A 246,739-nucleotide genomic window follows, 5' to 3' on the forward strand; every position below is an offset into this window, starting at 1 on the left:
CGCATAAATTGCCTATATGCTGCAGCGCCATATGATGCAAGCAGCCTAGCACCATACATGTTAGAACATACACTTATTTGCATGGTTTTAATATAGGCTATGTTGACATATGTCAATGTCCAGTAATATCCTATGGATTTAGAACCTAAGCAGATAGATGCACCTGTCGCATCCTTGTAACGCCCTGGCCATAGAGAGGCTTTTATTCTCTATTTTGGGTAGGCCAGGGTGTGACTAGGGTGGCCATTCTAGTTTCTTTGTTTCTATGTTTTCTGTTTCTATGTTTTGGCCGGGTATGGTTCTCAATCAGGGACAGCTGTCTATCGTTGTCTCTGATTGGGAATCATACTTAGGCAGGCTTTTTTCCCTTTTGTTATTGTGGGTAGTTGTCTTTGTTAGTGGCACTATAGCCCTAGTAAGCTTCACGATCGTTTCTTTGGTTCTTGTTTTGTTGGTGACATTTACAATAATAAAGGAAAATGTACGCTCACCACACTGCACCTTGGTCCTTTCCAGGAAGACGGTCGTGACAACACTTGTGTTTTGTATGTAACACTTTCCATACCCAACAGGAGAAAACCAGGAAAAACATTCAGTAAGATAAAGGGTTTTCTGTACAAAAATGAAAGTGGCTCATTCTTTCAAAACTCTAAACACAAAGACAAAAACACATGCAAAATGTAAGGAAGACACTAGGCTGCATCCTGCCTCCTATTGTGGTCTGGTCACAGCACCTCATCTACATCACAAGCTATGTTCTTCCTGGCTAAACAGCGGGGAAACAATCTTCTGGAGTGACGGATCCAGCCGTCGAAAGCCCCCACATCAACTTCACCTCATGCATCCTCCATTGCCTGGAGAAGAGGCAAGTGTGCGAGGGGATGGCGGTCATAGACCTTCCATCGCCATGCCGGAAAAAACTTTTCAATTGGGTTTAGGAATGGGGAATATGGTGGGAGGTATAGAACAATACATTGTGGGTGGTCGATGAACCAGTTGCGGACCAGAGCAGCCCGGTGGAAACTCACATTGTCCCAGATGACAGCATACCTGGTTCACTCTGGTCCACCCCTCTGCTCGGCTGGAATGAGGATACCATGTAGTGTGTCCAGGAATGTGATGAGAAGGGCGGTGTTGTAGGGACCAAGGTTGGCGTGGTGATGGAGGACGCCTTGCTGGCTAACGGTTGCACATGGTGATATTCCCTCCACGCCATCCAGGGACATTCACAATGGCCAATAATGTTCCATTCCCGTCCCTTTCTTTTGTCTAGGTTGAAGCCAGACTCATCAATGAAAATATTAAACGTGCTGAATTGCAATGGCATCCAGCTCCAAGACTCTCTGAAACAGACAAGACAATGTGTGACATAGACCCAGAGCAGTCAATATGGTGAGGCACAATACACTGGGTCACAGTACTGTAATGTGTCTATACAGTGCTGATATGATAGTAAATTCACAGTATAGTACTGACTTGCACATATTCATAGCGCTGTTCTTTAACCCTCTCTGAGTTTCGCTCAAATGGCAACTTATAGACCTGTTTCATCTGGCTTCGGTTGCGCTGTAATACACGGTCCAATGTAGACAAGCCCACCTGGTGAATGTTATTGAATATTGTGTTGTCTGCAATTATGTGGTTCTGGATTTTTCTCGTAGTCTAATGGTATTGTTTGCCACCACCATGTTCACAATAGCGGTCTCCTGTTCTGGTGTGAACAGCCGGTGTCTTCCACCATGGTCTGGCCGTCTCTCAGTTCTGCAGAAGATCCACAAATATGATATTATTGGTTACAGTAAACTAAAATAATCTATTTTCTTTCAATATGAAATTACATTACTGTAACATTGGCCAACAATCACTGAGTAACAACATAGGCCTACTGATATGTTGGACTGCAGTATACTACAGTATACATACAGAAAGAGCATAGTGTAGATGGTAGGTAACCTACCGGTTGTCATTTCTGAATGTATGGATGATAGATGTAACCGTGTAGCGGTTGGGCTGAACTCTCTGCCCAGCCTCCCTCATACTCAATCCATGGTTAGGCACATGGTCAACCAATATGGCCCTGATCTCACCTGAGACAACTGTCCTTCCTCATCCTCGTCCTCCTCATCCTCTTACTCTCACTCTCACTCCTTCACCTTGCTTCACCATTGACTTCCATTTTCCTCCAAAACAGGAGAGCTCATCTGTGGCCTTTTATAGTGTTAAAGCTCTGATTTCTAAGTGAACAATTCAGCAACTAGGGTTTACACCTGTGAGGAGTGGGTGTTGCCAATTGGTGTATAGAGCTTGGCATTGTGATTGGCATTGCTTTCCAAAGGGACTAAAGAGATTTTAATTTTGAATGTTGTGCCTTATGTAGAGAACTGTGTGTCGTGTTTTGCAAAAAGTGTGATATAGAATTGAAAACTGAGTGTAAAGCAGGAATTGTGCTTGCAATTTTAACAGACTTGGTTTAGGGATTTGGTACATGAGTTTCAGGTTTCGGTGATTGCATTTCAAGTTCCAATTTTAGTGTGTAAACAATTGGGAAAAACTGTAAGAGCTCCATACTGTATGATGTTACATGGTCAATCGTTTGACAGATTTTGGCAGTACGTCCAACTGGCCCCACGTGTAACCACGCCAGCCAAGGACCTCAACATCCGGCTTCTTCACCTGCGGGATCATCAATGACCTGCCACCTGGACAGCTGATGAAACTCAGGGTTTATATAATTGAAGAATTTCTGCACAAACTGTCAAAAGCCATCTAATCTGTGTGCTCATCGTTCTCCCCAGGGTCTTGAACTGACTGCAGTTCAGTGTTGTAACCGACTTCAGTGGGAAAATGCTCACCTTCGATGGCCACTGGCATGCTGGAGAAGTGTGCTCTTCACAGATGAATCCCAGTTTCAACTGTACTGGGCAGATGGCAGAGAGGGTATGAGGTTGTGTAGGTGAGCAGTTTGCTGATGTCAACGTTGTGAACAGAGTGCCCAATGGTGGAGGTTTTATTTTATTTATTTAACCTTTATTGAACTAGGCAAGTCAGTTAAGAACAAATTCTTATTGACAATAACAGCCTACCAAAAGGCAAAAGGCCTCCTGCGGGGACGGGGGCTGGGATTAAAATTTGAATATAGGACAAAACACACATCACGACAAGAGAGACACCACAACACTACATGAAGAGAGACCTGAGACAACAACATAGCATGGTAGCAACACATGACAACACAACATGGTAGCAACACATGACAACACAGCATGGTAGAAACACAACATGACAACAACATGGTACAAACCTTATTGAGCACAGACAACAGCTTATAAGGCAAGAAGGTTGTTACGAGAATTATGTTCTCAATATTCATAAACCAATTTAATTAAACGACTCAGTCTGCTAAATCAGGATTTGTAAGATACTGATTGAAATGAGCAGACGGAGGCCCAGCTAAAATAGTCAATAATGTTTATTCACGATGAGCTCGCTGCTCTGTTGTACAAAACAATTCATTTTATAATGGCTTCTCACGCACACACACTCACAAAAACATACGCACACACATTCACACTAACATACGCACACACATTCACACTAACATTAGCACACAATGTCCTGCTACCCAGCCGACAAAGATTAGGGGACCCCGTGAGACTTACTCCCCATCCTTCCTCAAGACAGGGAGACGCTGGGAGGTACTCTCAGAGGCCCCAGCCAAGTTCTGCACTGAATCTTGCTCAGACAGTCTGTTATTCAGATACTATTATAGACATATTGTACAGCCTATGGATATACATAATTCTAATCAATTTCATACTCAGACATATTGTATGGCTTCAGGGTGGAATATTCTAGTCATTCATATAAACTCCATCAACAAAGGTATAGACAACAATACAGCACCCGAAGCAGCCACAAGTGTCAGTAAGAGTGTCCATGATTGAGTCTTTGAATGAAGAGATTGAGATAAAACTGTCCAGTTGGAATGTTTTTTGCAGCTCGTTCCAGTCGCTAGCAGCAGCGAACTGAAAAGATGAGCGACCCAGGGATGTGTGTGCTTTGGGATGTGTGTGTTACAGTATATGTGGAGGATGAAGGCTGCAGTAGGTATCTCAGATAGGGGGGAGCGAGGCCTAAGAGGGTTTATTAAATAAGCATCAACCAGTGAGTCTTGTGACGTGTATACAGAGATGACCAGTTTACAGAGGAGTATTGAGTGAAGTGATGTGTCCTATAAGGAGGTTGGTGGCAAATCTGATGGCCGAATGGTAAAGAACATCTGACATGGTGGTGGGGTTATGTATGGGCAGGCATACGCTACGGACAACGAACATAATTGCATTTTATCGATGGCAATTTGAATGCACAGAGATACCGTGACGAGATCCTGAGGCCCATTTTCGTGCCATTCATCTGCAGCCATCACCTCATGTTTCAGCATGATAATGCACGGCCCCATGTTGCAAGGATTTGTACACGATTCCTGGAAGCTGAAAATGTCCCAGTTCTTCCATGGCCTGCATACTCACCAGACATGTCAACCATTGAGCATGTTTGGGATGCTCTGGATCGACGTGTACCACAGCATGTTCCAGTTCCTGCCAATATCCAGCAACTTCGCACAGCCATTGGAAAGTGGGGCAACATTCCACAGGCCACAATCAACAGCCTGATCAACTCTATGTGAAAGAGATGTCGTGCTGCATGATGCAAATGGTTGTCACACCAGATACTGGCTGGTTTTCTGATCCACGCCCCTACCTTTTTTTTAAGGTATCTGTGACCAACAAATGCATATCTGTATTCCCAGTCATGTGAAATCCACAGATTAGGGCCTAATGAATTTATTTCAATTGACTGATTTCCTTATGTGAACTGTAACTCAGTAAAATCTTTGAAATTGTTGCATGATGAATTCATAGTTTTGCTCAGTGTATTTAGCTGTAGTCATAGTACTGGCATATATTATGGTATTACAGTACTGTATCGGCCATTGGATTCTTGTTAAAGCAGTGTGAACCCCCCATCAAAAAGACCCCTACAACTTCGTTTTGGATACATGTTTACTGTATAGGGGATGCATTTCTTTCTTGTTTTGGACTTTCTGAATAATTTGCATATTGGTATTGTATTGATATTCTATTACTACACTGTAGGAGCTAGAAACACAAGCATTTTGCTGTACCTACGGTAACATCTATTAATATGTGTACCCAACCAATAAACTTTGACATGATTTGTTACATACAGTACATCTCTGATCTTGTCATTATCAGATTTTTTAAAATACTTACTGTGAAGTAAAATTCTAATAGTCCTCATCACAGTAGTACATTTGAGTATACAGTTGAAGTCGGGACTTTTCATACACCATAGCCAAATACATTCAAAATTCTTGACATTTAATCCTAGTAAAAATTCCCTGTCTTAGGATCACCACTTTATTTTAAGAATGTGAAAAGTCAGAATAATAGTAGAGAGAATGATTTATTTAAGCTTTTATTTATTTCATCACATTCCCATTGGTTCAGAAGTTTACATACACTCAATTAGTATTTGGTAGCATTGCCTTTAAATTGTTTAACTTTGGTCAAGCGTTTCGGATAGCCTTCCACAAGCTTTCCTCAATAAGTTGGGGCATTCCTCCTGACAGAGTTAGGTTTGTAGGCCTCCTTGCTCGCACACGCTTTTTCAGTTCTGCCCACAAATCTTCTATAGGATTAAGGTCAAGGCTTTGTGATGGCCACTCCAATACCTTGACTTTGTTGTCTTTAAGCCATTTTGCCACAACTTTGAAAGTATGCCTGGGTTCATTGTCGATTTGGAAGACCCATTTGCAACCAAGGTTCAACTTCTTGACTGATGTCTTGAGATGTTGCTTCAATATACCCACATCATTTTCCAACCTCATGATGTCATCTATTTTTTGAAGTGCACCAGTCCCTCCTGTAGCAAAGCACCCCCAACAGGATGCTGCCACCCCCGTGCTTCACGGTTGGGATGAGGTTCTTCCCCCTTTTTCCTCCGAACATAACAGTGGTCATTATGGCCAAACAGTTCTATTTTTGTTTCATCAGACCAGAGGACATTTCTCCAGAAAGTATGATCTTTGTCCCCATGTGCAGTTGCACACCGTAGTCTGGCTTTTTTATGGCGGTTTTGGAGCAGTGGCTTCTTCCTTGCTGAGTGGCCTTTCAGGTTTTGTCGATATAGTCGATATACTCATTTTACTGTGGATGTACAGTGGGGCAAAAAAGTATTTAGTCAGCCACCAATTGTGCAAGTTAACCCACTTAAAAAGATGAGAGAGGCCTGTAATTTTCATCATAGGTACACTTCAACTATGTGCCAGTATGTTTGTGCTATCATGCCAAAGAGTTGGTAAGAGAGAGCAGAAACAGTACCCAGACTATTTAAAAAATATATTTTGTGTGATTTATTTTTCTATGTAACTGTTAGGTTGAGGATTACAATCATAAATGTGTATATACGGTTGATTTACCATCTGATGACATCACACCTCATCAGATACTGTCCCCTTCATTCTCTGGTACACAGGCTATACTGTTGCCCTCACAGTTCATCTAGTTACTTGACCTTTGACCCCTCAGGCCAGACATCAACATGGCTGTTAAGACACAGTTACTGTTATCACTAATCAGACATGTATGAAAAGAAAACACACAACTACAACCCTCATTATAGTTCACCCATGGGAAGCAATATGGCAGACAAGGCAGATCTATGTCATAGACATAATCTGAATGACCAGTTGTCTACTGGAGAAAGACTAGTGAACTGGTGTAGATTATGTAAGCATTATTGATGCCTACCTATCAGTGGTTCTCAAACCTCTCCCCAGGAACCCCTATAATTAAATGTATTCATCAGTGTCACCATTAAAACATCTCAGTAGTCAATGACATTTACTTGCACTTTCTCTTTCAACTTATGTTTCTCAGTTCTGCCTGGTGCCTGATGACATTGTAATTCTTTCATCTCCTATTGGATCATAAATCCTCCACTGGTGTGTTTTCATGTCATCTACTGCATCATACCCAACAGTCACTCATTTTTATTTTTTATGTGTGAAATAAACATAACACCATAGCAAACATTTGGTGACTGTATTGGCAAAAAATAGTAATTATACAATATATATAATTAAGTGATCCTATTAAGCTTCTAATGTCATTCAAAATGTAATCTTGCTGAAATATTTTTATACATCCAATTAACAGAAGAAATCAGATGCCTAATAAGGGAAGCTCACCCTAGATCGATAACTAGGGGAAACTTCACCTGACAAACACCAACATTTAAAATGACTCATCATGTGATTTCTTTGAAACAAGTAGTGAGGAGAGTTACACTCTACATATAGATGGCACTGTGGCATTGTTTATCCTTCACTGTAGCCTGTGCGACGGCTGGTTTGTCTCTTATTGTTCATTTCAGGGACTTTCCATTCACAAACTGAACTTGATTTGGTTATTCCCGTCACGCACATACCAGAACACACTGTGGGAGTGGGCAAGATTTCCAGAACATGGTTCCATCTGGTAGAGAATGTGTAATTATTGGTGAACAATAAGATGAGACCTGGTTAGTGCTGTAGTTACTTTACAACATGGTCAAATAGTTCACATCTATTATCTCCTGCCACTGTATATAATTTAGTATATACGTATTTACACAGAGTGAGACAAAAAACCCTTGTTGAATAGCGAGATTGTATGTTCATGACAATAACAAACAAAGCATATTTATCAATGCAAAGCATCCCACTCAGCAGTATGGATGTGAACAACCATGTATAGGCTACTAGAACTAGATGATGCTTCAGTGTGTCGGCCATTTTATGATTGAGGATAGATAGACACAATATGGCTGCATACTGACGCTCTTATTGGAAAGGGTGTGGGACTTACCTCAACACTTTTGACTCCTCCCACCTCTGTATGTACAAGGTACTTACCATTGTATTTCTATGTTGTATTCTTTTTTTTTTTTAAACACATTTTGCTGTGTTTTTCAATGTGATAATATAAAACCATTTCCTATCAAATGGAGCTAGATCCAACACAATGCACCTCCTTCAATGGGTCACATAATTATGCCAAATAAACCTCCATGGACCACAGCCTGAGGCCGTGTCTAGACTTGACAGTTCATGCAGCTTTATTATTGTGATCATAGAGTTCTGATCATGGAATTCCGAACGTATCATGCTTCTACTCCTACATTTATATGTACCTACATTTAAATACTGTGTCCACAGTGTGTTCGCATACCCTTTCCCTGCACTATATTCAAATTACAGTATACATTGTACAAACAGTGGAATAGGCTAAATATGATAATAACACAACAGCAACTTATGGCAATAGCTAACTACTGTAGCTAACTAGCCAGCCAGCAAGCTAGCAAGCAACGCTAAAGGGATTGCAAACGGGTTAGGACTCTAGCCAAACAAAAAAGTTATTTTTTTCTAAATATCAGCTCGCTGGCTAGCATTTATGAGGCCAGCTAACACATGCAACTACTGTTTCGACCACAAAGCGACTTTTGTGATTCTAGACCTGTCTTTTCAATGTGATCTTCATATTCTGATAGCAGAAGTTGCATGTAAGTGTCAAGTGTAGACACGACCTGAGATAGCTCTATTGTGCAATCCTCCCAAACCACATGCCCTCGGAGAACACTATAGGAAGAATACATTGTTTCTCCTCTTTCACATCAAAGTCATCCTCCTCCCATGTTATTGATTTGAGTCACGGCCATTGTAAGAACTAAACCCACAGCAGCAGATTGCTATAAGACCTCCCTGTATGTAGACCTACCACCATACGCTTGCAGGTTATCTAGACTGGCTTGTCTTAGATGAGAAATATATTACTTTATTGTCAATTGTCACAGACTATTTGTCTATTTCTTTTATCCCAATACGTCTGACATATGCCAAAGAATGACCTGTCAACACGTTGTGGTACATTTTAGAGCTGGGGACCTACTGTATAACTACATGAACCTGGCAAAGATCAAGATATGGCTTCTCATTCCCAAGTCGGACCATAATACAGGTCATTCTAAAGAGTGTTAGGTCCTCGCATTGATGTGGTGACCTTTTACTGTAGGTTTCTGTATTACAGCCGTTGAACTATCATAGACTTAATGACATTATGACTGTCTGGCCTTTTCTTCTGATTCAGATCAAATACAGTTTTACATTAGTTTGCTTGTCTGTGTGTCTGTCCTCATTTCCCCCTGCAACACGTGCTGTGATTTCATGACAAGCTGACACTGAAACCTACGAACTCATATCCGTGCTGCTGGTTGGGACACTGCTCTGTTAATATACATGATCTCAGTCTAACAGAAGGAGGAATAGAACAGAGATGAACAACAGCCTCAAACACTAGTGCTGATGACCATGACAATGAATCAGCATACTCTAATCTAGACTTCCAAGGGGCATGTGAGGTAATGACATAGATATTGACATAAATAATATGTCATTTGGTCATTTGTAGGTCTTTAGTTTGTCACTATGACTGAACCTACATGCACTCTCTGGAGACACTGTTTTGGGCCTAATGGTTGATTGAAATTCATACCACTTACTTTCAGCTTCGTAAAACATTGTATTTTTTAAATCAAGCTCTGCCGGTTGGTTCCACACAGATTTTTAGCTCAATTGGAATTGGTTAAAAAAAATGATATACAAGCTAATATTGTTTTTTTCTGATAATTTGTGCCTGATGCCTCAAGAGGGAAAGATTGGCAGAGAAAACACATCAGGAATTCAGGGGCCAACGTTAAAATTAAGGGTTTTATCCTTCTTGTGCTGGGAATAGGCCTTGTAACAACAGTTAATGGAATAACACTGGTTAATGTAATAACTTTTAGATTTTTTTATGTAATATAACTGGTTAATTGAATAACTTGCCGGTTAACATAATAAAATGTTGAACGGTTAAGGTAATAACGTTTTCCACTAAATGTAATACGTTATTACATTAACCGATGAGGAACAACTTTTGGGATGAATAATGTAATAACGTCCACCATAATACCAAAATCAATGTTTTATGTACTACTTCCCTCAATATGAAGCACATACCACCACCCACTGCCAATTACAACACATACAAACTCATGTGCATCATACAGGAATACTCAAACATAGAGACAGCCAAGGACACATTGAAATGTACACACATGCAGTCATAGCCCCAAGGCTGGGAAATGCCGGAGACCTCGTGATACGATATTATCACGATACTTGGGTGCCGATACGATATGCATCGGGATTCTCAAGATTGTTTATGTATTATGATTCGATACTGTGATTTTTTAGCAATTCGATGTTCCAAACATACTGCTCATCATGTCTGCTGCAGAGGGACAAGAGAGAGACATGATAATATCAGTTTTGATCAGTAAAAGTGCTGAAGACAAATTGGCTCCCTATTTAAAAAGAGAGTGAATGAAAAGCTATGAAGGAAAAATACTGGCGTTTTAGTGCAGGTACAACAAACAAAATGATCCGACATATTGTAAAAAATATACTAATATCCCAATATGTAACTGTATCATTTTCCCCCCCCATAACTAATAACTAATAAACACACAAAAACACACACACGCGCATCCTCTCTCTCTCTCTCTCTTTCTTATACGTCAGAAGAAGATGGCCTACACACTGAAGCATCATCCAGTTCTAGTATCACACACACACACACACACACACACACACACACACGCACACACGCACACACGCACACACGCACACACGCACACACACACACTCTTTATGTCTCTTTCTGTTTCTTTCTTTCAAGCCAACAGTGACTACCTGCCTTTATTCTGCTTCTGACGTCATCACTGAAACAGAAAGAAAATGCTTCATCTTGTCGTTGTTCATCATTTATCATCTGACTTTTTATACTGTAGTTCTGAAGAGACTTAATTCACAAGTGTTTGCTACTGGGAATGGATAGATATTACACACTAGACAACATACCCCTTCATTCTCTGGTACATACTGTAGGCTATACTGTAGTCCTCTCTGCTCTCCTCTCATCTAGTTACTTGACCCCTCAGGCCAGTCACCGACAGGGCTGTTAAGGCACAGTTACTGTCATCACTAATCATACATGTATGAAAAAGAAAGCACATATCTACAACCCTCATTATAGTTCACTCATGGGAACAAACACGGCAGACCAGCCAGTCCTGTCATAGACAGGATTTGAATGACCAGTTACCTAATGGAGAAAGACTAGTGAACTAGTGTAGGCTATTAGTGAGGCCTATATACAGTATATCACAAAAGTAAATATAATCACATTTTTGTAAATATTTGAGTATATCTTTTCATGTGACAACACTGTTGAAATGACACTTTGCTACAATGTAAAGTAGTGAGTGTACAGCTTGTATAACAGTGTAAATTTGCTGTCCCCTCAAAATAACTCAACACACATCCATTAATATCTAAACCGCTGGCAACAAAAGTGAGTACACCCCTAAGTGAAAATGTCCAAATTGTGCCCAAAGTGTCAATATTTTGTGTGGCCACCATCATTTTCTAGCACTGCCTTAACTCTCTTGGGCATGGAGTTCACCAGAGCTTCACAGGTTGCCACTGGAGTCCTCTTCCACTCCTCCATGACGACATCACGGAGCTGGTGGATGTTAGAGACCTTGCACTCCTCCACCTTCCGTCTGAGGATGCCCCACAGATGCTCAATAAGGTTTAGGTCTGGAGACATGCTTTGCCAGTCCATCACTGCTACTTAATATAATGTTTACCTACCCTACATTATTCATCTCATATGTATACGTATATACTGTACTCTATATCATCTACTGCATCTTTATGTAATACATGTATCACTGGCCACTTTAAACTATGCCACTTTGTTTACATACCCTACATTACTCATCTCACATGTATATACTGTACTCGATACCATCTACTGCATCTTGCCTATGCCGTTCTGTACCATCACTCATTCATATATCTTTATGTACATATTCTTTATCCCTTTACACTTGTGTGTATAAGGTTGCAGTTTTGGAATTGTTAATTAGATTACTCGTTGGTTATTACTGCATTGTCGGAACTAGAAGCACAAGCATTTCGCTACACTCGCATTAACATCTGCTAACCATGTGTATGTGACAAATAAATTTGATTTGATTTGATTTGACCTTTACCCTCAGCTTCTTTAGCAAGGCAGTGGTCGTCTTGGAGGTGTGTTTGGGGTCGTTATCATGTTGGAATACTGGCCCCTGCGGCCCAGTCTCCAAAGGGAGGGGATCATGCTCTGCTTCAGTATGCCACAGTACATGTTGGCATTCACGGTTCCCTCAATGAACTGTAGCTCCCCAGTGCCGGCAGCACTCATGCAGCCCCAGACCATGACACTCCCACCACCATGCTTGACTGTAGGCAAGACACACTTGTCTTTGTACTCCTCACCTGGTTGCTGCCACACACGCTTGACACCACCTGAACCAAATTGGTTTATCTTCCTTCTGGGATGACAGCCATGCCAATTTGACAGCCAATTTGATGCAGTGTACGGTGTATGGTCTGAGCACTGACAGGCTGACCCCCCACCCCTTCAACCTCTGCAGCAATTCTGGCAGCACTCATACGTCTATTTCCCAAAGACAACCTCTGGATATGACACTGAGCACGTGCACTCAACGTCTTTGGTCGACCATGGCGAGGCCTGTTCTGAGTGGAACCTGTCCAGTTAAACCGCTGTATGGTCTTGGCCACCGTGCTGCAGCTCAGTTTCAGGGTCTTGGCAATCTTCTTATAGCCCAGGCCATCTTTATGTAGAGCAACAATATTTTTTTTCAGATCCTCAGAGAGTTCTTTGCGATGATGTCCCATGTTGAACTTCCAGTGACCAGTCAGTATGAGGGAGTGTGAGAGTGATGACACCAAATTTAACACACCTGCTCCCCATTCACACCTGAGACCTTGTAACACTAACGAGTCACATGACACCGGGGAGGGAAAATGGCCAATTGGGCCCAATTTGGACATTTTCACTTAGGGGTGTACTCACTTTTGTTGCCAGTGGTTTAGACATTAATGGCTGTGTGTTGAGTTATTTTGAGGGGACAGCAAATGTACACTGTTATACAAGCTGTACACTCACTACTTTACATTGAAGCAAAGTGTCATTTCTTCAATGTTGTTACATGAAAAGATATACTCAAATATTTACAAAAATGTGAGGGGTGTACTCACTTTTGTGATATACTGTATATCACACAATATATTTATTGTATATAACTATAAACAATATATAATGTTATTTATTCATCTGTATCACCATTAAAACATCTCACTAATCAATGACATTTACTTGCACTTTCTTTTTCAACTTATGTTTCTCCGTTCTGCCTGGTGCCTGATGACATTGTAATTCTTTCATCTCCTATTGGATCATAATTCTTCCACTGGTGTGTTTTCATATCACCTACATCATCATACCCAGCAGTCACTCATTATTCTATGACGTTTTCTTTTTTATGTGTGAAATAACATCCATAACACCACAGCAAGCATTTTAACCATAAGGACTTTATTGCTAAAACATGTTTTTTGTTATAATGAAGAGATCCTATTCAACTTCTAATGCCATTCAAATATCGCCTAATACGTTTTATATATCCATTCAACAGATAAAATCAGCTAACTTTTGAATAGAAAATATCTAATTTTTCAGTCCTCCCGAGTCGGAATGTCACAGAATATACTGACTGTTTGCAGAATGCAGAGAAACAAGGTAACGAGAAGGATTCCATGATCTGATTAACAAGCTATGGCTTCTGCTCTGATGATCTTACTTCCTGGTGCATGTGCCAAATTCCAGTTCTCTGTTGACAATAACAACTGGCTTTGCCAGAGGGAGTCGATAGAAGTTTACCCCAACCACTTTACCCCTTTTTTTTCACCACCCATTTTTTATGTTAGGTTTGGAAGTAGGGTAATCTGATCCAAGATTTCTGATGAGAGGCAACTCCTACATTGAGCATGACCGAGACGGAGTAGGGGGAAGTTGCCCTAAGATGCTGATCTTGGGTCAGTTTTGCATTTGGGGGAGGGGAAGCGGATCCTAGATCTGTTCCTAGAGGAATCTTTGCCCTGGAGGGACAAAAACACCCAAAAGTCAAGTGACTCATCAGGTGATTTCTTTGAAACAGTAGTGAGGAGAGTTACAGTCTACCTATAGATGGCACTGTGGCATTGTTTATCCTTCACTGTAGCCTGTAGTTTGATCCCTTTTATGAATCTTATCAGGGACTTTCCATTCACAGACTTATTAACTAACTGAACTTGATTTGGTTATCCCCTCCACATACATACCAGAACACACTGTGGTAGTGTTAAACAATTCCAGAACACATTTTAATTGGGGAGAGAAAATTTGAAAATATGATCAAAGATGACTTGGTTGGACCTGTAGTTACTGTAGTTATGATCAACGAGTTTTCAGCTAGTATACACTGGCTCTGTTTAAAAGAAAATCAGCAGCCCATTGTGAGACAAAATCACTTTTAAAATGAAAATAATGTAAGCTAACAAGCAAAGAATGTTTCAACGTAAAGCATCCCACTCAGCAGTTTGATTATGTTAAACCATGATGCTTCAGTGTGTCGGCCATCTCAGGATTGAGGATAGACAGACACAAGATGGCTGCATACTGACGTGCTTACGGGAAAGGGTGTGGGACTTACCTCAACACTGTTTGACTCCACTTTCCATTGTATATAAAAGGTACTTACCATTGCAATTCAATGCTGTATTATTTTATTGCTGTGTTTTTCAATGTGATGATATAAAACCATTTCCTATCAAATGGAACTAGATCCAACACAATGTACGTCCTTCAATGGGTCACATAAAGTATGCCAAATAAACCTCCATAGACCTTACCCTGAGATAGCTCTATTGTGTCATCCTTCCAAACCACACACAGCCCATTGAGAATACTTTACACAGGCTATAGGCATAGGTTTTTCCTCTTTAGCATCAAAGCATGTTATTGATTTGAGTCAAGACCATTGTACGAACTAGGCCTACAGCAGTAGGTTGCTGCCAGACCTCCCTGTATGTAGGCCTAATATGCTTGCAGTATCTAGACTGGCTCGTCTTAAAATGATTTATTGTCAGTTTGTTGTCAATTGTCAGAGACACTGAGATTTTATTTTTCCATTATCCAAATACACCTGACATAATGTTTGCTAAAGAAGGACATGTCACATTTCAGAGGTGGGGAATTACAGTTGAAGTTGGAAATTTACACACACCTTAGCCAAATACATTTAAACTCAGTTTTTCACAAATCCTGACATTTAATCCTAGTAAAAATACCTGTCTTAGGTCAGTTAGGATCACCACTTCATTTTAAGAATATGAAATGTCAGAATAATAGTAGAGAGAATGATTTATTTCAGCTTTTATTTCTTTCATCACATTCCCAGTGGGTCAGAAGTATTTGGTAGCATTGTCTTTAAATTGTTTAACTTGGATTAAACGTTTCAGGTAGCCTTCAACAAGCTTCCCACAATAAATTGGGTGAATTTTGGCCCATTTCTCCTGACTGAGCTGGTGTAACTGAGTCAGGTTTGTAGGCCTCCTTGCTAGCACACACTTTTTCAGTTCTGCCTACACAGTTTCTATAGGATTGAGGTCAGGGCTTTGTGATGGCCACTCCAATACCTTGACTTTGTTGTCCTTTAGCCATTTTGCCACAACTTTGAAAGTATGCTTGGGGTCATTGTCCATTTGGAAGACCCATTTGCAACTAAGCTTTAACTTCCTGACTGGTGTCTTGAGATGTTGCTTCAATATATCCACATAATTTTCCTCCCTCATGATGCCATCTATTTTGTGAAGTGCACCAGTCCCTTCGCAGCAAAGCACCACCACAACATGATGCTGCCACCCCGTGCTTCACGAGTGGGATGCTGTTCTTCGACTTGCAAGCCTCCCCCTTTTTCCTCCAAACATAACGATGGTCATTATGGCCAAACAGTTCCATTTGTGTTTCATCAGACCAGAGGACATTTCTCCAAAAAGTACGATCTTTGTCCCCATGTGCAGTTGCAAACCGTACTCTGGCTTTTTTATGGCAGTTTTGAAGCAGTGGCTTCTTCCTTGCTGAGCGGCCTTTCAGGTTATGTCAATATAGGACTTGTTTTACTGTGGATATAGATACATTTGTACCTGGTTCCTCCAGCATCTTCACAAGGTCCTTTGCTGTTGTTCTGGGATTGATTTGCACTTTTTGCACCAAAGTACATTCATCTCTAAGAGACAGAACATGTCTCCTTTCAGCGGTATGACGGCTGCGTGGTCCCATGGTGTTTATACTTGCGTACTATTGTTTGTACAGATGAACGTGGTACCCTCAGGCATTTGGAAATTGCTCCCAAGGATGAACCAGACTTGTGGAGGTCTACACATTTTCTTCTGAGGTCTTGGCTGATTTGTTTAGATTTTTCCATGATGTCAAGCAAAGAGGCACTGTGTTTGAAGGTCGGCCTTGAAATACATCCACAGGTACACTTCCAATTGACTCAAATTATGTCAATTAGCCTATCAGAAGCTTCTAAAGCAATGACATAATTTTCTGGAATTCTCCATGCTGTTTAAAGGCACAGTCAACTTAGTGTATGTAAACTTCTGACCAACTGGAATTGTGATACAGTGAATTATAAGTGAAACAATCTGTCTGTAAACAATTGTTGGAAAAATGACTTGTGTCATGCACAAAGTAGATGTCCTAACCGACTTGCCAAAACTATAGTTTGTCAACAAGAAATTTGTGGAGTGGTTGAAAAATGAGTTTTAATGACTCCAACCTAAGTGTATGTCTGACTTCAACTGTACATCTACAATAACCTGTCAACGATCAAGCTGTCTTTGCATTTATAAGTCTAGTCATAAATAATACAGGGTCATTCTAACAAAGGGCTAGGACTTCTTACTGAGTCGATTAGGTGTGTTAGCAGTGATGCTGGTTGGGACCATGTTCTGTTTTTACATGATCTCAGTGTAACAGAGAGATACAGCACTAACAGAACAGAGATGAAGAAGAGCCTCAAGCTCTAGTGCTTTGACTAACTGACCATGAAAAACTGATCTGCATCACTCTCTAGAGACTACATTTCAAGAGGCAAGGGAGGTCAAGTTAAAAGTTCAATAGCCTCAATAGCTGTCCCTCAACCATTCGAGACCCCTTCCACAGTCCCCCCACCCAGGAAGAAAAAATAACAATAAAAAATACAATTATTTCCATTCCCCACCCCAAAGAACCCCCCAATGCTGTAATCAAGTGGTTGTACTCTTGGATTGAGCAGACCTTTCCGTACAATTCTGATAACTCCATGACATAACTCTACCATTCCAATTTACAATATCATTTAAGAACAAAATACCCTTTTCAAACATCTTTCCCATAAATACAGGTATTTTATCAACCAGCACATTTGAGTTCAGCCATAATATTTGTTGTAATATTTGTTCTATTTTTTTCAAGGGGATGAAATGTAAATTGTAGCCAGCTCTGAAATGCTTGTTTGAAAAATAGAGATATTTTGAAAAAAGTATCATTTTCAATTAATCGAAAATGAGATATGGCATAAAACAATGGATGAGCTTTTCTTAGTAATCTACTTGAGAACCATTTAGGGTTCAAATAAAAACTTTTGAATGAGTGAAGCTTTTAGAGAGAGGTTTAGTGCTTTTATATTTAATAATCTCAACCCACCCAATTCATATTCATCATATAGATAGGCTCGTTTTATTTTGTCTGGTTTAGCGTCCCAGATAAAGCAAAATATTTTTTGCTCATATGATTTGAAAAACAAATCATCAGGAGTAGGCAGCGCCATAAGTAAGTGAGTAAACTGACATATGGAGTTAATCAGGACAATTTTTCCATAATTAAACAGGCATTTACCTCTCCATGGTTGCAGGATCTTGTTTATTTTTACAAGTTTTCTATAGAAATTCATTGTGGAGAGCTTATTTATAGTTTTTGTGATATTTTTTGCTCGTGTTTCTTGGCCGAAGCAAGTCTCTTCTTCTTATTGGTGTCCTTAAGTAGTGGTTTCCTTGCAGCAATTCAACCATGAAGGCCTGATTCACACTGTCTCCTCTGAACAGTTGATGTTGAAATGTGCCTGTTACTTGAACTCTGTGGAGCATTTATTTGGGCTGCAATTTCTGAGACTGGTAACTCTAATGAACTTGTCCTCTGCAGCAGAGGTAACTCTGGGTCTTCCTTTCCTGTGGCGGTCCTCATAAGAGACAGTTTCATCATAGCACTTGATGGTTGTTGCGACTGCACTTGAAGAAACTTTCAAAGCTCTTTAAATGTTCATTATTGACTGACCTTCAATGTCTTAAAGTAATGATGGACTGTCATTTCTTAGCTTATTTGAGCTGTTGCCATAATATGGACTTGCCCCCCCCCCCCCCCCCCCCCCCCCCCCCCCCACCACACACACACACACACACCTTGCCACAACACAACTGGTTGGCTTAAACACATTAAGAAGGTAAGAAATTCCACAAATTAACTTTTAACAAGGCACACCTGTTAATTGAAATGCATTCCAGGTGACAACCTCATGAAGATGGTTGAGAGAATGCCAAGAATGTGCAAAGCTGTCATCAATGCAAAGGGTGGCTACTTTGAAGAACCTCAATTATAAAATATATTTTTGATTTGTTTAACACTTGTTTGGTTACTACATGATTCCATATGTCTTATTTCATAGTGTTGATGTCTTCACTATTATTCTACAATGTAAAAACTAGTAAAAATAAAGAAAAAGCCTTGAATGAGTAGGCGTTCTAAACTTTTGACCGGTAGTGTACATTATCTTGAGTTGCAGTAAACCATCAAAGTTAATCGTAAAAATATATAGACCCCCAGCCCTAATGAGAGCACTATTTTTGGCTGAATGGTTTACTGACAACACACAACTTACTTTCAGTTTCGTAAGTGAACCTTTGCTGCTCAGTTCCGACCGGATTCTATTGATGCTTGAGCTGGCTAAATTATCATTGGCTCAAAAAACGACATTCAAGCGCACTATAAATTGATGCGAAAAAAAACGTCACCACAGTCGTTCCATACTACTGAAGTGGGTAACGCAGTTAGAGAGAATCTGAATATAATACCTATTGGAGATAACATACTTCGTCAACATGAAGGGTATTATCTTGCTGGTGCTGGGAATAGGCCTTCTTCATACAGCATCTGCTGGTCAGTATAAAGTTATTTTAGATTTTACATAAATATATTTCGTTTATGTAGGTAATTTATTTAAGGCCTATCGTTATGCTGACATTAATTATACTGGATTTTAGCAATGAAGTCTTGTATATATTTCCTCAGAGCCAGATGAACTCGTAGATATCATTTTTATGTTTGCATGCAGTTTGAAGGACGTTGCTAACTAGCGTTAGTTAGCGCAATGAGTGGAAGTCTATGGCTACAGATAGTCATTGCGCTAACTAACGTTAGTTAGCTTGCAAAACTACCTTCATTCTAACTTCATTCGTACTGGATGCAGATACATACTACAGCCTAAGTCTACGTTCTTTATTCCGATACAAAAAAATATGATTGATGGATTTATGCAATATGGTAATTATAAATAAAATAAAATGTAGATCTGTAGGAGTTTTGGATATTCAAAATCACTTTTGGGGCTTCCACCAAAATTGATTATTTTTTTGAACCTTTTATTTAAAAGTTAGTCAAGTTAGTCAAGAACAAAACTCATATTTAAAATGACGACATACCCCGGCAAAACCCTCCCCTAAGGAAGCTGGGATAATTGTTCTCCGGCCAATTGTGATACAAGCGGGGTTCGAACCATGCTCTGTAGTGACCACTACTTGCACTGAGATGCAGTGCCTTATGCCGCTGCGCCACTCGAGCTTCTATGTTGAATAGTGTTGAATTTATGGGAATGGAAAAACCTGAAGATTTGATGTCCATTAAGTTACGTGACTCCCCCTGTCCTGCCAAGTAATACCTTGATATGATTGTTCCCTCACCTAACTGACCAGATGATAGTGGGTTGGTACTAGATAAAGTGTTCACCTGAATGTAATAAGCGTATGAGGGGTGCAATCACGGCCCGGGAATGTTTACTATATTTTTAAGTTACAGTATGTTCAGTTTCAGTTCCAATATTTTTGTGATGAAGGTGAAGATGTAGGATATTATGAAAGTACATCAATTTGGCCTGCAAGGAAAATAAGTTTGGTATGTTATTTTGCAGTAACATCCTCAAGGTGGCAGTATAATACCAGAAATAAAGTTACTCTGCTGTCTCTTACAGAAGCAAGCGTCCCTTTGCCTCTCAAATCAAATTTGTCACATGCGCCGAATTCAACAGTTGTCGACTTTAGCGTGAAATGCTTATTAAGAGCCCTTTCCCAACGATGCAGAGTTAGATTAAAATAATAATACAAGTTAGATATGAACATTTTAAATAAAACACAAGAGGAATGAAATACACAAGAATGAGTACCAGGGAGTACCAGTACCATGTCGATGTACAGAGAGAGGTACGAGGTAGTTGAGGTAGATATGTACATATAGGCAGGGTAACGTGACTAGGCATCAGGATAGATAAAATATATATATATTTATATTTAAATAGTAGCGTTGGCATATATGATGAACATGAAAGTGGGTGGTTGTGTGTTGGCAGGTAGACAAGTGGTTAGAGCTATGGGCCATGAGCCCTAAGGTTGGTGGCTCAAATCCCTGAGCTGAGACAGTAAAAATATTTCATTATTTTCTTGAACAAGACAGTTAACCCACTGTTCCTAGGACATCGTTGTAAATAAGAATTTGTTCTTAACTGACTTGCCTAGTAAAATGTAATTGGTCAGACCTGGGCAGAAAATTGTTTTATTTTGTAGTTTATTTGAAAACTTTTAAAATACTCAAGGTTGTCAACTATACTTTATATAGTTTCAACTAAAAGTCAACTATTTTCATAGATATTCAGATACATGTCTCAGGGAAAAAAAACTAATTTGATAGTATTTTGAATACCTATCAGAAAACTATTTGAATATATGCAAGTTATTTGAAAGAAATATATATATTTATTTGATGGCTGTGTGTGTGTGTGTGTGTGTGTGTGTGTGTGTGTGTGTGTGTGTGTGTGTGTGTGTGTGTGTGTGTGTGTGTGTGTGTGTGTGTGTGTGTGTGTGTGTGTGTGTGTGTGGCGTCAGTATGTCTGTGTGTTATGTGTGTGCATAAGTAATGTATGTGCGTGTGTGTTGGTTTGTGTGAGCGTGTGTGGGTGGGTAGAGACTTGTGAGTGTGCATAGAGTCAGTGCAAGATAGGGTCAATGCAGATAGTCCGGGTAAGGATTTGAAGCTCTCTCGGAGCCTGTTGGTCAGAGAACCGATGATCCTGTACTGCTTGCTGGTCTGTAGCGGAGAGAACATTCTATGGCTTAGGTGGCTGAAGTCTTTTCGGGCCATCCACTGACATCGCCTGATATAGAGGTCCTGGATGGCAGGGAGTTTGGCCCCTGTGATGTACTGAGACACGGGACGATAGTAATTTAAGGTTCCTTGGAGTTTCTGGAGAACAGGGATAATGGTGGTCAGCTTGAAACATGTTGGGATTACAGACTGGGACAAGGAGAAGTTGAAAATGTCTGCGAAGACCCTTGCCAGTTAGTCTGCGCATGCTCTGAGAATGTGCCCTGGTATTCCGTCTGGCCCAGCAGTCTTCAATCAAACAATCAAATGTATTTATATAGCCCTTCTTACATCAGCTGATGTCACAATGTGCTGTACAGAAACCCAGCCTAAAACCGCAAACATCAAGCAATGCAGGTGTAGAACTACGGTGGCTAGGAAAAACTCTCTAGAAAGGCCAGAACCTAGGAAGAAACCTAGAGAGGAACCAGGCTATGAGGGGTGGCCAGTCCTCTTCCGGGTGAAGATTATAACAGAACATGGCCAAGATGTTCAAATGTTCATAGATGACCAGCAGGGTCAAATAATAATAATCACAGTGGTTGTCGAGGGTGCAACAGGAGTAAATGTCAGTTGGCTTTTCATAGCCGATCATTGAGAGTATCTCTACCATCCTGCTGTCTCTAGAGAGTTGAAACAGCAGGTCTGGGACAAGGTAGCACGTCCGGTGAACAGGTCAGGGTTCCATAGCCAAAGACAAAACAGTTGAAACTGGAGCAGCAGCACGGCCAGGTGGACTGGGGACAGCAAAGTCATCAGGCCAGGTAGTCCTGAGGCATGGTCCTCCGAGAGAGAGAGAGAGAGAGAGAAAGAAAGAAAGAAAGAGAGAATTAGAGAGAGAACATACTTAAAATCACACAGGACACCTTGCGAGTGTTAACCTGTTTAAAAGTCTTAATCACATCGTCCTATAGCTTGCTCAGTGACAACAGTGGGGTGCTACTGACATAATCAGAAAGAGGCTAAACAGTCAATTCTGCCAGCTTTGAGAAACAGAATTGACCATTTACCTTCCTCTCTGAATATGATGTCAGTGTCACCCCACAGTACTGTGACCACTGATAGGTATTTCCCCTGGACTACAAAAATCAAGAAAATGTTAATGTGTTTTTGCAGTTTTCTCCCTTTAATTAAATATAATCCGCTAATAGTCTATCATAGAAGTCTATTGTGATGCCGTATTACATTTAGCTGAGTCTGCACTGAATCAAATAGTATAGATCACTTGGTAGTTCCTATCAGGGGATGAATACAGTATAAGGTTGAATGTAAAGGTGCTAAAAAGTAGTGCCATCTTATCTATTAGTCTTACAGTGATAGTGGTCTTGGGCCTGAGTTATTATCAGTGTAAGTCTGACACGTTCGTTCCGAACATGAACACACATACTGTACATTTGGAAGGGATACCGTGCTTTCACTTGAGTATATCACAGGTAATGAATCCACAGAAATATCTGCTGTGAATGTCACATTGTTCCATTTCAGAATACTTTTCTTAATGTTCAGTGTCTCCATCTATATATCAGACACTGATTCCAGATAATTATCTTGATAAAACGTTGTTGTCTGATACACAGCACGTGTAATATCTTGGTGTTACATGGTGTCTTAGCAACTTTCCTTTTAAAAATGTCATCCTGCAGTATAACAAAAACACCTATTTTGGTAAAAAAGTAAAAGTGTTCAAAGTAATATGTAATAAACAACCAGTTTATTTAACAGTAGTGTGGAGGACACTAAAATCGTGAATATAGAGAAAATGTCAACCTCAGTTTTGCGTATATGGCTTTGAAAAATGATTGTCTGTTCAGAATTCAACATTAACATTGTCTTTCTTTCCTCTAGTGACTCACTCCCTGAAGTATTTCTACACCGCATCTTCTGAAGTTCCCAACTTCCCAGAGTTCGTGGTTGTGGGGATGGTGGATGGTGTTCAGATGGTTCACTATGACAGCAACAGCCAAAGAATGGTGCCCAGACAGGACTGGATGAACAAGGCAGCAGAAACACTGCCACAGTACTGGGAGAGTCAGACAGGGATTCTCAAGGGTACCCAGCAGACTTACAAAGCCAGCATCGATATTGTAAAGCAGCGTTTTAACCAAAGTGGAGGTAAATCCTTCATCTTTACTTCATCTGATCAGTTGCGCTTGTGTTTGTGCTTATAAACTATCAAAACGGGCACTTCCTTATTCTAGGAGACAAGAATTACACAGGATTAGAGAAGTGATCGCTAAAGTTACAGATCTAGAATATCAGGGATGTACAGATCCGCTCCTCCCGTCCTGTTTCTGTTTTCTCCACACACTTACCACACAGCATCATTTGCTGATATCAGTATTTCAAAGCATCTAGCATGGTCTCCTTTGTTTCTCTGTTTATGTTTACTGTATGTATGGTCCCAATTCTTTCTCCTGGACACCAGCACAGCATTCATTTTATTACTACTGTGTACTGTTTTAAGTGTGTGAGGTACAGAGGACAATGACCATACCACTACTGTAAATGGCATCGAACTATAAGCATGCCATCTTTATGCTTGTATGGCATTGGTAAGGTCACTCTCCAATCACCTGAGTGGCAGGTTGGTGAATGTCAGATCTCAATGTGATTTCTCTTTGAGATACTTGTGTAGGTTTAATTTGTCAGTCATTACTTCAGCGAGTCCCTCTAGTCTGATCTGTGGGGCTTCATGCTGTGTATGTACTGTGTGTGTGTGTGTGTGTGTGTGTGTGTGTTATCCACACTACCCAGCTGTGTGCTCCCAGTCGGTGTCCCCCACAGTATAGCTGTAGTCTCCTCAGCCTCCCTGAGTGTCTCTCTGATCTGATGGGACTGTAGAGCTGTAGTCTCCTCAGCCTCCCTGAGTGTCTCTCTGATCTGATGGGACTGTAGAGCTGTAGTCTCCTCAGCCTCCCTGAGTGACTCTCTGATCTGATGGGACAGTAGAGAGAAGCAGAGGAGCAGAACATGGTGATGATGATGGTGATAGTGATGATGATGGTGATAGTGATGATGATAGTGGTGATGTGTGTTTAGTCTTCTCTGCTCTAATGGGCCAAAGCTCCCAGTGACTCCCTGTGGACTCTGCTGCTGGAGCTGATCAGGCCTCTCACAGGAAGTAACTCTACTAGGGCTGACCCCATTTAGTCAACTGGTTGATTGTTTGGTCGCTAGGCTGTTGGTCGACTGAGATTTCTTTAGTGGAACAGTTGCAAATTGTTAGTTTTTTTGCACGGTGCACACGCCACCTATCTGATTGGCTCCTGTCTCAGTAGACTAATCCATTAAGGTGACGATGGCACCGTCCTTCAAAGACATGCTACTGAAATTGGATCTGTTTCTATTATATAAGAATAACGGTGCAACACTAATAAAAATGATATTATTTTATATCAAATGCGCTTTCACCCACGTTGGTAGTTGTCGCTGTCCGCGGTTCTTAAAGATGATCTACAATGCGCCATTGAATTGGCGCCTTTCCCTATATGTTGCTAAGTGCATAATAGCTAAGTTAACCAGCGTATTGGTGTTGAGAACAATGTGGCGGAGGCAGCATAGAAGTGAGGAGACGAGGAAACAGCCCTTGCCTTAATTGTGAAAGAAAGGTGAGGAGAGAGGAAACTCAACTTAATTAGGTCTGTAATCAACAGCCCAACTGTTAAACGTTCCTGGCTTTGTAAATCATCCATATATATCTCCAGAAATAAGACAGATCCTGCTTGTGTTGCCTGGTTGAGTGTTTAATAGCCTACTGATTCCAAGCGTCGTGCAACTGCAACATGTCGGATAAAACGGTTTCACAAATGCGGATGTTTTTAATATTTGCTACGCTGTAATAAAGGCATTACTATTTTTTTTTTCGTTAGAAAAGACTGGTATTACTTATAGTTGATTTAGTGTTGTTTACTCTGTTTAAAACGGGCAGAAAAATGATATTGTAATCTAACAGCATCTGTTTTGTCACACAATATGCACGCAGCTCTCACGCCTATACCCTCCTTTATCTTGATCTCCTTCTCACTGTTATTATCAAAGTTATTATTGTGATCATCATTATAATAATAAGTAATGAAGTTATCATTAGTAGGCTTCGTAGAGTAGTAGCCCTGTATAACCAGCATTGAGCTGGAGGCCTAAGAGCGCGTCCTGTTAATACCGTAACTTACTTACTGGCCAGTATTTCAATATATAGACTACTGTATCAATCGATCAATCATTCGTTCATGTCATCACACAGACCAGTCATTCATGTCATCACACAGACCAGTCATTCATGTCATCACACAGACCAGTCATTCATGTCATCACACAGACCAGTCATTCATGCGTTGAATTACAATAAATAAACCGCAATCCATGAATGCATGCAGCTGTTTTTGGTCTTTGCTATTGTGTTGATTCCCTATGAACAGGCCCTGACACAGGAGAGAGCTGTACAAAACACATCCACAAGAATCAGCTTCCCAAATGTTACTCTTTTAGGGTAAAGTTCCCATTTATTGCGCATATCAATATAAGTAGCTCTAATACATGTTCCTGTAGAAAAGGTGCAGAGAGATGCTTCTATCAGCTGTGTCTGTGATAGTCACAACTGTATGTCCTATTTTCTCTCCTGTACCCTTCCTGGTCACTTGTCCTAGCTATATACACACACAAACACGTGACCAGTGACCCATGACCCCAACATATAGTCAGTCCCCTCTAGTGTCCAAAACAGGTTAAAATAACCCTTGACAGACAACATACACACAACACATAAACAGGACAAAACGGCTCCTTAATGTTCTCTGACTTAAGCAAGAAACAATTATACAAATGCAAAAAAAGGAGCCAACAATGTTTGTGTTTGTGTCTTCATGGAGGGATGATCTGCAGGACCAGAGGTTGCTAGCACTTAGCCCCATCTCAGCCTATAACAAGTACAGCTCTAGTCGCTTAGCCCCATCTCAGCCTATAACAAGGTCAGCTCTGTAGTCTCTTAGCCCCATCTCAGCCTATAACAAGGTCAGCTCTGTAGTCACTTAGCCCCATCTCAGCCTATAACAAGGTCAGCTCTGTAGTCACTTAGCCCCATCTCAGCCTATAACAAGGTCAGCTCTGTAGTCACTTAGCCCCATCTCAGCCTATAACAAGGTCAGCTCTGTAGTCGCTTAGCCCCATCTCAGCCTATAGCCCCATCTCAGCCTATAACAAGGTCAGCTCTGTAGTCGCTTAGCCCCATCTCAGCCTATAACAAGGTCAGCTCTGTAGTCGCTTAGCCCCATCTCAGCCTATAACAAGGTCAGCTCTGTAGTATCTTAGCCCCATCTCAGCCTATAACAAGGTCAGCTCTGTAGTCTCTTAGCCCCATCTCAGCCTATAACAAGTACAGCTCTGTAGTATCTTAGCCCCATCTCAGCCTCTAACAAGTACAGCTCTGTAGTCTCTTAGCCCCATCTCAACCTATAACAAGTACAGCTCTGTAGTCTCTTAGCCCCATCTCAGCCTATAACAAGGTCAGCTCTGTAGTCTCTTAGCCCCATCTCAGCCTATAACAAGTACAGCTCTGTAGTCTCTTAGCCCCATCTCAGCCTCTAACAAGTACAGCTCTGTAGTCTCTTAGCCCCATCTCAGCCTATAACAAGTACAGCTCTGTAGTCTCTTAGCCCCATCTCAGCCTATAACAAGTACAGCTCTGTAGTCTCTTAGCCCCATCTCAGCCTATAACAAGGTCAGCTCTGTAGTCTCTTAGCCCCATCTCAGCCTATAACAAGGTCAGCTCTGTAGTCTCTTAGCCCCATCTCAGCCTATAACAAGTACAGCTCTGTAGTCTCTTAGCCCCATCTCAGCCTCTAACAAGTACAGCTCTGTAGTCTCTTAGCCCCATCTCAGCCTATAACAAGTACAGCTCTGTAGTCTCTTAGCCCCATCTCAGCCTATAACAAGTACAGCTCTGTAGTCTCTTAGCCCCATCTCAGCCTATAACAAGGTCAGCTCTGTAGTCTCTTAGCCCCATCTCAGCCTATAACAAGGTCAGCTCTGTAGTCTCTTAGCCCCATCTCAGCCTATAACAAGGTCAGCTCTGTAGTCGCTTAGCCCCATCTCAGCCTATAACAAGGTCAGCTCTGTAGTCACTTAGCCCCATCTCAGCCTATAACAAGGTCAGCTCTGTAGTCTCTTAGCCCCATCTCAGCCTATAACAAGTACAGCTCTGTAGTCTCTTAGCCCCATCTCAGCCTATAACAAGGTCAGCTCTGTAGTCTCTTAGCCCCATCTCAGCCTATAACAAGGTCAGCTCTGTAGTCTCTTAGCCCCATCTCAGCCTCTAACAAGGTCAGCTCTGTAGTCTCTTAGCCCCATCTCAGCCTATAACAAGGTCAGCTCTGTAGTCTCTTAGCCCCATCTCAGCCTCTAACAAGGTCAGCTCTGTAGTCTCTTAGCCCCATCTCAGCCTCTAACAAGGTCAGCTCTGTAGTCTCTTAGCCCCATCTCAGCCTCTAACAAGTACAGCTCTGAAGTCGTCCAAGGCAGCATCCTGTAGCACGGAGCGTGTCGTTCCTGCGTGTCTCATGTAGATGGGGTGGGCAGTAACAGCAGGGCAGCCAATCTTTCCCGGGTTGTCACCACCTTCTCCTAAGGGACCGCCGGAGACCCACACCAATCGGGTCCCAGCGGTGTGGGGTCCATCTCCACCACTGTCGTCATCAGCGGGGGCAATGGCCCGTGGAGCATCGCTGCCAATCAGCAACTCCACGCCGGCCCCAATACGACCCTGCTGTACATAGTCAGACGGCCCCTGTTTCACACAGCCCACAATTTTGAGTCTTTTTTTCATTATACATCTGTCAATATCTTAAATGTTCTGCGGATATCTTCAGTAAACATCTTCTCAGAGCAGTTGTTCTGGGAGAGAACGTTGTTCTCCACGTCCTTTACAGTCCGTCTTCATCTCACGCAGCCCATTCAGCAGAATGTTTATGCAACGTTCAGTGTTAAGATAATACAGAGCCCAATACTCTGTTCTAATGTTCAGAAATGAAGCGTTGACATATCGGATAGCATTTCCCTATGAAACACTGGCTCCACTTCCTATTCCACAACGCTACAATTGACAAAACAGGGTTCAACTCGCACCGCGCGGCACAAGAGTGAAGCGCACGTACCAACGTCCTTTTGGTGAGCGACGGCGCGGAGGATTTTGGCTCCTGGATTCTTCTCGTTTCTCCGGGAAATGTTTGCCACGACCCTTGTTGGTTGTCGTAGGCACAGCAGGAGTGATTCCAATAATCTGACGTGCTGCATGCAAAGATCCATTAGTCCAGTTTACAACGAGAGTTAAGTTCTTACTGTTGTAGTGGCGATTCCCTATGATCAGCCTCTGACACAGGAGAGAGCTGTACACAACGCGTCCACGAGAATCAGCTTTCCCAAACGTTACTCTTTTAGGGTGAAGTTCCTATTTATTGCTCATATCTAATATAAGTAGCTCTAAAACATGTTCCTGTAGAAAAGGTGCAGAGATATGCTTCTATCAGCTGTGTCTGTGATACGGTAACAACTGTATGTCGTCTACTCTCTCCTGTACTAACCCTTCCTGGTCACCTGTCCTAGCTATACACATGTGACCAGTGACCCATGACCCCAACATATAGTCCCCTCTATTGTACAAAACAGGTTAAAATAGCCCTTGACAGACAACATACACACGACACATAAACAGGACAAAACGACTCCTACAGCTGTAATAAAGGCTTTATATATATTTTCTGTTTTATTCATTGGAACAGACTCTCTGGTACACTTATCAGTTATTTAGTGTTGTTTACACTGTTCCACATGGTCAGAAAACATGATATTGTAATGTAACAGCACCTGTTTGTCACCCGTCACACAGTGTTTTCTCCTAGACCCTCCTTTTATGTGATCTCCAGTAGTTTCCACACATCTGACTTCCCGTTTCCCTCCTGAGCAACCAGTAAACATTCCCCCGTTTCCAGTTTCTTTTTTTTCCATCCTCCGCATCCTTTTAGTTGTGTTGCGGTGTTGGGTGTTTGTTCTAACCAGTGTGTTGATGTGATTATGAAAAGCTATAGATCCGGCCCTATTGGTCACGGGCATGCGATGCGTACACGCGTCACGTAAAGAGAGCGAGGGTTGAGGGAATAGGGAATGTTTTTCCTAAACAAATTAGGGATTTCGGTTTCAACTTCTCCCAGTCCGAGAAACAAGTTAGAAACTACACGGCTGTAATTGTGAAGCTTCAGCGCGGACAGCGGCGATAAACGCTTGCTGTGCTGTGGTGCCTGTTCGCTGCAGCAGGGAGGAGAGAGCGACAACGTGCGCCACTCACAGGCACTCGCTGTAATTTTTAACACAGCGTAGTCCTCCTGAGTCATTTGTTTGTCTTCAGTATTTCATCAAACAGTCTATATATAAAAAAATACACGTTTTGACAAAGAACAGACGACTCTCGGTCGACCAAGATTTTGTTTTGTCAGGGGGCTGCCCTACTCTACACACTCACACACACCCACCCACACACTCAGGATCTGGGGATCACACACACACACACACACTGTATTGCTCCAGTAGACTCACGTTATTGAGAGATCATCTTCCTCATGAGTCTCTCCATCTTTCTCTCCTGTTGTTCCTGACTGAACAGAGGATCCTCTCACTTCCTCTATTTATCTCTGACATCATCACTAGAGGACAGTCTTCATTTATCAACAGGGTTTTATTCATTGACACACCTCACTGAAAACTACAGTCTTAAACAACATCCATTAGTTAGAATAACACTACTGTACTGAACACGACGTGCATCTTCAACACATTAGATAGAACCAAGCCAACTTCAGCTGGTGTAGAATAGATCCACACTCTCTGAGTCTCCTCATCAACACTCTCTGTGTCCGTGGTGAAGGTGTGACGACATCATCACTGTCACGGTTTTCTGTATGGGAAGGACAGTCAGACCAAAATGCGGCGTGGCTATTGCGATCCACGTTTAATGAAACAAAGTAAACATGAATCAAATACAAAAACAATAAACGTAACACGAAAACCGAAACAGCCTAATACTGGTGCAAAGTAACACAGGAACAAGGACAATCACCCACAAACACACAGTGAAACCCAGGCTACCTAAGTATGATTCTCAATCAGAGACAACTAATGACACCTGCCTCTGATTGAGAACCATACTAGGCCGAAACATAGAAATAACCCAAAACATAGAAAAACAAACAGACTGCCCACCCCAACTCACACCCTGACCATACTAAATAAATACAAAATAAAGGAAATAAAGGTCAGAACGTGACAGTACCCGCCCCCCCCCCCCCCCCCCCCCCCCCCAAAGGTGCGGACTCCGGCCGCAAAACCTTAACCTATAGGGTAGGGTCTGGGTGGGCGTCTGTCCGCGGTGGCGGCTCTGGTGCTGGACGTGGCCCCCACTTCACCATAGTCTTAGTCTGACTTATTGTCCGCTTCCGTGGCCTCCTAACCACGGCGACCCTTCTCAATGGACAGAGGGGCAGCAGCTCGGGACAGAGGGGCGGCTGCTCGGGACAGAGGGGCGGCTGCTCGGGACAGAGGGGCGGCTGCTCGGGACAGAGGGGCGGCTGCTCTGGACAGAGGGGCGGCTGCTCTGGACAGAGGGGCGGCTGCTCGGGACAGAGGGGCTCTAGCGGCCCCTGGCTGACTGGCGGCACTGGCGGCCCCTGGCTGACTGGCGGCACTGGCGGCCCCTGGCTGACTGGCGGCCCCTGGCTGACTGGCGGCCCCTGGCAGACTGGCGGCTCCTGGCAGACTGGCGGCTCCTGGCAGACGGGCGGCGCTGGGCAGACGGGCGGCACTGGCGGCGCTGGGCAGACGGGTAGCGCTGGGCAGACGGGCGGCTGGGCAGACGGGCGGCTGGGCAGACGGGCGGCTCAGGCGGCGCTGGGCAGACGTGTGACTCCGGCTGCGCTGGAGAGGAGGAAGGCTCTGGTAGCGCCGGAGAGGCGGGAGACTCCGGCAGCGCTGGAGAGGCGAGGCGCACTGTAGGCCTGATGCGTGGTGTTGGCACTGGTGGTACTGGGCCGAGGACACGCACAGGAAGCCTGGTGCGGGGAGCTGCCACCGGAGGGCTGGGGTGTGGAGGTGGTGACGGATAGACCGGACCGTGCAGGCGCACTGGAGCTCTTGAGCACCGAGCCTGACCAACCTTACCCGGTTGAATGGTCCCGGTCGCCCTGCCAGTGCGGCGAGGTGGAATAGCCCGCACTGGGCTATGCAGACGAACCGGGGGGACTGTGCACAAGGCTGGTGCCATGTAAGCCGGCCCAAGGAGACGCACTGGGGACCAGATGCATAGAGCCGGCTTCATGGCACTTGGCTCGACGCTCACTCTAGCCCGGCCGATACGTGGAGCTGGAATGTACCGCACCGGGCTATGCACCCGCACTGGAGACACCGTGCGCACCACAGCATAACACGGTGCCTGCCCGGTCTCTCTCGCCCCCTGGTAAGCACAGGAAGTTGGCTCAGGTCTCCTACCTGGCGTAGCCATACTCCCTGTGTGCCCCCCCAAGACATTTTTGGGGCTGACTCTCTGGCTTCCGTCCGCGCCGTCGTGCTTGCTTCGCCAACTCCATTCTCCCATAACCTTCCGCACACTGCTCCATTGAATCCCAGGCGGGCTCCGGCACTCTCCCTGGGTCGACCGCCCACCTGTCTATTTCCTCCCAAGTAGTATAGTCCATACTCTTGTCGTCAAAAACGTCCTCCCATGTCCATTCCTCTCGCTGCTCCTGCTGCCGTTTCTCCTGCTGTACCTTGGGGTGGCGACACTCCCCTGGCTTTGCCCAGGGTCCTCTCCCATCGAGGATTTTTTCCCAAGTCCATAAGTCCTTCTTATGCTGCTCCTGCCCGTTACCACGCCGCTTTGTCCTGTTACGGTGGGTGATTCTGTCACGGTTTTCTGTATGGGAAGGAGAGTCAGACCAAAATGCGGCGTGGCTATTGCGATCCACTTCCTATTCCACAACGCTACAATTGACAAAACAGGGTTCAACTCGCACCGCGCGGCACAAGAGTGAAGCGCACGTACCCATGTCCTTTTGGTGAGCGACGGCGCGGAGGATTTGGCTCCTGGATTCTTCTCGTTTCTCCGGGAAATGTTTGCCACGACCCTTGTTGGTTGTCGTAGGCACAGCAGGGGTGATTCCAATAGTCTGGCGTGCTGCATGCAAAGATCCATTAGTCCAGTTTCCAACGAGAGTTAAGTTCTTACTGTTGTAGTGGCGATTCCCTATGATCAGCCTCTGACCCAGGAGAGAGATGTCCATAACACATCCACGAGAATCAGCTTTCCCAAACGTTACTCTTTTAGGGTGAAGTTCCTATTTATTGCTCATATCTAATATAAGTAGCTCTAATACATGTTCCTGTAGAAAAGGTGCAGAGAGATGCTTCTATCAGCTGTGTCTGTGATACGGTAACAACTGTATGTCGTCTACTCTCTCCTGTACTAACCCTTCCTGGTCACCTGTCCTAGCTATACACATGTGACCAGTGACCCATGACCCCAACATATAGTCCCCTCTATTGTACAAAACAGGTTAAAATAGCCCTTGACAGACAACATACACACGACACATAAACAGGACAAAACGACTCCTACAGCTGTAATAAAGGCTTTATATATATTTTCTGTTTTATTCATTGGAACAGACTCTCTGGTACACTTATCAGTTATTTAGTGTTGTTTACACTCTTCCACATGGTCAGAAAACATGATATTGTAATGTAACAGCACCTGTTTGTCACCCGTCACACAGTGCTTTCTCCTAGACCCTCCTTTTATGTGATCTCCAGTAGTTTCCACACATCTGACTTCCCGTTTCCCTCCTGAGCAACCAGTAAACATTCCCCCGTTTCCAGTTTCTTTTTTTCCATCCTCCGCATCCTTTTAGTTGTGTTGCGGTGTTGGGTGTTTGTTCTAACCAGTGTGTTGATGTGATTATGAAAAGCTATAGATCCGGCCCTATTGGTCACGTGCATGCGATGCGCACACGCGTCACGTAAAGAGAGCGAGGGTTGAGGGAATAGGGAATGTTTTTCCTAAACAAATTAGGGATTTCGGTTTCAACTTCTCCCAGTCCGAGAAACAAGTTAGAAACTACACGGCTGTAATTGTGAAGCTTCAGCGCGGACAGCGGCGATAAACGCTTGCTGTGCTGTGGTGCCTGTTCGCTGCAGCAGGGAGGAGAGAGCGACAACGTGCGCCACTCACAGGCACTCGCTGTAATTTTTAACACAGCGTAGTCCTCCTGAGTCATTTGTTTGTCTTCAGTATTTCATCAAACAGTCTATATATAAAAAAATACACGTTTTGACAAAGAACAGACGACTCTCGGTCGACCAAGATTTTGTTTTGTCAGGGGGCTGCCCTACTCTACACACTCACACACACCCACCCACACACTCAGGATCTGGGGATCACACACACACACACACACTGTATTGCTCCAGTAGACTCACGTTATTGAGAGATCATCTTCCTCATGAGTCTCTCCATCTTTCTCTCCTGTTGTTCCTGACTGAACAGAGGATCCTCTCACTTCCTCTATTTATCTCTGACATCATCACTAGAGGACAGTCTTCATTTATCAACAGGGTTTTATTCATTGACACACCTCACTGAAAACTACAGTCTTAAACAACATCCATTAGTTAGAATAACACTACTGTACTGAACACGACGTGCATCTTCAACACATTAGATAGAACCAAGCCAACTTCAGCTGGTGTAGAATAGATCCACACTCTCTGAGTCTCCTCATCAACACTCTCTGTGTCCGTGGTGAAGGTGTGACGACATCATCACTGTCACGGTTTTCTGTATGGGAAGGACAGTCAGACCAAAATGCGGCGTGGCTATTGCGATCCACGTTTAATGAAACAAAGTAAACATGAATCAAATACAAAAACAATAAACGTAACACGAAAACCGAAACAGCCTAATACTGGTGCAAAGTAACACAGGAACAAGGACAATCACCCACAAACACACAGTGAAACCCAGGCTACCTAAGTATGATTCTCAATCAGAGACAACTAATGACACCTGCCTCTGATTGAGAACCATACTAGGCCGAAACATAGAAATAACCCAAAACATAGAAAAACAAACAGACTGCCCACCCCAACTCACACCCTGACCATACTAAATAAATACAAAATAAAGGTCAGAACGTGACAGTACCCGCCCCCCCCCCCCCCCCCCCCCCCCCCCCCCCCCAAAGGTGCGGACTCCGGCCGCAAAACCTTAACCTATAGGGTAGGGTCTGGGTGGGCGTCTGTCCGCGGTGGCGGCTCTGGTGCTGGACGTGGCCCCCACTTCACCATAGTCTTAGTCTGACTTATTGTCCGCTTCCGTGGCCTCCTAACCACGGCGACCCTTCTCAATGGACAGAGGGGCAGCAGCTCGGGACAGAGGGGCGGCTGCTCGGGACAGAGGGGCGGCTGCTCGGGACAGAGGGGCGGCTGCTCGGGACAGAGGGGCGGCTGCTCTGGACAGAGGGGCGGCTGCTCTGGACAGAGGGGCGGCTGCTCGGGACAGAGGGGCTCTAGCGGCCCCTGGCTGACTGGCGGCACTGGCGGCCCCTGGCTGACTGGCGGCACTGGCGGCCCCTGGCTGACTGGCGGCCCCTGGCTGACTGGCGGCCCCTGGCAGACTGGCGGCTCCTGGCAGACTGGCGGCTCCTGGCAGACGGGCGGCGCTGGGCAGACGGGCGGCACTGGCGGCGCTGGGCAGACGGGTAGCGCTGGGCAGACGGGCGGCTGGGCAGACGGGCGGCTGGGCAGACGGGCGGCTCAGGCGGCGCTGGGCAGACGTGTGACTCCGGCTGCGCTGGAGAGGAGGAAGGCTCTGGTAGCGCCGGAGAGGCGGGAGACTCCGGCAGCGCTGGAGAGGCGAGGCGCACTGTAGGCCTGATGCGTGGTGTTGGCACTGGTGGTACTGGGCCGAGGACACGCACAGGAAGCCTGGTGCGGGGAGCTGCCACCGGAGGGCTGGGGTGTGGAGGTGGTGACGGATAGACCGGACCGTGCAGGCGCACTGGAGCTCTTGAGCACCGAGCCTGACCAACCTTACCCGGTTGAATGGTCCCGGTCGCCCTGCCAGTGCGGCGAGGTGGAATAGCCCGCACTGGGCTATGCAGACGAACCGGGGGGACTGTGCACAAGGCTGGTGCCATGTAAGCCGGCCCAAGGAGACGCACTGGGGACCAGATGCATAGAGCCGGCTTCATGGCACTTGGCTCGACGCTCACTCTAGCCCGGCCGATACGTGGAGCTGGAATGTACCGCACCGGGCTATGCACCCGCACTGGAGACACCGTGCGCACCACAGCATAACACGGTGCCTGCCCGGTCTCTCTCGCCCCCTGGTAAGCACAGGAAGTTGGCTCAGGTCTCCTACCTGGCGTAGCCATACTCCCTGTGTGCCCCCCCAAGACATTTTTGGGGCTGACTCTCTGGCTTCCGTCCGCGCCGTCGTGCTTGCTTCGCCAACTCCATTCTCCCATAACCTTCCGCACACTGCTCCATTGAATCCCAGGCGGGCTCCGGCACTCTCCCTGGGTCGACCGCCCACCTGTCTATTTCCTCCCAAGTAGTATAGTCCATACTCTTGTCGTCAAAAACGTCCTCCCATGTCCATTCCTCTCGCTGCTCCTGCTGCCGTTTCTCCTGCTGTACCTTGGGGTGGCGACACTCCCCTGGCTTTGCCCAGGGTCCTCTCCCATCGAGGATTTTTTCCCAAGTCCATAAGTCCTTCTTATGCTGCTCCTGCCCGTTACCACGCCGCTTTGTCCTGTTACGGTGGGTGATTCTGTCACGGTTTTCTGTATGGGAAGGAGAGTCAGACCAAAATGCGGCGTGGCTATTGCGATCCACTTCCTATTCCACAACGCTACAATTGACAAAACAGGGTTCAACTCGCACCGCGCGGCACAAGAGTGAAGCGCACGTACCCATGTCCTTTTGGTGAGCGACGGCGCGGAGGATTTGGCTCCTGGATTCTTCTCGTTTCTCCGGGAAATGTTTGCCACGACCCTTGTTGGTTGTCGTAGGCACAGCAGGGGTGATTCCAATAGTCTGGCGTGCTGCATGCAAAGATCCATTAGTCCAGTTTCCAACGAGAGTTAAGTTCTTACTGTTGTAGTGGCGATTCCCTATGATCAGCCTCTGACCCAGGAGAGAGATGTCCATAACACATCCACGAGAATCAGCTTTCCCAAACGTTACTCTTTTAGGGTGAAGTTCCTATTTATTGCTCATATCTAATATAAGTAGCTCTAATACATGTTCCTGTAGAAAAGGTGCAGAGAGATGCTTCTATCAGCTGTGTCTGTGATACGGTAACAACTGTATGTCGTCTACTCTCTCCTGTACTAACCCTTCCTGGTCACCTGTCCTAGCTATACACATGTGACCAGTGACCCATGACCCCAACATATAGTCCCCTCTATTGTACAAAACAGGTTAAAATAGCCCTTGACAGACAACATACACACGACACATAAACAGGACAAAACGACTCCTACAGCTGTAATAAAGGCTTTATATATATTTTCTGTTTTATTCATTGGAACAGACTCTCTGGTACACTTATCAGTTATTTAGTGTTGTTTACACTCTTCCACATGGTCAGAAAACATGATATTGTAATGTAACAGCACCTGTTTGTCACCCGTCACACAGTGCTTTCTCCTAGACCCTCCTTTTATGTGATCTCCAGTAGTTTCCACACATCTGACTTCCCGTTTCCCTCCTGAGCAACCAGTAAACATTCCCCCGTTTCCAGTTTCTTTTTTTCCATCCTCCGCATCCTTTTAGTTGTGTTGCGGTGTTGGGTGTTTGTTCTAACCAGTGTGTTGATGTGATTATGAAAAGCTATAGATCCGGCCCTATTGGTCACGTGCATGCGATGCGCACACGCGTCACGTAAAGAGAGCGAGGGTTGAGGGAATAGGGAATGTTTTTCCTAAACAAATTAGGGATTTCGGTTTCAACTTCTCCCAGTCCGAGAAACAAGTTAGAAACTACACGGCTGTAATTGTGAAGCTTCAGCGCGGACAGCGGCGATAAACGCTTGCTGTGCTGTGGTGCCTGTTCGCTGCAGCAGGGAGGAGAGAGCGACAACGTGCGCCACTCACAGGCACTCGCTGTCATTTTTAACACAGCGTAGTCCTCCTGAGTCATTTGTTTGTCTTCAGTATTTCATCAAACAGTCTATATATAAAAAAATACACGTTTTGACAAAGAACAGACGACTCTCGGTCGACCAAGATTTTGTTTTGTCAGGGGGCTGCCCTACTCTACACACTCACACACACCCACCCACACACTCAGGATCTGGGGATCACACACACACACACACACTGTATTGCTCCAGTAGACTCACGTTATTGAGAGATCATCTTCCTCATGAGTCTCTCCATCTTTCTCTCCTGTTGTTCCTGACTGAACAGAGGATCCTCTCTCACTTCCTCTATTTATCTCTGACATCATCACTGGATGACAGTCTTCATTTATCAACAGGGTTTTATTAATTGACACACCTCACTGAGAACTACAGTCTTATACAACAACATCAATTTGTTAGAATAACACTACTGTACTGAACACGACGTGCATCTTCAACACATTAGATAGAACCAAGCCAACTTCAGCTGGTGTAGAATAGATCCACACTCTCTGAGTCTCCTCATCAACTCTCTCTGTGTCCGTGGTGAAGGTGTGACGACATCATCACTGTCACGGTTTTCTGTATGGGAAGGAGAGTCAGACCAAAATGCGGCGTGGCTATTGCGATCCACGTTTAATGAAACAAAGTAAACATGAATCAAATACAAAAACAATAAACGTAACACGAAAACCGAAACAGCCTAATACTGGTGCAAAGTAACACAGGAACAAGGACAATCACCCACAAACACACAGTGAAACCCAGGCTACCTAAGTATGATTCTCAATCAGAGACAACTAATGACACCTGCCTCTGATTGAGAACCATACTAGGCCGAAACATAGAAATAACCCAAAACATAGAAAAACCAACATAGACTGCCCACCCAACTCACGCCCTGACCATACTAAATAAATACAAAACAAAGGAAATAAAGGTCAGAACGTGACAGCACCCCCCCCCCCCAAAAGGTGCGGACTCCGGCCGCAAAACCTTAACCTATAGGGGAGGGTCTGGGTGGGCGTCTGTCCGCGGTGGCGGCTCTGGTGCTGGACGTGGCCCCCACTTCACCATAGTCTTAGTCTGACTTATTGTCCGCTTCCGTGGCCTCCTAACCACGGCGACCCTTCTCAATGGACAGAGGGGCAGCAGCTCGGGACAGAGGGGCGGCAGCTCGGGACAGAGGAGGGGCAGCAGCTCGGGACAGAGGGGCGGCAGCTCGGGACAGAGGGGCGGCAGCTCGGGACAGAGGGGCGGCAGCTCGGGACAGAGGGGCGGCAGCTCGGGACAGAGGGGCGGCAGCTCGGGACAGAGGGGCGGCTGCTCGGGACAGAGGGGCGGCTGCTCAGGACAGAGGGGCGGCTGCTCGGGACAGAGGGGCGGCTGCTCTGGACAGAGGGGCGGAAGCTCTGGACAGAGGGGCGGCTGCTCGGGACAGCGGGGCGGCTGCTCGGGACAGAGGGGCGGCTGCTCGGGACAGAGGGGCGGCTGCTCGGGACAGAGGGGCTCTGGCGGCCCCTGGCTGACTGGCGGCCCCTGGCTGACTGGCGGCCCCTGGCTGACTGGCGGCCCCTGGCTGACTGGCGGCACTGGCGGCCCCTGGCTGACTGGCGGCCCCTGGCTGACTGGCGGCCCCTGGCTGACTGGCGGCACTGGCGGCCCCTGGCAGACTGGCGGCACTGGCGGCTCCTGGCAGACTGGCGGCTCCTGGCAGACGGGCGGCACTGGCGGCGCTGGGCAGACGGGCGGCACTGGCGGCGCTGGGCAGACGGGTAGCGCTGGGCAGACGGACGGCACTGGCGGCGCTGGGCAGACGGGCGGCTCAGGCGGCGCTGGGCAGACGTGTGACTCCGGCTGCGCTGGAGAGGAGGAAGGCTCTGGTAGCGCCGGAGAGGCGGGAGACTCCGGCAGCACTGGAGAGGAGGAAGGCTCTGGTAGCGCCGGAGAGGCGGGAGACTCCGGCAGCGCTGGAGAGGCGAGGCGCACTGTAGGCCTGATGCGTGGTGTTGGCACTGGTGGTACTGGGCCGAGGACACGCACAGGAAGCCTGGTGCGGGGAGCTGCCACCGGAGGGCTGGGGTGTGGAGGTGGTGACGGATAGACCGGACCGTGCAGGCGCACTGGAGCTCTTGAGCACCGAGCCTGACCAACCTTACCCGGTTGAATGGTCCCGGTCGCCCTGCCAGTGCGGCGAGGTGGAATAGCCCGCACTGGGCTATGCAGACGAACCGGGGGCTCAGGTCTCCTACCTGGCGTAGCCATACTCCCTGTGAGCCCCCCCCCAAGACATTTTTGGGGCTGACTCTCTGGCTTCCGTCCGCGCCGTCGTGCTTGCTTCGCCAACTCCATTCTCCTATAACCTTCCGCACACTGCTCCATTGAATCCCAGGCGGGCTCCGGCACTCTCCCTGGGTCGACCGCCCACCTGTCTATTTCCTCCCAAGTAGTATAGTCCATACTCTTGTCGTCAAAAACGTCCTCCCATGTCCATTCCTCTCGCTGCTCCTGCTGCCGTTTCTCCTGCTGTACCTTGGGGCGGCGACACTCCCCTGGCTTTGCCCAGGGTCCTCTCCCATCGAGGATTTTTTCCCAAGTCCAGAAGTCCTTCTTATGCTGCTCCTGCCCGTTACCACGCCGCTTGGTCCTGTTACGGTGGGTGATTCTGTCACGGTTTTCTGTATGGGAAGGAGAGTCAGACCAAAATGCGGCGTGGCTATTGCGATCCATGTTTAATGAAACAAAGTAAACATGAATCAAATACAAAAACAATAAACGTAACACGAAAACCGAAACAGCTTAATACTGGTGCAAAGTAACACAGGAACAAGGACAATCACCCACAAACACACAGTGAAACCCAGGCTACCTAAGTATGATTCTCAATCAGAGACAACTAATGACACCTGCCTCTGATTGAGAACCATACTAGGCCGAAACATAGAAAAACAAACATATACTGCCCACCCAACTCACGCCCTGACCATACTAAATAAATACAAAACAAAGGAAATAAAGGTCAGAACGTGACAATCACACTGTAGAGGTCTGAGCTGATCTGTTTTATTCCAGTCTGGTTGAACAACTAACACATGATGATAGAGATCCCACTGGCAGACTGAATCTGGAGGACAGATGGAGCCGTTGATTTACTGTGTTGGTGTGTGTGTGTGTGTGTGTTATCCACACGGCCCAGCTGTGTGCGCCCCCCTACAGTGGTTCCTCGTCTAAAAGTAGTGTCATACTGCAGCACAGCTTGTAGGGTGCTGGGGTACGGTACAGCATGTCACAGTGCTTGACGTCAGATTATTCTGCTGTCAGCCGTTGTTGCCGTTAATGCTCGTTGAAACCTCCAGCGGGCATCTTTAAACCTCCAGCGGGAGTCTTTGAAACTTGAAACCTCCAGCGGGCGTCTTTGAAACCTCCAGCGGGCGTCTTTGAAACCTCCAGCGGGCGTCTTTGAAACCTCCAGCGGGCGTCTTCATAAAGCTTTGCTTACTTCCCCAAGTAATCCTACAGAGGTCCATGCAGGCCAGACGTTTTGATCCCTATACCCTATCAGAGGTCCATGCAGGCCAGACATTTTGATCCCTAAACCCTATCAGAGGTCCATGCAGGCCAGACGTTTTGATTCCTATACCCTATCAGAGGTCCATGCAGGCCAGACGTTTTGATCCCTATACCCTATCAGAGGTCCATGCAGGCCAGACATTTTGATCCCTAAACCCTATCAGAGGTCCATGCAGGCCAGACGTTTTGATTCCTATACCCTATCAGAGGTCCATGCAGGCCAGACGTTTTGATTCCTATACCCTATCAGAGGTCCATGCAGGCCAGACGTTTTGATTCCTATACCCTATCAGAGGTCCATGCAGGCCAGACGTTTTGATTCCTATACCCTATCAGAGGTCCATGCAGGCCAGACGTTTTGATTCCTATACCCTATCAGAGGTCCATGCAGGCCAGACGTTTTGATTCCTATACCCTATCAGAAAGAGCATAGCAATGTAATGAATTTCCTTGACATGAAGCAACCCATAGCCTCAGCTACTACAGCACAGAAATACATCTTAAAACACGCTATTCTGTTCTTTTGAAATAAATAGTCTTAGTATCATGTTTTGTCTTTTATGATATTTATCTTAATGGAGGCCTACTGCTGGAGTGTAAGATACACGTGTTTGGGTAAATCCAGGGACAGGTGGGTTCAAGGTTTTGATTGTATTGACGTGGAGCTGTAGGACGGTTTTACTGCAGCTGTCTGAACATAACTTACATACCGGCCTGAAGGCCTGCGTCAACATACTGGACCTCAATCAATCATTCATGGATTTGTGCTCATCATCACCCCAGGTGGCACACATACTGGTCCCGCGTGGGAGTCAAACCCACAACCCTGGCGTTGCAAGCACCATGCTCTACCAACTGAGCTACACGGGACTGGACTAGCCTTTTAGTGACTTTGTTTTGTGGGTGAAATGAAGAGAGAAGATTCATGTTAAAGTCTCGTTTATGAGGATATTGCTACACCATCAAGTTGTTAAAAGAACTCCAGCACCGAGAAGAGAAAAGGAGCCGTGAATAATGACATGGTAAATCAACCGGCAACATGTCGGCTAAACCAGGAACGAATTTGACTGTTATTAATCTTGGCTGTGCTAAAGACTTTAAAACCTTTTCGGTTAGAATAGACCATATGGGATTGATTCTAATTTGTTAGTCGGTTATTCTTGTGTTTGTTGCGTTTCCACGGTTAGAAATGCTCGGAGAACAGATGAATCACGCGTTCTGTAATGAGCAGGCAGAGCTTGCTCCTCCTACCCTCCTTGATCTCCGTCTTCACGTCATTCTCATTAGTAGATAAACATCCATTAATACATCTCAAGTCCCTAAAAATAGAAATCAACTTGGCAACAGTCGTCCTGCTAATAGCCCATCGTGGGTGGAGGGATTGTTGCCTCGGCCTGTCTGAGGTGGACTTCCAGAGCTCACTGGTGTGCCTGGCATTGTGACTCCCATCTCGTTCCTCGCCCTCTTCAACGCCTCATTCTCCGTCAATGCCGCCTGGCTCTGGACCAATGCATCAGCTGTGGCCCGTGTCTCTGCCCTCCGAGAATGTTTCTCTCTCTGCTGGTCTGCCTTCGATGACTCGATCTCCTTCTTCAAAGTTTGAGTCTGATCCGTGTGCACCTTCATCAGAGGAGCGGAGTGGTACCGCCCTGAGCCCCCGTCGATTACAGTGGGCTATGATAGAAACAGTAGGTCAATGATTAATTACAAGTGGCGATAAACACTCTCTACCCCTACACACAAATGCTGTGTACAGAAACACATTTTAAGAATCTAGCAAAACGCACCTCTTTCTTGGCAACCATATGTTTTTTGGGGTGCGCCCCGTTGTTCAGTCCTTTGTCCACTGATCTCCACGGACGGTTGTCGGCATGGTTGTATGCTCTGCAAACACACGTTCACGTTTTTTAGTGTACAATTATCGATTTTATTACACAGTATGCCTACACATTGATAGGCTATTTTCTTGAATAGAAAATGCACTGAAATCAAAATACCTTTTTAGTTTCAGTGATCCTCTGAGCTCCGGCTCATTTTCAAGTCCTCTGGTGGTTACGGTCCTAAACCCTGGAACGGGTAGCACCACAGAAAGAAGCTGGTCTGTTCTCTTTGGTCGCAATGAAACAATTCGGAGGTAAACAGATGATTTTTGAATGGTAACTGTGTTAAGGGTGGAGTTTGGGGCGGGGTGAGGAGTACTGGAAAGGTGTGACTCTAGGTTACGATAGGCCATCAGTCTACAGCAGACCTCCCACTGTCCTCACTGGGATGATGCTGTAACACATAATGTAGCGTCACGACCAGGATCTCTATTCAGTGAAGTCAGACGATTTTGGGCTTTCAGGAGGAATGGAAACGTTTCCAAAATATTATTAGACTTGGGGGGGGGGATTACGGTCACGGACAGTGCTATTCTCGCAAACTCTATCGTCAGACTCCTGTGTTACATCGTCCAGTTACAGCTTCTTCTGACAAAGTAGAAACAAAAAGAAAAGTGTATTGTTTTGAGTGTGCTCGCGCAGGACAGAGGAAGAGGAATTCTTACGCTGTTTTTTAAAATTCAATCACTCTCCTCTTCTTCGTCCTCATCATTCTGTTCACTCAAATTCAATTGTAATACATTTTGTCTCTCCCGTTCAACAACTCCAAATCGCTTCTGCATGTGCTTCACAGGGATAACTTTGACATAACATGATATAGGTTCATGAAATAATCAACCCTCTACACACTCACCTGTCACCCTCGGGACCTGGGGGTCACACACACGTACAGCTCCAGTAGGCTGACACTAGAGCCTATTCCCCTGAGAGAGAATGAAAAAAAGCGACCCGGCTCTATGTATTTGACTAGTTTGTGACTCACCGACTCTGCCCCACGGTTCGAGGGGGAATAGGGGATAGCCGAGGGTGACGGGGGGGAGTGTTGTAGAGAGTTTCCCTGAGAGGCCTGATCAGCTCCAGCAGCCGATCCCACAGGGAGTCACTGGGAGCAGTCCCAAGAGTTAACACACGGGAACTTCATTCACACATAGGAGAACATGAACACGGGGGTGAAACGTGAACGGTAGTGGTTCTGTAATGGACAGAAACAGAGGGAATGAATACACACATACCCAATGACTACAGCAGGGCACAAAGGCAGAGATACAGAATGTTACAGAATACAGCAGTAATGACTGTATAGATTGCGTATGCCACCTGCAGAGTATTACACCACACAGTAAACTCACGAGGGGCAACATGCAATAGACAACAGTAGTAACTAACTATGAAGAACGATATACACACGTCACAACTCACTTCGGGCAGTCCAGTTGTTGACGGGCAGAGACAGAGATGTTGCTCTCTGCCACTGCTTGAGGGAGACTGACAGTATTGTGTGACCTGCAGAGTCAAGAGGATGGGGAGATGTCCAGCCCCCTAGTAACCTCTTTAGCAACCTATCAGGGCACAGGTCATTCAGGTCGGAGAGAGTTTGAGAGGCAGGTTTATGGTACCCTCTAGATCAGTGTTTCTCAGCTGGTTTTGCCTGCAGACCCAAATTTGACAGTGGCAATTGAGTCGCGACCCAATACAATGGACTGTCGATGATTACCTTTTGTAATGTTGTGTTGCAGCTGCCTTCCTGGGAAAGCTTCACTTGTAAAATAGACTCTTGTCTCAGTTATGGTGGTAAAGAAAGTCATTACACAGCCATGTTAACTAGGAAGACATTTATTATCAGTTAAGAGACTGAGCCATTTTTTTTTGTAACAGTATTTTTATTGGAATTTCACAATTTTCACCCATATTAAGAGATACAACAACAGAGACAAAGCAACAAAAAAACAGCACTCACACATACCTACGCATATATATATAAATATATATATATATATATACACACATACATATACATACACACATGCATATACACATATATACGCTTACGCACATACATACCACACACACCCATACATACGTACACCATTTCCCTCTTCCCGCTCGGTGCTTCTCTCACCCCGTCCCCATCATTGCGTCTCTCAATACATACATTTTAAACAAACGTACAAACAGAAATTAAACAAAACAAAAAAGCTCCGTTTAGAATGAGCCATTTAATTAGGAGGCCAGTCCAGGAGTGGGGTGTAATACATGATCAGACTCAGAACATCAAAACCAGTCCAATAATGTCAATGAACAGTAACGCATACCAGTGTTTAGAGTAGAGAAAACAACCATCATCAGGAATTCTTAATCGTCAATTACCACGGGAATAGTTTCACAAGCTTGAAATGTCTTTTTAAAGGTGTACGTTTTTAACCTGTTCAATAAAATGTCATATGAATGTCAGAGCTAATTAACCATAATAATTAACATAGTGAACAATAACTAATTCACCTGTTTATTTATTGTGTGTGTGTGTGTTTGTGTGTCTGAGACCTATCGGTGGGGGAGGTTTCTGCAGTTTGATAAGTTCACTGAAGTCTGAGGAGATGGTTGACAGGCCAACTTGGAGGTCATGCTGGCTGCCCAGTTTGTTTCTGCTTTTAGTTTTCAGCACGGCCATAGCAGAGGAGCCACTTTCACACAGACAGGTAGTGCTGAACGGCAGCATGACTCATGACAGGCGAGAGCAGGATACTCTCCCATTACGCTGCAGCAGAACTTTGGCGGTGTCATTTCCCGGGAAGCGCATGCTCAGTCCGCCATCAAATGACAGCACCATCAGCAGATCCTTTTCGTTGCCTGGCAACGTGACGCTTCCCATCTCCACTCGAAAGGGGTTACCTGTCCAGTCATCTAGTCCCCTGTTCTCCTACGGGAAGTGGTCGCTCTCCTCCGGGAAGTAGTCGCAAAACTTTCCCAGCAGCTTGACCAAGATGATGTTTAAGGGTTTTTCTTCAGTGTGACGCGGTGCGCTATGTTGATCGGATTCTGAATCTCTACATCGGCATTGGGAAACATGATTTGCCCAAACGGTAAGCTTCATCTTGAAGGCATCCACTTTGTCCCTCTGTTCAAATCGATTGCGCCCCCCCTCCCCTTGCATTGACACGTTGAGAGAATTCAGATGATCAGAAATATCCGCCAGGCAGGCGACCTGCGCGAGCCGTTCCTCACAATGAAAATGTTCCTCACAATGAAAATGTTCCTCACAATGGAAATGTTCCTCACAATGGAAATGTCCGAAGCTCATAAAAGCGACTCAACAGTTTACCCCTGGAGAGCCAGCGGACCCCTGCATGATAAAGCACCTGCTGGTGCTCGCTCTCCATATCCCCGCAGAAGGCCTGGAAACACCTGCTGGTGCTCGCTCTCCATATCCCTGCAGAAGGCCTGGAAACACCTGCTGGTGCTCGCTCTCCAAATCCCTGCAGAAGGCCTGGAAACACCTGCTGGTGCTCGCTCTCCATATCCCCGCAGAAGGCCTGGAAACACCTGCTGGTGCTCGCTCTCCATATCCCTGCAGAAGGCCTGGAAACACCTGCTGGTGCTCGCTCTCCAAATCCCCGCAGAAGGCCTGGAAACACCTGCTGGTGCTCGCTCTCCATATCCCCGCAGAAGGCCTGGAAACACCTGCTGGTGCTCGCTCTCCATATCCCTGCAGAAGGCCTGGAAACACCTGCTGGTGCTCGCTCTCCAAATCCCTGCAGAAGGCCTGGAAACACCTGCTGGTGCTCGCTCTCCATATCCCTGCAGAAGGCCTGGAAACACCTGCTGGTGCTCGCTCTCCATATCCCTGCAGAAGGCCTGGAAACACCTGCTTAACCTGGAACTCTTTTTGATATAGTTGACACACTTGATCACATTGTGGAGGGTGGTGTGGAGCTCAGGCACCATGTCCTTCGCTGCCAAAGCCTCCCTGTGTAGGAAGCAGTGGTTAAACATCTCACTCGGTGCTCTCGCCAGGATCCACTTTACTACCCCGGAGGGCTGTCCCGTCACGGCCGCTGCCCCATCAGTGGTCACACCGACGCGCCAGTCCCACGGAGGCCAGGTACATGTCCACTGTGTTAAAGACAGCCTCTGGCCAGTCCCACAGAGCCCAGGTACATATCCACTGTGTTAAAGACAGCCTCTGGCCAGTCCCACGGAGGCCAGGTACACATCCACTGTGTTAAAGACAGCCTCTGGTCAGTCCCACAGAGCCCAGGTACACATCCAGTGTTAAAGACAGCCTCTGGCCAGTCCCACAGAGCCCAGGTACATATCCACTGTGTTAAAGACAGCCTCTGGCCAGTCCCACAGAGCCCAGGTACATATCCACTGTGTTACAGACAGCCTCTGGCCAGTCCCACAGAGCCCAGGTACATATCCACTGTGTTACAGACAGCCTCTGGCCAGTCCCACAGAGCCCAGGTACATATCCACTGTGTTAAAGACAGCCTCTGCAGTGGTGGTGGTGGGCAAATCAGCACTAAAAAGGAACTGGTCCTCCAAGTTGTTATCCCAGACGTGTCTGACATAGACCATTAGAATGGCATGGTTAGCCACATCTGTGGATTCATCCGGCTGCAGTGTCTGACATAGACCATTAGAATGGCATGGTTAGCCACATCTGTGGATTCATCCGGCTGCAGTGTCTGACATAGACCATTAGAATGGCATGGCTAGCCACATCTGTGGATTCATCCGGCTGCAGTGTCTGACATAGACCATTAGAATGGCATGGTTAGCCACATCTGTGGATTCATCCGGCTGCAGTGTCTGACATAGACCATTAGAATGGCATGGTTAGCCACATCTGTGGATTCATCCGGCTGCAGTGTCTGACATAGACCATTAGAATGGCATGGTTAGCCACATCTGTGGATTCATCCGGCTGCAGTGTCTGACCTAAGACCATTAGAATGGCATGGTTAGCCACATCTGTGGATTCATCCGGCTGCAGTGTCTGACATAGACCATTAGAATGGCATGGTTAGCCACATCTGTGGATTCATCCGGCTGCAGTGCGTTATGGCCATTTGCACTGATGCTCTCTGATGTCTGGCGCGTTTTGTCCTCAGACACGTCCAGGATTCTCCTCCTCGCGGTGTCATTGAATAGGGGGTGTGGTTTGAAGTGTGTTGGCGGCTGACACTCCCACGGGTTCAGTGCACATATCATTCGCAGCAGGGAGAATGAGATCCTCTGCGCTGGTGTGTTTTAGTTTTTTTTGCACTTAGCAATACGCTGGACGACAAGGTATGAAGGTGCAAAGTGGCTTTTCTTCTACCGTTCAGACGTTGTTCAATGAATCGTGTTCAAGGCCTCCGGATACTGACATTTCCTTATCTTTGTGGCTTTTATCTTGGTGCGCAGATGCCTTTTCATTTTGGAGGGTTTCATGCTCTCATTAGCTAACAGCTGTTTGCATAGGATCCTCTGCGGTCTACACTCACCCTGACTGTCTTCTATATATGTAAAACCATATTTGATGAAGTCGGGGGCGGCGTTCTCTCTTCTGACGGGGACCGGTGTTGTCTGCCTTGTTGGTTGACGTTGGAAGCAGCGGTAGATGAAGAGGAGAGCTGCGCGTTTTTAAAATGTTACACTGACAGCAAGCCGACATGAGTTGAATGACAGCTGACTATCCACATGTGCAATGCCTGCAGAACACGCCTGCATAGTTATCTGTCAATCAGAAGATCTGTATTATCTGATTGGACGGGTCACATTTAAAACTAAACAATGTTGCAGAACGACGTTTTTATTGGATCAGTGTGTCAAGTCAAATGTTTATTGGTCACATACACGTATTTAGCGGATGTTATTGGGCGTGTAGCGAAATGCGTGTGTGTGTGTGTGTGTGTGTGTGTGTGTGTTGAGAAATCTGTCATTTCATTGGCTCAGTGTGTGTGTGGCGAGAACGTTACTGTATTGGTCAGCGAGTGAGTGCAGCGTGAAAACCCTCAGAGTCTGAGCGTAGCTAATTGTTTCACCACTGTGGACACACTGCATCTGTTAAGTCAGCAACAATAAGCGGTGCAGCGGTATCCTGTCAAAATAAAAGTTTTGGTGCGGCGGTTAGCTTTCAAAATAATGTTTTCTTATTTTATTATACTCTTGCATAATAAGTCTTGCGGCCCCTTTAAAATCCTCCCATGGGGGTCACGACCCCCCAGTTGAGAACCACTGCTCTAGACTGCCAGGCTCCAGTCCTGGGGGGATGGGTAGGGGAGTGTGCAGCTCCAGGTTGTGAGGTGCTGATAACAGTCACCAGCAGGGAATTAGTAACAGTTAATCTTCCTTATGTGAGTCTCTCCATCTCTCTCTCTTGTTGTTCCTGACTGAACAGAGGATCCTCTCTCACTTCCTCTATTTATCTCTGACATCATCACTAGAGGACAGTCTTCATTTATCAACAGGGTTTTATTCGTTGACACACCTCACTGAAAACTACAGTCTTACACAACATCCATTAGTTAGAATAACACTACTGTACTGAACACAATGTGTATCTTCAACACAGTAGATAGAACTAAGCCAACATCAGCTGGTGTAGAATATATCCACACTCTCCTGAGTCTCCTCATTAACTCTCTCTGTCTCCGTGGTGAAGGTGTGACATCATCATCACACTGTAGAGGTCTGAGCTGATCTGTTTTATTCCAGTCTGGTTGAACAACTAAAACATGGTGATAGAGATCCTACTAGCAGATGGAATCTGGAGGACAGATGGAGCTGTTGATAATAATCCTCTCCCTCCCCCTCTCTCTCAGGTGTGCACACTTTCCAGAACATGTATGGTTGTGAATGGGATGATGACACTGGAGCCACAGAGGGTTTTTTTCAGTATGGATATGATGGAGAGGATTTCCTGGCATTGGACCTGAAGACAAAGAAATGGATCGCTCCAACACCACAGGCCGTCATCACCAAACACAAGTGGGACAGTAACACAGCTAATGAGGAGCGGAGAAAACATTACCTCACCCAGGAGTGCATTGAGTGGCTGAAGAAGTATCTGGACTATGGGAAGAGCACTCTAATGAGGACAGGTACAGAGACACATGACATGACGTAACTCCACTGTCATTTCACAATCAATTGTTTTTAAGTCACATGAAGTTGTTATTTTGAATGACAATAGTATTATCTTTAAAAATGTGTAATTTAACAGTTTTTCCTTTCTTCTGCTACCCTCTGTCATTTTCTCTCATCTCTCTGCATCTCTGTCTATTCCCCCTCTACACTACACACTCTCCATTTCCCCTCTCCAGTCCCTCCCTCTGTGTTTCTGCTCCAGAAGACCCCCACCTCTCCAGTGACCTGCCACGCGACAGGTTTCTACCCCAGTGATGTCATGGTGTCCTGGCAGAAAGACGGACAAGATCACCATGAAGATGTGGAGTATGGAGAGACTCTCCCCAACGATGACGGAACCTTCCAGAAAAGCATCCACCTGACAATGACACCTGAGGACAGGAAGAACAACAAGTATCAGTGTGTGGTTCAAGTCAAGGGTATCAAGGAGGACTTCATCGGGGTTCCGCCTGACCAGGGTGAGAGATTCAAATATACACTATACCCAACCTTCCTACTGAATGTGCCCAATATTCTTCATTTCTAAGTTCACTTATCTGTTTAGGGGCGCTACCTTTCTGACTGCATGTTCTCCTTGACCTCCTGACATTTTATTGACATTGACAAGGATGCTGCTTACAGTTTAATTTTTGATGAAAATGTACCATCTAGTACTATAGTCTGAATGCTCTGTTCTGATGATTACAGATGCCGCCAACGTTGTCCCCATCATTGGAGGGGTGGTAGCTCTCCTCCTGGTCGTCGTTGTTGTTGTTGTTGGGGTCGTCATTTGGAAGAAGAGGAGCAAGAAAGGTGAGTGAGGAGAGAACGACCCTTTCTATTTTCCTATGTAGGCGACATTGTCATCTTAGATATTATCAGCTGTGTTTTAGTTAGCTTAGAAGAAGTTTACAGTCAAGTGTTGTAGTTAGTGATGGTAGAGGAATGTTTGATTGAATCTGATTCATGTAAATAAAGAGGAATGTTGTATGTGACGTCTGCAGGTAGGATATGCAGTAGAAATACAGGAATCAGAATACTCTCAAACTGATGCTCTCTTATTCCACCAAACCAAGCGGTCAGAGTCAATAATAACATCACGTTCATCTCTGTGTTTCAGGCTTTGTTCCGGCCAGCAGTAAGTGCCTGCCTTCATGTTGTTCTCTATTCTGAAAAGATCACTGATTTGTGTTGTGTTGGACTGTATGAGTGTGACTGTCTTTTTTTCCATGTAGATTCTGATGCTGGTTCAAACTTAGATGTCAATTGATGTAGCTACAGTGCCTTGCGAAAGTATTCGGCCCCCTTGAACTTTGCGACCTTTTGCCACATTTCAGGCTTCAAACATAAAGATATAAAACTGTATTTTTTTGTGAAGAATCAACAACAAGTGGGACACAATCATGAAGTGGAACGACATTTATTGGATATTTCAAACTTTTTTAACAAATCAAAAACTGAAAAATTGGGCGTGCAAAATTATTCAGCCCCTTTACTTTCAGTGCAGCAAACTCTCTCCAGAAGTTCAGTGAGGATCTCTGAATGATCCAATGTTGACCTAAATGACTAATGATGATAAATACAATCCACCTGTGTGTAATCAAGTCTCCGTATAAATGCACCTGCACTGTGATAGTCTCAGAGGTCCGTTAAAAGTGCAGAGAGCATCATGAAGAACAGGGAACACACCAGGCAGGTCCGAGATACTGTTGTGAAGAAGTTTAAAGCCGGATTTGGATACAAAAAGATTTCCCAAGCTTTAAACATCCCAAGGAGCACTGTGCAAGCGATAATATTGAAATGGAAGGAGTATCAGACCACTGCAAATCTACCAAGACCTGGCCGTCCCTCTAAACTTTCAGCTCATACAAGGAGAAGACTGATCAGAGATGCAGCCAAGTGGCCCATGATCACTCTGGATGAACTGCAGAGATCTACAGCTGAGGTGGGAGACTCTGTCCATAGGACAACAATCAGTCGTATATTGCACAAATCTGGCCTTTATGGAGGGGTGGCAAGAAGAAAGCCATTTCTTAAAGATATCCATAAAAAGTGTTGTTTAAAGTTTTCCACAAGCCACCTGGGAGACACACCAAACATGTGGAAGAAGGTGCTCTGGTCAGATGAAACCAAAATTGAACTTTTTGGCAACAATGCAAAACGTTATGTTTGGCGTAAAAGCAACACAGCTCACACCATCCCCACTGTCAAACATGGTGGTGGCAGCATCATGGTTTGGGCCTGCTTTTCTTCAGCAGGGACAGGGAAGATGGTTAAAATTGATGGGAAGATGGATGGAGCCAAATACAGGACCATTCTGGAAGAAAACCTGATGGAGTCTGCAAAAGACCTGAGACTGGGACGGAGATTTGTCTTCCAACAAGACAATGATCCAAAACATAAAGCAAAATCTACAATGGAATGGTTCAAAAATAAACATATCCAGGTGTTAGAATGGCCAAGTCAAAGTCCAGACCTGAATCCAATCGAGAATCTGTGGAAAGAACTGAAAACCGCTGTTCACAAATGCTCTCCATCCAACCTCACTGAGCTCGAGCTGTTTTGCAAGGAGGAATGTGAAAAAATGTCAGTCTCTCGATGTGCAAAACTGATAGAGACATACCCCAAGTGACTTACAGCTGTAATCGCAGCAAAAGGTGGCGCTACAAAGTATTAACTTAAGGGGGCTGAATAATTTTGCACGCCCAATTTTTCAGTTTTTGATTTGTTAAAAAAGTTTGAAATATCCAATAAATGTCGTTCCACTTCATGATTGTGTCCCACTTGTTGTTGATTCTTCACAAAAAAATACAGTTTTATATCTTTATGTTTGAAGCCTGAAATGTGGCAAAAGGTCGCAAAGTTCAAGGGGGCCGAATACTTTCGCAAGGCACTGTACCTAGTTAATATGGCTGCATTTACTGTGAACCATGCATTTACTGTGAACCATGCATTAGGAACCTGAGAATGAACCTGAACTCATGGATGATCTTTCTATCAGTATTTTCTTCTAATATTGGGGTTTATTTCTGTTTTAGCTTCCGACACTGACTCTGACAACTCTGGAGGTGTCAAGAAGATTTGAGAGACCTCTGCTCTTCAGGAACATCAGAGTAAGTCACTTAAGGTGTCCTCATATTAATGAGCAAAATGATTCAACCATTACCACACTGGTATACAGTCTGACTGTGTATACTGTGTTTATGTGTGTGTAACCTCTCTCTTTTGTGTTTTAGGAAGGCGCTGAAGAGGACCTTCTCAAGAACATAACACACATATACATATACTTGCGCACACACACACACAACACAGGAGGTTGGTGCCACCTTAATTGGGTAGAGCGGGCTTGTGGTAATTGCTTGAGTGGAATAGTACCAAATACATCAAACACATGGTTTGATCTACTCCGTTCCAGCCATTATTATGAGCTGTCCTCCCCCTCAGAAGCCTCCTGTGACACACACACACTGTAAACACAGATCCATACATTAACAAAAAAATCTGTTGTCAAAAATATTATTTGGTGATTTTCATTTGAACAGTTTTACTTTCATTTAATCTATGGTTTGGCTTTTTAAAGTGTTGTAATGTGTTTTTAATTGTTAAATGTTATATTGCCACTTTGTGAGGTATATCTCATTCTTACAGCTATAGTAGAATCAACGGAACACCATGAAAGTGTCTTTCTGGAAAGGATTAGATTGTTGTGAGATGTTAAATTATGATTTTAACTTAAGATTATTCTACAAATAAAAAATAAATTAGCTTGATTTTCTCTTAACTGAAGCCATAAAAACAACCACATTTAAAAGGTATTGCTGTAAACCAGAAAAACTCTATTATTTTGTGTAGTGTAGCTGCACGTGTGTAGGTTTTAGTGGGATAACATACAGTAATTGTGTGTGACATGTTTGAACTTTGCTCACAATGTAACATTCTTAATTATGGCCATAAACCAGACAAGGCCTTTCATCCACATGTTCCATTTGTAAATGTTTCTCTTTTAACGAAAGTGGCTTTATTGCTGTAGTTTTTATGATACGTTTGATTTCTGATATTTTTTGGGGTAGTTGGTTGTGTAAAAATAAGTTGGTGAAGGGGCAAGTTGAACAATTATTTTATTGCAACTGTTTGTGCTTTGTACATTATGGATGCTCTACACTGCAATGATCGACCAAATCTAATACAAGTCCAGAAAACAGGATTGTAAATGTGATCCATCTAAGAGATACATAATGAAGCAGCGAAACAACAAATTAGAGACCAAATTCATGCGTTCTGTCATAATGTTCTTACACTTTCAATAAAGTCTACAAAATTTGAATCAAAGCGTCATACTGGGCCTTTTACTAATGTTTGCAGTAAGATAAGTTTTAAACCGCAAAGGATTTGAAGTGAAACAATATAATTTTGTATATAGGCTTAAGAAGTAAAATATATTTTGATGATCTGTATGATCGATGATGGGGTGGCAGGTAGGCTGGTGTTAGTGTTGGGCCACTAGCCAGCCGACTAAGTAAAAATCTGTCTGTGCCCTTTAGCAAGACACTTAACCCCTATTGCTCCTGTAAATTGACTAAAATGTCAAATATAAATGTTTGAATAAAATACTTCTTAAAAAAGGGGGATAATCTCTACACTGTTTACTTTGTCCTGAACATTACCATATGGTACAGATTAGGATAAATCACTGCTGGTTTTCATTCTCTTCATTATCTTCTGATCAGGGACTGAGTCAGACCTGGAAAACCAGGTGAGTGACCTTTGGCCATTGAATCAGTGATATCTATTGATCAATAAACAGCCAGACAGAAAAGCTGAAGCAGGACATCTGTCTTCTAGGGCTGAAATGAATAGTGCTATAAAAACCTGTTGCACAGAATCCTGCCTGGCAACATGACATCAACGTTGGGTTCATTTTAAAACAGGCTACTGTTGAAATGTGAGACTTTTGTGGATGGTGCTGCTCTGAATGGTGTTGCTCTAAAGGAAGCAATTCTCTATAATAACACTGGGACCTATATACTACACTCCCAATGTAACTAATGCATACACTTCGTATCTACGGTGACTCATTTAAACTGAGAAAATGTACAGGTTTTATGGCAAATTCATTCCAATAATTTAAGCTCCTTATTAGACCATGTCACAGTAAAATGTCCTCTGATAGCACAAACATTGTGTTTGTAGAATTTTATTTGTACAATTAACTACAAAACTAGGGTGTAACTTTATGGTATGGTGCCAATCAAAAGATACATGGGTTCCAGGTAAACAATGATGCTGTAAACAGTGCTTGACTTGGGAAGGAGCTCACTGCAGCTGAGTACCGGAACCTCAAACTGCTTGAGCTCCTGTTTCTCTTATTGTAAACAAGCATTTTATTCAACGTCTATCATACAGGACAACAAAATATCTCAAATCAAATTTGTCCCATTTTTTTTAACCTTTATTTAACTAGGCAAGTCAGTTAAGAACAAATTCTTATTTTCAATGACGGCCTAGGAACAGTGGGTTAACTGCCTGTTCAGGGGTAGAACGACAGATTTGTACCTTGGGTTTGGGTTTGAACTTGCAACCTTCCGGTTACTAGTCAAACGCTCTAACCACTAGGCTACCCTGCCGCCCCATATGCCGAATACAACAGGTGTAGGTAGACCTTACAACCCCTTAACCAACAATGCAGTTTTAAGAAAATACCTAACAAAAAAGTTAAGAGATCAGAATAACAAATAATTAAAGAGCAGCGGTAAACAACAATAGTGGTGCTGTATACAGGGTATTACGGTACAGAGTCAATGTGGAGGCTATATACAGGGTATTACGGTACAGAGTCAATGTGGAGGCTATATACAGGGTATTACGGTACAGAGTCAATGTGGAGACTATATACAGGGTATTACAGTACAGAGTCAATGTGGAGGCTATATACAGGGTATTACGGTACAGAGTCAATGTGGAGGCTATATACAGGGTGTTACGGTACAGAGTCAATATGGACGCTATATACAGGGGGTACCAGTACAGAGTCAATGTGGAGGTTAAATACAGGGTATTACGGTACAGAGTCAATGTGGAGGCTATATACAGGGTGTTACGGCACAGAGTCAATGTGGAGGCTATATACAGGGAGTACTGGTACAGAGTCAATGTGGAGGTTATATACAGGGAGTACTGGTACAGAGTCAATGTGGAGGTTATATACAGGGAGTACTGGTACAGAGTCAATGTGGAGGTTATATACAGGGAGTACTGGTACAGAGTCAATGTGGAGGTTATATACAGGGAGTACTGGTACAGAGTCAATGTGGAGGTTATATACAGGGAGTACTGGTACAGAGTCAATGTGGAGGTTATATACAGGGAGTACTGGTACAGAGTCAATGTGGAGGTTATATACAGGGAGTACTGGTACAGAGTCAATGTGGAGGTTATATACAGGGAGTACTGGTACAGAGTCAATGTGGAGGTTATATACAGGGAGTACTGGTACAGAGTCAATGTGGAGGTTATATACAGGGAGTACTGGTACAGAGTCAATGTGGAGGTTATATACAGGGAGTACTGGTACAGAGTCAATGTGGAGGTTATATACAGGGAGTACTGGTACAGAGTCAATGTGGAGGTTATATACAGGGAGTACTGGTACAGAGTCAATGTGGAGGTTATATACAGGGAGTACTGGTACAGAGTCAATGTGGAGGTTATATACAGGAGGTACCGGTACAGAGTCAATGTGGAGGTTATATACAGGGGGTACCGGTACAGAGTCAATGTGGAGGTTATATACAGGGAGTACTGGTACAGAGTCAATGTGGAGGTTATATACAGGGGGTACCAGTACAGAGTCAATGTGGAGGTTATATACAGGGAGTACTGGTACAGAGTCAATGTGGAGGTTATATACAGGGAGTACCTGTACAGAGTCAATGTGGAGGTTATATACAGGGGGTACCGGTACAGAGTCAATGTGTGGAGACACCGGTGTCGAGGTAATTGAGGTAATATGTACATGTAGGTAGATATTAGTAGGCTTTTATAAATAACATATTCTAGATATTTTGTTGACCTGTATGAAAGATGTTTGAATAAAATGCTTATTAAATAGTGGATAATCTCTGTACTGTCTATTTTGTCCTGAACATTATATGATACAGAGATTAGAATAAATCATGTTCTGTCTCTTCACTTGTCTGGAGGTCCACAGCACTGCTGCTTTTCCTTATTTCCTTCTAATCAGGGACTGATTCAGCCCTGAGTGAACTCTGGCCAATGAATTAATGATATTTATTCATCAATAAACTGCCAAGGAGAACAGAGCAGCTGTAGCAGTACTTCTGCCCTCTAGGGCTGAAATTCAATAGCCTATCATAGGGTATTCACCAAGACCTGTTGCACAGAATCCTGCCTGGCAACAGATGATATTAATGTTGTTAGACTTATGGAATGTAGGGTGCTATAGGGATATAATTATCTTTTTATAATAACATGCTGGGACCTACAGTAACTTCCCCATGTAACGACTGCACACCCTATTCCAATATTCATATCCACAGTGACTAATTTATCAAGCTGAGAATATTAGCATAATATGGGAGAAATACCCTACTTCAGGTTTTACGGCAAATTAATTTCATTTATTCAAAACTTCCTTTGATAGCACAAACATTTTGTTTGTAACATTTAATTTGTCCAATGAACTCCTACACTAAGATGGACATTTACAGAATAGTGCTAACCAAAAGATGCCCGGGCTAACACATCTGACTGGTTTGGAACATGTACTGTATTTGTGTTTCAGGAAACAGTTCCGAGGCAGATACGCTAGATAAAACGATAAGGACTTTACTTCCTCCAACGTTTGGTTATGATATTGTTATTTTACCCTTTTGTATGCAAACCTCTTTGACTGATCCTCTTCAAGTCACAAAGTTGTCATGTCATAATTCAAATCAAATCAAATGTATTTATATTAGCCCTTCTTACATCAGCTAATATAACAAAGTGCTGTACAGAAACCCAGCCTAAAAAGCCAAACAGCAAGCAATGCAGGTGTAGAAGCACAGTGGCTAGGAAAAACTCCCTAGAAAGGTCAAAACCTAGGAAGAAACCTAGAGAGGAACCAGGCTATGAGGGGTGGCCAGTCCTCTTCTGGCTGTGCCGGGTGGCCAAGATGTTCAAATGTTCATAAATTACCAGCATGGTCAGATAATAGTATTCACAGTGAACAGGTCAGGGTTCCATAGCCGCAGGCAGAACAGTTGAAACTGGAGCAGCAGCACAGCCAGGTGGACTGGGGACAACAAGGAGTCATCATGCCAGGTAGTCCTGAGGCATGGTCCCAGGGCTCAGGTCCTCCGAAAGAAGAGAAATAAAGAAGGAAAGAAAGAAAGAAAGAAAGAAAGAGAGAATTAGAGAGAGCATACTTAAATTCACACAGGACACCGGATAAGACAGGAGAAATACTCCAGATATAACAGACTGACCCTAGCCCCCCGACACATGAACTACTGCAGCATAAATACTGGAGGCTGAGACAGGAGGGGTCAGCAGACACTGTGGCCCCATCCGATGATACCACCAGACAGGGCCAAACAGGCAGGATATAACCCCACCCACTTTGCCAAAGCACAGCCCCCACACCACTAGAGGGATATCTTCAACCACCAACTTACCATCCTGAGACAAGGCCGAGTATAGCCCACAAAGATCTCCGCCACGGCACAACCCAAGGGGGGCGCCAACCCAGACAGGAAGACCACGTCAGTGACTCAACCCACTCAAGTGACACACCCCTCCTAGGTACGGCATGGAAGAACACCAGTAAGTCAGGGACTCAGCCCCTGTAATAGGGTTAGAGGCAGAGAATCCCAGTGGAGAGAGGGGAACCGGCCAGGCAGAGACAGCAAGGGCGGTTTGTTGCTCCAGTGCCTTTCCGTTCACCTTCACACTCCTGGGCCAGACTACACTCAATCATAGGACCCACTGAAGAGATGAGTCTTCAGTAAAGACTTAAAGGTTGAGACCAAGTCTGCGTCTCTCACATGTGTAGGCAGACCATTCCATAAAAATGGATCTCTATAGGAGAAAGCCCTGCCTCCAGCTGTTTGCTTAGAAATTCTAGGAACAATTAGGAGGCCTGCGTCTTGTGACCGTAGCGTACGTGTAGGTATGTATGGCAGGACCAAATTGGAAAGATAGGTAGGACCAAGCCCATGTAATGCTTTGTAGGTTAGCAGTAAAACCTTAATCAGCCCTTGCCTTAACAGGAAGCCACCAAATTGTTTGGTTCTAGTCAGGATTCTAGCAACCGTATTTAGCACTAACTGAAGTTTATTTAATACCTTATCCGGGTAGCCGGAAAGTAAAGCATTGCAGTAGTCTAACCTAGAAGTAACAAAAGCATGGATTAATGTTTCTGCATCATTTTTGGACAGAACATTTCTGATTTTTCCAATGTTATGTAGATGAAAAAAAGCTGTCCTTGAAACAGTCTTGATATGTTTGCCAAAAGAGAGATCAGCGTCCAGAGTAACGCCAAGGTCCTTCACAGTTTTATTAGAGACGACTGTACAACCGTCAAGATTAATTGTCAGATTCAACAGAAGATCTCTTTGTTTCTTGGGACCTAAAACAAGCATCTCTGTTTTGTCAGAGTTTAAAAGTAGAAGGTTTGCTGCCATCCAGCCATAATTGATTTAATGTGTATTTCACACGTCTCAACCGACTACAGAGAAAATAAAAATCAAGGTTTGTATTGAACAGTACAACAAACCTTTTCCAATGACTGGCACTGGGAAATAACTGGTAGATTCTCATATACAGGGGTTCCCCAACTGGCAGCCCACAGGCAATTTTATTTATTTTTTTACATAAAAGACTTTAAAAACACCAGCAAATCAGCTCCAAGTGATTTTCATTTGGGAAATATGTTCCAAAGTATTTCCATGTATAATAGAGATATACACATTAGGAACACCTTTCTAATATTGAGTTTACACCCCCTTTTGCCCTCAGAACAGCCTCAACTCTAGGTGTCAAAAGCGTTCCACAGGGATGCTGGCCCATTTTGACTAATGCTTCCCACAATTGTGTCATGTTGGCTGGATGTCTTTTGGGTGGTGGACCAATCTTGATACACACAGGAAACACATACACAATTTGTGTCTTAATAGTCTCGAGGCTTAAGAATCCTTCTTTAACCTGTCTCCTCCCATTCAGGTACACTGATAGAAGAGTATTTAACACGTGATCATAGCTTTCACCTGGATTAACCTAGTCAGTCCATGTCATGGAAAGAGCAAGTGTTCCGATGTTTTCTAAACAGTGTATGTGATCGTATACAAATGTAAGCCAGGTTGGAAATTATTGTGTTTTAGTCAAATATATGTTTGGGCTTCTTGTGGTCAATTTGCAGTCTAAAAATTATTTGTAATTATGTTCCGGCCCCCTGATCATCTGCTCAGGAAAAAATCTAGTTGATAATCCCTGTCATATACTGTACATTTGACTCGGACTGTGAACAGTTGCAGCAATTTATTGTGACAATTTATTTTGACATAAACATTGTTAGGCATGTAAGACAATAGAGGCCAGAGTATTCAGTTTGAAAACTGTCTTTATTTGGAGCAGTGCTGTGATCAGTTGAGAGAGAACACAGTGTGTCTGTGGAAACTGATCTGGGATCAGAACATGCCTTTCCTGTAGCGGTAGATCAACTCTGAAATGCCGTCCTTACACGCCTTTACCCAGCCGTCCTCCTGCATGTGCTACACTGGACAAACACACAGACACAGCTACACATACATGCATTTGATTTAAAGGTATTGTTTACATTTTATGCTCCTATGTCTTCAGCATGTCTACATTCTAATATGGACAAATCCTTATGAGATAAGATAATAATTGAATATTTAGCTATAACCTCTTACATGTAATTCACACCTGGAATTTACACAACAAACACCTACCAGTGCATTCGGAAAGTATTCAGACCCTATGACTTTTTCCACATTTCGTTACGTTACAACCTTATTCTAACATTTATTTATTTTTTTAAATCGTCATCAATCTGCACACAATACTGTCACGTATACTCCCTCTCCGGCCTCTAGGTCACCAGGCTGCTCATTATTATGCACACCTGTCACCATCGTTACGCGCACCAGCGCCTCATCAGGCTCACCTGGACTTCATCACCTGCCTGATTAATTTCCATATATATGTCACTCCATTTTGTTCCTTCCCGAGGCATCGTTGTTTCTGTTTCAGTTTAATGTTTGTGCGTTGTTTAGTGTTTCTTGTTTTGTATTATGGTCGTTTATTTATAAAATTATTCACTCCCTGAACTTGTTTCCCGACTCCCAGCGCAAAAAACAGAAATATCTTATTTACATAATTATTCAGACCCTTTACTATGAGACTCAAAATTGAGCTCAGGTGCATCCTGTCTCCATTGATCATCCTTGAGATGTTTCTACAACTTGATTGGAGTCCACCTGTGGTAAATTCAATTGATTGGATATGATTTGGAAAGGCACACACCTGTCTATATAAGTTCCCAGAGTTGACAGTGCATTTCAGAGCAAAAACCAAGTCATGAGGTCAAACGAATTTGCCGTAGCGCTCCAAGACAGAATTGTGCCGAGGCACAGATCTGGGGAAGGATACCAAAACATTTCTGCAGTATTGAATGTCCCCAAGTACACAGTGCCTTCCATCATTTTTAAATGAAAGAAGCTTGGAACCACCAAGACTCTTCCTAGAGTTGGCCGCCTGGCCATGCGGCCAAGCGTCAGAGAGGTGACCAAGACATTGATGGTCACTCTAACAGAGCTCCAGAGTTTCTCTGTGGCGATGGGAGATCCTTCCAGAAGGACAACCATCTCTGCAGCACTCCACCAATCAGGCCTTTATGGTAGAGTGCCCAGACGGAAGCCACTCCTCAGTAAAAGGCACATGACAACTTGCTTGGAGTTTGCCAAAAGGCACCTAAAGACTCTCAGACCATGAGAAATAAGATTCTTTGGTCTGATGAAACCAAGATTGAACTCTTTGGCCTGAATGCCAAGCGTCACGTCTGGAGGAAACCTGGCACCATCCCTACGGTGAAGCATGGTTGAGGCAGCATCATGCTGTGGGGATGTTTTTCAGCGGCAAGGACTAGGAGACTAGTCAGGATTGAGGGAAAGATGAACGGAGCAGAGATCCTTGATGAAAACCTGCTCAAAAGCATTCAGGACCTAAGACCTGGGCGAACGCTCACCTTCCAACAGGACAATGACCCTAAGCACACAGTCAAGACAACGCAGGAGTGGCTTCGGGACAAGACTCTGTCCTTGAGTGGCCCAGCAAGAGCCCGGACTGGAACCTGAATCGAACATCTCTGGAGAGATCTGAAAATAGCTGTGCAGCAACGCTCCCTATACAACCTGACAGAGCTTGCGAGGATTTGCCGAGAAGAATGGGAGAAACTCCCCAAATACAAGTGTGCCAAGCTTGTAGCTATGAGGATCGACGCTGGAGACAGGAAGCAGGTACAGGGAGAACATTTCATTAGCGCAGACATGAAACAGGACAGGAAAAGCATCTGGACAGGGGTCAAAATAACGACATCAATGCAGACATAGGGAACAACCGGAGGAGCAGACAATTATTGACGGGGCAATCAACAACGGGATGGAGTCCAGGTGCTTCTGCGCGTAATGATGGTAACAGGTGTGCGTAATGAAGGGCAGCCTTGCACCCTCGAGAGCCAGAGAGGGAGAGTGTTGGAGCAGGCATGACAGTAGCGTCATACCCAAGAAGACTTGAGGCTGTAATCGCTACCAAAGGTGATTCAGCAAAGTACTGAGTGAAGTGTCTAAATACCTATGTAAATGTAAATTTGTAGTAGTTTTTTCAACAACAACAAAAAATTGCGTTGTCATTATTAGGTATTGTGTGTAGCTTTATGAGGAAATAATATTTTAATCAATTTTAAAATAAGGCTTCAATGTTACAAAATGTGGAAAAAGTCAAGAGGCCTGAATGCTTTCCGAATGGACTGTATCTATGCTTCACATGGTCTCACATGAACTGCCTTAGTGAAATCAAAATTGTTACGGAGTGAGTATAGGTTTAGAACAAGGTCACTCACGGTTGACCACTCCTCCGGAGTAGGCGTCTCTGTGTGTGGCGTGGGTGATACCGCGGCGGCCCAGCTCGTACGCCTCCTCTACCGTCATGTCCTCACGGGAGCCGCTGTCAATTACTCCGTACGCATAGCTGCTACCACAACCAGTAGAGAACATGCGACCAGAGAGACGTGTGGCGTTGTCATCCACATAGTACAAACCAGGGCCCTGGACAGCAAGACACAAATAAATGAAAACTCATCAACAGACATGACAATTGGAGGCACTCCAATGGCACTCAATCATGTTGGGTACCATAAGGATGAAAACGTAGGCTTTGAAATAAACACGCACACTCACACACAGACACACACATACCACACACACAAAGATACATTCCACTCCTCACCTTATTGTCCCAGCCAACGATCATGCTGCCCATGGAGAGGCCCATGCCCCTGTAGCTCAGCATCATGTTACACAGCAGCTTAGAGGCTGCAGACACTGAGATCCTCTGTTTGTTCCTCAGTTTGTACAGCCTGAGACACAAAGAGATGGAGGGTCAGTCACTGTATGAGACAAGACAGTCAGTTTGTTAACACACTGGTTTACTTCCAGATACATTTTAACACCCCAGATACGTAAAGGACCAAGGCATTAATATGGCTTAGAAGCAGACCAAGAAGACTAAGATAGGGAGAGGGTAACCACAAAGTCAATGGTTGATACCAATATGGTTTTAAGGTGATAACTTCATGTCCCATGCATTTGTTATGTGTGTAAGGAAACTCATTTGTACATTTTCATTTCATCCAACCCATTCCCATAAACCTGACTTACACAGACAGGCATTGATGACTTTGATATTAACACCGTGTAACTGTATAGGGGGACTCAATCCCACAGAGACATCCGGACATGGTCCCCAGCAGGTAAGGGTTGATTTCTATCACCTTGTTAGCCTCCTTTGACACTACATGGAAAGATACATGCATGGCAAAGGGGTTAGAGAATGATTGCTTTATGTTTGGTTATAGGCATGTCAATCTCTCATGGCTCAAAGAGGAAGAGAGATTGACTACATCGCTACTTGTTTTTGTAAGAAGTGTTGACATGCTGAATGCACCGAGGCATCTGTTTTAAACTACTGGCACACAGCTCGGACACCCATGCATACCCCACAAGACATGCCACCAGAGGTCTCTTCACAATCGCCAAGTCCAGAACAGACTATGGGAAGCGCACAGTACTACATAGAGCCATGACTACATGGAACTCTATTCCACATCAGGTAACTGATGCAAGCAGTAGAGTCAGATTTAAAAAAACAGATAAAGATACACTTTATGGAACGGCGAGACTGTGAAGAGACACAGACACAGACACACATACACGTGATAAGACACGCACTCTACACACACGTACACATGGATGTTGTATTGTAAATATGTGATGGTGGAGTAGTGTCCTGAGGGAACACACTTCATGTGTTGTGTAAAGTGTTATGAAATGTAATGTCATGTGATATTTTAAATTGTATATTAATTGCCTTAATGTTGCTGGACCCCAGGAAGAGTAGCTGCTGCCTTGGCAGCTAATGGGGGATCCTTAATAAATATCCGCATGATCAAGTAGTCACTCACAAGGAGTCACAGGGAGAGTACTAAATGTTATGCTCGATTACATTTTAAATATCTAAATCCCCTGGAAAGTAATAGCAGGCACGGTGAACCATGGAAAGAACATAAAAACATATTTAAAAATGAAGATGCTGTGAGCTGAAACTGTGTTAAAAGAGAAAGCTAAAAGTGAGGAGGGAAAACTCAAAACATTGTTCATGAAAAATAATTAGACTTTTTATTCAATCAATCACATATTTCCAATATTTCACCCACTAGCCTAGGCCTACTATACCTGTTCAAAATGTATCACTGACTACAGTTCATTCAACTAAAATCTTTATGTCACAAGGTTTTTATGGCTTTGCATTGTAGTGTCACCTAGTAGTCAAGTCTTTACATGATTAATTCTATTGTATTAATTGATTTTATGTCTGAATATTGTGATAAGCCTCTGTGTGACTGTTTCTTTGTCGTTTGGGAGTGGTCAGGTTCAGGCCGTATCCATCCGCTGGACTGTCTCCTGAACTACCTCCAGCTCCAGGGGGACTATTTTCTCTGTCAAAATAGACGTTGTACCTGGGCGATACTTGTATCTCCTCTGCCTGAGCAAAAGAAAGAGAAACGAGAGAGACAATAACAAAAAGAGAGAGAGAGAAGATAAATGAATCACTGTTCTGTCAAAGAACAATAGTTTTTGAAAATATGCTGTCTAGACTAATACTAGCAGAAGCTGAGGATGGTGACATAATTTACCTCTTGTCTTTGTACTCTGACTCCTGGTATGGCCTGATGTAGTCCACCCCCTGTTTAGTGATGACACAGATATCTATGTTGTTTCCTGAGCCCAGGTCACTCATGATGCCAGAGTGGATGGCATCCCGGACCAGCTCCTTAGCCTCCTCCATCTAGTAGGACACAGGAATGGGGAGTGAGTGAAGGGACTGGGATGGGGAGGTAGGTCTACAATACATACAGCTTAATGTAAACAAATCTGATGCCTTCTTTATGGGGAGTCCAATGACTTAACTCTTTGGGCTTGAACTTTATTGATGCGAAGGCATATAAACTAAATGTATGACAACCCATAGCCTGACTAAGGAAGTCTCTTACCTCCATATTAGCTTTGAACCTGTCCTCCAGAATCCCCAAAGCAGCCAAGTCACCAGACCCTACACAAAACACAATTCAATGTCAAACACAAATAGGAATCAACTAAACGTAATTATGTAATTATTTGAGTTATTGACTAAAATGGCCCAAACTATAACAGTATATGGTGAATGCTTATGTATGCTTGACACAGTAGCAGTCCCTCACCCATTGCAAGGTATGGCACATTGTCTATGCTCCCATAGGGCCCCACTTTGTAGAGGTGATTACCAGTGCAGTCCACCCCTCCTAGGATTAGACTGGCCCCTATCTGACCCCGGTACCTATGAAAGACATAAGAGACATTATAACCACATATTTTGAATCAAGTGAATTTTCCCCATAGAATGTAGCTAGTGAAAATGCATTCATCCTCTGTCACCACACACACCTGAAAAGCATGTCCTGCAGTATGTTTACTGCCATCACGACACGTGGGTTCCTGCCGCTGTTCATAGAAAATATGGTGAGGTTGGAGGAGAGCAGGTCGGTCGTCTTCTCTGTATCCGCTGCAGTTCCTGCACCACAGCAGCTGACAGAGGGAGTAGGCAGGAGAGAGGACGGAAAATTGATCCAGCTATGAATATCTCAAATAGAAGTGACAGTTTGTGTTGTAGGAAAAGCCCCCAATTTTGTACTTATCATTCACACAACCAATTGTGTTCCACAACTAAGCAACACCACACTACCCATTACAGGTGTAGGCCTACTCACTATATATTGGGGGAGATGTAGTGGATCTTGGCACACATCTTATCAGCCACTACTTCACCAGAGGTGGCTCGTGTGTCTGCTCCCAGTACCACTCCATTCTGCACAAATGAACAGCATACACATAAATATACTAAACAATAATATAAACGCAACATGCAACAAATTAAAAGATTTTACTGAGTTACAGTTCATATAAGGAAATCAGTCAATTTAAATAAATTAATTAGGCCCTAATCTATAGATTTCACATGACTGGGAATACAGATTTGCATCTGTTGGTCGCAGATACTTTTAAAAAAATGTCGCGGCATGGATAAAAAAAACAGTCAGTATCTGGTGTGACCATTTGCCTCATGCAGTATAGAGTTGATCAGGCTGTTAATTGTGGCCTGTGGAATGTTGTCCCACTTCTCTTCAATGGCTGTGCGAAGTTGCTGGATATTGGCGAGAACTGGAACATGCTGCCGTACACGTTGATCCAGAGCGTACCAAACATGCTCAATGGATGACATGTCTGGTGAGTATGCAGGCCGTGGAAGAACTGGAACATTTTCAGCTTCCAGAAATTGTGTACAGATCCTTGCGACATGGGGCCGTGCATTATCAGGATCGGTTCACGGTATCTCTGTGCATTTAAATTGCCATAAATAAAATGCAATTGTGTACATTGTCCGTAGCTTATGCCTGGCTATACCATAACCCCACCGCCACCGTGAGGCAGTCTGTTCACAACGTTGACATCAGCAAACCGTTTGCCCACATGCCGCCATACACGTGGTCTGTGGTTGTGAGGCCGGTTGGACGTACTGCAAAATTCTCTAAATGACGTTGGAGGCAGCTTATGGTAGAGAAATTAAACTTAAGACATCTGTGGCATTGTGTTGTGTGACAAAACTGCACCTTATAGAGTGGTCTTCTATTGTCTCCAGCACAAGGTGCACCTGTGTAATGATCATGCTGTTTAATCAGCTTCTTGATATGTCACACCTGTCAGGTGTATGGATTATCTTTGCAAAGGAGAAATGATCACTAACAGGGATGCAAACAAATTTGTGCACAAAATTTGAGAGGAATAAGCTTTTTTGCACATATGGACATTTCTGGGATCTTTTATTTCAGTTCAAGAAAACATGGAACCAACAATTTACATGTTGCAATTATATTTTGGTTCAGTGCAATTGGAATACACTTCACCCATTACTGCAGACACAATACGGATATTAATTATAACAATTGAATAAAAATTTAAGCAGAATACATTAAATGAGACCATTATCCCATCGTCAATGTGAATAATTTTTACCTTACACAAAACTCCAGCTATGGTGGTCCCAGTCTTCATCGGTTTAGGTGCCTTAGTCTGTCCTCCCTGAAGCAGACCCTCTAGAGCAACATTTCTAAGTGATAAAGCCAATATTAAATTGATTTATCATACACACTGAAATACAATGTCAGTACCAACAGCATCACTAGAACAGATAAATAAAAATTGAGCTGAAAAACACACATGCTTTCATTTGAATGAAGGTAGCCTATTTAAAACAATATAGCTGCAATGACAAAAGTTTATATACTTAGACTTTCCGAGAGAGAATTACTTTCACTTTCGATATAGGCTTGGTAGAACTGATAAATTATTGCGAAGTTTCACTATTTACAAGAAATAACAACATTATTATTCTTCTAAAAGATTAAAGGGAAATCATACCTGCAGACGTTCTCAAAATTAAATCCCGATGCAGGTGTTTCGACGACATTTGATAGCGCCATATCTGGAGACGGTTACTTTGGACTCGTGAGATTTTGACTTCCCATCGATTCTGTCTTTCAAATCGCTTGAGGTCGCTATTTTCTTGATCTTATGTTTGTGACTGAGGGACGTTTTATCTCTCATTTTTTCATCTGTGTTTTCCAATAATGGAAAAACGTTTTATGGACTCTCAAATCAAAGGAGTTAGTACAGGCGTAAGTAATTTGTTTTTCATATTTTGTACCCGATATTGTTATAACTGTTTTTCTAAATTGAAGCTGTGATAGGCATTTTACGACCAATTTACCTGAATTTGATGTGTGATTGATTTTAATTATAACGTTAGACTGTCTTGATGTTAAGGGTTAAGGGAAACGTTTAGACATTTAAGTTGATATTAATAATGAGAACTTTACTTCGTACATTTCCTACGAACAAAGGGGCTGAATTTACTTTCGTTTTCGAGTCATTCATGTGGACCTCAAGCTCAGGGTAGAAGACACTTTGCCACTGATCTAAAATCAGCTTAGCCTGATTAGCCCAAATCCCAACCATATTCATAAGGAGGAAACACTGACCTCAGATAATATATAATAAAAAAGTAATAAGTGCATTATAATATAAATATATTATATCAACTATATATTATATTGTTTGTTCTATCCCTATCTAAATGATGATACATGTATTGATAGATTTTGATGCTCTGCATGTTATCACCTACAGACCACCATCTTGGCGGTGACATTCAATGGAGGGGTTATCATCGGCTCAGATTCCAGGGCGTCCATTGGAGGGTGAGTAGCATCAACACCTGGAATCAAGTTAATCATATTACCCGTTCTTTCCTCTAGACATGTCTTTATGATAGTTCTACTGTCAAATACAAGTCTGTGACACGCAGCATATGAAATAAATCAGCAATATAGCAATATATATGGGCGTCATTGTAAACAATTAAAATCAAATGTATTTATATAGCCCTTCGTACATCAGCTGATATCTCAAAGTGCTGTACAGAAACCCAGCCTAAAACCCCAAACAGCAAGCAATGCAGGTGTAGAAGAATTTCTTCTTAACTGACTTGCATAGTAAATAAAGGTAAATATACAGTGCCTTGCGAAAGTATTCGGCCCCCTTGAACTTTGCGACCTTTTGCCACATTTCAGGCTTCAAACATAAAGATATAAAACTGTATTTTTTTGTGAAGAATCAACAACAAGTGGGACACAATCATGAAGTGGAACGACATTTATTGGATATTTCAAACTTTTTTAACAAATCAAAAACTGAAAAATTGGACGTGCAAAATTATTCAGCCCCCTTAAGTTAATACTTTGTAGCGCCACCTTTTGCTGCGATTACAGCTGTAAGTCGCTTGGGGTATGTCTCAAATCAGTTTTGCACATCGAGAGACTGAAATTTTTTCCCATTCCTCCTTGCAAAACAGCTCGAGCTCAGTGAGGTTGGATGGAGAGCATTTGTGAACAGCAGTTTTCAGTTCTTTCCACAGATTCTCGATTGGATTCAGGTCTGGACTTTGACTTGGCCATTCTAACACCTGGATATGTTTATTTTTTAACCATTCCATTGTAGATTTTGCTTTATGTTTTGGATCATTGTCTTGTTGGAAGACAAATCTCCGTCCCAGTCTCAGGTCTTTTGCAGACTCCATCAGGTTTTCTTCCAGAATGGTCCTGTATTTGGCTCCATCCATCTTCCCATCAATTTTAACCATCTTCCCTGTCCCTGCTGAAGAAAAGCAGGCCCAAACCATGATGCTGCCACCACCGTGTTTGACAGTGGGGATGGTGTGTTCAGCTGTGTTGCTTTTACGCCAAACATAACATTTTGCATTGTTGCCAAAAGTTCAATTTTGGTTTCATCTGACCAGAGCACCTTCTTCCACATGTTTGGTGTGTCTCCCAGGTGGCTTGTGGCAAACTTTAAACGACACTTTTTATGGATATCTTTAAGAAATGGCTTTCTTCTTGCCACTCTTCCATAAAGGCCAGATTTGTGCAATATACGACTGATTGTTGTCCTATGGACAGAGTCTCCCACCTCAGCTGTAGATCTCTGCAGTTCATCCAGAGTGATCATGGGCCTTTTGGCTGCATCTCTGATCAGTCTTCTCCTTGTATGAGCTGAAAGTTTAGAGGGACGGCCAGGTCTTGGTAGATTTGCAGTGGTCGGATACTCCTTCCATTTCAATATTATCGCTTGCACAGTGCTCCTTGGGATGTTTAAAGCTTGGGAAATCTTTTTATATCCAAATCCGGCTTTAAACTGCTTCACAACAGTATCTCGGACCTGCCTGGTGTGTTCCTTGTTCTTCATTCTTCCTCTGAGACTATCACAGTGCAGGTGCATTTATAAGGAGACTTGATTACACAAAGGTGGATTGTATTTATCATCATTAGTCATTTAGGTCAACATTGGATCATTCAGAGATCCTCACTGAACTTCTGGAGAGAGTTTGCTGCACTGAAAGTAAAGGGGCTGAATAATTTTGCACGCCCAATTTCTCCGTTTTTGATTTGTTAAAAAAGTTTGAAATATCCAATAAATGTCGTTCCACTTCATGATTGTGTCCCACTTGTTGTTGATTTTTCACAAAAAAATACAGTTTTATATCTTTATGTTTGAAGCATGAAATGTGGCAAAAGGTCGCAAAGTTCAAGGGGGCCGAATACTTTCGGCAAGGCACTGTATATATAAATAATATTATTGCAATATATACAGTTGAAGTCGGATGTTTACATACACTTAGGTTGGAGTCATTACAACAATTGTTTTTTTTTTATTTTAATTTTACCCCGTTTTCTCCCCAATTTCGTGGTATCCAATTGTTGTAGTAGCTACTATCTTGTCTCATTGCTACAACTCCCGTACGGGCTCGGGAGAGACGAAGGTTGAATGTCATGCGTCCTCCGATACACAACCCAACCAGCCGTACTGCTTCTTAACACAGCATGCATCCAACCCGGTAGCCAGCCGCACCAATGTGTCGGAGGCTACACCGTGAACCTGGCAACCTTGGCTAGCGCGCACTGCGCCCTGCCCGCCACAGGAGTCGCTGGTGCGCGATGAGACCAATCCCTCCCTAACCCGGACGACGCTAGGCCAATTGTGCATCACCCCACGGACCTCCCGGTCGCGGCCGGTTACGACAGAGCCTGGGCGCGAACCCAGGGACTCTGATGGCACAGCTGGCGCTGCAGTACAGCGCCCTTAACCACTGCGCCACCCGGGAGGCCCCAACAATTGTTTACAGACAGATTATTTCACTTATAATTCACTGTAGCACAATTCCAGTGGGTCAGAAGTTTACATACACTAAGTTGACTGTGCCTTTAAACAGCTTGGAAAATTCCAGAAAATTATGTCATGGCTTTAGAAGCTTCTGATAGGCTAATTGACATAATTTGAGTCCATTGGAGGTGTACCAAACTCAAAAAAGTTCTGGGACACTGTAAAGTCCATGGAGAATAAGAGCACCTCCTCCCAGCTGCCCACTGCTGGGAGGCTATGAAACACTGTTACCACCGATAAATCCACTATAATTGAGATTTTCAATAAGCATTTATCTACAGCTGACCATGTTTTTCACCTGGCTACCCCTACCCCGGTCAACAGCCTGGCACACTCCACAGCAACCCCTGGCACCCTCCACAGCAACCCCTGGCACCCTCCAAAGCCCCCACCATTTCTCCTTCACCCAAATCCAGATAGCTGATTTTCTGATAGAGGTGCAAAATCTGGACCCCTACAAATCAGCCGGGCTAGACAATCTGGACCCTCTCTTTCTAAAATGATCTGCCGAAATTGTTGCAACCCCTATTACTAGCCTGTTCCATCTCTCTTTCGTATCGTCTGAGATTCCCAAAGATTGGAAAACTGCTGCGGTCATCCCCCTCTTCAAAGGGGGTGACACTCTAGCCCCAAACTGCTACAGACCCATATCTATCCTACCCTGTCTTTTTAAGGTCTTCAAAAGCCAAGTTAACAAACAGATTACCGACCATTTCGAATCCCATCTTACCTTCTCCGCTATGCAATCTGGTTTTAGAGCTGGTTATGGGTGCACCTCAGCCACGCTCAAGGTCCTAAACGACATCATAACTGCCATCGATAAGAGACATTACTGTGCAGCCGTATTCATCGACCTTGCCAAGGCTTTTGACTCTGTCAATCACCACATTCGTATTGGCAGACTCGACAGCCTTGGTTTCTCAAATGATTGCCTCGCCTGGTTTACCAACTACTTCTCTGATAGAGTTCAGTGTGTCGAATCGGAGGACCTGTTGTCCGGACTTCTGGCAGTCTCTATGGGGGTGCCACAGAGTTCAATTCTCGGACCGACTCTCTTCTCTGTATACATTAATGATGTCGCTCTTGCTGCTGGTGATTCTCTGATCCACCTCTACGCATACGACACCATTCTGTATAATGCTGGCCCCTCTTTGGACACTGTGTTAACTAACCTCCAGACGAGCTTCAATGCCATTACAACTCTCCTTCCGTGGCCTCCAACTGCTCTTAAATGCAAGTAAAACTAAATGCATGCTATTCAATCAATCACTGCCCGCACCTGCCCGCCCGTCCAGCATCACTACTCTGGACGGCTCTGACTTAGAATATGTGAACCACTACAAATACCTAGGTGTCTGGTTAGACTGTAAACTCTGCTTCTAGACTCACATTAACCATCTCCAATCCAAAATTAAATCTAGAATCGGCTTCCTATATCGCAACAAAGCATCCTTCACTCATGCTGCCAAACATACCCTCGTTAAACTGACCATTCTACCGATCCTCGACTTCGGCGATGTCACCTATAAAATAGCCTCCAACACTCTACTCAACAAATTGTATGCAGTCTATCACAATGCCATCCGTTTTGTCACCAAAGCCCCATATACTACCCACCACTGCGACCTGTTCGCTCTCATTGGTTGGCCCTCGCATACTCATCACCAAACCCACCGGCTACAGGTTATCTACAAGTCTCTGCTAGGTAAAGCCCCGCCTTATCTCAGCTCATTGGTCACCATAGCTGCACCCACTCGTAGCACGCATCCACTCGTAGCACGTGCTCCAGCAGGTATCTCACTGGTCACCCCCAAAGCCAATTCCTCCTTTGGTCGCCTTTCCTTCCAGTTCTCTGCTGCCAATGACTGGAACGAACTGCAAAAATCACTGAAGTTGGAGACTCACTAGCTTTAAGCACCAGCTGTCAGAGCAGCTCACAGATCACTGCATCTACACAGTGCCTTGCGAAAGTATTCGGCCCCCTTGAACTTTGCGACCTTTTCCCACATTTCAGGCTTCAAACATAAAGATATAAAACTGTATTTTTTTGTGAATAATCAACAACAAGTGGGACACAATCATGAAGTGGAACGACATTTATTGGATATTTCAAACTTTTTTAACAAATCAAAAACTGAAAAATTGGGCGTGCAAAATTATTCAGCCCCCTTAAGTTAATACTTTGTAGCGCCACCTTTTGCTGCGATTACAGCTGTAAGTCCCTTGGGGTATGTCTCTATCAGTTTTGCACATCGAGAGACTGAATTTTTTTCCCATTCCTCCTTGCAAAACAGCTCGAGCTCAGTGAGGTTGGATGGAGAGCATTTGTGAACAGCAGTTTTCAGTTCTTTCCACAGATTCTCGATTGGATTCACGTCTGGACTTTGACTTGGCCATTCTAACACCTGGATATGTTTATTTTTGAACCATTCCATTGTAGATTTTGCTTTATGTTTTGGATCATTGTCTTGTTGGAAGACAAATCTCCGTCCCAGTCTCAGGTCTTTTGCAGACTCCATCAGGTTTTCTTCCAGAATGGTCCTGTATTTGGCTCCATCCATCTTCCCATCAATTTTAACCATCTTCCCTGTCCCTGCTGAAGAAAAGCAGGCCCAAACCATGATGCTGCCACCACCATGTTTGACAGTGGGGATGGTGTGTTCAGCTGTGTTGCTTTTACGCCAAACATAACGTTTTGCATTGTTGCCAAAAAGTTACATTTTGGTTTCATCTGACCAGAGCACCTTCTTCCACATGTTTGGTGTGTCTCCCAGGTGGCTTGTGGCAAACTTTAAACAACACTTTTTATGGATATCTTTAAGAAATGGCTTTCTTCTTACCACTCTTCCATAAAGGCCAGATTTGTGCAATATACGACTGATTGTTGTCCTATGGACAGAGTCTCCCACCTCAGCTGTAGATCTCTGCAGTTCATCCAGAGTGATCATGGGCCTCTTGGCTGCATCTCTGATCAGTCTTCTCCTTGTATGAGCTGAAAGTTTAGAGGGACGGCCAGGTCTTGGTAGATTTGCAGTGGTCTGATACTCCTTCCATTTCAATATTATCGCTTGCACAGTGCTCCTTGGGATGTTTAAAGCTTGGGAAATCTTTTTGTATCCAAATCCGGCTTTAAACTTCTTCACAACAGTATCTCGGACCTGCCTGGTGTGTTCCTTGTTCTTCATGATGCTCTCTGCGCTTTTAACGGACCTCTGAGACTATCACAGTGCAGGTGCATTTATACGGAGACTTGATTACACACAGGTGGATTGTATTTATCATCATTAGTTAATTAGGTCAACATTGGATCATTCAGAGATCCTCACTGAACTTCTGGAGCGAGTTTGCTGCACTGAAAGTAAAGGGGCTGAATAATTTTGCACGCCCAATTTTTCAGTTTTTGATTTGTTAAAAAAGTTTGACATATCCAATAAATGTCGTTCCACTTCATGATTGTGTCCCACTTGTTGTTGATTCTTCACAAAAAAATACAGTTTTATATCTTTATGTTTGAAGCCTGAAATGTGGCAAAAGGTCGCAAAGTTCAAGGGGGCCGAATACTTTCGCAAGGCACTGTACATAGCGCATCTGTAAACAGCCCATCTATCTACCTCATCCCCATGCTGTATTTATTTGTTTATCTTGCTCCTTTGCACCCCAGTGTCTCTTCTTGCACATTCATCTTCTGCACATCTACCATTCCCATGTTTAATTGCTATATTGTAATTACTTCGCCACCATGGCCTATTTATTGCCTTAACTCCCTTATCTTACCTCATTTGCACTTTTTGTTATCTTTTTTTCTACTGTTTTATTGACTGTATGTTTTGTTTATTCCATGACTAACTCTGTGTTGTTATATGTGTCGAATTGCTATGCTTTATCTTGGCCAGGTCGCAGTTGCAAATTAGAACTTGTTCTCAACTAGCCTACCTGGTTAAATAAAGGTGAAATAAAAATGTAATAAAACCTGTGGATGTATTTCAAGGCCTACCTTCAAACTCAGTGCCTCTTTGCTTGACATCGTGGGAAAATCAAAAGAAATCAGCCAAGACCTCAGAAAATGTTTTGTAGACCTCCACAAGTCTGGTTCATCCTTGGGAGCAATTTCCAAACGCCTGAAGGTACTACGTTGATCTGTACAAACAATAGTACGCAAGTATAAACATCATGGGACCACGCAGCCGTCATACCGCTCAGGAAGGAGACGTGTTCTGTCTCCTATAGATGAACAGCGAAGGACCTTGTGAAGATGCTGGAGGAAAGAGGGACAAGAGTATCTATATCCACAGTAAAACGAGTCCTATATCGACATAACCTGAAAGGCCGCACAGCAAGGAAGAAGCCACTGCCCCAAAAAAGCCATAAAAAATGCCAGACTACGGTTTGCAACTGTACACAGGGACAAAGATCATACTTTTTGGAGAAATGTCCTCTGGTCTGATGAAACAAAAAGAGAACTGTTTGGCCATAATGACCATCATTATGTTTGGAGGAAAAAGGGGGAGGCTTGCAAGCCAAAGAACACCATCCCAACCGTGAAGCATGGGGGTGGCAGCATCATGATGTGGGGGTGCTTTGCTGCAGGAGGAACTGGTGCACTTCACAAAATAGATGACATCATGAGGATGGAGAATTATGTGGATATATTGAAGCAACATCTCAAGACATCAGTCAGGAAGTTAAAGCTTGGTCGCAAATGGGTCTTCCAAATGGACAATGACCCCAAGCATACTTCCAAAGTTGTAGAAAAATGGCTTAAGGACAGCAAAGTCAAGGTACTGAAGTGACCATCACAAAGCCCTTACCTCAATCCTATAGAACATTTGTGGGCAGAACTGTGCGAGCAAGGAGGCCTACAAACCTGACTCAGTTACACCAGCTCTGTCAGGAGGAATGGGCCAAAATTCACCCAATTTATTGTGGGAAGCTTGTGGAAGGCTACCCAAAACGTTTGACCTAAGTTAAACAATTTAAAGGCAATGCTATCAAATACTAATTGAGTGTATGTAAACTTCTGACCCACTGGGAATGTGATGAAAGAAATAAAAGCTGAAATAAATCATTCTCTCTACTATTATTCTGACATTTCACATTCTTAAAATAAAGTGGTGATGCTAACTGACCTGACAGGGAATTTTACTAAGATTAAATGTCAGGAGTTGTGAAAAACTGAGTTTAAATGTATTTGGCTATGGTGCATGTAAACTTCCGACTTCAACTGTACATTGGAATGTGTCATCAGGAGTCTGTCTAATGTGTCTCTATCTCCACTTCCCCCACAGGTACTACGTGTCCTCTAAGACCATCAACAAGCTGATCCAGGTTCATGACAGGATATTCTGCTGCATCGCCGGCTCCCTGGCAGACGCTCAGGCCGTCACCAAGGCTGCCAAGTTCCAGATCTCCTTCCACAGGTATGGACCACCCTGTCCCTTTCCCTCTTTTCCCTCTGTCCTGGCTGGCTCAACGTATCTCATGATGGTTTATATCAAACTAATTGGGCTTGATTGATGTGTGATTGATTTGAATTATTATTACCAATAGGGAGACCTCCATTTTAGAGGTGGTCCTAGTAGTAATGTGCAGCCTACTGCCTCTTGAACTACAATAGACATAGAAACAAACTGTGGAATAATCCTGATACTAAATGATGACACCCATGTCTTCTCTGTGTCTGCCCTGTGTGGTAAGTATTCAGATGGAGTCCCCTCCTCTGGTGAAGGCAGCAGCGTCCGTGTTGAAGGAGCTGTGCTACAACAACAAGGAGGAGCTGCAGGCCGGCTTCATCACTGCAGGCTGGGACAGGAAGAAAGGGCCACAGGTGAAGCACTGGGGCATAACAAACAGTCAAACAGACCTATAGAATAGAACACAATAGAATAGAACACACACCATTTCTGACTGTTATCTCACCTGTAGGTTTACACAGTGGCCCTGGGCGGTATGTTACTCAGTCAGCCGTTCACCATCGGAGGATCAGGCAGCACATACATCTACGGTTACGCCGACGCCAAATACAAACCTGACATGAGCAAAGAGGAGTGCCTGCAGTTTGCTACAAATGGTAAAAGTTGATTTTCCCTTTAGGCTTCCTTGTTTTATCCGAATGGCACTGTTTTTATACAGGATAAAAGATGTCAGATATTGAATTATTTTTCTATTTAAAAAAAAAAAACATCTTCCAGTGGAGTGGGACAGGAGAGTGATTGTAGGATGGATTTGCTATGGCATTATTGGCACTGGAACACAACAGACCTGTTTCCTGAAAATGTGGAAGGATATGGTTCCATACCCATCTCTGCCTGCCATCTGACCTATTTTCCTCTCTTTCCTCCCTCCCTCTTCTTTTTCTCTTCACCCCACCTAGCTCTTGCCCTGGCTATGGGCAGAGACAATGTCAGCGGGGGTGTGGCACACCTGGTAGTGATCACGGAGGAGGGGGTGGAGCATATTGTCATCCCTGGAGACAAGCTGCCCAAGTTCCACGATGAGTAGTGACTCTTCAATCAGCCAATCAGCTGTGACACTCTGTGAGAGGAATTTGGAACCTTCACCCAACCAATCACTGTTGTTCATACTGTACATGCAGCATTTGGTGTTCATAGGCCTAACTTCACATCAGTTTTGGGACTGTGGTTAGAAATAAACACTCATGATTTCCAAGAGTCCAATGTGAGAATCTTCTCTGCTCCTGCCTATGTGCTTTCTAATCCACACTGTGTTCATTTTGTTTCTGTGCTTTATATATCTGTTTATCTAATGACCTTTGTATGGAATCAATCAAATCAAAGTGAAAAATATCTTTACACTGTGGGTAAGTGTGTTTGATTAGAAATGTGTCAATCTGACAGTCCCCACTATAATTGATTAGGCTATTTCTGAGGGAATACGCCCCATTTACTTAGAGACATCATTAGCAATAGATTAGTAAATATGTTCAAATCAAATTTTATTTGTCACATGCGCCGAATACAACAAGTGTAGTAGACCTTATAGTGAAATGCTTACAAGCCTTTAACCAACATTGCAGTTTTAAGAAAAATAAGAGTTAAGAAAATATTTACTAAATAAACATGTGTAAAAAATGTAAATAAAAGAGCAACAATACAATAACAATAGCGAGGGGGTGCCAGTACCGAGTCAATGTACAGGGCTACAGGTTAGTCGAGGTAATTGAGGTAATATGTACACGTAGGTAGGGGTCAAGTGAGCCTGTATTAACTAATGCGTACTTAAACCTGTGTTTACCTGACAGCAACATACATATCATTACAATTAGTAAATATTGGTACAATTTAAAACTGTTATATGAGTGAGAAAGTTACAGGCACACAACCCAACATGATACCCCCAAGATTTGCTAACCTCTCACCATTACAACAACGGGAGATTATGGTTTTATATTTATGCCTCTAACTTTATCACTCATCATTATTCACGGTTCATTCAAGACTATCAGTAATCATGGTAGAATCCACATTTAATGTAGAAGTGTTTAGAAACATATTATTTTCTTATTTACAATAAAAGTGACTCCAAAATGACACAATACATTATTTACCATTCATTTCTATTGGGCACAAAATAATCTGAAACACAACCAAAACAAACACCAAATACATCCAACAAGTTTGTAGAATCACAAGCTTGATGTAGTTATTGCGTGCTATGAATATGGGACTATGTACACAAAGTGCTGTCATTTCTAAACGGTTCACACGATATGGATGAAAATACCCTTAAATTAAAGCGGAAAGTCTACATTTCAACCTCATAGTCATAGTATAATTTCAAATTCAAAGTGTTGGAGTACAGAGCCAAAACAACAACAAAATATTGTCTCTGACCCTGTACTTTTGGAGCTCTGTATGTTTCTTGGAAAATGATTTCAGCCTCTCACTGACAATCTAACTTTCATTTTCATTTTCTTCTGGAAAATGGTGGACCAGACAGAAAGGTATGGCGGCTCCTTTCTCAAATATCTTTAGTAGTTAATTCTAAATACAACATTGTAGTTTAATAGCAATCGTTTGCGTATGTCCTAAATGAGGCGTCGTTTGGTTTTAAATTGCATGTTTTCTTTCTCTTTCCATTTCGCGTTGAGTCAATAGGCTTCTCAAACACCGTGCGCACTGAACAGGTATCAACGCGACCAGCCACTTATTATCTATCGGGCGCAAAAATAAAGTGCTTCAAGATGTTAGATGACTCATTAGAGCCAGGGTGGCTATCTGAAGAAGTAAAAACAGGGGTGAGTATCATTTGATGACATGTATGGAGGTGGAAATTATATCAGTCTATAATGTTGGGGTGTTCATTCTGTTTTTGCTTATTTATTTGTATGAATGTATAAATATAAATCTATTGCCTTTTCCAAACGTGAGTCAGTCTCAACGTGAATTTAGCTGTGTTGAGTCATTCAATTGAGTCATTTAATTATGCCCTCAAGACAGTTTGGAAAGCGCTTAATCAAAATTGTGTCTGTTTTCCTATCAGACCACCATCATTGCTATTGAGTTTGATGGAGGGGTGGTGCTGGGCTCTGACTCTCGAGTGTCTGCTGGGTAAGTCGCTGTACCAAGTCTTTGAAAGCCAATCATTTACAATGATGGTCCTCCCTAAACCCTCTGTTTTTCCTCCATCCATCTTCCCTCTTCTCTCCATCCCTCACAGGGAGACTGTGGTGAACCGGGTGATGAACAAGCTTTCTCTCCTCCATGACAAGATCTACTGCGCCCTGTCAGGCTCGGCTGCGGACGCCCAGACCATCGCTGAGATGGTTAACTACCAGCTGGATGTGCACAGGTATTACCCGTGTTACCTGCTGCATGGCTATTTATTGTGGTCGACAATAGCTCTAGTCCTATGTATAACACATTTGGTTGAGTTAAATGTATGGAAAAGGTTAATAGGCCTTCACTGCGCATTTTCTCATGTTCTCATGGGGGTTTACCTTTATACAGTAGATGCAGTTAAATAATTCTGCTATTAAGCTTTGGCTTATGTGACTTGTGACCTCTTGAACTCAGCATTGAGGTTGGAGAGGATCCTCAAGTTCGTTCAGCTGCCACTCTGGTGAAAAACATCTCATACAAGTACAAAGAAGAGCTGTCAGCGCATCTCATTGTTGCCGGGTGGGACAAGAGAGGAGGGGGACAGGTCAGTCATTACATAGAAATGCCACATCTATAAACACTAGTGGCGCAGTGATCTAAGCCACTGCATCTCGTATGCAAGAGGTGTCAATGCAGTCCCTGGTTCAAATCCAGGCTGCATCACATCCGGCTGTGATTGGGAGCCCAGTAGGGTGGTGCACAATTGGCCCAATGTCGTCTGGGTTTGGCTGGTGTAGGCCGTCAATTGTAAATAAGAATTTGGTCTTACTTGCCTAGTTAAATAAAGGTTCAATTTAAAGAAATCTGTATTTCTTTCTTTATTGTGTTTATTTCAGAAAATGTTCTTGTATCTGGAACATTTTAACTGATCCTGAAGCTCAGAAGAGGTCATTTTGAATTAAATTGACCATTTTGTAATAGTTTTGAGTGTATGCTCAAATACATTTTTTGTACAATTAGTACATAATCAAACTTACAGTTGCATCAAACTCACAGTTGTTCACTAATTTGCATAGTATTTTTCCTACTTCAGAGTTTGCAAGGTTACTGTGCTCAAGCATTCCCCACTCATTGCCCCCTCCCAGGTGTATGTGACCCTGAATGGCCTTTTGTCCAGACAACCCTTTGCGGTCGGCGGCTCTGGAAGCTCCTACGTCTATGGGTTTGTTGATGCAGAGTACCGGAAGGCCATGAGCAAAGAGGACTGCCAACAGTTTGTTGTCAACAGTGAGTGACGTTGCACTTTTAAAATACTTATATGTATTGATATACCTGTATGGCCTAAACAGCATGAATTAGACGCTATTAAGATGTTGTGTCATTTGTCAATAATATACTCTCCCTCTTTCTTCATATCTCCTCTCGCTTAGCACTTTCATTGGCTATGAGTCGAGATGGTTCCAGCGGAGGTGTGGCCTACCTTGTCACTATCGATGAAAAGGGTGCAGAGGAGAAATGCATTCTGGGCAATGAGTTGCCTACTTTTTATGATCAGTGAAAACTGGGTTGTGAAAACAGTAACACTCAAGTTGTTGTAGTTATGAAACAGTGAATGAACATATGGCCACCGTACGAACAAACAGTACTATTCAATCTACACAGGAAATAGAATGTTTGGATAGGGGTATGAATCATGCTGGCACAATGTTCAATATTCTCATCCCCACATCACTACACATACAATTTCAAAATGATTCATAATAGTTAAGCCCTCTGTTGAAGACACTGATTTTATTTTGGGTAGCTGGGGACCTCATGCTGGACTGTGTCTTTGGGTGATTCACAAGTCAATAAACCATCTCTCAATTAAACTTTCCTTGGATATTTCTCCGTATGTTTTTTTCAATCCCAAAACAACTATTCAAGAAGTTTTCTGCCATCATCAAAAGTTATGGTAATATTTGTTATTACCCGTATATAAGCCATGCACAGGTAAGGCCATGGAAATATTTGTAGCAAATTGTATTCAGTTTAGGTGATCATGGGTCATCAGTTACCAAGTGGATATGAAGCCAGAAGGTTTCATTTATCAACTCATTGTTGACTTTTGTGTTCATTAAAATTGGACATTTAGGGTCCAGTCTATGACAGACCTACATTAACCTACTTAGGGTCTCCTAGTTAGTGGTCAAGATCAAATAATAGACAATATATCAGCCAAAACTACAGTGTTAATCAGGTCACAGACATGGCCAAGTATATGTGTGGACTGGGAACTGTTTCCTCACCTGAACACCAAATTGCGCCAAAATGGGGAGCGCTCAAGAGACCACATGCATACACTCTTAGATTTTTTTTATTCCAAATGGGTTCTTCGGTTGTTCCCATAGGATAACCCTTTTTGGTTCCAGGTATAACCTTTTTTGGTCCCAGGAAGAACCCTCTGTGGAAAGGAATCTACATGCAACCCAAAATGGTTTTACCTGGAACCAAAAAAGGTTCTTAGAAGGGTTCTCTTATGGGGAGAGTCCTTTTAGATTCTAGATCACACTTTTTTTTAAGAGTGTAGGATAAAGCTAAGTGTGCGAGCATTATTGTCTGGCATTTATTATGGCACAGAATACAAGCTAAATGGAAAAGTGCATACTATTGTGGAATAGAATTCCCCCTCTGGTTAGGGCATATCGGAAATTGAAACTGAAACTAAAACGTAGCCTCTGAAAACAACTGAAAAAGTTATTTCAGAGGAAAGGATCTTCACGAATTCGGGGACTTGCCATCTCTCACCTTTTAATTCATAGGTTATAGATTAAAACACATTTTAGACTATAAAAATGATGCTTAGAACGTGCGCGTTCGCTGTGGCTGTAGTTCTATGCGTTGACATAACCACATTTTGCGCACCCGGTTTTGGCGAATCTATTTCCAAAACTGGACCAAAAACATTTGATACTTTCGGAAATGTGGTACGTCTATGGGTTGTATCGGGGATTCGATTAGTTCTACTACTCGGTTTATCGCTACTCACACTAGGATCGATAAAACCCGTATTCAAGCGCTGGTTAGCGGTGCACTGTTTCCTTGCCCCGGTCTATGAGACAGGGCGACTGATACTGTATGGAGGTTCAACGGAGAGCGCGTGTGGATCGTTGGGGGGTCCAAGTTTGTGGCTATTGTGTACCGCGGCAGCAGCTGCAGCAGCCTTATTTTGGGAGACAACCTTCCCTGACAGCAATGGAGAAAGTAACGGGAAAGAGAAGACGCAGAAGGCACGAGTGCTGTTCATGAGAGTCCTCCACTTCTACAGACCTGACACCCTCCTTTTGGTTGGGGCGTTTATATTCCTGTCACTGGCAGTCCTTTGTAAGTATTTCATTGTTGTTTTGAGACAATTACTGAGTATTATATGATGATGGTGAGTATGATGAAGATTATGAAGATTTCAATGATAATGATGGTGGTGGTGGTGGTGTGTGTTTTCAGGTGAGATGTTCATCCCATTCTACACTGGAAAGGTGATTGACATCTTGGGTACCCAGTACAAGTGGAATAACTTTCTCACAGCTATCATCCTTATGGGACTTTACTCTTTGGGAAGGTAAGCAGACACAACAGAGAGCTTCTGTTTTTCACCACTACGGTCTTTATCAATTTTGCACATTGCATATTGTAGTATGTATAATGCATGTATGTAAATGTTATTGAATACACTGATTTCGCTGCTGCAAGTTAACATTATTTAAACACTGCTGTAGCTTATGGTGTATGTTTGTTTCAGCTCTTTCAGTGCTGGTTGTCGAGGAGGCCTCTTCATGTGTGCCATCAACAGCTTCACCTCTCGAATGAAAGTAGAACTGTTTGGGGCCCTGGTGAAGCAGGACATTGGCTTCTTTGAGACCATCAAGACAGGTAGAAACATGTGTATGATTATCCCAAACAGTAACTAATGATCAGTATGCAATCTGATGTCTTGCTTGAATGTGTGGCACCCTTGTTTGTTCATGAAATTACTGTAATTGAAATGCACTTTCTATTTAACTTATTTTGTCGTCCAATGGACTGTACTCTGATGCGTGGCTGAATGTCTCTTGAAGACCCCACCTGTTTGTTCTTCTATGTGCATTGGTTATTCAACAGAGTTGCAACTTTCATATCTGAACTCTCGTAGGTGACATCACGTCCAGGCTGTCCACAGACACAACTCTGATGGCCCGGGCGGTGGCCCTAAATGTCAATGTCCTACTGAGGACCCTCATTAAGACCGTGGGTATGCTGTCGCTCATGATGAGCCTGTCCTGGAAGCTCACTCTGCTCATGCTGATGGAGACGCCCGTCACCGGCCTGTTGCAAAGTGTCCATGACAACTATTACCTGGTATGGTACACTGTATCTAGAACCTAAAAGGGTTATTCGGCTGTTGCCATAGGATAACCATTTGAATAACCCTTTTTAGTTCCTTTTAGAACACCTTTGGTTCCAGGTAGAACCTTTTATACGGAGGTTCTACCTGGAACTGAAAAGGGTTATTCTATGGGGACAGCAGAAGAACCCTTTAGGAATCCTTTTTTCTAAGAGTTGTTTGTGTCCAGATCAGAAGGTCCTGAAATGATATACTGGTCCCTGCAATGATTCGCTGAAATGATCTAATTCAGAAGACCCTGACATTTTTGGTGTGAAAATACAGTACATGAGATGGTGACTGCTAAATGTACTGGGTAACCTTATAAAATAGAGTCTAGTAAATGTTATTGTGGATTGACTGTTCCTCAGAGGCTCTCTAAGGAGGTGCAGGACTCTATAGCCAGGGCGAACGAGGCAGCGGGGGAAACAGTAGCAGGAATCCGGACCGTACGAAGCTTCAAAACTGAGCAGCATGAGGCTGGTCGCTATAACGACAGGTTGATGGACACCCACAATCTCAAGACCAGGCGGGACACCGTCAGGGCAGTCTACCTGCTCCTGAGAAGAGTGAGTATGCAGGGATCACTCCCTGTACCCTTATGCTCAGAAGACTTAAATGCTTCTTATTTGATCAAGAATAAGGCAAACTGCCGGTCAACAGTTCTTGTGATCTTCTGTGCGCGTACTGTGTATTTGTGTGTTACAGCTAACAGCGCTGGTAATGCAGGTGGCCATGCTGTACTATGGCAGACTGTTTATTCAGCGAGGTCAGATGAGCACTGGCAACCTGGTCTCTTTCATCCTCTACCAGTCTGATCTGGCAGACAATATCAGGGTACGCTAATGCTACTTTATCTATGTGTCTCAGCCCCAGCGAGGCAAATGTCTTATCAACAACCATTAATGTTCCATCGACCATTAAGAGGTGAATAAATATTACAAGTTTAATGGCAGTGCATTTATTACTAAGTACATCATGTAAAAGTTGCAATAGAGATGAGAAATAGCAATGTTAGGGAATACAAAACACATATTTTTAATAGTGTGGAAACTGTTAGTCCAAAGACCAACATGTATTGAGTTACGATGACACAATTATGTACAATAAATCTGCCCTCTGCCCTCTCAGACTTTGATTTACATTTTTGGCGACATGCTGAATTCAGTGGGGGCAGCTGGTAAGGTGTTTGAGTATCTGGACAGAGAGCCCCAGGTCAGCACCAAGGGGACACTCCAACCAGAGACCTTGACTGGACACGTCCAGTTCCACAACCTCTCCTTCTCCTACCCTACCCGCCAGGAACGCAAAGTACTGCAGGTAAAGCTCACCTGGGAGGAGGGTAAAACACAAGGCAATCCTACCGGGCAGTTTCATCATCACCACATTTTTGCCTTTCCTTGTGCCATTGCTGAGGTAGTGTGTCATTGGCTCTCTGCTTGTGTTAGGGCTTCTCTCTGGAGCTGAGGCCGGGTCAGCTGACTGCTCTGGTGGGGCCGTCAGGAGGGGGGAAGAGCACCTGTGTCAGTCTGCTAGAGAGGTTCTACCAGCCTCAGCAGGGAGAGATCTTATTGGACGGACTGCCACTGCAGAGCTACCAGCACCACTACCTACACAGGAAGGTAATATAGACAGCAACCAGCACCACTAGCAACACACCTGAACAGCAAAGTCATAAGACTATACCTACACAGATATAGCCACTTTTACATCTCTAGAGTAAGCATAGCAGTCAACATAACTTACTTTACTGTGCCTTTATGGCTACCAACTTTACAAGAATTTTCGCAGGAGATGAAACACTGCATTTGTTTTGATTGGCTGGTTGGTGATTGGTTTTGCCTTACCAGGTGGCCATGGTGGGCCAGGAACCTGTTCTGTTCTCTGGGTCCATTAAGGACAACATTGCCTATGGTCTGGCAGACTGCTCTCTGGAGAGGGTACAGGAAGCGGCTCGCAGAGCCAATGCCCACAGCTTCATCAGCCACCTGGAGAAAGGTTACGACACAGGTACACTGGCCCATGATCAATGACAAATAGGAATATTACATACAGTACCAGTCAAAAGTTTGGACACACCTACTCATTCAAGGGTTTTTCTTTGTTTTACTATTTTCTACATTGTAGAATAATAGTGAAGACATCAAAACTATGAAATAACACATATGGAATCATGTAGTAACCAAAAGGTGTTAAACAAATCAAAATATATTTCAGATTTTAGATTCTTCAAAGTAGCCACCCTTCTTTGCCTTGATGACAGCTTTGCACACTCTTGGCATTCTCTCAACAAGCTTCACCTGGAATGCTTTTCCAGCTGTCTTAAAGGAGTTCCTACATATTCTGAGTAGTTGTTGGCTGCTTTTCCTTCACTCTGCGGTCCAACTCATCCCAAACCATCTCAATTGGGTTGAGGTCGGGTGATTGTGGAGGCCAGGTCATCTGATACAGCACTCCATCACTCTCCTTCTTGGTCAAATAGACTTTACACAGCCAGGAGGTGTGTTGGGTAATTGTGCTGTTGAAAAACAAATGATAGTCCCACTAAGCGCAAACCAGATGGGATCGGTGCAGAATACTGTGGTAGCCATGTTGGTTAAATGCCTTGAATTCGAAATAAATCACTGTTAGTGTCACCAGCAAAGCACCATCACACCTCCTCCTCCATTCTTCACGGTGGAAACCACACATGCGGAGATCATCCGTTCACCTACTCTGCGTCTCACAAAGACACAGCGGTTGGAACCAAAAATCTCAAATTTTAACTCATCAGACCAAAGGACAGATTTCCACCGGTCTAATGTCCATTGCTCGTGTTTCTTGTCCCAAGCAAGTCTCTTCTTCTTATTGGTGCCCTTTAGTAGTGGTTTCTTTGCAGCAATTCGACCATGAAGACCTGGTTCACGCAGTTTCCTCTGAACAGTTGGTGTTGAGATGTGTCTGTTACTTGAACTATGTGAAGCATTTATTTGGGCTGCAATCTGAGGTGCAACTAATGAACTTATCCTCTGCAGCAGAGGTAACTCTGAGTCTCCCTTTCCTGTGGCGAGCCAGTCATAAAAGCCAATTTCATTATAGTGCTTGGCGGTTTTTGCGACAGCACTTGAAGAAACTTTCAAAGTTCTTGACTTTTTCCGGATTGACTGACCTTCATGTCTTAAAGTAATGACGGACTGTTGTTTCACTTTGCTTATTTGAGCAGTTCTTGCCATAATATGTACTGGGTCTTTACCAAATAGGCCTATCTTCTGTATACCACCCCTACCTTGTCACAACACAACTGATTGGCTCAAACACTTAAGAAGGAAAGAAATTCCACAAATTAACTTTTAACAAGGTACACCTGTGAATTGAAAAAAATGCATTCCAGATGACTACCTCATGAAGCTGGTTGAGAGAATGCCAAGAGTGCAAAGCTGTCATCAAGGCAAAGGGTGACTACTTTGAAGAATCTCATATATAAAATATATTTAGATTTGTTTAACACTTTTTTGGTTACTACATGATTCCATATGTGTTATTTCATAGTTTTGATGTCTTCACTATTATTATACAATGTAGAAAATAGTGAAAATAAAGAAAAACTCAAATGAGTAGGTGTGTCCAAACTTTTGACTGGTACTGTATATCACTGCTGGATGACCACAAGGAGAGACTCGATAAATGTATTGTCTGTCTGTCCATCTATTAGATGTAGGAGAGCGGGGTGGTCAGCTGTCCGGCGGTGAGAAGCAGCGTATCGCCATCGCCAGAGCTCTGATCAGAGAGCCACAGGTCCTCATCCTGGACGAGGTCACCAGTGCACTGGACACGGAGAGTGAACACATGGTATGGCATCCCTCCTCACATGAACCATATAGCTTTAGCCTTCCATCGTTCATACTCTCAATATGGTTAGTGCTATTGGTTTCACGTACATACTACGTAGATATAGCTAGCATTTACATTCTCAATAGGGTTAGCGCTAGCTAGCAGTTTCACTCAATTCACTCTCTCAGGTCCAGGAGGCCCTGGCTAGCTGCCCCTCCCAGACCCTGCTGGTGATTGCTCACAGGCTGAAGACCATTGAGAGGGCAGATCAGATCATTCTGATTGACCAGGGGACTGTCCAGGAGCAGGGCACTCACCAGGAGTTGATGGACAGGAAGGGGAGCTACTACAAACTAAGAGAGAGACTGTTCACGGAAGACGACATGTCACATTGACAAAACAATGCTAATGTTTGAACTGTAAATAGTGATGTCATTTTCTTACTCTCACTCTGAGCAATACTCACTACCTCCTAATATACTGTAAATTGCAATTCAATGGAAATATTGGATATCGTTATAGATTGTCTTTTTCATAAAAGATGGGCACTTCTGTTGGTGATATTTTGAGTTGTTTTGATTTCATTTTATTGTCTCTTTCTTCCCTTCACTTTATTTGATTTTGTAAAAAAAAAAAGAAAAGGAAATGTATGATTAATAAATTGAGGGGCAGTGAGTGACCCTCGTTATGAAAACATGATGTTCTGGAGCAAAGGTCTATTATACTGCCTATCCAAGAGAAGAAATCATCTATTAAACATTTTAACTTCTCACTAAACCCCCTCTAATTTAATCTGACACTCCTGTACACATCCATGTCCATTGTTGTGAACGCTTTTGTCTAAGTGTAGTATCAGTGCGACAGACTTACCGGCAGCCATTTTGTGGCGAAGTGCAACCTAAGCATTGGTTTAGAGATAAAATATATATAAGCACATTTTATTGTGGTATGGGATGAATATTTGTTATTTCACCACACAGAGCGCAAAGTCTTGGAAAGTCCCTAGAGGCCCGTCCCTTTTTATTTTTTCAGATGTTTTTGGCAGTCTGCCTGGCTGCACCATGGTCAAAGCCACAGCAAGATGTCAGTACTCCACCTCCCCCTACCAGAGGCTAATAACACATAGACCTTAGGCGATACTGGCAACCATTTTATGAACAGATCTGTGACTAGTACACATCACCACGAAATGGCCGCAGTCGAGTCTCATACCGATATTGAACATTTCCTTTTGAGAATCCTTAACACTGATCAGGGAAAACACTTGCAGGTGTTTTCAAGTATTCACTTAGTTAGTGTCTTTGCATTGTCAGTTAGACATACAGTATTGTCTCCTCTCCTGTCCCTTTAGGTTGGTGACTTATTAACAACAATCCACCTACCCACTGCCAAGGAGGGAGGGAGAGCACAATGGGGAAATACCAGCAGCCATTTCATCTCAAGACCTCCTGGCATCCCAAAATGGCCGACATCTTGATCTAAATCTGACATGGGTGAAGTGGCAATTGTGTAACCACTCCATACCGAAACAGTTGGCTTGCAATCACACCACGTTTGTAAGTCCCTTCTGCCTTTCTGCTTTCTCTTTCACATTAGTACACATCACCAAGAAAAACCAAGCCAAGCCCCGGGTCTTGTGACTACTTATCTGGTTGAACCAAAGACACCTTATCTGGTTGTACACAGACTTGCTCTGGTGTAGTTATTTGAGAATAGTCTTAGCAAATGAAGCACAACTTCCTAGCCTCATCGCCAGCATCACCTTAGGTAACACATGTTGATGGTGAGTCACCATGTTGACCTGACAGAGAAGAGGATATCAAACATACTGGTGGTAATCAAATAGCAGAGGTAAACTGTTATGAAAGGTGAAACTAGAGTAACCAGTTTGCAGACACAGAGGTGGCACACACCAAACCAAACTAGGCAGATTAGACTAGACTCTTAGACTAGACTGTACCATTTACTGAATTTGTTGTACATGCAGCAGCCAAAGTCCATTTCAATATCCAACAATACTTATACAGTATATTGATATTGGAAGTGTAACAATCATGAGATACATGACATTCGTGAGATAACTGTGATGTAGCCACATTCATCAATTTCAACGATTTTACTGAGTTACTGTTCTTATAAGGAAATCAGTCAATAGAAATAAATAAATTAGGCCCTAAACTATGGATTTCACATGACTGAGCAGAGGTGCAGCCATGCCCACCCATTTGGGAGGCAGGCCCTGCCAATCAGAAGGGCTTTATTACAGACAGAAATACTACTCAGTTTTGCATGCTCCCTCAAAACTTGAGACATCTGTGGCATTGTGTTGTGTGACAAAACTGCACTTTTTAAAGTGGCCTTTTATTGTCCCCAGCACAACTTGCTCATGTGTAAGAATCATGCTGTTTAATCAGCTTCTTGATATGCCACACCTGTCAGGTGGATGTATTATCTTGGCAAATGAGAAATGCTCACTAACAGGGATGTAAACTAATGTGTACAAAACTTGAGAGAAATAAGCTTTTTGTGCATATGGAACATTTCTGGGATCTTTTATTTCAGCTCATGAAACATGGGACCAACACTTTACATGTTGCGTTTATATTTTTGTTAAGTATATTCTTTATGTAATATATATCTAAAATATATATTTTCTCAAGTTTGCATTGTCAGTTAGAGATACAGTGTTGTCCCCTCGCCTGTCCCATAAGTTTGGTGACTTATCGACAACAATCCACGTACCAACTGACTATATCAGTACCAACAATGAGGGAGGGAGCAGGGAGAGAGGGAGGGAGGGAACAAAGAGGGAAATACTCTCTCACATACAGGAGGTGCATGCCATGCATACACATGCAACATGCGTAAGTCCCCTTGCACAAACGTTTCAAGACAATTCAGTTGGCAAAAACTAGAGGCTGAAGACTGCGACTACCATCAGTCCACACTGAAATACATCACTGTCCTACCTTCAAATCAGCAGTGTATATGATTGAACCTAATTAAGACAAGCTTAGAACCTGTCTTGCTCTGTTGTGTTGGTTTGTGACCGTTGGTGTCCCTGAAACATAGAGAGAGGTTCCCTCTCCCACAGATGCTGTGGAGCTCGTGTAACAGAGGGGGAAAAAAGCTCACTCTACAGCACGCTTCAAATGTCTCGGCTGGGGCCACTCAAGAAGGACATCTTAAGTGGCTCAATCAGTTGGTAACGTTGTCAAGCAGGGTGGCCACGTGTGCTGCGACGCAGAACCTTGGTTCAAGCCAGCAGTTAGACAGCGGGGAGGGTAACTGTTAGCAGCACACTGACCTGTGAAACTGGCACTGCAGCTGGTATAGACAATTGATACAGTATGCCGCACTCAAATCCGGCTCTGCAATCAACAGATGCTGCATGTTACGGGACTTTACTTTCAGGTGACCTTCTAGTCTACATAATAATGTTTTGTCTGACAGAGGTTGATCTTATTAGCGAAGGGACAAAATGGACCTCTGAACGCACCAGTGGGTGTTATTGTTATGCAGTGTTAATTGATTTGAGTCAGCTTCCATTTACAGAAGTGTACGCCTCTGGCTGCTGTTGAAAATGTTGTATTTGGGTTCAAAATATACTGTGATACACAGTTCCTTGTCTACCATTCACTAAAATAACAGGACAGTGAAAACAATTTATCTATTAGGCTTTTTAACCATGTCAGTCTATTTTGGAGTGCCGGCACAGCGGTCAGAACAGTGCCATGCTGCTTTTGGTGGGGTAGACTGCACTAGCCCACATATCTTCACAGTGGGCCCCTTTGGCTCAGTCAACAAGGCCCCATTCACCACCATGGGTTTGTATTAATCTTCACTATTTTTTTATCAATTTGTATGCTTTCCCTGTGACATTGAGGAGTTGTTAGATACACAAAGATGGTATTGTGTTTTTCATAATGTAGTATGTAAACATAATTCCCTCCTCCTCTGCGCTCCCTGTGTCTGAGTTTGAATGAAGACAATTGTAGAGGAAAGAGTGAGGACATCTTGGAAGATGAAAGATAAAAGAACATGTCTGGATATGTTCGTATGGTTAGTATGATTTTTTTCCAGTTCAGGATCTGGTGACCTTGCAGTATTGGTTGTTTTCGAAGATCGTTATAAACCTAATATGAATGTAACTTTACCTATATCTATTCACGGGAGAATAACATTAATAGTGCAAATGTAGGCCAACTAACTCCTTTTGTGCCTGTGTTTATTTTGTTAGGAGGAGGAGGCCAAGCAGTTTGTGCGGGAAGCCATAACATCTGGCATCATGAACCAGCTGGCATCATGAACGACCTGGGCTCTGGAAGTAACGTGGACCTGTGTGTCATCAAACATGATGGAACTTTTTGAGACCTCCAGAAGCCAGAGGTGGCCCCCACTACTACTACACTCTTTTCTCACTATTTAGATAAAGCATCCATAACTGGTTACCAGTTGCTGTAATTCAAGCACTGCAAATGGTCATTATACACTGAAGAAAAATATAAACACAGCATGTAAAGTGTTGGTCCCATGTTTCAGGGGCTGAAATAAAAGATCCCAGAAATGTTTGTTACTCGGATACACTGTCTGAGTCTGTTCAGCCAGTTGGGTTCTCAGTTCATCGAGCAGACAGAAATAAATATCTCTCCGGGAAGAAGGACAGGGGTGTGTTCCATGATTATCTACTCATGGTGTGATTGTGATAACATACAGGAACTCAAGTGAACAAAAGTTCACCAGACCTAGAATACCTCATAATCAAATGCCGACCGAATTACCTTCCAAGAGAATTCTCTTCGGTTATAGTCATAGCCGTGTATATACCCGATGCCACGATGGCCCTCAAAGAATTTCACTGGACTTTATGCAAACTGGAAACCACATATGCTGAGGCAGAATTTCTTGTAGCTGGCGATTTTAACAAAGCAAAATAGAGGAAAACGTTACCAAATTTTTATCAACACATTGACTATAGTACACGCGCTGCTAAAATACTCGACCACTGCTACTCCAACTTCCGCGATGCCTACAAGACCCTCTCCCGTGCTCCCTTCTGCAAATCTGATCACACTCGATTTTGCTCCCCCCTTCCTACAAGCAGAAACTCAAACAGGAAGTACCCGTGCTAAGGACAATTCAACGCTGGTCTGACCAATCAGAATCCACGCTTCAAGATTGTTTTGATCACGCGGACTGGTATATGTTCCGGGTGGCCTCAGAGAAAAACATAAACAAATATACTAATACGGTGACTGAGGTTATCAGGAAGGCTATAGGAGATGTTGTACCCACTGTGACTATTAAAACCTATCCTAACCAGAAATCGTGGATAGATGGAAGCATTCGCTCAAAACTGAAAGCACGAACCATCGCATTTAACCATGGCAAGGTGACTGGGAATATGGCCGAATACAAACAATGTAGTTATTCCCTCTGTAAGGCAATCAAACAGGAAAAACGTCAGTATAGAGACAAAGTGGAATCGCAGTTCAACGGCTCAGACACAAGACCCATGTGGCAGGGTTGACAGACAATCACGAACTACAACGGGAATACCAGCCACGTCGCAGACACCGACGTCGTGCTACCGGACAAGCTAAACACCTTCTTCGCTTGCTTTGAGGATAACACAGTGCCACCAACGCGGCCCGCTACAAAGGACTGTGGGCTCTCCTTCTCCGTGGCCGACGTAAGTAAGACGTGTTAACCCTCGCAAGGCTGCCGGCCCAAACGAGATCCCTAGCCACGTCCTCAGAGCATGCGCAGACCAGCTGGCTGGAGTGTTTACGGACACATTCAATCTCTCCCTATCCCAGTCTGTTGTCCCCACATGCTTCAATATGTCCACCATTGTTCCTGTGCCCAAGAAAGCAAAGGTAACTAAACTAAATGACTATCAAATCAAACTTTATTTGCCACATGAGCCAAATACAACAAGTGTAGACTTTACCGTGAAATGCTGACTTACAAACCATTAACCAACAGTGCAGTTCAAGAAGAAGAAAATATTTACCAAGTAGGCTAAAATAAAAAGTAATAATAAAAAGTAACACAATAAGAATAACGATAATGAGGCTATATACCAAGGGTGTAGCCAGAATTGTTTTTTGGGATAGGCCTAGAAAAATTTGGATAGGCATTTTTTCTACTTGTTTATTACATTTATTTTGCTATGTGCACCGTATATTATTTCGTAATACAATCATTTTATACTAGTGCATAGTACTTGGAGCAATCTCGTTACATATACAAATAATTACCAATCCCAGCATATTAAAATAAGACAGTAACTTTAGTCCAGTTGCCAACTTGCCAACAACATAAAACTCATCTTCAGGCGCACTTTAATCTCAATGGGCGAACAAGCCTGTATTTGATGTTACCGTTTATACCACTGCAGGCAGTAGTACTATAAAAAGGTACCTTACCTTTAGTAGATGTATCATAAGGCGTGACCTACATCACAAGGCGCAGACGGCGAGGCTTTGAGTTGAATATGGTGATGATTTCATCGTAATCCAATGTATCTGTCAGTTCACGCTCAAAAGACAGCAAACTGAAGTGGTGCCCGGCGCTTGTCATTGATGTGCAGAAATTATTTTTTTATCCTAGTTTTTGAGAAAAGTCTCTCCACACTGCATGATGTCATTGGAAGTGTGATAATGATCAGAGAGTTTATATTAGGGAAAATATCATCAGGGCAGCTGTCAAGTACACTCATTATGGAGGAAAAGGTCACTCTTTCCCATGTTCATTTTGCGACTCAACTGCTGAATAAAAACAATGAATTCAGCATCCTCAATTGATATTGTATAATGACCGCATGTGGTCTTCAGCTGCTCTTTAAGGTTTGGGATTCTCTGGAAAAGGTTTGGGATTCTCTGGAAAAGGAGGCTGCCGGCTTGCATGATCCCAAATGTGTCTTTTTGAAATTTTGAGTTTAACTCAGTAATCTGTGTGTCTAGAATATTGTTTAAATGTTTCCTCAGGTCACTGCCACTCTTGATGCTAGATGTTTTCCCTAATGAAGTTGTGACTACACTGTCTGCCAATTTTACAGGCAGTTTTCACTGCCGTGATGCGCTCCCATCCCAATTACTAATATCACGCTTAATCATCATCTCTTCAGTTAGCTTGAGAAGTTTATCAAAGTCTCCACCTGAGTTATCTCTGAATGTAGAAAAGCTGCTTTTGAGGATTTCAATTAAACCAATACAGGTCCGTCACAGATAATGTAGAGCATTGTAATCCCTTCGTAGCAAAATCACTAGTGTCAAACAATTTACTAAACGTGACTAACAGGAATAAAAACTTCTTGTTCTGGTTTTGTTGTAAAAGGGCATCGACTTCGAATTTGGTTTGTCCACAAGCCTCTGAAAAATCTGCAAGAACGTCTAAAATGAGATCTAGCAGTAACAGCACTACTCACAGACCCTGATTTTGAACTCCAACGTACATCTGTGGATCTTTCTAGCTCGATACATGGTCTATCGGGATGCAACTCTTTCTGTACTTCTATGAATCCAGCATGTCTGTGGGATCCACTCATGAATGTGTGTAGCTGGTTTACTGTGTCAAAAAAAGTACTGACATGTCCCGACACTTTTGCCTAGGTGCACAGAACCAAATTCAAATGGTGGGGGAGTTGTAATGCACATACACCGCTTGCTTAAATGTTTGCTTTAGTAGGACATGTACCCCTTCTCTGTTCCCTGGCACTGAAGTGCCATCGAAACAAAAACCCACACACAGAGTGGGATCCAACTCCAGGGGTTGCAACACTTCATGTATTTTCCGAGAAATTCCTTGTGCAGACAAATCAGCGGTTTCCATAAACCCAACAGCTCTTTCTTTATTCATTCCAGAATTAATGTATCGGATGCACACAGCAATACATTCTCATTTAGATTGATCTTTATATTCATCTGCTAGTATGGCAAAATACGTGGAAGGCACAGAATTAACTTGATATTTTATCCTGCACAGTAACAATGATGCTGCACACTCCTGCAACTCGTTCTGAATTTTGGGGCTCATAAGCGTGGCATTGTGAGGTAGCTCATTAAGCCTGTTTAGTATTTCTGAGTCATACTTTGAGATGAAATTGAAGATTTCTAAAAAGTTACCTTTGTTGGTTGCCTCTTCGGTTTCTCTATGCCCTCTGAGTTGAATATCCTGCTCTGCACACATTAGAACAATATCTATGACCACTTTAACATGTGCACGGTTTCGTTCTATAAAATCCATGTTTGCATCACCATGTATTTGGTTCAACACAGTCCCACAACTTCTAGGCCCATGGGTTGCCTTGTAGGATTCACATTTTGCAAGAGCACAAGCAAATAATTTGCTATTCTCGTGTTTGCAGAAAATATTTATTGTGAGTTTCCAGTTTTTAAATCCATCTCGTACAAATCTGAATTCGACAGGAAAGTGCCTACAAAACTTACAATAAATTGCATATTTTACTTTACTATACTCAATCCACACGAACTGGTCATACCACCTTGAAGAGAAGCAGCGTGATTTGCCATTTATCATTACTTGAAGGGAACTTTGCTAGCTTTGGTTGACATGCTGGTTCATCAACGGCAGACAAATCTGTCGGTGGACCTACTGCAGGTTCACCCCCAGCATCAAGAACGAGAGAAGACGGTAGGGTAGGCAAGCATGCCTGGCTCAACGTGGCATTGGTGGTTGTGATGGCGATTGCGGTTGTTTCTATCCTGGCACCACCTGTTAGTGTCTCATTCTGGAAGCTGTCGGTAGATTGATCCGAATTATTTTCTGACACACTCTCCTTTTCCTCCAGATGTCTTTTTTTTTTAAACCTAGCGATTGACATTTGGTTTGCCATTGCTAGAACTACTAAATTACCTTAGCTGCTGAGTCAATTAGAGTAAGCTAGCGCGGTAGAGCTTGCTAACTTATGCGCTACAAAGTTTACCCACGTGACGTTGCCAGGTTGTTCAGGTAAACCACCGTATGATAAAAAAATAAAAAAATGTAACCAATAGTCGGAAGCCAACTTGATTGTCGCAGGCTATTTCTTTGTTACATTATATAAAAATTACCCATAGAAAATAAATCTCACATGCATTTCTTTTAAAAATGTAATAAAATAAATACAAATAAAAATGTATATTGAATAATAATAATAACTTTTTGTGGGTAGAGGCCTGAGATAAAACCAGGCCTACCCGTGGCTACGCCGCTGCTATATACAGGGGGCACCGGTACCGAGTCAGTGTGCAGGGGTACAGGCTAGTTGAGGTAATCTGTAAATGTAGGTGGGGGCAAAGTGACTATGCATAGGTAACAAACAAATAGTGAGTAGCAGCAGTGTACAAACGGGAGGGGGGGGGGTCAATGTAAATTGTCCGGTGGTGATTTTTATGAATTGTTCAGCAGTCTAATGGCTTGGTGGTAGAAGTTGTTGAGGAGCCTTTTGGTCCTAGACCTGGCGCTCCGGTACCGCTTGCCGTGCGGTAGCAGAGAAAACAGTCCATAACTTGGGTGACTGGAGTCTCTGACAATTTTATGGGCTTTCCTCTGACACCGCCTATTATATAGGTTCTGGATGGCAGGAAGCTTGGCCCCAGTGATGTACTGGGCCGTTCGCACTACCCTCTAGTGCCTTACGGTCAGATGCTGAGCAGTTGCCATACCAGGCAACCGGTCAGGATGCTCTCAATAGGGCAGCTGTAAAACCTTTTGAGAATCTGGGGACCCATGCCAATCTTTTCAGTCTCCTGAGGGGGAAAAGGTTTTGTCGTGCCCTCTTCACGACTGTCTTGGTGTGTTTGGACCATGATAGTTCATTGGTGATGTGGACACCACGGAACTTGAAACTCTCGACCCGCTCCACTACAGCCCCGTCGATGTTAATGGAGGCCTGTTCGGCCTGCCTTTTCCTGTAGTCCATGATCAGCTCCTTTGTCTTGCTCACATTGCGGGAGAGGATGTTGTCCTGGCACCACACTGCCAGTTCTCAGACCTCCTGCCTATAGGCTGTCTCATCGTTGTCGGTGATCAGGCCTACCACTGTTGTGTCGTCAGCAAACTTAATGATGGTGTTGGAGTCATGCTTGGCCACACAGTCGTGGGCGAACAGAGAATACAGGAGGGGACTAAGTACACACCTCTGAGGGGCCGCAGTGTTAAGGATCAGCGAGGCAGATGTGTTGTTGCCTACCCTTACCACCTGGGGGCAGCCCGTCAGGAAGTCCAGGATGCAGTTGCAGAGGGAGGTGTTTAGTCCCAGAGTCCTAAGCTTAATGATGAGCTTTGTGGGCACTATGGTGTTGAGCTGAGCTGTAGTCAATGAACAGCATTCTCACATAGGTGTTCCTTTTGTCCAGGTTAGAAAGGGCAGTGTGGAGTGTGATTGAGATTGTGGATCTGTTGAGGCGGTATTCGAATTGGAGTGGGTCTAGAGTGTTCGGGAGGATGCTGTTGTGAGCCATGACCAGCCTTTCAAAGCACTTCATGGAGTCGTGAATGTAGTCGTGAATGCTACGGGGCGCTAGTCATTTAGGCAGGTTACCTTCACTTCCTTGGGCACAGGGACTATGGTGGTCTGCTTGAAACATGTAGGTATTACAGACTCGGTCAGGGAAAAGTTTAAAATGTCAGTCAAGACACTTGACAGTTGGTCCGCGCATGCTTTGAGTACATGTCCTGGTCATCCGTCTGGCCCAGCGGCTTTGTTTAAAGGTTTTGTTCACATCGGCTACCGAGAGCGTTAAGGCATTTAGGGTGGTGCAGTGGTTAAGGGCGCTGTACTGCAGCGCCAGCTGTGCCATCAGAGACTCTGGGTTCGCGCCCAGGCTCTGTCGTAACCGGCCGCGACCGGGAGGTCCATGGGGCGACGCACAATTGGCCTAGCGTCGTCTGGGTTAGGGAGGGCTTGGTCGGTAGGGATGTCCTTGTCTCATCGCGCACCAGCGACTCCTGTGGCGGGCCGGCCGCAGTGCACGCTAACCGAGGTTGCCAGGTGCACGGTGTTTCCTCCGACACATTGGTGCGGCTGGCTTCCGGGTTGGATGCGCGCTGTGTTAAGAAGCAGTGCGGCTTGGTTGGGTTGTGTATCGGAGGACGCATGACTTTCAACCTTTGTCTCTCCCGAGCCTGTACGGGAGTTGTAGCGATGAGACAAGATAGTAGCTACTAAAACAATTGGATACCACGAAATTGGGGAGAAAAAGGGGTAAGGCTCACGTCACTGGGCACCTCGCGTCTGGGTTTCCCTTTGTAGTCCGTAATAGTTTTCAAGCCCTGTCACATCCGACGAGCATCAGAGCCATTATAGTAGGATTCAATCTTAATCGCTTTGCTTGTTTGGTGGTTCGTCTGAAGGCATAGCAGGATTTCTTATAAGTGTCCGGATTAGTCTCCCGCTCCTTGAAAGCGGCAGCTCTAGCCCTTTAGCTTGATGCGGATGTTGCCTGTGAACCATGGCTTCTGGTTGGGATATGTACATACAGTCACTGTGGGAACGACGTCATCGATGCACTTATTGATTAAGCCGATGACTGAGGTGGTGTATTCCTCAATGCCATTGGATGAAGCCCGGAACAAATTCCAGTCTGTGCTAGCAAAACAGTCCTGTAGTGTAGCATCCGCGTCATCTGACCACTTCCGTATTGAGCGAGTCACTGGTACTTCCTGCTTTAGTTTTTGCTTGTAAGCAGGAATCAGGAAGATAGAATTATGGTCAGATTTGCCAAATGGAGGGCGGGGGAGAGCTTTGTATGAATCTCTGTGTGTGGAGTAAAGGTGGTCTAGGATTTGTTTTCCCTGGTTGCACATGTGACATGCTGGTAAAAATTTGGTAAAACTGATTTAAGTTTGCCTGCATTAATATCCCCAGCCACTAGGAGTGCACCTTCTGGGTGAGCATTTTCTTCTTTGCTTATGGCCTTATAGAGTTGGTTGAGAGCAGTCTTAGTGCCAGTTTCATTTTGTGGTGGTAAATAGACGACAATAAATAATACAGATGAGAACTCTCTTGGTAGATAATGTGGTCTGCAGCTTATTATAAGGTACTCAGGCGAGCAATACCTCGAGACTTCTTTAATATTAGACATTGCGCACCAGCTGTTATTGACAAAAAGACACACCCCCCCACCCCTCGTCTTAGAGGTAGCGTCTCTGTTCTGCCAGTGCATGGAAAATCCCTCTAGCTCTATATTGTCCGTATCTTCGTTCAGCCACGTCTCGGTGAAACATAAGATGTTACAGTTTTTAATGTCCCGTTGGTAGGATAATCTTAATAGTAGTTCATACATTTTATTTTCCAATGATTGCATGTTAGCAAGAAGAATGGAAGGCATTGGGAATTTACTCGCTCGGATTCTCAGAAGGATCCCCGATCTGCGTCCCCTTTTCCAGCATCTTTTCTTCACGCAAAGGCGTGGATCTGGGCCTGTTCCAGTGAAAGCAGGATATCCTTCTCATCGGACTCGTTAAAGGAAAAGTTTTTTCCAGTCCGAGGTGAATAATCGCTTTTCTGATGTCCAGAAGTTATTTTCGGTCATAAGAGACAGTAGCAGCAACGTAATGTACACAATAAGTAAAAAAATAAGTTACACCAAACGCAAAAAAAAACAAAATAGCACAATTGGTTGGGAGAATGTAAAACATCAGCCATGTTCTTCAACGCCATCGCCCCTTAGAACTCACTTCTGTCATCGTGAAGTGCTTTGAGAGACTAGTCAAGGATCATATCACCTCTACCTTACCTGACACCCTAGACCCACTTTAATTTGCTTACCGCCCCAACAGATCCACAGATGATGCAATCGCCATCGCCCTGCACACTACAATTCCCATCAGGACAAGAGGAATATGTAAGAATGCTGTTCATTGACTATAGCTCAGCATTCAACACCATAGTACCCTCCAAACTAATCATTAAGCTTGAGGCCGTGGGTCTGAATGGCACCCTGTGCAACTGGGTCCTGGACTTTCTGACGGTCCGCCCCCAGGTGGTGAAGGTAGGAAACAACACTTCGCTGATCCTCAACACTGGGGCCCCACAAGGATGCATGCTCAGCCCCCTCCTGTACTCCCTGTTCACCAATGACTGTGTGGCCACGCACGCCTCCAACTTAATCATCAAGTTTGCAGACGACACAAAAGTACTAGTCCTGATTACCAACAATGACGAGACAGCCTACAGGGAGGAGTTGAGGGCCCTGGGAGTAAACAAAGGAGCGGATCGTGGACTTCAGGAAACAGCAGAGGGAGCACCCCCCTTTCCACATGGATGGAACTGCAGTGGAGAAGGTGGAAAGTTTCAGGTTCCGCGTCGTACACCTCACTGACAAACTGAAATGGTCCACCCACACAGACAGTGTGGTGAAGAAGGTGCAACAGCGCCCCTTCAACCTCAGGAGGCTGAAGAAATTTGTCTTGGCACCTAAAACCCTCACAAACTTTTACAGATGCACAATTGAGCTGTCGGGCTGTATCACTGCACCGCCCGCAACTGCACCGCCCGCAACCGCAGGGCTCTCCAGAGGTGTGCGGTCTGCCCAACAAATCATCAGGGGCAAACTACCTGCCCTCCAAGACACCTACAACACCCGATGCCACAGGAAGGACAAAAATATAATCAAGGACAATAATCTCCCGAGCCACTGCTTGTTCACCCTACTATCATCCAGAAGGCGAGGTCAGAACAGGTGGATCAAAGCTGGGACCGAGAGACTGAAAAACATCTATTTCAAGGCCATCGACTGTTATTTAGCCTTCACTAGCACATTAGAGGCTGCTGAACTATATACATAGACTTGAAATCACTGGCCACTTCAATAATTGGAACACTAGTCACTTTAATAATGTTGACATATTTTGCATTATTCATCACATATGTATATATTGTATTCTGTCCTATTCTACTGTATCTTAGTCTATGTCGCTCTGACATTGCTTGTCCAAATATTTATACATTCTTAATTTCATTCCTTTACTTTAGATTGTGTGTATTGTTAGATATTACTTGTTAGATATTACTGCATTGTTGGAGCCAGAAACACAAGCATTTTGTTACACCCGCAATAACATCTGCTAAACACGTGATTAGATTTTTACTCACAAAAAGCTTATTTCTCAAATTTGGTGCACAAATTTGTTTACATCCCTGTTAGTGAGCATGCCACCTTTGCCAAGATGATCCATCCTCCTGTCAGATGTGGCATATCAAGAAGCTAATTAAACAGCATGATCATTACACATGTGTACCTTGTGCTGGCGACAATAAAAGGCCACTCTAAAATGTGACGTTTTGTCACACAACACAATGCTACAGATGTCTCAAATTTTGAGGGAGCGTTCATTTGGCATGCTGACTTCAGGAATGTTCACCAGAGCTGTTGCCAGATAAATAAATGTTTATTTCTCTACCATAAGCTGCCTCCAAAGTTGTTTGAGAATTTGGCAGTACGTCCAACCAGGCGCACAACTGCAGACCACGTGGACCCACGCCAACCCAAGACTTCCACATCTGGCGTGGTTATGATATGGGCATGCATAACCTACGGACAACAAATACAATTGCTTTTTATTGATGGCAATTTGAATGCACAGAGATACTGTGATGAGATCCTGAGGCCCTAGTAACTAACTATACTGAACAACCTGTGCAGTATAGTGTGTATACCAGTATTTCTTAAATGAAGAAACAATATTGGTGTATTTCAGGCATACTATTTTTTTATGCAGTAATGGTAATAGTGGCTACACAGTATGGGACAACTGCCTGGAGAAAGTGTTTGATTTTGGCTACATAAAACACATTCACTTGAAAATAGTACTAAGCCACTGAACCAACATGGGAACCACAACCCTGTATGACAACATATGACATCATACAAAAGTACATTTCTGGTTGGTTAGAAAATGTGATCCTTTACTTGAGTAAATCAATGGTTACTGGAAAGATAAAATCATCGGACTGGTTAATCTGTGATTGCTTTATAGTTGTTTTGCCAGTCACACCTTGCCTGACAGGTTCTTCTATAACTGCCATATAGGCAAGTCCCATTTTGGATGCAGTGCAACCTCCAACCCTCAAACAGCCGTTGTCCTTTATTGTGTTTTATTCTATACATGTTGACTAGGCATATCCCTGCCATAATTGAGAAGGGATAGGAAAGGGAATAATTATTATGGCATAGGCTGTTGTTTTTTATGGTGCTAATATTAGGTTTTATCACCACATATTTATAATTATGAAAACAAAAAAAAAATCACTTGCAGCCCTTCCCTCCCCTCCATCACTACCACTCCAGACATTTTTCAAAATTAAAATGTGTTGTTTAAGAAAACTTTATGCCATCACACAACCCTATTGATGGGATGTTAAAAATAAATTGTTACAGGTAGGTAACCTAAATGGCAGTGATCTGCCTAGCAACGTCTAGGTATATGCATAGGCCAGAGCACAAATCGGGCAGGTATGGAAATGGAGTGAATGGGCACTGACCCGTGGGCGAGGTCGAATCCTAGCCAACAAAGTTAGTCTATGATTATAGTGCAGCTCTCAAATAATGTTTGAAATATAGCCATGAAAAATGCATTGCATTTATAAAATACGTAGGTTGTAATTCAATCTCTTTCTAATTTGAGATTTACTTTACGCATTATTGTTACGATTTAACAAGAACAAGCCATTTGGAGACATGATAGGCATAACAAAGTACCGTTGCGCGTATGCTCATTTCATGGTGTTAGTAGCCTAGCAGTAACATTTCAGTTTCGATTTCAAAGCGGAGGAACAGTGAAACTCAGTAACTTCAGAATACTACAAAATGGCTCTTCTCGACGTTTGTGGGATATCAGATTGGGTTAAAGAGGACGGATTCAACGCGGAACGAGCGTCGGTGGATAAAGTCAATCACTTCAATTTCGCTGCTCAGACACCAGAGTTGGCGGTACCCGTTGGAGTTGATGTAAGTAACACCTGATAATTCGCGTGTGGGATTTGTCACCTCAGCTGTTTCCTATGGTGATGGTTGAGTTTACAAAATAACATAATTTTGAATAACCAATTGGCTTTACATGGCAGTTCTTTACACCTGTCAAAGTAATGGGAAGCTCATTTTTCATTAATGTAGTAGTAGTAATGTAATAGAGTGGCAGGGAGGCGAACACGGGTCGCAAGGCAAACACCATACACATCGTGCCAATAACGTTTAACGTGACCCACTTTACCAATGAGCGGTTCTGTGATTGTTATTCACCAGTGCTTCTGTGATTGTAAGCTTGATCAAATATGTAGGTTTACTGTTAGACTAATGACCATGCATGATAGAAAAATTGCAATTGAAAATAAAAAATTAAAACAAGTTTATAATAGGTAAGTTTATAACCTTCTGCTGGGTTAGCTACTTCAATCGGGAATATACTAGTCAGCCCTATTTGTGCATTACAATGACAATATCTTGCAGCTTTTGACAACAAAATCTACTTTGTCAACTGTGTTTCCACAGCCAGCAGAATTTCTTAGGCCTCTGGTTGATAGTGAAGAAGGGGTGGATGGGGTGAAGATCAACCTGGAGCATGGCACTACTACTCTGGCTTTCAAGTTCCAGCATGGGGTGATGGTGGCTGTTGACTCCAGAGCATCTGCAGGATCTTACGTCAGTAAGTGATACACACACATTTTAGTTGGATGGAGTGATTGATGGAGGGAGGGAGGGGGTAGAAAATTGAGTATGAAAGAGAGAGATGGTCAAATACAATAAAGAACAAGTATGTTTTGTGAATCTACCGTGGCATATGTGTAATGAATAACCCCTCTTTGTGTTTAAGGCACTCAGATGTTTAAGAAGGTGATCGAGATTAACCCCTTTCTACTTGGGACAATGTCTGGCAGTGCTGCCGACTGTGTCTATTGGGAGAGAGTGTTGGCCAAGGAATGCAGGTGAGAGAAGATGGTCACGTTATAGTGATAGCTTACTCCAAAATCAAAGCTTGTTAGACATTTTTAAACATCAAAACTCAACTGTGTTCTAGTATTGAGTCCATGTCCCTTGTTCTGTTAATCAAACTATATCCCTCAAACCCAAAACAATGGGAATGATGGGTGCTGTCTAATTTCCTTTTATTTGGTACCCATCTTTTCCATCCTACACTCTTAGAAAAAAAAGGGTTCTTCGGCTGTTCCCATAGGAGAACCCTTTTTGGTTCCAGGTAGAACCCTTTTTGGTTCCAGGTAGAACCCTTTTTGGTGCCAGGTAGAACCCTTTTTGTTGCCACAGATGATCATCTAGATTCAGCTACAGGGCTTTTTTGTTGTTGAACATAGATAATATTTTATATTATATTTGAATAAAAACGTAATTTCAAACCTTGCATTTGTATACCATCACGTGTTTCTCTATTATGTTTGGTAATACTTGGGAACAGATTTCCAAATTTAAATCACTTGTAGGTCATTTCCTGGTGTTTTTAAAGTCTTTTATGTCAAACAATGAAAATTCTATATCAGTGGCAATCGGTGCCGTTTAAGACGAGGGAGTACGATTTTTAACAAGCATGGCCTGATTTCTATTACAGCATATTGGATGACTGTCATTCATATTCCATTCACCCAGCTCAATGTAACATCAATAGGTTTTGGCTACTACATGATACTCAAATTTTCCCTTTACGCATCATGAGGTTGCTACAACCTAGCCCATGAATGAAAGTTTGCAACATAGGTGCCACACAGGTCGAGAGACAAATTTGAGGTGACAGACAGTGACACATGGCCTGATGGTGACATTCAATACCACCTTGCACACTCTTGCCTGCATCTAGCTGATCTATGGTGTAATCGTTGGTCCAACAGTTGCAAACAAGAACTTCTATTTCTCTTTCCTATGAAGGAAAGTTTAGAACATACAGTTGAAGTCGGAAGTTTACATACACTTAGGTTGGAGTCATTAAAGCTCCTTTTTCAACCACTCCACACATTTCTTGTTAACAAACTATAGTTTTGGCATGTTAGGACATCTACTTTGTGCATGACACAAGTAATTTTTCCAACAATTGTTTACAGACAGATTATTTCACTTATAATTCACTGTATCACAATTCCAGTGAGTAAGAAGTTTACATACACTAAGTTGACTGTGCCTTTAAACAGCTTGGAAAATTGCAGAAAATGATGTCATGGCTTTAGAATCTTCTAATTGGCTTATTGACATCATTTGAGTCAATTGGAGGTGTCCCTGTGGATGTATTTCAAGGCCTACCTTCAACCTCATTGCCTCTGCTTGACGTCATGAGAAAATCTAAAGAAATCCGCCAAGACCTCAGATTTCTTTTTTTAGACCTCCACAAGTCTGGTTCATCCTTGGGAGTGTAACGGATGTGAAATGGCTAGCTAGTTAGCGGTGTTACAAACAATTGTACGTAAGTATGAACACCATGTGACCACACAGCCGTCATACCGCTCAGGGAGGAAACGCGTTCTGTCTCCTAGAGATGAATGTACTTTGGTGCGAAAAGTGCAAATCAATCCCAGAACAACAGCAAAGGACCTTGTGAAGGAAGATGCTGGAGGAAACAGGTACAAAAGTATCTATATCAACAGTTAAATGAGTCCTATATCGACATAACCTGAATGGCTGCTCAGCAAGGAAGAATCCACTGCTCCAAAACTGCCCAAAAAAAGGCAGACTACGTTTTGCAACTGCACATGGGGACAAAGATCGTACCTTTTGGAGAAATTTCCTCTGGTCTGATGAAACAAATGGAACTGTTTGACCATTAATGACCATTGTTATGTTTGGAGGAAAAAGGTAGAGGCTTGTAAGCCGAAGAACACCATCCCAACTGTGAAGCACGGGGGTGGCAGCATCATGTTGTGGGGGTGCTTTGCTGCAGGAGGGACTGGTGCACTTCACAAAATAGATGGCATCATGAGGGGGAAAATTCACATTCTTAAAATAAAGTGGTGATCCTAACTGACCTAAGACAGAGAATTTTTACTAGGATTAAAATGTCAGAAATTGTGAAAAACTGAGTTTAAATGTATTTGGCTAAGGTGTATGTAGACTTTCGACTTCACCTGTAGGTGCAGAGGTCTATATAAATTTGAGTAATCAAGGTGACAGACATTGACACATTCAATATCGCCTTGCACAATCTTGCCTGCTTCTAGCTCATCTAGAGAGTCATCTTTAGTCCAACAGTTGCAAACTAGAGTTTCTATTGGACAAATTCAGGTATGTTTATCCCTGTTTTGTTCTGTTTGCTTCCATTTACAGTGCCTTGCGAAAGTATTCGGCCCCCTTGAACTTTGCGACCTTTTGCCACATTTCAGGCTTCAAACATAAAGATATAAAACTGTATTTTTTTGTGAAGAATCAACAACAAGTGGGACACAATCATGAAGTGGAACGACATTTATTGGATATTTCAAACTTTTTTAACAAATCAAAAACTGAAAAATTAGGTGTGCAAAATTATTCAGCCCCCTTAAGTTAATACTTTGTAGCGCCACCTTTTGCTGCGATTACAGCTGTAAGTCGCTTGGGGTATGTCTCTATCAGTTTTGCACATCGAGAGACTGACATTTTTTCCCATTCCTCCTTGCAAAACAGCTCGAGCTCAGTGAGGTTGGATGGAGAGCATTTGTGAACAGCAGTTTTCAGTTCTTTCCACAGATTCTCGATTGGATTCAGGTCTGGACTTTGACTTGGCCATTCTAACACCTGGATATGTTTATTTTTGAACCATTCCATTGTAGATTTTGCTTTATGTTTTGGATCATTGTCTTGTTGGAAGACAAATCTCCGTCCCAGTCTCAGGTCTTTTGCAGACTCCATCAGGTTTTCTTCCAGAATGGTCCTGTATTTGGCTCCATCCATCTTCCCATCAATTTTAACCATCTTCCCTGTCCCTGCTGAAGAAAAGCAGGCCCAAACCATGATGCTGCCACCACCATGTTTGACAGTGGGGATGGTGTGTTCAGGGTGATGAGCTGTGTTGCTTTTACGCCAAACATAACGTTTTGCATTGTTGCCAAAAAGTTCAATTTTGGTTTCATCTGACCAGAGCACCTTCTTCCACATGTTTGGTGTGTCTCCCAGGTGGCTTGTGGCAAACTTAAAACGACACTTTGTATGGATATCTTTAAGAAATGGCTTTCTTCTTGCCACTCTTTCATAAAGGCCAGATTTGTGCAATATACGACTGATTGTTGGGCCTATGGACAGAGTCTCCCACCTCAGCTGTAGATCTCTGCAGTTCATCCAGAGTGATCATGGGCCTCTTGGCTGCATTTCTGATCAGTCTTCTCCTTGTATGAGCTGAAAGTTGAGGGACGGCCAGGTCTTGGTAGATTTGCAGTGGTCTGATACTCCTACCATTTCAATATTATCGCTTGCACAGTGCTCCTTGGGATGTTTAAAGCTTGGGAAATCTTTTTTTATCCAAATCCGGCTTTAAACTTCTTCACAACAGTATCTCGGACCTGCCTGGTGTGTTCCTTGTTCTTCATGATGCTCTCTGCGCTTTTAACGGACCTCTGAGACTATCACAGTGCAGGTGCATTTATACGGAGACTTGATTACACACAGGTGGATTGTATTTATCATCATTAGTCATTTAGGTCAACATTGGATCATTCAGAGATCCTAACTGAACTTCTGGAGAGAGTTTGCTGCACTGAAAGTAAAGGGGCTGCATAATTTTGCACGCCCAATTTTTCAGTTTTTGATTTGTTAAAAAAGTTTGAAATATCCAAAAAATGTCGTTCTACTTCATGATTGTGTCCCACTTGTTGTTGATTCTTCACAAAGTTTTATATCTTTATGTTTGAAGCCTGAAATGTGGCAAAAGGTCGCAAAGTTCAAGGGGGCCGAATACTTTCGCAAGGCACTGTATGTTTCTTTCAACAGAACTGGCAGAATGAATACACCCCTGATGACACGTAAACACACTCTTTTATAGCAACCACATACAACACAGCATGATCCCTTTGATCATTAGATAATTCCTTCACACATCTACGCACTGTCCTCTCACCTTTTCCTTTCACTAGTGGACTTCAGTGCACAAAACATCAGCTGTCTGTGACCAGGCGACAAAACCTTTCCAAGCCAAACCTTCATATCATAAGCGCTACACACAGCCTACATTGTTGTTATCGTATTAGCTAACATCAAGTCAACATAGCTACTAGAATGAACGCGTTAGTAAGCCTGCTACAATCATGGATATAGTGTACAGTAAGCAAGCAGTTTATCAGTTACACCGGCAGGCCTCGGTGGCAATAAATTAATAAAACCAAAAGCTTACCCTGACTTGGAGTCCCAGTGTTGGCTAACCATAGCCAGCTAGCTAACAGAGCATCCCTGTCTGTTTGAGCCGGGTGTATGAGTAAGCTAAACTAGATAGCTGAGTTCCCTAGCTAAGTAAGTGAGTGAGTAAGTAAGTAAGTAAGTATAAAAAATATGAAATATAGCTCTCTCTCTTTCTCTCTTGCTTCCCCTTATTTTTAAAGAAATTAATTTGTTCAAAACTGTTCAACTATTGTCTTTCTCTGAGTCAACCACTCACCACATTTACGCACTGCAGTGCTATCTAGCTGTAGATCATGATTTCAGTACTAGATTAATTATCTGATACTTTGATTGGGTGGACAACATGTCAGTTCATGCTGTAAGAGCTCTGATAGGTTGGAGAACGTCCCCCTAAAGTTGTCATAATTACTGTGTAAGTCTATGGAAGGGGGTGAGAACCATGAGCCCCCTAGGTTTTGTATTGAAGTTAATGTACCCAGAGGAGGACAGAAACTAGCTGTTCTCCAGCTACTCCATGGTTAAGGGGATACCTAGTCAGTTGTACAACTGAATGCTTTCAACTGAAATGTGTCTTCTGCATTTAACCCAACCCCTCTGAATCAGAGAGGTGCGGGGGGCTGCCATAATCAACATCTTCGGCACTATGGTAACAGTTGGTTAACTGCCTTGTTCAGGGGCAGATTGACAGATTTTTACCTGATTTGATTCAGCAACCTTTCGTTTACTGGCCCAACGCTCTAACCACTAAGCTACCTGCCACCATGGTGCTACCCTACAGAGTGCTGTTAAGGCTACTGTAGACCTTCATTGCAAAACACTGTTAATAAATTATTTGGTGATGTGAATACATTTTGTATAGTCACTTTAAAAAAAGAAAAATTCACAAAAAAAATCTGAAATTCACTGAGGATGGTCCTCCCCTTCCAATTCTGAGAAGCCTCCACTGTTCTATGTAGAATATACTGTATATCTGTTTAATTTTTGCTAAGAAAAATTAGGGCTCCAAATAAAACCACCCGTGGGCCTGCCAGTTGGCGGGGTTCTACCTGGAAGGGTTCTACCTGGAATTAAAAGGGTTTTACCAGGAAACAAAAAGGGTTCTTCTGTGGGAACAGCCACATTACTCTTTGAGGTTCGATATAGCACCTTTTTTTCTAAGAGTGTATATTTTTCCATTTTCCCTCAACCCTCCACTTCATTTAAGGATATACAAGCTGAGGAACAAGGAGAGGATCTCAGTATCTGCTGCCTCTAAGCTCCTTGCCAACATGGTGGTCAACTACAGAGGGATGGGTCTCTCCATGGGCACAATGATATGTGGCTGGGACAAGAAGGCAAGTTAAAGTTAGGCCCTTCAGGTTGCTTGGTTTGTGTACCCCAGTGTTAGAAAATATTGTCTAGTCTATTATTAACAAGTAATCAATGATATAGTCAATCGGATGGGTTTGTTTTGTAAACGTTTTGACTACGAAGTTTGCTCTTTTAGTGGGTAATTAACAAACACTCATTAGTTGAAATTGTATTGTCAGCCTGCTACTAATACACATGCATGATTATTATTATTATTATTATTATTGCAGGGTCCTGGGCTGTATTACGTTGATGACAATGGTCTGAGACTGTGTGGAAACATGTTCTCCACTGGGTCTGGTAACACCTACGCCTATGGTGTGATGGACAGCGGCTACCGATATGACTTGTCTGTTCCAGAAGCCTATGATTTGGCACAGAGGGCCATCTTTCATGCTACACACAGAGATGCTTACTCTGGGGGAACAGTCAACAGTAAGTCTGAGCTTATTACCTGGTTTATAATGGTGGTGGTTTGTGTGTGTTTGACTCTGTCTTTGTTCTTTGCAGTGTATCACATGAGAGAGACTGGTTGGATTAAAGTTTCTCAAGAGGATGTTGGCGACCTGTACCACCGCTTTTCCAATGAGAAGAAGTGAATCTGGCCCATTAAAACTATATTCACGGTCACATCAATACCATACAATACATCACACACATAGTCAAATAAGTATGTAAAATAATAAGTATCATGGAGCCGTGACCTTCTCTCAGGCAACATTAAATGGCAGTCACTGTCTTCAATAAAATACTTTTTTTAGAGAACTGTCATAGTCATTTTTCAAACATTGTGGTTATGTGTATAAGACAATTATTTTCTTTCAAATATTGAAATAATAAAATATTTAAAATTGTCTTTCAAAATACATGTTCACATTTAGAATACATTTTCTTCAGGCACAGAACTTTTTTCTTTTTTTACAATAAACTCTTTGGATCTCACAGATATTTGGAAAAAACAGGGCTGACATGACATTTTTGTTCCTCAAGAGGTCTAAACCTTTTCATACTATCGAGCTGATCCAAACCGAGCTGAACTGCACTGGCCTAGTTATGCATCTGGTTAATCATCGACCATAGATGCTGGAACCATTGTTGAAAGAAAATATCTGAGCCAGTACAGTTCAGGTCTGCATGATAGTGTGAAAAGGGTACGTGACACAGGCAAAGCCATAGATTTATGAGAACTGATGTTATTGTTCTGATACAGTATATGTACCTATTCTGTAATCTACTAGCATTGTATGTGTATCCCAGATCCTGTGGCATACACCAGTGTCCTGGTTTTCATGAATATTGGAATCTGGCATGAGCAAGAACATGGACCCTAGTTAAGTAGGATGGACAGATACTGGAGATAAGGAATCGGCTATTATTACAGTAAACTAATAGATCAGACATAACTGAGTAAAGACTCCCAAGACTCAGCTGCTGTTCATGTCAGATAAAACCTCTTCTTTTTCTACTATTTCCTCCATTACAATTCTCAAAATCTAGTTTTTTGGGGGGTTTTGTATTTGTTTATTTCTTTGCTTTATTATTATTGAATACATTTTTGGGGACTCCAGTGTTTCCAGAGTAAACTGAGTCCTTGAGCTGAGATGGACATTTCCATCCTCAATTCAATCTACCGGGCAGTGCCATCGTGAGATTGTCAGGCATCAATCCCCTTGCCTACTGGGGAGAGGAAGGCAGCCATATCAAAAATACTCACATTAAAATATGAAGGAAACTTGATCTGGTTCAATCGGAAGCTTTTAATGTTATCTTATAAAAAGAGTTGAACTTGTACAGCTGTATAACTCCAACTTTCTAAGTCAACCGTCACATAAAGCAGCACTTCTAAATGGCTGACAGTAAAGTACACGGACCATGTGCTGTGCAAAGGGCTTCCATCCACGAGGGGCCCCTACGACGCATTATTTTATTTTTGGGGTGTGGAAAACAGTCAGGTTCTCAACTTACTTTTTTAATAGTACATTGAATAGTAGAATAAGCATGGTGCAATTTCTAAACGTGAAAGTGCATCATCCGTTTTTGAGGTGGGGGGTCTGGGGGTGGAGGCTGTGATGTAAAAAATCTTCCCAGCGTGAAATAGTTCCCGATCGTTCTGACTATGTTCTGATTGTGACGTCACAATTATTTTTATCTTTAAATGCTATTTTATGTTTCTTCAGAGAAAATATTCATGTAGTGATGTCTTATGTTTTTTTTTTATTATATTGTAATTAGAAATGTTATAATAAAAAATAAAACAATACTATTTCACACTGGGAAGATTTTTACATGACAGAGACAACCTGAGCCATGTGTTTAGAGAGTTGGTTCACCTTGAAAAATGTTGAATATTGTTCTAATTCTAAACATTCAGTGACAGAGCATTATTTATTAACTATTCAATATTCAAAAAATGTAATGTTAATGTTGCGGTAACAAGACTGGCATAGAATGGTGTAATGTCATGTAAATGCATCATAATGTAGAAACTTCAACCATAGAGACAAACCATTCTATATCTATGGGCCCTAGTCTCTAAATACATGGCTCTTGAGGCAACCAAATCTCATTTACGGCACGCAAGAGTTAGAGGCAGGTCCGGTCCACATTATATTATGGTACGGGATTAACGTTTCTTATTTTACTACACAGAAAGTCCCTGGAGGCCCGTCCCTTGTTCTTTGTCTATGTTTTTGGCAGTCTGCCTGGCTGCACCACTGCTAAAGCCACAAGACATCAGTACTCCACCTCCCCCTACCGGGGAACATTAACCTATCGATATAGACCTTAGGTGATACTGGCAACCATTTTATGACCAGATCTGCGACTGGTACACATCCCCACGAAATGGCCGCGGTCGAGTCTCATACAAATATTGAGCATTTCCTTTTGAGAATCCTTAACACTGATCTGGAAAACACTTTGTGCATTTACCTGGCAGGTGTTTTGAAGTATTCACTTGGTCAGTGTCTTGTGAGTTTTCTGCTCACCTTTACTGTTTGTGCATCTACAGCACTGGTGCAGACATACATCATCTAAATCCTCAACTCAATCAAAGTATTGATAAGAAGTGCGTAAATATGTTTATTTTGGGGCTGCTATGATTTGAACACAGGACATTTGTGAGATAAGTGTCATGTGGCAACATTCATCAACTGTATTATTTTCCCAGTAGAAGTTTGCATTGTCAGTTCGACATATACAGTATTTTGTCCTGTCCCTTTAGGTTGGTGACATATCAACAACAATCCACCTACCCACTGCCAAAGGATACCGATAAGAAGGGATGGAGGGAGAGCACAAAGAGAAAATAACAGCGGCCATCTCATCTCAAGACCTTCTGGCATCACAAAATGGCCGACAACTTGATCTGTCTGGGTGAAGCGGCAATTGTGCAACCACTCCATGCCAAATCAGTTGGCTTGCAATCCCGCCACGTTGCAAGTACTTTCGGCCTTTGCTTTCACTTTCATTTCAGTATACTTCACCAAGCAAAACAAGCCAACGCCAAATCCTGTGTCTTGTGACTGCTATTTAGTCTTTGATACTCAATGCTGCTTTTAAACAAGGACGCTGGCTGACGTATTCTATTTTACTAAAATATGTGCCACTCCATTTAGTATAGGTTACTTTACGTTAGGTAACATTACATTGACTTACCAAATAGCGGTCGTACAATATAAAACTAATTGTAGGACATATAGTATCGTATGTCTGGCTTGATTTTGACCCGTTTAGTATGATATATTACGTTCAACTGCTTTAGTATGATATGCTATGTTCTGTTAGGATTTGAGGTTAGGGTTAGGAGTTATGTTAAAGGGTTAGGGGACGTGCAAGTAGTTGCAAAGTAGCTCAAAAGTAGTAAGTAGTTGCAAAAGTTGACTGTGATGAGATTTGAATACGCAACCTTTGGGTTGGTCGACGTTTGCATAACACCAACCTCCTTTAGTTTTTTTCCTTAAGTAATCTACTGTCTGAAGAATTGCAACATTTGCCTAGAACTAACGCTGCAGATAGCAATACTGGGTGATTTGAAAAGCCATAGTCATTGGTGAGATTTTGGGGCTGCTGCTTTGCGATTTTGGGGCTGCTTCTTGGCGATTGGGGCTGGATTTCTTGGCAATGTCTCACATGGAATAGCCTTCATTTCTCAGAACAAGAATAGACTGACGAGTTTCAGAAGAAAGGTCTTTGTTTCTGGCCATATTGAGCCTGTAATCGAACCCACAAATGCTGATGCTCCAGATACTCAACTAGTCTAAGAAGGCCAGTTTTATTGCTTCTTTAATCAGCAAAACAGTTTTCAGCTGTGCTAACATAATTGCAAAAGGGTTTTCTAATGATCAATTAGCCTTTTAAAATGATAAACTTGGATTAGCTAACACAACGTGCCATTGGAACACAGGAGTGATGGTTGCTGATAATGGGCCTCTGTACACCTATGTAGATATTCCATTAAAAATCAGCCGTTTCCTACTACAATAGTCATTTACAACATTAACAATGTCTACACTGCATTTCTGATCAATTTGATGTTATTTTAATGGACAAAAAATGTGCTTTTCTTTCAAAAACAAGGACATTTCTAAGTGACCCCAAACTTTTGAACGGTAGTGTATATTATTTTACACTAATACAATTGCTAAAATAAATATATTTTGTTTAACAACTAATATTTTTTTCTTCTTAAAAAGATAGGGGTCAAAATTATTGTTTTCAATATCTTTCAATGCCTCACCTCGCAAGGATAACGGCCCTGAGCCTTTTTCAAAAATGTTTTAGGAAAATGGAGAACACATTGGGAGGGATCTTTGACCATACCTCCGTACAGAATCTTTCCAGATCCTTGACCACCTTCGTCTGAGCTTATAAACTGCCCTCTTTAATTCAAACCACAGGTTTTCAATGGGGTTGAAGTCCTGAGACTGAGACGGCCATTTTGTTCATGTTGATTTTGTTGCCAATGAAACATTTAAAGGTCCAGGCTATCTGCCCCTTCCAGACCCTGCTGGTGATCGCTCACAAGCTGAAGACCATTGAGAGGGCAGATCAGATCATTCTGATTGACCAGGGGACTGTCCAGGAGCAGGGCACTCACCAGGAGTTGATGGACAGGAAGGGGAGCTACTACAAACTAAGAGAGAGACTGTTCACCGAAGACGACGCGCCACATTGACCAGAGCAATGCTACTGTTTGAACTGCAAATAGTGAGGTCATTATCTCACCCTCACTCTGACCAATACTCAAAACCTCCTAATATACTGTAAATCCCATACACATCATGACAGTGACATGTATAAAGCCAAAATGATGCAAATATTGAATGCAGTTAGAGATCGGAAAGCAGCCAAGTGGTTAGAGAGTTGAGCCAATTAGGGAAAGGTCAAAAGACTTACTACTGTAAGTCACTCTGAATAAGAGTGTCTGCTAAATGTAAGATACTTTTACATCAGTGATGGAAACTTCATTTTTTGGGGTATGAGTTGTTTTGATTTTAAGGTATTGTATTGTACTGTATTCTTCCCTTCATTTTGAGTGGCCCACGCTCTCTATTGTTCTTCTGTGACCTCCAGTTGACTGTAAAACCATTTATGGAGCAAAGGTCTATCATGTTACCTATCCAAGAGATTGGAACTAGTGTAGTGAACCTGCCATAGTGTAACCACTCCCTGCCAAATCTGATGCTTTGCATTGGCTATTGAGAGGCTTTGAAGTCACTTCCCAGTAAGAGCAGTCCTCCGGCAAATAGAATTCTGCAGTATTTCAATGAAATGTTTCAAGGACAAAATGACTTAAGTGATGTATTTAAGTATGTTTGTTGTTGTAGTGGGAAAGTAACATTAGTAATCCCCGAAAATGATACTTTAAGGAAGCTGACTTTAAGCTTCTGGGGCTCGTAGAGTGTTTGTGAGAGTCTCGTCTTTCCATTGAGGGGTCATAATAGTTTGTTGTAGCTGCAGCAGCTACATTTGCCAAAGTCTATTTCAGTAACCAAGATAACTGAAAAGGGTTTCCAATGTATGATATTACCGTGATATCATATGATATAGTGGACCCCCCCTCCCAAGGGGCGCCCCAGGACAGAGTTTGGGAAACCCTGCTCCACAGGAATTAATGAAATTCTACAATATTTCAATTAAATGTTTCAAGGACAAAATAACATGTATTTAAGTATTTTTGTTGCGGTAGGGACAGTAACATTCGTAATTCCTAAAAATGATACTTTTTATATATTTTTTATTTTGTCATTTTTTATGTTTAGCTCATATAATATAATTTAAAAGTATGCATGAAGGCGTCTGTAATAAAATGCATGTGGCAAAAATAAATGTAAACATTAATACATTAATTTCTATAGCTTCCAAAATATTTTTTTTTACGATAGTGGGAGAATGCCAAGATGGAGGCACGGCGGCTTCAACACGTCGCCCCCTATCAGTCATCTAGTGTATATATGAAATATTGGTTTGCACCCCACAGGCGTATAATATCTCAGCACACTGCCCCCACCACATGATTTCAAATCATTTAAACTCAGATCTGGAATTAGGTCACGAGAAGTGGAGGGAACTGGCACAATAACAAAATTGAGGACAATCACAAGGGATAGTCAACTGCTGTGTTGGCTACTCTACTGCTGTGTTGGCTACATGCAAGAATGGTTTGGCTTCAGAAGTTTCCGTAGTTGGCGGTTTCCTTACTTACTGGCTCATCAGAACCTGATCCTTCCTAGTTTGCCTAGTAACTGATTATGTATTGGCAGTCAAATCATAGCTGGGAGCTCCCAAAATTACTGCAAGGAGTTAAGAGCATTAAGGTATAAAATCATGGTTACTGATGCCCTTGGGATGTACCTAACATAAACTCTAATCCTAACCTTAACCCCTACCCTTACCCTAAACCTTAACTAGGACCCTTACCTAACCCTACCTTAACTCTTACCTTACCCCTTTTAAAATTCAACTTCAATGAGGTGACTTCAGAGTCGTAACATCTCAAGAATCCCACTTAGACATTTTCCAGAAAATAATGGTTATAAGGCACTAATAGATGGCCTTTGCTGCTATCTAGTCAGTGGATGATATTGGAGTTATTGGCCAAATTTGGTCACTTTTTGTGACACAAATTCTAAAATAATCATAGAAACCCCATTTTATTTAATTGAGAACACATTGTATTTTCTAGAGAACACATTTCACATTTTGAAATGGTGACGACGTCGAGGGCTTTGTGGTCTGTGGGGAAATGACAGGAAGCCACAGGTGAAGAGAGGAAAGCGAGGCAGTACCGATGTGGCTATTATCTTAGGTCACACGCATTCCTCATGGCAGCTTTCAAAGTAACTCATTGTTGACTTGAAGACTCACAGGGTGAGCTACACTCTTATTTAGATTGATGGGGCAGCGGTAGAGACTGTAGATAGTTTCAAATCCCTGTATATTCAGATCTCTGTGTAGGCCTATAGTTACTCTATGCATACCAAGGGACGAATGAGCTGAATATCCAACTCCTCCTGTAAATGTGTTTAACTTGATGCCATATTAGACGATGTATATATCTTTCCCATACTATATTTTTCAATTCTCCCCCAACCCCCATTTAATTGAAGGATCTACAAGCTGAGGAACTAAGAGATAATCTCAGTATCTGCTGCCTCTACGCTCCTTGCCAACACGGTGGTCAACGACAGAAGGATGGGTCTCAGGGGCACAGTGATATGTGGCTGTGACAAGTAGGCAAGTTAAAGTTAGGCCCTTCAGGTTGCTTGGTTTGTGTGTCTCACTGTTAGAATAAATTGTCTAGTCTAGTCTTTTATTAACAAGTGATCAATGATATGGTCAATCATTTGATAATGTCAGTATTCAGTAATATCATCAGTCAGATGGGTTTGTTTTGTATACGGTTTGACTATGAAGTTTGCTCTTTTAGTGGGTAATTAACAAACACTCATTAGTTGAAATTGTATTGTCAGCCTGCTACTAATAGACATTCATGATGATTATTATTGTTATTATGATTGCAGGGTCCTGGGCTGTATTACGTTGATGACAATGGTCTGAGACTGGGGAAACATGCTCACCACTGGGTCTGGTAACTATGGTGTGATGGACAGTGGCTCCCAATATGACTTGTCTGTTCCAGAAGCCTATGATTTGGCACAGAGGGCCATCTTTCATGCTACACACAGAGATGCTTACTCTGGGGGAACAGTCAACTGTAAGTCTGAGCTTATTACCTGGTTTATAATGGTGTGTGTGTGTGTGTGTGTGCGCGAGTGTGTGTGCGCGAGTGTGTGTGCGCGAGTGTGTGTGCGCGAGTGTGTGTGCGCGAGTGTGTGTGCGCGAGTGTGTGTGCGTGCGTGCGTGGGTGTGTGCGTGCGTGCGTGGGTGTGTGCTTGACTCTGTCTTTGTTATTTGCACTGTATCACATGAGAGAGACTGGTTGGATCAAAGTTTCTCAAGAGGATATTGGTGACCTGTACCACCACTTTTACAATGAGAAGAAGCAAATCTGACCCATTAAAACTATATTCACGGTCACATCAATACATCACACACATAGTCAAATAAGTATGTAAAATAATAAGTATCATGGAGCTGTGACCTTCTCTCGGGCAACATTAAATGGCAGTCACCGTCTTCAATAAAATACTTTTTTTAGAGAACTGTCATAGTATTTTTTTTAAACATTGTGGTTATGAGTATAAGACAATTATTTTATTTCAAATATTGAAAAAAATAAAATCTTTAAAATTGTCTTTCAAATATAAGTTCACATTTAGAATTTATTTTCTCCTGCCACAGAACTTTCTAATGTGTTTTACAATAAACTCTCGTTAGATCTCACAGATATTTGGAGAAAAAAACCGGGCTGACATGACATTTTTGCTCCCCAAGAGGTCTAATAACCTTTTCAAACCACTGAGCTAAACCAAACCAAGCTGAGCCGAGCCGAACTGTGCTGGCCTAGTTACGCATCTGGTTACGCATCCACCATTGATGCTGGAACCATTCTGAAAAGGACAATGTGAAAAGAAAATACCTGAATAGTTCCCGATCGTTCTGATCGTTCTGATTGTGTTCTGATTGTGACGTCACATCAGAATCAGAACGATTTGTAACTATTCCACGCTGGGTGAATTTTATTTTCAGAGAAAATGTACGTGTAGTGATGTCCTTGCTATTTTTGTTATTGTATTGTCGTTTGAAATTTTACAATAAAAATAAATAAACACAAAATAAATATATACTATTTCATGCTGGGAAGATTTTTCCATGACAGAGGCAACCAGAGTCAAGTGTTTAGAGAGTTGGGTTAGCTTTAAATATATATATATATATATATATATATATATATATATATATATATATATATATATATATATATATATATATATATATATATATATATATATATATATATATATATATATATATATATATATATATATATTGTTCTTATTCTAAACATTCAGTGACATATGCATCATAATGTAGAAACTTCAAACATAGATACATACCATTCTATATCTATGGGCCCTAGTCTCTAAATATATGGCTCTTGAGGCAATCAAATCTCATTTACGGCACACAAGAGTTAGAGGCGGGTCAGGTCCACACTATATTATGGTACGGGATTAATGTTTCTTATTTTACTACACAGAAAGTCCCTGGAGGCCCGTCCCTTGTTCTTTGTCTATGTTTTTGGCAGTCTGCCTGTCTGCACCACTGCTAAAGCCACAAGACACTCCACCTCCCCCTACCGGGGAACATTAACCTATCGATATAGACCTTAGGTGATACTGGCAACCATTTTATGACCAGATCTGCGACTGGTACACATCCCCACGAAATGGCCGCGGTCGAGTCGCATACAAATATTGAGCATTTCCTTTTGAGAATCCTTAACACTGATCTGGAAAACACTTTGTGCATTTACCTGGCAGGTGTTTTGAAGTATTCACTTGGTCAGTGTCTTGTGAGTTTTCTGCTCACCTTTACTGTTTGTGCATCTACAGCACTGGTGCAGACATACATCATCTAGTCATCCAAATCATCGACTTAATCAAAGTTTTGATAAGAAGTGCCTGAGTTTATATACAGTATCCTCTCCTCTCCTGCCCCTTTAGGTTGGTGACTCATTAACAACAATGCACCTACCTACCCACTGCCTACAGAGAGGGAGGGAGAGCACAAAGGGGAAATACCAGCAGCCATCTCATCTCAAGACCTTCTAGTTTATCAAACTGGCCGACAATAACTTGATCTGTATCTGACATGGGTGAAGCTGCAATTGTGTAACCACTCCATGTCGAATCAGTTGGCTTGCAATCACACCCAATGATGTACAGTGCATTTGGAAAGTATTCCGACCCCTTGACTTTTTTTGTTACGTTACAGCCTTATTCTAAAATTGATTAAGTTGTAGTCCCGTCCCCCCATTAATCTACACACACTACCCATAATGACAAAGCAAAAACAGGTTTTCAGAAATGTTTACAAATGTATAAAAAACGGAAATATCACATTTACATAAGTATTCAGACCCTTTACTCAGTACTTTGTTGAAGCACCTTTGGCAGTGATTACAGTCTTGAGTCTTCTTGGGTATGACGCTACAAGCTTGGCACACCTGTATTTGGGGAGTTTCTCCCATTTTTCTCTGCAGATCCTCTCAAGCTCTGTCAGGTTGGATGAGGAGCGTCGCTGCACAGCTATTTTCATGTCTCTCCAGGGATGTTTGATCAGGTTCAAGTCCGGGCTCTGGCTAGGCCACTCAAGGTCATTCAGAGACTTGTTCTGAAGCCACTCCTGCGTTGTCTTGGCTGTGTGCTTAGGGTAGTTGTCCTGTTGGAAGGAGAACCTTCGCCCCAGTCTGAGGTCCTGAGCGATCTGGAACAGGTTTTCATCAGGGATCTCTCTGTACTTTGCTCTGTTCATCTTTCCCTCGTTCCTGACTAGTCTCCCTGCCTCTGAAAAACATCCACACAGCATGATGCTGGCACCATGCTTCACTGTAGGTATTCAGATCTTCAGAATCTTGTTTTTCATGGTCTGAGTCGTTTAGGTGCCTTTTGGCAAACTCCAACGAGGCTGTCATGTGCCTTATACAGAGGAGTGGATTCCATTTGGCCACTCTACCAGAAAGACCTTATTGGTTGAGTGCTGCAGAGATGGTTGTCCTTCTGGACATTTCTCCCATCTCCACAGAGAGACTTTGGAGCTCTGTCAGAGTGACCATCAGGTTCTTGGTTACCTCCCTGACCAAGGCCCTTCTCCCCCGATTGCTCAGTTTGGCTGGGCGGCCAGCTCTAGGAAAAATCTTGGTGGTTCAAAACTTCTTCCAATTAAGAATGATGGAGGCCACTGTGTTCTTGGGGACCTTCAATGCTGCAGACATTTTTTGGTACCCTTCCCCAGATCTGCGCCTCGACACAATCCCGTCTCAGAGCTCTACGGACAATTCCTTCAACCTCATGGCTTGGTTTTTGCTTTGACATGCATCGTCAACTGTGGGACCTTATAGACAGGTGTGTGCCTTTTCAAATCATGTCCAATCAATTGAATTTACCACAGGTGGACTCCAATCAAGTTGTAGACACATCTCAAGGATGGTCAATGGAAACAGGATGCACCTGAGCTCAATTTCGTTTCCCATAGCAAAGGGTCTGAAAACTTAAGTAAATAAGGCAAAAATTATAAAAAAACAGTTTTTATTTTGTCATTATTGGGTATTGTGTGTAGATTGATGAAAATTTGTTTTATTTAATCCATTTTAGAATAAGACTAATGTAACAAAATGTGGAAAAAGTCAAGGAGTCTGAATAGTTTCCAAATGCACTGTATATATATTCTGGATTGCTGATGCTATGTATTGGCCATTGGCAGGCTTTGTAGTCACTGGTCGGCCATATTGACACTCCCCAGTAGGAGCAGTCCATAGTAATGGATGGAATTCTACAGTATTTCAGTTCGATGTTTCAAGTTTCAAAATTACATGTATTTACGTATTTGTTTTGTTCTAGTGGGGACAGTAACATTAGTCATCTTTTAAAATGATACTTTAAGGATATTTTTATATACTTTTTACTTTTATCATTAGCTCAATTAATATAAGTATCACTAAAGTTGTCTGTAATATAATAAATGTGGTAAAAGATTTATAAACTATAGCTTGCAAAATATTTCTTACAACGATGGGGGAGTGCCAAGATGGAGGCACGGTGGCTTCAACACAGCGCCCCATAACCGTCATCTAGTGTATATATAATTTATTGATCGCATCATGTTGGAAAGTACCTTCTGCCTTTGCTTTCACTTTAGTAAGACCACTTCACCAAACAAAACCATGCCAAGCCCTGGGTCTCGTGACTGCTATTGAGGCTTTGACACACAATATTGCTGTTCAACAAGGACACCTTATCTGATCGTAATAAACAAAAGGCTGCATTAGATTTCATTACACAGACTTGCTCTGGTGTAGATATTTGAGAATAGTCTTAGCAAATGAAGCACAACCTCCAAGCCTCATCATCAGCCTCACCTTAGGTAACCCATGTTGATGGTGAGTCACCACGGTGACCTGACACCGAAGATGATATCAAACATGCTGATTGTGGTAAACAAACAGCAGAAGTCCACTGTGATGTAAAACTAGAGAAGCCAGTTTGCAGCCACAGAGGATGTGTCACACACCAAACCAAAATAGGCAGATGATCTAAGATGTCTTCCTGTTTGTTAAAGCTATAGGAAACTAGATAGTCTAGACTGGACCATTACTGAATTTGTTGTAGCTGCAGCAGCCTCATTTCCCAAAGTCTATTTCAGTAAGTAAGATCACTGAAAAGGGCTTCCAATGTATAATATCATCATGATATCACATGATATAGTGGACCTAGTGTGGTATCCAGCTATGGTATTTTGATTGTCCTGATTTCTGACTAAGATACAGTGGTATCGTGCATTATTAAGGATTTATACCAGCCTTCTCCTGACACCACAGAACTTAGTATTACATGCTTGGGGGGTGTCAGGTAAATTCCCGTTGTCTTGTTGTGAATCCCCTAGATTACCCTGAAGAGAGCACATTTTATTGGCCCTTATTGGTTCATCATCTTACAAGACGACATGCAGTTTCCTGTCCCGTTACAACATTTTTTGAATGTGGTCTACTGGAAAGTCCTTTTGAGTGTGTTGACTTAAGGATTACAGTAGTTAGGGAGTTGCGCCCCACAGAGGTACAATATCTCAGCACACTGCCCCCACCACGTGATTTCAAAGAATTGAAACTCGGATCTGGAATTAGGTCACTAATGTGGGAGACAAGAATAGGAGGGAACTGGCACAATTTCAAACTTGAGGAAACTCTCAAGGGATAGTCAACTGCTGTTTCGGGCTAATAAAAGATGGAATTGGCTACATGCAAGAATTGTTCCGCTTCAGAAGATTCCTTAGTTTCCTTACTTCCAGGCTTATCAGAATCTGATCCTTCCTTATTCCCATAGTAACTGATTACGTAATAGCAGTCCAATCAAAGAACACCCAAAACGAATGCCAGGAGTTAAGAGGAACAAATAGATTGTATTTTCTGCTTTCTAGTGGATGAGATTGGATTTAGACAAACAACCACATTATTGGCAACATTCAGCTACTTTTTCTTGACACTAATTCCGAAACAATCATAGAAAATATTTTATGTCATAGGAAACACATTAAACTTTAAAAAATAAATGTATATTGTGGTTACACTTAAAAATATGAAGAGGTCAAATGGGCTCCCGAGTGGCACAGCGGTCTAAGGCACTGCATCTTAGTGCTTGAGGTGTCACTACAGACACCCTGGTTCAAATTCAGGCTGGATCACAACCGGCTGTGATTTGGAGTCCCATAAGGTGGCACACAATTGCCCCAGTGTCCGTGTAGGCTGTAAATTGGCTGGTGTAGGCTGTCATTGTAAATAAGAATTTGTTCCTAACTGACTTGCCTAGTTAAATGAAGGTTACACACAAGGGCTTTGTGGTCTGTGGGGAAGCCACAGGTGTTGAGAGGCAGCACAGATGTGGCTAACATATTAGGTCACACACATTCAGTATGGTGTAATTGCAGACTGCAATTTGGGGGCGTTTCTTGATGTCGGCTTTCCTTGATATCAGGAAACACCCATTGATACGTGCCATTGGTCAGTTTTCACACTGCCCCACACTGCTTATTTCGAGGAGACTTCCCGGATTTACAATGTCCAAAAAACACCTTTTTAAAGGAATGCTTTACATACCATAGGAATTGCATAATTTGTTTATACAGTACTAAGCGTGAATGTCTAGAACCAAAACATGTGATCATATTACTCCAGTGCTAACCTCTCTACACTGGCTTCCTGTTAAGGCAAGGGCTGATTTCAAGGTTTTACTGCTAACCTACAAAGCATTACATGGGCTTGCTCCTACCTATCTTTCCGATTTGGTCCTGCCGTACATACCTACACGTACGCTACGGTCACAAGATGCAGGCCTCCTAATTGTCCCTAGAATTTCTAAGCAAACAGCTGGAGGCAGGGCGTTCTCCAATAGAGCTCAATTTTTATGGAATGGTCTGCCTATCCATGTGAGAGACGCAGACTCAGTCTCAACCTTTAAGTCTTTACTGAAGACTCATCTTCAGGAATGTGAAGGTGAACGGAAAGGCTCTGGAGCAACGAACCGCCCTTGCTGTCTCTGCCTAGCCGGTTCACCTCTCTCCACTGGGATTCTCTGCCTCTAACCCTATTACAGGGGCTGAGTCACTGGCCTACTGGTGCTCTTTCATGCCGTCCCTAGTAGGGGTGCGTCACTTGAGTGGGTTGAGTCACTGATGTGATCTTCCTGTCTGGGTTGGGGTATCATCGGATGGGGCCACAGTGTTTCCTGACCTCTCCTGTCAGCCTCCAGAATTTATGCTGCAGTAGTTCATGTGTCAGGGGGCTAGGTTCAGTCTGTCATATCTGGAGTACTTCTCCTGTCTTATCCAGTGTCCTGTGTGAATTTAAGTATACTCTCTAATTCTTTCTCTCTCTCTCTCGGAGGACCTGAGCCCTAGGACCATGCCTCAGGACTACCTGGCATGATGACTCCTTGCTGTCCCCAGTCCACCTGGCCGTGCTACTGCTCCAGTTTCAACTATTCTGCCTGCGGCTATGGAACCCTGACCTGTTCACCGGGCGTGCTACCTGTCCCAGACCTGCTGTTTTCAACACTCTAGAGACAGCAGGAGCGGTAGAGATACTCTTAATGATCGGCTATGAAAAGCCAACTGACATTTACTCCTGAGGTCCTCGACAACTACTGTGATTACTATTATTTGACCATGCTGGTCATTTATGAACATTTGAACATCTTGGCCATGTTCTGTTATAATCTCCACTCGGCACAGCCAGAAGAAGACTGGCCACCCCTCATAGCCTGGTTCCTCTCTAGGTTTCTTCCTAGGTTTTGGCCTTTCTTGGGAGTTTTTCCCTAGCCACCGTGCTTCCACACCTGCATTGCTTGCTGTTTTTTTTATTTATTTTGAAAAATTTTTTTTTACCCCCTTTTCTCCCCAATTTCGTGGTATCCAATTGTTGTAGTAGCTACTATCTTGTCTCATCGCTACAACTCCCGTACGGGCTCTGGAGAGACGAAAGTCATGCGTCCTCCGATACACAACCCAACCAAGCCGCACTGCTTCTTAACACAGCGCGCATCCAACCCGGAAGCCAGCCGCACCAATGTGTCGGAGGAAACACCGTGCACCTAGCGACCTGGTCAGCGTGCACTGCGCCTGGCCCGCCACAGGAGTCGCTGGTGCGCGATGAGACAAGGACATCCCTACCAACCAAGCCCTCCCTAACCCGGACGACGTTAGGCCAATTGTGCGTCGCCCCACGGACCTCCCGGTCGCGGCCGGTTATGACAGAGCCTGGGCGCGAACCCAGGGACTCTGATGGCACAGCGCCACCCGGGAGGCCCCGCTGTTTGGGGTTTTAGGCTGGGTTTCTGTACAGCACTTTGAGATATCAGCTGATGTACGAAGGGCTATATAAATACATTTGCTTTGATTTGATTTGAATGTCTGTGGATGCAAAACTATGAGCATTTAACATGTTTAACCGCCATGAAACAGCACTAATAAAACTTTACATTTACACTTGTCCAACACCTCAAAATCGTATTGCATAGCCTACAACTCCGTTGTGTTTGTCTAACACTGACACAACTAAACTAAGACTGTGTGAGTGTGTGAATTTCCGGCGGAGTGAGAGGCTATAACTCTGGTGTCTTCAGCTATCCTCATCTAGAAACCTCAATCTCAAAGAAAGGATCTCTACTGTATATAAATATACACTGAGTGGAAAAACAACAAAACATAAGGAACACCTTCCTAATATTGAGTTTCAACCCCCCATTTTGTCCTCAGAACAGCCTCAATTCGTTGGGTTATGGACTCAACAAGGTGTCGAAAGAGTTCCACAGGGATGCTGGCCCCTGTTGACTCCAACGCGTCCCACAGTTGTGTCACATTGGCTGGATGTCCTTTGGGTGGTGGACCATCCTTGACACACACAGTAAATTGTTGAGCGCGAAAACCCAGCAGCATTGCAGTTCTTGACACACTCAAAGCGGTGCGCCTGGCACCTATAACCACACCCCGTTCAAAGGTTACTTAAATATTCTGTCTTGCATATTCACTCTCTGAATGGCACACATACACAATCCATGTCTCAATTGTCTCAAGGCTTAAAAATCTTTATTTAACCTGTCTCCTCCCCTTCAACTACACTGATTGAAGTGGATTTAACAAGTGACACCAATAAGGGATCATAGCTTTCACCTGGATTCACCTGGTCAGTCTAGGTCATGGAAAGAGCAGGTGTTCCTAATGTTTTATATATAAATACTATAAGCAATAGTTTTGACTAGTTAAGATGTCCTCACCTACCTGTCATGGTACATTTTTATATCTCTGCTGTCACGGGCGTCCTCCTCTTCATCTGAAGAGGAGAGGCGAGAAGGATCGGAGGACCAAAATGCGGCGTGGTATGTGTTCATGATGAAATTGAATAAAGAAAACACTGAACACTGAAACACACTATACAAAACAATAAACAAATAACGACCGTGACGCTTTAATGAGAACTGTGCTGACACAAGCAATCAACATAGACAATCACCCACAAACAAACAGTGCAACCCAGGCTACCTAAGTATGATTCTCAATCAGAGACAACTAATGACACCTGCCTCTGATTGAGAACCATACTAGGCCGAAACATACAAATCCCCAAATCATAGAAAAACAAACATAGACTGCCCACCCCAACTCACGCCCTGACCATACTAAATAAATACAAAACAAAGGAAATAAAGGTCAGAACGTGACATCTGCACACAAACCTCTCCAGTGTCATCAGAAACAAACAACAAACACACAATAATAATAATAATAAATAACAATACATTTTATTTAAACGCTTTTCAAGACACCCAAAGTCACTCAACACCCAAAGTTTCAGCCAACTTTCTTGCTCCAGTCAAATCACGTCAAACTGAATTACAATCTTTCAATTCACACAGAAGCTTCAGTGTCTTAGTGCTTGGATTAGTGATCCTATTGTTTTATTTTTGGTTTAGTTGGAGACATGAATCCTACATATCATTTGTTAACTTGTCAACAAGTTAATAGGCTATTTACTATATTGGAAAAGTGATATTGAATTGTGTTTGGTTGTCAATGCAACCAAATATCAACATTTGAAGGAGATGTATATTTTGTGTCACTCACTAATTCTGGCTTTAATTAAATGTTTATGTTGGATTCACGTCTCAACCAAGAATCAAAGTTAAAGAATTGGACTAAATCAAGTCACAATTATTGCATTTAAAATTTGATTTGATTTAGTCCTCTTTTTTTACTTAGATTTTTGGTTGAGATGGAGACGTTAATCCAACATGTTAATGCTTAACTTGAAGTTCAAATTTGAAATCCATCACTTTAATAATGCCACTTGAAGAATGGTTTACATATCTCATCTCATTCGGAAAGTATTCAGACCCCTTGACTTTTTCCTCAGTTTGTTAAGTTACAGCCTTCTTCTAAAATGTATTAAATTATTTTTTCTCATTAATCCACACACAACACCATATAATGACAAAGCGAAAACAGGTTTTTAGAAAATTTTGCGAACAAAAATACCTTATTTACATAAATATTCAGACCCTTTGCTATGAGACTCGAAATTGATCTCAGGTGCATCCTGGTTCCATTGATCATCTTTGAGATGTTTCTACAACAGATTGGAGTCCACCTGTGGTAAATTCAATTGATTGGACATGATTTAGAAAGGCACACTCCTGTCTATTTAAGGTCCCACAGTTGAGAGTGCATGTCAGAGCAAAAACCAAGCCATGAGGTCAAAGGAATTGTCTGTAGAGCTCCGAGACAGGATTATGTCAACGCACAGATTTGGGGAATGGTACTAAAGAATGTCTGCAGCATTAACAGTCCCCAAGACCACAGTTGCCTCCATCATTCTTAATTGGAATCGGGGGAGAAGGGCATTGGTCAGGGAGATGACCAAGAACCCGACAGAGCTCCAGAGTTCCTCTGTGTAGATGGGAGAACCTTCCAGAAGAACAACCATCTCAGCAGCACTCCACCAATCAGGCCTTTATGGTAGAGTAGTCAGACCGAAGCCACTCCTCAGTAAAAGGTACATGACAGCCCACTTGGAGTTTGCCAAAGGGCACCTAAAGACTCTCAGACCATGAGAAACAAGATTCTTTGGTCTGATGAAACCAAGATTGAACTCTTTGGCCTGAATGCCAAGCATCATGTCTGGAGGAAACTTGGCAATGTCCCTACGGTGAAGCATGGTGGTGGCAGCATCATGCTGTGGGGACGTTTTTCAGCGGCAGGGACTGGGAGACTAGTCGGATCGAGGGAACAATGAAACGGAGCAAAGTACAGACTGGAGCGTAGGTTCACCTTCCAACAGGACAATGACCCTAAGCACACAGCCAAGACTATGCAGGAGTGGCTTTGGGACAAGTCTCTGAATGTCATTGTGGCCTAGCCAGAGCCCGGACTTGAACCCGATCGAACATCTCTGGAGAGACATAAAAATAGCTGTGCAACGACGCTCCCCATCCAACCTGACAGAGCTTGAGAGGACTTACAGAGAAGAATGGGAGAAACTCCCCAAATACAGGTGTGCCAAGCTTGTAGCGTCATACCCAATAAGACTCAAGGCTGTAATCACTGCCAAAGGTTCTTCAACAAAGTACTAAGTAAAGGGTCTGAATACTTATGTAACATATCCTTCGGAGTGACTTTGATAGCAACAGTCAATATATTTATACTGGACACAACTATAAATGTAACATGCAACAATTTCAACTATTTTACTGAGTTACAGTTCATATAAGGAAATCTGTCAATTTAAATAAATACATTTGCCCCTAATCTATGGTTTTCTCATGACTGGGCCAGGGCGCAGCCATCACTGTGCCTGGGAGTGCATAGGCCCACCCACTGGGGAGCCAGTCCCAGCCAATAAAATTAGTTTTTCCCCACAAAAGGGCTTAATTACTGACAGAAATACTCCTGAGTTTCATCAGCTGTCCGGGTGGCTGGTCTCAGACAATCCCATAGGTGAAGAAGCCGAATGTGGAGGTCCTGGGCTAATGTGGTTACACATGGTTTACGGTTGTGAGGCCGGTTGGACATACTACCAAATTCTCTAAAACGACGTTGAAGGCGGTTTATGGTAGATAAATTAACATTCAATGATCTGGCCACAGCTCTGGTGGACATTTCTGCAGTCAGCATGTCAATTGCACACTCCCTCAATCTGTGGCATTGTGTTGTGTGACAAAACGGCACATTTTAGAGTGGCCTTTAATTGCCCCCAGCACAAGGTGCACCGGTGCAATGATCATCACGTAGGGAAAAAGTCCCTTCTGCCTTTGCTTTCACTTTAATAGACTTCACCAAGCAAAACAAGCCAAGCCCTGGGTCTTGTGACTTCTATTGAAGCTGTTATACACAATATCGCTGTTCAACAAGGACACCTTATCTGATTATAATAAACAAAAGGCTGCATTAGATTTCATTACACAGACTTGGTTTGGTGTTAGATATTTGAGAATAGTCTGAGCAAATGAAGCACAACTTCCTAGCCTCATTATCAGCCTCACCTTAGGTAACCCATGTTGATGGTGAGTCACCACGGTGACCTGACACAGTCGAGGATATCAAACACGCTGATGGTGATCAACAAACAGCAGAAGTCAACTGCAGTGTGAAACTAGAGAAACCAGTTGGCAGACACAGAGGAAGTGTTGCACACCAAACCAATCTAAAATAGGCAGATGATCTAAGATCTCTTCTTGTTTGGCCAGAGTTCATGTAAGAATAACACTTATGGTTGCCCTGTGTTAAACTAGACTGGACCATTACTGAATTTGTTGTACCTGCATCAGCCTCATTTGCCAAAGTCCATTTCATTAAGTAGGATTACTGAAAAGGTTTTACAATTTATGATACCATGATATCACATGATATAGTGGACCTAGTGTGGTATACAGCTACAGCATTTTGATTGTCATGGTTTCTGACTAAGACACAGTGGTATTGTGCATTATTATGGATTTGACACCAGCCTTTTCCACCTCCTGAGATGACAGAATTTAGTATTACATGGTTGGGGGGTGTCAGGTAAACTCCCGTTGTCTTGTTGTGAATCCCCTAGAATACCCTGAGGACAGCACATTTTACTGGCCCTTATTAATTCATAATTTTATAAGATGATATGCAGTTTCCTGTCTGGTTAACAAACATTTTTTAATGTGTTCTACTGGAAAGCCCCTTTGAGTGTGTTGAATTAAGGATTACAGTAGTTAGGGAGTTGCGCCCCACAGAGGTACAATATCTCAGCACACTGCCCCCACCACGTGATTTCAAAGAATTGAAACTCGGATCTGGAATTAGGTCACTAATGTGGGAGACAAGAATAGGAGAGAACTGGCACAACAAAATTGAGGACATTCTCAAGGGGTAGTCAACTGCTGTTTTGGCTAATAAAAGACGTTGTTGGCTACATGCAAGAATTGTAGATGCCTTAGTTGACGGTCTCCTTACTTCCAGGTTCATCAGAACCTGATCCTTCCTTACTCCCATAGTAACTAATTATGTAACAGTGGTCCAATCATAGAACACCCCAAACTACTGCCAAGAGTTAAGAGGAACAAGTAGATGGTCTTTGCTGCTATCTAGTGGATGAGATTGGATTTAGGCAAACATTTAGGCAAACAACCATTATCCGTCTACTATTTTTGTGACACTAATTCCAAAACAATCATAGAAAACCTATTTTATGTCATAGGAAACACATGTTACTTTTTGAAATGGTTATAATATGCGTACTCTTAAAAAGATGAAGAGGTCAAGGGCTTTGTTGTCTGTGGGGAACCTACATGTTGTAAGGGGAAAGAGAGGCAGCAAAGATGTGGCTATTATTTTAGGTCACACACATCCAGTATGGTGTAATTGCAGACCGCAATTTGGGGGCGTTTCTTGATGTCGGCATTCCTTGATATCAGGAAACGCCAATTGGTGCTTGCCATTGGTTAGTTTCCACACTGTTTATTTCAAGAATACTTCAAGATTTACAATGTCAAAAAAGCACTATTTTTAAAGGAACGCTTCATATATGATAGGAATTGCATGATTTTTTAAATACTAAGTGTGAATGTCTGGATGGCACATGATGGAAAACTATTTATCAGAATGAGCATTTAGCATTTTTGAATAGCACTAACAAACTTCACATTTACTCTTGTCCAACACCTCAAAATCATATTGCATTACCTACAACAAACATATTAGACCGTAAAAATAGTAAATGACAGTTAACATTACTAATGTTGATTGAATAACCATTTAGAGTTGAAAACATAACAGTCGAACACTGACACAAGTAAACTAAACTTAGACTGTGTGTGTGTGTGTGTATGAATTTCTGGCAAAGTGAGAGACGTTAACTCTGGTGTCTTCAGCTAAGCTAGAGACTTCACAATCTTAAAACACATGCTCAATTCGTCTGGGCATGAACTCTACAAGGTGTCGAAAACATTCCACAGTGTCACAGCGAGGAGACCAAGGCGCAGCGTGATATGAATACATTCTTCTTTTAATACACGAAGAACACTAAACAAACCGACCCTGCCGCTATAAGACACACGTGCTGACAGGCAACTACACATAGACAATAACCCACAAAACCAAAATGGAAAATGGCAACCTAAATAGGATCCCCAATCAGAGACAACGATAAACAGCTGCCTCTGATTGGGAACCAATTCAGGCCACCATAGACCTACATTTACCTAGACAATACCAAAACCCCATAGATATATAAAAACCCTAGACAAGACAAAAACACACATACCACCCTCATCACACCCTGACCTAACCAAAATAATAAAGAAAACAAAGATAACTAAGGCCAGGGCTTGACACACAGGGATGCTGGCCCATGCTGACTCCAACGTTGTGTAACGTTGTCTGGATGTCCTTTGGGTGGAGGACCATTCTTGATACACCCGGGAAACTGGCTCCTACTACCATACCCCGTTCAAAGGCACTTACATATTTTGCCTTGCCCATTTACCCTTTCAATGGCACACATACACAATCCAGGTCTCAATTGTCTCAAGGCTTAAAAATCCTTCTTTAACCTGTCTCCTCCCCTTCATCTACACTGATTGAAATGTATTTAGCAAGTGACACCAATAAGGATCATAGCTTTCAGCTGATTAACCTGGTCAGTCTATGTCATGGATTAGAGGAGGAGAGAGAAATAGAACGTTACTCATTTTTTATTTAACCTTTATTTAACTAGAACAAATTCTTATCACATACAATGATAGCCTACCCCGGCCAAACCCTCCCCTAACACTTGGCTGGGCCAAGTGTGCACAGCCCTATGGAACTCCCTATCACGACTGGTTGTGATACAGCCTTGGATTGAACCAGGGTCTGTAGTGACTCCTACTAGCACTGAGATGCAGTACCTTAGACCGCTGTGCCACCCAGGAGCCCCAAATGACGTTGATGACGTTATGACTTGCAGCGAGTGCTACTATAGGATCTGGGTCAGAGAAACATAATACATACACACAGTCATAAACCTTAAAAACAGAGAGACGTACTTGGTTTAACCCAGACCCCCCAGACACTCCCCAAACCAAGGGGGACCAACCCTGATCCTGGAGAGCTATAGGGTGTGCAAGCTTGGCAGAGGTGTAAAGTAATTAAGTAAAAAATACTTTAAAGTATTTGGGGGGAATCTGTACTTTACTATTTATATTTCTGACAACTTTTACTTCACTACATTCCTAAAGAAAATAATGTACTTTTTACATTTTCCCAGAGACCCAAAAGGTACTTGTTACATTTTGAATGCTTAGCAGGACAGGAAAATGGTCCAATTCACACACTTCCCTGGTCATTGATACTGCCTCTGATCTGGCAGACTCAGTAAGCACAAATGCTTTGTTTGTAAGTTTTTATTTTTCCTTTATTTAACTAGGCAAGTCAGTTAAGAACAAGTTCTTCTTTTCAATGATGGCCTAGGAACAGTGGGTTAACTGCCTGTTCAGGGGCAGAATGACAGATTTGTCCCTTGTCAGCTTGAACTTGCAGCCTTCCGGTTGCTGGTCCAACGCTATAACCACTAGGCTACCCTGCCATCCCCGGCAGTTATGTTGAAGTGTGCCCCTGGCTATCCGTAAATAAATATAAAACTAAATTGTACCGTCTAGTTTGCTTAATATAAAGAATTTTAAATTATTTATGTGTGTGTGTGTGTGTGTGTGTGTGTGTGTGTGTGTGTGTGTGTGTACATGTGCGTGTGTGTGAGTGTGTGTGTACCTTGATCTCCTCCAAAGAAACCATGTTATTGGACAGCATGTATTCCTTCAGCATAGTGATGATGGGGTCACTCTTACTGTGCACTTCCTGGACCTCCTTAGGGGTACGCTGGTTCTTTGGCTGTCCCCATAGCATAACCTTTTTTTTGTTCCAGGTAGAACCATTTTGGGTTTCATGCAGAACCCTCTGTGTAAAGGATTCTACCTGGAACCAAATAGGGTTATTCAAAGGGTTATCCTATGGGGACAGCTTAAGAACTATTTTAGGTTCTAGATATACCTTTTTTTCTAAGAGTGTAGCTACAGGAAGTAAAAAAAAAGGGGGGTTTGACCTGATTAGCAGGGTTCAGCTCCAGCCCTTGGCTGATGAGAAAGAGAGACACATAGCCCTGGAAAGGAAGGGGTGCCTAGAGTATTGGGATGCATCCCAAAACAAAACCGCACTACACTGAGGGGTGTCCAGACAGACTAACATAGGGAGTGAGGGAGAGAGGCAACACAAAGAGGTGGGTAAGGCTAAAACAGAACAGATTAAGGGAGGAGAGAGGGAGAGGAGAGGAGAGGAGAGGGGAGGAGGTGTGGGGAGGAGTGAGGGGGTGGAGAGAGACCAGGGGTCAGGTGATGGTCACAGGTTCAGGGGTCAGAGGTCAGAGATCACGTCACACCTAACCCCGGGGTCGCTCATGCTGTGTCCATAGTAATGGTAGGTCTCCAGCTCCATAACAATTGGACCCTGCCAGAGAGGTTTCCTAACCAAGAGACTCAAGGTAGCCAATGTCATTACACTACTGAATAGCCTGATCAGGGATTTATATTGGAGCAGCAGTTCCTCAGCATCTTCCTATATTCATAATCTTGCAGCACACCAGGAGTACCAGGAGTGGTTAAACTGGGACCAGTCGCAGCTCTGTGCTGGAGTCTCTTCCACCGAGTGCCTCTATGCTGGTCACAATAGCCTCCCTGTCAGGGAAGAGACACTACTGTGATACTAGAAGCTGATCGTCGACCTTAGTTATCTTTGTTGTATTTATTATTTTGGTTAGGTCAGGGTGTGACGAGGGTGGTATGTGTGTTTTCTTGTCTAGGGTTCTTGTATATCTATGGTGTTTTGGTATGTCTAGGTAAATGGTGGCCTGAAATGGTTCCCAATCAGAGGTAGCTGTTTATCGTTGTCTCTGATTGGGGATCCTATTTAGGTTGCCATTTTTCCATTTTGGTTTGTGGGTTATTGTCTGTGTAGTTGCCTGTCAGCACTCGTGTTATATAGCGGCATGTTCAGTTTTTTTTGTTGTTAGTTTGTTTAGTGTTTTTCCTTCATTAAAAGAAGAATGTATGCCTATCACGCTGTGCCTTGGTCCCATCATTACGACGAACGTGACAAGAGCCTACAAACCCATAAAGCTTATATCCAAACTTTATCAAGGGTTGATAGAGGATTTTCCCATTGACACAAAACATGTTCACCAAAAATGTGAGGAAGTCCTAGGAGACACTATTAATTATGTTGAATAGATACAGATATGTTAGAATGCCCAGTCATGTTCATATACTCTCAGACATAGATTACTGCAGTTTAAGACCATCCATAGAACGTACTATATGCCAGTGAAACGGAATATCATACACTCAGAAATGTTATTCCTCTGCCTGAAGTTTAAGGTGTAAAACACAAAAGGGGACATATTTGCATATGTTATGCTCTTGTGAAGGCTGGCTGAATTCTGGTTCTTTTATCTCTGCATGTCTACTTACTTTCTTCTCCCACTTTTTGATTGCTTGGAAATGTTGATACAGGAGACTGTTATCAGAAGAAACTGTGTAACCTAGCATTTATAGAGGCTAAGAAATGCATTGCCATTAACTGGAAGGTTGGTTATCCAACCTTTTATCACAATGAATAGCAGAAATGTCACGTTATGTATCATTCTATTTGATTTTGTACAAGATTACGGGTATACTGTGCAACTTTCATAAGCTCTGGATGACTTATATGGAATACGGTACGACAAAAGAGTCTGTATTGAAAACATGCCTACGTCAGAGGAGATACTTATTTAAGCAATCCCTAGCTGCTGGTCTGCTCAGTCCTGGCCCCGGGGGTCTGCCGTACTGTTGGTTGTCACTCTGACCTTGGCCAATTATGAATGTTTCACTAAGATCCTGAAGCTGAGTGGGGGGTGTGTTGGTTTGGGGCGTTGCAGGACAGTGGACTCCTATGGGCAGGACCGGGCAGTGATATTGTGTGTAAGTAAAAAGAGCTCTACTGTACTATTAGGCTTATGATATGAATTACAGTGCCCTCTGTAATTATTGGGACAGGGAAGCATTTTTTTCCTCTTTTGGCTCTATACTTGGAATTAAAATAAAGCAATGACTATGAACTGACTTTGAAAAAAAAATATATATATATATACTGTATATATACAGTGGGGGAAAAAAGTATTTAGTCAGCCACCAATTGTGCAAGTTCTCCCACTTAAAAAGATGAGAGGCCTGGAATTTTCATCATAGGTACACTTCAACTATGACAGACAAAATGAGAAACAAAATTCCAGAAAATCACATTGTAGTTTTTTTTTTTATGAATTTATTTGCAAATTATGGTGGAAAATAAGTATTTGGTCAATAACAAAAGTTAATCTCAATACTTTGTTATATACCCTTTGTTGGCAATGACAGAGGTCAAACATTTCTGTAAGTCTTCACAAGGTTTTCACACATTGTTGCTGGTATTTTGGCCCATTCCTCCATGCAGATCTCCTCTAGAGCAGTGATGTTTTGGGGCTTTTGCTGGGCAACACGAACTTTCAACTCCCTTCAAAGATTTTCTATGGGGTTGAGATCTGGAGACTGGCTAGGCCACTCCAGGACCTTGAAATGCTTCTTACGAAGGCACTCCTTCGTTGCCCAGGCGGTGTGTTTGGGATCATTGCCATGCTGAAAGACCCAGCCACGTTTCATCTTCAATGCCCTTGCTGATGGTAGTCTTTGTTACTTTGGTCCCAGCTCTCTGCAGGTCATTCACTAGGTCTCCCTGTGTGGTTCTGGGATTTTTGATCACTGTTCTTGTGATCATTTTGACCCCACGGGGTGAGATCTTGCATGGAGCCCCAGATAGAGGGATATTATCAGTGGTCTAGTATGTCTTCCATTTCCTAATAATTGTTCCCACAGTTGATTTCTTTAAACCAAGCTGCTTACATATTGCCGATTCAGTCTTCCCAGCCTGGTGCAGGTCTACAATTTTGTTTCTGGTGTCCTTTGACAGCTCTTTGGTCTTGGCCATAGTGGAGTTTGGAGTGTGATTGTTTGAGGTTGTGGACAGGTGTCTTTTATACTGATAACAAGTTCAAACAGGTGCCATTAATTCAGGTAATGAGTGGAGGACAGAGGAGCCTCTTAAAGAAGAAGTTATAGGTCTGTGAGAGCCAGAAATCTTGCTTGTTTGTAGGTGACCAAATACAGTGCCTTGCGAAAGTATTCGGCCCCCTTGAACTTTGCGACCTTTTGCCACATTTCAGGCTTCAAACATAAAGATATAAAACTGTATTTTTTTGTGAAGAATCAACAACAAGTGGGACACAATCATGAAGTGGAACGACATTTATTGGATATTTCAAACTTTTTTAACAAATCAAAAACTGAAAAATTGGGCGTGCAAAATTATTCAGCCCCCTTAAGTTAATACTTTGTAGCGCCACCTTTTGCTGCGATTACAGCTGTAAGTCACTTGGGGTATGTCTCTATCAGTTTTGCACATCGAGAGACTGACATTTTTTCCCATTCCTCCTTGCAAAACAGCTCGAGCTCAGTGAGGTTGGATGGAGAGCATTTGTGAACAGCAGTTTTCAGTTCTTTCCACAGATTCTCGATTGGATTCAGGTCTGGACTTTGACTTGGCCATTTTAACACCTGGATATGTTTATTTTTGAACCATTCCATTGTAGATTTTGCTTTATGTTTTGGATCATTGTCTTGTTGGAAGACAAATCTCCGTCCCAGTCTCAGGTCTTTTGCAGACTCCATCAGGTTTTCTTCCAGAATGGTCCTGTATTTGGCTCCATCCATCTTCCCATCAATTTTAACCATCTTCCCTGTCCCTGCTGAAGAAAAGCAGGCCCAAACCATGATGCTGCCACCACCATGTTTGACAGTGGGGATGGTGTGTTCAGCTGTGTTGCTTTTACGCCAAACATAACGTTTTGCATTGTTGCCAAAAAGTTCAATTTTGGTTTCATCTGACCAGAGCACCTTCTTCCACATGTTTGGTGTGTCTCCCAGGTGGCTTGTGGCAAACTTTAAACTACACTTTTTATGGATATCTTTAAGAAATGGCTTTCTTCTTGCCACTCTTCCATAAAGGCCAGATTTGTGCAATATACGACTGATTGTTGTCCTATGGACAGAGTCTCCCACCTCAGCTGTAGATCTCTGCAGTTCATCCAGAGTGATCATGGGCCTCTTGGCTGCATCTCTGATCAGTCTTCTCCTTGTATGAGCTGAAAGTTTAGAGGGATGGCCAGGTCTTGGTAGATTTGCAGTGGTCTGATACTCCTTCCATTTCAATATTATCGCTTGCACAGTGCTCCTTGGGATGTTTAAAGCTTGGGAAATCTTTTTGTATCCAAATCTGGCTTTAAACTTCTTCACAACAGTATCTCGGACCTGCCTGGTGTGTTCCTTGTTCTTCATGATGCTCTCTGCGCTTTTAACGGACCTCTCAGACTATCACAGTGCAGGTGCATTTATACGGAGACTTGATTACACACAGGTGGATTGTATTTATCATCATTAGTCATTTAGGTCAACATTGGATCATTCAGAGATCCTCACTGAACTTCTGGAGAGAGTTTGCTGCACTGAAAGTAAAGGGGCTGAATAATTTTGCACGCCCAATTTTTCAGTTTTTGATTTGTTAAAAAAGTTTGAAATATCCAATAAATGTCGTTCCACTTCATGATTGTGTCCCACTTGTTGTTGATTCTTCACAAAAAAATACAGTTTTATATCTTTATGTTTGAAGCCTGAAATGTGGCAAAAGGTCGCAAAGTTCAAGGGGGCCGAATACTTTCGCAAGGCACTGTACTTATTTTCCACCATTATTTGTAAATAAATTCATTAAAAATCCTACAATGTGAATTTCTGGATTTTTATTCCTCATTTTGTCTGTCATAGTTGAAGTGTACCTATGATGAAAATTCCAGGCCTCTCTCATCTTTTTAAGTGGGAGAACTTGCACAATTGGTGGCTGACTAAATACTTGTTTGCCCCACTGTATATATATATATATTTAATGAAGTTAAAGTGCAGACTGTCAGCTTTAATTGGAGGGTATTTTCATTCATATCGTGCGAACCGTTGAGAAATTACAGCACTTTTTGTTCATAGTCTCCCCATTTCACTTGTATGTGTAGTAAAAAGGTGAGTAATTGGTCCCACGTTCATAGCACACAATGACTACGTCAAGCTTGTGACTATACACATTTGTTGGATGCATTTGCTGTCTGCTTTGGTGGTGTTTCAGATTATTTAGTGCACAATAGAAATGAATGGTCAATTATGTATTGTGTCATTTTGAAGTCACTTTAATTGTAAATAAGACTAGAATATGTTTCTAAACAATGATTACGGATAATCCTGAATGAATCGTGAATAATGATGAGTGATAAAGTTAGACGCACAAATATGATACCCTCAAGACATGCTAACCTCTCACCATTACAACAACACAGGAGGTTAGCATATTTTGGGGGTATTATATTTGTGCGTCTAACCTTCTCACTCATCTTTATTCATGATTCATTCAGAATTGTCCCTAATCATGGTAGCATCCACATTCATGTAGAAGTGTTTAGAAACATATTTTATTCTTATTTACAATATAAGTGACCCCCAAAATGACCCCAAAAGGGTCATATTAGATTGTGTAGAAGTGGGGGGAAATGAGCTTTTAGATGCCCCAAAATATTCTGAGGAAGGACCCCCAGACCCCCCCCCCCACCAGGTTATGTCACCCCCACTTCTAAAACCAAAGTTGCGCCCCTGCCAAAAACAATGTACATTTCTCTCAACCAGTAGCATATGGGTTTTTTAGGTGAGCGCAGGTGCCGCCCTGTGATAAGCAGTGCCCACTTTGTCAAAGGCAGGGGCGCAAAATATTTAGCTTGTCCATTCCCAGCACACCTCTCCAGAGTGCTGTTGGAGAGACTCATCGCTGCAATGCTCCACCCATGTTCCGTCAAAAAAAGAATCTAAAAAAATCTATATATAAAGGAAGAGAAGTTTAGGCCTATCCTGAGAGAAAGAGAGAGAGAGAGAGAGAGAGAGAGAGAGAGAGAGAGAGAGAGAAAATGCTACGACACCAACATGCATTTCTTCAGCCTTGTCAGATAGGCTACTGCCTCTGCTATACAGGTTTGGGAATACAGAAAGAGGCTAATTTGTTAATTTCGATCAGATTTGTAAAAGTAAAGACAACAATTGTATTATTAGGTTATAGGAGTAACTCCGGTAGCCATAAAACTTTCTTCCTCGCCTCAAATTCAACTGCCAGATAGTTGGAGCGCCGGTGATCACTGCCTTCATATCATAGGCTCTCCGAATAATAGGCTAAAGTGTATACATTTTATTAGGATAATCAGGCTGTGATGGTGTGCGGGTGCTTTGCTGGTGACACTGTCTGTGATTTATTTAGAATTCAAGGCACACTTAACCAGCATGGCTACCACAGCATTCTGCAGCGATACGCCATCCCATCTGGTTTGCGCTTAGTGGGACTATAATTTGTTTTTCAACAGAACATTGATCCAACACACCTCCAGCCTGTGTAAGGGCTATTTGACCAAGACGGAGAGTGATGGAGTGTTGCATCAGATGACCTGGCCTTCACAATCACCCAACCTCAACCCTATTGAGATGGTATGGGATGAGTTGGACTGCAGAGTGAAGGAAAAGCAGCCAACAAGTGCTAAGCATATGTGGGAAGTCCTTCAAGACTGTTGGAAAAGCATTCCAGGTGAAGCTGGTTGAGAGAATTCCAAGAGTGTACAAAGCTGTCATCAAGGCAAAGGGTGGCTACTTTGTAAAATATTAAATATTGATTTCTTTTAACACTTTTTTGGTTACTACATGATTCCATATGTGTTATTTCATAGTTTTGATGTCTTCACTGTTATTCTACAATGTAGAAATAGTAAAAATAAGGGAAAACCCTTACTAGGGTGTGTCCAAACTTTTGACTGGTATGGTATGTTGTGGCAAACACAACGTTATGGCGCAACAGAATAAAACAAAACACTTGCGAACTGGTTTAAAACTACATAAAAGTTTTTAACTGGCAATATTGCAGCAATTACCAAGAAAGGCTAGTGCCTACCCTACCCAGCAAATGACAGCAATAGGCTAATTATGTTTATTTTACAAAAGGCCTACTAATAACCTATCACAATTAAAAACAGAATGAAACAAAACAAGTTTTGCATATTTAAAGTACTGGTTTAGATGAATAAATAGGCCTACAATAATAACAATGATATACAATAACAATAACAATAATAATAATAAAACAAATGAATATAAATATGGGGGAAAAAAGTAAAGTTAAAAAATGGTAAGCTACCTGAATAGGGAGATAGATGCACAGTTGTCTGCATTTGTCCATTTGTGTGGTATTAAGACATATTCTGCTAATGTCTTCTATCATATAAATCAAGTAGAATTGAATGAAACGCTTTTTCAAAAGGCTTTTTTCTTTTCCAGATCCTGCTAAAAAATCTTCCTTATGTGTTGAAATCCACAAAATGTTTCTGCTCAACTGTATGCCAGTATGCAAATGGAAGAATGAACAAGTTGTGCGTTCCATCTGGCCCCCTCATTCAGCAGACTATTTTGTGCATCACATATCACCTACATATGTAGAGTGGAAGCTTTTTGTGTTCATATTGTTGAAATCATTTTGGGAGGGTGATTTTATGGTGATATGGGTGCGTCTATTGCTCCGTTCTTATTTGGGAACCCATTGATGGCATCATGGCATGGAAATTGTATGTATTACTGCTCGTTTTGTTGATGATTGCGTCATCCAAAACATTGAGATGCCCATCGACAAACTCCTTCTGAAACGTGCCAGTTGCCAAAAACCCGAGGATGGATAGCACTTCGATGTGCACCGGAATGGCACGCGTTTGCATTTTTAAAGTAGGTCTTCAATCCTTGCAAAAATCCTATAAGATTGTTTTTTGGATATGGTGTCTGAACGTGTCCCACCTGTTCCTGAAAACACGCTCTCAGCGAAATGCAGTGTGTGCCAAATCTTCAAACAGGGCAAGATCAGCCATCTCTCATTTGATTTCCCATTATGTCTTTTATAATATTTCAACAATGTTTTCACTTTCCCAAGTGCCTCTAATTAAACAAATGACATTACTTTATATATATTATTATCGTAACTGATCTGATCAAATGATATAGCGTGCAAACAGGTGTTGCATGAATTCACAACGTAAATACAATGAAATCGATTTTTTTTATTACACTCAAAATGTCAACATAGACAGTATTTTCCCCATTCAACGAAGGACAAGCAGTTCCCTTATTCCACCACTTGGCACTGTGTGTAAGCATGGCCATGGTTGTGCATAAAGCACACTCTCAAGCAAACGTTCATACATGCCATGTTCGAGAGCCTCAAAACTGTGATGTAGCATGGATAAATTATGACTGACTGATCTACAAATAATAATGAGTACTTATTTATGATGCAGGGTGATTTGTAGATCAGTCCGTCGGCAGTTGCCTGCAGTCATCTTGATGCTCCCAAACACAGCCATTGATAAATCTGATAAATCTCACACTTTGTGGGGAAATGATCCCATACATGGTTTAGCACAGATTTGTGTCTACACATGAGGCCACAGGTCATTTGGTTGTGCTATTAGATGAAGCACAGTGTATAAATAAAGTTGTCTAAATACAAAATATCTGACATTGTATTCCCATTTTAACTTTATTTATACACATTTATAAAATATATTTCATTAAATATCAAAAACAAAAAAAGACACTTATTTGTTTGGCTAAGCATGACCATCATCCACATACCATTTAAAAAATGTTTTTAACCAAATGCTTTTTTGGCGTTAGCAATTGGATATTGTTCATAGAAGGGTGTTATTACCCCCACCTTACCCTATATCACTCAACCCATGCATCCATTGCATTGAAATTAGATGACCATAATACTTTTCTGAAGTAGAATCAGTAGGAGGCTATTGATTATTTGCCCACCTACACCACATGGCAAAACATGGTTGGATCAACGTTGTTTCCAACCCATTTCAATCCCCCAAAAATCAATATGATGACATATAAAGATGAAAAAACTCGAGACCACCCTTAGTCCACACAGAGAGACACGTACAAATCTCTCCCTCGCCCTCCATTTGGCAAATCTGACCATAATTATATCTTCCTGCTTACAAGCAAAAACTGAAGCAGCAAGTACCCGTGGCTGAGTCTGTAATAGCTACATGTTTCAAGCAGACCACCATAGTCCCTGTGCCCAAGAACACCAAGGTAACCTGTCTAAATGACTACTGACCCGTAGCATTGTAGTCATGAAGAGCTTTGAAAAGCTGGTCATGGCTCACATCAACACCATCATCCCAGAAACCCTAGACCCACTCCAATTTGCATACCGCCTCAACAGATCCACAGATGATGCAATCTCTATTGCACTCAACAGTGCCCTTTCCCACCTGGACAAAAGGACCACCTACATGAGAATGCTGTTCATTGACTACAGCTCAGCGTTCAACACCATAGTGCCCTCAAAGCTCATCACTAAGGACCCTGGGACTAAACACCTCCCTCCGCAACTGGATCCTGGACTTCCTGACGGGCTGACACCCGGTGGTAAGGGTAGGCAACAACACATCTGCCACGCTGATCCTCAACATGGGGGCCCCTCAAGGGTGTGTGCTTAGTCCCCTCCTGTACTCCCTGTTCACCCATGACTGTGTGGCCAAGCACGACTCCAACACCATCATTAAGTTTGCCAACTACATAACGGTGGTAGGCCTGATCACTGACAATGATGAGACAGCCTATAGGGAGGGGGTCAGAGACCTGAAAGTGTGGTGCCAAAACAGCAACCTCTCCCTCAATATGATCAAGACAAAGGAGATGATTGTGGACTACAGGAAAAGGAGGGCCGAGCACGGCCCCATTCTCCTCGACAGGGCTGTAGTGGAGCAGGTTGAGATCTTTAAGATCCTTGGTGTCCACATCACCAACAAACTATCATGGTCCAAACACAGCAAGACAGTTGTGAAGAGGGGATGACAATGCCTATTCCCCCTCAGGAGACTGAAAAGATTTGGCATGGGTCCTCAGATCCTCAAAAGGTTCTACAGCTGCACCATCAAGAGGGCACTTGACTGGTTGCATCACCACCTGGTATGGCAACTGCTTGGCCTCCGACCGCAAGGCGCTACAGAGGGTAGTGCGTACGGCCCTGTACATCACTGGAGCCAAGCTTCCTGCCATCCAGGACCTCTATACCAGGCTGTGTCAGAGGAAGGCCCTAAACATTTCCAAAGACTCCAGCAACCCTAGTCATCAACTGTTCTCTCTGCTACCGCATGGCAAGTGGTACCGGAGTGCCAAATCTAGGTCCAAAAGGCTCCTGAACAGCTTCTACCACCTAGCCATAAGACTGCTGACAGCTAATCAAATGGCTACCCGGACTATTTGCATTAACCCCCCACCCCACCCCCTTTGTTTATGCTGCTGCTTCTCGCTGTTTATTATCTATTATCTATACATAGTCACTTTACCCCTACCTACATGTACATATTACGTCAACTAACCTGTACACCCACACATTGACTTGGTACTGGTACCCGCAGTATATAGCCTAGTTATTGTTATTTTATTGTTTACTTTAGCTTATTTAGTAAAAAAAAATATTCTTAACTCTTACTTTCTTAAAACTGCATTGTTGATTAAGGGCTTGTAAGTAAGCATTTGTTAAGAATTGTTGTATTTGGCGCATGTGACAAATAAAATTGGATTTGATGTAATCAACGTGGAAAACTAATTGGGTTTTCAAAAAGTTATCAACATATGGGAATTTGGTCTTTTTTTCAACCAACTTTGAAACTAAATTCAATGACATTGTGAAATGTTTTGTTGACTTCACGTGGAATTCACGTTAGTTGACAACTCAACCAAATGCAAATAAAAACTAAACGTCGAACTGATGTCTGTCCCCGGTGGGACATGTATCCTTTTGGTATACAGAATGCAGCACGCTAATAATGACCACTAGATGACACTGTAGCACTGTGTTAACGGAGCATGTCATTATAATTGTTTCTAGATGGCGCTGCAGTACACAGTGACTTGAAATTGATCCGTTCATGTAAAATAAAAATGGTTAAAAAATGGTGACTGCAGGACAGGGTACCAAAGGTAACATGGTATATACACCATTGTGTATATCATTAATCTAGTAGAAGTATTAGCAAGGATGGTGGATAAATGAAGATGTCTTACTACCATTGAAAACAATTGTCACAATTCCGGTCTGCTTAAGGGGGTGGCTCTCCTATAGGCACCAACGTGATAGCAGCAGGGTCTGGTCTGCTTAGTTCATTGACTGTATATGAACCAGACTGTATATGTCCATTTGGGACATCTCTTCTTTGTATTTTGACTAACCCACATGGTCTCATAGACCAGACGTAACATAGTAAATGGAAATCCGAAACGCTCCATTTAGCATGATGTTAACAGTATGTTAAGTTTGGTTTGGTTACATAAGACAGAAGGTTAAGGCAATAAGAAAGTAGAGTGGTTGGTTGGGGAGGATAGGTAGGCGAGTAACCCGAACCTCTAGCAACTCAAAGGTTGCGTTTTTTAATCTCATCATAGACAACTTTAGCATTATATCTAATTAGCCACTTTGCAACTACTTACTCATTTTTAGCTACTTTGCAACTACTTAGCATGTTAGCCAACCCTCCCCCTAACCTTTTAACCTAACTCATAACCTCAACCTTGATCCTAACCCTAGCTAATTTTAGCCACCTAGCTAAAGCCAGCCACAACAAATTGGAATTCGTAACATATTGTAAGAATTGCAATCTGTAACATATCATTCGAATTATGTCTAACATATCATAGAAAAGGATGATGGACATCCACAAATGAATACATACCATATGAAACGTAAGATTTGTACTACCCTGGATTTACATTTACTATGTTACGTCTAGCCCTGGATCCAGGTTGTACTGTCTGGCAAGTACTGGTCGAATCAACAATGAAAGATGTTCAGAATCAACACTATCTCAGTGTATCTTCCCCTCTGAACTGGTACCTCAGAGGGGAACCAGATTTTTCGGTTGATTCACAACAGTTAACAAAATAGGGCAAAGAACTTACTTATCTTTTGTGAAAGTATAGAAACACAGCAGTTTGATAGGTATAGTTTTAAAAAACATCTCGGAAAAGTCTTCAGACTTCTACTTTGACTAAATCTAGACATCCACGATGAAAACACCACTTTCTTTCTACTATGCATGTAGAAACGCTTGAATCCCAATGGTTGAATGAGATGAGAATCGTTAAGGGTTGTTTACCAGTGCATTTACAGGCTGCTCCCTTGGTTTCAATTCATTCTGTGGAGCCGAAAAACAGGGAAGGCAACACAATGGTATGGCATACCAGCTATTCACACCTCCCAGCCTGTTTGTCAACCATCCAGTTGAAAGTACTATCTTTCTGCCTGTGGTTTCAGCTAGCAGATGGGGGATAAAATAGTGAGAACAACCCTGATAATCACCAATTAGGTTCCACCCAAGAAATCATTTATTGACCAGACCAGTGCACTGATTCAATCACACAAGTGATCTGACATCATTCAGTTGTGGCTGCTTTGTGTGATGTATTGTTGTCTCTACCTTCGTGCCCTTTGTGCTGTTGTCTGTGCCCAGTAATGTTTGTACCATGTTTTGTGCTGCTACCATGTTGAGTTGCTACCATGTTGTTGTCATGTTGTGTTGCTACCATGCTGAGTTGTCATGTGTTGCTGCCTTGCTATGTTGTTGTCTTAGGTCTCTCTTTATGTAGTGTTGTGCTGTCTCTCTTGTTGTGATGTGTGTTTTGTCCTATATTTAAATTGCATAAATGTATTTATTTTAATCTCAGGCCCCCGTCCCGCAGGAGGCCTTTTGCCTTTCGGTTGGCCATCATTATAAGTAAGAATTTGTTCTTAACTGACTTGTCTAGTTAAATAAAGGTCAAATATCAAATACATCAAATCAAATCCGAGCAAACTTGAACTGTCCCTGAAGGAAAACTTGAGCTCCCCTCGAAAAAAAGATGTACAAGTGAAACCAGTAAAATAGCGTATTGGTGCTTTTCTACATTACCAGGTAACTTACACTTATTTTGTATACCTGTGTGTCTGAGACATACAGTATGCTGCAAAACATAGGGATAGTTAGCTAGTTATCTACACCGCTACATGGCAACAAAAAAAAGTAATTAACTACTGAAAACACTACAAAGATTTGATTTTAGTTCAACCACCACCAAGCTACTGCAAATTGTACTAAAATTACTAGTTGAACTAGATGTAGTTCACTACTCCAACACTGTAAACAGTTTGAAAAAGCTTTTTGAAAAAGCTTTAGTGAACTATGTCTGTTCCAGATTTGATTTGATTTGACAAATAAAATTTGATTTGATTTGAACACCCCAAAGCCTGAGTGTTCTCGTCCTTGGAGTAACCTTCTGAGGGAAGCACCCACTTCTATTCCGATGCTAATCATCATTCTTAGATGCTGCCTTCCTTTTGAGAGCATGAATGCATAATTACACAGCTGTTTTAGAAGCCTGGACACATTGGTACAAACCTTACAGCACTACATATATTTAATGTAATTTGAGTATCAATTAGTTCTAAATTAGAATTAGAGTTTGAGCCAATATTTCAGACACATGGCTGGTTTTGAGGATCCAGGTTAAGTCTATTTCCGTACTTAAAATCACTTTCAATAGATATTCTCCATTGGGCATGCTTTTTAAGAGTAGGTTTAATCTGCACTCAAGGCTTTTCAATTTGACAGGCACACTATTTGTGCTGGCATTAGGACAGAACCCTGTTTTAAATACAGGGTTGTCAAAACAACACATAGAGCAGGGTCGATCAAACTGGGGCCTGCAGGTGTTTGGTTTGGCCCACCAAGTAAAAAAAATATTTAGGAATTCAGTCTCAGTTTACTGTTAAAAGTTAGAATACACAAGTTGCAATTTTGAAATGTTCCACTTATTATGTCAGTCATTGGCAGTCACTCAATTAGCCCATGTCAGCTAACATTTTTTAGATTGCTAGGTAAGGTAGTCTCGCCAGTTATCTAAATAGTTTTGCCTGTGAGGTTGCTGGGCCCCCCCCCCAACCAAATCTCGCTTAGGGTCTCTGTGATGAGGCAGCCTTAGACTGGCTTAATCACCATTTTAAAGGGTCTTTAAAATGTATTTCAATATTACCTAAAAATGTGTGGGGATGTGTGGTTTGGACAAAGTGCACTATCTACACGTTTAGGTGTTCCTGATGTTAATTGTTTGCTACCGAGTTGGTTGCGCATGTGGAAGCTAGGTGTGGTGAGTTACATAATTAGCGTGTAGTTCACCCATGAGTTATGTTCTATTTGATGTACTGTAGCTCTGTCTTTTTAAACTGAAGTATGACTAAATATGGCAATTTAAACTAATGAATGCAATTAACTTAAATCATGTTTTCCACAGTGTTACCTGGTCTAATTAATACATTGAAGTTATTGTAATCAAATGCTCATTCTTATTGGTTAATACGTGTGGGCAGGGTTGAGGAGCAAAGGGATGAACCCTGTCCTTTTCTCTCAGCTCAAGGTTGAATATAATTTTACAATGTGCTCCACAGCAATGTGTTTGTTGCATCCTGTATGTACAGCAGAGGAGGCTGGTGGGAGGAGCTATAGGAGGATGGGCTAATTGTAATGGCTGGAATGGAATTAATGGAACGGTATAAAACATATGGAAACCACACAGTTGACTCCGCTCCATTAATTCCAATCCAGCCATTACAATGAGCCTGTCCTCTCATAGCTCCTCCCACCGGCCTCTGAAGTACAGGCAGTTGATATCAGCTGTCCTGGTATACTCTCTTTAGTCCCAGTAAGGAGATAGTTAGGCTCTGTTTAGAGCTGCAAAAGGGGTTATGCTGTTTAACATTTAGGCCTAGTCTTAGCTACAGTAGGGACCCTATTGAGAGGCTGGTCTTTAGACTCACCCTCATCCGTAATTGTTGTGAGTTTTCGCATCCTGAATGTTGGTGCTATGGACAACTGTTTTCGAGACAAGCCAAGTTTCCTGAAATCCTGCATCTGCAAGACATTGTTTTTGTACAATCATGGGTCCTCCTTATTCCCACCTATTACCTCCCTTGGCCACTCTGGGTCTGCTATTCTAGAGGCGCTTCTGCCTGATGAGCTTCCCTGATGAACATAGAGCACTTCAAATTACAGTAGGTGTGGAGTAGTAAAAACATTGGTACATTGACAGTAGGCCAAATATTTCCATTCCAGCTATTTTATTATACACAGCCAGAAACAGTCAGTTAATGCAAGGGAGCTGAGGGACCAAATAAATAGAGTTAGAAGGCCTATCCCAAGTTTTATTAGGTATTCAATCAAGTCATAACATTTTATGCCATAATGCTAATTGTTCATGGTATACATAGAATGTCTTGCTCAACAAATGCAAATTAGAAAATCATTTTCCATAGCCATGAACTGGCGAGCCATATTGTACCTTCCCTTGTATTTCCACACCACTCTGATTGCGTTGTCAGTTGTCAAGGGGGATGTTGCCAAGGATGGCTCTCCAGTCGTGGTGGAGAGAGCTTTCCTAGCAACCACTTCCCCTGCTGGCCAAATCATCATGTAACAGGGCTCATCCACCGAATGCTTTGGTGACTCAGAGACGTCTTCCTCTTGAGTGAGCGCTGGGAACTGAGGGTGGGGTGTGAGCATACAACTTCAGCAGCAAGGCCTATCCATTTGTCAGGTCCTTAGAAAGCACAAAGGACAGCTTGTTCTCTGTTGGAAGCCTGATTAGATCATTAACTACACAGCGATGGCCACCTCAAGTTGGCCATAATATCCCCCAAATATGTCAGTGTGTGGTGCATAGGCCTACTGACCTGATATGCTATAGACATGAGGTTGCGGCAAGATAATAATGAACATTTCTTTGTAGTTTGGAGATTAAATAAATTCCCAGTATACTATATGATCATTGCACAACTATCCGCAATCATTTTCCCAAATTACCTGATGTTTAGCCTACTGTTACTTTAATTCTACTTTTCCTTCTTTCAAACATTTTATTTTACATTTTCAATACATTACAAATACTATTCTTCTGATAATAATCTTCATAAGAGCTGAAGGTAGAAGTTGCATGAGTGACCACAGATCTAGAATCAGATACCATCTCCAGGTCCTAACGAAACTTCTCTGCCTTCTCCAAATGGAAAACTGACCTTAGAACAGTGTCTACTCTGTATAGAGGCAATATCCCACTTTCCACTGTCTCGCCCATATTCTACGCATGCGCAGCAGCTTGCTTTTGCTGTCGCAGTGGAATCCACTATGCTGGCAACCAAAATATAAACTTTGTCAAGAGAAGACCTGCAGTTATAACAAATATAAGGGTCGTGTCGATGCTGGGATTTTATATTGTCCGCTTGCATTGATTGCTGCAGTTTTGTCAAGGAAATCAATCAATCCAATACGCACCACGTGGTTTGGGTTTGTCCAATTGGAGCAACGCTTTGATACCCGAAAGCGTGCCCTTTGTTCAGGATTTCGCCAAGTTATCAACAATATGGTCGAATTAACTTTTATACAGCAACATGTGGACAAAGAATATGATTTGTAACGGCAAGATGACCATTTCTGGATATATCAATATATTTTTTTCCCCTGTGGCAGTGAGTGTGTAGCCTACAACTTTTTGGCAAGCATTTTGCCATGAGCTTATTCATCACATGACTTCCCTTCCCCCACCCAAAGAATGATGAAGAAGTCCGACATGTTTGAGGGAAATGTGTTGAAAAAAAAGTATCGTGATGGAGGACAAGGAGAAATTTGAAGTAAAGTTTTGACTTTGCATAATGGATTTACAAATTGAGATTTTTAATAGTGTAATTTTATGTAACCCTGGGAGTCAATTAGCAAACTCCTTTTTTTGTAGGTATTTACTCAAGATTAAGACACATTAATGTATGTTTTAATTCAAGTTTCGTTGTATTTAGAAGCTTTCAAATGTATACTCTTTGTCCGTATATATTGAAAATCGCGAGGATTTAGTGGAGTGACATTGAAGAGAACGTGTAACCTTGGTGTGGGGGATGGGTATTATCGTTTGGGAACCATTTTGTAGAGATTTAAAACTACCTTTACGAGTTTCTTTTTGTCGAAGGTTGGCATTGTGCTGATAATTCAGTATAATCTAGTTTGTTGCACGTGGACTTCGTCGAATGAGGAGTATCTTGGTATGATAGGAAATGTTTGGGGATTTAGTTGTCTATTAAATGTAGCTATAACTAACGTTTAGTTAGGGTTTTCTCTGGACAGCTAATGTTGAAGATTTGTAAGGTTTATAGTTATGATTTAGTTGAACTGTTCAAATCGTGAATGCGGCCTACTTGGGTGTTATTGAAGTTGAGCAACTTTTCTCTAAAAATCTTAACAGATGCGACCTTATGCTAGAAGGTCCTCTTATAGTAATTGTTAAGTGGCTGTGTGTATATCCGAAATTCTTATCGGATAACTATTTCAGCAAGAGTTGAGAATTGCTGTGTCATTCAATGGAGGGTAATTTCCTTTGCCACTTTAGCTTAATTTGCTTTATCCTCCCTAAGACATTTAAAATCTCGGCTTCAGTGTGAGTTAAGCTATTGTGTCCATCAAATGTTGTGCTATTAATAGTATGTCAGGCCTTGGTTGAGTTCTGACATTAGTAGGCCTCGGATAATGGTAGCCTTTCTTGTAGTTGTCAGAAATAACTATTCTGGTAAAATATGTAGTTAGGTCAGACAGCACGTGGTTTGAAACTAGGCGTTATGATCATCGCCCTTTTGATCCAACGCAGGCTGTGGTATTACTTGTACACTTTGTGACACCATCTCATGTATGCACAGTCAAGCTCGTGTGCACTTTAAGATGGCGCTCCGTCAACACAACCAAAATGCGGCCACTCGGAAAGAAATGTGTTTTTAAGCGCTCGGCCTACGTTTAGCATCTGATAGATACGTGTCAGTGAACTCGCTAACCAATGACTTGCTTTCTGTTTTCTCTGGAAGTTCGCGCTGGAGTTTCAGCGGCCAATCATCGTTGCTTTGCCCACGCTGACGTAATGTAATTTGATAAGCGAAAAGGCGGGTTGTTGGATGTCGCATTTTCGTAATAGACTACGTAAAATAACCAATCAAAGTACACATTTTGAGTGCTGGGAGGTCTAGCCAGTAATATTGCGAATGTAGTTTGATTGATAATAACAATATGCGAATAGGTTGGATGGGAAGCATATAGGAAAACAAATGGTGTTTGGAGGTGTGGTTACTCTGGATGACATGTTCAACTGCGAATAGAAAATCATAGGGCGTAGTCCTACATTCCGTATCCAATAGAATGCGTGGTTGGTCTATAAATTGTCGGGCATAGAAGCGAGATGCCATTTCGCTGAAGCAGTGATCAGTTGGATTCGGTGGGGCCTGGAGGAAAGGACGGGCAAAACAGGAACTTGAATATTGGTATTTAAACAGAATCCGGATCCATCGCGATGGAGACGGCCATAAACCCGCCCCATGACAGGTACCGATCGGACTAATTGAATTTAGGTTTGCGATCTGAAAGCATATTGTTGCATTAGGAATATTATTCACTTATAAACAGATGCTTTCTGATTACCGACATGTTCACCGAACGTGTTAAACCAATACTTCTCAGTCGGTATAGAGCGTTTGTATAATTTTGCAACAAAAAACAATATTGGACAATTATCAGGATGTGACCACTCGTCAATCTGCAAAATAGGACAATAAATATTTGGGACGCCTGTCGTTTAAATCGTACTGCACCGACGCCATCTTCCCAGCGTCTCGGGTAGCTAGTCCTTGCGGTAGTAGGATTGCCTAGCCCATCTGGCATGATAACAAGCGAACTAACGTTAGTTGGTGATATCGCTAAACTGGATTTACACGAGCATAACTGTCTTTCTTTTGATTTTCTCTTCGTGGTTAATGGCTGGGTGAATGTTAAGCGAAGTTCTTTCACATTGTGATTGTTTGGTGGGTATATTGCTCGGTAACTGGCTACCATGGGATACGTTTGCTGGGTCAGTTAAGTTAGTTAGCTAATTTATGGCTAGGCTTCTAACTAGCAGACGGTCAATGCTCGTCGGAAGGTCTACTTTGTTAGTTAGCTATTTCCGTTAACTCGAAGTTGGCAAACTAATGGATATAAGTATATAGTATAGCCCAACTACTGGATTGAAGTATTTGGCGAGTCTCGTTCTCCTGTATTTGGATTTGGGAGGGATATATTTGGCAAACAGGGTGGTAAACGTTACATGTCATGGCTGCATTACGGTTATGGATAGTGCTGATCATTTAGCCGTCATATAATTTCAGCCTAACGCCGGGTCATTGCAATGTTTGTTTATTTTATCAGCATGTGCAAGTCAAGTATCTAACTGTTGGATGGGAATAGTTACCCATCATGTCCTTGCAGTGGCCTCACAATCTACTCACTACCTTTCCACTCACCAAACCTGGAAAATATTAAGACATCTACTTTTTTTGTAACCCTTAGGGTAAAATGTAAATTGGATAATGTTCTGTGATTAGTACGGTCTTCCCTTTCCCAAACATTTATTTTTAAAGGAAATGTAGCTCGTGTTGATGTTTGTGTTGCTGACAAGTGTCAGTGATGTAAGTGTTATGTATTTTAACGTTTTTTACTTTTATAATAAAGTACACTAAATGTAAAATGTGTTTTCCAACTTGTATCATTTGAATACCAGCTGATATTAAGCTACAAGTAGAAGGAATATCTGTGACTTGGATTGTCATGGCCAGCATAGACTACAAAACCCATGTTTCAGAGTTTCTTGAAGAAAAGCAGTCTTCATTTTGTAGAGTTGGTAACGGAGCGAGTCACTACAGCGTGGCTTCCACGTAGGTTACGTAATGGGCACGGTTTGCATCAGTTATTTGTTTGTGTCAAGGTAAGTTACAGGTGAATATAAAATTCTGGTCGGGTAGTCTCCTATGATGTTCACTTATGAGGAAGATGCAGCTCTACTGATCTAGTCTGATTGAAGGGGACATGTAGACACAGCCTACAGTATAGAATGGTTGGTAATGGCCTCTTTGATCTTGAGAATTTGAGTAGTGGGGATTGATCTTAAACATTTAACCCCTGCTTTCCTGTCTTCGGAGGACCAGGCCCTGTTCCCTATCTTATGCAAGCACAAGACATGTCACCCAGTTGCATCACCGGCAACTTTTCCATATTATTTTAGATTGTCCCTATAGAGAAAGTTAATTCCTGGTAGCAATTACGAAGAGACCTAGATTATTTGTCCATAAGTGGCAACTAACAGTGCACCTTTCCAATACACACAGTTAATGTTCACAAGGAATGGAACATGAATACAAGCTTTTTGCACAGTTTTACTAGTCTATATAAACTCATTCAGTTAGTGTATGTAACTAAATCAGCTCAATTTTGTCAATGGTGCATTTGAACAGGGTTAGGTAGGGTCACCTGTGATCTGAATGACTTGATCACCGCACTCTTGAGCCCTTCCATTTATGATTCCTGTTAAAACACGTGTTGTATCTGTATCACAATGCAGGATGCGCAAACCACAATTGACTCTGGACTTGGACTTCTACTTTGTTGGGGGGGGGGGTGTAGGTTCTAGTTACCATGTTTTATAACCTTCCAGCCAATGGAATGGAGTCGTTAGCTTTGTTGCCAGGGAGATGAGAAATGGGCAGTTACAAGCATGGAGGTGTTGTCTTCCCCCATTTCTATATCATTGCTCCCCTCTAAGCCTCTGGGTGTTTAATGGCAGGACAATGTGATCATATCACCAGTATAATGGTCACTGCATTCCATTAAATCCACCGTTTCATTTAACAGGCTGCTTGTATGTAACATGTTGTGTCACTTTATGTTTGGTATGAGTATAACTGTTGCTGTGTATGTCCAGCCGGGCTCTTATCACAGTTTCAACAGATATTGAGACTACTTCCAACCCACAGATATTATCAGCCAGGGGCATTAAACCACAGCCAACAGAAAGGTTTCAACAGTCAAAGGGTTCGTGGTGTAACAATGCAAACTGCTCAAAGCTAAATATACCCGTGCATCCTTGTCATGGTGTATTGCGTAAGCTTTTTGGCTACTTGGTGAACCTCACAAATGCCTGCCTGAGGCCAGCTGTCCAAGAACTCCTGAAACCACACCCATATATATAATATTTTCTACAGTCTGTCACAGTACTGGTAGTCTGGCTAATCCTCTAATTTCTGTCAATGCCAATGAGGCAGTTGTGACTCAAAGCTCAATTGAAACGGAATCATGGTGAGAGGGGGCATTAGTCACTATTGACTGGATATTTTATGCTAACCTGTTGTCATTTAAGACTTTGAGTGGGCTACCTAAGTAGAAGGCTTGTTCAATGAGGGCTGCTGCGTCATCCAATACCGTCTCCTTTCTCCACCTGCACCGTTGCTCTATGCTTATTCCCTCCTCCGTTTCCGTCAACAGCTCCCTGGGCGGGGTCGACGTAGGCCTGCATGGCGTCATGGCGATGGAGCAGGGCCCGCCGGGCCCCGGAAAGCGCATCCGGAAACCGTCACTGCTGTTCGAGGGATTCGAGGGCCCGCCGTTGCTCCCCCACGGGCAAGCTCCCCCCTCTGGGTCACCACGGCCCCTAGTGTACGACACGAACCGGCAGGGCCGCGCCACCAACCAGCTGCAGTTCCTCCAGAGAGCCATGATGAAGTACCTGTGGAGGCACCACTTCGCATGGCCCTTCCATGAGCCTGTGGACGCCTCCAAGCTCAGCCTGCCTGTGAGTGTCCCTGCAAGCCACTGTTCCAGAGAGCCCAGTCACATTGTACCTTTGCCAAACTCAGACGGACATCGGATATTTCTCGATAGATATTCAAATCATTTAATCCTATATGCATATTAGGATGTCTCAGTTTTCAGACCTAAATAGAACTAAGGTATTGAGAATATTCTTATGTTAGGTTGGGAACTTTTCAAAAGTTTTCTAAACGCCTTTCTTCCAAGCTTACAGACAATACAGCGCTGAATAGGCGTGGAGAGCTCCGTATATGTATTATTAGCAGGGCAGCGTTAAGTAAACGTGCTCCTCTCTGCCTCAGGACTATCACAAGATCATCAAACAGCCCATGGACATGGGGACCATCAAGCGGCGCCTGGAGAGCAACTACTACCGCAGCGCCAGCGAGTGCATGCAGGACTTCAACACCATGTTCACCAACTGCTACATCTACAATAAGGTGTGTGTGAGACAAATGCTGTAACCACAGTTAACATTTTCACTGTCATAAATGAGCCATTGACCAACAGCGGCTACTGGCTGGACACTAGGGGGAGTCAAAACGCCATTTGAGTTTAAAAAGCTCAACATCGTATTATCTATTTATATTTGACGTCTCTGGAAACTGTCAGAGCTACGGTTAATAAACCCAGTCTTATAAACTTGTCTAAAGATATCACCTATCTGACAGAGATGACGCTGATCTCACATCCTATTTTGAGAAGTGATGTGCCCTACATGTCATCACCAGCCGGGTAACACTTTTCCATGGTGACTGTCTCCCAGCCAACAGATGATATTGTTCTGATGGCCCAGTCCCTGGAGAAAGCTTTCCTTCAGAAGGTTGCCCAGATGCCCCAGGAGGAGATAGAACTGCCCCCTCCTCCACCACGGGGAAAACCGGGCAAGCCAGGCAGAGGACGCAGGGCCACAGGTGAGCACCAGTGGGGGGGTTGTGTGACTGTTTGTGTGTGGTTAATGAATGTGTTTGAGAGTGATTATTTTTGTGTGTGGTTATTTTGGGGAAATGTGTTTGATATTGACTCCTTCTGTCAGATAATGTGAATATGAATAATATCTACGTGTATATCTATCTAGATATCAATCTATATATCATATAATATGCCATTTAGCAGATGTTTTAAAAAAAATTCTAAAGCGACCTAGTGATGCATACATTTTTCTTATGGGCGGCTCCATCGGGAGTCAAACCCTCAACCCTTGATGTTACAAGCGGCAGGTTTTACCAACTCGGCGACACAGGACCACATTAATATGTGTAAACTCCCACTCGTAACCACTTTTTCCCCCTCTTCATTTGCCTCAGTACCAGGAGGAGTGACGACTGCTCACCAGGTCCCGGCAGTGTCCCAGTCCGCGTACTCCCCCCCCACGCCGGACACCCCAGAGTCGCTGCTCTCCACCCCCCCACAGACGCTCCTGGCCAAGAGCCTACCTCTCACCCTCCACAGTACTCCTGCTATGCTAAGCTTACCCCCCACACAGCCCACAGCCAAGGTGCAGTGTTCACTTACCCCTAAACTACAAAGTTGTTATACAATTTACCTGATGGCCATGCCACCGTTTGTGCTACTTTAGAGTACCTACTGCAACAATGTTAGCCGGAAATTGGCGACATCATCTGACATCGTCTTTTCTTTTTGTCTGGGGTTTCTTTTTTTCTTGTTATTTTCTTGTTCTGTTATCTGAAATGGTAAGCTTTCAGCCAATGACAAGAGCCCCTGTCTCTCTGTCTCCCAACAGAAAAAAGGAGTGAAGCGGAAAGCAGACACCACCACCCCCACCACCATGGCCATGCCCATCACCGTGGGCGTTGGCGGGATTGGCATGGGCATGGCCGGCGGGCCCGACTCCCCGTTGACACTCACCTCGCTGGGGGTAGGCCATGGCCTGGGGCTTGGCATGGGCATAGGGATGGGTATTGGTATGGGCCGCGGCAGAGGCACGGCGGGCGCCAAAGCACCTGCAGGGAGGCGGGGAGTCAGCGGGCGCCCTATCAAGCCGCCGAAAAAGGACCTGCCGGATTCTGTGCAGCTACAGCCGGTGCGGCGCGGCAAACTGGGCCAGCAGCTCCGGTACTGCAACGGGATTCTCAAAGAGCTGCTGTCCAAGAAACACGCGGCGTACGCCTGGCCTTTCTACAAACCAGTGGACGCCTCCATGCTGGGCCTACACGACTACCACGACATCATCAAGCAGCCCATGGACCTCAGCACCATCAAGGTACATGCCTCGCCACCACAGGAGGTCGCTGGCACCTTATTGGGGAGGGCGGGGCTGGTGGTAATGTCTGGAGCGGCATTAGGGGAACGGTATTTAAATACATCCAACGTGGTTTCCAGGTGTTTGATTCCTGTTCCATTTGCTCTGTTCTGACCATGACTATGAGCCGTCCTCCCCTCAGCAGCCCCCTGTGCTCCGCCACACATCTGCATCAAGCACCATGAAGGTAGACTGTCAGTCATTCTGTGACGTTAACCTCCTCCCATCTCCCTCTGCAGAGGAAAATGGACAGTCGAGAGTACCGGGACGCCCAGCAGTTTGCCGGCGACGTGAGGATAATGTACTCTAACTGCTACAAGTACAACCCTCCAGACCATGACGTGGTAGCCATGGCACGCAAACTACAGGTACGGGTCAAAACACATTTTAAGCACGGAGATGTGTCTTTTCTTGGCTGTTTTTTTAATGCCTTTGAGCAGTAGGCTAGTACATCTGAGTGCACTGATCTGATGCCTTCCTCTCTTTCTCTCCAGGACGTCTTTGAGTTCTGCTTTGCCAAGATGCCCGACGAGCCTGCGGCCCCTCCCGCTTCCATGGGTGGGCGCTCCTCATCTTCTTCCTCTTCCTCCTCGTCCTCGTCTGAGAGCGACCCCAGCAGCGAGAGCGAGAGCGACAGCAGCCCCAGCTCGGACAGCGAGGAGGAGCGAGCACACCGCCTGGCCGAGCTGCAGGAACAGGTGTGTACACAGGTAGACTGACCCGGCCCTGCGCCCACCGCAACACCACACACACACATCAACATTCAGACCACGTTACATCACAAAATTTTAGTCATTTAGCAGGCGCTCTTATCCAGAGTGACTTACTCTTAGTGCTGTCATCTTAAACCAGCTAGATGAGACGACCACATATCTGTTGTAGTAATACATTTTTCTTCAATAATGTAGTTGTCAGAAAAATCAAGAAAGTGCAGGTAATAAATTTAAAAAAAGATGCACAGTATATATATATATTTACATTTTTTTAAATACAAAAGTATTTATGTAAACCTGAGCTGGAAGTGTTTTCCACAACAGTCACTGACCGTGTCCTCTCCATGGTCCCATCAGCTGAAAGCAGTTCATGAGCAACTGGCAGCACTCTCCCAGGGCCCCATCGTCAAGCCTAAGAGGAAGAGAGAGAAGAAGGACAAGAAGAAGAAGAAGAAGCCCGAGAAGCATCGGGGAAGCCGGGTACCAGTCGAAGAGGATATACCCATCCGGCCGGCTAAAATGCCCAAGGTCACCAAGATGCCGAAGATGTCGAAGACACCCAAGAGCAGCAAAGGGGGCTCCACACAGGGCAAGAGGAGCACTGGCAAGAAGAGCAACAAGAGCAAGTGAGTTCCCTCAACTGGCAAGCGCTGTCTATCGATTTGAACGTCTCTGTCATGATATGATTTATTTACTCCGTACTATAACCATTACCAAAATCTATTCCTGACAAAAGCAAAAATGTTCACCTTCAGGATTGAATCATTAAATCACACTCTCACGCTCAGGTCCTCCAAGAAGTCTCAGGCAGTGACGCTCAGTATGCACCAGATGAGCGCTGCCGCCATGCTCCCCCACTACGACTCCGAGGAGGAGGACGAGGTGTCGCCCATGAGCTACGACGAGAAGCGCCAGCTCAGCCTGGACATCAACAAGCTGCCCGGGGAGAAGCTGGGCCGCGTGGTTCACATCATCCAGGCACGCGAGCCTTCGCTGCGCGACACCAACCCAGAGGAGATCGAGATCGACTTTGAGACGCTCAAGCCGTCCACGCTGCGCGAGCTGGAACGTTACGTCATGACCTGCCTCCGCAAGAAGCCTCGCAAGCCCTATGGTGAGGGAGCTTTCGTGTGTAGCCCCCCCCCCCCTCCAATGTTCTCTGGTCCCTGTTAAGTGTCCCTGATGGGCGCTAACCATAGGGCTTTTCTGTCACAATTTCACGCAAATGTCATACAAATTTCAAGGGTTTCACTAGGTAGCATCATAGTCACTTAGTCTCTGTTTATTTGGATCGGTTGGTGGATGCAGACATTGCATCATCTAACCCCCTGGTCTCCTCTCTGTTTGTAGGGAAGAAAGGTGGAGCAGGGAAGTCCCGGGAGGAGTTGGCTCTGGAGAAGCAGTTGGAACTGGAGCAGAGGTTGCTGGATGTCAGCGGGCAGCTCAACTCTGGCAAGAAGCCTCAGAAAACCAAAGGTGAGTCGGAATAAATCTGCATCAGTGCCCAAAGAATAGACACAGCAGACATGACAACTACCCTGAACAAAAATATAAACACAATCATGTGAAGTGTTGGTCCCATGTTTCTTCAGCTGAAATAAAAGTTCCCAGAACTGTTCCATGAGCAGAAAAAGCTTATTTATCTCACATTTTGTGCACAAATTTGTTTACATTCCCGTTAGTGAGGATTTCTCCTTTGCCAAGATAATCCACCCACCTGACAGGTGTGGCGTAACAAGAAGCTGTTTTAACAACATGATCATTACACAGGTGCACCTTGTGCTGGGGGCAATAAAATGCCACTCTAAAATGTGCAGTTTGTCACTCAACACAATGCCACAGATGTCTCAAGTTTAGATTAGGGTATAGACAGGCATAAGCTGACAACGAACACAATTGCATTTTATCGGAGGGAATTAAAATGCGCAGAGATACCGAGACGAGATCCTAAGGCCCATTGTCATGCCATTCATCACCCCATGTTTCAGCATGATAATGCACGTCTCCTTGTTGTAAGGATCTGTACACAATTCCCGGAAGCTGAAAATGTCCTAGTTCTTCCATGGCCTACAGTCACCAGACATGTTTGGGATGCTCTGGATCAACGTGTATGACAGCATGATCCATTTCCCACCAATATCCAGCAACAACGCATAGTAATTGAAGAGAAGTGGGACAATAGGCCACAAGCAACAGCCTGATCAACTCTATGTGAAGGAGATGTTTCACTGCATGAGGCAAATGGTGGTCACACCAGATATTGCCCCGTTTTCAGATTTGTTTTTGAAGGTATCTGACCAACAGATGCATATCTATCTGTATATAAGTCATGAAATCCATAGATTAGGGCCTAATGAATTCATTTAAATTGCCAGATTTTCTTATTTGAACTTTATCTATAAAATGTTTAAAATTGTTGCATTTCATATTTTTGTTCAGTATACTTTCTGAGCATTCACAGAGATGTGGAACTACAAGCCAAAATGTATTTAAAATACATTTTCTCTAATGTATGGCCCTATCCACCTTCATAGTACTTCATGAAAGAGATCAGCTCAGGTCTTTGCAAAATGTGTGGGTTGTCTTCTCAACATTATATTCCAAGTATTTGACCTTGTGTCTATCGGTCTCTCTCTCTCTCAGCAGAGAAGCCCAGTGCAGTGGAGCCCCACGCCGTAGCGTCTCGCCTCAGCGCCAGCAGCTCCAGCTCAGACTCTTCCTCATCTTCTTCCTCGTCCTCCTCTGACACCAGTGACTCGGACTGAAAGCTCCAGAGGGATGGGCATTGAGCCCACGAACCCCAGACAGGACAGAGCAGGACTGCCAACAGAACTGCAGGCGGGTCAGACTATAGTCAGAACTGACCCGGAATTAAAAAAGATGGGGATGTGTTGAGAGAATCCAGTCCCAACAGAAAGAGTGGATGGAGAGAGACTGGGTTTTTTCATTGCTCTAGAAACCTAGAGGGTTGACATAGATGATGCATTGTCTCATAGGTTAAAGAGCCGATGGCAGGATCCCTACTGGCTCTAGAAAGAAGGCAGGATCACTACTGGCTCTAGAAAGATGGCAGGATCTCAAGATGGCAGGATCTCTACTGGCTCTAGAAAGATGGCAGGATCTCTACTGGTTCTAGAAAGATGGCAGGATCTCAAGATGGCAGGATCTCTACTGGCTCTAGAAAGATGGCAGGATCTCTACTGGCTCTAGAGAAAGATGGCAGGATCTCTACTGGCTCTAGAAAGATGGCAGGATCTCTACTGGCTCTTGAAAGATGGCACGATCTCAAGATGGCAGGATCCCTACTGACTCTAGAAAGATGGCAGGATCTACTGGCTCTAGAAAGATGGAAGGATCTCTACTGGTTCTAGAAAGATGGCAGGATCTCAAGATGGCAGGATCTCTACTGGCTCTAGAAAGAAGGCAGGATCTCTACAAGCTCTAGAAAGCGAGGAGGATAGATAGTCCAGAACTCTGGGATCATCTCGTACTATGTCTTTCTCTCCACGCTTTGTGTATATACTATGTACGAATATATAAATATCTATTTTTCTTTTGTAAAGAAGAATTTTAAGGAATCCCCAAATGTGGGGAGAAAGTAAAGGTGTGGACAGGCTGTTTTTCGTTTAGTTGTTTTATGACAAGGAGTTAGAAGGTAAAGCGTGTGTGTGTGTGTGTGTGTGTGTGTGAGAGAGAGAGAGAGGGGCACGGCCTCGCACAGTAAACGCATCCCTGCTTAGTTTCTCATCTTGTTGATGCAGGCGTTTGAAGTAATTCTGTGTTGTAAAGCACCTTGGTTCAGTATACATGAAGAAACTGAAGAGCATCAACACTGCAACATACGCATGTACTTCTACAGCCTGAGAGGGGTGTCCATGGTACACATGGTTTAAGTGAGCTAACTTTTTCCTACGTTTCACTGTAATAAATGACCTGTTTCTATCTTGTGACCAATCTGCAAATAAATTGTGAGGACATCTCAGCATTGCCCACACGCAAACAGATTCTTCCCTTGTTTTGTTCTCTGTCAATTGGATTTGTCCAAGATGTGTCAAGTCTACAGACTCCTGAAAGGGTCACATCTCTCTTGCAAAGACATTATAACTTGCATGAGTAATGCACAACAATGACTATATTTTGAGACTTCATTTTATCTGTGGAAAAAAAATATTTTTCTAGATGGTATCTTAGTAGGGTTCAGTGGGGTGGTTAAAGGCTGTCCTTGTGTCCCCCGGGTCTGATTCCCATAGCGTTGCAGTACCAATGTTTTATGGCACAAAACCACACTTTTATTTTAACAACTTGGCCTTTTAACATTTAGGCAGCTGAATGTTTTTTTTTTGGTCTTCAATTTAGCTGAATCTGATTTGGGAAGAAGATTGTAGTGACCATTTCCTTGCTCAAAGTGCGTTTAGCAGAGGTGGTATACGTACTTCAAGATATTCTGAGGTCCTAAACTGATTTTGTGATTTAGTTAAGAAATCAAGCTTTTCTGTTGTTGAGAATTTAGAATTTGTACGTGTGATCAGTTATTTATTTGAGTGGGCACTCAGACCAAATCGTTGTTGCATTTACTTGAAGTCACTTGAGAAAGTTGGATATTGGTAATAATGACAAACTACTCAAACAAGAATGTGTACAGCTGTGAGGAGAAAAGGCACGGTTGAAAACAGTTCACAGTTTACAGTCACAAAACTTTGGAGCATGTTTCTACCACTGGGGTTTTTTGTTTTGCTTTTGTTCTTAGTCATGTCCTTTCAACCCCCTACAATTGTGAGGTGGTTGTTTCTCGCTCTGTTTATTTTGGAAGAAAAAACTACTTTGAACTGTCCGACTACAAATAAAGAGAGAGAGAGGTCTTTAACACTCACTCTGTGTCTGTTTTGAGCAATTACAGTGGACCCCTGTGATGATTCAAAAGGAGGATGATAGGCTGTCACTCTATAATTAGTGACAATTATTTTCAACAGTGAAGTTCTTGCCATGACGACATTGATCACTAGATGGCCTATTCTCATGTCTGAGAGCAGAAGACACAAGTGAAGGTACATTACATGGCCAAATGAGTGGATTCAGCTACTTCAGCCACACCTGTTGCTGACAGGTGTCTAAAACCATGCATTCTCCATAGACAAACATTGGCAGTAGAAATGGCCTGTACTGAAGAGCTCAGTGACTTTCAACGTGGCACCATCATAGGATGCCATCCTTTCCAACAAGTCGGTTTGTAAAATGTATGCCCTGCTAGAGCAGTCCTGGTCCACTGTTATTGTATAGTGGGAACGTCTAGGAGCAACAACGGCTTAGCCGCAAAGTGGTAGGCCACACAAGCTCCCAGAACGGGACCACCGACTCCTGAAGCACTTAGCGTGTAAAAATCGTCTGTTCTTGATTGCAACACTCACTACTGAGTTCCTAACTGTTCGTCGGGAGCTTCATGAAATGGGTTTCCATGGTCGTGCAGCCGCACACAAGCCTAAGATCACCATGTGCAATGCCAAGCATCGGCTCGAGTGGTGTAAAGCTCTCTGCCATTGGACTCTGGAGCAGTGGAAATGTTCTATGGAGTGATGAATCACGCTTAACCATCTGGCAGTCTGACGGACAAATCTGGGTTTGGTGGATGCCAGGAGAACTTTACCTGCCCCAATGCATAGTACCAACTGTAAAGTTTTGTGGAGGAGGAATAATGGTCTGGGGCTGTTTTCATGGTTCGGGCCAGGCCCCTTAGTTCCAGTGAAGGGAAATCTTAACCCTACAGCATACAATGACAGACGATTCTGTGCTCCCAACTTTGTGGCAACAGTTTGAGGAAGGCCTTGACCTGTTTCAGGATGACAATGGCCCCATGCACCAAAAGAGGTCCATACAGAAATGGTTTCAAGATCGGTGTGAAAGAACTTAACTGGCCAGCACAGAGCCCTGACCTCAACCCCACCTCAACCCATATTTTTGGGATGAATTGGAACGTCGACTGCGAGCCAGGCCTAATCGCCCAATATTAGTGCCCAACCTCACTAATGCTCTTGTGGCTGAATGGAAGCAAGTCCCTGCAGCAATGTTCCAACTTCTAGTGGAAAGCCTTCCCAGAAGAGTGGAGGCTGCCCATGATTTTGGAATATGTTTGATGAGCAGGTGTCCACATACTTTTGATAATTTAGTGTATTCTGGCAATTTCAATAAGGGAACATGTTGGAGACTCCGTTTTGAGTAAATGGGCTGAAGTAAATGTGGGCAGTAACTTTCATAAAGCAGCACAAAGTAGGATTTGCCAGCCGGCCAGGTCTGACGTGAGATCTGAGAAGCCTCTGGAACGTAGGGAGTAAAGGGAAGTGTAGAACTGTGGAGAAAACGGTGTTCATTAGAGGACTTTCAGATAAACCCTTTTTTCCCTCATTTGTTTGATTTCCAATGTACTTGGAACACACACAGCATCGTCTGACAACTCCAGCACTCACCTAGTCCACTTCTATGAGTGACAAGTGAATGGTAATTAAACATGTTATTTAATTGAACCACTCTGCATTTTATATCCCATATTTCCCCACATATTTGCCCAGGTTGAACAGATCAGACAGAGAGGTCTTCAATGTATTCACAATCCTCCAACTCCTGTACCACTACGTACCCGTCTGAAAGGCAGAAAGCAACACCGCGACCTCAGCAGGTTGCTCAAATGTCATGCCCAGTCTACTTAGGATATTAGAGCGTGTAGGTGGTCATGACAGAGCATTGTGCTGAGGTTGAGGTGTAGCTTACTCTGTCTTTTAAAGGGGTACAGGAGTTAGAGGATATTGGTTAAGAGACATTTTTTCATATTATTTGAGCATATTACCGTAAATATATGGTGTTATTTGCATTATCACTGCATTATCCCTGTGAACCGCAATTAAAGTATAAAGAGCGATAGTAATGGTGTATTTTTGTAGGCTCTGACTCCGCCATGGCTGGTTGGCCAAAGTCTAAGGGGATATGAATGGGGGTTTTGGAAGATGTTGGGATAAACTCCCGATAAATAAGGTCTGTGGTAAAGACAGGCTTAGGAGACTCCATATGTTTTATTCAATGAGATCATCTTCATCAGCTAACATCACTTTTGGTGTTTTTGAAGCATTATGTCATCGAAACAAGCACATAAAGCACATGAAAGGTAACGTTAACAGTGACTGATATTATCTCATAGAACTTATATGTATAAAAACTCCTAAGCCTTTGTTCTCCTAAACCCATTCTTTCCCCATTCATTTCCCGATAAGAATGGCTGAACGAATCAGAGGAAACTAATTTCCCTTGTTTAGCACTAGAATATGAGGACTCATACTACAAGCTGACGAGTCACAGAGATGAGAGGAAATATGGCGGAAGCTGATGTGGATTGTGAATCTAATGGCGGTAGAATCAAGGAGAATTGGAATATTGTAAAACAATATATATGGAAAACGGAGCAAAGTAGTGTACAGTACTGAGAATGTCCCAACGTGTCTTGTAGGATCGGATTACCAATCTTGAAGAACCCCTTACAAAATAAGATGGCAGTTTTGAAACTGCAGTAAAAGTGCAGTAACTGCAGTCACCTGTGGTATTTTGGACGCAGTAATTGCAGAATAACTGCATTTACACTGCAACATTTCTGACCTAAAAGAACGGTGTTATATTGGACGCAGGATTTGCTGCATACTGGTTATACTGCATTGTACTGCACTCTGACTGCAATCTCTTTTCAGAAGGGATCCATTTGAGATATCCAAACTGGTGGAGGGATTGCTGGGTAAAGTGAAGGTTGTCAGGATCACGAGAGAAGCGGGATTGTTTGTCATTGTTGTACTTCCGAAGGAACGTGTGTTGCATCTCACCCGATTTGAGAAGTTTGACGTTTCGTGTGTGCCTCTTCGGTACAGGGCACCCCTCAGTGGGGTAATTTTAATTTTACCTTTATTTAACCAGGCAAGTCAGTTAAGAACAAATTCTTATTTTCAATGACGGCCTAGGAACAGTGGGTTAACTGCCTGTTCAGGGGCAGAACGACAGATTAGTACCCTGTCAGCTCGGGGGTTTGAACTTGCAACCTTCCGGTTCCTAGTCCAACTCTCTAACCACTAGGCTGGCGGCTCGTGGGAAGTCGGTGTTGAAAGATATTCCAGGAGGTATATATGCACTTCGGATGAATCGTGTGGTGAAGGATTAAAAAGTGAAGAGTATCTGTTCTTGTGTTTTTTGACACTCAAGTACAGTTAGGATATTTAAACCACAGAGTCAGAGCATTTATACCAAGACCAATGCAGTGTGACCACTGTGAATATTTTGGACATGTTTCAAGTGTTTGTAGAACGGAGAAGACAAGATGTCCAAGTTGTGGAAAAGATCATGTCATGTGTTTTAAAAGGGATGAACATGTGACATGTTGCAATTGTGGTGGGAACCATGAAGCCACGTCTTTAGAATGCCCAACAAGGGTGAATGAGAATGAGGTGGTGAAAGAGAATGAGGTGGTGAAAGAGAATGAGGTGGTGAAAGAGAACGAGGTGGCCAAAGTCGGTGCTGTCCAGAGCATTTCATATGCAGCAGCTGTTAAAAGGGTTGAGGGTTTGAATGGTGCACTTGAAGAGTAATATGGTTGTGGATAGGCCTTCACTGCAGGCTGCAGGGGTTTCCTTTCACCAGCAGGACCAAGGTATTTAAAAGGTTAAGAAGGTGATTATTGAAACAGCCAAGGTGGAGAGGATGTCCAGGAAAATGTATATATCATTGTGGATGTGGCAGAGCGGTTCCTGGGACTGAAAGATTTCTCGGTGGAGGAGTTGTATGGAGTATTGTCACAAGCAGTACCACCCTCCGAGGCCCTAGAGCTTGAGAAGGGAGATATGGAGATTTGGTTTGCATTTGTCAGTGGACTATTTTTATTTGGGTGGATTAATGGGTTTTCTTTTTACCTTGTTTTTCAACCCATCCAGTTGGTGGCGGAAAAAATAGACCTTTTTCGGTTGTAGTTCACCATAAAACCAACAGAAGAAGAAGAGGAGTCACAGAAACGATCGCGAACAAAACCTGTCCTGTGGCTCCCTCTCCTGGATCAAGAGAGAACGACTCTATCTTCATGCCGGCCACAACACGGCTCATATCAAGGTTGACAGTTATCACGGGTTAGTGTCGTCTTTCACGCCTCGTCGGCCTTTATATGCAACTTAATACTTATGTAAAGTAGGTAAATATAACTGCAGTTCTCTGTAGGGTAGATGTGCTTATCTAGGCGCACTATCTTGTGGTTGTTGTAGCTAAACCTTGGGCTAACGTTAGTTGTTGGGCATCGATCGTTTTATTTCGCTGCAGTGCAAGAATGTAGCGAACGTTCTTTGTAACATTGCAAAATTATAACATTGTTTCAACTATGCGACATCACTGTTACAGTGTATCGTCTTGCAGACATTCGTGAACATGTTTGCTTTGAAAATGTTTTTTTTTTGTCACGTGGTAATTCAAGAGCAACATAGCAAACATATTTAAACGGCTAATGAAACCTTAATGACAATATTCCGTTTAAGTTAACTTTAACATACACACTCGTTTTCTTTATAGTAGGCAATTTTCATTGGACAAGAAATGCAGTTGTCTTCACCTTTGCCAGATGAGACAGCTGTGTCCCTCTCATTGGGTCAAAGGTGAAGACAACAATTTTACCCTACAAGAACCTTCACTCAGGTGACATGAAGCAAGCTAGAAAGAATGCATCAGTCCCGTTGTTATAGACCTAATTTACAGATTTTCCAAGTTCGTTGCATAGAGCCCTCTTTGCCTGCAGTGAGCTGCAGCAGATTGCCTCCTACATGTTTGCACTACTCATTGTCTCCAGGAGGGGGCAGTGGGATTGGCTAAGCCATTTGCCAGCAATTAACCTCTGAGGGTGCCACAGTGGTGGTCGCAGACATCAGAGAGGAGTCAGCCAATCAGCCCTGGGCATCCTGAACCATGGCCACAAAGGGCAGGACCACATCACTACTGCTGTGGATGTTTCAATCAAGGGAGAGTGTAGAGAAGCTACTCACAAGAATACATGTGATCAACGTATGTGCAGACACACAGACTAATTCAGTGGGTGTACTAATTTAGAGTCCTTATCCTAAACCCTATGCTGGCGTCTCCTACTAGGACAATGAGTCAGTCATGTAACGTTTTTGGATACTTGACCTGAAGCACTTCACTCAGTTCTTTAGCAACACGATCGAGAAGTTAGAAATTGCCTGAATCGGAAGAGGCATTTTGTGTGAGTGAGTCACTGAATGCCATAAGGAATCTGAATGCAGTGTCGGTACTTTCAGCCTCCCTCAGTATGTGTGAATGCTGCAGGTGTCACTCAGGATGATTTCTCCCTGAAAATGGAGGACGAGGACTTTGACAAGTCATCTAAAGGTATGACCCTTTGTTCTTATTGTCCTGACCAGAATCTATTGATACCGAACAAAAATATAAACACAACATGCAATCATTTCAAAGAGTTCCATTTCATATGAGGAAATCAGTCAGTTGAAATAAATTCATTAGGCCCTAATCTATGGATTTCACATGACTGACTGGGCAGGGGTGCGGCCATGGATGGGCCTGGGAGGGCATAGGCACACCCACTGAGGAGCCAGGCCCAGCCAATCAGAATGAGTTTTTCCTCACAAATGGTATTTATTATAGACAGAAATACTCTCTTTAGGTTCAGTGACACTTATGTTGATAGACCCGAAATCGGAGAGTTAAAATAGTGTTTCTTACCCTCGTATTCTACAAATCCTTCTATCTTTCCCCCTATCTCCCAGGCTACATTTCTCCTGACTAAGGCTGTTGTAAAGGCTCTGGTTGCCAGTGGAGCTCCTAAACGCTCCATCATTGCTGTGGGCAGCATTGTGGGTAAGTCTGACATTTTAACTATTGGCCCTTCAGTCATACGCCATTAGTTTTCAACAGACTTACATTCATTCCTGCCATTCTTTAATTTTCTCTTTGTGTTTCTGCCTGTTACCAGGTGGGCAATATTGAACAGGTGAACTACTCGCCTGTTCTACACAGGCTTCCAAAGCAGTTGTGGAGGACCAGAACTGCAGCCAACTAGCTGAGCAGGTGAGGCACACCTTGGTTGTGTTCATTAGGGCAAACCGTAACAAAATGTTTTGAAACAAACAAAAATGTGCATTTCATATTAATTTGAGATGCTACTTACCCTTTTTGGGCAGTTTTCTTCTGTGTTGTCCCTACTGAACACAACCCTGCATTTGATTTCAACACCCCAAAATTGACCCATTCACCCACAGAGAGAAGCTAAATAGGCTCTAAACACTCTGGAGTGAGCAGAGCCCGGTTTCCCGATAGCGATGAAACACCAGGCAGAAATAAAGTTTGCTAAGTACTTTGTTGGAGCATGTGTCCATCTGATAGGATGGAAGAAAGGCAGCGCTGCTCTCGGATCAGCTTTCTCCATTCAAATCTTACCTTAACCTTAGAATTAGTCCACAATACTGACGATGGATCAGCTCCTAGAGATATATTATCACCTATATGGCTGCAAATATTGAGGTGGCTTATTGTAATGCTTACACTATAATAACTTAATCACAGATTTGGCACATCATTGCGCACATGTTGTAACCATCCTGAAATTATAGACAGCGGAGCCTACAATTAGCAATATAGAACTCAATTGATTAAAATATATAGGCCTGTGTAGCATTTAATCCTACTACTGTATGTTGTTTTTTTAAGCCGTCATCTCGGTTTTCATTTGAAGCTTCTTCTTTCCGTTGCTTGTTTGTAACAATTGCAAAGACATTGGCAACGTTGTATTTGTAGCCAACTCCGTCCTGAAGTTGTTGGCGGTCACAGAGAGACAAAATAAACCGCTTGATTGTGTGTTTAGCGGAGATCCTCTGTGTTAAAAGTGACTCAGAAGGGGGCAAAGAAAGCATCCAACAACCACTGATCTGTTCTATGAGTGGTCTGAGGCAGTCGGTAGATAACAAGTGTTTTAGAGGGCAACTTCAGTGACGATTGTTTTGGGAAACAGCTCGGAGATTTAACGATGCTCCTATGAGGGTTCTAATGAACTTAGTCTTTAAGGTGTGTTTGGGGAACCGGGTCCAGGGTGGATTGAAGTATGGGATGTGTTTGGGGAACCGGGTCCAGAGGGTGGATAGAAGTATGGGATGTATTTGGGGAACCGGGTCCAGGGTGGATAGAAGTATGGGATGTATTTGGGGAACCGGGTCCAGGGTGGATAGAAGTATGGGATGTGTTTGGGGAACCGGGTCCAGGGTGGATATGATCTATAACTTCTCTCTTTCTCCAGATTTGGGAGCCGGTGTAACTGTTTACCAGGGTTCATAACCACACCCATGACTGATAAAGTGTCTGAGAAATGAATCAGTCAGCTATGACTGAGTTCTCCTTTTTTATATCAGATATAGAAAGTAACCCCCTGAACTGTTTTGTTGTTGTATAGAAGTGTGTATTTAACTTGCTGTGTTTTGTTTTGTCTGCAGCTTACGTCCATGGTGCCCCTGGGGAGGATGGGAGAGCCTGCAGGTAGGAATACCGTATACACAACCCTCTATGCTATAGATCACACCACAAATGCCGAACTCTGTACCTTTCTATAGTCAAGCTGTAAAACCTAACCCTTCTCCCTCTCTGTGTAGAGAGGAAGCTGATGGATCCTAACACACATTCCCAGTAGAGGACTCTGGCTACATCACTGGAACCAGTGTTGAAGTAGCAGGTAATGGACCCACCTGCAATACATTATAATGGTTCATGTTTAACAGGAAATGCCTTTTAAGTTACCCACCGCTGTCCTGTTAACACATTTTTTTTCCTTCTTCTTCTCATCTTCAGAGGCCTTTTCATTGGCTGAGACAACTTTCCGTCATCCTCATGAAGATCCCATCTAGGTCCAGTAATTGTATATGTATTCAACGTTCACACTGTGCCTTTGTGTGTGATAATAATACAACCGATTGGGGATCAATCTTGTTTTGTAAATCTAGTCAATATCTTAGTGTAAATGTGATTGTGCAATAAATTAAAACCTGTGTAACTTTTGTGGCGAGAGTTCACGAGACAGAGTTGAGTGCTTTCCCAATTTAACCGAGTTACGTCTCTTAACCCTCTACATTTATGTGCGGTTACTATAATTTTAAAACTTATAACAGTCATTACTAACACGGTTGGATTTAGATGTTTGAAAACAGGAAAGACCGACGCCACACGTACAAAGACACACGAATACAGTGTGCACACAGAGAAAATGCGTTGGCATGTGGTTTAATTGGAGACGTTGAACAGAAAACAACAAGCCAAGAACAATGAAACAGTGAAACTAAAGCAAAACAAAAACTAACAGAAAACAGAGAAGGAAAACACTGAGCACTGGACAGTAGAGGGGAAAAGAGAGGGTGCCAGCCATAGATCAGAACCAAACAGGTGTAAACACTAGAAGTTGGGGGGGGGGGGGGGGGGCTGGTGAGGTGATCTAGTGGAAATAAGGTTGGGATCTGACTGATTCTGGTGGTCAGTTCACTGGAGATTGTGAATGATGTGGTTATATTCAGCTGTCTGAGCTGCTGTATGCAGAATGAAGAGAGAAATAAAATAATGACTAGCTATAGTGTAGCTCTGGGTAACATGCAACACCAGCCAGTTGAGAGAGGATGAAACGGAGGGGACGAGGAAAAAAACACAAGGGAGTCAAGAAGCTATTTTTAAAAAGATGATATATTACAGAAACAAAACATTTAAAATTACTTACATTATAAAATAATACTTTTTGTCTTTTCAGCACCATATTTTGTTGAAATATTTGTTTGTCTTTAACAACAACAAACTATCGATGTAATTTTCTCTCGCGAATCACCTCAGGTTTTAGTTTGTCAATCCCCCCCCTTCTCTGCAATGTCAAAAGGAAAACGAACCAAAACACACAAACCAAAATACCCATAATGATATACAACCCCATAGCCACATTACATCACTTCGAAACAAAATCTTTGTAATATTTGTCCACGTGGTTGCTAGAATCTTCCATCCCTCCCGCTAGCTGTCCCCTGCCCGCTGTATTCTCACAACCGTAGAATCCTGGTGTCTGTCGCCCTCGCCATACTCCTGCAGCACAGCTCAGCCAAGCAGTGGCAAACCGCAATGGAGAGTCACCATTTAATCATTAGAGTAGAAGCAATCATAACAGCACAGTACAGTCGATGAATGCTAAATGGTTACAATGAGATATGGCCACATATGTTCTCCCCCCCACCCCCACCAGAACTGTTGACATTCATAGACCAAAGGGGGGGTGTACAGATAACTCGGTTTATTGTTAGTTTAATATGTATTTAATTGTTTTAAGACTGCCAAGTGAGAACTACAGGAAATAAATACAAAATGAAATACCACATTCGACTGTCATATTTGGTTTTGTCGTTGTTTGAAGCACCCTGTTTTGTTTTCAATAAATACAATAGAATATCACTATGTCTGTACAAATGGATTCGATTGCACATTTCCAGTAGGAGAACTGGTGACGACATCGTGCGGCTGTGATGGAGAAAAAACTTGAATTATTCACGCTGAATATATTAACGCTTTGGTATAATTAGCACCGTGCCACAGTTTTTTGAAAGCAAGCATTTATTCACCGCTGTAAGAGAGAACGTTTGGTCGTCATCTATTCAGCTCATATACATATTTAACCCTGATACCTTCCCTGCTTGAAAAGAGACGGAATGTCACAAATCCTGGTATGTAACCCTGTGTTATACATGAAACAGCAATGAAATTCCAGACCTGTAAGTACTAGACTGGTTTGATGGCATTCTGGCCCATTCGCTTGTCTAGGAACTACAGTTCTGGACTGTCTGTGACAGTTGTAACATTGATTACAAATAAATGTTCCACACGTCACGTTCAGTACAATTTACAAGGTTCATGGCTTTTGATTCATTGGGCCTTGGAGAAGGCATAGACACCCTTCCGTCCCATTGCATGCAACATTACTGGCCCCAAAATAAACAGCCATGCAGCTCAGAGACAGTACGTTGCTGTTAGGACTATATTACTACAGTATTGAGTAAAGGGCTGCTCATAGTCACACCTTAAGGTTAGAGCCGCGGTAAAGCTAGAGATGTCACAGATCTGCTTCCATCTCCACAAAGCACCTTAAAGTTTCGACTCATCCGCCTGCATTATATTTGACCTGATTTAGTGTAACTGTCATGTTAGGCTGGTATAGTTGGTTTCTTTGGTATAGAATTTCACTGGTGGAGATGGAGAAAATTCACTTAGCTAGACAACATGGACGTACAGTAGACTTTCCTGGTCGTCTCTGAACCGTCAGGCCTTCGTGGAACTCCCGTTCCTTCGTTGGTGTCCCCTTAATGCGGCGAGGCGGAAAATGAGGCGTAGGATGGGGTGGGGCTTGGATGCAGGAGAGGTACAAGTGTGTGGTGAGGGCGAAGCAGAGAGGTAGAGTGGCTGAGACAACTCGGTAGAGAGACAGCGGGAAGGAGAGAGGAGTGAGAGGGGGGGTCCGCGACAGGGGGCTCTGGCGTGTACGGAAGGAGGAGACGGGTCTTTGACCCAGCTGTTCGTTGGAAAAGAACACTGTTTTATTCTGTTGACGGTCTGAACGCCATCTCTCATTCTTGCAATCGATCTTTGGTCTCCTCTTCGCGAGAATGTTTGCGTTCTACTTTTCTCTTGTCGTCCATTTCTATTTGGGAGATGTTTTCCCCTGGGCATACACTTGAGTGAGTGCATGTCCGTTTCACAACTGTGTGTGTGTGTGTGTGTGTGTGTGTGTGTGTGTGTGTGTGTGTGTGTGTGTGTGTGTGTGTGTGTGTGTGTGTGTGTGTGTGTGTGTGTGTGTGTGTATATATGTGTGTGTGTGTGTGTATGTGTGTGTATATATGTGTGTGTATATATGTGTGTGTGTGTGTATGTGTGTGTGTGTGTGCTTGATATCCTGACAAATTACTGGGCATGTACTGTATATTGCCATGTCTATGCAATTGTGTCAATGTTTGTGTTAAGTGCATGAGTGTGTATGTGACAGAGTGTGTGTGTATGACAGAGTGTGTGTGTGTGTGCATCATTGTAAGTGTATATTCTATATGTGTTTGTGTTTCTCATTTCTCTATACGGTGTGTTAGCCCATGAAACAGACAGGTCCCACTTCAAAGCCAAATTTCTGGTTGCTCTCCCCAAAGTCTGTGATCTTGAGGTCCCGCAGAGGAAGCTGCTCCACCTGGGGCGTGTTCACCTCCACCACTGTCCTGTCGAAGCCCTTACGATACTGCAGACAGACAGAAACAGAGAGACGGGTGAGATCACTACATCTGAGGCAAGGGTATCTGCCTAGGATTTGATACTTCACTTTTATTGTGTGTAATGGAAAAAATATAGTTCCATTGTAATACTTTTTGTATGGGCATTTGTTCTTATTGACTGCTGATGAAAAATATTAAATTAGCCTACATCAGATTGAAAATAGAGCAACATTTAGAGAATTCTGACAAATGTTCCTTTAAAAAAATAAAATAAGGGGGGGTATACCCCCAGACACCCTATAAAATCTCAGGTTTCTTAGAGAGGTGAGTAAGCTAGAGAGATTACTTTTGGTTCCCATGACTCCCTGAAAAACACTGCCAATTGTTACTGAGTGAACCACGCTGTTTAAATAAACCAATTCAATAAGACTCACAGAGCAGCCGTCGACCAGGGCCTTGATGTATGGGCTGGTCTCGTAGCTGAGGTCCTCATCGTTGGCGCCCTGGAAGTGCAGTGCCCTCTTGTGGCCGTTATTGGCAGTGCGGTCGGCCCAGGCCACAGAGCGGTGGCAGTGATAGGTGAAATTCTGGCGGGCCTGGACACTCAGCAACCGCAGGAAGCCCAACTGGACCACGCCGATCGGCTCGCCATTAGAGTCCACGTACGAAAGCTGGGGGGGGGGGGGGGGAAGAAGATATCCCATGAGATATAAACTCTGACGAAGCTGGTAGAGGTGAACTCTATTATAAGCAGAGAGTTGGATATGTCCACCTGACATAATAAACACTTTCCTTATCGACGGAGCGTTATGATAATGCATTGATCATTTTTCTGATTGACCTTTATCTTCACGCATTTGTTGATAACCAGGTCAAACATTACACACATATGGACCATAATGAATGTCCCCCTGGGATTCTGCACAGTGGTGTGATGAACCCATACTAACCTTGCTGCCAGTTGCAAACTCACTGTACCAGGAGCCCGGTTTCTCCGTGGTCCAAGAGTTGAGCTTAACCTAGGAGAGAAATAGAGACAATGAGATGTGTAGATGTTTAAACACAGCTCCTTCAGGGTAGAGTTAGTGTGTACATGATTGACTGATGAGCTCAGTCTCTCTTCTCACCGTGTCCACGCTCTTGCTGGGGTACAGACACGTCTCCCCACCAGCGGTGAAGTTGCAGAACACCTTGAGAGAGTCGCGAGAGCAACCCTGGTTGGGGTCGATCCAGTACTCTCCTACAGGGGGGAGCAGAGAGATAAGGCACGATTTAAACACCAAGAAATTCAAAATGCTTTTTTTTTTTTTAGGGGGTGATGAGCTTTAATATTGCAGATAGATTTTTAAAACAATTGTGTATATTAGCTTAGTAGAAACCCAGCCCGGGCCCGTAGACTTTAGTTAAAAGTGAACCTCAAATGTCTTTGTAAGAGTTCCTCTGTCTCTAAAAAAAAATACCAGTGTAAAGTCAGAATTGACAAATTTTTTTGTGAATAGTTTTACGCCTGAAAGCGTCGTACCGTCCTTGAGCTCTGGCTGGCTGAGTTTGAGGTCCTGGCAGGTGCGTGCGGGGCTGTCCTTGGTGCCCAGAGGGAAGCGCATGGTCTCAATCTCCTGTCTCAGCGAGTTCAGTGAGCCGAAGATCTCCTCCATGCCCTCACTGCCTGTCAGGAACTCTGTGCCGGTGGCGTCGGCTGCAGCCGACTCTGCGTCTGTCTCAGACAGCATCCGGCTGGCGTCGATGGAGCGCTTGGACTTCTTGGAGATTTGGATGGGCATTGGCTGGATGACTTCGCCTGGAGGACCCTGATTGGAGGAGGATCACAGAGAAAGATTATTATTGGTTGATAATGATTAATGAGATTTATAGGTTTATGAAACAATGAACTTATTTATGTTTGAACTGAAAACTTTGAATACACGTACAGTGCATTCAGAAAGTATTCAGATCCCTTGACTTCTTCCACATTTTGTTGCGTTACAGCCTTGTTCTAAAATGGCTTAAATCATTCCCCCCCACCCATCAATCTACACACAATAACCCACATTGACAAAGCAAAAACAGGTTTGTAGAAATGTTTGTAAATGTACAAAAAAAAAAAAAGAAATACCTTATTTGCATAAGTATTCAGGCCCTTTGCTATGAGACTCAACATTGAGCTCAGGTGCATGTCAGAGCATATACCAAGCCATGAGGTCGAAAGAATTGTCCGTCGAGCTCCGAGACAGGATTGTGTCGAGGCACAGATCTGGGGAAGGGTACCAAAACATTTCTGCAGCATTGAAGCTCCCCAAGAACACAGTGGCCTCCATCATTCTTAATTGGAAGAGGTTTTGAACCACCAAGACTCTTCCCAGAACTGGCAGCCCGGCCAAACTGAGCAATCGGGGGAGAAGGGCCTTCATCAGGGAGGTGACCAAGAACCCGATGGTCAATCTGACAGAGCTCCAGAGTTCCTCTGTAGAGATGGGAGAACCTTCCAGAAGGACAACCATCTCTGCAGCACTCAACCAATCAGGCCTTTATGGTAGAATGGCCAGACGGAAGTCACTCCTCAGTAAAACGCACATGACAACCTGCTTTGAGTTTGCCAAAAGGCACTTAAAGGACTCTCAGACCATGAGAAACAAGATTCTCTGGTCGGATGAAACCAAGATTGAACTCTTTGGCCTGAATGCCAAGCGTCATGTCTGGAGGAAACCTGGCACTATCCCTACGGTGAAGCATGGTGGTGGCAGCATCATACTGTGGGGATGTTTTTCAGTGGCAGGACCTGGAAGACCAGTCAGGATTGAGGGAAAGATGAATAGAGCAAAGCACAGAGAGATCCTTGATAAAAACCTGTTCCAGAGCGCTCAGGGCCTCAGACTGGGGTGAAGGTTCACCTTCCAACAGGACAACAAACCTAAACACACAGCCAAGACAATGCAGGACTGATTTGGGGACAAGTCTCTGAATATCCTTGAGTGGCCCAGCCAGAGCCAGAACCCGATCAAAGATCTCTGGAGAGACAGCTGTGCAGCAACACTCCCCATCCAACCTAACAGAGCTTGAGAGGATCTGCGGAGAAGAATGGGTGAAACTCCCCAAATACTGGTGTGCCAAGCTTGTAGCATCATACCCAAGAATACTCGAGGCTGTAATAGCTGCCAAAGGTTCTTCAACAAAATAAATGTGATATATTTTCTTTTATTTTGTCATTATGGGGTATTGTGTGTAAATTGATGAGGGGAAAAAAAACAATTTAATACATTTTAGAAGAAGGCTGTAACGTAACAAAATGTGGAAAAAGTCAAGGGGTCTGAATACTTTCCGAATGCAGATAGATGTAGATAGATGTAGATACTGCAGATAGATGTAGATACTGCAGATAGATGTTATGCTCTAAAATGATGTAAGCAACTGCACATAGATCTAGACTGGACGAAACTGAAAAATGGGTGTAAAATCCAAGTATTTAATTGGTTTCATGGAATAAACCGATTACGCAAAGGATGGGTACTCACTGGAGGTCCGGGGGGTCCTGAGACACCCTTCTCTCCCTTGGGACCAGCTCCTCCCTGGAACACAGAAACAGGAGGCATTAGAGATTAAACAATACACCGCACACGGAACTCAATACGCTGCACAAGGGACTCAATACGCTGCACACGGAACTCAATACACCGCACACGGGACTCAATACACCGCACACGGGACTCAATACACCGCACACGGGACTCAATACACCGCACACGGGACTCAATACACCGCACACAGTACTCAATACACCACACACGGGACTCAATACACCGCACACGGGACTCAATACACCGCACACGGGACTCAATACACCGCACACGGGACTCAATACACCGCACACGGGACTCAATACACCGCACACGGGACTCAATACACAGCACACGGGACTCAATACACTCCACAAGGGACTCAATACGCTGCACACGGGACTCAATACGCTGCACACGGGACTCAATACGCTGCACACGGGACTCAATACGCTGCACACGGGACTCAATACGCTGCACGCGGGACTCAATACGCTGCACGCGGGACTCAATACACCGCACACGGGACTCAATACACCGCACACGGGACTCAATACACCGCACACAGTACTCAATACACCACACACGGGACTCAATACACCGCACGGGACTCAATACACCGCACACGGGACTCAATACACCGCACACGGGACTCAATACACCGCACACGGGACTCAATACACCGCACACGGGACTCAATACACCGCACACGGGACTCAATACACCGCACACGGGACTCAATACACCGCACACGGGACTCAATACACCGCACACGGGACTCCATACACGGCACACGGGACTCCATACACGGCACACGGGACTCCATACACGGCACACGGGACTCCATACACCGCACACGGGACTCAATACACCGCACACGGGACTCAATACACCGCACACGGGACTCAATACACCGCACACGGGACTCAATACACCGCACACGGGACTCAATACACCGCACACGGGACTCAATACACCGCACACGGGACTCCATACACGGCACACGGGACTCCATACACGGCACACGGGACTCAATACACTGCACACGGGACTCCATACACGGCACACGGGACTCCATACACGGCACACGGGACTCCATACACGGCACACGGGACTCCATACACGGCACACGGGACTCCATACACGGCACACGGGACTCCATACACGGCACACGGGACTCCATACACGGCACACGGGACTCCATACACGGCACACGGGACTCCATACACGGCACACGGGACTCAATACACTGCACACGGGACTCAATACACTGCACACGGGACTCAAAACACTGCACACGGGACTCAATACACTGCACATGGGACTCAATACACTGCACACGGGACTCAATACACTGCACACGGGACTCAATACACTGCACACGGGACTCAATACACTGCACACGGGACTCAATACACTGCACATGGGACTCAATACGCTGCACAAGGGATTTAATACGTGGCACACGGGACTCAATACACGGCACACGGGACTCAATACACTGCACACGGGACTCAATACACTGCACACGGGACTCAATACACTGCACACGGGACTCAATACGCGACACATGGGACTCCATACACAGCACACTGGACTCAATACACTGCACATGGGACTCAATACTCCACACACGGGACTCAATACGCGGCACATGGGACTCCATACACGGCACATGGGACTCAATACACTGCACACGGGACTCAATACACTGCACACGGGACTCAATACACTGTACACGGGACTCCATACACGGCACATGGGACTCCATACACGGCACACGGGACTCAATACACTGCACATGGGACTCAATACTCCACACACGGGACTCAATACGTGGCACATGGGACTCCATACACGGCACATGGGACTCAATACACTGCACACGGGACTCAATACACTGCACACGGGACTCAATACACTGCACACGGGACTCCATACACGGCACACGGGACTCAATACACTGCACACGGGACTCAATACACTGCACATGGGACACAATACACTACACATGGGACTCAATACACCGCACACGGGACTCCATACACGGCACACGGGACTCAATACACTACACATGGGACTCCATACACGGCACACAGGACTCAATACACTGCACACGGGACTCAATACACGGCACATGGGACTCCATGCACGGCACTCCATACACGGCACACGGGACTCAATACACGGCACACGGGAATCAATTCACTGCACACGGGACTCAATACACAGCACAAGGGACTCAATACGCGGCACACGAGACTCAATACATGGCACACGGGACTCAATATGCGGCACATGGGACTCAATACGCTGCACACGGGACTCAATACGCGGCACATGGGACTCAATACGCTGCACATGGGACTCAATACGCTGCACATGGGACTCAATACGCTGCACACGGGACTCAATACGCTGCACACGGGACTCAATACGCTGCACATGGGACTCAATACGCTGCACACGGGACTCAATACGCTGCACACGGGACTCAATACGCTGCACATGGGACTCAATACGCGGCACATGGGACTCAATACGCTGCACATGGGACTCAATACGCGGCACATGGGACTCAATACGCTGCACATGGGACTCAATACGCTGCACATGGGACTCAATACGCTGCACACGGGACTCAATACGCTGCACACGGGACTCAATACGCTGCACATGGGACTCAATACACTGCACATGGGACTCAATACGCTGCACACGGGACTCAATACGCTGCACACGGGACTCAATACGCTGCACATGGGACTCAATACACTGCACACGGGACTCAATACGCTGCACATGGGACTCAATACACTGCACAAGGGACTCAATACGCTGCACATGGGACTCAATACGCGGCACACGGGACTCAATACGCTGCACACGGGACTCAATACGCTGCACACAGGACTCAATACGCTGCACATGGGACTCAATACGCATTATAATATTGAAGCAGATAGTACACTACAAAGAGTGTTTGAGGAAGGGGTTCTACTCACTGTAGCACCCTTAGCTCCCTTCACACCTTCGGGACCCTGTGGAAGAGGAACAGGAAATTAATGATTATCATTCAATAGAATATAAGTATTACCATTATACCACCGTTATAAAAGCATTGAAAAAAGGAGAATGTAACTACTAGTGACATAACAGAGTTATGTAAAGTATAAAAGGCATGGATACATAAATGCTGACATCTTCCTATGTTACAGGTTCTGTTTTAAGAATACCACAGTGTTAATAGAGGATGTTACATGATATACTGATGAAAGAACCAGGATGTAGAACCTGTACTCACGGGCATACCAGCAGGGCCACCAGGACCGATGGGCCCAGTGCCTCCAGAAACACCCTAAAAACACAGTCAACACACAACAAATTCATCAGCATTAAACTGTTGTTGAAGGGTGACATAGAATACAAATCAAATCCAATTTTGTTTGGCAATTGAGCCGAACCTTACCGTGAAATGCTTACTTACAAGCCCTTAACCAACAATGCAGATCAAGAAATATAGTTAAGAAAGTATTGACTAAATAAACTAAAAGTAAAATAAAACAAGTAACATAATATAATTACATAATTACATAACAATAAGGAGGCTATATGCAGGGGGTACCGGTACCGTAAATGTGCGGCGGTACTGGTTAGTCGAGGTAATTTGTACATGTAGGCTAGGGGTAGTGACTATGTATTGATAATAACAGCGAGTAGCAGCAGTGTAAAAACAAAGTGGGGTGGGGGTCAATGTAAATAGTCCCGGTGGCCATTTGATTCATTGTTCAGCAGTCTTATGGCTTGGGGGTAGAAGCTGTTAAGGAGCATTTTGGACCTAGACTTGGTGCTCTGGTACTGCATGCCGTGCGGTAGCAGAGAGAACAGTCCATGACTTGGGTGACTGGAGTCTTTGATATTTTTTTATCCTTCTTCTGACACCGCCTGGTATATAGGTCCTGGATGGCAGGAGGCTTGGCCCCAGTGATGTACTAGGCCATACGCAATACCCCCTGTAGCGCATTACAGCCGGATGCCGAGCAGTTGCCACACCAGGCGGAGATGCAACCGGTCAGGTTGCTCTCGATGGTGCAGCTGTAGAACTTTTTGAGGGTCTGAGGACCCATGTCAAATATTTTCAGTCTCCTGAGGGGGAATAGGTGTTGTCGTGCCCGCTTCACGACTGTCTTGGTGTGTTTGGACCATGATAGTTTGTTGATGATGTGGACACCAAGGAACTTTAAACATTTGACCCGCTCCACCTCAGCTCTGTCAATGTTAATGGGGGCCTGTTCGGCCCTCCTTTTCCTGTAGTCCCAGATCAGATCAGAGCAAACTTAATGGTGTTGGTGTCGTGCCTGGCCACGCAGTCGTGGGTGAACAGGGAGTACAGGAGGGGACTGAGCACGCACTCCCGAGGGGCCCCCGTGTTGAGAATCAGCGTGGCAGATGTGTTGTTGCCTATCTTTACCACATTTTTATTTATTTATTTTACTTAACCGTTATTTAACTAGGCAAGTCAGTTAAGAACAAATTCTTATTTACAATGACAGCCTACCCTGGCCAAACTCTAATCCGGACGACGCTGGCCCAATTGTGTGCCGCCCCACTTGTGGGTGGCCCGTCAGGAAGTCCAGGATCCAGTTACACAAGGAGGTGTTTAGTCCCAGGGTCCTTACCTTAGTGATGAGCTTTGTGGGCACTATGGTGTTGAACGTTGAGCTGTAGTCAATGAGCAGCATTCTCACATAGGTGTTCATTTTATCCAGGTGGGAAAGGGCAGTGTGGAGTGCGATTGAGATTGCGTCATCTGTGGATCTGTTGAGGCGGTATGCGAATTAGAGGGAGTCTAGGGTTTCCGGGATGATGGTGTTGATGTGAGCCATAACCAGCCTTTCAAAGCACTTCATGGCTACCGTCGTGAATGCTACGGGGCGGTAGTCATTTAGGCAGGTTACCTTTGCATTCTTGGGCGCAGGGACTATGTTGGTCTGCTTAAAACGTGGGTATTACAGACTCGGTCAGGGAGAGGGTGAAAATGTCAGTGAAGCGACTTGACAGTTGGTCCGTGCATGCTCTGAGTACAAGCCCTGGTAATCCGTATGGCCCCGCGGCCTTGTGAATGTTGATCTGTTTAAAGGTCTTGCTCACATCGGCTATGGAAAGCGTGATCAGACATGTTCAATAGGGATGTGACATACTGACAGAATAACATTATTTCCAGTGTGTGTGTGTGTGTGTGTGTGTGTGTGTGTGTGTGTGTGTGTGTGTATCCTTAGAGAAAATATACAGTATCTTTACATTTGAGTCATTTAGCAGACGCTCTTAGAGTGACATAGAGGAGCAATTAGGGCTAAGTGCCTTGCTCAAGGCCACATCGACAGATTTTGGACCTAGTCGGCTCGGGATTCGAACCAGCGACCTTTCTTTCAAAGCTCTATAATGTCAGCTAAGGAGAGACAGGTGTCACTCACAGTCTCTCCCTTGGATCCGTGTGTCCCCTGTGGCCCTGGCAGTCCCCTGTCTCCCTTCTCTCCCTGCTCTCCGGTGGGCCCAATCAGACCAATCAGACCCGAGTGGCCCTTCTCTCCCTTGTCACCGCCCTCGCCGCGCAGTCCTGGCAAACCTGGCGGTCCCTTGAAGAGAGAGAGAGAGAGATAGAGAGAGAGTGATCACAGCAGCAAGATTTGTGACCTGTTGCCACGAGAAAAGGGCAACCAGTGAAGAACACACACCATTGTAAATACAACCCATATTTATGCTTATTTATTTTATCTTGTGTCCTTTACCATTTGTACATTGTTAAAACACTGTATATATAATGTGTAATGTATATGTGTAATGTTTACTGTTAATTTTTATTGTTTATTTCACTTTATATATTCACTTTATATATTATCTATCTCACTTGCTTTGGCAATGTTAACACATGTTTCCCATGCCAATAAAGCCCTTGAATTGAATTGAATTGAGTGAGATGGTACTGCAGCTTTACAGAGTAAGGATGTGAGTATATTCACTTGAAGCATCAATATAGCCCTGTATGCCAAAATATCAACACAGTGTGGAAGATACAATCTATTATAGATATATTAATGTACATATCAGTGTCTTATCTCACCAGCGGTCCGGGAGGTCCCTTCTGGCCGGAAAGGCCCGGAGAACCCTGCTCGCCCTTGAAGAGATCATCAGAAGCAAGTTAGTGACAAACACATCAAACAGCTCCGTTACACTGGGGTTAAGCTCATGGTAGTAGTGAGGAGCCTAAATTAGGCCCTATAGAGCAAACTGGCAGACAGACTGGCAGACAGACTGGCAGACAGACTGGCAGACAGACTGGCAGACAGACTGGCAGACAGACTGGCAGACAGACAAACAGAGACAGACAGACAGACAGACTCTAGAGCAGTAGACTGAACCACAGACTGAATAGCCTAGTCTGTCCATGGAAGAGTGGGCTCATCTCCCTCACCACTGATCCAGGGAGTCCTCTCAGACCCTCAGTTCCTGGTTTTCCTGGTTGACCCTGAGGTCCGACGGGGCCTGTCTTTCCTGGAGGTCCGTTGGCACCTGGATCTCCCTGGAAAAAAAGAGAGAGAAAAAACCCCATCACACATTGACAGCAGAGAGAGCTATGTACATTTGGTTTCAGGTCTGTCTGGCATGGCCTGTGACTCACTAGGATAGATAACGATCCACAGGGTTAACTGCCAGTGCCAACACACTGAACGATGACCTTTGAACTCTTACCTTAGTTCCCTTCTCTCCCTGTCGTCCCTCTGGTCCTCTCGTTCCAGCAAGACCCTGGGAAAGAAGCGATGTGTAATATTATCAACGTCATGACGTTTCTATGATTGGTTATAGGCCACCTGTAGCATCTATCAAACATAACACATTGAAAACCAACAGATATGACTGTGGATGATAGTTGCGGTGTGGCCTGGTGCGGGTGAACGACCTTACCCTCTTTCCTGGTCCTCCAGGAGGCCCGTTCTCACCAGTGGGTCCAGGAGATCCCTACAGCAGAGAGTATGATTAGAACACTTCAGTGACCTGCAAGGGGTCAATATTAACTATAAAGAACTGAACCTAAATATACACACGGGTAGCTGTTTTTTTGAAGTTGCATAATAATCTACATTCTCGACGGGCCTTAAGGGCGATCTGCCAGGGAGGACATGAACTTTAACCTCGCAGTGCCATCTTATGTTTCAACAGGTGCTTCAAGATGGAAAATACACTTATCACGGGCTTGAACTGAGGTGGTTTAGATTTGTGGATTTGCATGCTTATGGCCACAATGTCCCCTAAACTCTGGGAACATCTTAAGAGGATGTGCTCGACATTACAAGCACTACTCTTGAATTGCTGCAGGGAGCCATTTCGCACAGGAGCGATCGTTGAACAGACAATGTATGACCCAGTAACATCAAATTCATCAAAGCACTTGGTGAAGGAGAGTCCTGGAGAAGAGCCCATGTCGTAACTATAGCAACAGCGAAGGAAGGAAATGAAATAGACGCTGGAGTACGAGGCCACCTACAGCTTGTCCTTGTTCACCGTCCTCTCCTCTCTCTCCCTTTGCTCCGTCCTGACCCTAAAGAAGACAGAGTTATCAGAGATGTGGCCGTTGCTACGACGGCGTTAAGAGTAGATACTTCCTGGGGTTTGTTGATAGAACAAGACACTCATTCATAGATACACCAGCGGTATGAAACGCTACAAACACACAAATTGGAATATCTGTCTCACCACAACAAAACAGATCAAATGAAACGTGCGTGACGAGCGTTTTAGATACTCACTCTGGGGCCGAGTTCACCAGGGGGCCCGGGGTCGCCTGGGAAACCAACAGGGCCCTAGGAGAGAGACACAATGGCATAACGTCAGACACTGAAACATCTAGTGTGGTCAGTACAAGTTGTATTACTAGATTTATCTGTTGAGTATATTTGACGTACAGGGTTTCCCTTGGGTCCGTCGTCTCCAGGGCCTCCTCTTCCACCAGCAGGGCCAGAGGTACCAGGTTGTCCCGCCTCTCCCTTGTCTCCGTGTTCTCCACGTGGGCCCTGCCATTGGACAACAACACTGTCACTCGCCGTGCAATGCATCCCATGTATAGAAACAAAATACGTGCGTACGGGACAATACAGTAGAACCAAAAGATCTATGTCTCACTTTCTTTCCTGGCTCTCCTCCGATTCCAGGTGGTCCGGCTTCGCCAGGCTCTCCCTGTCAACACAACGTTTTCAGTTCTCAGAACGTGTACACACAAACGCATACTCTGATGATTACAACGGAGCATTTCAATCAAGTTCGTGTGAATTTACGTTTACCTTATCTCCCAGGTTTCCAGGGTTACCCACACCACCAGGAGGACCTTGAGGACCCTGAATTAAAAAATAAACATAATTGCATCAATAATGTCAAAACAACAAGAGTCATACCCATAGTAACATATATGACTTCAAATCAACAGGGAGACTAGGTCTTCATGTGGGATGACTTCATAATATCACCAGTAGCATAAAAACTCCATTACAATGAAATCATTCAATATGATTATTCTACGGCGAGGAGAAACTTCTGGAAGGTTTTGAGAGAAGATTGGTACTCACGTCAGCGCCGCTTGAACCAGCAGGGCCACGGGGTCCTGGGGGGCCAGGTGGACCCTAAAGAGACGGATAGGATGAGATGAGCAATATCCTAGTGTGATTCATGCTAGCAATACCTCTTCCTGAACTATTACGATTGGCTTAATAATGATGAGATCCAATCATCTGTTGGGTTGCTCCAATTTGTCGTCGACACTCACCATTGGTCCGACATCTCCCGTCTCTCCCTTCTCTCCTGATGGGCCTGGCAATCCCTACAAGATACATTCACGGTTAGAGATGCCATTGACCTATTGAGTCACAATCACAAGACTAACGTAATGTGGCTAAAATCATGTAGTCACAACAGAAATCCATCATCATACCTGCAGTCCAATGGGACCTGGGGCCCCTGGGAATCCTCTTGATCCTTCATCTCCCTTGGCTCCAAATGGCCCCTGCTGACCTCTGGCTCCTAGTTCTCCATCAGCTCCCTGAACAATGGAGACAGAGAGAGGGGAATATTGAAGGCAACACCTCCGAGGGGCACCAATGCTATGAATTCCTATGTGTCCGATGCAATATTGATAACACACTGTCTGTTGATGGAGTTTCTACTTACAGCAGCACCGGGTTGACCGAGTGGACCCATTGGCCCTGGTGGACCGGGAGGACCCTGTTGACACACAATGTCTCACCGTGAGCAAATGGCGTCACTGTACTTTAGCAGAGACAGTCATACGTACAGTATCTTGTTCAGACACAATAGAGATAAGGAGCAGACAGTAAAAGAATGGCGGTAATGTCTCTCACATGCTCTCCTTTGCCGCCCTTCGCTCCCTTCTGGCCGTGCTCTCCAACCTCACCCTGTAATCCCAAAAAATCCACCACAAAAGCTTTTGTTACGAGAGGTTTGAAATGAGCATTGTGATATCGTCTCACGTGGTAAACCCAGTAATTAGAATATGTGATGGAGATATCACGGTGGTTACTGGCCTTGTCTCCGTCCTCTCCTGGAACTCCGATGGATCCGGCAGCACCTGGCAGACCCACTGGGCCCTGGACACCGTCACGACCAGCCGGGCCGATCGGACCTTTCTCCCCCTGAGAGGGAAGGTGGTGGGGGAGAGAACATATAAGACATAGAGAATAGAGAAGAACAATGACTCGGTCTGACATCACAGCTCTGTACATTGGATATGTTTTGTAAAAGTACTCACGGGCACGCCCTTCTCTCCTGATGGTCCTGGAGGCCCCTGGGGGCCAGGTCTTCCTGGGGGTCCGATGGGGCCTCCACTGCCTCCCTGCCCTCTCTCGCCTGGGGATCCCTGCACAGGTATGATTACAGATGTGATTAAAGCCAAGGTTATGTGGACGTCAACAAGTACTGTGCATGACATTATTTCACAATGAGTCATTTCAGATGTAATTATTGTCAGACGTACAGCTGTTCCGGGAGGTCCTGCTGGGCCTTCGCTTCCTTTCAGTCCGCCGCCTCCCTAAAAAGCAGACAGGAACATGTTAAAACACTAAATGTGCAATCTATATACAATATGACATCTCACCCTGGGACATAGAGAATAGGGTATCAGACACAGAAAGTGTATTGGTCAGACTGCTAACCGGGGTTCCAGGCATTCCTCTCTCTCCGGGGAAGCCTCTCAGTCCTGGGGGTCCATCTTTGCCGGGGCCGCCTTGGGGACCAGGGTCTCCCTTAGTTCCCTCCTTGCCAGAGGGTCCGGAGAGTCCTTGCTCGCCTGGTGGTCCTGGAGGCCCGGGGTGACCGCGCTCGCCCAGGGGTCCAGTCTCTCCTGAGGGACCCTGGGACAATGAAGAGGAGTAATGAAGATGGAAAGTGAATGGTGTAGGTGAATCCATACATTGGATCAAATCCATACATTGGATCAAATCCATACATTGGATCAAATCCATACATTGGATCAAATCCATACATTGGACACTGGACAATGTTAATAAAGAAATGTTGCATTAATCTTACTTGAGGTCCAACAACACCTGGAGGTCCGGGTGGCCCAGTCTTCCCTTGGAATCCCTGTGGAAGAGAAAACAAAATGAATTGGGCCTTGAATAGAGCCTTGCGTAACCCCTAATGCAATCAGTGTAGGTAAACGTGTTTATCGTGTGAGGAAGTAACGGTAGATAAACTTTTTGATTTAAAAGAACACAACGTAGCAAAAGACATGGCACTGTTTATGAGATCCATATATTCCCGATAGCTTGTACCCCACATGGCCGCATGCTCCAGACAAGGAAACAGACTTACAACTTCTCCTCTCTGTCCAGGGTGTCCGGGCAGTCCATCCTTCCCTGGTGGTCCCTGGGTAGGAAATAGAAAAGGGTTAAGGGAAAGAAGTTTCAAACTCTACTAATAAAAATACATCTGAAATGAATCTAGCTATACAGAGTGGATATAATAGCCTTACGGGAGGTCCCTTTGGCCCCGGGAAACCGTTTGCTCCTTGAGGTCCGGGCAGTCCCTGAAAGATACAATGGGAGGAGGACAGGTATAAGTGTCACAACAACAGGTATGCTATAGTGTCACGACAAAGTGTCTACCAGTAAACAAATAAATGATAGCTCAGACAACCTACCCTCTCTCCTGGTGGACCAGATGGGCCGTCACTTCCTGATGTACCCTAGTAAAAAGAAAGCGATAGAAGCTCAGAGTTATTACCATCGATGCAGCTAACCAATATTACAGTCTTATTATGACATGGTGGCCTGTAGGTGAACTGGCAGTGCTGTTGAGCGTTAACCTCCATAAATCTCCTTTGTCACAATTGTCTGTGATGGATGTATTGTTGATTTTGTATTGTAGATATTGTACTATCGATATTGTATTAAAGATATTGTCTTACTTTGGCGCCTGGTTTGCCAGTAGATCCTCTCGGTCCTCTCTGACCTCTGGGGCCCTATTGGAGGGAGTTGGAGAATCAATTAGGAATAATATGGGCATTTGGTTGAGTGGTTCTGATCCACTTCTAGTTGGTTCATCTCTGTAAACTAAGCAAACTGTTGTTTGCTCCTTATCCAATACGAGCCCTGGTGAAATCAGTGGTGGATGAGCTATAAAGAGAGACTTTGATAATCAACAGTGTTATAGATAAGTGGGATTGAGAAGAGTAGAGTAGAACTGTACCGTTGGTCCTCTTTGTCCTCTGGGTCCCAGCTTTCCAATCAGACCCTGAAGAAACACAGACTCCGTGAGACAGACACACAGGCAACATCAGCGTCAACTCCGGCGCAGTTGGCGTTATACACGGATTACGTCGCGCGCAGTACATAGCGTGACAATTTGACTTGACAGCGGAACAGAGTTTTAATTCCCGTCGTTAGCAACCTTACCCTTGTTCCTTTCTCGCCGTTGGTCCCAGGGAATCCTGGGAAACCGAGGGAGCCCTGAAAACACATGAAGCATTGGTTAACCCAGCTTCCATATTGTCAGTCCCTTTAATAAGCTAACGTGTAATTGTTAGAAGGAAACCAGGGTCGACGTTACCTTAGGTCCAAGTCTTCCAGGATAGCCAGGAAGTCCAGGGACACCAAGTTTACCCTGCAATCAGATACAGTCATCAATGACCCTATGACGAACCAATCAAAATGACAAAAACTAGCCAACCAGGTAGATGTGTTATGAGATAAACCAACGTCTGTTCTAGGGAATATGAACCCTCCTCTCACCTTCTCTCCGACCAGGCCGATGGGTCCAAGCTCGCCAGGGGGGCCAACGCGGCCCTTTGGCCCCTCGGGACCGTCCTCTCCCCTGGGGCCGGGCACTCCACCCTCTCCCTGTCAGCAGGAACACACATGGAAACAATCAACACTGGTACAGAAAACACATGCGCATCAATTAAGGGCAAATCAATCCATGAACCTAAAAATTGTAATTCAATTGTATAAAAATAACCACAAGATAAAAAAAAAACATCCCAAATAACTGTGCAACATTTAACATGACCTTGTAAAACAAGACATAATACTTGAATACAATTATTTAGAGGAATCATTTAATAAACTAAATGAATCTTACTCTCTCCCCCTTGACACCAAAGTCTCCTTTGATTCCAGGGAAGCCATCTTCTCCCTAAAAAAGACAACTGAGGTTAAGCTAAAAGGCTTTATATTTATGGTCAATCAAGCGTTTCATGTGGCGACTCAAATGCACAAATTCAAATAAAGTCTTTCTGTGAACTCTTACAACATAAAGAATGATGGAAATGTTTGTGGAATCATATGAAAAGTACTAAACGCCGTATCAATGTCTTCTCATGTTAAGGTCGGCGAGAGAGACAAATAACTTGACACCTGTGTGGCTTTGCTGTCTGAAAGTCTTTCCCAGTACGCCCCCTAGTGGTCCTAAACTAAAAGTACTGGGGCTGACTTTGTTGTTCACAAAATAAACGTTTGTGGGCTGAGAGACATAACTTTACAACATTTCTAAAGGTATGTCCATCAGTCCAACCCAAATTCTACCATAAATGTTTAAGAGGTGTTCACCCACGGCATTGCTGTCATCTTGACACAAGACCAACACTGTACACCACTTTTAACACCCCAGCATCAGTACTCAAAGTAAGGCTACTTCTTTGACTCTTAATCAATGTAGTCCTGCCCTTGAGCTGTTGTTGTCTATTCATGTTCTGTATTATGTCATGCTTCATGTTGTGCGTTGGACCCCAGGAAGAGTAGCTGCTGCTTTCGCAAACAGCTAACGGGGATCCTAATCAAAACTACCAAAATAAAATAGGATGTTTTATTGTCACATATACTATTTGTCAATCAGTGATACACTGGATGAGGTCACCTACCTTCTCTCCTTTGTGACCCTTCAGTCCACGGATACCTTGAGTTCCCTGCAATTACAACACGATTAGGAGGTCAGTCATTAATCAGGCATTATCGTCACAAATGAATAACATTGAATGACGATTTTTAGCCACAGCACTAAGCTCACCTTAATGCCACGAGGGCCAGGATAGCCAATAGTTCCCTGAGGACCGTTGGGGCCCTGTATAAAGATAGGAGAGAGGGTTAATGGTGCACTACCTCACACAAAGACACAACCGTGTAAGACACAACAATTAGGCGGCCATCTTGCATATGACGCGGTGGGGTATTTTGGTGGGGAAGTTGACTACATTCTATCAATACTTTGCAGGAGAAAGATGACTAGAGGAACTCACCTGGTTTCCTTTGGTGCCAACAGGTCCCTCCTTTCCTGGGTGACCCTGTGAGGGGAAGAGAGTAGCAGAGGTCAAGAGAGGCACGGGGGCAACTTCAATTCAACATGTGCTGATCACTTACTCTTACCACTGTGTTCCATGAAAATGCAATAAAGTGCTTTCATCTCAAGCTAAAACGACCGCAGATCACCAGTAACGTTTTCATTGTTCCATTAGAACATGCGGTACTGATGAGTCCAATATAAACCAGTGAGATTGGGACTTACAGGGGGGCCGTCGGCTCCGGACATGCCTGGCAGACCGGGTTTCCCTGTGGGGCCCTGGGAGAGGAGACGAGAGGAAAGGCGTGAGCTGACCGGCTTACTGACGACAGTACTGACAACAACATTGTCATCAACTAAGAAACAAAGTAAACGATACACCTTCAAAATTAGATATTCTGTCTCCTTAATCGTTCCTGGCTAAATTCCTATTCTGAATAGGACGCGCCATGGCGTTCCGCTGGTGGTGACATGTTATGGAGACAAACGTCAAGCCGGTCGGACACTGAATATCTGTATGGAGGTTCATAACGTAGTAATTACACACACCACAGTCATGGATCACTCTGTTATTTTACCTTTTCTCCTGGGGGCCCATGGGCTCCCTGTGGTCCTGGCATTCCCTGAAACAATCACATGTCATACGGTCAGATCTGGTCAGAGATCAGATTGATGCAATACCACAGATTACAGTTGTAACCCTACAACATTGTAAGGAGAAGACAATGAGAATAGTATAATGAGTTCTTTTCAAGTGTTTCAATTAGCTAAAATCTGTCCCCAATGACGTGGCCCCTGCTCTGCGGCATCTCTCACCTGTGTTCCTGAGGTACCCTGCTGCCCTGGGGGGCCTGGCTCTCCTTGGGGACCCTGAGAGAGAAAAGGGGAGCGAGGAGGAAGAGAGAATAGATGGTTTGAGGCTTTAAGAATCGTTTGCTCTCAATGGGAATACACCAATATGTCCACCGAGGACAAGAGGACGGAAAAACATTCACTGTCACTGACCAGGTTTCCTTTAGGACCGTGGGGCCCGTCGTTTCCACGCACACCCTGAGAGAGGAAAAAGAAAATAACACATTGAATAAATAGAAAAGATTGCTAGTTATCAATTCAGGGTAAACAACACACATGACCTTAAATAGCCTGCTACAAAATTACTGTCTAGATGTGTACAAGTGAGATGAGCACGACCCTATACTGTAGGGCCGTTTTAGGGACTGGCATGAGGGTGATGTGGTCTACTGGCACTGTTCCACTGTGGTTCCAGGTCATATAGTTGCCTACTTTAGGGGTGTTTAGTACTTCCAGGGGTAGTATGAGGGTAAAGGAGTCATTCTGGGAGATAGTGAAACTATCCCAGTGCAGGGTTTGCTTGGTCATGGTAATGTTTTAAGGGGCACTGTCATTGGCATAATTTTGCATAATTATAGCTTATTTTAACCTAAAAAAGGCTTAATACTAGTAATTGATCTTATTTCAAGATATTTAACTTAATACTACAATTAATATAAAATATATTTTGTTTTATCTTGAAATAAGACACATTACTTATATTAAGCCTTTTGTAGGTTAAAATAAGCAAAATTATCTACCAATGATGTTAGATAATTGAGTTTGTTACAAAAAAATAAGAAAATAACACAAATGTTAAGTTAATTATCACTCAATATAAGATATTTAGGCTTGGTTAGATTTTACTTTCTGCAGTGTAGCTTCACAGCCAAGTGGTTTTATGAGTGAACCTGACATTCCAATGTGGTGCACCAATGTGTGTACGTACAGGAGGTCCGGAGATTCCGTTCGGACCTTTAGGACCGAGCAAACCACGAGGTCCCTAAAGACAAGAGCAAATCAACACGTTGACTTAACACAGAGAGAAGGAGCCTGGAACTGGTCAATAACCAGCAAGCTAAAACAGCTAGTCGCTATAAACAAACATAATACACCCAAAAACATGGAATGGTGACGACGGTAGTGAGCCAATGAGCCAAAGGAGCCAATGTCAACGGTAGTGTCAGAAACACACTCACTGGTTCACCTGGAAGTCCTCTGGGTCCGATGTCTCCGTCGTCTCCCTGGGAACAACAGACACAGACAGACAAAGGTGAATGACAGAGACAGAATGTGAGGAAGGAGGTTGACAGATAAACAGGATCACGTTAAAAATGAAGGTAAACTCAGTGTGTGAAGTTATAGGTTAAGTGGCCACTGTAGTTCTGGCTGATAGACTCAGAGTTGTACGGATCTCTATGGGGACATGGGACTGATAGGTCCATGTCTGATGTTACGCCAAACTACTTACCCTCTCTCCGTCCTCTCCAGGACCTCCTTGGGGTCCCAATCCTCCGGTATCACCCTAGAATGGTGGAACAGAGAGGGAGGGAAAACAAATTAAACAACAGCATGCTTAACCACATATCTATTTCACTCTGTTTTCTTTGATTTGATTGGACAGGATCCTCCTTCCTGGTTCATAATCTTGAGTCACAATAGATCCAGACCGAGTTGGTTGGTTTTCCCAATCCCTTGATGTAACACGATTTCCATTCATTTGATAATCAACCTCTCTTTGATGAGTCCTCTACTATATTTCTAAGGTGGTGTGCTGTGTTGACCTTTGACCTTGAACTCACCCGGTGTCCTTTGTCCCCAGGCAATCCAGGCAGGCCATCGAAACCGCGGTCACCCTGCCAGAGACAGACACGTCGTGTAAGGTGGCGGAGAAAACGAATTAGAGCACAGTAGCAACAACACAATACCGTGGCGTGTTCGAGACACAGTTGGAAGTCTGAGTCACATACAATCCACACTGAGAACGGAAAAATATCAAATGTGACCTGAACCATGTTTAAAAAGCAGCCCACATGCAAAGTGCTGACCACACAGAGACAGTTTCAAAGAAATGCGTGATCATAGAAACAGAATTGGGAAGAAAAGACACAAATGATGTTTACAACGAAACTAGCAGCTGAGAGCTTGCCTTAGGCCCACCCTCTCCTGGCATGCCCCTGGCTCCATCAGCTCCAGCACGACCCTGAGGAGAGAGGGAACCACAGCGTTCACATCTTCTGTCACAGAATCTAATCTGCATGGCTGTAGACATAGCACACCACTTAGCGTGAAGTAATGTACTGGCACGCATACAAGCAGTATGCACGTATCAACATTGGAAGGTAGTCATAGAGTGAATCCGAAAGGGCACCTTATTCCCTACGAAGTGCACTACTTTTGACCAGGGCGCATACGGAATAGGCTGCCGTTTCGGCCGCATCCGTAAAGACAGTCACGGGGATCAGACGGCGCTCACTTACCCTTCTTCCTGATTTGCCGGGAGGTCCGCTCAAACCCTGTGGTCCTCTGGGGCCCTGAAGAACAAAATAGATGTCTGTGATGAATGCCTGTCTGAATTGAGTATCAATAATAAACACATACAGAGAAACAGTCTCTACCTCCACTTTACAGTTGAGGAAAAACAACCGTCTCTTTGGAACTGACCAGCACTACAGTGGTGTAAAGGAACCTACATAAAGCCCGTCTGTGGTCAGAGCCAGACAAGGGGAAAGAGGTCCACGGACGTGGTTCTGGGATATCTCTTTACCTGAGGTCCAGGATCCCCACCTTCACCCTTCAGCCCAGCACTTCCAGGGGTACCCTGAGATAGAACAGAAACCATCATTACTGCGGAGCAACACACAGACGTCCGTCGAATAGCCCAGCCACTCTGTTTCCTTCATCTCCTTGACGATCTGGGGGACCATCAGTATATGGTCAATATTCTGGCACATCGTTTGATTGTGAATGAAGGAAATGCGATGGAGGAAGGGTGACGGTACACACCAGGGGTCCTGTGCGTCCAGTGTAGCCCATTGGTCCGGGTGGTCCCTTCAGAGCCAGCTAGGAGAAAGGAGAAACAAACAAGATGTCAGCACTTACCCATTACTCAGACTATTCTTGAACACACGCTGAAGAACAACATGAGAACCTCTTAAAGAACACTGCCCGAAAGAGATTGTGTTCAACCTGCATGTTGTCCTGATGTTGTGTTTGTTAAATCATTTTGGGGTGTTTTGTCGAGCGCGCTAAAGCTGTGTGATAAACCAGTGGGACGGACAGTGTTAACCTCTCATCACTCACCCTGGCCTGAGACAGAATGGCCTGAGCCTGGGCTTCCTGCGCTGAGACCATAGGACCCTTGTCACCTCCACTGCTTCCGAAACGGAACTACAGAGAGGGAAAAAAATGGTCACCAAATACAACATCTTCAACCCATTGTCCTAATAGGAGGAGTAAATAATACTGAGGTGGAGCATGGGAGGGAGGATTGAAGGGTCAATGAGAGAAAACAGAGTGAGAGAAGGAGAGGGACAGAAACAGAGGTCAGGAGGTGATGTAAGGGTGGGTCTTGGAGACGATTGACAGGAGGGCACTCACGGGCAGCATGACGGACGTTCCAGGAGGGCCTGGCACCCCATCGGCACCAGCGATACCAGCCTTTCCAGGGAGGCCCTACGGGAGGAGAAACCAGCACAGCCCAGTCAGCCTCCACAACAAGACAACTACATCTCAACCATCGACAAACCCGGATAGAAAATAGAACTTTATCAGAACCACAGACATAAATATAAAGATTAAGACTCACCCTCTCGCCAGGATCACCGACAGAGCCAGGAGGGCCAGATGGGCCATTAGGTCCCGGGAGACCCTAAGAGAGAAGGAGAGGATGGTGGGGCGAGTACAGTAAGTAAAGGTGTTCTATTCTACCAGACACAATTCAGTAGAAAGAGGCGGACGAAGTGCACTTACTGCCTGTCCCTCTGGTCCCGGAGGTCCCTCAATCAACATACCCTGTGAAGAACGCAAAAACACGGAGAGTGTGAGAGAGGGGGTGGCATTTAAAATTCTTCCCATAGAAATCCCAAATGGAACGCTAAACTGCTTCTTGTGAAGCTTATGGTGGTGCCCCCTGTAGATGGGGAGGTCACAGTGCACGGGAGTAGCTAGAATAACTCAACGACAACGTGAATGGCAACTCACAGGCTCAAGGACAGCAGGCTCTCCCTTCTCGCCTTTTACGGCGCTCACTGAGGCCTGAGGAAAACACACATGTAACCCACAATACAGCACAGTCAATGCATATGCCTACAGACCCGACACACACTCCACCAAGAGCTTTGGTCAAACCTGCCGGCGTGACGTGCAGCCAACAGAGTGAGGTAGAAATAATCATAGAGGTGGGAAATAGTCATAAAAGCAACGACATGAGGACAGTTGGTTCACACGTGACCCTAAGGTAGCTCAAAATTGTTCTATGGCACGGCCCTTGGCGAAATGAGCTGTTGTAGCGTTTGTTTGTAAAAGCAAGGGGACTATTTCAACGGTTATCCATTTCTCAATGGCATCGTTACATAGGACATTTTGTAGCTCCTTATCAAACTGAATAAATTAATGGATCGTAATCAAGTTACAGGAGACATGCCTGCAAATGATGTGCGCTGGGTTGATAATACCAACATAGTGTTAATGAGAGATACATTCAGTGCAGACAGAATATATACCGGGGGTCTTTACTACTAAAGGCAAAACGAACAGAGTGGGTTTGAATCATAAAATGATTGCCTGAAAAATATTGCTTTTTACAAGGTTGTAGAAGCAATAAAGTTCACCTGTTTTTATGTCTGAAGTATTGTAATCGTAAGAGTAGTCTAAAGAGACCACAGTGTCTACAAGTGTAGAAACAAATCATGTAAGTCCAGCCCCTCGTTGGGCGCCAACTTTTCTCACAAAAAAAGTCTTCAGGGCATCCTTCCCTCAGGGTCGACCTATAACCTCAAGCTTAATAGCAAGTCCAAATCAAGCCATACACATAGAGAGGCATTAAAAACAAATGAGATCCGAGCCAGATCATTTGCTGCGCCTTTAGTACCTCTTTGTGTATGCATACTAAGTAGAGTATACACCGAGTATACACAAATCATATTTCACATCCTGTTAGGATTGAAATCAAGACTGTGGAAGCGGAGTGACTTACGCCTCCCTCGTCTGTCACAGCGGACAGAGCGGGGCCCATGTTGCCCCCGGTCTCTCCCTCAGGCAGGGGCTCGTTGTAGTCCTTGTAGGAATAATCATATTCCTTCATGCCCAGGTCTCCGGTCACATACTCCTCCTCAGTAAAGGCCTCGACCTCACCCCCTGCCTTGGCCAACTCTACCTCCTCTGCCACCAACGTTCCCTCCACCTGGGGCAGAGCGATGACGGAATGGAGGTGCCAAAGAAGAGAAAAAAAGGAGAGATGGAGAAAGAGAGAAGGGATAGGAAGAGAAAGAGAGGAGGACGAAGAGGATGACCGAAAAGAAATCCAAGATATTGATGAAAAGTAAAGTGACAGTAATGTCAATAGAGGGAAAAGGATGACAGTGAATGACAGATGAAGAAGCAGAGAGATATCGGGAGAAAAGGAGACGGCAGAGAGTGTGGTAAGTCTTACCTTTTGCGTAACACATACACTGACAAAGGGACATAGAGCATAGTGACACCTGGTGGACATCAAAAGAACAGCCAGTTCTTCAGGTAATTTCCTCACCAAAGCATGGAAAGCTTAAGGCTTCATGAATTCATTAAGGGCCTCCTGGTCTTTCTGAGGCCATCATCTCTTACACATGTAGGCTTACAATAATGCCATGTTTCCACCAAAGCTTTTCTGGTTTTTCACCAGCTTGTGTGTTTGTGTCTAATGATTGAGTTATAGAAAAGAAAGTAGAATAATTGTGGGCTAGCAATACCCTAATAGGTCATACAGTATAATAGTTTCGTTTTTAAGACTCACTGACACAAACACACAATGGAGGTGAAGCACCCCACTTTGTGAAAACAAAAGCTGCTGCTATTTTGCAAAGCTATTAATACGTTATTTTATCTATTCAACTTACCACTGCTGGTTATGTAAAACATTTAGTAAAAGAGCCGACATTGGTTATATAGATAAAAAATGACTGAATAGAATGCTGGCTATTGAAATAAAGTAACCTATTTATTTCGATGTTTTACCATTTCTTTGAAGATAATAATGAAAGAATATATTCCTATAAAATAAAGAGGACATAAAACAGAACTGTGAGGAAAGAGTCACACATTCAGGCTGATAGGGCTGAGGATAGCCACTATAATTCCCTCTCAAAATGCAGTTAGATATGCTGTCAAACGAGAATGCATGATATCCATTCCTTTGTTGTGTATATCAAATATTCTTATGCGACTCTCATTTTCTCAAGGTTTTTTGTTCTCATTTCAAGACGAAGTGTGTTATCAAATAGAATCTTGATATGAGAACTAAAAATGATCTTGGGTTTAGGGAAAATGAGAGCCACGTGAAAATGTTTGATAGGCCAAAATGAATGTGGTGCATTCCTCTTTGAAAAAGTGTGGCATGTCTCATAGCAATGGTGGCAATTTTTGGTTAGGATTGTTATAGTACGCGACAACTTGATACACTACTTTGTTAAACTACTGGATGGCTGGGCTCACCTCCACATAGAAATTAATAGGAAGTATATAATAGTAACGAATGTGTATTAACTTTAGCTGGGGGAGTCTTTTGAACTAGTGTGATGGCCTTCTCCCACTGTTTCGCTATGTGCGGTTTACCTGGCCAGTGGTCGCTTCTTGTCCAATCACCTCACTCTCTGGCTGTAGGACCGCCTCCTCATAATAATAATCCGACTCTGTAGGGGTGTGGCCAGCCTCAGAATTTGCCGTTTCTACATCCTGATTGGTCAGTTCAAGAAGAGGTGGGGGGGGGGGACCAAGTTGGAGGTAGGCAGGTTTAAATGAGAAACGGTGGTCAGGATCATGACTGATGTTTTTAAAGAAAGGACGAGACACATTACAGGGGATGTTTGTCAGGTAAAAAGACAAAACAATGAGTTTTGCCAACGAGTTCTCTGGCAAAACATGTTTTCAAAGTGTAGAAAATACACTTTGAGTTAGAAAGACATTTTCGCAGTTCAAAAAATCTTGACGACTATAAATGTTGCCATCCGCAAGATTTAGGAAATCATCGAGATCAACTGTCCATGCTGAAATGTCTTTCTTGAATTCCCTGAACAAATTCGACTGTAAAAAGAAAGCCACAATGCCATGACAGGTTCATGAGGCCAAGTCTGCTCTTCTGCCGATGTCAGAAGTTTAGAGAAGGCCTCAACTTGACAAATCCTGGTGAGAATCGATGATCACTGTTATAAATGGTGGATGCATATTTTGTTCGGTCTCCTCCGTGAAGTGGGACAGACTTTAACCAGAGACACGGGAAAAGGTTTGTACCACAAAAAGCAGCCTCACAGAACAAGTTCAACTAGTTCCAGAGGTATTTGCAATAACTAAATAGTTACTCGTTTTCAACACTTATCTGAGAATTGTAATACATATGGTTTCGACATTTCACCTTCTTTTGTTGAGAAACCATCTTAGCGCTTCATTACATTAACATACTCACCCATGTGAATAGTAATCGAGCCAGAGGTCTACGGTGTACACGGAATGAAGTTGAACTGATACCTAAGCATGTTTAGCGTGCTTAATTTCTGTGAGACTGCTTCAATCATATTTAACTCAAATATGATCAGGACAAGGACCCCAGTCTTTGAGTGAACACACGTTTTGAAGAGAAGAAAAGACAGAGAGAAATGGGAAACATGTTGTTGTGCGGTCTGCAGATTGTGTGGGTAGGTACGTTTTCCTGTCTTCAATTTTCCGTGTAAGAAAGACATGCACACAGCTCATTATTATTTCGTTATTATTTCATGATAAAAAAAATAAATAAAAAAGAAGACAACAGGCCTTGTGTGAACGTTGAGAACAGATTCGGAGTTTCAGGAGCGTTGAAGGAGAGTTTGTAAGGAAACGGAGAGGAGACTGTACAGGTAGCCATGCGTCAATATGACAGTCTGTTACACCGCTATATCATATAGGTTCTCACCATCATATAGATATATAAACGGAAGAGAGGGTCCAGGTTGATATGGGCCAACTTCCTTTCTGAGGTCCAGGTTGTCCACCACCTAGGTTTTACACTAAATTCTATAGTGGTTCGGGGGGTTTCAGTTGAAAAAGCATTGCAGTCACAAAACCGTCAAACTCTGCATCTTTTAGCTTTATAGATTTGTAAATCCAAGATTTGTAAATTATGATATGTATAATTTAGACAAGTATAAATCAGGTAGTTATTCTATAGATATGACTATGAAACAAATAAGTCACAGCTTTGTAGTATTACTGTAATCTACAGTGCCTTGCGAAAGTATTCGGCCCCCTTGAACTTTGCGACCTTTCGTCACATTTCAGGCTTCAAACATAAAGATATAAAACTGTTTGTGAAGAATCAACAACAAGTGGGACACAATCATGAAGTGGAACGACATTTATTGGATATTTCAAACTTTTTTAACAAATCAAAAACTGAAAAATTGGGCGTGCAAAATTATTCAGCCCCTTTACTTTCAGTGCAGCAAACTCTCTCCAGAAGTTCAGTGAGGATCTCTGAATGATCCAATGTTGACCTAAATGACTAATGATGATAAATACAATCCACCTGTGTGTAATCAAGTCTCCGTATAAATGCACCTGCACTGTGATAGTCTCAGAGGTCCGTTAAAAGCGCAGAGAGCATCATGAAGAACAAGGAACACACCAGGCAGGTCCGAGATACTGTTGTGAAGAATTTTAAAGCCGGATTTGGATACAACAAGACTTTCCAAGCTTTAAACATCCCAAGGAGCACTGTGCAAGCGATAATATTGAAATGGAAGGAGTATCAGACCACTGCAAATCTACCAAGACCTGGCCGTCCCTCTAAACTTTCAGCTCATACAAGGAGAAGACTGATCAGAGATGCAGCCAAGAGGCCCATGATCACTCTGGATGAACTGCAGAGATCTACAGCTGAGGTGGGAGACTCTGTCCATAGGACAACAGTATATTGCACAAATCTGGCCTTTATGGAAGAGTGGCAAGAAGAAAGCCATTTCTTAAAGATATCCATAAAAAGTGTTGTTTAAAGTTTGCCACAAGCCACCTGGGAGACACACCAAACATGTGGAAGAAGGTGCTCTGGTCAGATGAAACCAAAATGTAACTTTTTGGCAACAATGCAAAACGTTATGTTTGGCGTAAAAGCAACACAGCTCATCACCCTGAACACACCATCCCCACTGTCAAACATGGTGGTGGCAGCATCATGGTTTGGGCCTGCTTTTCTTCAGCAGGGACAGGGAAGATGGTTAAAATTGATGGGAAGATGGATGGAGCCAAATACAGGACCATTCTGGAAGAAAACCTGATGGAGTCTGCAAAAGACCTGAGACTGGGACGGAGATTTGTCTTCCAACAAGACAATGATCCAAAACATAAAGCAAAATCTACAATGGAATGGTTCAAAAATAAACATATCCAGGTGTTAGAATGGCCAAGTCAAAGTCCAGACCTGAATCCAATCGAGAATCTGTGGAAAGTATTAACTTAAGGGGGCTGAATAATTTTGCACGCCCAATTTTTCAGTTTTTGATTTGTTAAAGTTTGAAATATCCAATAAATGTCGTTCCACTTCATGATTGTGTCCCACTTGTTGTTGATTCTTCACAAAAAAGTACAGTTTTATATCTGTATGTTTGAAGCCTGAAATGTGGCAAAAGGTCGCAAAGTTCAAGGGGGCCGAATACTTTCGCAAGGCACTGTATGTAAGTAATATACCCATGGTGAAGGTATGTATCGTTGTGTGAAAAAAAATATTATCTGCGCACCAAATGTGTCTGAAAAAAAAGTCTAAACTCTTAGACCTAAAACTTGGCACTAAAACTATTATCCGTTTTAAGCAGACACTTCAAGTCTGCTTGTTGAACGGACATTTGCAGTAAAATCTGGATGGAGAACGACCTGGTTCCCAGAAGGGAGAGGTGGAAGATACAGCTCTGGACTGCCACCACGGGCTCTTTGTTTGTACCTGTTGATAACCGTTGCCCGGTTTCTTCTTTGGTTTTTCCGGCACAGGGACAACGGTGCCACTGAGTGCAGTCTTGCCAAAGGGAGGCATTTTTTGGGTCATCGATTTGATGTTATTTACATCAAGCGCCACCTTGGTTTTCTCTGGCAGCTCTTTCTTTGGTGCAGGTTTGGTGAAGGGAGGAACTTTGATGATGACCGACTCTGTTGGTTTGGCTTTAGTGATCTCGGTTTTTACTACTTTAACTTTGACTTCGGTTTCTGGTTTTCCTGGTTTCACTTTGCTGACCACAGTTTTTTCTATTTGAACTTTGGTGACTTTTCTTTCTGTCGGGGCTTTAGTGGTTCCAGGTTTGGCTGCTCCTACACCGTTGCCATTAGCTTTTCTGTAACTGCCGCTTTTCCTATCACCATTAACTTTCTTATCCTCAGCAGTTTTACCGTTGCCATTAACTTTGGCCTCACCTTTTACTTTCTTCTCAACTACAGGTTTGGCATTGCCACTGACCTTGGAATTACCATTTAGTTTCTTCTCTACTACAGGCTTGCCATGGACTTTTTTTCCACTGCCATTTTTGGTGGCAGGTGTAGGCTTGACCACTGGTGTGACTGCAGTGGGTTTGATCTTGGCCAGGAGGACTTCAATTGCAGTTGGTTTGGCTTTGGCTTGTTTGGCCGGGGAAGGCTTGGCTTTCGTGGGCTTGGCGGCAGCAGGTTCGGTTTTAGCTAGTTTGGCTGTGGCAGGTGTGGCAACTTTGGCCTCAAGCTTGGCAATCTCTGCTTTCGCAGGTTTGGATGGGGCAGGTTTTGCCGCCTTAACTACTACAGGTTTTGCAGCCTTAACTACTACAGGTTTTGCAGCCTTAACTACTACAGGTTTTGCAGCCTTAACTACTACAGGTTTTGCAGCCTTAACTACTACAGGTTTTGCCGCCTTAACTACTACAGGTTTTGCAGCCTTAACTACTACAGGTTTTGCAGCCTTAACTACTACAGGTTTTGCAGCCTTAACTTCTACAGGTTTTGCCGCCTTAACTACTACAGGTTTTGCAGCCTTAACTTCTACAGGTTTTGCCGCCTTAACTACTACAGGCTTTGCCGCCTTAACTACTACAGGTTTTGCAGCCTTAACTACTATAGGTTTATCTGCCTTAACTACTACAGGTTTGCGTTTGTCAGCATTGCCATTGGCATCCTTCTGTCGTTTATGCACATTGGTTGTGTTGTGTTGTAGTTTGTGAGGGTGGGTGGGTGTTGAGAGAGGAGAGGTAGAGAGATACATTGGGGGTGGGAGGGGATGAAGGGACAAGGGATGGATAGAAGAAGAGAGAAAGACAAGGGTGGATGTTTTGAGACAATGATTTAAAGATAGCTTAGGCTTGGGTGATTAACTGAGACTGTTCTGGCATTACTGGATACAGCAGAAAGTGGGCATCTATAAAAAATAATTTGTGTCAATGTAGCACAGGAAAGATGGGAAATAAGCATTTTATAGCCAATTGAAACCTTGACTAATCGGAACAGGGTAGGAATGTAGTTATTTGCCAACGGCAACGCTCAAATTACAACAGGGGTCCGTGTAGAAGGATCTTTTGGCAGTCAATTTAATACCGTGTGTAGCCTAATACTCAGCACGTACAGTACTGATGGATGCTGATCTCTCCAGTAATGCCATTCTCCAGATTAAAAAAAGCAGCATCTCTGTGCTAATGAAAACTGGAACCTGTGGCTGGCGGAGGCACTGGGGATATAACGGTCAGGTAAAGCTGTAGCCAAGGACACACTGAGAAGCCTCTGATGCACTGAGCCGTCCAACTGCAAGAGAGCTGTGAGCTCATAGCCACAGGGAAGCAGCAGCACTGCGCAAAAGTTAGTTTGACTGGGGCGTGATCTGATATCGTGACTAGATGAAGGAAATACACAGATGGGAACAGATATATTCAAATGAAAGGCAAATACAAAAATATGTACAGTTTGTATGCATATATGTAGAGAATAGCTCATTGGACATGCTATGGGAAACATGTATATTACACATAATGAGATATTGACAACAAAGGGATAATATAGCATAAAAAAGGGACATTAACAAACAAGTATTTAGACAGGCAGTGAAACCAAGACACAGAGAGATTCACAGACAAATGGGCAGACGGGCATATTTAAACTCATAGACAGACTCATTGAGACCTTAAATTGACCAAACGACAGGTAGACCGATAACACAGTCAAATATGTGGACGCATGCGGTGACCTTTATACATACGACAAGCAGAAAGGCAGTTGTTAATCCCATAATGAAACAGACATGCCAATGACACGTTAATACAGACACACCTGATGCATAGACGCCCTTTCTCACCCACTGCTGCCTGGGTTGAATAATCCCTCTCCATCCTCAACTAGTCATTTTATACAAATGCTCTATTGTTTTGTCATAAGAATTTGCTTAAACTGAGACTCAGACTCCGGGATATGACACTACCACTGAGTCTACCTTTAATGCTTATTTTGGCACAAAACATGTACTGCATTAAGTTGTTATTTCCAAGTTGAGGGTAATAATCATATGAGCAATGGCAAAAAAAGATATCAAAATATATTGCCCATTGTTTTGTATTCATTCATTTTCCTTCCTTCTCTTGACAGTTGGTCCGGCCCAGTGTGGCCAGAGAATAAGGGAGAGAGGGGCAGTGTGGCCAGAGAATAAGGGAGAGAGGGGTAGTGTGGCCAGAGAATAAGGGAGAGAGGGGTAGTGTGGCCAGAGAATAAGGGAGAGAGGGGTAGTGTGGCCAGAGAATAAGGGAGAGAGGGGCAGTGTGGCCAGAGAATAAGGGAGAGAGGGGCAGTGTGGCCAGAGAATAAGGGAGAGAGGGGCAGTGTGGCCAGAGAATTAAGGGAGAGAGGGGCAGTGTGGCCAGAGAATAAGGGAGAGAGGGGTAGTGTGGCCAGGGAATAAGGGAGAGAGGGGCAGTGTGGCCAGAGAATAAGGGAGAGAGGGGCAGTGTGGCCAGAGAATAAGGGAGAGAGGGGCAGTGTGGCCAGAGAATTAAGGGAGAGAGGGGCAGTGTGGCCAGAGAATAAGGGAGAGAGGGGCAGTGTGGCCAGAGAATAAGGGAGAGAGGGGCAGTGTGGCCAGAGAATAAGGGAGAGAGGAGCAGTGTGGCCAGATAATAAGGGAGAGAGGGGCAGTGTGGCCAGAGAATAAGGGAGAGAGGGGCAGTGTGCTCAGAGAATAAGGGAGAGAGGGGCAGTGTGGCCAGAGAATAAGGGAGAGAGGGGCAGTGTGTGTGCTGTACCTGAACCCCCAGTGCCCCAACATTGTAAACATACCTACACATCCTCATATATACCACAATGACAACATGTAAATGACATTCCTGCAACATTAATAACACAATGTTAATTCAATGTGATGGGTGAGGTGAAACGAGGTGATGTAAGAGGATGAGTGGTCGTGTGAAGGACATCATGAGAAGGGCAGCATTAAAGAGGAGAAATAGAGTGACAGGGAGAGAGGCATGGCGACCTAAACTTTCACAATAATATAAGGGATTTCTTAAAGTCGGAATTCCCTCTCATTGCAAAACATGTACAGAAAGATGTACAAAAATGTCATTCTATTTTCATGTACTGAGCCTGAAACCTATATTTCCCTTCATACCTCTTTCTCGGTGCCTCTCTCTCTCCCTCCTTTCCCTCTATTTTGATTCTCTTCCTCCCAATTTACCACCTGGTTGGGGGGAGGGGGAGGTGGACAGAGAGGGGGGGGGTCTGTTGTTCCCCCATAATAATAGAGTTACTCATGGTCATCTTGCTCCTCATCAAAGCACTGAGAGAGATGGCGGTGTGGGCAAGAGGGTCACACAGGCAGAGGAATGGAGGACAGGAGGGGCGAAGAGTGAGTTTGAAAGGGAGAGAAAGGTAGAGGGGGTGGAGAGGAATGCATGAAAGGAGAGAGTGGGGGGGGGGGATATGGTGGGGATGAGTGCATTGATTGGAAAAGTAAATAAAAGCAATGTTTTTCGATTCATTAGGCCTCCGTGTGTCGATTAATGTCCGGAGCGCTTGTAATGGAGACACATGGAGGGTCTAGATGAATGAGAAAACCACACAGCACTCATTTCAGCAGCATTTCTAAAACGTCTGTGATCGTCATGAAACTTCTCCATAGTCATGAAATGAAATGACGAAGAGTAGAGAAGCTGTCTGGTTGTATCATCCTCTTTCCCCAACCTCTCTGTCTTCCATTTTGTTCTAAAAAAAAACCATTGTATTCAAGTTGAGTTCCAATCAACTGTGATGCAACGCTTGTGTCTTCATTACAATACGTCTTGCATCAGGATTTCAACAAACCCAAACAAATTGAAAAACTCCATTTGACCTGACTTGACTTTTGCTCAGTGTCTCATCAGTTTGCCTGTATTACTGAAGTGCAACAGCATTGTTTTTATTGTGTGTGGTTTTGTAGTGGGCTCTCTTTTCATTTAATTCCCTCAGAACACACGTAGGCGAGGTGGAAAGTGGATAGATACAAATTCACAAAGCGAGAGGACAGAGCAGCACTTTGATGACTTCCTGGAGCGGTCGATGTCTGGGGATGACGAGGCCTCACCGCCTTTAGTGAGCAGAGGAGTTTGCGTGGACATGCCACCATATCAGCGGTTATTGGGTTTAGGGTGGCGGTATCGTGCTATAATGTGTTCTGCTGCATTAGCTTGTGTGGGACGACGTTGTTTTATGCTGTGGTTGTGATGCTTGAAGTAGCTGGACTGCATGGATGGACTGTGGTGAGCTGCATTGATAGTCAGTGGAGCAATTTAGAGCCGCTGTGACTTTAGCAGGGTAATGGCGAATCCTAATTCACTTCAAGGTTACAGGTTCAGTGCATGCGGCGTTTTACCGCGCTACTCACGTATGTGTTGGGGTCCTGGGACTGGGTTTTGGGTAGAGGGGAGTCACAGTCGGGGCTGTAGTGTTCACAGAAGTCATAAGCAGCCTGAGGGTTGGATGCGATCAGCAGCTGTTGGATATCACCCTGTGTGGGAGTGGGGAAAACAAACGGAAAACCTCGTTGAAACGAAAGAGGAAAGCAGAAGACGTCCGGGGTTTATCAGGTGTTTGTTGGACAAACAAGAAGATAAAGACGAAGGAAGAATATTGGTTATCCTGTCAATGTGAGTGGCTCAGCTTGGTAATGACATAACACGGTAGCCTATTTAGTGAAGCAGATTGAACACCTCAATAAATATGGTACCGCCACAACAGCCGTTAACGGTGTCCCAGTAGCCTTCACACTCCCTAGCCCCCTTTCCTTCAAGACCACACACCTGTAACAACTCGATAGGTCAAAGTAGGAAGTAAGACCCACCTTCCGTTTTTCTCCCTGTCAGTTCCCAGGAAGGAGACGAGAAAAGGAAGCAATCTAATAACATTGGGACATGTATATCTCTATGGCATTAGTGTCATGTACGCTGAGTGTACAAAACATTAGGAACACGTGCTCTCTCCATGACAGACTGAATCGAGGTGAAAGCTATGATCCCTTATTGATGTCACTTGTTAAAACCACTTCAATCAGTGTAGATGAAGGGGAGGAGACCTGGTTAAAGAAGGATTTTTTATTCTTGAGACAACTGAGACATGTATTGTGTATGTGTGCCATTCAGAGGGTGAACGGGCAAGACAAAAGATTTAAGTGCCTTTATACGGGATATGGTAGTAGGTGCCAGGCGCACCGTTTTGTGTCAAGAACTGCAACGCTGCTGGGTTTTTCATGCTCAACAGTTTCCCGTGTGTATCAAGAATGGTCCACCACCCAAACGATACCCAGCCAACTTGACACAAGTGTGGGAAGCATTGGAGTCAACATGGGCCAGCATCCTTGTGGAACACTTTCGACACCTTGTAGACTCCATGACCCGACGAATTGAGGCTGTTCTGAGGGCAACTCAAAATTAGGAAGATTGTTCCTAATGTTTTGTACACTCAGTGTTTAGCTCTATGGTACTGGTGACTAGTGCCTGACTGTGTGACCTCTGACCTGGAAGACCTCCTCATCCAGCAGGCGTGCTCCGAACACGGTGATGCCCTTGGTGTCCACCACGGGGCTTTTGCTGCGGGGCAGGGCCCTGGTCATGCGCTTCTTACAGTCCAGGAGCAGAGTGACGTTCTTCTTCGACACGGAGATAGCGATGCGGTGCCACCTACAGGCAGGGAGGAGGTAAAGCACAACTGTGTAATGTGTTGGTGTGGGTTGCTTAAAGGAAACCCCAATGTACACCGTTTAAGTTACACGTGTGTGTGTGTGTGTGTGTGTGTGTGACTTCACGCGATTGAAACCAGACTGTTCTGGGACAGGGGTTTTCAAACCTCTCCTCTGGGACCCCTGGCCGATCCACACATTTAAACTATACCAGAGCTAACATACCAAAGTTCAACTTGTCCACTAATTATCAAGCCATTGATCAGTTGAATCAGTGACGGAGCTCAGGGCTACAACAAAATTGCAAAATGTCAGGGAGTCCTTGAGGAGAGGTTTGAAACCCACCATTCTGGGACACTGAGGCAAAATGAGTCAAATCTCAGAACAACCCTACAAGATCTGACTAATGAAGAGGATACTCAGATGATGTAGTGTGTATGAAACAAAAACAACCATGCATGGAAACACTGACACACACACACACACACACACACACCCCACACACACACAAACACAGAGCCGCGGGACGTGTTGTTACTGACTTGCCGTCGGCCAGGTTGACGCCGCTGAAGAGGGGGTAGTCCTCGGGCGCGGGCTTGCCGGTCTGGTCCTCGTACAGGAAGACAGGGGAGCGTCCCAGCTCCACCCCCAGCTGCTGGACACCCTGCTCACTGTAGATGGACAGCAGGAAGGCCTGGAGGCCCGCATGGGCCTTGACCAGAGCCATGATGGAGAAGTTCTCCGGGAAACGACCTGGGGGAGACGGGGGGAGGAGGAGGCATGAAGAGAAGAAAAGAGGAGGAGTAAAGCAGAAAGGGGAGAACGGGAGGCATTGTGGGAAGAAGGATATTAGATACAGTGGATGGGCAGACGATTCATGAGATTAATTCATGAAAATTAGAGTTAGGGCTGTCTAACAGTTGCGTGTTTTATTGGAATTTAAAAGCGAGGGTTTGAAGGACTGAAGTGTGTACAGACAGGTGGGTGTAGAGAAATCGAGAACCCAAACAAACACAAAATGAGCGTTTTGACTTTTCGGGATATCTTTCAACCACTGAAGTGCTACAATCCTAACGCGCTTCAGGGTCTCAGACGGTAGTTAGTTGGCTCTTAATGTGTTTCGTCTCCTCCAAAGGCATTTACATTTCACATGCTCTTGCACGAAATAATCATATGCCTAACACAAAAGCAATCTAGCACTAAAGCTGCAAAGTTATGGTCCAACTAACCTCCTTAAGGTAATTGTAAGATGAAAATAAACCCTAAAACCGAACAACAATGATAAGAAACGCACACAAAAAAGGGACACAAATAGCAATCATGACACATTACAAAAAATACGAGGCATGAATTGTGCGCCCCAGTCTGTTTCCATTGTTTCAGCAATCCTATTTACAGGTTATGTCGACCACATCTTTCCCAAGTCAACCTGAGGGATGAGGTATGTTGTAGCTTTAGTTCATTTGAGGCCTGGGTCGTGTTCATTAGCGCACGCATCGGAAGACGTCTGAAATGTTTTGCAACGAAAAACGAAAATGAACGTTTCCTATTGGGAAAGTACAGGCAGTCCATCCCTGTTTCAGTCTGTTTTCATCCGTTTGGTGCCTAATGAACACGGCCCAGTTAGACATGGATATAGAGGTACCTGAGAAGAGCTGATTGGTAGGGGCAGAGATCTGGGCCTTCTTGGAGATGCGGTAGGCGTGGTCAGCGGTACCGGCGCGCCGGGAGGTGCAGAAGCCTGGAACCTTCCGCACCCCCTCGGGGAGAGAGGGCAGCTGCAGCATCCGCAACACATCCACTGGATCTGAGGAGAGACGGCGAGCGGGAGAGAGTTAATAAATTGAAAAACCGCATGGAGTTATGGTCGTGAGCCTTGGTTACATCTTCGTGGATGGACTCCATCATGATATACAGTAGTTTTGACATTGAAACCAATTGATAGGAACCATCTTACAGATCACAATAGTTTATGTATTGACCTTGGTCTGAGACCCACCACCATGGGCAATAACCATTCCAGTTAGATTTGTAGATTCAATATTAGGCCTGTATCTTAAAGTTACGCACTAAGTATCCTCCACATAATCATGGCTGTACACTTTTACGGTAATAAAAAGTCCCCATGCCAAGTCCACCATCTTCTACACTCCAGCTAACCCCAGGAACAGCCTCCTCTATTCGACCAGTGTCTGTCAAGCAAATATAACAAGCGCCATATATGTGATAGTGCTGAATCACGGAAGCCTGTGTAAACAGAATAGACCGGCCGCTGACATCGCTGCCAATCTCACATCCTGCCTCCAGACCAGGTATGACTGTCTGTCAATCGGACGACGAAAGAAACGCACACCTGTTGAGGCGAGGTGCTGGCTAGCGGAGTAGAACACGTGAAAATGAAAGGCAGCACACTCTAGGAGCTCAAGATGCAATAATTAAATAACCAACGTTTCGACAGGCAAGGTTGTAATGACTGTCCCTCACACTTTGCTTAGCTGAACCAATCGGCTGACTCCTCAGGACAGGTTTTCCAGGCCCACATTAAACCTACTTCTGGGCAACAACAACAACAAAAAACTTTCAAATGGGGATTCTCAATTGAGCGGGAATTTTGGCTAAGATCTGGGTCCAGGAAACTGGTCTGTTCTGCCCAAGTAAGACTTGGGTTGGATAAGATGTGGAATGCTATAGCTTTCTTGCGATGCAAGACGGCATGCTTGAATTCATGAACTCAACAAAGCAAGTATTACTTCAAATATGCTCTATTACCGAGCAGGATGAATCATTTTGACTCCACCCAGTTACCAATTTAGCCGGAACGGGGCCCTTGGTTGGTTGAGGAATGTGGCAAAGTACCTGGACACTTCAACAGGAGAGCCGTGTGCAGCCCAAGGAAGCCAGGTACTTCCATCGTTCTTTACAATGTTTCAGTGGAGGGACTTTTATCAAAGTTGCATTATTTTTCAGAGTTGGTCTTGGCTGCCCTGTCTGTGTTCGAGATGCTAGGTGGAGTTTTCTGCGCTGTTAGTGGGGTGGCAAAGATGAATTTATCGTGCACCCTGCAGTGACACTAGTCCTAATATCCTTACGATGCCAGTCAAGCGTTTGAAAGGCAGGAATTGTGGGAAAGACCTGGATTACCACAGACCTTTAATATGCATTCAAATGACATCTTTAATGTCGCCATTACAATGGAAAACAGTGAGCCACATTTACTAGAGTTATTCCCAGCCACTTGAATAAACAACACCTTTGACATGAAAGAGGAAAGCAATCATAGGAATGAATATTTTGATGAACTGAAAAATCACAGTCATACGTAACGATATGATACAATTATTCCCATAGGAAAGTCTGTACTCTGTATTATAGTGTAAACACCACTGAATTAGAACATACGGTATGACATTATTTTTAGCACAATGATCCAATCCAGGCTCATTGTGTTTAGGTGACACCCAGAGTTAACAACCAGTTTGAAGGCCTCAGGTGACGATATTTATGGGGAACTCTCAAATGGTGCGTTAATATTGACTCGGAGAATCGTGACCACAGTCTATTACCAGCACACTAAACTCTGAGAGACAGAGAGAGGGAAGAGGACGGGTCAAGGGTCTATGAAAGAGGGAACTCTTTATAAACAGAGAGAGAGAGAGAGAGAGAGAGAGCGATATTGTAATGCCCCATTAACTCTCCAAAACAGTAACTGGGAGAACGAGACAGGGGGAAGAGAGGGAGAGAGAGAAGGGGGTAGAAACAGGGAGAGAGAGAGAGCGAGAAAGAGAGGGGGGATTGAGGGAGAAAGAAGAGAGAGAGAGAGAGAGAGACACAGAGAGAGAGAGACACACACACAGAGAGAGAGAGAGGACGAGAGCGAAGGAAAGGAAGAGCGAGGGAGAAGGAGAGAAACTGCAGACAGCACAGCCCTGTGATGCTGGATACTGTATCAGATTCCACCGCAGGATCACACACACAATGAGCACCTCTGTTTCGGCCCGCTCACAGCTGCCCTGCTCATTGAGCCCTTCCTGCCAGGAGGTCTTGGGAGAGGAGGACGAACGAATAAAACGACAAACACACACCCACAAAAAAAAAAAACATACACGCGGGACAAATATGGAGCCATCCGGGGGTAGACAAGCCACCTCTCTCTCTTTGCCCGCTTTCGTTCTCCTCTCTCCCTCTCCTTTAAATCACACATTTTGGTCACAGAGTAAAGATCACCCTGTACACAGTGTCTTTAAAGGGGAGTACCGGGTGTGTGAAAGGAGTAAACGCCCTGTACTGTAAATGATAATCATTCTGTTATCCCTCGCGTTGCTTTATTCACAGCAGCCCAGCAGTGAGCTACAGTAATGACGAAATCACATTAACCAATCACATAGAAATTGAACTCGGCTATCTATGTATTTCATGCAAATAGCCTACATACAGTAAGTAGTATGTTCCATCCACCAGGATGTTAGACATTGTTCTTGGAGCCTTTTCTATGTAGGCCTTATTGTCATCAACAAAACGTTTTCACATATCAACCAATCAAAACAATCCTAAATGTAAGACCATTGGAACATGTCGTGTAATGTAATGTAAACAAATAGGAGTGGCACAGCTGTTTTAATGTAATAAACGTCATTGACCACTAGATGGAGCCAGTTCAGACACAGAATTCTCCTGACGACTGTCAGAACAGGGGCCTGTTCAGGAGGGTGAAACGTTACAGAGCGCTCAGATAGAAAAGTACTGAGTAGAGCAGATGTGATTGTCTGTCAGGTAGAATAAGGTCTCTTGTTAGCTCTATTCATTACATCTCTATCTGCACTTCCATGGTTCATTTCACCCACAATTCTTTCCAAAGGTATAATTAACATTAATATACAAACGATATATTGGGGCCGAAAAGCAATCTATGCTTTGATAGGATGGCATAAAACTCTGATGGGTAAAGCCTACTGTTTCATTACATTCATGACAGAGTGAATACTGTACATACACCACACATACACATACACAAACACCAATAAAACCAATCAATGCCATCCATAACTGATCACAGTTTAAACACTGAGTCCTATACACCCACGCTCCAGATGACCCTATAGACGGGTGCACTGGTGCCCATTAAAACTGCAGAGCTTTTGTAACACTGTCCGACGTTAAACAAGGAGAACGAGAATCAGTGCTGAGGAGCGTTCTTCACTTCACCCCGTGGGTAACCCCACGTTTCCCGCCTCCACCCTCGCACCTTTCACTCTTTCTTCAGGGGCATCCTTGTACAGCGGCGGCAAATACCCGACAGACACACCGCCTGACACCTTGACCCCCTCACCTCTCCCCTTCACTGTCACACAAAGCTGACATTGTTAGAGAGAGACAGAGAGAAAAACAGAGAGAGGGACAACAGGAAAGTGTTGCAGACAGGAAGGAACGAGAAGGAGACTAAAACAGGAAGTGAAAAGGGCTAAAACATAGAGGAGATGGGAGATGATTGGAGAACACGCTTTTAAAAAAAGGCATGAATCCAGACCAAAACCAAGTTTGTCCTCAGTTTTCCTCTCTTTCGTTCTCTTTCGTTCTCTCTCTCTCTCTCTCTGCAATAGAAAGGCATGTGTTCAGCTCAGACTGGAGGCCTGTAATTTACATCATCATTCTCTGTAGTTATAATGTATTTATAATCCTCTATGTACACAGACAGAAAATCCATTATAACCAGCCACACTATAAAAATAAGTTGTTGAGGCATATGATACATATATTTATATACAATTAGGACTTAATATGAAAGAATGCACAACTTCAAAGTGAGGTATGTACATACATGTACATACAGAGCTCAGGAAAAACAACGTTTTCAGAAAGCCTAGCTACCGCATGCACACCTCAGTGTCTAGTCCTAATATGGTTATGAATATCTCCAAACGTGTTTTGATTGACAGAGACGTCACAAGACACCAGGTCACATGATCACACAATCTATCGTAGCCCCCGACTACAGCTCAGGCCTAACCTCGTAACGGTTGCATTTGTTTTGTTGTTGTTGTTGTCCGAGACCTGCAGCCTCAAAAACATCAGGCAGTGTAGAAGATCACAACAGTGAAATGTGTACAGGTCAATGCTGTAGAAAACCCACAGGAAAGCGCTCATTCTCCTAAGCAAGGGATCGTACCCTCAAGCAATGATAAGTGAATGGTAGGACAAGACAAGCAGGACTGTATGCTACAGCCTGGTTAAAACAGACTGAGTGCTAACGTTCACTAATGTTTTACTCAGAGTGTAGTGTTTAGTCTGGTTTAACCAGGCTAGGAAGATTTAAACCTAACCATTGCCCTATGCTACAAAACTAGGCCAAGCCCTGATTGGCAGTTCTACTGCAGAGTGCCAACGTGGACCGTGAGGCATGTGGTTCAGTTCAGTCAGTGACTCAGTTGGGCCGTGGACAGGACTAGCCTTAAGGGAGGATACGTGAACCACAAGGTAGGACCACTAGGCCATAATGTGAGAGGCCTTGGTGCCCTACATGAAACGTGCAGTCCAAACAGCCAGCGGCAAAGAATCTTAACTGAGGCATAGCTGGAAGGCTAAGATACTGCACACGTCTTCTTGGCAGTTAGGCCTAGTATCCAACAGAAGCACAAGCAAGAATCCAACTCGGGGAGCAACAACTTAGTGCCTTTCCGTGTTAAACACATGGCTTAAATTGTCCAACATCATGACCAGGTGCTCCACAACTCTTGTTTTACATGTAGGCCTAAAAGTCTAAATTCAATGCCTTATATAGATATACAACATACAGTGTTGGCACTTTTTAATGCAGCACTCTGCACAACCAGGAAGGAGTCCGACTGGAAAACAGTGAAATCAAACCAGACTGAGGCTTAAGCAAAGTATACCGAAGAGCTTCCAGACGATTTACCACTGAGCCGAGGAACCGTGACTAAGTCAGGCTTGTTAAATAGTGCTGCGGAACGATGCAGGTGACAGAACGATAAGGTATCATCGTCCTAGTTTGTGGAGGCACTTGGCAACGGTCCATCCAAGTCTGGAAATACCCTTCAGAAAATCACCTAACGTTCTGAAATCTTTATAGGTGAGCACTACCTTGAATTGGAACATCTTTTGAGGTGGGGAGATGATGGCAGGCGACGATTTTTCATCTCTAAATGGCCCACGATGTTATATGAAGGGGGTCAGGGGTTGCATAGACCATACAAGCAGCCATTGAAACACAGCAACTTCCAGTGAATTGTCCCCAAAAGCAAAGCCGTCTGACACTCTTGCGCCGGGGGCTCTGCAACCATACGATGTGGAAATCATTGGTCTCTAAAACACTTACCGTGCTCATAAAACGAAGAGAATTCTAAATGACTAGGACCATAAATTATAACTTCAGTTCAGTTCCTGAGTAAGACTGCAGTAACAGAATGCTATTTATATGCTATTTATAGTATAACATCTCATGTATGTCCACTCAGCTGATGCCTTCAAATGTATAAAATATTGCCTGTCTGAAATAATTGATACAAATCGACATGCAAAAGTACCCGTCTAGGTTTCCGGACACGCCTACACACACTTCCTGCAACCAGGGACATGACCGTGACTGGTTCACCAGGAACAGGAGACTTAGACTGACAGTGACTGGTTCACCAGGAACAGGACACTTAGACTGACAGGGACTGGTTCACCAGGAACAGGAGACCTAGACTGACAGTGTATGATTATGCTTTGGCATGTCAATTCTCAGAAAAGCGCTTGAAGATGTCTAACTATCTCTCTCGCAAAACCCAAATCACCTCCCTCAAAAGCAGAGCGCGGAAAGAGCCTCTAGTCTGATGGGCAACTGCGGTTCGTCTGAAACGTGACCATGACATTTACGGTTGGCAGCGACCATGAACTGGTTTGGCCCTTTTTAACACGGCAAGATTTCACATCTACAGCTTTACACGGTTGATAGGCAGTTAGGGCCTTCGGCTGTGCATGTTTCACATCTACAGTGCGACCGCAGTCTGGGCCAAGCCCTAAGTCTATCTCCGGGTGTGCAGAGTGGGATGTGGGCAACCGGGGGTGTCGGTTCATGACCCATCGTGGATGCTTTGGTTTTCCTTGGTCTTGATGGTTCTTGACCCACCATACACCACTCCTCAACTCTAATGATAAGTGAATAGAGGAGACGGACAACTCTCATAATAAGTGAATAGAGGAGACGGACACCTCTCATAATAAGTGAATAGAGGAGACGGACAACTCTAATGATAAGTGAATAGAGGAGACGGACAACTCTAATGATAAGTGAATAGAGGAGACGGACAACTCTAATGATAAGTGAATAGAGGAGACGGACAACTCTAATGATAAGTGAATAGAGGAGACGGACAACTCTAATGATAAGTGAATAGAGGAGACGGACAACTCTCATGATAAGTGAATAGAGGAGACGGACAACTCTAATGATAAGTGAATAGAGGAGACGGACAACTCTAATGATAAGTGAATAGAGGAGACGGACAACTCTAATGATAAGTGAATAGAGGAGACGGACACCTCTCATAATAAGTGAGTGGAGGAGAGGGACACCTCTCATAATAAGTGAATAGAGGAGACGGACAACTCTCATGGTACACTAACACTAGGCCCTTGTGACTGAACAGTATCTGATGAGCTCTCCATCACTGTTGCTAACTGTTGGAGGCAGCTAAAGTGGCTATGGTACTGCTCAACTTTAGAGACAACATGCAACTGGACAAAAGCAACACGCATGCCAAGGCGAAGGAGAGAAAGAGGGGAAGAGAGTGAGTGAGAGAGAGAGAGAGAGGGAGAGAGAGAGAGAGAGAGAACAATAAAAATGGGAATAATCCATCCCACAGGACATGTGAAAAAAGACAAGACAAGGGAAAATCACGAGGACATCAGCTCAGGCATCCAGTTCACATAGATACATGCTCACACTTACATACAGCCAAAAGCATGCCTGTGGCATAGGCTGAGGACAAGTAGCCAGGACCCTACTGCTCGACCACACAGTGGCTCTATTCACTACCTCTGTGACTGCTAGGGGGAGAACGAGTGAGAGAGCGCAGGGGAAAGAGGGTGTAAGTGAGGGAGGGTGTTTTGGTTAGAACAAGTGAGACTGTTCTTTGAAATTAGGTTAAGGAATATCCATGTTAAGAAAATATTGCCGACCTATTTTGTTCATTTACAAAACCCTGCTTTCATTCCTTTGACCCTCTGTGTGTGTCATGCTATAATATGCACACTCTCTTTTTCCCAGCGGGATGAGAACAAACCGTAGGGGCAGACTTTCTTAGGGAGCCACAGCACAGCCCGTCTCTAATTCGGGCTTTCATTGCCTGGGTGGGGACCTGTTAAGTCTTTAGTGTGTAGCCCATATCCACATGCCATCTGTGAGCGTCATAAACCAAGGAGCTATCACGCTGTAGCATGGGCAGTAACAGGGGTTTGAAGGAACGTTTAGATACTGTCTTGTCGTACTGATGATGTGCGCAAGTTAACACCCGCGCATCAACGCACGAGTGCGCACACAGGGCGCCCAACTACGGAAATAAGCTATTATTCTATGGATTCATATACCTCTCGTTAAGTATGAACTATAATAAAAGATAAATCACTTCTGAACTTTAAAATTATCTGATGCATTTTTGCAAGCGCACTCCATGACGTTCATAACGTCAGAAAAACAGTCCAAGGTGTCAGACACAGAGGCGCACATTCATTTTAAAGGGGCACTTCCACACCCGAAATGGAACAATCCATAGGTTTCACAGCCGCATATACACAAACAAAACTGTTAAAGCGAACATACACTCGGAGACACTTATACGTTCACTCTCCATTTCCCTCGCTCTCTCTTCGACTCGCTCTCGCAGAAGCGCACACTCCCGTATAATAACCTATTCATAAAAAGCTAAAATGTTCATACTTCCTCCTCCAAAACACATACAGGAGTCAGACGACGGGAAAATGCAATCGGCTCTGCAATCTGAAATAGGAACTCGAGCCAAAGAACACAGAAGAGCGTACAAATGTTTTAGAAACCACCACCCGTACACACTAGCATCTATCCCCACCTAAAACGCCTAGGGCATTAAAGCATAATTAACCAAAACCGCAGAATAAAGTCGCATTCATCCAATGTCGCACCCGAAGAGAACAACAAAGTATTTTGGAAGTATAGCCTATATTAATATATTACATTGCCAATATCTTGCAAAAGGTTTCCCATGCAGACACTACAAGCAGTGTTCTTTTTACGTGGGCCATTTTGGGATAAAGCTCAATATACAATTACTATATAAAACGGTAGGATATTATTGTTATGTTATAATATAATTATGTGAGTGCCTAAGGTATTAGTATAATAATGTGCCACCTTTAATGGTTCAATTGTAGGCCTATTCAAATTAGCCAAGTGTGTCATTAGTTACCAATGTTCAACTGAATAAATAAATAATTAAGACAAGTTTAATCCTATATAAGTCATATTTAACGAAGAGCATAGCTTGTCGAGTTGATGGAATGAATGGTACCACTGTGTTAAAAATAACGTGAAAGATCCAAATGCGCACGTTATAATCTAGTGGTCAGTCACGGAATTACCATCCTGCCTTGAAGACATTCTTTGACACCAAATTCTTCGAAAAACAATTATGCATTGACGCTGTTGACGGTTAAAATAAAACGTTACCCATATATAAATAAAAAATTATTATAATCATAATGACAATTGATTATAAAAGCGTCATTGTTAATTGTCTAATTCAAATGATTGATTGGCTATTGTCAATTAGGCTATTATTAAGCACAAACTTCTGTTCTCTTTAAATTGTTTCTTGTTAAAAAAAAATCATCATATAAATCAATAATATGATTCAATCATGATACAATAACTTCATAAAAACAATGATAACTATTTTTTGAAACGGCAAAAAAAAAAAACAATAGAGACGACCAATGTTAAACAATGTCAGTTAAAGGCTTTCACAAGTAGGCCTAAAGACAGGACGGAACACACAAAAAAACGGTCTCTATTGTCACAGTACTAACATTCATTCCTAGTGCAAAACCCTCCTCGCAAAACAAGAGGGTGATGAGAGGTGACGGTGATGGGCAGGGGCGGGTGCACGGGGTGAACTGGTAAACATCTAATCAAGTCCCCATAAAATGTCCACAGTCATTACTCCGACTTTGCCACGGTATATCCACGTACGCACAGGCCTACATCCAGTAGCAGGAAATATACAGGTAAAGATAACGATGTGAACTCTCTCGGTAAAGTATCTCACTATAACGTTGGCTGCTAAACGCACCGTCCTATCCTATGGTCCCGTCTGGAATGAAAGCGCGTCCATGCGTAATGGCGCACGAGCTCCAAAACGTCACTTAATTCATCTAACAAAGCTAGTTTCTTTTACAACTATTATCAAATGTAGGAGAAAATATTACATTCACAACAAAAATCGTCTAAATATCTGGAATGGTTGAGCCGTTGGGCGAACTGACTGACACCTGTCAGGGCAGCGCCTTTCACCACGGCCTCTTGAAGAAGGAGAGATACAAACCCATGAAAACGTCAAAATATTATTTCAGTAGAACATTAAATGAATTAGAAACCCTGTTCCCTGTACTGTTTTGGAGTAATGTAGGCTAGCAGTAAAGCACCACCGGTCACCTATAAACCGATGCTACAATCATTGGAAATACTGTCAAGCAACATTACTTTTCGAAAGCAAATACGCACGGTGCGGGCAGTCAGTGCTTGACAATTCTGAGATTTGGCAGAATTTACATAGCATTTCAGACAAATAATTAGCTGCAAAGTCTCACTGGAACGCTCAGCGTAATTCTTCAAAAGAAAAGGCATCTTACCTGCTCGAGCCACGGGTAGTTGGCACAGCGCGAGCACCAGAGTTACCAAGGCAAAAGAGGAAAGGTCCACGCTCCATGGTCTCCGCTTCTTCCGAAAAGGGCAATCTCGAATATCCATTGTTTTGTAACTGTTTGACGCTGGACTATATGATCGGATATGTTCAAATTAGATATCCTCTCTCACAGAAAGTCAGTGGAAGAGAATTTCGACTGGACCTTCTGTGAGGCAAAAAACAACAACGTATTTGAACTCTTCTTAACGCTTATTTAATAAGTTACCTATATCTACCTATGCTATGTACAACATTTAAATAGTAAAAGGGGTACGATCAATAAATATTTGATTTTATATTCCAAGTGCTAAAGCCCCATTGAGTCAGCGGAGTGGATATGAGTGCCCACAGCGGAGAGAGCAGAGAGAGACCTGAATTCACTCCCTCTCCTTTCTCTCTCGTTCTCTCTCCCCCTTCCTACTTTCTCCCACGAAAAGTGAGAGAGCGCGTGTGTGCGTGCGGAGAGAGAGAGAGTGAATGACTGAGTGGCACAAGGGAAGAAGGGAGGGAGAGATTGTGAGCAATTACGCGCGCGGCAGACGTGTGAGAAAAAATGTAGAGTTGCGAGAGGAAGAGAGCACGCAATAAATGGAACGTTTATAATAAATATTCACCCCTTACTAGGCTATGTTTCTATTGCATGTGGGGTAATATTATTGCCTAAGGGAACCATGCATAATCCTGAATGTAAACCTGTCACTGTCTTCTTATTATGGGCACCTTCACTCTATTTCCTAATTTCCATCCTTGTCTTAGTATCCGTGGCACTGTGTTGCGCTCTTTCCAGGCATATGCTCGCTTTTTAAAATATGAGTGTCTGTCTGTCTGTCAAACGGATTTTTTTCTGTCCCGGTATATCCCAATAAAAGAGCTGGGCAGTGTAAATCTGTGTAGGAGTTGCCGCAGCCAATCAGTTCGCCGCCTGAACTCGCAAACGAAAGTAATCCACGCCCATATTAAAATGCCCTCGAGCGTTCCCGTGCTCCTTTAAGGTCTGATTGGTCAGTCCCACGTGGCGTCAGAAGCTACCCAGGTGCGACAGTGAGGACGTTTATTTTAGAGCAGGCACATTTCTCATGATCATAACTTGAATGTATCAATTTTCATTCCCATAACTGTTTTATGACACGGGGGGTTACATGAGTGGGCTAGATATGACAGGGTTAGGGTTCAGAGGTGGGGTCAGTTCCTTTTTATTAAAAACATTAATTGAATAGCAATCGATCCGCTGAACTGACCATTTGAAGCCAACAGGTAGGTGTAATGTCTTAGTTATGATGCATGTATGACCCCTTTATAACGTCTTATAACAATCGCATAATGAGCAGGACTAAATAACAAAAGTTTGAGACATTGAAAAGGCTATGCATAAAAATACATAACATATTACAAGTCTTGCTAGAAGACATTATAAAGGCTCATACATGACTATAAGAAGTTATGAATCTGTCTGGATGATTTAAGTAAAGTTTTACAGAATATCATTATATACGGTGCCTTCAGAAAGTATTCAAACTCCTTGACTTTTTCCACATTTTGTAACGTTACAGCCTTATTCTAAAATGGATAATACATTTTAAAAACTCAGCAATCTACACACAATACCCCATGAAGGCAAAGCGAAAACAGGTTTTTAGACATTTTGCAAACAAATAATAAAAAACAGAAATACCTTATTTACATAAGTATTCAGACCCTTTGCTATGAGACTCGAAATTGAACTCAGGTGCATCCTGTTTCTATTGATCATCCTTGAGATGTTTATACAACTTTATTGGAGTCCACCTGTGGTAAAATCAATTGATTGGACATGATTTGGAAAGGAAAACACCTGTCTATATAAGGTCCCAGAGTTGACAGTGAATGTCAGAGCAAAAACCAAGCCATGAGGTCTAAGGAATTGTCCGTAGAGCTCTGAGACAGGATTGTGTCGACGCACAGATCTGGGGAAGGGTACCAAAACATTTCTGCAGCATTGAAGATCCCCAAGAACACAATGACCTCTATCACTTGTAAATGGAAGAAGTTTGGAACCACCAAGACTCTTCCTAGAGCTGGCCACCCGGCTAAACTGAGCAATCGGGGGAGAAGGGCCTTGGTCAGGGAGGTGACCAAGAACCGAATGGTCACTCTGACAGAGCTCTAGAGTTCCTCTGTGGAGATGGGAGAACCTTCCAGAAGGACAACCATCTCTGCAGCACTCCACCAATTAGGCCTTTGTGGTGACTAGATGGAAGCCATTCCTCAGTAAAAGGCACAGGACAGTCCACTTGGAGTTTGCCAAAAGGAACCTAAAGACTCTCAGACCTTGAGAAACAAGATTCTCTGGTCTGATGAAACCAAGCTTGAACTCTTTGGCCTGAATGCCAAGCATCACGCCTGGAGTAAACCTGGCACCATCCCTATGGTGAAGCATGGTGGTGGCAGCACCATGCTGTCGGGATGTTTTTCAGGAGACTAGTCAGGATCGAGGCAAAGATGAACGGAGCAAAGTACAGAGATCCTTAATGAAAACCTGCACCATAGCTCTCAGGACCTCAGACTGGGGAGAAGGTTCACCTTCCAACAGGACAACAACACAGCCAAGACAATATAGAAGTGGCTTCGGGATAAGTCTCTGAATGTCCTTGAGTGGCCCGGCCAGAGCCCGGACTTGAACCCAATCGAAGGTCTCTGGAGAGACCTGAAAATAGCTGTGCAGCAACGCTCCCCATCCAACCTGACAGAGTTTGTGAGGATCTGCTGAGAAGAATGTGATAAATTCCCCAAATACAGGTGTGCCAAGCTTGTAGCATCATACCCAAGAAGACTCGAGGATGTAATCGTTGCCAAAGGTGTTTCAACAAAGTACTGAGTAAAGGGTCTGAATACTTATGTAAAAGTGATATTTCAGTTTATTATTATTTTTTATAAATGAGCAAACATGTCTAAAAACCGTTTTTTGCTTTGTCATTATGGGGTATTGCCTGTAGATTGAGGAAAAAATACAATTTAATGAATTTTAGATTAAGGCTGTAACGTAACAAAATGTGGAAAACAATCAAAGTGTCTGAACACTTTCCGAAGGCAATGTATCTTTTAAAGTCCTTTTCGGATTGCCTCTGATGTGAGTGTTCCCATATTTTTTCTTAGGCAGGGTGGTGAAAACCCGAATCAGAAAATAGGGCTGCCAACAACAACATTTTCTACCAATATCCATACTCGTTTTCAGGAGTTGATCGTCATATGAATTGACAGCTCCAATGGGAAGTATTTTGTGCAAGTCATGGATGGGAATTATTAAAGTATTCAAACTCATGTCCATTATATCCTATATTTCAAAGGTATCATAAGAATAGCTGTACCTGTGTGGCTCTTTGCTTTGCGACTTGCAGTACAGCGAAACAACCAGTGTTTTAGTCCCTTTTTTTTCAAAAGCAGACTGAAGAGCCTGAAGGCCATCATTCAGTATAATCATAATTTAATGTTCTTTCTTTGCCTCTTGCTCTTTCTCATTCCCTCTCATTTCTCCCTTTATTTTTTACTTGGATTCTCTGAAAGCAAAAAAGTTTGTATTTTGTGGTATTTTGACCATCCCTCCCCTCAGATGCTCGTCTGCAGTTCAGAGGACTAAGTAAGGGATCATTTAGAAGTAGAAAGAACTAAGGTCCTTTTTTTAGGGTCCCGCACCTTGGCACTGTCCAGGGTTTTGCATGAAAGGCCACTTAGGAAAATCATGCTTCCTTTCATAAGAAACTACAGGGATAAGTATACAAAAATATAATGAAAGGAATAATTAACCAGCAATTGTAATATACTACTCAAGAGTCACCAACCATCAACTATTGCATCCACCAATTATGAATCAGGGATTATATGGCAACAACGCTCAGGCAATATTTATAGCTACCAGCAAGACTACTATTGGAAAACCAATAGAGTCAACCAGAACTTATACACTACATGACCAAAAGTATGTGAACACCTACTCGTCGAACATCTCATTCCAAAATGATGGGTAGGGGGTGCTCCCCCCTTTGCCGCTATAACAGCCTCTTCTGTGAAGGCTTTCCACAAGAGCATTAGTAAGGTCGAGCACTGATGTTGGCCGATTAGGCCTGGCTCGCTGTCGGCGTTCCAATTCATCCCAAAGGTGTTTGATGCAGTTGAGGTCAGGGCTCTGTGCAGACCAATCAAGTTCTTTGACACCGATCTCGACAAACCATTTCTGTCGTAATGGAACTTGCTTTGTGAATGGGGGAATTGTCATGCTGAAACAGGAAAGGGCCTTGGCCAAACTGTTGGCACAAAGTTGGAAGCACAGAATGGTCTAGAATGTCATTGTATGCTGTAGCGTTAAGATTTCCCTTCACTGGAACTAAGGGGTCTAGCCCAAACCATGAAAAACAGCCCCAGATCAATATCCCTCATCCGCCAAACTTTACAGTTGGCACTATGCATTGGGACAGGTAGCGTTCTCCCGGCATCCACCAAACCCCAATATCGTCTGTCGGACTGCCAGATGGTGAAGCGTGATTCATCACTCCAGAGAACGCGTTGCCACTGCTCCGGAGTCCAATGGTGGCGAGCTTTACATCACTCCAGTCGACACTTGGCATTGAGCATGGTGATCTTAGGCTTGTGTGTGGCTGCTCGACCTTGGAAACCAACTTCATGAAGCTCCCGACGAACAGTTCTTGTGATGATGTTGCTTCCAGAGGCAGTTTGGAACTCGGTAGTGAGTGTTGCAATCGAGGACAGATGGTTTTTACACGCTACACAATTCAGCACTCGGCGGTCCCGTTCTGTGAGCTTGTATTGCCTATCACTTCGCGGCTGAGCTGTTGTTGCTCCTAGATGTTTCCACTTCACAATAACAGCACTTATAGTTGACTGGGGCAGCTCTAGCAGGGCAGAAATTTGACAAACTGACTTGTTGGAAAGGTGGCATCTTATGACAATGTTTGTCTACGGAGATTGCATGGCTGTGTGCTCGATTTTATACACTTGTCAGCAAAGGGTGTGGCTGAAATAGCCAAATCCAAACATTTGAAGGGGTGTCCACATACTTTTGTAAATATAGTGTATGTCGATTGAAAAACAAACTCTAGAATCTCTGTTGTTGGCCAACTGAGCGAACACAATGGGGTAAACGCAATTTAAAATATTTCAGAATGAGAATTTTATGGTTTTATTTTGGACTGTAGAACACATTGGACACTCAAATGGTTTTGCCCCGTAAGGACAGTGCTGCCGCAGGCTGTAAAAAGAGACACCCTTGGTATGTGTTTGTGCCATGCTTGTGCACTGTAACCTTAGGTTGTTTCCATATTAAAGGCCCAGTGCAGTCAAAATTCAGTTTCCCTGTGTTTTATATCATATTGTACAATAGCTGATGAAAATAACACTGTAAAAGTGTGAAAACATTTGATCTGTGTTATTTCTTGATAACCTCTACACAGGAGCTTCTAATCAGCACGTTTGCATGGGTGGGAGTTTCGGATTTCGAAGGTGACATCACCATGCGGTAAATTGGTTAAGACTAGACTAATGACAAAGAGAGTTCCAAACCTCTCTGCCAATAACAGCTAGTTTTCATTTTTCCCCTTCCCAATTCCTAGCAAAATTCTTGCTTGAGAAATATTTTTTTGCTAAAAAGCTATTATTCCCCATTTTAATAGAAATGTATTAAAGTAAGATATTTAATTGTTACCCAGAAATTATTTGATATTGATATAAAAATGGCTGCATTGGTCCTTTAAAATGACTATAATCACAGCTTTTGTTGAGCCTGTGGTTCCCAGATAAACAGTGGCAGGGAAAGGAGAGGGGTGGGCAGAAAAGGACAGATAAGAATGATGATTGGATGAAAGAGGGAAGGGGAAATGATGTGTTGTGCCGTCATAGGCCAAGCAAGAATATCTTTGAAAATCTTTGATTATGAACAGCAAAAATAAGTTTCCTAACATTGAAGAGAATACACGGGGCATTCACGTACTCATAGCAACGGTAGTCATAAGCACAACCAGGTGAATATATATCACTCTAGGAATGTACCACAGCTTATGAACGTACCAAAATGGGCAAAATGACTGACTTCACTCACCCTGAATACATTTTTGGCACAATGTGAAGGAGAAATTTTACCATGAGAATTGACTGTAAAAACATTATTACAGTGTACAATCTGCTGATAAAACAAGCAGATGCTCTTACTAAATCTGGGCAGCAGGTTTTAGGGTTAAGTCTGAACTACGAATTACGGAGTTTACCTTGAATGTCAGCCTCTTTAAATTAATAAAGCCTAGTCATTTGCCGGCAGTAATTTTAGGGTTAAGACAAAGACCGCAAGGCTCCGTGGTTCATCATGATCAGGGTTGGCCTCCCACGTGCCGGATTTTCAACACTCAGCTAGCGAGAACCAATTACATTTCATTGGCTATGATGATGTCACTTGATTTACTGACGGGCTTCTGCGTTGCTGTGCCAAATAATAATAAACCAAACGAGAGCTGGCCGGGGGAGTTGAGGGGGGTGCAAAAGAATAGCAACGAGTGCCGTAGAGACAGACACAGCAAGTGCTTGTGGGTAGCCTGGCTATTTCCAAAACTGGAACCTTGTAATTACAATAAAGCGACCATATTATATGTTGACTTCCTTTAAAAGTCTGTATTTTACTGGGCAGGGCTGCAAACCGAGCACACACACCCTACTCGCCACATAACACAAAAATAGATCAGAGAGGGGGTGGGAGGAAATGGGCGAGGGAGGGGTTGGGGTATTAATGTAGGATTTTAGCACAGAGTGAGTGTGTGTGTGTGTGTGTGTGTGTGTGTGTGTGTGTGTGTGTGTGTGTGAGACACATGCATGGCCCTGGGCACACTGATAGAGGTGATGCAGGACGAGAAGAAGGAATTGAACGAGAGAATGGGTCACTGACGACCATGAACACACCCAACTAACCACATGCACTCGAAATAGGCATTCAGAGGAGAGAGAGAGAGAGAGAGAGAGAGAGAGAGAGAGTGTGTGTGGGGCGGGTGTCTGTGAGGTCTGGAGTTGGTATGCCACCCTGTGTATGATGGCTGTGTGTTGATGGCTGTGTGTTGATGGCTGTGTGTGCATGGTGAGTGGTGAGGTGGATCTGTCGATATCAATGGAGGCTGCTCAGCGTTGCATTTTAGTAGGCCAATACTGGGCATCAGGTAGTCTGGCGGTTAGAGTGTTGGACCAGTAACTGAAAGGTCGCTGGTTTGAATACCCAAAAAAATCGCCCGATGGGCCCTTGAGCAAGGCACTTAACCTTAATTTGTTCCAGGGGCGCCGCACTACTATGGCTGACCCTGTAAAAACAACACGTTTGACTGCACCTGTCTGGTGTATGTGACAATAGGACATGTTTTTTTTTTTACTGAGTGTGATTGCCTCTATAGGCATGTCTTTACAATGGGTTAATACGTGTGCGTTGAAATACTTCAAGCCATGGAAAGGTACAGGCAGGAAAAATCATAGGAATGAATAGTGAAGGAGGGAAGGGGGTACAGAGGCATGCAGAGGTAGAGGGGGAATGAATGAGGGCCATTGATGAAGAGAGAGAGAGAAAGAGAGAGAGAGAGAGAGAGAGAGCGGGATCAAACAGTATTTACACAGGGAGATTCTAGAAAAAAAATGGAGGTGGGGAGGGGAGGGGCAGTCGACCAGGGGGTTCACTTCAGCTGACCTACTGTCCTACAACATGACTAAACTGTGTATTTCGGGAATCGGTAAACCTACAAGGGTTTCATGTTAGAATAATTTAAACAGCCCATTCCTTCAATCACCTCACTGTCAAAAGGGACAGTTCACCTTTTTAAAGTTGTATCTTATTCTATGTCCAGACCGAAACACAAGCAGTAGAAGATTCCAGATGAAATATGCCAAAAACCACACCCTCATAAAATGAGGTAGCATCCTTCTCCATTGTGGCTTTAAGGTGATTGGTGCATCTTGCAGCTTACCTTGAAAATATACACTATATATTCAAAGAGTATGTGGACACGCCTTCAATTTAGTGGATTCGGCTATTTCAGCCCCAGCCGTTGCTGACAGGTGAATAAAATTGAACACGCCGCCATGCAATCTCCATAGACAAACATTGGCAGTAGAAGGGCCTTACTAAAGAGCTCAGTGACTTTCAACGTGGCACTGTCATAGGATGTCACCTTTCCAACAAGTCAAATTTCTGCCCTGCTAGAGCTTCCCCGGTCCACTGTAAGTGCTGTTATTATGAAGTGTAAATGTCTAGGAGCAACAATGGCTCAGCTGCAAAGTGGTAGGCCACACAAGCTCAGAGAACGGGACCACCGAGTGATGAAGCGTGTAGCGAGTAAAAATCGTCTGTCCTCGGTTGCAATATTCACTACCGAGTTCAGAACTGCCTCTGGAAGCAACGTCAACACAAGAACTGTTCGTCGGGAGCTTCATGAAATGGGTTTCCATGGCCGAGCAGCCGCACACAAGCCTAAGATCAACATGCTCAATGCCAAATGCCAAGTGATGAATCACGCTTCACCCTCCAGCAGTCTGACAGACGAATCTGGGTTTGGCGGATGTCAGGAAAATGCTACCTGCCCCAATGCATAGTGTCAACTGTAAAGTTTGGTGGAGGAGGGATAATGGTCTGGGGCTGTTTTTCATGGTTCGGGCTAGGCCCCTTTGTTCCAATGAAGGGTAATCTTAACCCTACAGCATACAATGACATTCTAGACAATTCTGTGCTTCCAACTTTGTGGCAACAGTTTGGCGAAGGCCCTTTCCTGTTTCAGCATGACAATGCCCCCGTGCACATAGCAAGGTCAATACAGAAATGGTTTGTCGAGATCGGTGTGGAAGAACTTTACTGGCCTGCACAGAGCCCAGACCATCGAACACCTTTGGGATGAACGGAACGCCGACTGCGAACCAGGCCTAATCACCCAACATCAGTGCCAGACCTCACTAATGCTCTTGCGGCTTAACGGAAGCAAGTCCCCGCAGCAATGTTCCAAATCTAGTGGAAAGCCTTCCCAGAAGAGTGGAGGCTGTTATAGAAGCAAAAGGGGGACCAACTCCATATTAATGCCCATGCTTCGAAATGAGATGTTCAAGAAGCAGGTGTCCACATACATTTGGTCATGTAGTGTAGGATCAAGTGTTTTGCAATCAAGTGCCATCTCGCCTGAGTATATCTTTATGTCTTTGTGTATGTAACAAAGATCACACATGACAACCACTAAGATCTATTTGTTTATTTATTATAAATCTGTGATAACTATATTATACATCTGACCAGATTTCTCTTGTACACATAATGATTCAGACATGTATTCATTTACTTGTGTCTTAAGGAACTCAGTTTGGTGACCCCTGCTCTACAGAGTCTATTCGCACGGTCAGCAGGAGCAGGCAACGCACAGCGTCATGCTAACGTCAACATGACCCACCTAACCATCCCTCTATCCACAGAAGCCAGCTGACTGCTGAAGTTCCGGCCTGGCTGCTGTTAAGTACTCTCACCACCAATAGCAACAAATTGTCACGACTTCCGCCGAAGTCGGTCCCTCTCCTTGTTTGGGCGTGCTCGGTCCGTCGACGTCACCGGCCTTCTAGCCATCGCCCATCCACTTTTCATTTTCCATTTGTTTTATCTTTGTTTTACACACCTGGTTTCAATTCCCCAATTACATGTTCATTATTTAACCCTCTGTTTTCCCCATGGTTTTTCCCACGTGTTTGTTTGTTGTATTTACGGTCCGTATTGTGGGCTCGGCATTATCGTCTTGTATTTGAAAGTCTTGAGTAAATGTACGTGTATTACTCATCTCTGTTGTCCTGCGCCTGACTCCTCTGCACCAGCTACACCCAGATCTATTACACAAATTGAATAGTTCACATACTTGCTGTTTTCCTCACCCATCTACACAAAATACCCCATAATGACAAAGTGAAAACATGTTTTAAGAAATGTTTTAAAATTAAACACAGACATATCTAATTTACATAAGTATTCACACCCCTTTGCTATGCCACTCCAAATTGAGCCCAGGTGCATCCGATTTCCTTGAGATGTCATTACAACTTGATGAGTGCAGCTGTGTCTCATTCAATTGTTTGGACATGATTTAAAAATAAACACACCTGTCTTTATAAGGTCCCACAGTTGTGGGCGCATGTCAGAGCAGAAACTACACCATGAAGTCCAAGGAACTGATCTCCGAGATTTATGAGGAGGCATATATCTGGAAAAGGGTATAAAAAACATTTCTAGAGTGTTGAAAGTTTCTCAAAAGCACAATGGTCTCCATCATTGGGAAAAAACCAAGCCATGAGTTCTAAGGAATTATCTGCTGAGCTCTGAGACAAGATTTTGTGGAGGCACAAATCTGGGGAAGGGTACCAAAAGATTTCTGCAGCATTGAAGATCCCCAAGAACACAATGACCTCTATCATTCTTAAATTGAAGAAGTTTGGAACCACCAAGACTCTTCCTAGAGCTGGCCACCCGGCTAAACTGAGCAACCGGGCCAAGAAGGACCTTGATCAAGGAGGTTACCGAAAAAACAATGACCACTCTGACCAAACTACAGTTTCTTGGCTGTGATGGGAGAACCTGCCAGATGGACAGCAGTCTCTACAGCACTTCACTAATCTGTGCTTTATGGGAGAGTGGCCAGATGGAAGACACTTCTGAGAAAAGGGCACATGACAGCACGTTCTGGAGTTTGCAAAAAAAGACACATGAAAGACTGAGAGCATAAGGTACAAGGTAAAGGACTCTGTGGTCTGATGAAACACCAGTCCAGCATCATCCCTACTGGGAAGCATGGTGGTGGCAGCATCATCCCTACTGGGAAGCATGGTGGTGGCAGCATCATCCCTACTGGGAAGCATGGTGGTGGCAGCATCATGCTACGGGGATGCTTTTCAGCGGCAGGGACTGGGAGACTGGTACAGATAGAGGGAACAATGAAGGGAGCGAAATACAGGCAAATCCTTGATGAGAACCTGCTAAGAGAGTGCAAACAACCTTAGACTGGGGCGAAGATTTTGTTCCAGCAGGACAATGACCCCAATCATACAGCCAAATAAACGCTGGAATGGCTTCAGAACAAGAATGTGAAATTCCTTGAGCGGGTCAGCCAAAGCCCAGAGTTAAATCCCATAGAAAATCTGTGGAAAGACTTGAAGATTACTGTTCACCTTCGCTCCCCATCTAATTTAACAGAGCTTGAGTGATTCCGCAAGGAAGAATGGGAGAAAATGCCCAAATCAAGATGTGCATAGCTGATACAGACATACCCAAGACGACTCAAAACTGTATTAAAAAAGGTATTGACTCAGGGGTGCGAATACTTATGTAACTGAGATATTTCTGTATTTTATTTTCAAACAAATACAATGTATATTGTGTGTAGATGGGTGAGAGATAAAAAATGTATTGTATTTAATTCATTTTGAATTCAGGCTGTAATAACAAAATGTGAAATAATTCAAGGGGTATGAATACCATCTGAAGGCACTGTATGTGTACATTTGTACCTCAATTACCTTACGCCCCTGCACATCGACTCAGCACATGGTACAAACTCCAGAACGTGCTGTCATGTGCCCTTTTCCCGCGTATCTAGTCACGTTATCGTACTTATTGTGTATTTATTATTAATTGTATTACGTGTTATTACTTTCCTATTATTTCTCTACTTTTTTTTCTCTCTACATTGTTGGGAAGGACCTGTAAGTAAGCATTTCACTGTTAGTCTATACCTGTTGTTTACGAAGCGTGTGCCAAAAAAACATTTTATTTGTGTATGTTGGGACAATAATCAAGGAAACAACTGAGGGCCACAGTTTACAGGAACAGGTACTAGGCCTGTGTTAAGTCTACCTGAGACACTCTAAAGGTCCACCATACTCAAGAGTGGACATCTGTGGTTCTGTTCTCACTGAGGTGAATGAGGTACTTCCCAACGGGACTGGTCAATATGGCATGCGATAGGGGAGGAGAGGGAATGTACCACTGGGGTGTTGTGGAAGGGGGTAGGGTGGCAGGGGAAAGGCAGGGAAAACAGAAGGAGACAGGACGCAGCAGAGACGGGCCCAGTGGTACAGTAGAACCTTGGAGGAAGGAGAGTGTAGAGGAGGAGAGTGACGAGAACTGAGGAGTCTTCCTCCCATACAGCCTTACCCAAGACCAGCTGTACACTGGATGTGCTAATGATTATTCAGGTGAACAACATATATTGTAGGCACAATATGCCACATATTAAACAGCCTGATAAATTAACTTTAAGGGTCATTCCACACACAGTCTACAACTTATTAATAACTTAACAGTGTTTCCCAAAGTGCTGGAGTGAGGGGGGGGACAAATGTTAAATAGTCTTCAATTCCCCCTTCACACATGATTTACAGTGATATACAGTCAAACAAGAATTCGAAAATATTGGCAAAACAGGGACAACAAAGCAACTGTGAACAACGGATGAAATTGTATATAAAAACACGATCAAATATGAGGAGACCGGTGCAATTCCCACAGAAGAAAAGCAAATGTACTCAGCACCACAAGCAGCCAAAGTTCATTGGTTTCAACACTCCATTCAAATCTAAATGAGATTCCACCTCCCCATTCAGTTTTGATCCTGCAAGGCCTGTTGGTAGCATTAGACAAATGAAACCATCAGATATCATAATTTTATTAATTATAATAGGAAGCCGCAGAGACGGGCCCAGTGATCATGCTCTAGAACCAACCCCCAGTCCTTGGTTAGGATTGGTTAGGTGTAAGCAATATTAGGGCAAAGTGGAGCAACTACCATATTTCTTATAAATGACCTATACATTTCTTTCTATCTACATAAGTGTTTCCCAAACTCGGTCCTCAGGACCCAAAGGCTTGCACATTTAGTTCTTTGCCCTAGTAATACACAGCTGATTAAAATAATTAAAGTTGGATGATTAGTTGATTATTTGAATCAGCTGTGTAGTGCTAGGGCAAAAAACGAAATGTGCACCAAGTTTGAGAAACACTGACCTACATGAAGTCCCTGGAGGCTATGGGTTGTTTTTGGACTGGGACTTATTTAGCTCTTAATAGGTGGCCAAGGACAGGAATGTTTCCTTAAAATCAATGCATTTTGACGATTGGAGTCCCTCAGGGCTCAGTGCTTGGTTCCTTGTTGTTCTCTGTTCACATTCCTATGGTCACGTTATCAATGTTTCTTATAAAAAATGATAACCAATCAGCAACCAGGCAGAGCCTGACTGTGTGATACTAGTCACGGCACCACAGTAACAGATTATGTCCCATCCCTGGCCCCACCTGGGCACGAACTAGGGACCTTCTGCACAACAATATTTCACACTCATGAAGCAGCGGCCTAACCAATCATTCTACCAAAGCCATGGTTTTGGTTGAGCAAGAGCGACACTACTTCAAGTCTCAGACAGGGCGATGTCCCCGCTCAATGCTCGCTCTGGTGCTCAGCGAAACCCCTAGCAATACTACAGCTGCTACACATACCTTCATAGCCTCAACTGAGCGTTTCATACCACAAAGGCCTATCCATGCAAATAACTCTCCAATGCAAAGAACCTGAGATTGATCTTGGACAACTACATTTCAGGGGATATCATTGACTTGATGTCATGCACATTCTTTCACTACAAAATCAATTGAATTTGACCAATCCTGACACAAACAGTACTCCTTCTGTCTGGACCACTAACAAAACCCATTTTACCTTTGGAGCTAATCCAGCTGCTGCCAGTCTGGTCCTGACAAGTCCTGCCTCCCGATTCCAGCTTGCGTCAAAGTAAAGCTATCTACAGTCCTGCACACAGCGATCCGATCTTACAACCTAGAAAGACCAAATATAAAAAAAATTCAAAAATGAAATGAAGTGTATTGAAATAAATGGGTAACACAATGAAGCCACTTTAATTAATAAGACATTCATAATCACCACTCATTCACTAATAGAATGTAAACTATACCTATCTTATGAGTGCTTTCTCATTAAAGTTACTAAACAGCAGGCAAATGATTGGCCTACAAAATATCTCCTCAGTGATCCGAAGTGGTGAAACCCACAGTAACAAGAAATAGAGATTGGGTATAGTTAATCAGGTCAGGGAAAGAGCCCAATAAAAACAATCCCAAAATTAAAGGAACATTTGAGGTCAGCAATTCCTCCTTATGTTTGCCTTTGGAAAGCCATCAAAGCAGTTCCTTGCTTGGTCTCTGTTTGATTTTTGTTTGGTCGCATCCGGCCTAGGCTAACACACAGAGAGCCAGTTAGAAGAATACATAACTATGATGATACAGAATAATAATCCCCCCCCCCCCTTTCTTCCTTCCTTCCTGTTTGTACTCTTCCCTTCCTTTCCCCATTTCCCCTCTGTGACACATTTCACCCCTCTCACATTCACTCCTGGCAAGGATCGATGTACTGATACCCGAGTGTTCTTTGCGGTTACAGTGCAATACATGATAGGCCTACATGCCCAAAAAATATGTATATCTATCTATACTGAAGAAATATATAAACGCAACGTGCAACAATTTCATAGATTTTACTGACTTACAGTTCATATGAGTAAATCATATTTTATAGGCCAAATTAACATTTCATTCCCTGCCAACAGCTCTGGTGGACATTCCTGCAGTCAGCATGCCAATTGCACGCTCCCTCAAAACTTGAGACATCTGTGGCATTGTGTTGTGTGATGAAATTGCACGTTTTAGAGTGGCCTTTTATTGTCCCCCAGCACAAGGTGCACCTGTGAAATGATCATGCTGTTTAATCAGCTTCTTGATACACACCTGTCATGTGGATGGATTATCTTGGCAAAGGAGAAATCCTCACTAACAGGAATGTAAACACATTTGTGTACAACATTTAAGAGAAATAAACGCTTTGTGCTCATGGAACAGTTCTGGGATCTTTTATTTGAGCTGAAGAAACATGGGACCGACACTTTACATGTTGTGTTTATATTTATGTTCAGTGTAGATTTGAGTCTACACCAGAATCTCATTGTTATTTTGCATAATTTAATGTTCATCAAGACAAAATCAATGTCGGTCTCTATGAGGTTTTCTGGTATTACTTAAAAAATATATATCAGCACCCCATGGGCTCATTTCGGCAACAACCATCACATTGTATGGTATAGCCTCTAACTACGGCTGGCTTTGTGATGTGTGTACTTTTCATTTTGGAGCAGAACAGTATTCTCTCAGATCTAGAATTATACAGGAGCAATTTGGGTTAAGTGCCTTGCTCAAGGGCACATCGACAGATGTTTCACCTAGTCGGCTAAGGGATTCAAACCAGTGACCTTTCAGGCGCTGGCTACCTGCCGTTCCCCATGCTTTGGCATATCATTAATTAAATGGTAAGGGGCAAGGGAAACATTGGTCAGTCCCTATCACTGTGTGGAAAGTGTTCCTACTCTTTCCAAGTGTACTGAACAAAAACAAACGCAACATGCAACAATTTCAAAATATTTTACAGAGTTGCAGTTCATATAAGGACATTTAAATAAATTCATTAGGCCCTAATCTATGGACGTTACATGACTGGTCCCCCCCCCCCCAGATGATGACTCTGATTGTGGTCTGTGGTTGTGAGGCCGGTTGGACGTACTGCCAAATTCACTAAAACAACGTTGGAGGCAGCTTATGATAGAGAAATTAACATTAAATTCTCTGGCAACAGCTCTGGTGGACATTCCTGCAGTCAGCATGCCAACTGCACGCTCCCTCTAAACTTGAGACATCTGTGGAATTTCTGTTGTGTGATGAAATTGCACATTTTAAAGTGTCCATTTATTGTCCCCAGCACAAGCTGCAACTGTGTAATGATCATGCTGTTTAATCAGCTTCTTGAAATGCCACACCTGTCAGGTGGATGGATTATCTTGGCAAAGGAGAAACGCTGACTAACAGGGATGTAATCAAATTTGCGCACAACATTTGAGAGAAATACACTTTTTGTGCCTATAGAACATGGAGTATTTTTTTTTTTCAGCTCATGAAACATGGGACCAACACTTTACATGTTGTGTTTATATTTTTTGTTCAGTATAAATCCAAGTCACTAAAGGATACTCCTTACATGAAGCCAAAAGCTACTATAAAACCTACTTTACTGCTTCAATTGTGCATTTACATTTAACTTCTGCATCGAACTAAGTGATCAAACAACATCAAAACAACTACAACCTTTACATGTGTATTTCTTTCAATAAAGATTGCATGCCTTTCTGTGCAACTGTTATAACAAATGCCTACTGTGGTCCACACAGCAATAATGGAGTATTAACAATAAAATACTCCATAATAACAAAGTCATAACTTGTGACAATATATATATATATTTTAAAGGACTATGATTTCAGATCACAGAGCTTGCTTTGAAATTAGCAAACAATTTCCCTTTACTACATTTTATTTGAAGCTCATTTTGTTTTGGGATTTAGGGATAATGTAAATATGTGTAATTGCACAAATCTCACAAACATGGAGAAGTGACAGGGTGTTCTGTAACAGACTGACCTACCAACTCTGTGAACTGTGACAGAGTAACAGAGACATGCCATCAAACACCCTAAAACAAAATCCATACTTGGCCTCATCATCACCTTATAAAGCATAACGCATACGGTACCTTCAGAAAGTATTCACACCCCTTGACTTTCTCCACACAATCCAGGTGTGCAAAGCTCTTAAAGAGACTTACCCAGAACGACTCACAGCTGTAATCATTGCCGAAAGTGATTATACAGTGGGGCAAAAAAGTGTTTAGTCAGCCACCAATTGTGCAAGTTCTCCCACTTAAAAATATGAGAGAGGCCTGTAATTTTCATCATAGGTACACTTCAACTATGACAGACAAAATGAGAAGAATAAAAATCCAGAAAATCACATTGTAGGATTTTTAATGAATTTATTTGCAAATTATGGTGGAAAATAAGTATTTGGTCAATAACAAAAGTTCACCTCAATACTTTGTTATATACCCTTTGTTGGCAATGACAGAGGTCAAATGTTTTCTGTAAGTCTTCACAAGGTTTTCACACACTGTTGCTGGTATTTTGGCCCATTCCTCCATGCAGATCTCCTCTAGAGCAGTGATGTTTTGAGGCTGTTGCTGGGCAACACAGACTTTCAACTCCCTCCAAAGAATTTCTATGGGGTTGAGATCTGGAGACTGGCTAGGCCACTCCAGGACCTTGAAATGCTTCTTACGAAGCCACTCCTTCGTTGCCAGGGCGGTGTGTTTGGGATCATTGTCATGCTGAAAGACCCAGCCACGTTTCATCTTCAACGCCCTTACTGATGGAAGGAGGTTTTCACTCAAAATCACTCAAAATCTTACGATATATACATTCATCCTTTCCTTTACACAGATCAGTCGTCCTGGTCCCTTTGCAGAAAAACAGCCCCAAAGCATGATGTTTCCACCACCATGCTTCACAGTAGGTATGGTGTTCTTTGGATGCAACTCAGCATTCTTTGTCCTCCAAACACGACGAGTTGAGTTTTTACCAAAAAGTTATATTTTGGTTTCATCTGACCATATGACATTCTCCCAATATTCTTCTGGGTCATCCAAATGCTCTCTAGCAAACTTCAGACGGGCCTGGACATGTACTGGCTTAAGCAGGGGGACACGTCTGGCACTGCAGGATTTGAGTCCCTGGCGGCGTAGTGTGTTACTGATGGTAGGCTTTGTTACTTTGGTCCCAGCTCTCTGCAGGTCATTCACTAGGTCCCCCCGTGTGGTTCTGGGATTTTTGCTCACCGTTCTTGTGATCATTTTGACCCCACGGGGTGAGATCTTGCGTGGAGCCCCAAATAGAGGGAGATTACAGTGGTCTTGTATGTCTTCCATTTCCTAATAATTGCTCCCACAGTTGATTTCTTCAAACCAAGCTGCTTACCTATTGCAGATTCAGTCTTCCCAGCCTGGTGCAGGTCTACAGTTTTGTTTCTGGTGTCCTTTGACAGCTCTTTGGTCTTGGCCATAGTTTGGAGTGTGACTGTTTGAGGTTGTGGACAGGTGTCTTTTATACTGATAACAAGTTCAAACAGGTGCCATTAATACAGGTAATGAGTGGAGGACAGAGGAGCCTCTTAAAGAAGAAGTTACAGGTCTGTGAGAGCCAGAAATCTTGCTTGTTTGTAGGTGACCAAATACTTATTCTCCACCACAATTTGCAAATAAAATCATTAAAAATCCTACAATGTGATTTTCTGGATTTTTCCCCCTCATTTTGTCTGTCATAGTTGAAGTGTACCTATGATGAAAATTACAGGCCTCTTTCATCTTTTTAAGTGGGAGAACTTGCACAATTGGTGGCTGACTAAATACTTTTTTGCCCCACTGTATCATGTATTGACTCAGGTGTGTGAATACTTATGCAAATGAGATATTTCTGTGTTTCATTTTCAAAACATTTGCAAACATTTCTAAAAACAAGTTTCAACTTTATCATTGTTGGGTGTTGTATGTAGGTGTGTGAGGAAAAACATATTTTTTGAATCCATTCAGAATTCAGAGTGTAACACAACAAAGTGTGGAATAAGTCAAGGGGTATGAATACTTTCTGAAGGCACTGCACCTTCTCCAGGTCTATCTGCATCTTTCACTTTTGACCTTAGAAAGAAACAGGATGGGAACGAAAGAAGGATAAAAACATGTAGGTTATGTGACCGATAACTGGATAGAATGAAGGAGGGGTTAATACTGACAGGAGAGGAACGGACCCAATGTCTTAAAATCGGATTATTTCAACTATATGGAAAGGAACATGGGGGGAAACGGACAACAAAAAAGATTTAAAAAAAGACACACTGATTAAAATAGATTAGAGCATGACCTTCGAACCAAGTTCTTCAGTGATCTTGTGTATAACAAATATTTCATATCTTAAACGTGAGTATAGTGCTTCTTAATTGCACCGTGATTAAAGCAATCAAACAGTACAGAAATCGGAAGCCTTTCCATATGTGAATATTTGCTGAGTCGAAGTGATCAGTTCACAAGTTCAATAAAGTTCTGTCTGCAAGCAGCAAGGTGTGGGAGTTCTTTAACCACACATTGCCCACCAAACAAAAACATTTGATTTAATACTCAGCAATCATATTCATTTAGAGAAATCAAACATTTGAGGCATGAGAGTTTAAAAAGGACGTGGAATTTTGTCCCAGCATAAAGGCCCCATTATGCCACCCTTAACACATAGGGGAATTGGACAAGGAGGAGACGAGGGAGATGGGTGGGAGGAGAGGAACAGGATTGGGGAGGGACTGGGAGTTGGAAAGGAAAAGTGTTAAAAAGACCCTGAGAGAGGTGAAGAAGGCGTTGCAAAAGAGGCCCCCACAGTGTGCAGCTGAGAGCAAGGTAGATTTAAAGTAGAGGGAGAAGCCGATTAATTTATTTTTTATTTGTATATATTTTAAATTGAACCTTTATTAGGCAAGTCAGTTAGGAACAAATTCTTATTTACAATGACAGCCTACACCGGCCAAACCCGGACGATGCTGGGCCAATTGTGCGCCGCCCTATGGGACTCCTAATCGTCCCATAGGCAATCATTTCAGCCAATGCATGTCAAATGTGACTAAACATGAGTCAAAGATAAATGGAGGTTCACACATAGGCCTACAATACATTTGAACCACTGCTTGACATCAAGCTCATCATGTCTCTGTCAAGGTACGTGCTCCCTCTGCTGGAAACAATTGAAACAACAGACGCAACATCCTCGGCGTTACTGTGCATCTTTGTTGTCGGTACTGAGTACTGCTGACTGAGGACAGGTTCCACTTCAATCAAAATCCAATGAGTCACAATAAAGCTGTAAATCTGTATTGCTTGTGTAACGTAAAGTTTGACTCGGTAGTGTGCAGAAATAACGCGAAAATGACGTAAGTACAGAGCAGAAGGAATTTTTACAATTTCAGTCATCGCTGCTGTATGACAAAGTACTTTTGGGGGGTATTTCATTGGGATCCCCATTAGCTGTTGCGAAAGCCGAGGCTACTATTCCTGGTGTCCACACTAGACTTGACTCCATTGCCTAAGACGTTAAAACTAACCTACCGCCATTTTTCATCAGGCTACTGGTTGTTACACTGACCAAGCCTGCAAAACGTGACTTTGAACAAGACATGTTTGAAACTATAATTTATTTTTTAAATGGGGAATTCAATTATAATACGGTAGATACATCTGAAGAGAGGCTGGAACCTCAATAACTGGGGACGATTACTGAATATGAGTTGTAGAAAGTTGGCAGGCTGTATAGGCCGAGGACTAGTTTAAGTCTGCTATTTAGGCTATTGACATGGTCTGTGATTTAAGTTCGGCATTTTACCGACTCTAAAATGTTATGTCTGTGGGCCCAAATCCCCGGGTTATTGTGCAAATCCTCTAGAAGGCTTTTGTAATTGAGGGAAAGGCACAATGTTGACCGAGAAGAAAATCAAACCAATGAGTTCAAATTGAGGGAGGAGCCAGGGGCGTGGGGAGAGAACAGAAAATAAAACTTGTACAGAGAAGCGGTCATTACCAAACAGCGATGAGAGAAGGACGGACACACTTTCCGCGGCTGGGCATTTTGTTACAGCAGGCCGGGATAGAAAGGAAACAGGTCGGCGCTCCCTCTGGTGGATTCATCGCTAAACTACAGCGCCACTGGGCACTCGAGGCCCGGGGGTCCTGCTGGACTGAGGACCATACCATCCCATTTCTTGACACGGGGGAGGCCAATCAAGAGATTCCGTTTATTATACCACCAGTTACTTTCTCTAAGAAGCCTGTTGAAAAGAAAAGGCTTAAACTGATTCATATCAAATCAGAACATCAGAATGTATAATTGATCTACAGTTGAAGTCAACAGTTTACATACACCTTAGCCAAATACATTTAAACTTCGTTTTTCACAATTCCTGACATTTAATCGGAGTAAAAAGTCCCTGTTTCAGGTCAGTTAGGATCACCACTTTTTTTAAAGAATGTGAAACAGAAAAATTGTAGAGAGAATTATTTATTTCAGTTTTTATTTCTTTCATCACATTCCCAGTGGGTCAGAAGTTTACATACACTCAATTAGTATTTGGTAGGATTGCCTTTAAATTGTTTAACTTGTGTCAAACGTTTTGGGTAGCCTTCCACAAGCTTCCCATAATAAGCTGGTTGAATTTTGGCCCATTCCTCCTGACAGAGCTGGTGTAACTGAGTCAGGTTTGTAGGCCTCCTTTCTCATACACGCTTTTTCAGTTCTGCCCACAAATTTTCAATAGGATTGAAGTCAGGGCTTTGTGATGGCCAATCCAACACCTTGACTTTGTTGTCCTTAAGCCATTTTGCCACAACTTTGGAAGTATGTTTGGGGTCATTGTCCATTTGGAAGACCCATTTGTGACCAAGCTTTAACTTCCTGACTGATATCTTCATTTGTTGCTTCAATATATCCACATAATTTTCCTACCTCATGCTGCCATCGATTTTGTGAAGTGCACCAGTCCCTCCTGCAGCAAATCACCCCCACAACATGATGCTGCCACCACCGTGCTTCACGGTTGGGATGGTGTTCTTCGGCTTGAAAGCCTCCCCCTTTTTCCTCCAAACATAACGATGGTCATTATGCCAAGGTTATATTTTTGTTTGATCAGACCAGAGGACATTTCTCCAAAAAGTACGATCTTTGTCCCCATGTGCAGTTGCAAACCGTAGTCTGGCTTTTTTTATGGCGGTTTTGGAGCAGTGGCTTCTTCCTTGCTGAGCGGCCTTTCAGGTTATGTCGATAAAAGACTCATTTTACTGTGGATATATACTTTTGTACCTGTTTCCTCCAGCATCTTCACAAGGTCCTTTGATGATGTTCTGGGATTGATTTGCATGCACCAAAGTACGTTCATCTCTAGGAGACAGAACGCATCTCCTTCCTGAGCGGTATGATGGCTGCATGGTGTTTATACTTAAATACTATTGTTTGTACAGATGAACGTGGCACCTTCAGGTGTTTGTAAATTGCTCCCAAGGATAAACCAGACTTGTGGAGGTCTACAATTTGTTTTCTGAGGTCTTGGCTGGTTTCTTTAGATTTTCCCATGATGTCAAGCAAAGAGGCACTGCGTTTGAAGGTAGGCCTTGAAACACAGTGGGGCAAAAAAGTATTTAGTCAGCCACCAATTGTGCAAGTTCTCCCACTTAAAAAGATGAGAGGCCTGTAATTTTCATCATAGGTACACTTCAACTATGACAGACAAAATCAGAAAAAATACATTCCAGAAAATCACATTGTAGGATTTTTAATGAATTTATTTGCAAATTATGGTGGAAAATAGGTATTTGGTCAATAACAAAAAGTTTATCTCAATACTTTGTCATTGCCAACAAAGGGTATATAACAGAGGTCAAATGTTTTCTGTAAGTCTTCACAAGGTTTTCACACACTGTTGCTGGTATTTTGGCCCATTCCTCCATGCAGATCTCCTCTAGAGCAGTGCTGTTTTGGGGCCGTTGCTGGGCAACACAGGCTTTCAACTCCCTCCAAAGATTTTCTATGGGGTTGAGATCTGGAGACTGGCTAGGCCACTCCAGGACCTTGAAATGCTTCTTACGAAGCCACTCCTTCGTTGCCCGGGCGGTGTGTTTGGGATCATTGTCATGCTGAAAGACCCAGCCACGTTTCATCTTCAATGCCCTTGTTGATGGAAGGAGGTTTTCACTCAAAATCTCACAATACATGGCCCCATTCATTCTTTCCTTTACACGGATCAGTCGTCCTGGTCCCTTTGCAGAAAAACAGCCCCAAAGCATGATGTTTCCAGCCCCATGCTTCACAGTAGGTATGGTGTTCTTTGGCTGCAACTCAGCATTCTTTGACCTCCAAACACGACAAGTTGAGTTTTTACCAAAAAAGTTATATTTTGGTTTCATCTGACCATATGACATTCTCCCAATCTTCTTCTGGATCATCCAAATGCTCTCTAGCAAACTTCAGACGGGCCTGGACATGTACTGGCTTAAGCAGGGGGACACGTCTGGCACTGCAGGATTTGAGTCCCTGGCGGCGTAGTGTGTTACTGATAGTAGGCTTTGTTACTTTGGTCCCAGCTCTCTGCAGGTCATTCACCGTGTGGTTCTGGGATTTTTGCTCACCGTTCTTGTGATCATTTTGACCCCACGGGGTGAGATCTTGCATGGAGCCTCAAATCGAGGGAGATTATCAGTGGTCTTGTATGTCTTCCATTTCCTAATAATTGCTCCCACAGTTGATTTCTTCCAACCAAGCTGCTTACCTATTGCAGATTCAGTCTTCCCAGCCTGGTGCAGGTCTAC

General features: G+C 43.5%; 9 protein-coding genes, 3 long non-coding RNA genes and 1 other non-coding gene across 23 annotated transcripts; 9 read left to right on the plus strand and 4 right to left on the minus strand.

Moving 5' to 3' along the window:
* Positions 1-19,151: 19,151 nt before the first annotated feature.
* LOC110496224 (H-2 class I histocompatibility antigen, Q9 alpha chain) lies at positions 19,152-54,674 on the plus strand. The gene is made up of 8 exons (XM_036952781.1): positions 19,152-19,313; positions 23,412-23,678; positions 50,042-50,320; positions 50,543-50,824; positions 51,054-51,158; positions 51,466-51,483; positions 53,384-53,458; positions 53,582-54,674. The coding sequence occupies exons 1-7, from the start codon at positions 19,256-19,258 to the stop codon at positions 53,428-53,430; spliced, it is 1,056 nt and encodes a 351-aa protein (XP_036808676.1). The 5' UTR covers positions 19,152-19,255; the 3' UTR covers positions 53,431-53,458; positions 53,582-54,674.
* Positions 41,251-45,418, plus strand: LOC118941157. The gene is made up of 2 exons (XR_005037473.1): positions 41,251-41,306; positions 41,393-45,418. It is a non-coding gene; the product is annotated as an uncharacterized LOC118941157 (long non-coding RNA).
* On the minus strand, positions 42,153-42,226 carry trnaa-ugc. The gene has a single exon. It is a non-coding gene; the product is annotated as a tRNA-Ala (tRNA).
* An 8,800-nt stretch (positions 54,675-63,474) lies between the features above and the next one.
* Positions 63,475-64,213, minus strand: LOC118941158 (proteasome subunit beta type-8-like). Its single transcript, XM_036952783.1, has 2 exons — positions 63,870-64,213; positions 63,475-63,688 (listed from the first exon to the last, which is right to left on the minus strand). Exons 1-2 carry the CDS (start codon positions 63,933-63,935, stop codon positions 63,476-63,478), a joined length of 279 nt encoding a protein of 92 aa, XP_036808678.1. The 5' UTR covers positions 63,936-64,213; the 3' UTR covers position 63,475.
* Positions 64,214-65,294: 1,081 nt separating this feature from the next.
* LOC110496227 (proteasome subunit beta type-7) lies at positions 65,295-68,791 on the minus strand. Its single transcript, XM_036952782.1, has 8 exons — positions 68,654-68,791; positions 68,249-68,342; positions 66,946-67,043; positions 66,623-66,763; positions 66,400-66,515; positions 66,193-66,251; positions 65,836-65,987; positions 65,295-65,684 (listed from the first exon to the last, which is right to left on the minus strand). The coding sequence occupies exons 1-8, from the start codon at positions 68,713-68,715 to the stop codon at positions 65,573-65,575; spliced, it is 834 nt and encodes a 277-aa protein (XP_036808677.1). The 5' UTR covers positions 68,716-68,791; the 3' UTR covers positions 65,295-65,572.
* Positions 68,776-78,821, plus strand: psb9 (proteasome subunit beta type-6-B like protein-like). Its single transcript, NM_001124259.2, is given in 6 exon segments — positions 68,776-68,910; positions 69,422-69,492; positions 77,296-77,427; positions 77,705-77,834; positions 77,933-78,077; positions 78,381-78,821. Coding segments are annotated over 6 exon segments (654 nt in total). The 5' UTR covers positions 68,776-68,862; the 3' UTR covers positions 78,509-78,821.
* Positions 78,822-79,811: 990 nt separating this feature from the next.
* On the plus strand, positions 79,812-82,449 carry LOC100135882 (proteasome (prosome, macropain) subunit, beta type, 9a). Of its 2 annotated transcripts, XM_021570528.2 has the most exons (7): positions 79,812-79,970; positions 80,125-80,264; positions 80,510-80,577; positions 80,687-80,818; positions 81,043-81,172; positions 81,714-81,855; positions 81,999-82,449. In XM_021570528.2, the coding sequence occupies exons 2-7, from the start codon at positions 80,211-80,213 to the stop codon at positions 82,124-82,126; spliced, it is 654 nt and encodes a 217-aa protein (XP_021426203.2). In that variant the 5' UTR covers positions 79,812-79,970; positions 80,125-80,210; the 3' UTR covers positions 82,127-82,449.
* An 816-nt stretch (positions 82,450-83,265) lies between these two features.
* Positions 83,266-89,547, plus strand: LOC110496230 (antigen peptide transporter 2). Its single transcript, XM_021572003.2, has 11 exons — positions 83,266-83,931; positions 84,052-84,166; positions 84,347-84,477; positions 84,737-84,942; positions 85,339-85,536; positions 85,676-85,804; positions 86,099-86,287; positions 86,416-86,589; positions 86,818-86,977; positions 88,659-88,795; positions 88,966-89,547. The coding sequence occupies exons 1-11, from the start codon at positions 83,403-83,405 to the stop codon at positions 89,170-89,172; spliced, it is 2,175 nt and encodes a 724-aa protein (XP_021427678.2). The 5' UTR covers positions 83,266-83,402; the 3' UTR covers positions 89,173-89,547.
* A 1,860-nt stretch (positions 89,548-91,407) lies between these two features.
* On the plus strand, positions 91,408-93,437 carry LOC118941049. The gene is made up of 2 exons (XR_005037329.1): positions 91,408-92,839; positions 93,018-93,437. It is a non-coding gene; the product is annotated as an uncharacterized LOC118941049 (long non-coding RNA).
* A 10,761-nt stretch (positions 93,438-104,198) lies between these two features.
* Positions 104,199-112,295, plus strand: psb8 (Proteasome subunit beta type 8). The gene is given in 6 exon segments (NM_001165216.1): positions 104,199-104,736; positions 105,277-105,430; positions 105,599-105,710; positions 111,290-111,419; positions 111,666-111,870; positions 111,946-112,295. Coding segments are annotated over 6 exon segments (831 nt in total). The 5' UTR covers positions 104,199-104,595; the 3' UTR covers positions 112,035-112,295.
* Positions 112,296-152,063: 39,768 nt separating this feature from the next.
* LOC110496233 (bromodomain-containing protein 2) lies at positions 152,064-164,577 on the plus strand. Of its 5 annotated transcripts, none has more exons than XM_036952785.1 (12): positions 152,064-154,306; positions 157,274-157,580; positions 157,900-158,037; positions 158,364-158,511; positions 158,905-159,095; positions 159,342-159,821; positions 160,100-160,228; positions 160,355-160,570; positions 160,931-161,199; positions 161,362-161,687; positions 161,924-162,049; positions 163,220-164,577. In XM_036952785.1, exons 1-12 carry the CDS (start codon positions 154,275-154,277, stop codon positions 163,336-163,338), a joined length of 2,481 nt encoding a protein of 826 aa, XP_036808680.1. In that variant the 5' UTR covers positions 152,064-154,274; the 3' UTR covers positions 163,339-164,577. The 5 variants fall into 5 exon arrangements, with proteins under 5 accessions (XP_036808680.1, XP_036808682.1, XP_036808679.1 ...); XM_036952787.1 differs by having other exon boundaries at positions 160,355-160,558; XM_036952784.1 differs by having other exon boundaries at positions 152,066-154,306; positions 163,217-164,577.
* Positions 164,578-171,233: 6,656 nt separating this feature from the next.
* Positions 171,234-173,845, plus strand: LOC118941159. The gene is made up of 5 exons (XR_005037474.1): positions 171,234-171,463; positions 171,579-171,673; positions 173,089-173,131; positions 173,245-173,324; positions 173,441-173,845. It is a non-coding gene; the product is annotated as an uncharacterized LOC118941159 (long non-coding RNA).
* Positions 173,846-174,055: 210 nt separating this feature from the next.
* LOC110496231 (collagen alpha-1(XI) chain) lies at positions 174,056-224,189 on the minus strand. Of its 6 annotated transcripts, none has more exons than XM_036952790.1 (65): positions 223,330-224,189; positions 213,095-213,256; positions 211,992-212,202; positions 211,288-211,450; positions 210,160-210,282; positions 205,246-206,439; positions 201,897-202,016; positions 200,284-200,490; positions 199,290-199,343; positions 199,059-199,100; positions 198,895-198,957; positions 198,687-198,761; positions 198,390-198,476; positions 198,093-198,149; positions 197,854-197,907; positions 197,567-197,620; positions 197,236-197,289; positions 196,889-196,942; positions 196,558-196,611; positions 196,286-196,330; positions 196,036-196,089; positions 195,261-195,305; positions 195,072-195,125; positions 194,834-194,878; positions 194,481-194,534; positions 194,215-194,259; positions 193,986-194,039; positions 193,840-193,884; positions 193,062-193,115; positions 192,713-192,820; positions 192,531-192,584; positions 192,377-192,430; positions 192,171-192,215; positions 191,890-191,943; positions 191,623-191,667; positions 191,455-191,508; positions 191,295-191,348; positions 191,010-191,063; positions 190,634-190,831; positions 190,456-190,509; positions 190,231-190,338; positions 190,007-190,114; positions 189,824-189,877; positions 189,633-189,686; positions 189,397-189,504; positions 189,232-189,285; positions 189,035-189,088; positions 188,753-188,806; positions 188,595-188,648; positions 188,378-188,485; positions 188,222-188,275; positions 187,960-188,013; positions 187,380-187,433; positions 187,167-187,220; positions 186,889-186,996; positions 186,538-186,591; positions 185,891-186,052; positions 183,721-183,774; positions 183,422-183,457; positions 180,375-180,428; positions 178,388-178,673; positions 177,993-178,105; positions 177,816-177,884; positions 177,300-177,536; positions 174,056-176,891 (listed from the first exon to the last, which is right to left on the minus strand). In XM_036952790.1, the coding sequence occupies exons 1-65, from the start codon at positions 223,445-223,447 to the stop codon at positions 176,745-176,747; spliced, it is 6,507 nt and encodes a 2,168-aa protein (XP_036808685.1). In that variant the 5' UTR covers positions 223,448-224,189; the 3' UTR covers positions 174,056-176,744. The 6 variants fall into 6 exon arrangements, with proteins under 6 accessions (XP_036808685.1, XP_036808684.1, XP_036808686.1 ...); XM_036952789.1 differs by having other exon boundaries at positions 205,246-206,442; XM_036952791.1 differs by lacking the exon at positions 201,897-202,016 and having other exon boundaries at positions 205,246-206,442.
* Positions 224,190-246,739: the final 22,550 nt, after the last annotated feature.

Source organism: Oncorhynchus mykiss, chromosome 18 (assembly GCF_013265735.2).
Source record: "Oncorhynchus mykiss isolate Arlee chromosome 18, USDA_OmykA_1.1, whole genome shotgun sequence".
NCBI classification, from domain to species: Eukaryota; Metazoa; Chordata; class Actinopteri; order Salmoniformes; family Salmonidae; genus Oncorhynchus; species Oncorhynchus mykiss.

Coding starts and splice junctions, on each gene's coding strand:
- LOC110496224 (XM_036952781.1), top strand. CDS start 19,256: ATGAAGGGTATTATCTTGCTGGTGCTGGGAATAGGCCTTCTTCATACA. Junction 19,314..23,411: donor TCTTCATACAGCATCTGCTG/GTCAGTATAAAG, acceptor TCTTTCCTCTAG/TGACTCACTCCCTGAAGTAT. Junction 23,679..50,041: donor GCGTTTTAACCAAAGTGGAG/GTAAATCCTTCA, acceptor CCTCTCTCTCAG/GTGTGCACACTTTCCAGAAC.
- LOC118941158 (XM_036952783.1), bottom strand. CDS start 63,935: ATGATGCTGAGCTACAGGGGCATGGGCCTCTCCATGGGCAGCATGATC. Junction 63,689..63,869: donor TCGTTGGCTGGGACAATAAG/GTGAGGAGTGGA, acceptor CTTGCTGTCCAG/GGCCCTGGTTTGTACTATGT.
- LOC110496227 (XM_036952782.1), bottom strand. CDS start 68,715: ATGGCGCTATCAAATGTCGTCGAAACACCTGCATCGGGATTTAATTTT. Junction 67,044..68,248: donor TAGCTGGAGTTTTGTGTAAG/GTAAAAATTATT, acceptor TCATTTGTGCAG/AATGGAGTGGTACTGGGAGC. Junction 66,764..66,945: donor TACATCTCCCCCAATATATA/GTGAGTAGGCCT, acceptor TCCCTCTGTCAG/CTGCTGTGGTGCAGGAACTG.
- LOC100135882 (XM_021570528.2), top strand. CDS start 80,211: ATGTTAGATGACTCATTAGAGCCAGGGTGGCTATCTGAAGAAGTAAAA. Junction 80,265..80,509: donor CTGAAGAAGTAAAAACAGGG/GTGAGTATCATT, acceptor TTTTCCTATCAG/ACCACCATCATTGCTATTGA. Junction 81,856..81,998: donor CCAACAGTTTGTTGTCAACA/GTGAGTGACGTT, acceptor CCTCTCGCTTAG/CACTTTCATTGGCTATGAGT.
- LOC110496230 (XM_021572003.2), top strand. CDS start 83,403: ATGATGCTTAGAACGTGCGCGTTCGCTGTGGCTGTAGTTCTATGCGTT. Junction 83,932..84,051: donor CCTGTCACTGGCAGTCCTTT/GTAAGTATTTCA, acceptor GTGTGTTTTCAG/GTGAGATGTTCATCCCATTC. Junction 86,590..86,817: donor ACCACTACCTACACAGGAAG/GTAATATAGACA, acceptor TTGCCTTACCAG/GTGGCCATGGTGGGCCAGGA.
- LOC110496233 (XM_036952784.1), top strand. CDS start 154,275: ATGGAGACGGCCATAAACCCGCCCCATGACAG. Junction 158,038..158,363: donor ACTGCTACATCTACAATAAG/GTGTGTGTGAGA, acceptor ACTGTCTCCCAG/CCAACAGATGATATTGTTCT. Junction 160,229..160,354: donor CCATGGCACGCAAACTACAG/GTACGGGTCAAA, acceptor CTTTCTCTCCAG/GACGTCTTTGAGTTCTGCTT.
- LOC110496231 (XM_036952789.1), bottom strand. CDS start 223,447: ATGGATATTCGAGATTGCCCTTTTCGGAAGAAGCGGAGACCATGGAGC. Junction 196,612..196,888: donor CTGGGGACAAAGGACACCGG/GTGAGTTCAAGG, acceptor CCACCATTCTAG/GGTGATACCGGAGGATTGGG. Junction 194,535..194,833: donor ATGGGCCCCCAGGAGAAAAG/GTAAAATAACAG, acceptor CTCCTCTCCCAG/GGCCCCACAGGGAAACCCGG.